Source organism: Melopsittacus undulatus, chromosome 3 (assembly GCF_012275295.1).
Source record: "Melopsittacus undulatus isolate bMelUnd1 chromosome 3, bMelUnd1.mat.Z, whole genome shotgun sequence".
Lineage (NCBI taxonomy): Eukaryota > Metazoa > Chordata > Aves > Psittaciformes > Psittaculidae > Melopsittacus > Melopsittacus undulatus.
In genome coordinates this window covers 77,376,620-77,657,850 of record NC_047529.1, presented here as the reverse complement: position 1 = coordinate 77,657,850, position 281,231 = coordinate 77,376,620, and the positions used below count along the sequence as shown (strand labels likewise).

At 39.5% G+C, this 281,231-nt stretch overlaps 4 protein-coding genes across 7 annotated transcripts; 2 read left to right on the top strand and 2 right to left on the bottom strand.

Annotated features, from left to right (window-relative positions):
- The first annotated feature begins 48,478 nt into the window (after positions 1 to 48,478).
- TIAM2 (TIAM Rac1 associated GEF 2) lies at positions 48,479 to 183,070 on the top strand. 2 transcript variants are annotated; one of them, XM_031049767.2, is made up of 27 exons: positions 48,479 to 48,613; positions 96,162 to 96,273; positions 97,300 to 98,502; positions 104,295 to 104,730; positions 109,903 to 110,075; positions 111,097 to 111,321; positions 119,515 to 119,700; positions 120,902 to 121,048; positions 124,524 to 124,586; positions 129,379 to 129,543; positions 132,162 to 132,266; positions 132,673 to 132,751; positions 133,636 to 133,728; positions 134,775 to 135,035; positions 151,387 to 151,490; positions 169,862 to 170,041; positions 171,525 to 171,593; positions 171,964 to 172,089; positions 173,158 to 173,266; positions 173,892 to 174,071; positions 175,332 to 175,450; positions 176,526 to 176,634; positions 178,274 to 178,332; positions 179,165 to 179,270; positions 180,063 to 180,150; positions 180,713 to 180,867; positions 181,698 to 183,070. In XM_031049767.2, exons 3-27 carry the CDS (start codon positions 97,306 to 97,308, stop codon positions 182,348 to 182,350), a joined length of 5,187 nt encoding a protein of 1,728 aa, XP_030905627.2. In that variant the 5' UTR covers positions 48,479 to 48,613; positions 96,162 to 96,273; positions 97,300 to 97,305; the 3' UTR covers positions 182,351 to 183,070. The 2 variants fall into 2 exon arrangements, with proteins under 2 accessions (XP_030905627.2, XP_030905628.2); XM_031049768.2 differs by lacking the exon at positions 124,524 to 124,586.
- TFB1M (transcription factor B1, mitochondrial) lies at positions 182,903 to 212,030 on the bottom strand. 3 transcript variants are annotated; one of them, XM_031049769.2, is made up of 8 exons: positions 211,965 to 212,030; positions 210,658 to 210,813; positions 209,046 to 209,197; positions 204,784 to 204,892; positions 203,494 to 203,645; positions 198,300 to 198,419; positions 186,490 to 186,617; positions 182,903 to 183,846 (listed from the first exon to the last, which is right to left on the bottom strand). In XM_031049769.2, the coding sequence occupies exons 1-8, from the start codon at positions 212,020 to 212,022 to the stop codon at positions 183,597 to 183,599; spliced, it is 1,125 nt and encodes a 374-aa protein (XP_030905629.1). In that variant the 5' UTR covers positions 212,023 to 212,030; the 3' UTR covers positions 182,903 to 183,596. The 3 variants fall into 3 exon arrangements, with proteins under 3 accessions (XP_030905629.1, XP_005150208.1, XP_030905630.1); XM_005150151.3 differs by lacking the exon at positions 211,965 to 212,030 and adding an exon at positions 211,815 to 211,952; XM_031049770.2 differs by lacking the exon at positions 211,965 to 212,030 and adding an exon at positions 211,276 to 211,665.
- Positions 193,080 to 193,739, top strand: CLDN20 (claudin 20). The gene has a single exon (XM_005150068.2). The coding sequence runs from the start codon at positions 193,080 to 193,082 to the stop codon at positions 193,737 to 193,739; it is 660 nt and encodes a 219-aa protein (XP_005150125.1).
- A 22,184-nt stretch (positions 212,031 to 234,214) lies between the features above and the next one.
- NOX3 (NADPH oxidase 3) lies at positions 234,215 to 272,998 on the bottom strand. The gene is made up of 13 exons (XM_005150067.2): positions 272,954 to 272,998; positions 272,212 to 272,307; positions 271,917 to 272,027; positions 270,121 to 270,205; positions 261,463 to 261,608; positions 258,021 to 258,202; positions 255,825 to 255,954; positions 252,634 to 252,726; positions 251,255 to 251,508; positions 247,493 to 247,655; positions 239,805 to 239,951; positions 236,595 to 236,719; positions 234,215 to 234,341 (listed from the first exon to the last, which is right to left on the bottom strand). The coding sequence occupies exons 1-13, from the start codon at positions 272,996 to 272,998 to the stop codon at positions 234,215 to 234,217; spliced, it is 1,704 nt and encodes a 567-aa protein (XP_005150124.2).
- Between the last annotated feature and the right edge of the window lie 8,233 nt (positions 272,999 to 281,231).

Sequence of the window (281,231 nt, the reverse complement as noted above, 5' to 3'; positions counted from 1 at the left end):
AGCCAGACTATCCCAGTGATCCTGTCTGATGGAGGAGCATTAATTTGCTCTTCCTGAGGAAACAGACCACCAAAAGAACAGGAATGTCAGTAACTGAGGATTTTTTATCAGAACAGAACAGAAACAGGTATCTGTTTCAGATAACTATGGGCTAAAATAGCTATACAAGTGGTCTGTTACTGCACTGTATAGACTTTTCCTTGTAATTTAAACTTGTTGAAAACTTGAGCTGTCACAAACAACAACTGGTCTTCAGGCTTTACATGATAGCGTTTGATAAAGACTGTATCAATAAAGGGCTGCTAAACTGCAGAATCAAAAGAATTTCTCTCTTTCATATTCTCTTGACTTTTCTCTCTACCATTTGCTAATCCATCACTACTCTTTACATCCTAGTCCTTTCTGTTGCTGCAAATGATCCCTGCATAAAAATATCAGAAGAGGCAAGTATGTTTTCCTTCATTTGATCGATACTCTTTTAAATGTGATTGCTCTCTCACATGGGTGGCTCTGTAGCACCAAATATATGCTGGTGAAATGTGCATACATATAGCATCCTGAGCTCATTCATGGTGGTAGGACCCAGAGACTTAAGCAGGGTATGGGCCTTTCGTATCTAGGTCACCAGTGTGCAAGTAAGTCACAAATAAGTAGGTCAGTAAGGAGTGGAAATAGGTTATCCAATTGTAACATGGGGTGAGGGGTGCCGGTCCACTTCTTGGGTACATTTCCAGAGCACAATAGCATCACAACTGACATTGATGTTGACTGGTGTCCCCCCTGGCGATCTCCGTGAAGATGCCATGAAATAAATGGACAAGGAAACAAAACTATGTTGTCACATGGGAAAGGGCACACCCAGGTCTTGGTGCAGGCATATTGGGAGAGCAGCACATAGCCTGACTGGTGAAGCTTTTGCTTTTCCATCCATTCTGTGCCTGATTAATGGACAGAAAAAGGACTTCACTTTCCAGGGCTTTATTCTGACACATTTCATCAGCACTATCACTTGCGAATACATATAAGACAAATAGTTTCATCCTATTATGTCAGAACAAATGGCAGCCTGCAGGCCTGATATTCTGCTCCATTATGCCACTTTTACGCTGGTGCAATTTTACTGAGCACTTATGAGCTCCACCAGACTAAAACCAGCACCACTCTGCATGAAGATGCAGGGTCTTTATCTTCCAGAGGATGGAAGATAAAGCTCCAAGCCCCTGATGCATTAATAGTAGTGCTCCTAAGCACAGACTTGATGAAAAATAGAGCCAGATACTGCACTTTGAAGATAGGACATTTCTACAGCAAGGAACAGGAAGACATAGTCATGGTATTTGTGCAGTAGCTGTGTTACAGCAAGTCCTGGTTTGGCTCTGTCAGGTTTCTATGCTTTGTGCTGGGAGGCACAGGTTACAGAAGGAACTTATGGCTTGTTTACAGAGCTGTACAGGGCTGATGGCAATTCAGGGCAGTGTTGCCCCTCAGCTCTGGGTCTGTTTACCTCTCAGCCCTGGGTAAAAGCATTTCACAAGCTGTTTGGAAGAAGGTACGTCTGTAGTATCCATTCAGTGGTTTCTTTGTAAAGAAACAGCTGTTCAGAGTGAGGGGGAGAGGAAGCAAGAGAATGCAAAGCAGATGCTATGTGGTGCTTTGTAAGAGCAAATACTCTTGCAAACTGCTATTTAATTTATTTTTTGTTATTAGGGTTCTCAGAAGTACCTGAGGATGATGAATGACTGGATTTGTTAAGTTGGTCCAGAGTTTGTCCTGGTTTCCTAAGTTCCTCCAGCTGGCCCCATGAAGCCAGTGAGCTCAAAGATGAGGAGAAAATGGTCATACTGTTTCCCACCCACCTTATGTAGTTTCTTTGCTCATCTTCCAGTGTACTAGCACCCCATCCAGGCTGATTTAGATATAAAATCAAATTGAAACGGGGAGGAGAGGAATGAAGACATACGTTAATCCAAATAAATCAGACAAATTGTGTATGTTACCTTTGCCTCTCTCTGGGAATAGAGTCTGTGTTTATATCCTAGCTTTTAACTGAATTATCTTTAAGTACAAATGCATGTGAGCTCTAAGCCTTTCAACAGCTGCAATGAGCCCCAGCTCACTCATAAAGTCTTCTGTGACAGTTTGACAATTGGAATAACTGAGCAACACATGCAGGAGGGGGGAATGGCAGATGCCATGTTAGACAAAGACAAAATATATGACTACAGTGATCTCAGCTGAAAAAAAATACCCTGAAAAGAAACCAGAGTGCTTTTAGGGTTTTTTTCATAGGAATTTCATCAATAACCACCTCTGTAATATCTGACCACTCCATTCAGTAGTCTTTCCCTTGCTCTTTCTGCTTTGTCCTAGCCTTATCTTAAGCCCTTACAAACATCAGGCATGCTACTATTATCTGCAGTTTCCTGGGTGCAGCATAACATGTGATCTAAGAACATCCTTCCTCTCCACTTCCCATCTCCATAGATAACAGTGCGTTGCAGAATTCATTTCAGTTATTATTCAGTGCTTCCAAAACCTTTGCTAGGAGCTGAAGACTGCTGGTATGTGTAATTTAGCGTGGTCCCTTCAATTTATGAATTATCTGTCGGATTTGTTCTGTGTAGTTCTTGGATGGTAGAGAGAAAAAAAGAACTCATCCCAGTGTAAGAAGAGAGTAACCAAGCATGGCTGCTTGGAAATGGCTTGATTTTTATAGGGGAGATAAGCATTCTGAGAAACCTTGGTTAAGCAGCAGCATGCATCAATCCCTTTAAGACATTTCCTCAAGAATAAACATTATATTCTGTAACATATGTATATGAAGTAGATTTGAGGACAAATAGTTGCTATTTAGTTTTAGATAGAAAATTTCAGAGCACTTAAATAGATTATGATCCCAATTCACTGTAAGGTAGGTAAGCAACAACAATCTCACTACCTTTTTACTCTTCATCAGCTGTACTGTCCCTGACTCAGGGAGGCAGGGGCTGCAGCTATACTAGTAATTTAATGCCCAGGACCACTCTCTGCACTGAAGCCAACTGTGTTCCTATTCTTAAATTCTCCTGCCCTCTGGAACAGGATGGCTGCACCCAAACTGCCTATGGGGAGTGGCGCTTAGCCTGCCGAAAAGACAGTGGGCCAAACCATGGTGTCACAACCTAAAAAGGTGGTGTTAGCTGTAAGTTAGATTATTCTGGTACTTAAGCACCTAAATTCACTGTTACTAATGTATAAGAAGGGCACTGTGTTGACACATTTGCAGGAAAACTCTGAGTCACATTTCACTTATATTCACATTTCTATATAGCCTTTTTGCAGTGCTCTTGCTCTAAGCAGAACTTCCTATTAGTCATCCAATTCAAACTAATCGTCATGACAAAAGAAGTTTTCCAAGTGCTTGCAGAGAAAGCTATGGCTTTTCATGGGCTGTTTGCTGTCCTAACATTTCAGGAGAGAGAACAAACCCTATGGAAAAGAGGAAGAAGGGCCAGACTGTAACGAAACAAAATCAGGGAAATATTTTGATGCAGAGAAAGTTGGCTAGTCAAAGAGTCCTTGTCTACATATAATACTGTTTATTTTCTGATCAATCTGGGGTATTGGGTGTTATTTATTGGACATTGGATAGCAAAACAATTGTGAAGAAAGTTTCCTAGCAGGTGGGACTGGTTTTATGGCCCATTAAGCTGTTGCAGAGTAACCATAAAGAGTGCATTAAGTCAGTACCTTCAGCAAAGCTCTAAAAGGCAGAGTTGCACCCTCACATGTGCATATTTCACACACTTACACCCCACCCTTTTTCATTAAAGGCATTTGTGCATGCGATTTCCTTGTACTGAGGAAAGAGTATATATTAAGCATGCAGTGAGCTAAGGGAAGGGCAATAATATTGCAAGCTGGTACAGGGAACCTCAGTAGGCAAGGGAGACTTTGAACTTCAGCAGCCATTTTAAGTCAGAATTATGGGGGGTTAAAAATACTACTTTGGACGCTCCTTATGCAGTTTTACAAGGTGAGAGAATAAGCAGGGTATGCGATACACAGTCAGGTCTACATAGTTCTCTACCACCATGCAATAATTCACTGGAAATCCACAGATTTATTTTTTCTTTTTTAGTTGCTGGTCCCCTCATAGGGTTTAAGGGTAACAATTGACCAAGAATAATGATGTTACTGAAATAACCTGTGCATACCAGGACAACAGGACAAAATCTTAGCTAAGCAGATATAATTTATTAGGATTTCATTAAAGACGTTTTTTCTACATCCTTCTGGTGGGCTATACAGTATATTGCTTGGGCAAAGAAAGGAACTGATTCAAAACCCCTAAAGTCAGTAATTCTAGATATCAGTTTCTCTTCACACATTTCTGGGTTAGCTCCATCTCTGTCCAAGTATATATTGGCATGATTTTTTTATACCGCTTATGGGGGTAAAGACAGGAGTATGCAGAAATGCATCAAAAAGAGTGTGTCCAGCAGGTTGAGGAAAGTGATTCTGACCCTCTACTCTGCTTTCATGAGATCCCACTTGGAATACTGTGTTCAGCTTTGGAGCCCCCAGCACAAGAGGGATGTGGAGCAAGTTCAGAGAAAGCCCACAAAGGTGCTCAGAGGGCTGGGGCACCTCTCCTATGAAGACAGGCTGAGAGACCTGGGCTTGTTCAGCCTGGAGAAGAGAAGGCTCCAGGGAAACCTTACAGCAACTTCTAGTACCTAAAGAGGGCCTGCAAAAAATCTGGAGGGGGACTTTTTACAAGGGCACATAGGGATGGGACAAGGGGAAATGGCTTTAAACCGAAATGGGGGATTTAGGTTAGACATTAGGAAAGAATTCTTCACTATGAGGATAGTGAGACACTGACACAGGTTGCCTGGAGAAGTTGTGGCTGCCTCATCCCTGGAATTGTTCAAGGCCAGTTTGGATGGAGCTTGGAGCAACCTGGTCTAGTGGAAGGTGTTGCTGCCCATGGTACTGGGGTTAGAACTAGATGATCTTTAAGGTTCCTGCCATCCCCAACCATTCCATAATTCTGTGAAATTATGCATTTGGGAAGGACCTTTCCTGTTACTGATGTGGCACAATCAGAAATCTGCTGTGTGATCACAAATTGCACACAAATCTTGGAGGTCTTCATTTGTAGAGCTTAGGTGACAGTTTGCAACACTGTCCTCTTGAGTACTGGAAAAATCCTGGTCACCTAGTCACAGTAACTGAATTTCTAAAGAAAGGTTGGTTGTATTCCCCTGGTAGCTGCAACAGTATCGTGACAACCAGTTATTCGGTGTTTGCAAAAGGATCTGGTAATGAAATATGCTCAAGACTGCTTGTGTCCTGTGTATAAAGCATTAGATTGTCTTAATACAGCATTAAAAGGCTGCCTATCTCCAGGGACTGTTCCCCCTAGATGTAATGAATACCTGTAAAAAGAATGTGCAGAAAGCACACTTAGACTCTCTGTTTTTCATAACTGCCTCAAAACCATGTGGCCCACCAGTGAGAAAAAGCAAAGGCTCTCATCAGGCAGAAATAGGTAGGGATGTCATATATTTGTTTCGTGCTCCTCAACATCTCCCACCATTTGTGTATTATCTCCAGAAATACTCAAATGCTGTAGCTGGGGTCTTCTGAAGACAAAGCTAACAAGTCTTTGCTGTTCTCAGCTCAGGGGCTGTACCCTTAAGAATGGCACTGACACGCTTGGTGTTCCAGTCACTGCTTCAGGCTGTCCCATGTCAAACCAAACTTTGCTCATGTGTTGAAAATGTGTTCAAACCAGTTAGCTCCCCCTGAAACCATTCAGAACCACACAGAGGGGAGGTCTTGAAAAAAAACCCTAACAAAACACAGCTAAATATATCTGAATATTGATATATCTCTTTCTATATATATCTGTACATACAGATCTTGGTATTTATATATCTTACTATTTATATATTTATATGTGTATGTAATTATTAACAATCCTCTTGAGAACTGAACAGAAGGAAAGCCTAACTTTCATAATGAAGTGAGTAACATACAGTCATGTGACAGTTTATTTTCACTATGTGAGTCTGAGAGAGCAGGGCAAAAAAACCCCAAGGGGCCTAAACTGCTCCTGGATTTTGAACTCAAGCCAACATATGAAGGCTGGTGCTTTTCAAGAGGTTCTAAAGCACATACAAGATGGAAAATGAGACACGTAGTCAAATCTTGACAGTTTTTTTCAACAAATGTAGTTACTAGCTGTAGTGATGAAGCTGTGTTCAACAGCAAGGAGGATTTTGTTGGAATTCTGCAAGGGAATGAATCTGAAGCAGCTGGAGGAGATAAACTGTCCTAGTGGGGTATATTCTGTGACTCTGCTGTACTCTTGCTATAAACTTGTGTCATATTTTCCTGCATTTATTCCCTCTTCCCAAAACTGTATGAACAGCTCCCTTTTGTGTCCCCATTGCCTCTTCATCCCTTTATCACTAACAGGTCCCTCAGGTCAATTCTCCCCTACTTCCATCTCCTTCACAGGTCTTCCACCTTTACTTATCCCAGCAGCTGAGCAGAAAGCAGTGTGCTTTGTGGCTTTTCCAGAAGCCATGCAGAAATTGCTGTTTTCCAGCCATCTACATTAGTGCTAACTGGCTGTTTCTCCTAAATCCCTTTAAAACAAACTGAATAGTGATGACTGTCTTTCCATCACCAGGAGCATTAATGTGGCACTTCTCTATCTCCTTAGCAGATTTACATTAAATGTAGGCAGCTTTGAGATCTCTTTCACTACATTTGCTTGAAATTTATTAAAGTTCAAAAGGTATTGCATATAGCAGCACTGATGATGAGGAAAACTGATGGACAGGCAATAGATAGCAGTTTGCATAAGTCTAGCTTCCTTAGGAACCAGACTGAAAACAAATTAAGAATGTTTTTTAAAACAAAACAAAACGAGTCCCTCACCCCCCCCACATCTTCTTACTTGTACTTTGTGGTTAACAGATATGGGAGTTATGCTGTTGTTGCAATGGGTTCTTTGTTACTGTGTACTTCATAATATAATAGTACCAAAGAGGGTTAGTGCCAGGAGATAAGAGGTAAGTCTGTTGTCACATCAACTTCGATGCAGTCCAAGGGATATGGTGCTGTGCTCTAATTAATACTGACTTCAAACACCTCAATCTCAAATTAACATGCTCAACTGACTTGTGGGCAAGATAAAGATGAGGAATGTGTGCTGTTCAGCCCTGGCCTGTGAGAACCATGAACAGGGCACAGTCCTTCTGGTTTTTTATTTGGCATCCAGATTCATAAGGAAAATACACCCCATGTAGACTTGTCCTTACTGTGTCTTCTGTCTCTGAAAGCCCTGTATGCTTGGCTTCAGCCCTCCCTCTCTCTGGCCAGACTCGGTGTTTATCTAATGTCCCTCTGGGTGTGCTTGGTGCTGCCCAAGCCCTGGGTGGAGCACAGCAGCAGTGACCTGCCTTCTCACCAGCAAGCCCTCAAAGTGACCTGAAAGGCTCGCTCAGCCTTGGAGTAGCTCTGCTGGAATGTCAAAGACCTAGTAGCAGTGCTCATTTTTACCATGTCAGGACAAGCATGCTGCACCTTCAGGCCAATGCTGATCTCTTCTCACAAAGGGAATTCTTTCAAATCCTTCTCTCTGAGGAGGGATATATCTGCTGTCTACAAATATGATGAGGAAAACACCAGAAAAGAAGTTTTATCTGGAATACATTACTTAGTCAAGAAGAAAGAAATATGAACTAACAATGAATGCCTGTAACCTGGCTATTCAAACTCTTCTAATTGACAGAGGAATGAGGTAATGAATGATTAGAACAGCAAAAGAGACAAAACCCTGGTAATTTAAGTTCAGTCAACATAAAGGGGGAAAAAAAGGCAGCTACCTACCAAAGGTTTGTGTCTGACAACATAGCAGTACCCTCTTTCCTAAACTCTTGGGGGCTGATCTCATACCAACACCTCCTCCTGACTCAGATACTGAAGCTGCAATTACCCAGCAAGTGTGGGCTATGAGTCATTCAATGCAAACCTGTTCCCTTTGTGTGGAGACTGATGTGAGTAAAGGACCACAATGTCACCTAATGCGAGTGGTCAGTGCTGTAAACTGCCATCTCTGCCATGGTCACAGGGCCTTCATTTATGATACTAAGTATGATACACTACTGCTGCTCAGGATGTGCTCTAATTACAGCATTGGCTGAAGCTTTCAGCTTGCCCCTAGTTTCCTACTAAACACTCCTTTCTGAACCCACCATCAGTCTTCATCTCCCGCCAGCTCCTTCCTTTAGGAAGTTCTTATGCTGGCAAGGACTCCATCAAGCTTTCCACCAGAATTATCCACATGCCCCCGTTTTCCTCTGAAAATCAAAAAGGAAATAAGTACTCAGCTTTCATGATGATGAAAACCCCTATGAAGCCCCTAAGAAGGAAGGGAAACTACATTTTACCAGCACTCAAAAGGCCTAAAATTACATCTACAGCATGAAACTAAGATGGAGGACCACAAAAACTGGGCCTCTGCTTTGATTTTGGATTGTCTGCCTGGTGTAAGTCAATGAAAGTCAGATCAGCTGTGGATCACACACAGCTAGACCCTTGCTGTCTTGCTCCACAATTACCTGCAAAGCAACAACAGAGACTAGCGCAACCCTTTTAAAGGGCCTGTTCCTCATCAGGATTTGATTATGAAAAATCTGCCTGCTGCAGAAACTTGTGGTCTGAGATTTAGTGGTACAGGCTTATTATGTAAAGGGATACCAGCTTGCCTCTCAGACATGTAATGCTGTCCCTTTCTTCTGCTCAAGCACCCCTCTGGAGCAAACTGCTGGCAAACAGAAGTAGTAAGTCACTGCTGGGCAGCTATGAGTCCAAATGCTATAGCACATAGGGAAGAGCAATAGCTTAAATTTCTTGGTCCAGAAAGAAGTTCAGTCATCTATACCAGGTTAAACTAGGACATGCAGCATATCTAGAAGTCCTCTAATATGTTCACTCTTACATCTCTTGTCCTGTGTCTGTATCTAGCTAGGGTGTTTTGGTTGGTTTTTTTTTTGACTTGTCTAAGTAGCCACTAGCTTTTGGGATGCACACAGCCTTCTACTTCACGTGTACAAGTGGTCAGAGTGTGCACAACACTTTTCCTACTATTTGCATTTCACGTGCTAATAAAGTTCAGAGACGGTTAGCTCTTGCATGAGAGGCTTCCAAAGAAACCCTGTGTGTGTGCACCAAGGCTTAATTTGGCATTTTAGGGCTGGACTCCAGATGACATCTTGGCTCAGGACAACCTGTATGCACATGCTTCAGTCTGTTTAAACCTGTAACCTAATTAGAAACACACCCATTTTTTTTTGAGCCAGCACTGAATCGATGCAAAAACCAAGTCACAACTGCCTGGCTCTGCCATGGCTGTGAATGCTGGGACAGACAGGAAGGTGGGATGAAAACCATGCAAATGAGTGGTAATATTACATGTTTTACTGTGCCTCAAAGTTCATGCCAAAAGTCTGGGCCAGATAATGTTGATTGTACAAAGAAGTGAGACCTTGTTCTAGTCAGTTTACAAAGCCATGTCTATATGAAGAAAAATATTTTTAAGGAAGCATTGATTATGCATTTTCAACTAATATGTTAAACATGCTTTGGCACCTATTGAGGACTCAAAGGAAAACTGATCTGCAATCATTAGTTATATGACATTGCTTATATGCTTTCTTTACAGATGATAAATACAGCTCTGAAATTGCAAGGAAGAAAGTACTAATGCAAAAGTTCCTTTAAGCAGCATGCTTGTTTTAGAAAGTTAGTCTATAAAAAAGTGTCAGCTTACTGTATAGTAAATCTGCTCCCTCACTCTATTTGAAGCCATGTCTGCTGCTACCAAGGGAGAAAGGGATTACTCTTTTATTTTTCCTAGCAGTAAGGGGCTATTCAGTAAGCAGAATTCACAGGAGAACAGGACTTATGTACTGCCCACTGTTAACAGCACCTAAATAAAGTAATGGAGAGCACAGTCCCTCATACGAGCTGTTTTGTAGATTGGCATGTGTTAATACTATAAGGCAAGTGGAGTCTGTAAACACCCTGCTGTGGAAGATAAGATATGTTGTGACTCTGGTATCTTTTCTACCAGTGATGGTATCAGTGTTAGCAGAAGCATTGGTCTCTTTTTGGTTAGGAAAGGGGTTGTGTCAGCAGTCCTGGCTGTTCTGCCACTTCTGATTGTGATAAAAGCTTGAGAAAGACTTTGATATGGAGTCCCACCAGTCATCACCCCATCAATGTTTTGAGAATGTAAGTATGTGCTAAACCCCAAAGTTTTGGTACCTCAAAGTGAAATTGGTATCTCTAAGTGAAATTATCATCTTGAAGGAGCTGAGGGGCCAGGCATTGCCTTGCACAGAGGGAGCTTTGTGGAAACTGTGAGCTTTTGGAAGCTGTGAAATTAGGCACAACTTTTTGTTTTCCAGAGGCTGCCATTTCCTTGTCTTCCCCCTCTATTGGTGTCTAGCAGGCCAAACAACCTTCATCAGAGAATGCGCTCATGTTAACAGTCATCTTTGGAAAGAAAATGTTTCTTTTGGGGCCTAAGGTCAATCTGGTTTAATTCAGTATAAAACCACATTGGCTTTACCGACTTCAGACAAGGGTGATTTGATGTACCAGAAAAATGCAAGCATCCCAGACTGGCCTCAGAGCACCCGTTTGTTGAAGACTTTGGCCAGAGCATTTTCTGTGCAGGCGATAATGGGTGTTAGAGGAGACAAGGACCTGACAGGGTAGGTGAGCCTCTCTCAGTCAAGGGATTCTGACTCCAGGGGATCGTGCAGAGGGATCTCTGAGAGGCTCCATGCATGCTTCACTGTGCACCACTCCCTGACGTTCCTGGCTGGTGTGATGGCTAAAGGACAGAGAAAACATTTTTTGTTCTTGTATAGTTTGCATGCAATAACAGCCAGGGGCTCTGAAATAATACAAGACTGATGATAAGCTAAGCCATGCACACAGGGGGGTGAGCATACAGGAGGAGGGGCTGTGCTTGCAGGAACTGCAAGAGACTTTAGATGAAGATCAGCAGAAATTAGCCCAGGTATTATTTTAAAGACCACAGTGCCATTGCTTTTATTTGAACTGTCAATGCAAAGAAGTGGCTTTGTCTTGTGCTGGTATAGTCCCAGATACCTACTCACACAGAAAATATTAACAGAGAATAATGCCACGGCCAAGAGCCTTGTCTGAAGTTAGTCTTGCACACGGACATAAACAAGAGGGGTTTAAGGAGCTTGGATCTTTGCTGCTCATTTTTTCTTTGAGCCCATCAGGTCCCTCATTCAATTTTAAACTTTTTTTCTGACATTTTTAAAGTGGTAAATATGCAGAACAGCTCCCTATTTTTACATAATTTTTTGAGACAGATACCTTCAGTTCTTTACATGTAACATCTTGAATTAAACTGTACATCAGCCATTTGAACAATCCATAACTTCTTCTTCAGTAATTAATAAAAAATACTTGGTGAGTGAGACAATCTAAATTTTTTTAATCTCAAATTGTCCCATCTTGACATCTTACAGATTAAAAGACTGCAGATATTACTCAGCTCGCCTCTCAGCTCCACAGCTATGGCAGCTCTGGCCCCTTTCCGCACCTCAGCCAGGACTGGCAGGACTTCTGGGGTTTAAATGTGCTTTGAATTGCTTTGCCTTCCTGCTGAAAGCTTCTGGCTGGTAAAGCCAGTGAGGCCAGTGCAGGTTTCAGCACAGGTCTTTCAGATGATGAGCATGGCTCTAATAGAACTTCTATCTAAGTTTTATGCCATTGTCTGTTTTCCTCTGTGTATGCTTATGCTTGTATCAGATGTTTAATTTCATCTTTGTGGATTTTTCCATAATTTATTTTTGAAATAACATTTTTCCTTTCAATGTCTAAGATCAAAATATTGACATATGTGTATATTTTTACCTATATAGTATAAAGAGAGTGATAAATAAGTTTTCATAATTCATTTTTGATGGGGAAAAATGCATAAAGGAGGAAGGTTTTGCATTAACAAATTGGAAATTACAAAGGAATTTATACAACATCCCATCTACAGACATCTGTGTTTTGAAGTTGCTCCTTTTCTTAGGAATTTTTAGAGTGCTCTGTCAGCTTTGGACATCTCTCTTTTAACATTTAAAAATATTTTGAATCTGAACATATGTTTGGGAAAATAATTTTGAAATTACAATTCAGCAGGATTCGTAAACCTCACTTATCCTTTGTGGTAATTTTATTAGTGTGGTTAACTAATTTTGCTAATGTGCCAGTACAGTCAGTAACTCCAATACAACTTTTTAAAGTACCTTTCTTAATACAGATGCATAAAGGCCAGCCAGTAGAGGGCACAGAAGCCAAAACACTGTTTTGGTTATGTTATGCTTGGTTATTGGACACAGGCATTTTTTCCTAAGTGTGTTTGTGTATGTGTGCATGTGTGTGCATGCAAAGAGTAGAAAAGAAACATTTTCATATTCTTTAATTTACCTTTGCTAATTTACTCAGTGAAAACGTGTTCTGTCTTAATTACAAACACTCTAAAGAGACTGTTTCATTAACTGTGTTGAAAGAAAGTGTATTTACAGAAGATATATAGCATTGCCCATCTGATGATTTACATCATGTATACAATTTTCCAATAGCAGAGCTAGAAACTGCCTATGTGCTTCCATACTGTACTGACAAGAAGAGCAGGGACAATAGAAAGGATTCCAAATATTCTGAGTGGCAGAATACCATGATTTTGTGAGTTGTCATTTAGGGAATAGCCAGTTCCACAGTCTTTACCCCTTGTGGTGTGGATGTGAGGCCCCAGGGGAACAGGCAGAGGTAGATGACTGCCACAGCCGGATGGAACATGGATGGCTGCCGGAGAGCAGAGAACAAAAGTAAAGCAGATGCCCAGCAGCCAGACATGCAGAGAGGTCAGGAGGGGACAGATAAAGGATTTTACTACTTAAAACAGGGAGAGAGAGAGACACTTGAAGGACAAGAAGGAACACCAACCACTGAGAGAAAATCCAAGCAAGCACTGACTCAGTCAGACACACTGCTCCACAGCAAACCAAAGGGAGGAGGATTAAAGAGGTAGTTAAGAGTGAAGAAACATCTAACACCCTTGTGGGGGGAAACGAAGGAATACAGGAGGCAAAGTGGAGATTGAATAATCTTACAAAAATAGACTTTATTTGTACCTTGGGAACCTGGTGTGCACCAGGAACAGCCACAGATGGTGTTTTCTAAAGCCTGCTTAGCCAGCACACTGTCGGGTGAAGGCCCATCGGAAGTCCTTCAATAATCTTAAATGAGAATTAAGCTCTAAATCTCAAACTTTGGGCCCACATGAGGAACCAGACTGCCTTAAAAGACCAGAGAGTTTCTACCCATTTGGATTTTGACTAATCTCTATATTTTTTCATTGCCAAATTCCCATTTACCTCAATAGATGTTTTGCTTGAGTGAGTCATTAGGTAAGGACTGAGCCTGAGACTGCAAAACATTGCAATATGTGAGTCTGCATGGGACATGATGTTTTCAAGAATTTTATTGGTGGTCTTCAGAGTAAATTTACAGTATGTAGCATGTAGCTTTAAATATCTGTGACAGAGGACGAGAGTTTCTGGTACGACTCTTTCTTGAGTCTTTCGATAGGCAACTGGTTCAGCATTTTTGCAAGAGTAAAGATTTTCCTTCCTGGAATACAGTACAAACTGAATTTACTGCTAATATGAGTTCACTATAAACATAACCTATTACAGCAGCACAAAGGTATAGGGCTCAGTAAGGCATTAATGACTCCATCACCACTTTCACAGTGCTACCAACACCACAGATATTAGTGTTATAAATGATATTCAATTTGTTTTTAAATCCCTGGCTCCAAACGTCATTTCAGTATGAGACAGTTTCAAGTGTCCATTTTCTTAAGAAAGTAAGTAGTTAGCTCTTAGGCCTGTGAAAGAAAAAACTGGAAACTCAACCCTGGCATGATCCTGAAAGTTCAGAGCTAGCTGTTGAAGAACAAATAGTTTTTAAGGGCTTCCATATGGCTTTTCCTATTACTTTTTCATATGCCATATTAGCAGTACTGCCACTAATAGTTTCCAATAGCTACCCATGAGTCTGTTCTGGTCCACTGCCTGTTCAGCGCACGGAGCTGACACCATACATATCAGCTGTAAGTCTGTCCCTAGAGTCTTTATTGAGGGGTGATGCATGTAGGCAGAGGGGCATAGACATTCCCAAGGTGGAGAAGGTGATCTGGAAGAGGGCAAACACCCCAATCCCAAATTAAATGTCCTAATTATGTAACAGATACACTTGTCCACACAGACATTGGTTAAACCATAATGTAGTGCAGATGGCTCCTCTGCATAACCTTCAGCCAGACTCTTTCCATCCTGCACTGGAAAGTCTGCTGCTTTTTTATCTGAATGATAAACACAACGAAAGAGACTGATTTTTGACTGATAACTAGCCTGATACTTGCCTTATAAAAAATAGTTGTGTTCTACTAGTTCTGCAGTGTTCCCCTGCTTCCTTACATCAGTAATGATGACCAGGTATATTCCTAGGTATATAGAGATGTACTCTAGAGAGTACATCTTGCTCAAATATTCTCTGCAAGATCAGGAGAAACCATACCAGTGGGAGATGCTACTCAGCCTTAAAACTGTTTAGAGCTTTATATTTAAGAGCTCATAGTCACTGTACAGGTTGCTTTATTGAAGTGACATAAACCCAATTGGCTAAGCTAGTTTGTAGGGCAGGAGTGCTATCAGTTATCCCTCACTGACAATACACTTAGACATCCTACTTTGCACAGGTAGTTTTATCTGACCTTAGGCACTGGTCAGAAAAGCCTCTTCTCTCCTGACAGACTATGATTCTGATGACTCTGTCTCTCACTAGATTACAGAAATGAAATTTCAGGCATGAAGCCAGCAGAAAACTACAACTAACACAGTATATTGTCTCAGAAGCCAAGCCTGCCATGAACATACGTCCATCCTCTGCTTCTCACTTCAGCCTCCTGTAGAGATTCACTTACATTCAGCTTTGCTACTCATGCAATGGACCTCTCTGCAAATAGGGTGTAGCCTGCCTGGGGGGGAAACAAAACTTTAAGGGCTGTCTTTGGTATTCGAGCTGATAAATATGACTTTCAGTAGGGAAGGTCGGTAAACAAAGCCAAATCAAAGGAAACAAAAACTGTCAGGAAAAACCCCCAAACCAACTGACTACGTCGAAATAAAGCCCTCCTCCCCAAGCCTGCAACTGCCCCGGGGAGTGAATGACAGGGCTACCAACATAGCAACGCTCAATTATGTAATATGGAAGTGAACTGTGCTTGCACAGTGCAATAATAGTAATAAATGCGTCAGGACTGAACCCAGCAGACAATCGCAGGTGGTGCGCCTGCTCCTCCGTCCTCTTAGGGCTTGGCTGGGCAGAGGCAGTGACCTAGCTTTCCTCAACAGCTGCAAAAATTGCAATGTGTTGCCAGAGCCGTTCTTTGCAATTCGTCCTGCTGTGGGACCCCTCTTAGAAGAGCTCTCTCAAAAAGAGAAACCTCTTCCACTAAAAAACCTGTGTGGGGAAAAAAAACAAGATGTCTGAGGTTTAATTTCTCCTGCTGCTGTTTTAACCGGGTAGGTAACTCGCAGTAAGTTTGTAAATAAACGAAGACTAAAACGCAGAAGGGCTTGATGATGAGAACGGAGGAGGATGGGGTGGCAACGCCTGGATCCCGCACCCTTTGCTGGCCCTTGTAGGGACCCGGCGGGTACAGGTGAGCATCCCCAGCCCTACCACACGCATCACCAGCCTCTCTCCTGCCGAGCCGTACGTGCAGGACCTCCGCGGTACCCGCGCGGAGCGGCTGGGCGTGGCCAGGCTGTGCTCCGGTCCGCCGGCACCCTCGGTGGAAGAGAGAGAGGCAGAGAGAGGGAGGGACTGACGGAGGGGGCGGGCGGGGTAAACTCCGCCGCCGGGCCGAGAAGCAGAGTAGGGGCAGAAACTTATCCGCCGGGAGCCGGGCGCGCCGCGAAGGCAAAGTCCTCGGGGGTGCAGCCCTCCTCACCCGTGGACAGGTAAGGCGGGGGGCGGCCGGGAGGAGGGTTGGCAGCCCCCGCAGGACCCGTCATCTGTCTGTCCGTCTGTGGTGAAACTTGTCCTCCGCGGTTCACCTCTGTGGCCGCGGAACGGGGTTCAGGGGTGAGCTCGTGCTCCGCGGGGAGCGGCCGCTCTGGCCTCCCACACCGCCGAACAAAGAGCCGCGGGCGCGCACGGGTTCGGGTTCGGGTCCGGGTCCGGGTCCGGCGGGGAGCTTCTGCCCTGAGCACTGGAGAAGGCGCCTCCGGGGCCGCGGGGGGCTACCGGCCCCGAACTGCGGCTGCAGCCGCCGGAGCCCCATCCCTGGGCGCTCTCCCCACCCCAGCTGCTTCAGCCGGAGCCCATCAGCAGGACGCGGGACACCTGGGCTCCGTCTGCGCCCCTGCAGCGGGTCTGGCGCTGTCCCATTGCCGGTGCCCGGCGCGGAGATGCGGGGCTTCTAGGGAGCCCCGGTCCATCAGAGGTACTCGTTTTAACACCGGGCTCAGCGGTTTGAGAAAACGCAGATCAAAATTTCAGTAACACAAAAAAGATTTGCTGTCACAGATCTCGGTTTACAGATGACTGGGGGGGGGGGGAGGATGAGTTTTCAAAGTAAGAAGTGGAAAATGAAATAGTGCAGTAAAAGCTGATAATTTCAAAGGTCAGGTTCGCGGAAGCAGTTTTAAGGCTCTTGAAGATGTGTTTGGATTATTTTTGCACCGAGTTTTAATAACGTGGAGTAAATTTTGCCTTTCTATATGTCTGCAGGGCTCTTGTCATTTCCCAAGAGAGCTGTGTGTGTGAATCCAAGGGCGCCACGCTGTGCTCCCTATGCATCCAGAACTCCCACTGAAATTAATTTAGCGTTTTGTTTTAAGTTAGCAGTGGGATTGATGTTCATTTTCTTTAATCAGCGTTCAGTAAAGCTATACAAGAAAATCCCACTGGAACTGTTGGAATATCTTTTTATATGAAAAAAACGTGAAAGGAAACCAGTACTTTGTCTGACCTTTTTTTATCTAACTTTACTTACAATAATGTGCTTTTATGTTTTTGGCATGAGTGAAACTTACAATCTTGCAAATATTTTGCTATGGATTTGGGTTTACTTCTGTGCCTAGTCCCTGTGGGAGGCATTGGCTGGTCCCAGAGAGGCTGCTCTCTGTAGTGGGGGAAAAGCAGACATTTTGCTCTGAATGGTTTTGCACTAGGGTGAGCTGCTGTCATCCCATTGCACCCTCTCTCTGCCTTATGCCAGTTCATCTGACCCTGTGGAAAGCCATCTCTGGGAGCCAGTGTAGCAAAATCTTAACCCAAACCAAGAGGGGTTTTTTTTTCTGTCGTTTTGAGCTTTGGCTTCCCAGAGGAGCCTGAGAGAGCTGCTGAGCCCCAGTGCCATGGAGAAAGAGCTTGGTGATGTGGGGTGGAAGGGAAAGGACCACCCTTACTGCTGCATCATCAGCGATGGTCAGATGAGTGTAGCAGGGCTGAAACTACAGTGTTGGGGATATGATTGTACTTTGGGTGGTTCAGACAGGCATAACCTGGTGTCACCCTGGGAGCCCCTGCCTACCTCTGCCTCTTTCTCTGTTCATGCCAGCACAAACGCCTGTGCTGCCCTGTAGTGAACAGGATCTGGGCACTGAGTGAAAACCAGATTTAATTTTAACCTGGATCAGTTCCATGATTTGGTTCACTGGGGGTAAGAGAAGAGGAAAGAGGGTGTGGAAAAGATAGGGCTGCTTTTTTTAAGCTGGCAAAGCTTGATCTTGCTGCCAAAACTTCTTGTGGAGCTGCAGTGTGACTATAGGTGCTCCCAGCTGCCTTTACCCCCACCCTGCTCCCCCCAGGAGCCTGTCCAGTGATTTTGTGTGTAGCCTCGGGAGCCTTCCCTCCCCAGGTAAAAATGAGCCTTTGCAAATTAATTCATTAAGCATAATAGAGTAGTTTGTAACAGAAAAATTAAGCAAGTGCCCAAGTGTTTGCATAATTGTTGCTTTGGACAACAGTAAACACACACAACGTGCAGGGTTTTATAAAAAGCATCTTGAGTCCAGCTCTTGCTGGGTTTTGCTGTTCTTTGCAGTGTGTCTGTCTAGCACTTTATGTGCAGGGTGAGCTCAAAGTTTTACAGGCTGTCATGACACCTGTAGTAATAAGTAATTATCACATGAGCTTGTGATAGGAATGGGTGCTGATCCACCAGCTGAAATAAGCTGCATGTGTTTCTCAGTCATGGAGCTGGTTGAAAAGTAGAAACTGGTTCCCAATGTAAGGCAGCAAAGTTCTTGCTGCAGGAGCAGATAGGGAATCTGTCCTTTCCCTTCCTGGTTACAACCATCCTGACATAACTCTTGTGCTTGCTCTAGTGGGTCAGAGTCAGCTGAGTGAGATCAGGTGTCTGATAGGACTGAAAATTAATGCTCACAATTAAAAAAAACCCTCAGTACACTGAACCGCTTCTGTTCCAACACTTGTAATAGCGTGGCCTGAAGAGAGGACGTGGAAGTCCAGGGCCAGAGATGGAGGGTGCTGTGAGACCTCCCCCTCTGTTTACAGTGGCAATGTAGTTTTAGATTATATCGACATTGCAGTTGCTCCTTCCTGTTCCCCTTATTGCAGTCCCTTTGAAAAGCTGCAAAGGGTATTAATGTGGTGCTCACATCCTGGGGAGAGCTCACTGTCTCACATTAGACCCCTACTATGAGTATTCTGACTATCTGTAAGTAATAAGTGTTGCTGCAAGTGCAGATGATAATTAGTTCTTATGGCTGGTTATCTACAGGAGAGAGGTAAGCTCTGTGTTTGCATGCAAAGCTTGACGATATTGATCTATGGCATTTGGGCACTCTTCCCCTTGAGTTATGGTTCAGCTTGTCATGGGGCTGACCATGAGCTGGTTGAAGGACTGGTTTTTGTTTGTTTTTAATAGCATAAGTACTTCTAAAACCTGCATTTGTCAGTCAGATCTGAGTTCTTTCATGCTCAGCTGATGGTGTTACCACCAAGCACTGCAGAAGACCTCTGGGAATCACCTTCAGTGAGATGCCTGCTGAGGGTGGCATGGGTCCTTGCCCACTGATGCACTGGAAGTCTCACAGATGCACTGGAACAGATTCAACTCAGACCTTGTGTTTGATAGGCACATTAGTAAGGATCCTTCATGCTGCTGTGGAACATGCTTACAGATTGGCTGGGTTGCCATACCCTTTAAAGCCAAATGTAAGATTCGAATGGTGCCAAAGTAATGTGCATTGCTTCTGAAAATGGAATAATAATAATAATAATATGATGATGATAATGGAAGAGAACAGTTACAACTGTTTCTGTGTATGCTCTCGAATTCTCAGCGGGGTTGTTTTCTTTCTCCCCTTTGTAAGTTGCAGCGACACAAAGTAATGCACTGGAAAAGTTCAGACAAATGCTACCAATGAGATTATATAATACAATAGCAAAGGAATTTATTATGAAGCCTGTTCATGATTCAAAGACTAAAGATTTTCCCTGGTGGATTGTGGATACTTTATAGCTTCCTCTCCCCTCCCAAAAGTGTATGTGTCGTATTGTGGAACCACAGAAATACATGCTTACTCCTCTTCAGCAAATGGCTTGTGAGGCCTTTAATAGCAGTTGTAAAGCTTGTAGTTCATTGCTGGGGATAGCATAGCTGAAAATAGGTTTTGCTGTTGGTGGTAATTAAAATGTGAACACTTCTCTGGGCTCTATTTCTTGTGGACCATGATTAAATATAGGAATGTCTAGATTTAGAAGTGCTTCTATTGTCTATGATGCTGAGATAATGATTTCCTAGGTGATACCGCTGTCTCCTTTCTCTCTTTAGAATTATCTATTTATTTTAAAATGAATTATTTGAAAAAAAGTAATAAGAGTAGAAAGAGCTTGTATGGTTTTGTTTTGTCATATTTGCCACTGGATCAAATATGTTGTGATTACGCAGTTTGCAAAGCAAATAAGTGATATTGAGAAGCCTTTAAAGTTTTGAGGTCATGGGGAAGATCACAGCAAAGGAAGCAAGTTTGCTTTGCTTTAGATGCAATTCTTATCACTCATCTTTAATTTTTCATTCCTTTCATGGTTTGTCTAGTTCTTGGGTTGTTTTTTTCTTTCTTCTTTAGTGTAGGGTTTCTTACTTCTAGGATGTATGTGCTTATATCCCAAACACCAGGGAAGCATGTTTCTCTGCAGACAAAAATGGTATCATTCCGAGGGATGAAGGGTGAGAATTAAACCCTCACCAGGTGCTCACTTGCTGAGTAAACAGTGTCTTCTCTGTTGTGGGCGCTTGGTACCTTGCTGTTGGGACTGGATGAGCCTGTGCTTGGGTACAGTGTCATGGGACAGTGCTTTGGCTCCCCTTTGCTTACCTGTGAGCTCCTTTTTCCTGTGCAATGCTGTGGCTGTGTCAGAGAGCCATGGGGTTACGCAGCTGTCTGTAGTCTGTCAGACTACATGAAAGTGGTGAAGGAGCAAGGCTGCCATATGCCAGCATGCCAATGAGCTGGAGAGAGTCTTGATCTTTGAGGGTACCAGAATGGCCCTTGGCTGCCTTGTCACCTGGTTGTGCTGTGTCCTTTGCTAATGTGGTTTCCTACTTGCTGGCCTGCATCTTAATGGAGTTCTTCATCCACACTAAATGATTGTAATAACTTTTGCCTGTCTAGACAGGGCCTTACTGTGTCTGATTAGATCCCAGCCTTGTGGCGTGCATCACTGCCTGTTTCTTATAAATGCGATGAAGGAGAAAAAAAGTGCATGTTAATAGTGCTTAGTCTGTTCTCTTGCTTTGCAGTGTTAGTATAAAATGTTTATAGATGTTTACTTTTTTGCCTGGAGGACAACAGTTTTAGTCAAATGTCTCTAGGATGCGATTTAGAAGTGAATTCTGTATCTCCACTTAGGAAGGAAAAGATAAATATTCTCATTGAGGATATTCCTTGGGGCTCCACTGAAGTCAGTTGCAGAAGTTTGTTGCTCACTCAAGTCAGTAACTTTTACTCATTTCTCTGAATCATTAATAAAAATTAAAAGCAGGAAAACATGTTGGTGCTTATTTTTCTTCATTACTGCTTTTTGGAAGTGAAAAAAGTTGTATTTAACTTTATCACTCTCAATATTTAAGCCCTGTAGAGGGAAGCTTGTACAGAATAGATTTCTACTGTATTTTTAATTTAGGTTTTTGTATTGTTTTATTTTTTTTCAGTTGTTGTCTGGTTTTAGAGAAACCAGTGTTTAAAAAATACAGAGTTTGAGATAAATTTAGTAGGCAGTAGGGTCTATCTTGTCTTTTTTTTTCCCGTGCCTTCCCAGAAAAGAAAGATTTGGATTTTAAAGTCTCTTAATTATAAAGATAAAACATGTCAGGGGAAGAAACAGACTTCTAGTTTTGATTCAAAAAGTAAATCAGACGGTACACACAGCATGTGTGCTTTTCAGTAGCTGCTGTGTTTTAAACCCTGTATCACAGTAATGACTGCTTCTGTTTACCTTTTTCTGTTAGGATGGATTTAGACTTAAAGAAGAAAAGAAACATGTCAAAAAAGCTAGCAGACCCTTCTGGTGTACCCCAGGAGTGGGAAGTAAAACTACATTTTTTGGAGCTGGGGGAAGCAGATGCAGCTTGGCTTGTGTGCAGTGCCTGCCCAGAGGAAATTCCTACTTTATAGTGAGAGAGTGGCCAAGGACTAGAGCATATTATTCTAATTAAATCATTTAGATTGCATCATCATCATTTGAAAGGCTCTGTGCATCTTCTCTGAATATAAAAGTGAGAGTTCTAGACCTGTTCTGCAGGGACGCTGTGAAGAGTTTGGATACTTAAATGCCAAAATGCCTTCTTCAGTTGATGCTGTAAAGTTTAAATTGCTGATTTGTTTTGATATTAGTCACTTGAAAATGTTGTTAGAAGCTATTACCTCTTCAGAGGTAGGAGGCATATTTATGTGTATGAGAGGAATTAGTTTCCCTTATGAAGCAAAATAATATTAATAAAATAGCTTTTAAAATGAAACACTAAATGCAGCTCTATAAAAATAGGGCATTCACCTCACATTCTAGTTAAAGTAACCAGTCTAATACAGAAAGGCTGAGTCCTGGATCTGGAGCTGATGTTGTAGCTATGCTCCTACCACAGAGTGTTCCTTTAGGCCAGTTGGTGCAGATTTTATCTTGACTGCCCCTAAATGCAACCTGCCCATAGATACAGAGAAATTGCGCTTTAACGTGGTAGTGGTACCAATAATTAGTGTATAATTGTCATGATTTCTAACAGTGTGAGATATTTGGCAGTGTTAACTCCCTTTAATTAACTTGTGTGATCATTGTATATATGACAGCAGAAAGAAGAGAAACTTGAACCATTAAGATTACCGTTGTTTGGACTACAAAGCTTGTTAAGTAATTATGAACTTTCAAGCTTTACCAACTGACTGCAAGGCATCTTGTTTGAAAAAAGAAACTTAAAATTATTTACTTTTTTTCTGTGGTTTTAAACCAACAAGAGTGTTTTATTTGAACTAAATTTTTTTATTATATATTCCCCTTTATCAGATCTTGAGGGATAAAATATTTACGTAAAGATGTTCAAGTTTTCAAATAAGTAATACATTGCTTAGTTTCAGGTGTTTCAGTCTAAACTAAGTTGAAATCATCAATGAATACATGCCTGTGTTGAGTTGGCTTGCTCTGAATGTGAGCTTTCTAAAATTGTTCTTATTGTGATTAGTTTGATCCTCATGCTTCTTTCATTCAAACTGTGTGCCAGCTGATGTTCAGCTCCATCCCACTGTTCACCAGGCGGCATAACTGGATTCAGTTTGAAAGGATTCTGCTTCCATGAGCTTTCATTTCTTGTTGCCAACCAAATGTATGATCTGACTCTATAAACCCCTCTAGTTGTCTACCATATTCAGCTGTTAGTGGAAGAATAGGATATGTGGGAGATACCTGCCCCTGCTTTTTATTCTCCATGTTATCTTCAACTCAGCATCAGCTTTTGAGGAAGGTGTTAAAAAAAAGAAAGGAAATTCTCAGCCTGCTGTATACATGCAAGCAAGAGGTAGTATTGTCTCTTGAAGTCTAGTGAGTTTTTCTAACACTTTGATGATGCTCAAAACTGACGGCAGTTATTTCTGTAGGAGGAATACATTTGTTCATTTAATTGTATCACGCTTTTTGCATGCAAGCTTTGAAGTTCCAGTTGTGATAGTACTGGTGTTAAAGCCAGAAACCAGTGGTGGAAGAGATCTCTTGTTTGAGATTAATTTTCACCGACAAAATAAATCAGTGTTGCCTGACCACAGCAATTTCAGTGTAGCTATTTATCCACATAATAACCGTGGTCCCCATTTGGCATACTGTACCTATAAAATCCTTTGTATGTGGAAAAATGTTAAATGGTGCTAAGTGCTATTATGTTCTTTCATTATCACAAAGCACAAATACCACCTGAAAAGCTGTTATGAATAATTATAAGTGTTTTTCTTTTTTTTTTTAATAGTGCAAGTACTCATGCCGACTTTTCTTTTTCTTTAACTCTTTCTTTGTCTGGGTTTTTGTGACCTCATGTTCATGGTATTGCTATGAATCTTTCCCTCTTCCTTGGTATGTTTTGTTTGGTGAGAGTATCTGTTTATATAATGCCAGTAAACGTATTGAACATTTGATGAAAGAAGATGCTGCTAGCAGGCAGCATAATCTAAAAATATCCCTCAAGGATAATGTAGATCTCAGTTGGTGATAGAGATTGAACATGGGTTTAGCATGGCATATCATGGCTGTGATTTTTATTTTTTGTAATTACTCTGTAGGCTTCTGGTTTTCTCTGCATCTGTGACTTACTTGGCTCAAGCCAGGTCAAGGCCAACACAACATTACTGAGATTATTAAGGTTTGTCTTCTGACTGGCAAAGTGATAAAACTATTATTTTAAAATTTGCAATTGAGTTGACATTTCGGGGACATAAAATGATGTGAACTTTGATTCTTGGCAATCGTGATGTAGGCTACTGATGTGTGTTGACACTCCCTTCTTGTTGAGCAGATTTGTTGTAGTTGGCATATTATTGCTAATAGCTCTCAAATCCTTAACAGTAGTCCTGTCCTACCTTTGCTCTCATTATTAACAACCCGTTCCTAGGCTGGCAGCAGGCAGGGAAATTGTAGGGTAGTGGGCAGTGAACTGTTATATCAACCATTTGAAAGTGTGCAGTAGATAGCAGCAAGGTCTAATTAACAGCTCAAATTGCGCCATTGGGAAGTATCTACATGTACAGAGGAGTCTTGCAGTCTGCTCAGGGTTGCCTTGATTATTTTACTGGGTAGTGTGGATGCTTGAGCCCCAGTAAAAATACTGTGTAACTGATTACTTCTCCAGAATCAACCCCTTAATAGCCATCACAAATACTTAAATGCAGTGTGTCTTCCTAAAGACCAGGTCAGCTGAAGTTTAAATTCAGTTAATGAAATCTGTGTTCTGGTTTTTTTCTTCCTTTTTTTTCCTGTCTGGTCCAAACAGAAGTAGGAAAACGGAGAGCTGTGCTGCTTTTTCCATTACTGAGAGAGAATTCACCAGAGCACCTATCTGGACTGAAGTCAGTCCATGTTGGTTGCTTTTAAACTCTGATTCATGGACTTCCTTTCATCAGCAGTAAAGGCTTTACCTTTTTACCTACCCTCTGTTATTATGAATAAACTACTTTTTTGTTGTTGTTGTTGTTGTCATCTGAGTTACTGATGTGAGCCTAAAACTGTAATGAAATGACAAAAGGAATATAGAACAAAATAGGAAACTTGAGATCAGTGTTCATGCTTTATTTTCTGAGGTGTAGCTCAGGTGTCGCTTACTTGAAGAGTGTTTATTTCCTAAATGAATGAGTAGTGAAAGATGGGTGTTAGTATTTTCTGCCGTTCTAAGTTGATGAGGTCTTTGTTTTGTGAGGTACTAGAAGCCCTCAGAAGAAAGTTATGAGATGCATGTATTGTTGCATACCTCAACAGAAAGATTAAACATCAATATTATCAGTACTGCCTAATGAAGGAAAAGAAAGAGTTAAGTGTTACAGTAACATATTTGATGCTTAACAGTTAATTATAGCATTAATTGTTAAGAACTACCTTAAGGTAGTTCTTTCCTAAGCGTTGTGCTTTTTCGTAACACTACCAAGCCTGGGTCTTTCAGAAATGTTTACCTTTTTTCTCTGTTGGGAGATACCTTCTAGACATCCTCTTTCTCCCCTCTATTTCTTTTGGATCCTGACAGCTGCTACATTTGGTCATGGAAAAGACATTTCCCGTAGTGGAGAACTACATTAGAAAAACAAATCACTGAACAGTTGCGGTTCTCTTGTTTGACAGTTTATGGAGCGAAGGCTGGCTATGCACTATTTAGTGTTCTCCAAGACAAAGTACCCACACAGTGCTGCCAATTTCATTAGAGAGCTACACCAGCTACTTTTAAAATTTGGTCCTGTTTACATAGGAATTTTAGTTTTACTACCATACCCATCAAAAGGTTATTGTCTGCACACAGAGAGTCAACTGTTTTTAGCAAATCTGCCTATAAATCTAAGTAACCAGTAATTAAATGGAAGTCTGAATACCAGGCAAGGAATAAGACTGAGGGTCTCCCTGTGGATTAGAAGGTTATGCTTACCATGAGCTGGTTTTAAGCACCAATCAGCCAAAAAATCATATAAATTGTAATTCATCATTAGGAACTACCTTTCCAAGAACCCGAAAGTTAAATTTCAGCAAAAGGTGAGAGATGACTCAAGGAACAAAATGGTCACCATGAAGTGATGATTTTCTTTTTTTTTTTTTTCCTGTCAAGGAAAGGTAGCTGGAATTGGTGCTGCTTTTCCAGTTCATGGAACACACGTGGGAATAAAAGCTGGGTGCTTGAGGACGGTGTCTGGAAAAGTACATCCAAAAGCTTTGCTGTTTTCTCTGTTACAGCATAAGCCTCATACTGGTCATCCATATCTATCTGCTTCTTCCCTTCCCTCCCATTTCCATGGCCCAAGATCCACAACAGGACCTCAGCAGGTTGAGAAGCAGGGTGCAGAGTTCACATACTAGACACATGAATTATATGTCCACAGTGTATCAGGCTTTGCCAGAATCTGTCTATAGCCAAGACATAATGTATAGCAACACTTCTTTAATGAGGAACATGCGTCTGTTACACGTTTAGCAGAGGATATTTCTGGAGCAGTGTTAAGAAAATATGCTTTGGTTTCACAGTCCCATATCCCTCTGTCTGTCTGTAGAGATGTCATTTTTGAATCAAAGACCAGACTCAAGAGCTTTCAAAGGCTGTAAGTCATAAAGCCAGATAGAAGCCTTGCAGCTCTACCCACTGTAAACACAGTGTAAGTCTCATTGTCTGCTCTTCTGCTTCCCACACCCACCCACTAAATAGACATGCTGTTCTGAGGGTTGAGGAAGTATTTCCAAAGAAACACTTGAATAAAAATGCTGTTTTGTCTTGGAAGTCTCGCACAAATATGTAAATTCCTAATTTTCAATAGAAAAGCTGTTGTGAAACAGTGTAATTCAAAGCTAAAATAAAGTGTATGCTTCAGTTAGACTCTTATTTTCAACATCTTTCATCACCTTCAAGTGAAAATCTTGGTTGAAACATGGACACTTGAGTAAAAAACTGGCCTGAAATGTTTTCTGTTAGATTGGTAGATGATGTTTATTAATGGCCCCAGGACTGAAGTGAAGGCTTAAAGGCAAAGCTGTGAGTGTGACAGCAGCTCCCTCTGTGTGTTCCGGAGAAGGCAGCTGGGAATGAACTCTGCTCATGTTTTGAGCCAGCATGAAGCATTATGAACGCTGCCGGCATGTGCCGAGCCCATGATAATGGCACAGAGCTAAAGGTGATGTCCCTGCGGCTCTGCAGAGTTTATTAGTTTGGCCAAGAGCCATACCAAGTGTTCAAAAGGCTTTTGGTTATCTCTGAGTGTGGGCAGGGATTCTTTGTGTCTGTTCACTACAAGTTTGAACCTGTCAGCATCATAACCTATAGACATTTTTTGTGTTTCTGCATCTTTGATGAAAGGAAACTGGCATCATTTAGTATCTTGCCTCTCTTTGACTGCCTTTGCATTTGTTAATTGATTTTTTATTTTTTTTTTAACCTTGCAAAACTTGCCTTGCTGCATAGAGATATTAAAAGAGGAAGAAGCAGTTGATTCCTGATCTGGTGGCCATCTAAGTTCAAAACACCCAAAGATCTTTTCTGGACAGTGTTTTACCTCCTTCATCAATCCTTCTTGTTTGAGTCTTGTACCTTTAGACTCAGCAGTCTTCAGTGTAAAGCTTCTCAGAAGCAGTGTTTCCATGTGAGAAGATAGAAGTTTTTGAATTGATGTAATCAGTCCCTTCTTCATATGCAACTGAGGGCTCTTTTGTTTCCTCTGCTACTTTGGTCTGCCTTGGAGAGAGCCTTTAAGGAAAGATACAATGGTATAAGCATTTTTTCTGGTGCATATGTCCAGCCATTTTGCACTTCAGGCCCTGCCTGCTTCAGCTGTGCTTGGATGGCATATTGCAGGTTCCTCTGGGAACAATTGCCAGATGACCTGAAGAGGAAGAGGTTCTGAGACCTCGTAGCTGTATAGTAGAAAGTTGTATTGAGGGAATGGTGGCTTAGCACAAGTTAGAGACAGAAGTGTAATCCTCATCAAGAGCACTAGCCAAAGACATTTTGTTGGAGCTGAGAATCAGGTGATGCAGACTTTGCATCAGCTCAGGTTTTCGTGACTCTGTCAGCTAGACAGCTGCAGGGAAGACCTCTAACAGGCTGATGGCTCTGAAGGTTTTCCCATGATGCATCCTACTTGGACGACTTAAATGAACCTTCTGCACAGTGTCAGAAAGAAAGAGTTTGACTTACAGTTATACTGCTGAACCAAGAACCCATGTATCTCTGGTTAGGCAGCAGAAGGCATAGTGCTGTACGTGGTGAACAGGAGGGAAGGTGTGTTCTTCCTCTCTCAAAGAGGTGTTGAGGGTGAATCCCTGTTCTACTCTTGTGCACGGTTTGTGCACAACATTTATATTTGGGAGTTGCAGTGATGGCCTGGTTTCCCATGCTTTGGGTGTGACTTTGCATGATGGGGCCAGGGAGCAATGCAGCCCTGTGTCGCATGTAGGGTGTGCTGCCAAATCTGGCAAGTGCCTCTGTGTAACACCTCATGCCCTTCAGTGCTGCTGGGATGCCTGCCAGCCCAGGCCCACATCTAGCCCTTAGGCATCAGGGCTGGTCACCCTTGCCTGGTGCTGCAGGTCACCCTCAAGTATTGAGAGGTTCCCTGACCAGGTCCCTCCTACCATGGCTTCCCTGCTCATGTGTGGTAGCACCTTTCAGGTCTCATACCCCTGACCCCCAGCTGGCATCAGGGTGATTGAGCTCAAGGTGTTGTCTGTTTGCCTTCTTATCTAGGAGCAAAATAAGTCAAAGTGTGTTTCAGTATTTATCAGAATACTTTGCATTACTTTGCTCTACTAAATATTTTAATGCTCTTACACTTTGGCCTGTGTTAGGATAAAAATAAGTATAGGACTATCAGACTTTCCCCACAGAACAAAAATTCCATTTTCCAACCACCTCTGGTTATTTCCATTCTGCTGTCTGGAAAGGATCTGGAGACAATTTGGGAAGCCAATTTATAATTGACTTGGGAAAAAATTATTTACCCTCCTGAGCCTCCTTAGTTGTGCAGCCAGTGGCATGTGATCAATAAGAAATCTCGTGCTGAATGATTCTGATGCTAATAGAAGGACCTTGAGACCATGAACCTCATCCTGGGTCCTGCTTACCTCTATGAGCAATGTTTGTAGCTGTGGTGGACAGAACTGCCTGTTTGTTGGAGAGCTTTGTGTGGCAGGGGAAGTGGTGAAGGACCATTAAAAACATGAAAAGGAGGGCATCTGTGTTCTGCAAAATGCCTTGTTGCCTGTTTACTTCCCATGGGAGCTTGGGTGACCTTGTAGTGTCTGGGCCCAGCAGTGGTATCTCCAGGTGGCAGTGGGGCATGCTCCTAGCTCCTGCAGATCTGACTGCCTGCGAGTAGCATCTGTAGTTCCAACAACAAAGGGAGGAGTGCACCTGGGCCCCAGGCTACTGCTGTTCCCAGAGCTTTCTGTCTGATCCCTGCTTTACAGATGGATCCAGACCTTTCTTCGGCTTCTCTTACATACCAGGGCTACATACATCATCCTGCATACCTCTTTAATCCTATTAGGGCTGTGTTTAACTAGGGTTAGGATTTGTCACTAATGAGTGTGTTGAGGTTAGTAATTTTCAATTACAGTTTTCTAACTCTCAATTAAAAAGGTGGTTGACTTTTTATATGGAGAATTTAAAAACTCCAATTTTTCTTTTAGGCTGGCTGCAAATTGTAAAATCGGGACTCATGGATGTACAGAATTAACATTCCTAAGAAATATTGTAAAAAGTGTTCTTCATGGTTAACATTTAGAATTTTATTTTAAGACTTTATGTGCATTATGCGATGCTGGCAAATTGAAAAAATATTGGATCCTTATATGGAGAACCAACAATTTCCCACAGCCCTGCTTTTACAGTGCTGAACGCATTTCATTTTGTGTGTGATTTTCCCCAGTTGCCAGCTGACTACATCATACAGTTTTTTTGGCTTGTTCTTTCTGTCTTATGACCATCAGCAGATATTTTGAGTAGCATATTATAAAGCCACAGATCCTTTTTGCTGCCTTGGATTTCTCCTGTTACCACTGGTAATGGAAAAGATTTCATTAATTTTGTGGCGTCACTAAGTGTTTCAGATGAGGCTTCGAGAGAGCCTTTGTGCATGATCCCAGTGCTCGGCACTGGTTGCCCTCCACGCTGGCAAAGGAGGAATGCGTCTGACCATCTCCAGGGTGTTCTTCAAAAGTAGCACGGGGTTGCTCGGAAGGGAGATGAGGAAAAAGATTGGTACTTGTAAGCCGTTCAAGATGCTCTGCAAATCCTTCAGGATGATCTAAGTGTTGAAGAGACGGGGCTGAGTTTGAGGCATACTGATGAAACTGAGAATAACTGGAGGAAAGAGGAGATGGGACCAGGCATAGGGGGTGATAGTAATGGTTGTAGACTTAGTGTTTTCTGGAAATACAGACTGACCACCAGAAATTGAGTTATGGAAATTAGGTAGGGGATAACACTGCTGGTCTGTTGCAATTTTTGTAGGGCTACATAGAATTGCAGAATGGTTTGGGTTGGAAGGGACATTAAAGATCATATAGTTCCAACTCCCCTGCCATGGACAGGGACACCTTCCACTAGACCACGTTGCTCAAAGCATTGTCCAACCTGACCTTGAACACTTGCAGGGATGGGGCAGCCACAACTTCTCTGGGCAACCTGGTATTTGGTAGACATCTGGATTATTGGCTTTAGGACTGGGCACCGCAGCAGTAGGAAGGAATATGATGTATATAAACTATCAGGCAGTTGCTAACAATCTGTAAAGATTTATGGTATTTAGGACCTTGCATGTATTTTGAAGAGAGTTTGTAAGATAGTAACAAGTGATCATATACTGAAGTCTGATTCAAGTGGAGTAAACTAAGACGTGAACATGGGGTTAGTTTAGCTTAATGATGATGGGGAGATGGCTAACATGCTAATCAGCATACCTGAAAGCTATAACCCTTGTGCAGGAGAGGCTGTTACTAAAGACACTGAGGGGTTATGAATGGTGACAATTGGAAGTAGTAAGCTTAATAGCAAGTTTCATCTGAATAAAAGGAAGAGCATCTTCACAGTTAGATCTCATAAGTAGTAGTGCCTTTCTTTGGGGAAAGGATAGGAGTCCTGTCCCTAGAGATATTTAAATTTAGACTCTGCAGAACCTCAAGATTGTGCATTGCTGGGAGGCAACCCTTCACTGACAGGATGAGGATTGGCTACAGTATTTGGCCGTCAGTGATGCTGTTATGATGGAATATTTCCTGGAATGATACACAGAGGTTTAGTACCATAAAACATTTTCTTTTTTTTGTTGGTATAATACTTGGGTAGAAAATATCTGTGATGAATTGTCACTGTTAAATCTCTGAGTCAGTGTTTTTATTATAGAACATGTCCTGCAATATCTCCACGTGCAGTTATCTGTGTGGAGAGGGTGTCACCCAAGGCTAATACTGATAGATCATTCACTACACTTTCTGTTGTAAATGGCAGTGTGTAACCAGGATAAGTGTAAAGGGTGTCTTTTATTGCTGCTTTCAAATTCGCCTTTAGTCAATTACTTTTGTCCTTTTCCACTTTATGAATGTTTAATCCCAGTCATACAGGAGAGGAGGTGTTAATTGCTGAATTCAGACCGAGACAATTCTTAATCAGTTGCTACTTCTTACTTGTATAAAACTGATATAGAAATGAAGACATTCGGCTTGCCACCTATAAAGAGTAACAGATATGTCTGAATCATCACAAAAATTGTTATGGTTATTTAAAATACTTATCATTTACTACTTCTTATTCCTCCATCACAAGATCATAATAAAAGATTTTTCCAGTTTCTGAGCTGTGCTCAACCAATAAGCCTATTTAAACATTTTGTTTCTTTTAAACCAATTTACTTTGGTTTGGAAAAGTTCTTTATTTCCTCTGATCTACACGCTGACATTGTTCTTAGTTCTTTCAGTATTTCGTGTTTCACTGGGACTTCTGTCTTATAGGGAAGACAGTGTCCCACATAAAATGTTTCGTAAATACTTCAAGCGGCTTTGTGGAGCTAACTGGTTTTGTATCTCAGGATGGGAACTTGACATTAACTTGTTGTTTGCTTATGTTCTCTCTATCGTCTTAAGATAGAAGGTTCTTACTGTGCACTTATCATCCTCAGCCAAAGAAAGACCTTTTTATGGAGAACTTTTATGTTTTGCTGATGGCTTTTTTCTTTCATCTCTATAGATTTCTTTGTAGAATTGCTATAGTTAGGTTGTTTGTTAGTAGAAGCTGAATTTGTAGCACATAATTTACCACATTGCATGTAATATTGTGGTATGAAGTAATATTAATAATATATTCATCATTGTTTTGAGTAAAGGTTTTTCCGCTCAGTATTGGCATTTTATTATAAGTATATATATTGTTATACTTATTGAATGTGTTAATGATATATACATATTTATAATATTTTTTTAATATAAAATCTTGTAGATGAAAGAATGATTAAATGGTGCCCTCAGAAGTTCATGGGAAGTTTATGGGGAGAGCTGTGTCAGTAAAGGTACATTAAAAGTTCTTTCTGCTGTATATTATCCTGGTTCCTGCCATGCTTTCTGCACCGATTTTGGCGTAGGAGCCATAATCTCTGAAGCTTTAAACGCTAAACCCTGAAAAGCTCCAAGTTCGTGGTTTTGCCATGTGAGCTCTTTGTTATCACATGGGTAACAGAAATTCCCTTTTGCATTCCCTGCATAAAAAGTTGAGTCAACTGGAAGCATATTTGTCCTAAACCACATCAGAATTAGCCTCTGAATTAAGACTATTTAATAGGCCCTTTAAGAGTAAATTTTTACAAAATGGTTAGATATTTTTTTTTGTTAGTTCAGATATAATTTGACAGCTCTGGTTTCATCCCTGTTGTATTTCATCTGAATGAATCAGAGTGTGGTTAATTTGTATGCATCTTAATATACCACTAAGAACTTCCGTATGGAATTTGGGTTAGATAAGATTCCAGGAAATAAGAACAAGCTTTAGATGTGAATGACTGTAAACATGCTTAAAAGGGTTATTTTATGAGAATTAAATAATGTTTAGAGTTCATTCTCCTGATTATTTTTTTTTCCTTTTACAGAGCATAGCAAACACTGTAATTTGAGTCCTAAAATCCAGATGCTTTGCTGCCTTGTAGTAGTAATTCAAGGACTGTGCTATGTAAGGCAATAGGTGCTATGCAGAGAAGTCAACAAAACTCTAAGTTCTGGAGAAGTTTTTTTTAGTGGGTGGGGATTTTGTGTCATAGCTGATTTGGAATAGGAAGTGATGCCTTTGACATTGCTCTGGGTCACTGCCCTGAAGGCAGGGCACCAATTCCCTGGAATTTTTGCTATGGAAAAGCTGTTTAGTCGATCATCCTTCAGAAAGTGAATGTTGCCACTCTGCTTATCCGTATGGTAGCACAGCTTTTCTGATGCATCCTTTTAAATTTTTAATTTTAATAATGGCTTTAGCTGAATGAAACTATTGGTTGTTCCAGTGAGCCCAGTATATGACCAGTGTTAAATAGATGACTGTTTCCGCTGATTTAGATGGTAGCAGACTTGTGCCTCGGATTATGCCTATGTTAACTAGCTGCTCTGGTTTAGAGCTCATGTGACAAAAGAATGTCAGCTTATTATCCAGTTTAGCAGTCCCTTATGGGTTTATACTTATGTTGCGAAAAGAAATGCATTTCACCTTGAGGTGTTTTTCTTGGTTGTTCATTTGGTTTGTTTTTACTTTGTGCAGGCAAAGTATTCTATTAAGTAGTAAGTATTGTAATTACAGTAGACCTCTTTGCTTTCTGTTTCTCAGAAACATTAAACATATTAATCTCCTGAAGCTGTTAATCTATTCTGTTAAGCTTTCCTGATGCATCCTTTCTTTTCTTGGTTGTGGATGTATTTTTTTATATTTGTTGATAAGACCTCATGGAGTTTTATGATTCTTTGAAACCACCAAAGTGGTGGCTTTGTTTTAAAGTCCATTTTGCAAATGGTTGGAATGTGGTCTGATACAAACTTCATTGTTTTTTCAGGTTTTTAGCAGACTTACGTTGTACGCCATGTTTGCCTTTTCTGAAATACAAAACCATCGAGGAGACAAATTTCTAAATTATGAAATATTCCCTTAATGCTTCATAAAGGGCAATAAGACAGGCTGTGGAGTGCGTGTGGCATGATCACGTCAATGAGACCTGGCTTTTTTGTTTTGTTTTGGTGGGGGGTGGTAGATTAATTAATGCTTCCTCAAGTCAGATTCTGCAAGTTGCATCCCAGAAATTAGTTTAAACTTGTCAAGTAACAAAGGAGTCCCTCCAAAAGTAGCTTGCCAATCAAGGTATATTAGACTGAGTATTTTAATAATTAGAATTGATTAAATGTTGAAATAATCCTAGGAATAAAGGGTTAATCATAGGATGCAAACATTTCAAGAAGTTTCTGGAAAGTAACTTAAGTAGCCCAGGAGCAGTAGCAGTATGGGATGGGTCACAGGTTGTGGCCATTCTTTCAATCTCTGTGGACCAGACAGTGCTGACACGTTACAGAAGTGCAAGCTGAGATGCAGAAAGTTAAATACAAGCTAGTCATGGCGCTGTCAGCAAACATAAATGATGTAATACTACCATCATTAGCCCAGTGCAGGATAATTGGCTGGTAAATGCATGTTGGTTATTTTCTTAATATTTAACCCTCTCGGTTCTAGAGTTTGTGTGTGTCAGGGCACTGTCACAGAGAGAGGATGAAGATCTGCCTGGTGTAGAAGCTGGTCCTTTGGGTAGGACACAAAAATGTTCTAAAGGAAAAGTGAAAGAGTTTTGACAAGGTGTTTGTTGTTGGTTTATAGACGAAGTCACTGCAGCCAGTCATCCCTGGTTGTTGAGTTTCTTAATAGACTTGACATTGCAGCGTGTTGTGCTCTGCCTGAAGACCAGTAATCTGAACTTCATGGGCCCTGCAATAAGGAAAGCTGTGAAAGATTGGTGTAACTCATGTGCTGATTGCACTTTTCAGCCCTGTTTTTTGAAATATTTAATGTGTTCTTTTTTCTCCTTTTTAGGCCATGGTCACCCTTGGGCTCTTAGTATGTGATGTAGTTGAAGCCTACCTTTATGCTAGCAATAAAACAGTTCTGAGCACATGTTACTAGGAAGGCTGGCAACCTGAAGCCATCATCTCATCTTTCTGTGTATAGACATGCCTGTGGATAAAATAATCAAATCAAAATTTTCCAGGTCATCTCATAAAGGTTCAAGAAAACTATGAACTTATTTTTCCTACTGTCTCCACCCACATTTTATATATAGATGTTCAGTGTGTGTGGAAACTTCCCCTCTGTGCCCCTCATACAAGTTGCTGACTTCTAGAACATAACTTCTGCAGAGTTGTTCATGGTAATCATGACTTCTTTCCTTTTTTTAAAAAAGAAAAAAAAATCAATGGTTTTGGGATTTTTTCCCTTTGCCAATTTTAGCAAGTCTTCTACCTCTGATAATCCCATCAGTTTTGAGTAGTTTTCAAAAGACCCCCAAGGGAATTTTTTTGACTCTCCTCTCTTTCACACCTTTTTGGCCACTGATACTTCATTCCTAAAGAAAAAGAACCACAAAAATAAAGTTTGTTGGTGTGCCAGGTGGTTCATTGGGCAATTTGTGAGACCATTAAGATAACTCTCAATGGTGTTGACACCCTTGTGTTAACAAGAGTGAAACTAGGAGGGCTGAGCCTTGGGTCTAACTTAAAACCAAAGTGGATTTCATCACCATTTGCCTTTTGCAAATGCTGTAACTTGCTTTGTGGGGAAGGGATCATATAAAGTAGTTTTTATCTGCTGTTACAGCCTGGTGTGGAGCTCATCAAAAGAGTAAAAGTCTCTCTATCAGTCTCTTAGCAAGTGATGCCTGCAATCTTCTTACAATGCACAACTAGGTGAATGCTGCATATTTTTCTGCTGCTATTGCATAGAGATTATTGGGGGATCGATCAGAGCTCAGATTAAAATGCTGTACAGTAGTAGCAACAGGCCTGTGCTGATGCTCTGGTGCTTCCACCCTGAGTCAGCCCAAGGGAGATGCAGAAGTAACCGGTGGTTGTTGGGCTGCTGGGCTTCCCCCAGCCCTCAGCCCCCTCCTTGCTCTTTTCCTGGCTGCTCTCCTTGTGTGCCAGTTGCACTGCCAGCAGCAAGTTTGTTAGTTAGGGGTTGGAATATATGTGATGACCAGGGAAATGGTAAAGTATAAAGGGAATTCAGGAACTGAACAAGGCAGGGACCTCTCAGATTAATGTGATACTGCAATATATGTACCAACTGTAGATGCAGTCTGTGTTTAAAAGGGAATAAATGGTTAAGTTCAAAATTCTTTGTATGCTGAGCATGGTCTAGATGGTTTGTAGCTGTGAGTGTGCACAAGGTTTACTTACAAAATTGATTTATATGTTCATTTATGTTCTTGAATATTGAGAACAGGGAAGGAATTAGCAGTGTTGCATGAGCTGCACTAGCACATTTTTCACCTTATATGGAGAATTGCCTGCCACTTATCAGGCAGGGTGAGATTTGCTGTTATTGTCGCATTCCTTAAAGTTGGAAGCAATCACATTTCTCTGACTGGAGTCAACTTGTAAGCTTATGGTTTTGCAGTTTGAATACTGTTATTTTCCTCCAGGAATTGTTGGGATGGGCAGTGCTGCTTTAGAAAAAAATAGCAGCGTGCAAATTTTCACTGCTGTGTTACAGAGTTCATTCCTCAGCTCGGGTGGAGAAACTTAGATGCTTGCAAGGGAAAATATGTTTCTGTTTGGAATTGTATGGAGTTCGCCCTGGCTGCCTCTCTTGGTCCTGTAGAACGCAACAGGAAGGAAGGTCTTGGAGAGCAAAGGGCAAGACCTGCAGATTGTGTACCAGTGGTATTTCAGGGGGAAGACCTCACTGCTTTGTGTTGTCTTTATTTCTGCTGGTGTTTGAAGCAGCCTTTTCATGGACTTGTTTGGACAGTGACTGACAGCTGTTGGCTGTGAAGTCATCGACTGTGTGTAGAAATAGCTATGTCACAAATTCATCATCTGAGTGTGAGGTTAAATAAGTGGGAAATATGTAAGTGGAGATGAATCGCTTGTTTAGTCACTGGTATCTCAGATTAGAGAAGCCAGAGAAAAGAGTGAAAGAAATGCTTGAAAAATGAAGAGGGTGATGATTATGAAATGTCCTATCGTGATAGTGTAAAAGTACAGCATAGAAGTGCCAGTGGAGGCTATGTTCACTGAAACACTTGAGTTTGGAAGGTGAGAGATCAGCATCAGGTCTGACTTAGTTAAGTCTTTAAAATTAAATACTTTCTGTTTGAAATATTCCTGGGACTGTGGCATTCAGTAAATCTCACCTACTGCTGCTTCTTTCTTTACGGCGTGTAGACCATGAAAAATTTTTAGAGTGTGTGCTCTGCCACTGTTGTGGTTTGAGTTTGCATTGTGCTTGGGGAGATTTTTCTATGGTGCTGCTTGAAAATGGTAGTGATTAGTTGCACTGAGTAGCAAATCCGACCTGAAATTGCTGTTGCTGATTTCAGTTTCATGCAGATCCGGAAGAGTTAACTTGAAAATGATACTCAGGTTTTTCTTGCTCCATAAAGGCAATGTTGGCTGTATTTTTTTTTTAATAATAAGATGTAAGGAAAAATTCATGAGCCTAGGAACATTTGAAGCCAACAGAAACAAAAGGGTAGTTTATATGGTTAAATACTTTGAAAAACTAACATTTGAAACATTTAGCCAAGTGGTTGTGTTGAAGTATCCATGCAATTTTGAAAGGGGAGGGCAAAGATACGGATTTTTATTTTCTGTTTTCTTGTTTGTGGTTTTCCCATTCTTCCCCTTTTATGGCTCACCAGAAAAGAACCAGACTTCTTATCGTGTATGGAAGCAAAAGATCTTAAACTGTATGTACTTAGTTTTAGGACTCCACCCTTGGGCTTTGGATTTTGCAAAGAGCTATTTCAGTAAATTTACATCTATATGGGGAAACCGGCAAATTGAATATTGTGCAAATCCACATTTTAAAAAAAGCAATTGCTATTATAGAAGGTAAATGCTATCATAAGAAAGCCAAGTAAAAAAGATTGCATTTTTGTTTGCTACTAAGGGAATGATCAATGCTTCCTGCTGGCTTTTGCACCCTGCAATTGGAGAGTCTGGTGTGCAAATGGTTTAAATAATGCTAGGTTTTGTGACTGGTTGGCGCTGTATGATACTGGGACTGGGGTGACTTAAATATACAGAGTGTGGGCCAATCCCAGAGTCCTTTCTCAGGCAGAACACCCACTGAAATCACATTTAAGTGTCGTCAGTGAAAGCTTTGCCAAAGAAATCACTATGGATTTGACCCCAAAGTTATTACTACTAAATTTTGTATGTAAGCCTTTCATTATTGTGTTTTTTCAGAATGGAGTACTCGAGTGAATCCTGGAATTCATTATAACTTTAAGTTTTTAGCAGGGTATTGGCCTCTTAAACTACATTTACATTCTTTTTTTTTTTTAGTTGTTGCTTAAAAGAAGGTAGAAAAAATACTCTGTGGCTCAGATCTGTTCCATCTCAGGCACACAGTCTACTGAAGTGGCTAAATTAGGAGCTTGGTCTTCTACCCTTTCTGTGTGCATATTGGAGAGGGTCATATCCAGAGGGGATTTTGTTTGGGGTCATCTTCTGATGTGACTCACCTATTCCATTAGCCCCAGGGGTGGTGTAGGGTGCACTGATATGGGAACCTGGAGGGATGTGGTTGTCAGCAAAGGACCTGTTGTGATTTGTGCTATAAGCTGTGCGTAATTTGTTTCAAAATCCTTTTTTGGGAGTCAGTCAGTTGTTTTTTTAATTAATTATTTCTTTTTTTTTTTTTTTTTTTTTTACTTTTCTCCATGGGTGATGGAGATTGGCACTTGAGCTGTGTCCTTTAGTATAGAGAATTGCCTGTTGCAGCAGGAGCCTTGTGAGGTCTGCAGTCTCTTGCTCTCTCATATGCTTTGTGTCTCTGGCTCTGGTGCCTTCCTGCAGCCTGCAGGTTTCATGTTGAATCTCGTATTTTGTGAGTTGTGATGTGGATGGGTGGAGTATACGATCCACAGACCCCTCAGACCAGATGTCTGCAGTGCATGGTTGCTTGTGCCAGGATGGACTGAACCAGGTGGTCTTTTCCTGTCCTCAGATCCCAAAAGAGGAATTTTCAGCACAGATTTAGGTTAGACATAAGGAAGAAATTCTTTACTGTGAGAGTGGCAAGGCACTGCAACAGGCTGCTCAAGGAAGCTGTCAGTGTTCAAGGCCAGGTTGAATGGGTCTTTGAGCAGCCTGGTCTAGTGGAATGTGTTCCTGCATGAGGCAGGGGGGTTGAAACTAGGGGATCTTAAGGTCCTTCCAACCCAAACCAACCTGGGATTCTGTTTCATACTTCATCTTGCTGAAACTGCAGTGATTCTGCCTTTCAATGTTTAAAATATTGAAGCAACAACAGAAAGGGTGGGTCATTAATGTTTTAAAACTGTTTTAATATGCCTTCACATGTCCAATGCATCATACAATATTATGCATAAAATATGGTAGATAGAGGTGGTAGGAGCACCTTTAAGCATTCCTTCCATACTCCAACATCATAATTTCACCCATGTTTAGTTCTTGCTAGCCTTCAGTCATTCATATAAAATAATTTCAGTACTGTTTTTTCTGCTTCAGGCTGAAACCTCTTGGAAAGGTTTTCAACAGATCTTCAACTGTTATTAAAAGAAAGCATAACAGAAAATTAGAGAGATTTGTCAACTTTATTTAGCCAGCCATTCCTTCAAAGAGTTGTTATAGCTTCAGGGAGTTGGGGGGGTGAGTCAAGATATTTTTTGCAGCCCCACAGAATTTAACTCAGATTTACCAACCTACCAGAGTTGGTGAAAGCTGTTATATGCATGTGCTCGTAAGAGTAGGTTAGAGGATTGCTGATACAATCTCTGAATACTCCCACTTTATAAAACATGCTTCAACCCCATCAGCATCTGTCTGTGCCTGGGGTGATGAGTATGATAGGTGGTACTGAGCACCCAGCTCTGTAGCTCCATGGTTCCCATTGCCTCTGCTTTGTCAGGGGAAAAGGTATCTGGGTGTTTAATATTCTTACAAATTCATTAAATCTTTATGCCAAGGCATTCTTGAGATAATAATTGAAAAGCAGTTGAAATCACTACTGTTTTTATTAGTTATTCATGCAGTTGATTCCTGATAGATCTGGGAGTAGAATTTATACTCTGTTCCATAAACTGCTCTCAGGAGTGGCTAGGATGAGAGGTGTGATGGCCAAAGTTAGGGAACAAGGCTTGACAAATAACTTTGTCTTCCACCTTTCTTTCTTCCAGATTGCAGGGAGGCTCTAGTACTGCCGGGTTTCAGGGTTTTACTGATAATTCTTTGTTATTTTAAAGTCACAACTCTTGGAGTCATGACTTGCATAGAAGGGATGGATCTATCTATTTTATTTCAAAATAGCTAAGCATGACAGTACAACTGGAATGTTTTATGAAGATTGAAATAAAACAACAAAACCAAGAATCTGATGTATGTTATCTTTAAGCTATTGAAGAAATTGGGATGATATTGGCGGATGACTTGAGGCTGATGGTAGGACTGTGGTCAGGTCCAAGTCATTCTGTAGAGTGGGAATGAAGTTGCTGCTGATATGTCAGCATTGCACTGGATCTAAAGGCTTCATGGACTTTAGGTTTTCTCCTCCCACATTCCTGTTGTTCTGTCACGTTTATAATGGCATTGATAAGTTTTGCTTCTCCCTATCTTAAGCACTTTTAAAATATTCAGCTTACTCAGAAAGCACAAAATACTCCTAGTGACAAGTACTTTGGATCTTTGCTTTCTCTGTTGTGATCCCTGAAAGGCACTAGGAGGTTTTCTGGAAGGGAAATTTAAATTTGGGCATGTGAGGTGGAAAGAGATAGGGAAGCACTTGCCAGCCTCTTGTGTTGGCCAAGTTAGTGTGCTAAGAAATAGCTCAGGATTGCAACAAATAGTTAATTGCTTGCTGAATATAAATGACTAGGTTGTTTTCACAATCTCTCAGCTAATCTGTTATATTAACCATGATGAAGAATGGTGTTTTGTCTCCCTTCTAATTTGTATTCATATTTCAAACCCAAAGGTGAATGTTACCATGGATGTCCTAGCAACCTGCAGCAGTCATGATAGACCACTTAGCATTTTTAGCCTATTCAGGCTATTTGATATTCTGAAAGAACCGCTCCTCAGCCCTAAGACCGCCTGTCTCAAAGCATGCTCCCACCATCAAAAATGCCACTAATTAAAAGTTGTACGAGTGGAAATGTTATCATCAGCATCAACTTTATGCTTTTAATTTGGAAAAAAACATGAGGGTTATAGAGTGAAATAAAACAATTCAGCAGTTCAAGACCATGTGTTATAAAATCTTAGATAAGACTTAATCAGTATGGAGAATTATAGATCTGTCTGTTTGGCAGCTGGAGTTAATGGTAACTTCCCAGGGAGTTTGCATGCTGAGGTACGAAGGAAAACTGTAGTGTTTTCCTTAAATATTTATCCTGATGTGCTGATTTTTCACAAACATACTTAAGCAAAAAGATGGAATTCCACCCTGTATTTCAGGTTAATATTTTGAAGTCAGTTTTCCCCAACATTTCTGTTGCTTTCAGTCAATTATGAATGTCCTGATGAAAACACAGAATTAAAACGCTGGGCTGTTTTCTTATGCATGACATAAGGTACTTAAAAATTATGTGCTGAGTGAATGTGCTGGAAAAGGGAAAATACATACAAAAAAGTACTTGGAAAAGTATAAGATAATTCAGTATACTCTGAAGCACTTCTTACAACATGTTACCTGTAAAATGTAGATATCTAAGTGTTAAATTTGGTGCCTACTACCAAGTGTGAGCAATGATCTGTTGATAATGTCTCTGGCTTTATGGAAGTCTGAGGTTTGCCTTTCTACATGCAACTTTTTTTGGCCTTTTTAGTTAGCTTTGTGAAGAATCTCACATGCATAGTATCTAACTTATTTTCTACAAAAGGTTTTAATTTCTTCTGAAATTTTGCCTAGGAAATTAAGAGCTTCCCACCCTCAGATCCTTAGCAGAAGTGCCTTCTGTGGGTTTTTCCTGGGGTATTCAGCCTGAGTTCTGTCAGAGAATAATGCCACTGTTGATTTAAGCCCACAGCATTGCTTTATAGAGATATGGCCTGGTATAGTGTTGCTTTAAATACACAATAAGAGAGTTCCTCTCCATTTCAGAAAACATTTACGACTGATCTCTGCCCAGCTAGGAATGTTTATTTTCTTAAGTTGCTTCACTGTAAAAATGTTCTGTAATTGAGAATCCCAAGCTGGTGATGGGGCCTCACTTGTACTCTCTGCAAGTGATCCTTTCACAACTAGAAAGCTGTGGTCTTGTGATGGACCTCACATAGATGAGGCTCACTTCTGGTATATCCCTGTTCCTTCCCCATTGATCGTTCTCTTTGTAAGTCCGCATCATTGAACTGATTTGTGGGTATTGGCAAGCCCATCAGAAGCCTCAGTAAGATTTGATTATTGGTCCCAGTCCTTTGCAATAACATAGGATTTTTTTTTCACCATAACTTGATGATGAAATAACCAATTTTAGAAAAAAAGAAACCTTTCTTTGAGCAGGCACAATAGCAACAGAGAAGGGGTTCACACTGGGTTGATTCTGGATGTTCTTATAATGGCATGCAGATGTAGGATCAGCTTTCTCCCTTGCCTTCTGCTGATGCCATATATTGATTATTCATTAAGTTGACAAAGGCCAATAGAAAAATCCTTTCTAACCATATACCAGGAGTCTGCAAGCCTGTGGTGTGATCTGCATAGTGGCTGGTGCTTTGAAAGTTAATAATTAATGCCACGTATGGAAAGAAGCATATACAGGAGAAGAGACAATCTGAAGCATGTAATTTAGGATGTGGAAGAGAAAGCTCTGCCTTTCCCTCCCTACCTTGCCTAGCCTGGCTGTCCAGTCTGCCCCATGTCTGCCTTCCTAATGTCCCTTTCTAGTGACCTGGAGAATGAATGGGCTGCTCAAATACATAGAGTCGAGCCATCAGCTAAACGACCCACCTTGCAGGAGACCTTCCTGGACAAAAGGAGATGGAGCAGGAGGGTTATTTGTTTGAAATCACCTGGGGATTGGTGGTTTTGTCTATTGACCTGTGGGAAGGAGATGGCCTCTTCCTTGGTTACAGGGCAGTAAGCAAGGAGAAGGTCATGCCATTGGGATGCCTTCTCTTAATGTGCAGAGACCAGGAGGGGATTTTCATGGAACTGGGGAAAAGTTAGCCAGTCCTTCTGGCTGTTCAGAACATCCCCAGAAAGAATTGTGACCCTAAGGGCAGGTGAAGCATGAGCTGTGCCAGAGTCCAGAGTAAAGGCAGTGTGAGCTGTGGTGCGCGGCTACGGTCAGGGAAGGCTTACTCATTTGTCAGGGGTGAAAGATTCATGATCAGGCTGTAGGCCAGCCCACAGCCGGAGAAATTGTGATGAGAGCTTAAGAAAGAATGAGGAAGCCTATAAATAAGGTTTTCTCTTCGACTGTCTTCCTAGGTAGCAGACTGAAACCACTCACTGCATGAGAGTATACCTGGTTTCAGTTGTGGTATATACTTAATGCTGTGTACATTCCTGTCAAGTATCAGTGTCATCCTTCATTGCTTGCCCAAGCCAGCTAATTCATGACTGCAGTTCTTTGGCAGGGCTTTGCAAGCACATATTGACCTTCCAGCCTGGGTTTTTTTATTTTGTAAAAACACGGCAATTAAAAAATATTAAATAGGTGGCTATGAAACCCAAGGCAACAAAACATGAGGCTTCCTAAAGAATTAAGTGAAATAAAAAATACCTCAGAAGTTTTAACACTGAAAGTCTTTTTTATGTTGTTGTGTTGTGGGTTTTTGCTCCTTCTGAAGTTGATTAAAGGGGAAAGGAGCTTAATGCAGAACTAATTAATGCACATTTCTCTGGGGTAGAGTGATCTCTGTTCAGTCACACCTTCTCCAAAGTAATTCAATCAATGATCATCTTTCTACTTAAACTGCTGAGTAGAGAGTTAGAAGCTTTAGATAATGATCGTTTGTTGTGTGTAAAATCCATGATCTTCCTTTTCTCATAGTATCAGTCAAAGGTTAGGAAAAAGGTCAGCACTTGTTCATGTGCTGCCTCTGAAATGTAAATCATCAATAAAAATAATAAAATACTTTTGAGCTCTTGCAGAAATATATTCTGAAAATAGCAAGAAAGATGTGAAAAGAAATGCCTCAGATCATCCCAGACACACATACCTGCTTGGCTCAGTTCGGCATCTGGCATAGCTGTTAGGGTAGATCCTGAAACTCTGCCTGGGAATGCGAAGTACCCTGAAACAAGCAGCAAGGCACAGGGAAGTGAAGTCGTTTTCCTTGAGCAAACAGCGTTTGCCTTCTGGGCAGAGCTTCACGCTATGGCACAGCCCTGCCTTTGTGGTCAAGCCAAATGGATGCACCCAGTAAATGGTCCTGACCTGAGGTTTTACTGCCTATGAACTGAGCTCATGCTCAGTATGTCACTGGGCAGCCTGGATGACCAACCAGAGTTTTGCTGCTTCTTACCAAATATATACTGGATGTGTCTATCCAGTATATTGGCACAGTTAAAACAGTTCAATGGGGCTGAAAAAGTTGTGGGATTTTTATTTTCTGTAAGCAGGAGCAGCTTTCTGTGGTATTACATCTGATCTGCAGACTGTTCCCAACCTTCTCCAGGGGAAAGGGAAGGTGCTCAAATCCAAGAAAACCCAAGAATACCACATACAGCAAAGTGATGGACTGTTGCAGAGAGCTACAACAGCTGCCAAAGGCCGTTCACTGGTTGTTGATTGAATACAGGTGGCACAGAAGAAGCTAGAATCTCTCTCCTTTCTGATGATTGAGAGGTGAAGGTCTGGATGTATATACTGTGCATAACTATCCTGGAGAGCTGATTGCAGTGCACTTGGTAAGAGGGCACTGTGCTGTCATTAGTTTGGCTACAAGCAGCTCACCCTCCAGGGGAACCTCCTGAACAAGTGTCACCTGTCTGCTTTCTTCTTGCCAGACCTGTTGAGGTTTGGTAGCATCTCATTACCTCCCTTTTGACAAGATGTGCTGCAGCTGAAAGGAATGGAGTTGTTTGTTGAGCTGTGATCCTGAATTACTCAGCACCTGGTCATTGTACACTGGCTTTAACCAGGGGCTATAGTTTGTACTGAAGATGTTTGGCAACGCAGCAGAAAAACCTCTAACAATTGGTGTTTGCTCCCTGCTTGTGCAGGTAGCACCTACAGTGAGTTTGCACAGCCCTTCCCAGATAGCAATTGAAGGACTGCATCTGTGACACTGAATGTTGCTATTGAGTGTATAATGTAATTTGCTGTTAGTTTAAAATAGAGTGAGAAGGACCCATGGCATCTTTGTACTAATGTCTTTACTTCACTGTTGTACCAGCTAGCCATTTACTGGTGCTTATTTTAATGCAGCCCCCTATCCAGCAGGAAAATCAAAGTGTGAGTACAAGATTCATGGCAAACTGAAGTTGCAGTACCATAGCACTTACTGCCTAATCTACTCTGTTAAGACATTCACAGCTACACCTACCTGTCTGTCCTTAACTAAATGGCAGACCCTATGGTGTTGTATTTGCCATATTTTGTGCATGGGATTTTGTCTTTGATAGTATAACGGGGACTAGACTTTCAGTCTGGAATATGTGAGGTTTATGTGACTGTTAATTTAGATAGCAGTTGTCTTTAAGTGCTACATTATCTTTTATACCCTTCTCCGTTTCTTTTTGATGCATTAAATATTTTTTTGTTTTGTTGTGTTTTTTCGGATTGATTTCTTCAGCAGTGCTTTGCTCTTGGTAGAAATTCAATGAGAATCCTTGGTGTTAAAAGACTTGTTTTAAGGAAAGGTGAAAGAGGGGTGCTGTAAGATCAAATTATTCAGGTCTGTGCAGATATGGGGAAATGGGTATCACAGAGCTGGCAGAACATTGCTGGGAAGTTTGTGTTCACCATGGCACGCTTGATGGACTGTTTGTGGAGGAGCATTGTGACCTTTCTGAGAGCTAGCTTGCTGGGAGTGCTGGAAGCACTTCAGAAAATCTGGCTCTCTTCCCTGGCCAGGAAGTTTTCTTCAAACAGAGCAGGATATCATCCTTAGTAAGTATCTGAGTAAGACCTGACTGGTAGGGAATTCTTGTATTACTTTGCCTTAAATTGGTTCTTTTATATCAAAAGTAGTACACTATATATGCTTGCTGTAAACACTGTGCTCTTATTTCTGCCTGCTCTTGCCTAGATTGAAATGTTTCAGCTGTACATTTGCAAATCTGGAATGACTGAGTGTTAGTACTTGGAGGTCACCATGGCTGTAATTACCTAACAGCCAGCTGCATTTCTCCTATAGTTATAGTCACAAAAATCCAGGGGAGTCAGGTTTGCTCAGGAGGGCAGAGTTTAACTCTACATTAATTAAATTGCATGTATATGCTGACACGGGTCTTGCATTGAGCATCGTACTAGGATTCACTTTATGTCTATCAAAGCATCAGTAAAGAAGCCCTTTTTGTGAGGAGCTGGAAATACAGTTCTGGCAGGGAAGGAATATGCCTGAGCAGCTCTCTGTAGCAAGCTGGAACATGGGAAAAAAAAAAGGGCAATTCTCAGGGATTCTTCAGTGATTTTTCAGTCATGTGGGTGGGAACAAACTACTGCCCAAGTCTTTTGAGTCTTAGTTGCTGGTGTTTGGGAACTGGGTTCCATGGTGAAGGAAGTGCTGTCTCTTTGAGGACTGGAGCCATGCTGTGCCATTCTGTAGGGAAAGTAAATATGACAAAAAGTACACGTCAGGCACAGTAGCAGTGCTGTGAACTTTGCAAACAGAAGGGATCTGTGACACATGGGTCACAGTGGTGTTATCTGAATGCCAGCACCGTGGCACTTCCAGCCCTGCAGTACTGTGTCTCTCACAGTGATGATGAGGAAGGTTTTGGTGGTCTGTGCTCTAAGTATTCTGTATAGATAGATTCATACCCATCCCACCAGCAAAGTGAGTCTCTGTTTTTGTATTTGGAATTTTACAAGTGGTTTTATGGCAACAACTGAAAAAAAAAAGTTACTTACACCTTATTACTCATGTTTCCTCTTGGGTGTAGCTTGCAGCCCGATACTGCTTTTTTTAGTTTGCTGGCCCATTGTTAGTTTGTCCCTTTTGTAAGCTTGTGTTATTTGCTGTTTTGTCTGCATTTTATTTTAATGGGATAGCCTTTGTTTTCGATGAAGTCAGTTTGGGATTTTGCTCGAATTCCACTGAGTAATCTTATAAAAAGAAAAACTTCTAAGACTATGTTGCCATGTTTGTATGCTTTAAATGGAGGAGTAACCCCTAATTTCTATTTTACGTACTTATACACAACATTTTAGCTTTGCTGTATGTTGACTCCATCACCAGGCTTTTCAGTAAGACGTGCCTTTTGAAGCATGAGTATGATAAAATCCTTGTGCTGGTTTTAATTCTGTGGTATGTCAGCTTAACTGTTATGGAAATAAGGATATTTTTATGACAAGTTGCTGTGTGCCGTGAAGAAGCTGCTGAAAATCAGCTGTGCCAATTTAAACCTCACAGAAAATATTGTTGTACAGTCTGACACTTTGCAGCATGGGAACGACAGACTTTGTAGAGCACAAAGTTCTCCTTGCCAGCTTTTGGGAGCTCAGTTAGACACCATCTTCAGTGTATTTGCATTGAACAGGAAGAGTGGCTATGCCTTCTGTCTCACCATTTTCAGGTGATGTAGGCAAAAAAGCAGCTGGCTTGTCCATATCAGTTTGCTCAAATGCAGTGACCAGCTTTTCAGAGGCTGGCTTGGCTGGTGCAAGAAAACTTCCATGGGAGATCTTTTTAGTGGAGTTGCAGCTATTTTGTAGTGGTCCTGGCTGGGCTTTTGGTAGTCTGTCCAGGCCTGGAATGTAAGAAGCTTTAAAGAAGAAAATATGGGAATGGACCTGAAGGTTCTCTTGCATGAATCACAGTCATGTGGTGCAGCCATCATTCATGGTTAGTGCCACCACTGTAGAAAAGTGACCATGATGGTGCTGGCCTATTTCAAACCACCTTTCCTGGCTGACAGAAACCTGAGAAACAGATATAAACCAGCTTAATGAAAGCTCCTCTTGAAGCACATGTTTGTAATGTGTTGCATTATCAGTTTCCAGCTTTCCTTTTTGTACGGAAAGCTTTTAGCTGCTGCTTGTGAGCTGTCTGCACAGAACATGTAAATTGAGATATGAATTGAGCAGAGATGTTTCTATGCCCTTTTTTCACATGTGAGTTGTTGCCTTTGCATGGGAGAGGTTAATGATTTACTTGGCAGTGGTTCAGAATGAAACTTACTTCTAATGTATCTAGGGAGATACCTGTTAACAAAGCAGTTTTTGTTTTTCAGATTGCCAGTGCTACCAAAACAGAGACTTACAGCAAAAAGTTCTTCAGTTCGTGGAGCTGCAAGGACAGCATTAAGAATACATCCCACCTTTCCCCTGTGCTTCCACCCCAGGATGCATAGGGAAACAAGGCATGCAGAGAGCAAATAGCATGCAAGGTTTGTATGGTTTTATTTTCTTGGTTTATTTCTGAATGTATAAATTGGATTATGAAACATTATAGGCCAAGGTCATGGTACATCCAGCTTAAAATCTGCCATAGTCCCTGGGTCTTACCATTTCATTTTGGCTGGTTGCCTTTGAAGTTTTAGAGTCGACCAATAGTGAACACCAGCTCTTGGGGAAATGTAGGCTATCTGAATTGTTTCTCTCAAGGCATTCATCCAACTTTTAATGCCTCTGACTTCAAAATAGGTTGTATTTACAAAACTTCAGGCTGACAAGCATCCAAATCTGTAAATAGCATCGATGGAGTTTTCTGTACTTAAGGAAAGAGAGGGAGGGCTTTAGGCTTTTTCCTGCCCAGCTATTAAGAGTCCTGTGATGTGGTAGATGCCTGTCTGTCAAAGGAGGGGGAAGAGATCAGCAGTTTCTGGTGTAAACTGTATTGTTCCAGAATTAGACAGAAAATTGCCAGCAAAGAGATGCCGTACTCCTGATGTCTCACTGTCCCCAAAAGACAGAGCAGTGATAAAGTTTTGTTCTGGTGATCATCAGATGTTTTTCTGCTGTAGTCACAACCCTTATGCATGGCACATGAAAGAGAGATGCTTTGATTGAGGGCTTGAAAGACCTGGTGCAACTGAGCTTATGGGAGGGCAGGTTTCGTCCACCCCCTTTAGTTTTGTCATGTGAAATAAAGGGGTTGATTTAGAGATTTAAAAAGAGTTAATCATGATGCTTTAGAAAAGGGTGATGAGAGTGTTTATTCAACTTTTCATTATTTTTAATTGCTTCAGCATTGTTTGCCATTATTATACTATTTACTACGCCATGTATGCTACTAGTTAACACAAAATTCATATGTGTTTGGGCTTTGTAGAAGGAATCCACTGTGCAACCCTGACAAAGCCACCGTATAGGAAGTTTAGGCCTATGGGCAGTTTTGCACATCACAAAGTCCTAGGGTTGGACCTCAATACATCCAGTTCATCCTCATTCCCCAGGAGTTTAAGCACATCCGCTGGTGAGTGCTGCAGTTTTGGAGGGATTTGGTCTCATCCCTTGCTAGGACAAATTTGCTCTCTTGCCTGACAAAAATGCTTTGGGGCAAGATGGTGTTGAATAAACAGGGGAACTTTCCAGCAGTTTTTTTCTGCTGATGAACACCAAGCAGGTGACTGTTGGAGCTGATTGTTATGTGATATTCAGTTAAAAAAATAATACGTATTTAGTTTATTTTGTAACCCACTCATCTCTCTCAAAATCAGTACATAATGGAGCATTGCTAATTTTGTAATGACTTCAAAGTTTTGCCATTTGAAAGGAACTTAGGACATCAGTACCACAGAAGCAAATAGGCACAAGCTCTGTATTTGCTGCTGTTCAGTTAGCAGAGTATTTAGCCCATTCTCTTCTAAAACAGATAGGTCATTTTTAATACTAGCTTATACATTCAGGATATATTATAAAATGAAAATGGATTTTCAGGAGTCACCAGTGTTATGTTGAACATGACTACATCAGGCTAGAAGTTCTGAATTTTTGAGTTTTCCTTCCTCAGAAAGGTTAAGTAATATAAACAACCCATCCCAAAATAAGCAACTGGTAACTGATTTTGATAAAAGGACAGCTGTGATGCTGTGCCACTGTGATTGATACAGTTAGACTTACTGTTCCAGTGCATTGTGCCATGCTTTATTGCTCCAGATTAAAAGTGTCACTGAGATTTTTAGGTAGTGCAGCACTCATAAAAAGTTGTAATAGGTCACATTAGTCAATCTGATGGGGGCTTGGGTTTTGGTTTTGTTTGATCTGTATTGGTGAAAGGAAGTATTGGACCTTATTCTAAAATATAATGAGACTGATGTCTGTTGGGGCATTATGTCCCACAACCATCAGAGTGTGCTGGTGGTTTTCACCATGTTTCAGTGCTCTGGGATAGATACACAGTGTGTTGCCTTGCAAGCTCTTCAGCTTTTCAGCAGCCAGTACGTTTTGTTTCATTTTGCTTGTGATCACATGCAGCTTCCAAAAAAGCAGTGGAAGCTGACTGTGAGTTTGTCAGTGGAAGGTGAATTTGAGAACCATGTGAAGACATGGAAGAGATAATTATGGTATGCAGAATCCTAATGATAAACATACCAAGAGCACCCTAAAATTATAAAGCAGTACTGTGCATTAAAACATTAATTTGCATTTTGGCTAAGGTGTAGCTGCATTTTTGGGCTATCCATTTAATTCTGTTCTTTTAATTACCTGCTGACCGGTTCTTGGGGTGGACACGGCAGGAGCTGGGCCTGCAGCAGTTCTCTGACGTAGTGGTTTCTAGCAGAGAGAGCAATGGGATTCCTAAGGTTGCTTTGAAACCTGGAGTCTCCTGCTATAGACCAGCAGACTGACTTGAACAGGAATCTAATTAAAAGTCCAAGATATTGACTAAAGCTCACAAGTGCCATCTGTTCAGTTTTACAACCTGAAATTACTCAGTGAATCACAGTAACAAGTTTGGTTGTTCCTGCATTTATGCTGCAGCTGAATTTTGTTACAGCAGATGGCCTGTACAGGCAGCGGTGTGCAGACTGTGTTAGTGTTAATAACCGCTTGAACTTCCTTAAGTATTCCAATAAAGTGTGTGCTGGAGATAGAGGTGCTTTAAAACTTAATCCCATGAAGAAGACATTAATATCCTGCTGACCCTGTGCTAATTTACCAGCCTAGAGTGTGCTTGGAAAGGGGCAATGTGCACTGGGCAATAAGAAGGTGCCTGTCAAGGTATGTTTCATTGGGCTGTGCTCTTTCTTGCTGCTGGGGTTCCCACAGGACAAAGGCACATGGACCATTCCCTTTGCAGAGTGGTGGGCTCTGGTTCTGAGGGCTCCTAATTTGTGTAGCTGAAGAACCTGCTTGCTGCCCATTGCGCATAAGCTTCAAAGTGTTGCTCTGCCTCTGGACACTGCTCAGGGGACACAAGCATGGACACCCATATGACACGTTGACTCTAAAGTTGGTCTGGTTAATGACTTGTTGTACATGTGTGAGGTATAGAAAGCCTGAGTTAGGAAGAGAGCTGGTTAGCATGAGATACAAACATGCCTAAGATGGTAAGAGTGAAGTACTTACTAGTATGTGTTCACATAGGATCATCAGTGGTGGTATAGTCTGAGGAAGATGGACACCTTATTTTTCAGAAGAGCCTCTTCTGAAGCATTGCTGATGCATAATTAAGTAGGTCACTGTGTGCTTATTTTAATAGCTGTTTAATTATGGCTCAGACATTACTGGCATATGCAGTAGGACTGTGGACGCTGATGTTTGATTAAGATATGATTATAACTCCATCTGTAGACTCATGTAACAAATTGTTCTTAGGTTAAAGTAATTAAAAACAAGGCTTGGTTCTTTATCTCCTTTCCAAGTGAAAGTTTTACTAATGTGGTTGATTGGATGAAAAATGCCACAACTTTGTAGACCTGTGCCCGGGGTGTGTGTGTATAGAAACATGCTGTGTGTGTATAGGATTTGTGATAGAATGATCAGGAAGCCAATCAAACATGAGGAGAATACTCACCAGTGCCTTCACATAAACCATGGAACAGAGCAGCCTTAAAAACTCTCTGAGGGACATATAAGGTTAGTACAGTGTACATTCAAACTTCATGTGAAACAAGATAGGGATATGGCAGAAGGAGCTCTTTGGGCCAGCCCCTGTGCCTGATGTTCAGGCACAGTGTACAGGAGAAGAAGTGTGAGGAAACAGAAGAAGATACTGGTTTGCTGAGGGAAGTCTTGTAGCCTGCTATTAAAGCTCTGTATTCAGGAAACAATTTCTTACTGACAGAAAAAGTGGATAAACTCAGTACAGCTGAGTAACTGATCTCCTAAAAAGTCAATCTGGTGTATACATTTTTTGCAGTGAAATTTTAGAAGAAATATATACAATCCTAAATATTTGAAGTTGACATAATATTTCTATCTCCAAAGCTGGCTAGCTGTAGTCATTGTCTACCCTTATTTTCTATTTATGCATTAATTTCCCCATTGCCTTGGTGTTCTCCGCACAGCTTCATCCTCCACTGCCTGACAAGTCTTCTATACAGGTAACAAGGATCATCAGCCTTAGTAAAGGTGACACCAAAATTTAGGTAAATGCCTAACAAAGCTTAATGATGCTACCCTCCAGCAATAGGGCTGCTCTCCCTGTTACATATATCCAGTTTGACACTTCCATAAGCTGGGACTGGTGGGAAGATGCTGGGGTGAAAGGAGCAAAGTGGAACCTTTCCCTTATGGAGATGTTGGGGTGTGTTATGGGAAGGGGAATACAACTCTGTGGGGAAGAGCAGGGAGATGACCTGTGGCCCCACTACAATAACTACCTGTGTGCCTGCTATTGCTCTGCGTTCAGCAAGATGTATCTCATCCATCATGCAGGAGAGCTTATCCTCCTTTGCTGTAACACGAGGTGGCAGGGTTTTGGTATGTGTAGGTAGCATAGCTGATATGCCTTAAGCATCACCCCAGGTTGATATATCCAGACCTTGAGCAGAAACAGTGGTACTCTATGTTTGAACACAGGAGCAGGAGTATTTGGGTTTATATTTCTCCAAGAGGCATTTTAGCTGAGCTCACTGTCAGTCGAGGTAGATTGCTGTTCTCCCACCTGAGCCTTACCACTGTCAGAAACAGGCTCTGGAAATCCCTCCTGGAGGTTCCAACAGCTGCTGCTTTTTGTCTGCTCAGAGATGTATTCCTGCTGGTAAGGATGAGCTCTCATTTCTGCTCCCTCTTTCCAGTGTCTTCTGAAACCTTACAGTGTGTTTCCAGTGTCTTGTGAAACCTTAAAGTGTGATCTACTGATATATTATCTTCTATCCTGATATGTCAGAAAAGTCGGTTTTTGGTTGTACTTCTCTTAAAATTATGTACATCACATGTTCCCTACAGTCTTGTGTATAGAACTAATCTCTTAAAATGTATGTTACACATTCATATTGGAGAATGACATATTTCAAAACCAATGACTGTCTAATAAAGGGCAATGTCAAATAGGACTGTAAAAAGATATTGGAAATAGAAGATCCAGAAAAGAAAATAATGGGTATTGAGTATCCCCACTAAAAAAGAGTCAGTGTTTCTTGTTCACGTGCTCATGCCTCGCACAACTTTTGATGTCTTATAAAAGCACTGTGGACAGTATTAAAAAGAAAATTGTGGGGTATGTTTTCTCTCTAAAAGACAACATTTAAGAAAGTGTTGCCTCTTTATATTTGCTGTTACAAGCAGACTTAGTGCCTGATCCATGTAGTATGCTTATGTGTGACCTGAAATTTTATTACTGTTCTGTCTAGCCTCCTGTTGGGATTCAGAATATAAAGATTGATGTGCAAAATTAAAAAGCAAACAAACAAATTAGGTATGCTAAATTTGGGAGTTTGATAAGCACTTCCCTATAGCAACACTGATCTGGTGGAAGCTGCAGAACTTAGTTTTCAGGTAGCTGGGCTGGTAAATGTAGCTACAGCTCCTCAGCTCATTCATTAAGGTCTTGCAAGAAAGCTCTGCTTTTCATATGCTGATACAGTTGCCGTTTATGTTGCCCAGAAGTGGGTAGTTTATGCCTGAGTAACAGCTGCTCATGGAGTCCAGTATCTTATGAAAGACATTTAGCCTTTAGGTATATTTCTCCCTTTGGGCCTACTAAGCCAATTGTTTTCCAGAAATGTTCTTCCTTTGAAGTTTGTGCAGTATATTTGAAGAGGTGACAATATAATCGCAAAACTCCCTTTCATTTGGGAATTGAAATTTTCATTTGTGGAATTTGAATGGAAACCAAATGGTGCCACCCACTTTTCTGCATTGCTGATAAGGTGATAAGGGATCTTGCACACTGATTGCTGAGGAACTTCCATTTAGCCTTAAAAAAACAAAACCAAAAGAGATCCCTAGTTTTAGGGAGTGCAATGCTCTAGTTTGAGTCACTGCAAAACTGAGGTTTAATGTTGCAGATCCCTTGCTGCACTATTAAAATGCAACTGATGTAAGAGCTGCTCTGTTGTGTTTTGCTGGGCATGAAATGGTGGAAAGAGCCAGGCATATTCCAAACCTTTATCACAGGGACTGATAAATCAACTACCTAAGCATTGAACTGTCAGATTCTTGTCACATCAGAGGGAGGGGCAGAAGTTCCGTGGAAGATTGAAGGCATCAGAAGTGATGATTATTTGTTAGTTTAGTTTAAGGTTGCAAAGCTTTTTCTTTGCTCTTTTCTGCTTGATGGGTTGGCACAAGGGATGAAATTCTGTCTCTATTCAAGTTAGTGGGAAGTTTGCCGTCAGCTTTACTGGGACAATGGTGTTTTTAAGATGGTTTGTGTGTTTATACAGCAGGTGTGTATTTTATGATTCCTTGGCTTTAAGTTACCTAAAGAAAATTATACTTTACAGTGGGAAGTTTCACCTAGTTACAGCAAATTTTGTGCCAGCTTTCACAAAACTTCATTCTTTTTCTACAGGAGAGGGCATTTTGACTGACAGACTTACTTCCACTTAAGAAAAAAATTAACATTACCTTTTGACTTTGAAGTTATACAGTAGTAAAACTAGTCCTATATTTCTTTGCTGCTTAACTGACGTGCTTTAGATATTTCACCAGCTATGTGTGCATAATGGCAAAATTACAGATGAAATGTTTTGAGGAAAGGACTTCTGTTTCAGAAAAAAAACCAGACAAGTGTCATGGAATTACATGGGTGTTCTCCTGATTGCTATCTTGAAAGAGCCCTACTTAGTTCTCCTAGTGGGTAAGAAAAAATGGCAGGAAATAATTACATTTAAAGTGTGTGCCAGTGTAACCTGCTTGCGTAGACCTCTGTGTGTGCGAATTCATATAGAATACTTCTGATTTTTTCTTTTTCTATAAAATAATAGTATAAAGATTTCTCATATTGATTCTTAGCCTAGGACACTAACATCAGATGCATTTGTTTGTTTAAATGTATAACTACATGTGTGGCTTTCATTTCTTTTAATTTCTATTAAAAGGCTGTATGAAGGGTGAGTGGGAATATAATACTGAGCAATAGTGAAATAGTAGGCTGAGATTTCTTCATTTTCTGGCTATTTTTAACTGGTAAAATTTACTTAGATGAAAAGCAGTTCTCTTTACTGTGCATTTGGTTAAACCTTCATGAGCTATGTCCTAGAATTTCTTAATAAAATCCATATTAAAATGTTATAGTGTCTATCTGGCTTCCAGGACATGTCTTCTGTTGAATGCTGGCAAACCCAACAGAAAAGCAGTCATCTCTTTATAGCTCTTGGTATCTTGCTGTAACCTGAATTAGGTGTTCTCGAGGGCAGGAGCTGATTTTTTTTAATCTGTTTACTACCTAATGCAGTGGGGAGCTTGTGGGAAGTGAATGGATGCTTTTGAATGTTAGAGCAGAATAACACATGCTAACATGATGCTATCTGAATGGATGTGGGGATAGTTCACAGAATCACAGAATGGTTTGTGTTGGAAGGGAACAGACATCTTGTTCAAGACCCCTGCAATAAGTAGAGATAGCTTCAACTAGACTGTGTTGTTCAGAACCCTCTCTGAACTGACCTTAAATGTTTCAAGGGATGGGGCATCTACCACATTTCTGGACAACCTGTTCCAGTGTTTTGCCACCATTGTTGTAAGAAATCCCTTCCTCGTATCTAGTCTGAATTTAGCATTCTTTAATTTAAAACCGTTACCCTTTGTCCATTGCTACAGGCCCTACTAAAAAGTCTATTCCCATCTTTCTTACAAGCCCCCTTTCATGAGGGAGACAGATGAGAAGATGAGAAAGCTCTGGCATGAGGCTTACTGCAACTTTTTTCCATGTGGCCTTCTTTTCCCCAGACATTACTTGAGCATTCACCACACATTAATCTTCACCTTTCTTGTTTTCACAGCTGCTACAGGTCCCCCCATCTGTCCATAGCCACTGTAGATGAACCATGGCAGTCCTGAAAAGTTAATACCCAATAAAGCATATTTCCAGGTGGCAAATAACTAACTATGCCATAACTTGTTGCCTTGTTCATCCTTTTATCCTCTCAGGACCCAGAACCATGCTGGGAGAGGGAAGCTTTTTTGGTGCTTGTTCATTCCTTGCGTCAGCAGCATCTGGGTTGTTTCAGGAGCTCAGCAGATTGCTGCACTACAGCTTAGGAAATGATTGTAAGATGTCTGTGTTGGTTTATTTCCTGTGTGTCATTTCCTGTGATATTTCTACAGAATAGCCCTTTCTGTTACACAGATATAAATCACCTGTGCTATAACGCTGCCATAGAAAATTGAGCAGTATGTTATGTACACACGCAATAAGACTGTAGTGCTGTCTACTAATGCTATTAAAAATAATATAGTGGTAGGTTTCTGGAAAATCAAGAGTGAATTCCTGTGGGAGTAACAAAATAACAAATTTATGGATATTTGTGTTCTCATTTTGTGTTAAGTCTAAACGTATTTCTGTCTTTTGAAATGCTTTTGGAACTAGTTGAATTTTTAGCTAATGTGCGTATCCTCTAGCTTTAACAGGCTCAGATTTCTTTACTGTGGCCTTTGTTCTCCCCAGAATATTTTTCATTTCTTCTTAAAATAATGTGAATTTAGATCAAAGTATTAGCAAATAGCACAGGATTGGCTGCATACCCAGAATCTCAACATCAGTATTTATCCAGACTATATATAGCCGATTGATTAAAGTGGTTTCAGGTTTTGTGCAAGTCAAGAAGCTATTTATGTGTGTTGGAATAAAAGCCATAGTGTTGAACAAAGTTTTGATTATTCACAGAAGTTAGGAATGAAAAGATATTTAATTTCTAAAGCTTTGGTAGAATCAATAAAGGAAGATTTATAGTAAAATCCAGGAGATGAAGGGTAGTTTCCTAAGTTCTTTGGACTTCATGGGGAAAAACACAGAGAATGAAATTGACTTTTGATAATTTTTTAAAATTAATGTGTTGCAATGCCAGAAGTGGTCCCAGTGATCATCCAGTTTGAGTTCCTGAATAACTGATTACATGACTGACTCTTTTTTTTTTTTCCTTTTAAAGGAACATTAGTTCACATATTTTTGTTTCAAATAAAAGATAATAGGCCTCAATCTGTGGTAGACTGCTTCATGATTACTGTATTTTTGTAATTCCCCCCAAATCTTGTTTTGCCTCTGCTGTTGCTGATCACTGATAGAGACTGGTTCTGATAAGTGGACCTGTGAGCCTTCCCCTTCCAGATTCCAGCAGAATGTGATGCAATAAGCACTATATGGTGCTTTACCAGCTGCTGCTTTTCTGCATGTGTTTTGACAAACAATGTACAACGTGAAATCCTTTCTTGCTGCACTAAATGTGCAGCCTGTAAGAAAAGGTGCAACAATAAAATTGGGGTAGCTGAGCCCTGTCCATCCCTTGGCTACCATTCTGCTGAGAGAAGCCCTCTTGTCATAGAATCATAGAATAGTCAGGATTGGAAAGTACCTTAAGATCATCTAGTTCCAACCCCCCTGCCATGGGCAGGGACACCTCACACTAAACCATATCACCCAAGGCTTCATCCAACCTGGTCTTGAACACTGCCAGGGATGGAGCATTCACTACCTCCCTGGGCAACCCATTCCAGTACCTCACCACCCTGTCCATGTGTCCGTCTTTCCCTGCCTTCCCCCTTCCACTCCCCTGCCCTCAAATGGGGGTAGTTTTGCCTCTTCAACACACCAGTTCTAGATTTGAAAATCAAAAGCCCAACTTATTATGATAATATGCCTTATATATGATTTGAGCATGCTTTGCCAGGCAGTAGCAGGTGGCATTCAGCAGTAAACAGCCTGATTTTTTTAGCTAGTTATGATAGTGGAAAACTGTAGTAATTTCTCTATACAAAATTTTGGCATCATTCAACACTGGGGGCTTTACCTTCAATGAGATCTGGGTCAGTGTTCATCCACTGTTTTGTTTCCTTTCTCCCCATGCCCTTGGTAACTTGAGGAAGACTTTCCCTACTGGGACAGAGATGGCAATCTCTGATTGTGTTGCTGCTCCTGGAGCAAACACATTTATTGACAGTTCTAGTCAGAACCACATCATTAGTTAAAATGTTTTAAAATTTTAAACCCCAGGTTTTATAACCGAAAGGGTTTGGAAATCTTTGTAACTACGGAGTCACCGTAGTTACAGTCAGAATCTGTCTAGACTGTGGAAAGAAAAGAGCAAGTGTTAGAGTGAAGTGGTAGCTTAGTTTTTGGCTGAAAAGTAACAAAATAATCTGAATGTCATACAGAAAACTGACTTTGTCATGAAGATCAGTTTTCATTAGAGAGAAAAAAAAAAAGGGCAGAACTGTGCTGTCAGCTAGTGGATGTTTCTTTCCAAACACTTCTGCAAGGAGTGTATGGAAAATTTATACTGTGATTTTTCCCCAAATGCAGTCTAAATCTGAACAGGTTATTTTAAAGTGAATACAGTATTACAGAGTTTCAAAGACATTACTTGTAAGCTGTGCGTTATTTATTTGGAAATGATTGCTTTTGCCTATTTCTATGAAAAATGGATCCAACCTGCTGACATTTGCAACAATCATTTTTTGTTTCTTGTTGGCACCGTCAGTTGCTAGAGGCTTTTAGCACCATTGTAAGGGATAATACGTCATTTCCCTGCCATGTTGCCTCTTTTACTCATTTGTCTGTATATGTACCCTTTCTAAAGTAGCTTGATCTTAGATGTCCTTATACTTAGAAAGCTTTCCCTGATCTCTATCCAAAGGTTTCACTGCTGAAAATCAAGCTATTTTATTTCTCATCTATTCTTGATGAGGCTGGCCAGCAGATCCCAAATCAAGCAATAACAGCCTTTTATATACTGGAAGAATAGTATGTGTTCCATATTTTGTTCTTTTCTAAATAGGTTTGTCTTTGATATTTCATTTCTTCAAATTGTCTATGTCTTTCTTTTACATAAATGAACAAAGCAGTTCTCTAAAAGTTCCAACACTATTGATGAACTACTTATCATCTTCAGTCATTTAAAAAAAATCAGTATTTTTCTTTGAAATATTGCTGACTCATTTTGTACCTGTATCTTTTAGTCGTAGTGTCATTCCTACTCCATGAACACCTAAAAAAAGAAAAAAAGTACTAAAAGAAAAAATAAAACCAACAACACAAAAATGATGATTTGCATGAGGAAAGAAAATGTAAATTAATTTCCATTTATTTAAGGAAATTGTTTGGGCTAATCTCCAAGCTTGTTATTTTTTTTCCCCTACCTGTTGTCATCATGATGATTCGTTCTGTGACTAACTTATAGGGCATGCTTTTCAGCCAAATGTTAAAACGTGGACTTCATTTTAGTTCCCAGTTGCACCGATGTGAAAGATACAAGATGGAACTGCTGTTCTTGACCAAGAACTTGTCACACGTTCAGTGATGTTTATTGCTGAAATTCAGCAAATACGCAGTTGGGATATTTCTAGCAGGAGAAAGGAAGATGGTAGATATAATTACAAAATGTTATGATGCATTTATCTGTTTAATTGAGTGATGGGGTTTGTGTTTCTCTACTTGGCTTCTACAGGTCAAATATCCTTCCTTGCACTTTTGAGAGGGCTCTTGGGCCTTGTGCTGGTGTAGAGTTCCTGCATGAAAATGCATTCAGGCATTTTTGGTAAGATAATAGAGTGTTTGGAGACTGACTGTGAAGTATCATGTGTGTCAGGGAGCAGTGTAGTCTGGGGTGGGGTTGCTGTTGGCAGCCGTAAGGGGTTGTGGGGTCTGCCTGAATCACCAGATAACAGCCAGGAGCTGTTAGAGCTGCTGCAGGAAAGGGGGTCCCTTCCGGGATTTCCCTTTTGTGACCTGGCACCCACTGGAGAGCCTATTGGAGGGGCTGAGCTGCTAGGAAGATAACCTTCCCTTGAAGGTGGGTGCAAAAATACATGAAGAATTGTCTGGGCTGAGCCATTTCTTTATGCCCTTACAGAAGGGCCTGATGGTGACCTTCTCCCAGCTTCAAGTCTTTGAAGCAGTTGGGAAATGTCTGGTGCAAGGGGCACAGGCAGCACCTTGCTCTGCTCTCCTGTATTTCACAGTTGTGTGATGGTTCAGTTCTGGAGGCCCTCTGCTCTTCTCGGCTGGTGGTTAGGACACATTTGTGCTTGTCCTTTCTGTTTTCAGGGCAACAAAAACCCAGCAACTCAGGTGTCATGGTGCATTTAGCCTGCGAGACAGCTATCTACCAATAACTTTATATTACAGGGGAAAGCTGATCTTGGTTTATTGACTGATTTTAGAGCTACAGAGCTGTCTCTGCATAATATATAGCTCACACTCACTGCTTCATTTCGTTTCTTTAGTAAACTGTTACAATGGAAGAAAAAATATTCAAACATTACTCAAAGCTAGTTTTGATGCCATTGCACAGACGGAATAAATAACTATAACAGAAGTTGATGATCCTGCTAGTCAGGGTGGGCAGAGGAACTTGAAATTCAAGGATGTGAGTGGGAGAAAGTCCACATAAGCCCACAGGATGACAGCATGGCCATCTGGCTGTCTCATAGGCACAGGCACAGACGTCCTTAGTTCTTTTCCTATGAGAGATTTGTAGCAGGCAGCTGTAGTAGAACATGTTACCCATATCCTAAAGGCCAGGTTGCAACAGACAAGTGATGTGGTGAGATAAGAGCATGAGGAGAGCTGGGTAATTGTAACGGTTAGGGCGGTGTGGTGGAGGAATTCCCTTCTGCCAGGAGCTCAGCCTCACTTGCTACTGATGTTCCCAGGCAGCCAGCTTCTAACCAGTGTTCTCAGTAAAAAGCTGCTCTGGGTGAACTAAGGGGTCACGAGCCAACCTGTCACATCCCCTCATGTGGATAACTGGGTGTGTTTTGGGTCCTCATTCTCGGGCTGTGTTCAGAATGGGAAGTAGGGAGTAGATTAGTAGGTGGGGTGGTGGGAACAGCCATGTGTCAAAGGGGGACTTCTACCAGGGTGGGAGTGGGGATGGAGAATTGTTCAGCAGATGAAATTTGTGGTGCTGATGTGAGAGTAAGGGAAGACGGGAAGGGGAGGTGATGAAAAATAGCTGGAAGAAGAATCTGGGAAGCACGGGAGAGAAAATCAATACATGGTGTAGTATGTGTTTTATAATTACTTGGTGAGCAAAAAGCCAACTATGTGATGAGAGGCAAATCTTACCACTAATTTGGACAGCTCAACGGCACCCTCTTGTTGCTCAGGTTGTAACATACCTGAATTGTTATGCTGGACTACATCCATGAGGATTCTTACCTAGAAATTATTTGACTTTTTAATTAGGTTTTTCGTTAGAGAGGTATTTTTCATCTAGTAATGCCCCTGTGCACAGATGTTTATTATCTTCTTGGAAAAGGGAGCAGGAGAGTTATTTCAGGGCAGACAGGATACCCTTATCTGGTGCTCTCCTTTTTCAGTTACTGCAAGATGTGCAACTTGTCACAAAAGAGGAAAGGCTTATTTCCAGGAAAAGTAGCAGTTGAAAGTGTTGATGAGTATGTTACTGGGGGAAAAAAGCAAAACAAAACAACAAACCAGACTCAACAAAACTGAAACCACCTCATAGAGTAGGTTGTATCTTGTATTTTCATAGCGAGAGAGGAGGCATGCATATGTTTTTGCTGCAGGATTACTCAGAAGAGAACAGCTAGTACAAGCACCCAGCTTTCTCTGGCCCTTATTTAAAAGGGGATGAATTAGTCTCTGAAATGCCTGGGTCATTCCACTAACTGTAGCAGGAATTTGGATTACTGGTTAATTTACAGAGCTATCTTGATCAGAGGAGATTAATCCCACTCCTCTCTGCTCACTGCTGGAGGTGCCCAGTGTGGAAGAGTCATTCAGTGGGTGTCCAGGCAGCACTTTGGCAAGGTTTGGCCTGTGTGGCAGAGCCATGTGCTGTACCCAAACAGGAGCAAATACTGGCTCTTGTGCACTGTTCCATTGCTGCACAGATGGAGTCAAAATGGCATTTCAGGCTGACTTCTCCTCTGCTGTTTATGGCTTGTAGCGGTTTCAGGAAACGCTGCAGTATTAGTGTTGCTGGGATTCTTGGATGGTGCCATTTCCGTCACTTGGGGAGCCATTGTTCTGATGTGTGAAGGGCTGCAGAGCATTTGTTTGAGACAGGGATGGTACACAAGCACGCAAATGTTTGTGCTAGGATGTACTGCTTTGGGGGTGATTTTTTGTTTGTTTGTTTAGAAACTGCTTTAATTTTCTTATGACATAAAAATGTTATAAAAAAACCAAAAGCTTTGTGATCTATCGCTGTACTTACAGGGCTTAACCAGTACAGTATAATCAGAGCCTTTTGTTAACACAGATTTTGTTTGGTTTTGGTTTTTTTTTTTAATATAAAAAATGTTTGGAAATTTCCAAGGTGTTGTTTTCCAATGAGTTGTTTTTACAGACCACAACAGCTTGTTCACATATTAGTAACAAATCTAAACCTGCACAAAGTGGTGGGAACCCAGTGATAAGAAGCTGATCCAGGAGGTTCAGCAGATTTGCAGCAGATTCAGAAGAGAAAACCTCTCCCTTTTCCAGATGCAGGAAACTCATCCAGGATTACTACACTCTGCCTTCTTGGAAAGTTATCCTTGGTAGTAATATCAGCATTCATAGTGAAAGCAAAAACCTTCCACCAGCATTCCTGTGAAGCTGTGATTCATGCTTCTGTTGAGGTGCCTCTTGATAGGCTTCGCGAACAATGGCAGAGGTATTTATGATGAATTATAATATGAATGTGAATGCACTGTAAATTACAATATAAATTATCTTTGATTTGCAGAATGTTATGTCTACTGAGCTAATGCTGCTCATAGAGATGGGGTTACTTGCAGTATTTACAAAGAAGTGGTTTTGTCCAGTTATGTGGTTGGCCTTGTTAGACCTGCTTGTTAATCACAGAGTCTTAACAGCCTCTCCCAGACAGATTAAGTAATATTCTTTTCAATTTACCATTGGAGAAGCTAAATATAAGGTGCAAATCACTGGTATTTGGAAGCCAGGAGCTCCTTCCTGTGTAGGTGGTCTTTTGAGCAAGTCTTTGTTTTGTATATGTGTTTTTTAACTGTGGTTTCTCAAATCATGGTTCATTAAAGTGAAATTAATCTAAACCCAGAATTTAGGTAGTTGTTGACACTGTAGACACTGCAGGGCCTGATGTTTTCTCACTTGCTTGTACAGAGGTAGTTGTGTTGGAAGGCAGTCTCCGTTGCCTGTTGAGGCTGTGTACTTGGGCGTGCAGGAACTGGTTGTTTCTTCTGAATTATTTTGAAACTTTGACAGGGACATCACGAGTCTGAATAGATGCTGTTGCTTTATAATTTTCTCCTGTGAAATACTGATCAAAGCAATATCTTTAACTGCTGTAGGAAAATATCTGCTTCTTTCCTTACCTCATAAGATCCAAGATGATTAAATGATGTGGTTATTGTGCTCAGAGCCACAATATTTGATTGGTATATAGTAAGTCTCCAGCTCTTGTTTTTCATATGGACTAGTTTGTTTCCAGGGCAGCTCCCAGGACAGTTTTGTGCAACTTTGAGGGAAGCCAGGGTGGGCTGCTGGGTCACCTGCAGGGTGACAAAGTGCTGGGGGGTTAGTGAGGTGCAGAGGAGCAGTCCTGGCAACAGCTTCTGCTTTCCTTTCTGAAAGCCAGCTCTTGGGTTTGGATGTCTGCATAAAAATGGATGAGGTTGTACCTGGTGTTCAGCTGGTGACCGTGCTCTGCTCTGTCAGTGACTTGCTTGTGCATGTGCCTGTGCCCAGGGTTGGACTGGGCTGGCTCCTGTGCATTGGGAACTGCTTCTGCTACTGTGAGGCTGCTCAGAGTTAAACTGTGGAGGAGCAGGGAGGAGATGGGGAAAGATATGAGACATATATTTTTAGAGACATCTAAGTTTTGATGAAACTTGGAATTGAACATTTGTATGCACTTAATTAAGTTGGGGAGAGTACAGTTTTATTCTCACTGGCAAGGATGCTGTCACGGACTCACACGTAGCCAGAGTGTGACTGTGTGGTCCCTGAGGGTGTGGGCAGCAGCCAAGATCTTTGTGAATTGCAGGGCTCAGTGCCACCAGGGTCTTGAGGTGCAGCTGACCATCTGCTTGTGCTCTGCTGAGTCCAAGGGGAGACTGTCATATGCTGCTCTCTTCTGTTACTCCATCTCCTCTGGCTACTCTTCAGTCCTTTCTCTCTTTCTCGGGTATGTTGGCAGAGGTTTTTGTTTTGGTGAGTGCTTTTGTTTGCAGGCAAGAAGCAAGGTACTGTTGCCCTGTCTGCCTACCTACCAAAAAGCTTCAGGCAGCGTGCTCTTCTATTCCCACTTACAGTGCAGAACTCTGAATCAAGTTGAACTATCTGTCCTTAATACACTTTGATTAAAAAATGTGAGCACCTTCACTGCTCAGCAGGAAGCTAGGCTAGGTGGGCTGCATCCCACACCGACTATGGAAAATGGCAATTTCCACCCCCTTAGCACTGAACAGCTGTTTTCTTTCATGTATAAATCACAAATATATCTTCTGCTCCACACCATACAAAACAATGCTGTTTTGTTTTAATGTTTTATTCTCCCTTGGTCAAATGTTTAAGACTTGATTAGTTAAAGCACTTTGGGAAAATTAACTGACTGCCTTTTTCAATGGCAAACCAAAACACGAGGCGGTTTCAGTGGAACCAGTGTTTGTCTTGCTCACAAACGAAGGCTCAGATAATACTCTGCACATTGTTATTGTTTTCTTTTAGTGCTTTTGGGCACATCAAATGCCTTAATATGCAGCAGGCATCATCAAAAGCTAGCCTGACAAGCAGCCTGAAACACTGCTTTCAGCAATGTTTGCTCATTCTTAAGTGACTTTTTAGTAGATCAGCTGAATAATTTCAGCAGCAAGTTTTCAGTAGGTTGTGGATCACCATTAGACACCCGTTGTGTGTATTTAAGAACCTTTTTTCTTCTGCTTCTTAACTGGCAGCTGGAAACATGTTTTGCCTCTGGTTAACTCTGCAATCTGACTGTTTGACATCTGACACTGGCAATGTTACCTCCATTACCATCACCATTCATTAAATTTCAATAGCATTAATTGTTCTCTTATAGCGTTTTGTGATAATGTTACCCATCAACCCAAACCATCTTAGATGCTCCCCTCTTGAGGGCATCAGAGGGAGGGGAACCAAATCCACGCTAAGCCAGGGAGCATGAGACTTGAGCCATTTTTGTCCTTGCAAAGACTTCATGAAGAAGCTGTGTAGCCTTGTGCTTGCATGCTCTCCTTCAGACTGCCTGGGCTTTCCTCAGTCCACCAGGACAGCTGCTAGGCTCCTGGGTGAGCAGAGGAGGTTGTGTTACCTCTGGGGGAAATTGGTCATGTGCTTCCTCTTAAATAAGAAAGCAGAGACTGTAATGGGGCAAATCAGTCTGGAAACTGCCGTGGCTATAGATGTGGTCCTAGGTTTCTGTTGCCTGCAAAATGTGTGTTGTTCTTTTCTCTTCCTTTTTTCTTGTCAAAGTGATAGACTGCATTTTGTCCCACCAATTTATTTCAGTCTATGGAACCATTGAGATCTCTAGCTTTTTTTCCCATTTACGAATTCAGTAGAACAGAGGTTCTGATATCACTGGTCATGACAGTACTTAACAAAGCTGTGCATTTACCTGATAAGCATCTGCAGAGGTTTCTGGGCTTGATCCCTGTTGCAGGCTAGGTAGCTGTGTCATCATGGGTTGTATATAAATATCCCCAGGACACAGGTTTGATTAGGGGTCCTGCAGAGACCTGCTGCCTTGGCCTCCTGCCAGTATTGGGGCAGTGGCCAACAGCAGTGGTGGGTCCCAAGTGAATCATCTGTGCCCTTAGCTGCTGGGGTCACGGGGTTTTGCTCCGGGGATGAACCCTGAGAAAGGGAGATCACCTGGGGCTGGTCAGTCAGACCCTTCAAAACTTGGGGGGCGGTCAGGGCTGTAAAACCAAGTTAATAAACACTCTGTTTTACTGGGGGAACAATGCGTGAGACCTTAAAGAATCTTCTTTATGTGCCATCCCAATTGTACTACAAGTCAGCGCCACCTTTTTGGGTTTTATTTTCTTGCCTTTCATCTTCAGATTATTCCTGCAAACAGAGAGGAAATAATTCTGACAATCATTTATTGAAGGTAGCTAATAAAACAATGGAAGGATGTAGGCTGAGGCATAAGTGGGATATTGTGACAGATGTAGATGATTATTAACCAGCTGATGTTTCCGCAAGGGCTTCTAATCATAAACACAGTATGGAGTGAATCTGGGTGTATTAATAGCAAAGGTTTTATGGAAAAATCCAAGTGTGAGGCTTTTTCTTTAACATCCCATTTCCTGCTTTAATTGATAGAGTGTGAAGCTTTCATACAAATGATTTGGAAAAGATTATTTTGCTTTTCTGACACTAAGTACATGGTACAGGCCAGGAACAACATGCTGCAGAAGGGTTTCTTGAGAAAGACTCCCACAGTGATGCTTTTTTAGAGATGTGGCTAGTGACAAATGCTAAACTTGTTGATATAACACAGCCAAGTGGCTGTGGTAGAAGAGTATCTCTTTGTGTCTATGCAACATACGTTTTCATGTGAGTTTGCGAGAAGGGGAAGGTATTATCAGAGAGAGATCATTATGCTGCAGAACTTGTGGGGTACACTTCCAGTTTTTCTCTGGCTTTCTATTGAATGTCCTCCTATTTAGTTTTAGTCCTGTATTGTCCTACGCTATGTTTTGGGAAATGAAATGCTAGGTTTGTACTGTAATCACTGGTTAGAGTTGAAATCCTTTAAACGTGCACCTTTCTTTCTGAGGCTCTGCTATAGCTTTAGCCTATCACTCTTGTTTTCTGAATTTCTGAGGGGGATGGGGAATGAAAAGGTCAAACAGAAATTACCTAAATAAAGCAATGAAAGCTCTTTCTAATGTCTTATATCACAGTTCTGCAAATACAGAGTCCTAATACCATTTGCAAACATAAACAGTTTGTTTGCCTTATAGCAGCTGGTATTTCTGATGTGTAGAGTGGTTGCTTGCAGTGCATATAAAATGGGGTAGAAAATGTTGAGGAAGGAAAATATTATACTGCTATTAAAAAGACTATATATGAGTGCTAATGCATTGTTGTTTTAATAATTTGTATTCTGCCAGTATCAGCCAATGTAGTTCAGACATTTTGTGATGGGAACGGCCCTATCTTAAAATTTGAAAGTAAGGACAATAGCATAATTTAATCAAAAGTTATGGACAGGAACCAGTTTCTCCACTGGTCACACCTAGCACTCCAGAAATGTGATATAAAGTATAAAGCCAATGGGGCCCAGAAGTACTGAACTTGCAGTGGTTCTTCTTGCTGCAGCATGTGCTTTCTGCAGGAATGATGAAGGGTCCCCAGCAAAGTATAGCACTTATGGCACATGGCCTCTTTTTCTTTCTTTCTTTCTTTTTATTTTTTAATGTTTTTTTTTTCCACCTTAAAGCTGTTGCTCTGCTAAAGAAATCTGCTTAAATTAAGCAGTCTGTGCCAAGTGAAATCATTCAATTATTGGTGGTTTTTGGTCTTGCCTTTGAATAAACAGAGCCTTCCTGACGGCAGGGCAGTTCCTCAGGAATTCCTTTATGGTGAATTAGGCAGGGCAGTGATGAATAACTGGGGGCAAAGGACACTGAGCAGCGGACCAAATTGATTACCTAAGTCCTCAGATAACTTCTTGAGGGTGATTTTGGATGGGCCTGGTATCCTCTAAGGCATAGGTGGAGACTAATCTCACCCTAGGGGCCTGATCGTGTTAATGTTTTCTGCTGTGTTATCTATAACTTCAGAGGGCTAGAACTGTGTAATGAATTAAGGGTTTGCAAGAAAGACCAGGACCTGGCATCTTTGCACAGTCATGCTCATGAACCCCTGGCACAGGTGGGATGGTGGTGGCAGGATGTTGCTGTGGTGCACTAGATAGTCCTGTGACCATCTGCTTCTTCACCCTCTGCTCCCCAGCTGCCTGTTTACCACAGTGGCCTTCCCTCTTGGCCCATTGCAGATGTGGGCTTTGCCACTTGGACATTCCCTACTGAGGGGTCCAGGAGCTGCAGAGACCAGCATGCCTGCACACCAGCACAGAGTGTGCACCTACCAGGGGAACACAGCAACATGATTTCACTGTCCTGCCAAGCTTTTAGAGGTTAGAGCATCTGCTAGGAAGCCTAGAAAGCCCTTTTATCAATAATTTTTGTCTACAGCAAACACATGATGTGCCATATCTTGTTATAGGACAGAACTGGATTCCTATAAGAGTTGTGGCATGGACTGTTTTTAAGTACACTTGGCTTCACAGTAGCCTGATGTGCTCCCTACTATTTTGACAGACTTGTCATTCCCAGCAGTCATTTCTTTTTTTAACTAATTCTGGACACCAAGGCTATCACTGTAACAGCAGGGCAGTTACAGTGATAGGAGTGTGTAGTCTGTAGGAGTGTGGAGCATGATTCCCCCCCCCTTTGTATCCTGTACAAAACTAACCCGCTGTCTGATCACTATCTTGAAAGGCTGAGGTAGAATTAAAGGTTGTTTATTATGTGTATTTTTTTTCTTCCACTGTCCTTTCATCTCTTCTGAATGGTCTTCTTAAGCTCCATTAAAAATATGACCCATTGTTATTCATCTGGTTAGGTTTGAAGAGGCCCTGGATTTAATATTGAGTGCTGCTCTCTGATGAGCATGTTGGGGACATGACTAAGGATGAGTGAAAAAATGGGATGTGGGACTTGGGATGGGAGCAGGAGGGAGTGATGATTTTAGTTGTATATGTTTGTGCTGCCAATTCACTGTACTGATAAGAAGCTGCTTCAGCACTGTCTGGTATTTTCAGAGTTAGGTTGGTGACAGAATATGCTGCTTGTCAGGGAAACTATATAGACTCTATATAGACTTATGGTGAAATAAACTTTGAAGTGGGTTTAGGATTATTCCCACTGTTGCTTTCTAAAGAGCATGGACTTGGATTCCTGTCTTGATTCCTGTTACTACAGCAGAGCAGCACTAGAAGGGGCAGCAGTCAGACTGGGGACGTTTCCAGGCAGTGCTGTAACAGGCCCTCAGCACCTATCCTGGATTTCTTGCCTTTTCTTTAAAAGAATTAAATTCAAAATGGTGCCAAGCTTTGAGGGTAAAACTTGAGCTCAGAGGATTTAATCAAATCTGCTGGTGCCTGTGTAGCACAGAAATTCAGTGCCTGCTGGGGAATCGTTTTGATCTGTGATATTTAATTCTTTTTTTTATGTTTTATTTTAAATGGACTGTTCCAGGAGGAAACAGGGGAAGCAGCAGATTAATGATACACAGGACAGCAGTTAAAGTTAACTCTTCCTAAGCTCACTGGTGATAGACTGGCATGCACTGTTTAGATTTACTTTCAGTTTCAAGCCTCTTGCAAGCAATGGCTACTTCTAATGGCCAGTCTCCAGGTACCAGCAAATTTCTGAAAGAGTAGCTTTTTCCTTGGAGGAAAGAGGAAGGGGAAACATTTCAAAAGCTATATTTCATTATCTTGGATATACAGAACGGAAGTGAGTTCTGACACTGGCCTCTTCCTGCTTCAGAGATTAAGTTCTCATGCTCTGTAAAAGTATTTCTGGGGCCACATGATTCCCACCAGTAAGAATTTAACTAGCTGTACCTTCATCAGAACCAAACAAGGAACTACCCTTCTCTAGATGGCACTTATATATCTTGGGAGCTGTGCTTCTTGTTCATTTAAATTGAGCAGAAATGGTAGATGATGTGTGGAGAGGCAGGAAAATGGGAAGGGCTGGGTAGGAAACAGTTCATAGATTGTCCATCTTTTTTTCTTGTCGTGACTTTATGCATAAAGTCGTTCTCACATAGATTCACAGGTTGTGTGGTACAGAGGTCACACATGGAAGAGTTTGTCACATGCTAAATTTTGTCTTCAGTTTCTTTGCTTCTTAGTGTTGTTTGGTGGAGAAGTTGTGGAAGGAGTATGGGAAGCTTGGCTGGGCTCTGGCCAAGGAATTGCAGCTGGTCTCCTAATTACAGAAAGCGAAAATGATATACAGGCCTGTGGGGATCTGTCAGACACATATTTATTGGGCAGGATGAAGAAGGACTTAAAGCTATCGCCTTCTCTTAGTCACCCCCTCCCCATACAGTGCACGTGCACTGAGTTTCATGACACTTGGCAGCCATGCAAAATTCATCATCTGGAGTACCTTTGTCATCTCCCTTCTCCCTGGTTCCTGCCCAGTTTTCAGGTGCCCCAAGTTCCAACTAATGGCTGAATAATGGAAGAAATAACATGAAAAATATATCCTTATCAAAATAAGGGATTCTGCAGTTTTGGACTGCTAAGTGATAACCTGACCACCTTTGCTGTGTGCTATGCCTCCTCAGACATCAGTAAGGAAAAGCACATCAAGATTGCCACTGATGAAAACAAGAGAAGAAGTAGCATGTGCTGGCTGCTGCAGCACCAACTAGTTAGAATAGTTAAAAAGAATCTTACAAAACTTTATCAAAAGTGGCATGTCTTGATATATACTGGTTTCTGCAAAGCTTGGGTCCCAGAATTTTCAGGACATTGGGGACAATGAGGAAGAGGGATCAGATCATATTTGGAGTCTCTGTGATCTTCTCTTAAAAGACTTGCATGTAACTAGCCTCATGCCTTTTCATCATGGGAGGGGATGAAAAATGGGTTGGACACGATGACCTACAAGTAAAGTGGACAAAACCCTGCTTGCCATTTATTTGTGCAGTTCCAGGCTTTAGCCAGTGTTCCTTGGACTCCTTGATGACTTTGCCCTCCCTGCACAGCCCAAAGCTCTCATGGAGAATATAGGCAAAGGTGCACAGCGAGGGTAGGGTTCTGTACAGTTTGTCTAATATCCTTGCACCTCTGAGGACACAGTTTGTCCAAGCTAATCGGAAGAAAATTCTTAACTGAGTGTGAAATCCTAGCTCTGTGGTAAGTGACCACATGCTAATTTTGGTCCAGCTGGGAGTTCACCCTTAGGAATATGGAAGAAAATTCATCAAAATAGTGCTTTTTACAAGGAGTAAGCATCAGTTAAGCCTTAAGCTGTAGTTCAAGGTATAGGACCTCAGTAGGATAAAGATGCGTTAAAAGTTAAGCTTATGCTTAAAATGCTTTTCTGAAGTTTTTCACAAATGGAAACCTGAGTGCTCCAGTTGTGTACTCTGGCTGCAGTATTCTGGAGTGTATGCATCACCCTAACATATGTTTTTCAGAGCTGGGGGAACTATTGGATATTATATCGTTCTTCATTTCATGACACTGTTGATGCAAACCAGGACAGGAAGCTGGCTGGGATCGTGATATATCATTTATATTTCTTTTTTCTCTGTGTGTGTATGTGTGTGTGTGTGTTTATCTTTTCCTTGCTCCCTTGAAGGGAAAAAAGCATTAAAGCTAAAAAGAAAGAAAAACCTTTAAAATCTAAGTGGACGAATGCTTCCTTTTTGAGAGAAACTGCACTTCTTTTTTTGGTCCTACTTACAATGTAATTCTTAAAGACAAAAAAAAATAATTAAAAGCAGTGTTAAAAATTGTTTTATAGCTACTGTTTCCTTTTTGACCTTGCTGCTTGACTGTGATTACAAGAGAAGCTGGTCAGGAGATCTCAAGAGTTGCAGCTTCCTGGGATTGTCTGTCAGAGGAATGAAGAGCAAAAGAATAACTTTCCTTCATGGAGTATGTGCCAGTATATTTTCAAGTGTCCTTAAAAGACTTTTCTTCGGACATAATAGAGTGGATTCAAGGACCCAAGAGGCCAGACCAGCAAACAGATATCAGTACTTAAGCTATTTTTTTTTTTTAAATGAAAGTCTGCAGTTGATCTCCGTAACATTTCCTGTGTAATATAGTGTCCTGCCTTTTGGTACTGGTTTGCTGTTTGGGTTGTTTACATTAGGAAGCAGAATGACCTAAAGAATGAAGCATTTCTTTGAGGAAGCATTGTTCCTTTATGGTGAATATATAAAGCTCCCTCTTCAGTAGGCAGCTGGAATCCAGCAGCAGGAGGCAGTAGGATTGATCTTCTCTTTTTCTTTAACATCCGAGTCCTCGTTTCAACTATCACTTTATTGAGACACCACTGTCTTGATTTATCTCAAGGCCAGGACAGATGACCTTGAATTTCTTCAGCTTCCTCCATCTGCTGGTTTGATGTTTTGGGCTAGATGTGATAATCTTCCCAGCAAATGCAGAGTCTGGCTGCTACCTGGCCTTGCTTACAGTCTCTATTTGCTGTTCTTGTGGTTCAAATGCTTTGCTCCAAATGGATGAAGTTTCTTGGACAGTGGTGAGATCACTGTCATGTAAATCTGGTATACATGCTTCACTGTAAGTGAAATTGGTGCCTAGGGTATTGTTCTTTGTTGCTGAGGTATCTCATCTGCAGTTGAGTAATTCGCTGCATAACAAAAATGTTTGTTTACATCTAAAAGTGACTCATGCCCAGTTAAATTGCAAGTAGCAGTGCGATGAATTCATCACTTCCCTGGCTGTATGAATGGGCATAAAGAGACTCTAGTCTGCCTGTGGGGGATTGTGTGAGACCTTTTCTCCTCTTTTTAAAATTGTGTTCTGTTCTGGAAAAATGACAAGAAGAAGCATTAGTTGTCTTTTCAGGTGGCATAAGATGCCTGAAAGCTAAGTGCTATTGCATCTAGCTGCCATCTGAGGAGAAGAGTCTTGGAAAAGGAGGGTTTTGGGGTTGCCTCCTCATGTGGTTTCCATGCAAAGAGGCCCCCAGCTGAGCACAGCTATTGTATGTGCATGAAACAGTAAATGGCATTTCATCTGATTCTTATTATGCAATCATATTACCTCCATGTGTGGCCTGGGGAGGGAGGTGGGAAGGGAGGGCAGAGTGAACCAACCCACTTACCTCCCTGGTGGCAAACGAGCTTTAAATGTGAACTGATTTGGGATAGGAGAAAACCAGACCAGTGTCTGGTGTTCCTGACTGTAGGCTTTTGCTGTGTTCATATCCTGTATGTATGGAAACTGGCCTTCATCAGCATGGGAGGGTTTGGAGCGACTTGTGCTGCTATGCTAAGGGTCACCTATGTATGGTAGTAGTGAGTGCGTTAAATTTATTTTGTACTGGGTACTAGTTTTCTTCATAGGGCTAGGTTGCTTCTCCTAGGTTATTTAACGTGGCAAGCTTAGTTTTGCAGCTGAGAAGCTGTCATCATACTTATGCTAAATTATGCTGAACCACCTTATGCCGAATTGTTCTTGTTTAAACATTTGTATGATTGTACCTAATTTTAGCAATTTCTTAATTTGGCACGTTCATGTGTACATTTACACATGATGCTTTCATGGCTTGTTAACCTGTAGTTGTGGCAAGTTCTACATTTTGGAAATATGAGTTGTCTTTAAAATGGATAAACAATGTAGTTATTTTAGTTTGTTGAGCAGAACACCTCAACTGTGGCAGCTAAAAGATGAGACTAGAGAAAATTTATCAAAATACGCAGTTATTTAATTGAACTAACAAAAGTTAGTTCATAGGACCTATGTAAATGTGGCTCTGGTGTCCTCCTTTTCAGCCCTTTCCATGCCACCCAGGCAGGCTACTGCTGGTGGAGGGAGAAGCTAGAAATCAGGAGACCCCTACTGTTTCTGTACCTCTTTTCAATGGCACTGGAGATGTCCTGGCCTCCAGTTCCTTATGAGAAGAGCAAATGATGGTAAGTATGGAAGCAACTAAATGATACCTGAAAGCCATGTGATGCTGGCCAAGGAGGAATATATTGTGGAAGGAGGAAGTAGGACTGCAGTGAGTATTTAAAGGACAGTGTTGGGGAAAAAGATTGAAATTTGTCAGGAAGAAGATATTTTTTAAGCTAAGTTAAAAGGAGGCACATTAAGATACATGGTCTGAACACTGATCTTGGGGGATTTGTTGTTTCTTTTTTGTATGTTTTTTAAACCTAATCTTGGCAAAATCAATTGTCTTAAATGCTTTAGATTCCCCCTGCCACTCTACAGATGTTCTGTGAAAACTTTATGAACACTGAGCAGTCTGTGAATTTAGTCCAGGTCTTGACAACAGTTTTATGGACTGATTAATGACCTGTGTTACTGTAGGTATGGGTTTCCTTTTCTGTCTGCTGGTGGTGTAACTAAAACTTCCACAGATGTGGCTTTTGGAAAAAAAAAAAAAAAAACCAAATCAAACAATAAACAACCCACCCCAAATGCCAGGCATGTGCTCTTTTAAAGCACAGCTTCAGATGAGAAATCAAAATGGAGAACTTCTCTCCCAGAAGATGAAGAATGAAGAATATGTATGCCATATACTCTGTAGACTAATGACTTATGGCTCATAAGAACTTGAGTGCATAAAACAGGGAAAAGCAGAGTAGATGCCACCCATTGAACCAGCAGAGAAAGGAGAGCTGGGCTAGTTAGTTGAACTCTTGGTTAGACAAACAGGATTTATTGTGGTGGATTAAAATGATCAGGTCTGAATTTTAACTTTAGTTTAAGTAGGAGAGCAGACCATGTGTCTTTGGGGAACCCCATCTGGTTTCAGGCATTTTTAGTGGGAAAATGAGACAATTATGACACTTTTGTCATCTGTTGTGGGTTCTTTTCAGATGAGGGGGGAGTTGCCACAGTTTCAGTTTGTTCAGTTCATGAAGTTCCTGCTGGATTAATATTCTGTGAGTGAAATGCTCCATCCCTGGTGGTGTTCAAGGCCAGGTTGCGCAAAGCCTTGGGTGACATGGTTTAGTGTGAGCTGTCCCTGCCCATGGTAGGGGGGTGGAACTAGATGATCTGAAGGTCCTCCAACCCTATTCTATGATTCTATGAAACGTTTTGGGTTTGTTTTCCCATTTGTCAGCTTTACACTGTGTTTTCTTAAAGGTCAAAGACAGCCTGAAAACTCAGGGCTCCTGCATCATATCCCATAGCCTTCCCTGTCTTCAGAAAAAATCTGTTCTGACCATTTTTTAGAAGGAAATAGATTTTTTTTCCCCCTGCTGTTCCCTAATTGACTTACATAAGTCACTTAAACCTTCCATGTGCTCTTGAAATGCAGTTCTCAATTCCCCTGTTTTCCAGGGTCCTTGCAGGTTCAGTCTTCAGCTAATGATACAGAGAAAGAAGAGAAACAGATGAAACTATAGTAAAGAAACGAAACACAGTGAATCAGCCTGTGTGTCCTTTTCTCTGTCATTTATTTGCTTCAGAATAATTGCAGTGATTTCATTAGAGTTATTCCTGATGTAAAGATGATGGTCAGGCCTTGTTAGTAGTGGTCTTTGTCATGCAGGTGGGCTTGTAGGTGTTACTAACTGAATTGCTTTAAAATACCACAGAAGTGTCATTTTTCATTATTATTTTAAAGAAAAAACTAATATCTATTAAAAAAAAAGTCTTACACATGGCCTCATGATTTAGAGTCATCTAAACGATGAAACCGTGAGGTTTTGCACTTGGTTTTGCTGAGGAGGGGTTGATTTTTCGGGGTCTACCCCCCACTTCTGCTGTCAACCTGGAGCCTGCCGGATAAAGTTACTGTTTCATCTGTCACCTCATTTGGATCCTGAATGGCTACATCACCTCGTAGAGTACAAAGTAACAATAGAATACATAAAAAATAATACTGAGCAAGACTTGCATTATAAGTGAAAGTGAAAGGAACTGGTGTTTCTAGTCCCCAGGGAGGAGAGGGGAAATAGCAGTACAATGGGTGAGCAGTATAAGCCAAGCACAGGAAGAAGGTTGCTGTTTATGGGCTTCCTAAGTGTACCTACATGAAACTCAATGTAGTATGAGGAATGCAATAATATAGAAAGAAACGAGAAATCAATAGTTCTAAATATAAATTTGTGTATAGCAAAAGAACTGCAGAATGCTTTTCTCCAGGGAAATTCTGTTTCCGAGTTAGTAAATGGTACATGGGGTCACCAGAAACTCAGTTTCCCAGGTTAACAACACAATATGGTTTTCTTAGACTATATTGTACAGTTGCCAGAAATGCCATCCTCTGAGTCTGTACTGTGAACTCAGCTGTTTATTTAACCCAGCTTCTCTTATTTTGAAAAGACTACTCTCCTTGCCGAGCATACTTGAGACAAGCTCGATTATAACTGTTTCTTATTTTCTAAAACAATAAGAACAAATGACAGAAGGAAAGACCAGATCTGCTGTTTCCACTTTGTTCCTGAACAAAAAGTCATTTAAACATGGAACATCTCTCAAGAACCTTCTGTCTTGTGCATTCATTTGTGCTGTACTAAGCAGGAGAAAAGTGCTACATATTGTGATGGGTCGAATTTGATGCCCAGCCTGCACTTGCGGAATAAGAAACAGTCTTCTCTAGAGACTACTTTGAAGAGAGCTGGGTGTTCTTCAGGGAAGTGAAGTTTGATTTGCAATCTTGTCTTTAAGAAAAGCACATGCATCCTTTTTTATTATTATTTATTATTATTATTTATAACTTCTTGTATTTAAGAGTCAATGGAAGAAAAACATTTTGCCTGTTATTGCCAAATAATGTGCTACATGTAAATAGAACAACTACTTGCTTTCAGTATCTATAATGACCAGGTGTCCATTATAGAAACCTGTAGAATGCAGGCATGGAAACGGGTACCAAATATCGGTGAATCGGTGAACCTCATTTACTAGCTTCAGGTATAAATACCCGAAGGAAGGGTGCAAAAGGAATGAAGCCAGGCTCTTTTCAGTGATGCCCAGTGACTGGACCAGAGGCAGTGAACAAAAACTGAAGTATAGGAGGTGCCTGTGAGGCATGGTCCTTGGTTAGGTGACCATTCTTGTTTTCTTGGAATTGCTCATAGTTTAAATCATTTATTTCTGCATACCTTGACAGAGTAACAAGAAACAAGCTCAAAAATGGTAGCAGGCTCTACAAGGGTCACTGTTGAGTTTTCACTTCAGTTCATGTTGAGATGTTAACTTGGTTGCTGTAGCAGCTACAAGTGAGGTAGCTGTAATTAGTCTGGTTTATTAAAAGCAATGTACTGTTGCCACACTACTGGTTCTTCAGATGCTGGTGGATCTGACAGGTGTCCCCCCAGGAGGACATGTTGCCAGTAAGGAGCATTGAGCACTGACAGTTTATCTTAACCCTGTAAATACAGACCACCGTACTGGAAGTGAGGTGCCCTGCATTGTGTTTCTCTGTGTGTGTTCATTTATCCATTTCATAGTTATCAGACTTTGTTGAAAAACTGGTTAGTTACCAGAGCGTGTTGCAGATATTTACATGGATTTTATATTTTCTGAAGTTTCACATTTCAAGAAAAGTGTTTTACTAAACACGTGATTTTTGAAAAGTTTCAAGCACCTCTACTAAAAGTAGTAATTTGTCCAAGTTAAAATATTACAGTGGAACCAATTTAAAAGTGTAGAGCTGAAATGCAAGCTAGACTGTGGATTTCATTTATTCCAGATGCAGTTAAGTGAAGCTTTTTGATCCAGACATTCCTGCTTTCTGAGTATAGTTCAAAATCTAGGTTGAGAAATGAATCTTGCATTGGAAGTTTGACCAATTTGTGTATGTCACTGGGGGATATTTAATAAGGTTTGATTGGACCTGGAAAGTAACGACTGCCTAATATTTTTGATGAATAGACAGGAGTTACAGATTTCCTGGGGATGGCTCTGAGGTCATCTTGCATTTCACATAAATACAGCCTACCAGAAGATGTTGCAGACTGTCCCATACGTTGCAAAACCAATGACAGCATTGATAAACTCGGTATGTAATGAGTGTGTTGGGTTAGCGAAGTGTTTCTTTTCTGTATTTAGCACAGTTAAACAGGATGATAGTTTGCTTTATGTGGAGGTAACATTTTCTTGATTTTGTTTATTCAGTGTTATTTTTAAAAAAATCTCAAATTTGCAGAGAAGATGTAATAATCTGAATTTAAGCTGAGACAAGGTGTATGTTTTAGTGTGTTGGCTCAGTGTACCTTGCCAGCCCACCATAAAGTCAAGAATATTTTTAAGGGCCATACTGAAATGAAAAGCAAATCTGTGTGACAATTTTCTGGGTACTTTCACTGGTTCTGGCTTGATCCAAAGCCTCCAGAAGTCAATGGGAGCCTTTCTATTATCTGTGGTTGGCTTGGATTGGGCTCTATCTTAATAATGCCGTTAGTTCAGCAATAATATTTCAGGAAGCTGAAAGACAGTTTGATAAGGTGGGAGAGAGCAGGCAGGGCTTAGAAATCACTGCTTCATGGTAGACTGTTCATGCAGGCAGCACTGTTTAGAGAGTGCAGAGCATTTTGGAAAAACAGATCTGCTTCTGCAAATTGCTTAAGGATACTGAAGTCAAAGAGCATCCAAACATTGCTTTGTGAGTTGCCTTTACTGCAAATGGAGTTAATGTTTCATTATATATGGAAAAATGCTATAGAATTCCCCTCTGGGCCTCACGGAAAAACTGAACTAACAAGAACGTTAATTTTAACCCCCTTCTCAGGTGCCAGGAAGGAGGAAAGAGTCCTTGAGGCTGCCATACCCTAACAAGATATCCTGTTGAGGTCAAGAACATTTTTTTTTTTATTTCCCTGATCTGAGCTTGCTACCTCAGCCAAGGAGAAAGGAATTCAAATTAGTTGAGAGAATATGGGAAACAAAAAATGCTCATGCCTCACATGAAACTGGGATGTGTGTGGGGAAAGGCCTCAGTGACTGGGAGATGGATGGAAGCACAATGACCATGCCTGGATAGATCTGCTGTGGAGGCTGCAGGCAGTGCTCACCTGGGACCAGAGTATGCAGAATTTCACAATGACCCAGACATTACGGGCTTCTGCATATTGGGATATTAAGGATTACATTCTTAAGTGGCTTATCTTTGAAGGCAGTAAGCATGGGCAGAGAGAACCTTGGAAACCTCTAGTCCCTGATTCCTTTTTGTCCTGGAGCTGAGAATTAAGCTTGGCTCTGCCGCCCTCCACATGGCTCAAACTGGAAGCGGGAAAGGATGCCCTGTACACAGCAAGGGGAAGAGAAAATCTCTGGCCACATGACTTTGTGCAGATGGTCTTAGGCTTCTCACATAATCCTATGCTTTTTTTTCTTGGGAGGGACCCCACCTCTCCTTTTCTTGAGTGTAGGCTTGTGTAGGAGGCTCAGTGGGGAAATCTTACTGATTTAATTATTCCTTACACGTTTGCCTGTGTATGGGACAACTGAGCCTGTAATAATCAATCTTGCATGCTCTCAAATAGGAAAATGCTACATATGATCCAAGCTGCATACTGAAATGTGGTTATTGGAAATGAATTTTATGGCTGAATAGGCATCATGTTGTCTCTTTGCTTTTTTGGGCTTTTGGTTATTTATTCACAATGTCATGCCGGGAAAATATTTTATGTCTTTCCATTTAGCTCTCTGACTCAATCTTCTGCTTCTGGAAGTGCTTATATGCAGATGAAAAAATTTAGATTTTTCTGTGTAAACTGGTGACTTGCTTTTTGTTCATGTTAATTGAAAGGCTTATCTCTGTAGCATCTTTTTTAAAGAATGGGAAAGGAATTTCTTGAACTCCTATTATATGCATTAAGGTAAATTATTTTTGCTATTTTTTATCCACATTGCCGTTGCTTAGGAACAGAAGTAATAAGATTAATTTTGAAGTCTTCTCCTTCCATTTATACTTCCATCAAACTGTTAATTCCTCTTAGCTGTTGTGTTCCATATACTAATTTACTAAATATTTAAATGTCTTTCCTTATAGCCTTTGAATACATTTGTAAATCTTTCTTCTCACACATGGTCTGTGTTTTGATAATAGAGGTCTATTGCAGGCGATTGTAATTACTAACATTCCTTACAGAGTTTACATGAGGAACTTTATTCAGGTGCTACAATATGGAGGGATTTCAGATTTAGAGGTATTTTGATGCTGTGAAGAAAATAGTATAGTCTCTTGATTGTAAGACTGTTGCATTTTTTTTCCCCTTGTTCAGAAAGGTTAGGTTTACATGGGATAATTACTGCTGTAGAGCATTTTTGATTACTGTTGAGATAAATGACTGAGAAATAATCCATCGTAAGTAAAGCTGCTGTTGTTCTGCTTCCTTACTAGTAGTGCTCCCCTTCGTTTCTAGGGTTATTAGAAGTGGGAATATCATTGAACGATCTGGCTCCTCAAATATGAGTGTCATTTGTCTGTAACCCATCATGCTGCTACATTAATTTGTTTATACCTGTCATCTGTCCTATGGCAGATGAGAAGAAAAACCAATAAATAGCTATTTTGCCTCCCCTTCTCATAACTTTCCAAATGTTAACATGCTTGCTTTTGTTCACTTAGTGTTCAGGCTTGAAACAGCATGTTTCAGATTTCTCTTTAGTATAATTTGTTTACTTCATTTGGTAGGGCCTGTGCTTATCAGCAACATATGTCCTCTTTGTTTAAACTGAGTTTTCCTAAAAAATGTTGAGATGATATACTGTGGTGTATATCCTTGCAGAAGCTGGTGCCCTCCATCTTTTAATATACAGTGGGGATAATAGAAGCCTTTTGCCTGCTTAACTCATGTGATTAAAATGGGACACATTGTGATGTTCTCCTCAATTAGCATGATCGGCTCCCTGGGAGCCCTGGCTATGGTGGTTCGCATTTTCCTCTCTAATGAGTAGAAGGAGTCTTTTGAGAATTGCTGAATAATTCAGACCATTAGGAACCTGTCAACTTAAACAATGCCCCCTCTGACCAGAAAAATGATTGTGAACAGTTGGACACCCTGGCAGATGTTGAACTTGTTCTCATTGTTCACTCTGCTTTGGGCAAATAGCTTTGCAGCCACTTACAGGATTTGTGCATCACTCCTTTCAAGCAGTGTGTGTGGGTGTAATCAATACATGTTAGCCAGACTTCTTCTAGGTTTTATATCACAGTACTTCTTTTAGTTAATTTAATGATATTGTGATAAGCTGCTTATATTGCCATATACCACTTTTAGTAGGTTGGCCAGCCAGCTATAATGAGAAATCACAATCAAAGCTTAAAAAAAAGGAGCAAACAAACACAGTCCCTCTGTGTCCCGTCCCGTCCCCCCCATTTGACTTCTTTAGTATTCCTTCTGTTGTGTTAATTCTTTATTTTGCATTTTGTGCTTATCTGCAAACAGAAGGAGTAGAGGTGTTGTCAAACAGAATTTGCTGTGCACTCATATAACCCTAGGAACTGAATTTTCAAGGGAAACATTCATGTCTTGAAACTTCCTATAAAATCATATGCATATTCAGGACTACTTTAGTTAAAACTCATTATGCAACAAGATCTATTTTACATGCCCTTTGGGGCATGCTATTGAAGCAAATACTGATTTAACACAATTTTCTTAGAAACTTTGCCATAATTATCCTTCTGGAATGTTTATTTTATGTCTGCAGATGTTTTAATTTAATTGATGAACAAGTGATCAGTATTATAATGAAAATTTATTTAATACATTCAGTTAGAAAACAACCCCTTAAAGCTTCCTGCCCCTGGCAACTCTTTGCACTTCTGTCTCAAATGGGTGGTAGCAAATAGTCAAGCTTGCACAAGCAATTAGCTGGTCTGTTGGATCAGTTAATGGAACAAGCTATGGTAGTAATGCAATGTGAAATAACATCTGTGCTTTATAAATATTTATGTTGTAAGATCTCCTAGTATTTTCTTGTGACAAATGACTCCACCTTCAAATATTTTTACATGTCTAATAGGCATAGGGGTTTTTTTAATGGCATGTGTGAAGTCTTCAGTTCTCATTTTTTTAACCTAATGTGTTGTAAATCTTTCCACTCCTATTTTTGTGGCATTTCAGTTGTTCCTGCAAAGTTAACATTATTAAGTTGAGAGCATTTGTACATCTACCTGCTGTTATAAAAGAACTTCTGATTATAGCTTGGAAGGTACAGTTACTGAGTTAACTAAAATTTGTTTCTGTCCATTAGGTATTGAAAAAGTATACTGCTGAAATAGGCTGCTTGTCAAAATGGATGCCTCAGTTCTGCTCTAGTGATACAGAAAGTAGCAAATACTGCTCAGAAGGGGTTCCCATCTTGATCTTGTGATTCAGTGTTTCTTGCTCACTTTGTTTTTCTTAGTTCTGAAGAAATAAAAGACTATTAAAAAGTGTGAACCTCTGAGTCTGTGCAGAGCAAGACTCTCTGTAGTGGTAGCTGCCACCACTTGTGAGCTGCCATCAACTGGGTCTCAGAAATTAACTCTTATGAGGGCCTCAGTGGTCCTGGACATTGCAACAGCAACCCTGGCAAAGCAACCCTCCATTTTTTTTTTTTTTTTTTGCTGAGCATGGCATTATATGGTGTGGGATGTCCTTTGGGGTCAGCTGTCCTGGCTGTGTCCCCTCCCATCCTCTTGCCCACCCCAGCCTACTTGCTTGTAGGGCAAAGTGAGAAATGGAGAAAACCTTGATGCTGTGCCAGCACTGTTCAGCAACAGCAAAAACTGATATGCTGTCAGCACTGTTTTGGTCACAAATCCAGAACACAGCACCATTGGGGCTGTCGTGAAGAAAATTAACTCCATCTCAGCAAGACCCAGAGCAAGAGTGCTGATTGATCATTCCCGCTTCTATTGTCCTTAGTCATCTAAATTGAGGAGATAGGTTTGCTGTGTAATTCACCTATCTCTCCTGATTTCCTATTTTTCTGTAAAGCTTCTGCCACATGCCCTGCCATCGCATGAGCATGCTTTCTCTTTCTTCATTTAATCATACTGAAATTAATAAGACACTAACCAGAAGCACTTTGTTTCCCTGGCTATTCTCTGTAACTCACTTGAAAATAGATCATAACTGCAAATAGTAAGCACATGCCTACAGCAGTGCTAAAGAACCACACAGCACAAAAATAAAGGAAAATTCATCTTGCTTTAAACATCAGGTATGGCATATTACACGCCTTCAGTGTCAGTGTGTTCTCCCTGTTTCAGACATTGGGAAAACCCATTTGAGAGGAGCATTGAGGTACATGTGGAGAGTGCCTGGACAGCAGCCCCTCTCCTCTGCTAAGCTGGGGAAGAGCATGCTGGCTCCATGGAAAGGTGGGAATGGGGAGTATCCCTTTGATCTCTTGCATTACAGCATTTCACAGGGAGTCTGCAGCCTCTCACAGGAAGGTGATAGCCATTTAGGGCATTGTAAATCTCTGTGGCAGCTGAGGATATAAAATTGTGCTCATCTGCATAATTTTTCATTGCTTAACATCTATTCTATCCTACAGCCAGAGCTGTTAGACTCATGTTGATGCTGTCATTCAGTAAGTGAAATGGCCTGCTGGGGTCTGTGAGCTTTGGTGAGAAGCTCACATAAGTTTCTGTTTACTCGTTTCCCACACTCCTCTTAATCAGAGTTAAGTTACTGTCATAACAGTAACAGTGCATGAGCACTGGTTTGCAGAAAGGTGAGAAGTTCTCAGAAACTGAATTGACATATTCTGGAGGAATTCCATGTGGTGTAAGGTTTCCCTTCACCAGGGGCGAATGAGAGACTGCTGTATTCTTTTTTTGCAATTCTCTTTCAAGGCTAAAGATACCAAGGATGGACCTTGCGTACAGCTCAGTGAGAATATTTCTCTAGCAGATGTTTGCATGATTCAGATGTTTTAGTAATGAAATCATCAAGGCTTTGAATCTCATCTCTGGTTATTATTTTGTTGACAATAACATGTAATTATTTTTTTAGCAGCTTAGCTACACTTAGCACAGCTTCCCAGCTTTCTTGAGAGCTCCATTAGAGGTTTTTTTGATTTGAGAAACCCGATTTCTACTTCAAACTTCTTTAATTCCTACCCAAACTCTGTTTTGGAGAACATAAGTGCGTGTTTTGGATTTCATAGAAGTCTTCTTACACCTCTGCCAGTCTGTGGTTAAGCCATGATTGGGAAGATACCAAAATCTCTCCATCTGTGCCCATCCAGTGCCCATTTGTTGAGCATTGGCAGAGGGACCTTATGGACCAGGGATTTTCACACACCTCAGCTGTACCAATGTCAGGTAAGCCAGGCAGGAGAGGGCATAAGGCAAAGTAGTGAACTGGCCTTTCAGAAGCAGACTTGAGTGTATCGAAGAAAAGATATTTTATAGGTGTGGCATATGTTAATAAAAGTGGGCTAACTTTAGGGAAGGAGGTGTATTGTCTTAGCATGAATGTTGTGAATATGTGCATTTTCTGAGTTTTCCTTAATGAATTTCCATTGCTTAGAAAACAAAACAGTGGTGATAATAGGATGTCTTAGCACTTTCAAAGTAAAATCTAAGTGGTTTTGTAGCATAAAAGTAGTGTAGAACATAGGTTAAAATAGCTGTCTTTATTTTTGATCATTCATCTCCATCTATAAAAAGAAGTTCTTGGCTTTAAAACAGTTTGTAGAGCATATGTTTAACATACAACCTTCGTAACACCTTTTTAATATCTTGTGTTTATATAGCAAACCTGCTATCCAAGGCACAACTTTTAATTCCATTACAGACTTCACTGTGCAAACTACAGTCTGTTTTTACTGCAAAACAGAGACGTTAAGAGCCATTAAGCTAGCAGAGACATGCATTAAGACAAGCTATGGAGCTTCCTGTTTCTGTATTGAAATACCCTTTAATTTCCTGTGTGACCTAGCAGCTTCCTATAAAATTAGGATAATGGCACCCTTCTCTTTCCCTGCCATCTTGTGATGATACATTTGTGAAAGATTGCGAAGCATATAAATACTTTGCATAGTAAGAAGAGATTAATGTCATGTGTTCAACATGGAACTTGCCTACTTCTTATTGATTTTCAGAGGATATTTCATTATTAGATTGTCCCAAGTAGATGATGGTAAGGCAGTGGATAGAAAAAGGGTAGAAAGTGGATGCAGAGAGCTAATTTTGCTGGTGTAATAAACAAGGACCATTCTGCTGCAACCAACAAGCTAGACTCTACTGAAGCCCTTTCAGCCTCTCCTGCCTGTCCCCCAAGGAGCTCCTCAGGGATCAAGGCAGGAGGAGGCCCCGTGTTCAAGGTGAGGGCACTCACAGCAGCCCTGAGTTGAAAGGATGTTAAAGCTCCATTAAATGAAGCCAGAAGAGTATGCCTTCAATATGTAATGCCAGTGTGCTAAAATGTATGTTAGAGTTGGAAGCAAAAATAAAAAAACCTGGGGGGTATCACCTAAAGTCTTGAGACCAAACTTAATGAGTGTTGGTTGCCTTGTCACAAAAAGTGGGAATGGCTGATAAGTGGGAGACACAGTAAATACACAGGTAGGTTAGAAATAATGTAGTAAATAGCTGAATGACCTCTAGGATTAGAGCGATAAAATGTAGTGAACTTGAAGGAGAAAGTACAGGGTTGAGTGCTTTGCACTAATAGCAAAAATGCCTGTTGACATTTGGGAGTCACCCTCTGAAAATGAAAGCGGAAGGGAATCGACAGCTTTATTACCCGTTGCTGGAAGATTGTGAGGTACTAATGTAATTCAGCTGGGTCCTAGGTTATGTCAGTCCAGGTATTTTTCATTGACTTAGAGAAGAATTACTATTATTGAACAGAGTGCTGGAGAGGCATCTTTGGGAATAGTATTTATACTTCTGAACATTCACCTTTAAGAAAGATAAATTCAACAAAATAGGTGATGATGAAAGGCTTCTGGGCTGGCTGGAGGCTAATCTTATCTAAGGAGTAATTTGAACATGGTTTGTTTAATCAAGTAAGAGGTGGATTCATGGAGGAAATACAGTACTCCTGTGTGAGAAGGGGGATGGGACCAGAGACCAACTACTGCTCCTGAGAGACCTCGTGGTTTGACTCCTGAGCTGTCATTGCTTCCACATTAGTCCCAGGGCTTGGATCTGGCCTGCTAGTGAAATAGTTGGACCACAGCAACGCTAAGTGAAGAGAATATAGCTGTACCGGGAACAGGAAAAAGAAAATAGTCTGCTTTTCACAGAGAGCAAAGTTGTTACCAGAACAAGCAGATGTGAAGCCCCCAGATGGGTATTAAATTGTAGAATTAGGAATATGGGCATAAGTCATATACTGCTTTTTTAAGAGGTGAAATAGGATTTTATTCCAAATTACTTCCAAGCTGCTGGGTTCTGGAGTTCCCTCTGTAATGAGACAGGATAGCAGACGCAGTGAAACAGAGGTCCACCTTTAGGTGGCAGTTCCTGTGTTGCTATGCAAATTGTTATTTCGTTTTTGTGGACATAAATATTGATTTGAGGCTTTTGTGGATTGCCAATGATTTCTGTTGTAGTGTTCATGTGTTTATTTTCAATTGAATACGTCATCTGCAGCGTAACTTGGCTGTATTTCCATGCTTGGCACTTGAATGTGACCCTGCGATTTTATTAGAATATTTGAATAAATGCCTTGTTTTTTGGCTGAGTTTGCTCACCAACTGTTGCTGCAATCAATGAAGTGTTCAGCTTTTCTGATAATAAAGCAATTGTTCATGTGTCTAACTACAGATTTAACAGCCAGCTCTATGTATTGAAACTTGGGGATGTCATTTGCATCCAAAGAAACCTGTTTTGTCTGAGGTCAGTTATTAAAAACCAAGTAGTTGTCTCCATAGGATAGTATAAAAAGTCTGACGAAAGCAGCGAGGAAAGAGAGCACTTGAGTTTGCGGTTGTATACGTGATGCTGTTGTGCATTTGTTAGACGCGACTGAGAGTCACTCTTAAGAGCTGGTTTTCATGACTACAGCATTCCCGCTGTGGTTTGGCAAGTTGTGTTTTTGCCAGGGCGTCTCACGCGGATGTTAGCAATACCTACTCCCTCCTAGCAAGTTAAAAAAAAGGTAAAAAGAAAAACCTCAGAAAACCAAAAAAACAAAAAGAGGAGACCCTGGAGCTATCTTCAGGCAAGCAAACCCCTGTCCATTCAGCAGCCCTCTGAGCAGCTTTCCTGTGGAAGCAGCCTGGAGGCTGAGGAATGCGGGGTCAGACAAGAGCCCAGTCACAGCATATTCCCCAGCGGCTGCCCGGCATCGTGGCAGCCTGGCCCGCATAATCATTTCAGGCGGCCCGTGGAAAACCACCCTCTGGTTAAGTCTGCATCATGCTGTTCCACCAATGGAAAAAATTGAACGGGAGGAGGGTGTGTAGCCTGCAGACAAAAATACATCCAGCCTCGCGCAGGATCTGTTTTTAGTTCCTAACGGCTGAGCATTTTGAAGTGTTAGGCACAGTTTCCTGGCGTGCCCAGAGCAGGGAGAGTCCCTGTGCCTGCGTGTCTGTGTCCTCATGGCAGAGCTGGGACAGCTTGGAGGTTGAAGCCAGTGCCCTGGGGAAGGTAAGTGGAAGCGGGAAGAGGGACTGGAGCCAGCGAGGGAGATGCTGGGGGAGAGCATTCAGTTGTCTACTTGCCTGCTGCCGGACAGACCTGGAAAACTGCAAGAAAAGTAGGGAAAGACTTGGGAAGCCGTTGAAAGCAAAGGGCAGAGCAGGCTACGGCAGCACCAGGTCTTGTAGCGCCTGCTATTGTTGGCTGTGCCCGCGATGAATTGTTTTCCTCCAGAAAACAGTTCTCGGTGGTCATCTGTCAAACTCAATTGCCTGAATTGCTAAATAAACCACCGCTAGGATCATTTTACAGCTCTGCTATGTCAGGGCTGCATTTCTTTTAAGGCAAATTATGAGAAAGTATGTTTGAGAGTGCTGCAGTTTCTGCAGCATTAAAGTGACTCTCCTAATACAGTGTGATTAGTAATTGTTCTGAATCTTTTTTATTATGCTGTCTATTCTCATGAATACTCAAAGTAATCTGCGGTAAAGAGGCAGTGTATCCAAGCAAGGGTTATGTGTCTGTGAAGAGTTAAGAGGACAAGTTTCAGTCAGCACTACTACTACCACTGAATTGGGGTGGTAAGGAAAACTGGAGCTCCTGCATCTGGCAGAGGTAGGTCCTGCACAGGTTTTGGTCTTTCTACATAGATTTTTAATATTATGTAGATTTTTAATATGTAACTGTACAAAAATTGTGAAAAATCAGTGTTCTGTGGCACAGGAAAAGTAAAAAAGAGGGAAATGCCCCAGAAATGGAGAAGTGCCTTCCACTACCACCTCCCCCACTTTTTTTTTTAAGCATGGGGTGATTAATTGCTTGTGCAATGCAACCAAAGTTTGCTACTTTGTTTATGCTTGTTGCTGATGTGCTCACAGAGTTAATTTTGTACACTGATGACTTACTTCTGAAAATGGTGCATTTCTTTCCGTTTTGGGTGGATGATTCAATAACTCTATACAATGTATGGCAAATTACTAGTTAGAGGCAATGGATGGATTGTATTTTTTTCCTGATCACCTTCAGCAGGAAAGGGATATCCACATGTCATGGAAGAGAGGACTCTGAACAGGGCAGTGTTTAGCTGTGAAGCTACGAAGCAAGTGTTTCAGTGGGGAAGCCTAATCCTCAGAGTACTTTTTTATTCTTCTGATGTGTGAGTAACACACCGGTACTACAGGGGTGCAGAAAAGGAAGCCCAGAGCTGTGTGACTGCTGTAGGGCTCTTGGCATGCAAAAGTAAAGATCTGCTTTTAATTTTCCAAAGGACTGTGTCTCAGGTTTACCTCTGGTGTCTAACTCCCAGATCCTCTGTCCTCTTCAGGAAGTCCCGGGGCCGAAGGTGGGAAAGCATTTACTTTGGAACTGACACTCTCAAGTGTTTATGAATGTGTAAACTGAGAAGTAGAAAAGACTATGCCAAATGCAGCATGGGTTCCTCTCCCACTTGTGGAGTGGGCTATGTAAGAGGTGGCAGGCAGGGAGTCCCACAGCCATCCCAGGCCCTGTCCCACAGCCTGAAGCACACTGTCTTGCAGTTGCTACTAGAAATTTTTCTCTGATGCCAAGGGTTCAGAGCTGGTCCAATAGACTTGGGAGGGTCTACACCAGAAAGGTTCTTTTGGAACAGAGTGGGCTAATGTTCCTGCCTGGAATTGCTCTGCTGCCTTCATTTCTGGTCTACCTGGGATTGCTTGTTTACAGGAATGCTCAGGGTACAGTGTTGTAAGCTGTGTCCTAGTCCAGAAATAACCTTTCTTTTACCCTCTTGAAAGCTGATGTTTTGTCATCTACAGTGTTGGGTGGATACAGGTCAGAGAATATCCCCATAGCTGCCTGCTGACTATGATTGTATTTGATGACATGAATTGATTGCTACTGAAACAGACAAGAGGAGGGCAGATGTTCCTGGTGGGGATTGGGAATCCCAGTTTGACAAGAAAACCAAAGTCTCACCTCCAGTTGTTACCACGAATAAGGAGGTCTGAGGCAGAGATCTCTTCAGGGTTATGTCTAGGCTTAGGCAGGAAGTCTGCAGATCTGAGCTTAGTCTCTGAAATGTTGTTACTCACTGGCCCAGGGCAGGCAGTGAGGCAGGAGCCAAAGATCCCTTGCTTGGAGCATCTTTGCTCCTTTCAGGTGCACCATCCTCTCTTCCCCAGGCCTTGAAATCCTTTGAAAGCACCATATTAATCTACATTGGGACCTGCCAGTGTGCTTACAGCTAGACTAAAGACCTTTTAAATCACTGGGCTCATTTCCCCTTCAAGGGCAACAAGTAGACCCTTTGACATATCAACTCTTCAACTACTGCAGCTACTACATTAAGCCAAGATGTTAGCTGGCATTCCTGGTTGTTGGGGTTTTTTGTTTCTTTTTTTTTCCATTTTTCAACTTAAATGGCTTTTATTTAAATGGATGTGCACTTTAGCCATTGTGTGTAATTTCAATAACATTTACAGATGGTGAGATTTGTTTTTCCTGGCAAAGAACAAGTCCCTAGAGATTTAGATTGTATCAGCACTGGTTTAATATGATAAGGATCTCTAGGCTTGACTCAATCTACCATATTGCCCTAACTTGAAAACTATAGAACATAATTTAATTAAGCTGCCAATGTTTTGGACCCAGAAGAATAGGCTGAGTAAAAGAAGGAGTCATGTCCCAAGTAAGGAATGTGTAATTCTGATGCAGTATATATGTGATGCAGTGTAGGCCTGTTTGGATTAATGTATTTAAAAAAAAGAAACCGGAAAAGGATAGTGTCCCTTTCTTGCTTAAACTGTGAAATTTGAAGTCTATATGCCATGTAGGTATGATTCACATCATGAAAGAAGTTTCTGGGGTCATAATGACTACTGATGTTTAATAAGAAAACTATTTGTTTTAATTTGATCTGTGAGCTACCAAGCAGTTCCTAATGCAGGAGACTGTAGCTTTAAAATGACTAATGTGTGAGTGAGGAATTCTGGCTTCAAATTGGATTTTTAAGACAGAATAGTCCTATATTTTTTAAGGAAAGGCATATTTGTGGTGTTTTGGTTATTCATTCTTTGAATACAGTGGTATATAATGCAAAGTATCCTGCCAAGAATACCATGATATAATTATTATGGTATATTTTTGTAATAGGAATGTGATTGAGATTGCAGGAATAAGAAATCTGCTTCTGATTTGTGGAAACATGTGACCAAAGTGCGTAGTTCTAAAAAATACAGTAAATTGTTTTCAGTAAGAAATTCTACATTTAATTCAGCCACAATGTTGTGCTAACCTGCCTCCCTCATTAATTTCACATATCCATCCATACATGCAGGAAGGGGAGGACAGGTTCACATTCTAGCATTCTGTATTACTTTTGTATTAAAAACCCAAGTAGATTAAAACTTAATTAAACTTCAAACCTGTAATTCAGTATCCCTGCACGAATTCACAAAGCACATTGATTGCTTGCAAAGCTTATGAACATGTTAGTATGTGAAAGAAAGTTATATACAATTTCTAAGACTTTACGTAAGCCATTTAAAATTGACAGTGTTTTAACAACTGGTGAATGAGAATGTAAAATGAAAGAAAAAAAAAACTAATTGATTGGTCAATTAAAAATACCCAAGCCAAACCAAAACCAGAAAAGGCTTTTCCTGATGTACAGCAACTACATTACTGGCTTTTTACATGACAGCATGCAACATTTCTAACTGGATCTGCCATGAAAAGAAAACAAAATAGTCATTTCATATAAATGAGGGGGCTCTTTGTTTCATTTTTTGTCGCTCTGAAATGCTTTCAGATTCTCCGTTATCCCAGTTCCACTGATCCTGATGACAGTCTCCTGCTCTGCACTTAGTCTCCTGCTCTGCACTTACAAACCACACACTCAGAGTAGCCACCTTTGTAAAGACCCTGGTGCAGCCTTCCCTCCACGCCTCCCCTCTCCACCATGTGCAGCCTTGAGATGGCCATGGTAGTCCAACTCTGCAGTTGGGTGTCCTTCCCTGCCCATGTGGAAATAGGGTTTTCAAATACAGCAGAAAGCATACAAGACTCTCTCCTCTTGCTTCATTACTAGAGAGCAGTTGATGGGATATACTCTGCCATTTGCATGTAAAGGCTCTTTGTACAAGTACTTATATCACCACCTAATGAGTTGAAGTTCTGCCTTACTTTGGCAGATATTTATACCAATATGGATGGCTGAGAAGGGACTGTGTCCGGAGGCAAGTGCCTTCTTTAAAGGTACTGCACTGGTGCAGGTAACAGTATTCCTGTTGATGAAGAAGTTCTGAAGAGGTGGTGACCCATGGTGACTGTGTAAGCTATGAGTATGAATAAAATACTTGGTTAGCTTATTTCTTTCTTGAATAATTTCCTCAAGGAAAGTCCTTCTTAAAAAGTTTAAACTGTGTCCTGGTGTGTCACTGTAAAGAACTGAAAAGATGTAGGCTTTTACTTTTTAGTGGTGAGACAGGAAGCTCTAGCTCCTACCTATTTTTTTAGCTCTTGATCCAGCACTTGTTTTAAAAGCCTTTTTATTGTTAAAGACAGGAGGTTTTAAATTTAAGTTCTTCTGATGTGCATGAAGAGTTCCTGTTCCTGGTATTGCTGAAAGCTCATGAGTTTCTCCATTTCTTAATGAGTCCTCAGTCAGTGCTAATTTTATGGCATGATGTTATTCTCATTTAGACCTGTTGTTTGTTTTTTTTTTCCCCATTGTTTTTGCTGGTCTTGCACTGATGCCATGTTTAGTGAAGGAAGGATCAACTTTCTTGTACTTCATCAGTAGATTTTTGGGAAAGTTTCAGCAGGTATTGAATGGTTTGTAGACCATTTCTTATACAGCTGCCAGTGAAGATTCATTGTCACCAGCCTTCTGGAGGAATAAAGGCATCAAAAATATATCAGAGAGATAGCTTTGTGTTTGCATGCCTCATGAGGGTAACTTCTTGACCCAGGCTAAAGCCTAACTTTGCTAGGGCTGAAATTAGTTGAGCTCTGACAACATCCTGGGTGGTGAGATTGTAAGTCCCAGTCAGGGAAACCTGCTGAACCTCCCTAGGAAGATGCTATGCAGTCTCTTGCCTTTTTGTAACTGGCATGTAGCTACTGCCCAATGCTGACTGTGGTTGCTGAGCATTCAGTCTACTTATGGCTCTGTGCTCGCCCCCAGTCAATCTGGAGCTTGCCATTTTCTGACCTCTAGTTGTAGAGTCTCAGCCTGGCTAGTGTGACTGTACAGGAAGTGGATGGCTGGCACTAGCAAAATCATTTTGGTCTGTGTTCCCACTGTAGCAGATGAGACCAACACAGGAGCCTGTCTCCCTTGACTCAGATCTCACACTAATTCATAATGTAATGATTCCTTGTTGTATCTTATAAGCAAACCTAGTACTGGGATGTTATTGTTATGGCTCAGTTTTGCTTGCAGTATGGGTAACAAGTCAAGGTTTCTAAACGTGTATTTTGAGAGATTAAGACTGAGGAGGAAAACACCCATGCAGTTGTAGAGCACTACTTGTACATGCTCTCACCTTCATCTTAAGAAAGGCATTTCCCCCTCTGGCATTTGTAGAGCAGTCTAGGTGCGGTGGTAGTAATCAGAATAGTTAGGCTTGGAAAGGACCTGATTAGGAGGTTCTCCAGAGTGGCTCACATGTTTGTATTTTGGAGCCCAAAAAGTCTAGGGGAACTTAATGTGGAGAAGCCCAAAGGTGGGGAAATGCATTTTTAGCTCTGGGGTTATGATTTGTGCTAATTATTGGGTGTGGTGGGGAAACATACTAATCACCCCAGACTAGTATGTTTGCATAGCTGGGTTTTTTGAATGTGTTAAGGGGAACCAGGGTGAAGATGAAAAACTTCTTTTTTAGGGAATGTGGTATAATTGAAAGCAAATAAACTCTTAATAGTCAGCTTCAGGCACAGTGAGGTGCTTTCTAAATATGCTGATTATAACTGCAGAAAATATTCATAGAAACTGGGTTTACTCACAAGAAGCATTCATCCCTCTGCATAAGAGGGAAAAGCACATTTTATTCTGCTGTGGTAGGTTGCTGTGAGAAATATAGGGGAAGCTGAACTCTGTTCCATGCACTGTAACTTCCAGTGATTCCACAGCTCATATAGTGTAAAATGTGTGAGTGGAGCGAGTACAGCCAGAGCTTGTCCACATTTGCCTGCCTGCCCCAGTGTCCCTCTGCCTTTGGGCACCAGCTGATTCACTCTGCTCTCTCCCCCTACCCAATCCCTTTTGTAATCTGCAGAAAGAAAATTGTTCCACACAAGTGTGAGGCAAAAAAAAGGCATCACAGCTGATTTTCAGGTTGATGGTCTTTGTGCAGCCTTGCAGATGCCCCTATTGGTTATTGCAATGTGCGTGAATGTTTAGCCTACCATAGCTTTCGGGACAGCCAGGATGCTGAGAGAAATCCCTTGGAGCTATTTCTATGGGATTTATTGACTGTTCTGTTGTACTGCTGACTGATTCCTTCACAGACTTAGGCACTGTTTTGTAGACATTGTACCCCAAGATAAATTTATTCGTTCACCCATTATGTGACCTGTGTATTGGATCAGACATGTACAATAGACCCTGGTAGCAGCAGTTCGAGCATTGATGAATTGAATGTCTATCTTCTGAGGTTCATGACAGCAGCTTGCTTGCTACAAACTCTCTTAAAAGGATTACCTAACCATTGCACAATTGCTATGGAGACCAGATGGTCTTTTTGCCTGTTTCTTTAGACAAATTGTGTTCAGTGTTCCCTTATGAATAGATGTAAACCCTTCAAAGCCCCCTTGTTGAATGTACTTTCTGCTCCCAGATGAAGAATTCTGAATGTAAACTCATTGCTCATTTGTGGTCTGTGCCTCCTGGATCAAGGAAGGCAGTTTTGCTGGGGGTTCACAGTTTGTTCGGCAGCTTGGAGTGTAGGAAGTTTGTGTGTTGTCTTCTGTTTACCTTCAATCTTTTGTTTAATCCATGTTGCATATGCCATTTTTAAGACTGTTTACATAAACGTGTGCACATAACAGCATAGGCAAATCGAATCTATGACGCAAGGGTATCTTAAACAGGAATGTTCCAAGTTGTTAGAATAAGAAATTAAAAAGATTTTTTTTTCTAGGCTTTTTGAGACTGTGTTTAGCTCTAGTTTACAATCTTTACCTTTGTTTTTGGTAGGCTTAGCAAAATACCTAGGTTACCAGTGAATTCTTTTAAATATCTTCAAGGATCTTATACAGTAAATAGCCACAAAAGAAGTCAAAAAAAGCAAAACTACACATTCAAATTACATGGGTATTCAATTAAAAATTATGAACAGCAGCCACTGAATTTATGCAGAGAAGAATATTTTTTTTGGTAGTATATTAAGAATAGTTTGTAGCTAAAAATGTGTATTCTAAAACTGAGCCTGAGATCTTGTACATTGTCTTTTCTACTGAGTGTTTCAATCCCTAAACCACTGGTGTGTTCTGTGAGATTCATCTTCTCTCCTTTTGATTTGAGTTGCGGCTTTTGTGTGCCAGCTGAAGAGACAGTATGTTCAGATGGTCAGGAAGAACTTAGGTCTTGTTACGTTTGTGTGTGTGCAGCACTTGGTGCTTTTTCTTGTCTTACTGGCAGATTAACTTAAAAACCAGAACAATCCTGAAGAGGGAGGTTGCTGGGTAGTTGGTGAATTGCACAGTGGCCTTTCATGGCAGAGGTCATAGTTGGAATCCAGGCTTGGGGAAAGATAAACAGGTGCTGTGGGACATTGCTCTGACCAGTTTAGTCCACATTGTAAAGATCACTGAACACTCCTGCCATCTGTAATTGGTCTTCCAAAAAGAAAACCGGGGGGGGGGGGGCTCAGAGTTTGCTTTAACTTGTTATTGAGAGGGGACAAGGACAGAATTAGAAAAAAACCCACCCAAACAGTGACTTGATTGTATTAATTCAATGTCAGTTATTAAAGTACGTGTATAAAAATGTATGTCTAGAGTCCAGGAATCCCTGAAATAGACCTCTCCTCTCCATTTTTAATTTCAGTCTGTGGGGTTTTTTTTTTATAATTGTTTTGCTTATAGCTGGAGTAAAGTGTATGTTCTACTTGACTGAAAGACCTTCTTTGTCTTTTTGGTGTTTTCTAGGAAGGCTGCGTGCAACTCCATCCTGGTTTTGGCAAGTGTAATGGCTGGCCACGAAGACAATGCAGAGCATGTTAACTGCTAACTGTGCCCGTGTTTAAGAGTGATTCTACAGGTTTGCTCTTTGTTCTATACTATGCTTTTCATATAAAAGTGCTAAGGGATAGATGTAGGAATGTTAAAATAAATACAGACTCTAGGAGATAAGATTATGCTTTTGCAGTGGCTTATTTTGACAACATTTTAATGAGGCTATAGTATATTCTCCTAAGAGTGATAGTCTGAGATTCGACATGCAAAGAAGCGTAGTGCCAATGGAAAATCACTTTGATGTTTCTGTAAATTACAAAACAATGGAGATTCACTCCAAATAACAAAAAAATCAGATCAATCTTTTTTACTTCAGGGTACACTTTACGTAGGTCCAAAATCTTCTGTCATCTCACTGGGGCAATTTGACTGCTCCAGTGTGTGCTATTCACTGTGAATTCAGTAAAAAGCTGAACTACCAAACTGTGTCATGCTGAACAAACATAATGATGTTTTGTGCTGTAATGGAAGATGAGGCTATTCAATAACCAAGTTATTTTTTAGTTGGATTTTCTTTTTCCTTTATCCTGGATTGACTCCACGTAAACACAAAGTTGGGTTTTGCTGAACAGTTCACTGAAGCAACACTTGGTTGCAAAGAAAGCAGCCAAGATGAAACTGCAGTGGGCTTGTCTCCTGACAGAAGGGATTTCTTTGAAAGTACAGTTCACTTATGTTTAAGTTATGATTATCTTGCTGTCTCCCTTTCATTATGCCATTGTTCTGGGGAGCCAAAGATTTTGTAAGTTATAAGAAAAGGACGTTGCCAAGGGTGTGGGTGGAGAAAGGTGTTGACATGATTTCAATGGAGTTAGATTCCAGCTTTATAACAGAGGGGCAATGAACCACACAGAGAATAGGCTTTCCTAGCCTGCCCCTAAAAGAAGTTCAGTTATGAATTTAATGTTGTAAATGGCTATTTAATGGCTTTTTTTTGAAACAATTGTTTCATATTATTTTTAAAGAGGCACTTTCCTGTGTAGATGGTAAAAATGGTCTGTTACTTTTTTGCTAATAGCCATTGTTTCTAATGAAACTCTACTTAATTTAGTGGAAAATGGGGAATTCAGAAAGCCAATACAGTCTTCAGGGATCGAAAAATCATGCTGCTGCTACAGCCAGTGCCAAGCAGAAGCCTTGTTCTCTGAAAATTCGCAGCATTCATGCTAAAGATGAAAAGTCTTGCTCTATGCATGGATGGGGACATACCAATAGTGGCTCAAACTACAAATCAAGGTCCCTTGCCAGAAGCTGCCTTTCACACTTCAAGAGTAGTCAGCCTTATTCATCTAGACTCGGTGACACTGTGGTGAAGGTCTCTAAAAGCAATGCCCATGCCAAACACAGGACAAATACCTCAGGGGACTACTGCCAAGGAAGTAGTGCGGTGTTTTTGCCAGAGAACGGTTTCCATTATATTGGCCTTCAAGCTGGAAGCAATCACACTGCCTCTCGAGAATGCAATGGGCACATTTTAAATTGCTATGGAAAGAATGAGAGTCTTGCGTCAACCTCCCCATCAGAGGACAGGAGAAGTCCGAAAGTTCTCATTAAAACATTGGGGAAGCTGGATGGTTGCTTGAGAGTCGAGTTCCACAATAGCAGCAACAGCAAGGTACCGACTGAGGAGTCCAGTGGACCAGTCCAGTTGCTGAGATATTCACCTGCATTGGAATCTAAGCCAAATAACCTGCTCGATGTTAGGAGGAACTCCAGTGCAGACTGTTCTTCAAGTCATCGTCTATCACCTACCAATTCAAGGCTTCGATCTAGTAAAGGGAGCTCACTCAGTTCTGAGTCTTCATGGTATGACTCTCTCTGGGGAAATACTGGGGATATCAATGAGCTAGATGGTCCATACTTGACCAGGAGCACTCCAGATACAAGCATTCATGCCAGTTTCCCAGCAAGCGACAACAAGAAGTCCTTCAACCAAAGTTCATCTCTTTCCTCACTCCGAGATATCTATAAGGATACAAATTTGGAAAACACTCCTTCACCTGGGATCAGGCTCTCTGACGAGTACATTGACACTCATGGAACCCTAAGCAACCGTGTCTCATTTGCCTCAGACATTGATGTTCCCTCCAGGGTAGAGCAGGGAAGTCCTGCACATTACTCCTCCTACACTCTCCCATGCAGAAAGTCCAAGCCCCTCAGTGAGGATGCATCCAAGAAGGATACATTAAAAAACCGAATGCGACGCATCAGTGACTGGACAGGAAGCCTCTCAAGGAAGAAGAGGAAGCTGCAGGTATGTAGGAAACCCCAGCTTAAGTGCCTGAAAATTGGTTTGTAGATTCCTCTTACAAATGTAGCGATTGCATCATGTTTGTCTTTCTCACAGGATAATTACTTGCTAATCTGATTTAGTAATTTGTGGAATTCTGAGAAGCATTGCATCCCTGGAGCTGTCTGAAATTGCAATATCAAAAAAAGATGAATGTTTGCATGTGCAAATTTTCCCTTCCTATTTTGTCAGTTTCCTAGTTAACTCCAGTTTCTGCAGCCTAACCTCTCAGTGAATTAGCTTTTGAAATAATTTTTGAAATCATTGCATCACTTAAAAAGTAACTTGGAGTTTTTAAGCCTTCTCTTTTTTTCACCTGTGCCATGAATCAGCATATGTTTCTGAAGAGTGTGGAAACAGCAGTAGAAGGAGGATTTATAACTATCTTTGAAAGTATTCTCTATTCGTATTATTGGCTTTGCCATTCACTTTGGTTTTATTGCCAGTCCATCTCTAGCAAGGCAAGCAGCTGTAGAGTATGGACCAGGGCTGTTGGTTCTGCCTCCACCTCCACTAAGGCATTACATCATGCTTAGTTCACCAGATGGGAAAGCTTGAGTTGCCATCTGGCTCACTGGGAGATGGTGGTGTGAAGAAAGAGATGGGAGGAGGACAAGATGGAGGGAAAGGATGTTTCCTTAGAAGAATTTAAGGCTAATCCCATTAACAGGAATTTAGGATGCCTGTGGTTAGTAATGAAATTCTCATCTCTAGCTGTAGGTCCCAGAATTGGCTCTTTAAATACCAGACTGTGCCTGGACTTCTGCCTCTGAATTCACAAGCTGAAATGGAGGGCACAGACTGTTTTTGGTTTTGGTTTGGATTTTTAAATTTTTTTTTATTTTTTTAATCTTCCCTAGTGTTTCTTACACAGGAAAAATCACTGTGCTTCCCTAAATCCTTTTCAGAAACATTGGAGGGCTGACCACTTCAGAAGTGAGCAGAGTGAAGGCAACACCGTCTTCTGTAACTTAGGCAGCAGCTGTGCAGTAGATCATAACACATGTTTTATATGGCATGTAAAGCAAATATTGTCTCCCGTGCTGGAAATTCAGACAGGTATCGTGCTTAGCAGGCACCTATCATTGCGATGTAAACCACTGACAGACCCTTAGGCTCAGAAGTAAGGTCAGCATAAGGTTTGACAGCATAAATCCTAGGTGCAGGCTACGGAACTGGGAAAATGAAAATAAAAGCTGTTTATTTGGATCACTTCTTTTGTGAGTTGGTGCTCATGTACTTTATCGGATGCTGTCTCTTCACCTTTTTACTTTGCTGTGAAAGAGAAGGCGAGGCAGAAAAACTGGAATCTGTGAAAAGCCTCAGCACCTAGAGCTGGGATTCTTCACTGGTTTCAACATCTGTAGCTGTTCTGGATTTTACAGCCAGGCTTTATGTATGATCTCTGCATCCCAGACCTTTGCCATGTATTACTTAGTTATGACATTTTCAGAATGGTATTTGTGGTGCACAATTCATAGCTGTTTTGAATTCACTGTGCAGTGAGCTGACTTCAGACACAGCAAGGAAATTTGGCTGGTGAGATTGCATCAAGCTTGAATCTGATTCTGGAAGAAGGACATAAGCCCTAGCTCAAAAATGGCAATTTCTTAGAAAATGGCATAGGATATAGTAATTGATTTTTATCAGACAAATACCCAGTGACAGGAAGGATAAGAGTGGTGCTTTAATGCTTTATGATTTTGCCTTCCTTGTGAGGCTTGGTCAGTTCCTTTCTGCCTTGCACACTTTGAATAACCTGCCATCTCTTCTGGGGGTTGCTGTGTTGTAGTTTGCTAATGATTAAACTCTTACTGGATCCTTTGGCTTAAAAATGCAGAAGTACCTTGTGTGGTTATGATGTGTCACAGGGTTAAGTCCCTCTTTGCAAGACTGTTAATCACAGTGATTGTAGCCTTTGTGCTTTGCTCTGAACAGCTTGTCCCTTCCTCAGCACATTACTAATAACTGACTGTGAGTCACTTGGGCTGAATGTAGGTGAAAGCTGGAATATTTCCCTATAAGTAGGCCTAAGCACCAGTGCTGACTGGGTGGATAGGTCCCTCCAGCTGACCCAGCAAAAACAAGTTGACCAGTCCTCCTTCTTCACGGGGCACAGGACTAGGAGGCGCAGTCTTGGGATATTGAGGCCAGTGCCCTGCTGCTAGAAAGGCAGTGGAGTTTAATCTCCTTTGTGAGCAAATTGCAATTTAAAATCAAGTGGGGTTTTCCCCATCTTGAAGTCTGTTTCCAGACCCTCTTACTCCAATACTTGCTAATTTGTAGGGTAAATGTAGTCCTGGCCAGTTTGTTCTGATGCCAGCATTGTCTGCTACATTAATTATTCCTCCCTATTATTTAATCTGTTATGATTTGGTTAAAGGGAGAAATGGTTTATTTTCTCGGGCCACATTTGAGGGGTTATGCAGACTCTTTTTTGTCTCCTGTCTGAAGATAGGAAGTCTGTTTCCTTTTTAATTCTGGCACCCTTCCTCTGCACCTGTTTTAAATCATCCATAAACAGATTTGGATATGGGATATTTCAGAGGAGCCTATGGCTGTAACCTGTCTAGTGATTTGGATGTTTCCTTACGTCTGACTTGCTCTGATACTTGATCTGATATATCCTGGAATTTAGTTTGCCTTTCTAATAATGATAACATGTTAAGACTTGCAGCCATTCTGTGCCATGATCCAGCTTTCATGGCATGAGAGTGTCCTAATGTGTTCCCTGGCACTCGGCTGCACAGCATGTCCTCACTTGGTTTAATTGTTGCCAAAATGGCATTAGGTAGATGATGTATCAGGATACATTCTGTGTGAGCAGCAAGGTATATATGATGCATGTACAACCTGTGGAGAGAATTCAGGCAGGCTTGTTGCACAGTCAGCCACTGCTAAGGTGGTGGTGTAAAGTCAGTGTGCAGCTGTATAACATGGAGAAATTGCTATCTATAATGAAAATCCAGCCACCAGATACTGCTGCTGCAGATAAATAGTAAGTAGCCTCTGAATAATTTCTGAAATTTCCTGACTTCATAAGCCAGAGCCCTGAAGTGTGGTGTAAAGAGAATTTAAAGTAGAAGTACTTAGAGACAACCTCTTCCTTTGGCTTGAAAATTAGTATTAGATTTTACTTTGAGCTTGAGCCCTAATGAATTTTGCAGGCTGCATTGTTTCCTGTATTGTTCTTCTTGTTATTACATGTATCACTTTGTCTAATTGATATCTTAGCCACTCTTTCTTTTGCATAATCTACAACTGTTCCAGGGTATATCTCAGACATTGAGAGGTCTGCTTGAGTGCAACTGAGCAGAACCAGTGATAGTTTTCTTTCATTGCTAGGTGCAACAGAGAGTAAACAAGTGGTGAGTCGCCCGGCAGGGAAACCACCATCAGCAGTAATTTGGGTCAGACCTTTTCAGTGGTGTACAGATACTGCTACAGTGACACCCTCACTGAGGACCAACAGAGACTGAGTGACCCTGCCAATTCTGTTCTTTAAAGAAAAAAACAAAATACAAGTGATGTTGTCATGGTGAACTGCACATATTAATTTTGGTTCCTGTGTTTACTCTGCTCTGGTACTTCCTCATTTCTACCCTTTCTTTGTGCATGGAAGAGAAATAGGATGTGGTTAGTGGTTGTTCATGGACAGGTTTTATCCCACCCTTTTCATTAATGCTTGTTATTTCAGTAGTGGCCCTTCACAGCAGACACCATCTCATGTTGTTTTTCTCACTAATGCTTTGGGACTGAAAAAAACACATATTTTTCATAAACTGTGTGCTAGTCTTCTAGAGGGCACTGTCAGTTCCTGGAGAATAATCAAACAATTAAAATAGAGGATTTTGGCACACATGTACAGTGACAATAATTAAAAAGAGGGTGAAGAAAGCTTCCAGTTTCCCACTGAACTGCAGATGGCCGGCACAGTTGTACGATCCATGTTGTACTGTTGCTTTGTGGGCATAAACACATTGCACGTGTGATTATTCCCTTCCTTCTGTTTCTCTCCCTTTACCCCATAGAAAGCAAAACTGCTGATGTTTAGGGGGTTACTCTCCCTAGGGAGATGTTTAGTGAGTTCTCTCAGAGAACTCTGATTAACAGTCTGCAATAAGATTTGAGGAGGGTGCTCCATTACCCTGAAGAATTGAATTGTTGTCACCAGACACAGTGATCTGAAAAGCCAGACTTGAACTTCAGTGTACTGTAAGAGAATGTGGGTTTCTGTTCAAGTTGGCTTTTGTGAGGCCATGACCAGCAGTGTCCTGCTGTTTGAGAAATGGCTTGTCTGGTGACACTTGGGAGGGTGTGTGATCCCACTGTTGCTCTTGGCTCCATTCTGGAGATCCTGATACTATCAAAACACGGCACAGCTTTGCCACTGAAGTCTTGAAGAGCACTGGGTAGGAAGCAAAGGAACAAAGAAGTAGTTGCTTTCAAAGCTGCCGATGAGAGCAGCTCAAAGGAGACCAAGGTTTATTTACTTCATTCATGTACAGAAGTCTATGAGCAAATAAATGCTTTTAGAGAGGCAGTCTAAACTTGAAAGTATAATAGCTTTATTATTATTGAGGCTAATAGCTTTGCTTTTTGAATTGTTCATAGCAGCCTCTTCCCTCACACTTTTACTGCAAAAGGCATCAGGATTTTTTTTGTGTTCTTAAATCATAGTTGCTTTTAAAAAGCATCAGCAGTGTTTCAGTTGGAAAGACAATAAATGGCTTTGTATGATGGATGATGTGATTCTCAATAGTGAAGTCAGACCAAGGGGTCTAACCAAGGATGAAAATCCCTGTCCATTACTGGACCTTGGGAGAGTTGTGACCATTCAGCTCATTACTGGGAAAGGTTTAAGAAAGAAAAGGACTAATCCGCCAACAACATCCCATGTTAACAAGCAATTGCAAGAAATGGGCCTAGGTTAGCATCCATGCCATCAGGTCTGAGTATTTCTAATAACGTTGGCCAGCCCTCTCAATACAGAGGATGAAGTTGCACAATACAATTAGGAGAAAGGCCTGGCAGTGCTTGATGAAATAGTCAGGCTTCTGGGGGGGTTTCAAGAAGTAAGAAAATGCACACCTCTGCAGTCTGGAGACCAGATTTGTGCCAGTCAGCAAGCACATCTTTTGTTTTTTTTTAATCAAAAGTTAGTTTTTTGTCAATTGGTCAATACTGACAGCTTAAAATAGTCTCAACTTTTGACCCTTTTTGTGTTGGCTAAGCAAAGTTTGTATGGCAAATAGAAAGTGAAGGTAAAATCAGCCTAGCTCTGCTGAAGCTAAATATAGGTGTCATCAAAGTATTGAAAACCCTGCAATATTTATTATTTCTTTATGAAACTTATTGTGACACTGTTCCTGCTTATATTCAAACAGACATGTAAGTAGTGGTTGTTGGGTTTCAGCTGGATGATGTGGTTGTCTCCTGCAGTCCCTCAGGTTTCAGCCAAAGGAAGCCCCAGTAGTTAGTAGTGAATTTGGATATTACTCGCAGGTGTCTGACTTACCAAAGCACAGACTTAGTAGTTAAAGTTTAACAGGGTCCTTTTGAGAAAACTGTAAGTGGTGGCACTGACAGTGTGACTGCTGAGGCAAAGCCTGTGATGTAATGATGAAAAGAGGTGGCCCTTGATGAAGGATCTGGCTGTGGCTAAACTTGAAGCAAATTTAAATACCAAATATGTGTGTCTTTTCATTGTAGCTGTGGTGCTTGATCACCGACAAATTCCTTTTTCCTTTGCACAGGAGCCAAAGTGTAAAGATGAGAGTGAATACTTTGACAGCAGAATGGACAACTTCACTACAGACATGTTGGCACCGTCACAGCTCTCTGCTTTGCTGTGGTCACCCGGCTCCAGCCATGTCCTGTCCCAGAGAAGTGAGTCCACCAACGCAGTCAGCAGTGATGCTCTGAGGCAGAACATTTATGAAAACTTCATGCGGGAGCTGGAAATGAGCAGGACGAACCTAGAGAACACTGAGACTTCTTCAGAAACAGAGGACTCCAGTGGCGAGTCCCTCAGCTCCTTGGAACAGCTGGATTTGTTGTATGAGAAAGAGCAAGGAGTGGTGCGCAGGGCAGGGTGGCTGTTCTTCAAGCCCCTGGTGACCCTGCAGAAGGAGAAGAAGCTGGAGCTGGTCACGCGGCGGAAGTGGAAGCAGTACTGGGTCACACTTAAAGGTAAACCATCATGTTGCTCATTAGGCTTGGCAGTGGCAGTTATTTCCATTGTGTCTTGGCAACTTTTCATGCATGCTGGTTCCTGCAAGCAGGTTAAGTGGGATCAGAAGTTTATGCCTAACTTCACCTGGTCTACACATATGCTTAAAGTGGTGCATGTGCCTAAGCAGCCCACTTAATCGAGGTGGTGCTCATGTCTGTGGGATTGTATGTGCAGGCTTGTGGTTCATACTATAGCAAGAGTGTTGTTTTGTTTGACTTCCCAGTTTCTGTACTCATGCAGAATTGGGGGTTTGGAAGATCCTTTTGGATGGAGGAGATCCAAGACCAAATTGAACCAAAGCTGAGAAAAATACAGAAGCCACACCACTGTCTCAGGGGGAGTCAAAACTGAAGGATCAGAATAAGTCCTGGGTGTCCAATTCCCAGTTACAGGCACACAATTCCCTGGGGTTTGCTATGAGGTTTACTTAAAGTTGGGTTAAGTTAATGTGAAAATTTTCAGTTCATGTAACAATGTAGTGAAGGGATGAACTTCCATGCTAGAGCATTTACACTGAAAACTATGCAGTTCAGGTCAGAGGAAACTGAAACAGGAGCAGGGGAAACCCTCAGGTGCCTGAGGCTTAGCTGCCACGGACAGCGTGAATGCCATGGGTTGCCTTTCTCCCTCCTTTCCCTGATGACCTTTCACTTTACCCCACAGTGCCAATCCCTTCTGGCTTTCAGCAATGCCCATCTTCACATTTTCCCTGGCTACTCCTGCTGTGAAACAGCCCTTTAGGAGGGGAATCTGCTTAAAAGGGGCTGCTGCTAATGGGGCTGTGGTGCAATTGCTGCTCTCACAGTGCACATGCGTGGCTCAGAGTAATAGAGCAGGTAGGTGTGCCACAAGAAGTGCATGGTTGTCAGGCAGTGTGAGACAAACAATAACATCTATTGTGGGGAGGAAGAGGAATTTAATGGGTGAGTTCATAGTCTTATTTTTATATTTTGAATTGCATCCAAAGGATTTGCCTTTCAGTAAATATAATGCTAAGTTAATGAATAAGGAAATGATCAAACTTAATAATTTCCTAGCGTATCTGGGGATGGAAGAGAGAAAATAACAGCTTTCCCACAGGTTGCCCTTTTCAAAATCCTGCATGGGTGTAGACCTGAAGGAAAATGAACAGCAAACAGCAAGTGTTGGGCACGGTGCTGTTGATAGCACTGGTTTAAAAGAAGTGCACATGCAGGAATGTAGCAGTTCTGCCTAATAATTTAGAGACCTGTTATCAAGGGATCAAAATGTAGGCAGTCTTAACAGTTTAAATTACTTATCTTGGTCATCAGATAGCATGATTCATGCATGCAAGCAGTGTATACAAAAGGGAAACACAATATCTGAGTTCTACCCTCTTATTGTATGTCTTTGTGTTCTGGAGTATGAATATGAGTTTGATTTGCCTCTTGTAAAATTCAGGTAATTTCTAAACCTATCAACACTCTAAACTGAAGTACATCGTATACTAGTAGTTCATGCATTTCTAGGATAATGAAGCTCTGGAAAGGAATTTAGGTACTTCATATGCAGTTCTTTGCTATAAAATTGGCCCATTGGTGACCTTGAGCAAGTGGCATCCCTTCTTGCTTCCTGAATTTTCCCAGCTATAAAAAGGAATAATAAAATTCTTTGTAATAAACTTTTATTAACTTCAAACATTATAAGAAGTATTAAATACAATGCTTTTTACTTTGGGTGTGTGATATAGATGCATTCATGGTGCAGAATCTCTTCCGCTCTGTTAGCTGTTTTAAATATACATTCCTCATTTCCTTGATCTTGTACCTTTATTGTCCTGTGGAGACTTCTGATGCCAAAATAAACTTGCCTGTCTGGATATCAAGGCGTAGTTCTGTTTTCATAATATGCTATATCAAGATCAAGGCACTTGCTTTGGTTCTCCTTATGCAGAGTTTTGAATAAATCTGTCTTTAATTTGTTCTATAAGTTTAAATAGCCAAGGTATTTAAAAATACAGCTAAAAATAGCCATATATGCAAATGGAGAACAGCATGTTTCTTTGCACTCCGTTGAGATGTGTTTAATTATAAATATGCAGAAGGCTTATAACCATCTGGTTACCTGCCAGACTTCAAAGTATACGTGTCCTGAGGCCCCTTGCTCTACTTTCAGGGCCACCAAGACCTGAGCTGGAATAGTAACCCTTTAACAAGAGGAACTCTCTTTTCCATCTGTCCTGTCTAATTAGTTTATTTTAATGAGGGAAATTGCATTCCCATTGCCCTCCCCCTTTGATTCAAGTTCTGATTAAAATACTTGGATGCTAATCAGTCCCAGTGGGTCTGTCAGAGTTTATGAAACTAGCTGCTTCCTGGAATCACTTGGCTTGACCTAAACATATACCTGGGGTGCCATACACCTGAACACACATGCATGCCCTTCAGTGTCTTTTTGTTAATGTACATATAAACTGTAAGGATAAAAATGATATATCTTTAGTTACCTTTTTGATAACACATAGGGGAGCATATGGGAGTTTAAAGTAGAACTTAATTTTTTTTCCTAAAATGCAGAAGTTGAAGTAGTTGCACAGTCCTGCTGCTGCTGCTGAGTATAAGAGAGAACTTGGTTTTGTTGGTGTAGTTCGCCCTGTTACGTTAAAATGACAAGTGCCATGCCTGATACACAGAATACAATAAACCATATCTTTCTTTTCCAACAGCAGAGATCTCCAAGTGTTTCTGTGTCATAAAGATCAAGTGAGGGCTGCTAAGGGGAAAGGATGGGACCAACTCTATAGGATTTGTTCTTATCCTAAATATTCTGCCAGACACTCTGGACAGTAACAGGAAAAGGTGCACTTAAGTAGTATAGAAGCATTTCTATTTGTTGGATTCTTTCCTTTGACAACTGTTCAATTATCAGGTGATTTGGTCAGTAAGCTCTGATACATATTTCCCTTTTTCTTGTAACTGTACATTAGCACTGGAGAATGTGATTACCTGAATGCAGTGGAGGAGCAGGTATAAAGTACTTCCATTGAGGATCAGTGGAATCTGTCTCTGCCAAACAGCAGCACAGAGCTTCTGCCCCCCTGGAGAGTTGTCCTAGCCATTTCTGATGCTTGTTCTGTGATGGACTTCACTTTTTGTACACTTGAAATCTGGGCTATATGAGGACAAGTGTATTCCACCTCATAACTTGTTACAGCAAATGTGTTCCATAAACTCTAGTAGGCCCAACTTTCCCCTTTATCAGACAGAAGAATCAAAAAATCCACTTGATTTTGGTTCTAATGTCAGATTTTACCCTTGAGGAAGTTCCCCTCAAATTTATGTGGCTTTGGATGATGTGTTTGGGATTTTTAGTGCAGCATTAAGTGCAAATGTTAGAGAATTGCTAAAATAAAATTTGAACTCTATTTTTACCTAAGTCTTTTGCAAGCATTCACAGAGGAAATGTTTCTGTTTTAGAAGTTTTGATATATCCCTTTGATACACTCCTAGGTGCATGTGCATGTGTACACATATTGTGTCACACAGGGAAACACCAAATGACTGAAAAACAGAATGTCAACCCAAAATCTCAGTTTTGGTGCTGTGCTGTGTTGTGGTGCCTTTTTGATTTTAAAGAAAAACCAGCAAAAAGCAGGAGAGAGACGACAATGCTGTAGCTCTAGCAAACTCAAACCTTGTATTGGCTGAATTTTAAGTCCTCTACTGAATATGTATTGGTCTTACAGGAGTAATATGTACATGGATTACTAGGCCCTAAGGGATCCCTGTGATCCTTTGGTCTGACTTGCTATGTAAAATAGCCATAGGTCAGCTTTAAATTAATTCCTGGATGAATGTGAGCTTATCTTTTGGGGAAGGCTCGCCTTGCTGGAGAGCCCATCATCAGCCTCAGATTTTTCTAACTGCTTAGATTATCCTCAGTTTTCAAAATGTATTCACAGTATCTGGTCTTAGTTCTTCCAGCTTAAACCTTCAGCCACAGTATAGTGTTAATTTATCTTCCGAATTAAGGAAAAGGCACCAAACCCTCCATTGTTAAGCTGCCATTTCCCAGGGGTGAAAGTGAGGGTTATTTACTTGTTTTTTTTCTGGATGCATAACTAGCCTTAGAAATTCTTGAGAAATCTAATTTAGAACCATATTATTTTAGTGATGTAGTTCAGTCAGTGATCCCTTGAACAGGCAAACTGATGCATCTCATCAGACAGTGGATTTTAATATGAGGCAGAAATGGAAGGCTAGTGGGGATGGAGGAGACAAGGCCTTCTTGAGCTAGCTTCACTCATAAAGGCAACATGGCAATGCAATCATATTGTCTGGGACTGGGAACAGATCTCCTCTGCTGTTCTCCGGAAGTAATTCCTGTTGTTACACTCAGGATTGTCATCATCAAGGATGATGCATGCTTTCTGGATGCAAGTTTTGTACCTTGGATATTACACTATTTGCAAGACCCACTTTAAACTGTTTTTAATTAATCGGAATTGTCTTAGTCTCCAGTTTGCAGGTAGGTGGAGGGAAATCCAGTTTAAATTTGAGAAGTTTATTCACTATGCATGTTGTATAAAGATAAGAATTTCTGCAAATCTTTTCGACAAATACAAAGATTTCTTAAATGGCTCTTACGAGAAAGTTGGTTTAATTTAACAAACAGAAAAGCCAATTTAACTAAGCAGGCATGAATCTTTTCTACAGGCTTTAAAACTGTAATAGGCTGAGTTTATTCATAGGATCACAGAACGGTTTGGATTAGAAGGTACCTTTAAAGATACAAAGTCCAATCCCCTATCATGGGCATTGATATCTTTCACTAAATCAGGTTACTCAAGCCCCATCCAATCTGACCTTTGACACTTCTGTTCTGAGTTATCCTGTTTTATTTTTTAAATCCAGGAATGTTTGTTATGTCCCTACTAGATGCCTGTTCCAACTTTTCATTGGCAAATTCATCATTGTCTTTGCCTTTTTTCCAGTTTAGATTATCTTCATTTGTTCTTTTTTGCTCAGAAGAGGGACTGATCGGAACTGATGTTCCCAGTTGCCGAAGGATGTCTTAATTCACAAAAGCATTAAAGTAAGAGAACTCAAATGGAAGTTCCAGAACTTACCTTCTCCTTATGTTTTTTTTTGTCCCTCTGAACTGCAAAGGTTGCACTCTGCTGTTTTATGAGACCTATGGAAGGAACTCACTGGAGCAGAACAGTTTGCCTCGATACGCCCTGTTTGCAGAAGACAGTATAGTCCAGTCTGTTCCAGAACATCCCAAGAAAGAAAACGTGTTCTGTCTCAGCAATTCTTTTGGAGATGTCTACCTATTTCAGGTAACAGTATGCATACAGAACTTTGTAGTTGTTTCCATTTTAGAATGTATTTATGAGTATGTACATGGGTGCATATGTTTGTATATACGCATGCACACAGATATCATGCTTGTGCCTTTAACTTAAAAAGAATAGCATGACTGTACTATTATACTCTGCTATTATAATATTGATTTGTGTGTATGACATGACCTCAGGTGTATGATATTTCACCAGTTGGCTCAGTCAGTTATGGTTCAGATACAAAAAGGAGGAAGATCACAAATCTGCAAAACCCTTTTGCTACATGGTTGTTACAAGCTTCTAAGAAAAATCAGCTTTTTTATCAATTTCTTTCGCATCTGTTAGCATTCCACCCTTACAGAATGGTGTGCTCAACCCCGAATCTGCTGGCCTTGAGGAGAGTTTGCTTGAGTAAGATATGCAAAAGCTAAAGCTGAAAGTATCTAAAGATTTTGGCTACTTATCTGCACCACTGGAAATGATAATAAAAAACAGTATTATGTAGAGCAGCCTGCATAGAAACATGTTGATTCATAGTCAATGCTTGTAAATAACTCCAGAGGTAGCTTGTGCATAGATACCTGTGTGTCCTCTCTCCACTAACTTGGCATTTTTTAAGGAAGGAAACACTTTTCCTCAGACCTTACATATAAAATGTTACCTTGCAGAAGGGGAGGTTTATCTTTGCAGTGTGGTGGGGTTTACCTTAATTAATTGGAGTTACATCTTTCCCACAGCTCATGAGGTTCTGTTGTGCTCCTGGAGCTCTCAGACCTTGCAGGTCTAAGAAGCAGAAGGTGAAGGTTGGAAGCAAGTTATGATGGAGTGGAGGAAAAGCTCAAGCTTCCTTTGTTTGCAGAGTTTTAAAGATAAAACCTTATTTCACTTGTTTTAAGATAAACTCCTAAGATCACAGAAAATCTGTCAAGCACTTCATGTCCTAGAGCTGCTGATTTTTATTATCTTTTTTTTTCCCTCTTGTCTGGTTATAATGTTGTGCTGTTGATTTGTTTCATAGGCAACAAGCCAGACGGATCTAGAAAACTGGGTTACTGCCATACATTCAGCCTGTGCTTCCCTCTTTGCGAAGAAGCTTGGGAAAGAGGACACCGTTAGGCTGCTAAAAAATCAAACCAAGAGTCTATTCCAGAAGATTGACATGGATGGCAAGATGAAAAAAATGGCAGAGTTGCAGCTCTCAATTGTTAGTGATCCAAAAAATAGGAAGGCCATAGAGAATCAGGTACTGGAAACAGTATTTTTACACGAGCATATTTACCATTATTTTCGGCCCTGACTGATGCTAGCAATTTATCTAGAGTGAGCTGAAGAGTATTAATGCTGCTTTTTAATATCTGCTAATTAGACACTCTGTCCTTGAGCAACTGCCATTGTTTTCCAGCTCAGTCCCTGGAAGAAGTTGGCTGTATTTTCCTGGAACAGAAATCCATCACTAGGGCTGCAGATTTATGCCATTAATCTTCTACCTATGAAAGAATATTGAATGAGGGCAGACCAGAGAGACAGAGTGTGAGATGGATCATGTGCAAATATCCACTAGTTAGCAAATGGTAAATTTATAATGAGCCTTTCCTCTGGTCTTGATCCCTTTGATCTTTATAAAATCTTACCTTACTATTGCTGAAGGTTTGTTGGCAAAGTCACTTCAGAGAAAAGTCAATAGGTAACTGGGTTTCCTAATCTTCTGATTTGACATCTCAGAGATTGACTTTTGCAAAGAAAAAAGAAGTCTTGATGCAATTAGTAACCAAGAATTCTTGATGTACTTAGTAAGCTAGCAGTTCTGAAAAAACATTATTCCTGAGGGAAAAGTTTGCATGTATGTAGCTCAGTTGTTTAGTATCTGTGGTTATTTAGTTGTCTTTTTCCCACTTTGAATAACAAGAGGAATATGAATTCTGGATTTGGTTTTGTGTAAATTTTGTGGTGTTTTCAATCATGTGGCAGTTATCATTCCACCATGCTGATGTATATTGTATAGCTAACACTGTAGTTTATAAGCTTGCTCTACATCCTGTGCTGGAAATCTTCACTGGTGATATATTTTGGGAAGTCAACGGAAATAGTGTGATTGACTTCAGAAGGACCATGGTGGGTTTTTTATGTAGAAAGATGAGGCACAGTCTTAATTAATTTCCACTGGGGGATTACCTTGGAAACTATGATTTCTATATAATTTCTCCTTTTCCTTCCACTTCCTCAGAAAAGCAATCACCCAACCTCAACTTTCTATTTTCTTTCACATCTGTATTGATTTAAAACCAATACTTCTCTGCTGAAGACTTAGTGATTCAGAGGGCTTTACAAGAAAGTGAAACCTTCTTTTGTTTCACAGTTAACCATCACCCAAAAGGCAGTTGCAGTATGGAAACCTGGACTTCTAAAGTTGCTATACCTATTTTAGTGTACATACATGTTTCTTTTTGGTGTTCAGCATATGAGCTGGAGAAGCTCATCTGATACAGTCTTTTAAATTTGGTGTATTTGCAGGCTATCAATTGATAAACCTAGTGCTAAACAGAAATGCAAACAAAAAAGTTACAAGGAAAATTTGTATTTTCTAAAGTAACGATTGTGTTGAACTGCTTGAAAAATGTCTTCAGCCTTGTGATCTGAAGACAGGGAGTCTTCTCTATCTGGTCCAGTAATAATAATAGACTTAATAACTGTTTAAGAGAAAATGGCAGCCATTCACACAGCTGTCGGTATTTTGGAGCAGTTTAGAAGAGGTAAGTGAAGCATCTGCAAGAGTACAGGCAGTGCCAGTAGTAGCAGTGCCAGTGCCACTAGCAGCATGGCTGGAAATCCCAAGCTGGCACATGCTACCTACAACCACGTGTTTCCGTTTCTATATGCAATAAATATGTTGTGGGTGTTGGTATTCCCCCAGGGTGTAACTTCTCCCCTAAACTGAAGAGAAGTAGGATGAAAGTTTGAAAATCCCCTGGCACCAAGATGCATTTCTAAGCCTATCTTCAAGAAAAAATTACTTCTCCTCACTGTTTAACCTGCTAGAGAAATCACTGTGTTTTCTGCGAATATGCAGCTCTAACTGCTACTGAAATTAGTGAAATGGGTTATTAGCATTTATTTGGATCTCTTTTAACAAAATATTGCACATTAAGTCAGAAGTGGTGCTGTCTGTGCCTGTAGAACTGATTTTAATGGAATAGAAAATCTACCTCACAGTGAGGGCACCGCAGCTCTGGGTGTACTTTATGTACTTGGTATTTAAATCTATTCCATTGTCTCACTTCAGAACAATGATATGAGAAATAGCTGCTTGAAAGCATTATGGGGTTTTCTTTTCAAATTTAAATATGTTGGTACAATCATGTTTTCCAAGCTATCCAGAGGTTTCTGATGTGATTCATATTTTCTTTGTACATGATACTCAACTTATCAGGTGGTTTATAAACACAGGTATTTACTTGCAGGCACCGAAATGATAAGGCATTAATGAGAAAAACAGGCACATGCTTGGAGATATTTTTCATGGAAGTTTTCATGTGTCCTCCAACTAAAAGTTACTGTAAAAAAAGAAAGGGGGGAGGGTGTAGGTAAGGTGGTGGTCTGTTTACTCTGGGCAGTCATTAAATCTGTTATTACCTTTCTTCCCTTCCCTTCAGTGGTCTTTGGTTTTTTACACAGAGCGTAACTTCATTAATTTTTTTTAATTTAAAATGTACTAGACCCTTTCTCTTTTCTCGGACATTTATAGGAAGAGGACAGGTATGGTTTTGGGAATTTTATTCTTCAGGCTTCCCAAATCCCAAATTACATGTCTTAATTTTCTGTAAAGCATCTGATGAAGACTCACAATAACAACACTCAAAAAGAATCTTTTCAGGGAACTTTGCTAACACTTGCCAATTTTGCCTCATACAAATTCAACTTGAATTATGATACACAGTTACTTTCTTTTATACCATCCTACACTAAAAAAGAATTCATCTAAACTGGTTAGAATAGATCTTCAGGTTAGGTGGTCTTTGAACTGGCTAGAGCTCTGCTTTCCGAGAGGTTTGATATTCTTTACAGGTATCACTCTTCAGTGTAGGATGGTCCCTCCCTGCATGATTCACAAAATCCTTCTATTTAGTAGTAGTGGACTGTCTCTAAGAAATGAAATGAGTAGGCAGACAAAAGGTCAGGGAAGGTCATCCTCATTCTTCTGACCATCCTAATTACTGTTTTGCAGATGGATGAATTTCAGTCTTTGTATTGCAAAGATTTAGTATAAAATAAAGGAAAATGAGTAAACTGTTCCTGAGCGTGGAGTTGCACATCACAATCTCATACAGTGAAGCTGGTGGGAGAAACATGTAGAAAGGGCTCGTCTTCTGGGGTTTTTTTTTGGGGGGGGGGAGGAGCAGCTGAATAATAAGATTCATTGGCTTTCTTAATTGCATCCCTAGCTATAGATATACATGTGGTACTGCCAGTTTCGATCAGATTATTAACAAGAATGTAAATTGGGTTCATGTGGGTGCAGTTTTGTGCTGTCCGTGGTATTGGGAATAATATTTCCCCTGTGTTGGTTACAAGTAATGAAAATGCTGTTCTCCCACAAGCAGAAAAATAGCATTTATTGTGAAAAAAACTATTGTTATTTCAGGAAATTTTCTTAATAATTTTTTAAGTCACTAGGAAGAATTAAGATTAAAGGGTATTGCTAATTGCGCATCACTGTTATTGAGCTCTATTATGTTCCCTTTTTATTTCTTTGAGCTAAAAGTTATGATGGTATCTCTGTCATGTCCTTTAAAGTAATGGAATTTCTGGGAGAGTGATGTTTTTGCTTCTTTGAGTGTTCTTTAGGAAGTAATGACAATAAAAATCTTTTTCTTGTCCCCAGAAACCAAGTGACTCATTTATCCAGATGGGTACAGTATGAATTGTGTCTGAGAACCAGGGACTGGAATGCAGTTTGGTGTTGTTTGTAATGTGGTTGAAAAGCTGTTCATATAAACCAGCAGCAGAAGTTTCTTTTAAATTCGCAGAGTTCCCTACATCAGCTTGCAGAGATACTTTCCATCTGGGAAGAAGATGTTGCTTAGGGGAAAATTCTGATTTTTTTTACTGCTATAGATAGTGAATTGTGTCAGCCAGGAGCTCATGTTTCTATATGGTATACGAAGTGTTACTAAATCCAGTCATTTTTTTTAAGCACTGAGAGAAGGCCCTCCTTCCTGTGCATCTTCTTTTGTGCAGCCTTAAATAAGTGCCAAGTGGAAAACTGGTATTTTGTTATTAGCTGAGCTGTCCAGGAAGTTTCTTACATCCTTCCTCCGGGTTCTTGAAGTATTGCTACTTCCAGTTGATATGGTGTCATTTCTGGCACTGCTTTTCGCAGTTCACATACTGGTTTGGCTTTTATTACACTGAACTGCTCTTGCTTTTTACAAAACAGGTATTTGAAAGTGAGACAGTCCTTCCCCATCTCCTCAAAAGATGCTATTTGCATTGTAGGGTAAGATAGGCAAGGAGTCAGGGACCATTCCAGAGCCACTGTGTTGGATCTGCAAACTGTAAGCATGTTCAAGTGGAGGTGACACTAGAAATGTCACCTACAGAGAGAACTCTATAACATGTAAGAGCTATGGATGCCCATATGGCCTTCTGAAAAACACAGATCTGGTTATATTTTATATAAAATATAAATAATGCTTAATAATGACTTTTTATATAAAATATATTTTGTTATATTTCTCATATATTCTCTGGTCTGAATATATGTACTCCTTTGCTGTTCCCAAGCTCCCACTTCAGAGGTTACCTATAGAAAACCTAGCAGGGCTATTGAATTAGCAGACACCTGCTTTCAAGCATCTTCCTTTATGCCATCTGTTTATGAGATTTAAAATGTAATTAATTTACAATTGTTTCTTGGTTTCTGAATAGATTTTTCATTAACCTGGAGGACAATTGGCTATTTATGTTCTGAAAATGATCATTACAATGAAAGTACTGCTGAAAGTATCATGCTGATGTTCCTTTTTATGGTAACTCGAAACAACTCATTCCTGAAACTGTTTCTGATGCAAAAGCTTGTCCCCTCACTTAGTATTCCCCATGTAATTACTGTCTTGCTCCTGCATGAGGCTTCCTTGCATGAGTTCTCCTGGGGGCCCAGGCTAAATAATTAATGACCCTAATTCTTAAGGTTTCCTACATTTTACTCCTCTCTCTCTTCCACAGCCTCCTTTTCATCTCTACCTTATAGGGCTCCTATTAGGTTGAAGACATTTATTTGGGTGGCCTCTCGTTGCTTTTCTCCCAGGCTTTCTCAGGCTGCCACTAAACCCAGAAATTCTTGCCTAGCATGTGCCTATACTTTTCCTCTAGGAAAAGCCTTTAATGCTCTTTCTAGAAATTCTCATGGAGGTTTTGAAACAGTGACTGAAAGAGGATGGTTTGGATGCCCTGGGTACTCTAGCTGGTAGTAGCGGCAACAGCTGAGCAGGCCATGTGGGGAGCATTTCATGTGTGTTTGGTTGTTTCAGTGTGCCTCACATTGGGATGTATATCTTACCTCTTTGCAGACTTGCTTCACACTGCTATTAGCCTTTGTCACTCATTCTTGCTCTCATGCTGCCTGATGCCTCCACTTTTTCCTGTTTGCTTTTGAGCAGGTTTTGAAAAGGCCATTTTGTCTGTGCATGATGAAGTTAACTCCTTGAGCATCTTTTGGGCAGTCCTCCCACGTGGGGTGGAGATTTGCCTCACACAATAGCAGAATAAGGATAGCAGTGGCTAGTCTGCAGGCTGTAAATTAACTCCATGGACCAGGTCATACTGTGCTTTGAAGTTGTTGCTTTTTTATTTGTGTGTTTCCCGCATTTACCCTTCAAGAATATAAATCTTTAGGAAGAATTATCGTAGTTTAAAAGGCTTAGACAAATAGCAGCTGGTATTGCTTCGTGGTCTCCAATTGGTTCCAGACATCCCTGGTTTTGATAAGACTACAAGACAATCCCAGAAATTCCCTGCCTACAGCTTTTGCTAATGCCATTAAATGTAACATTGTGATTACCGATGCTTTTGGAGCTGATTAGCTTGCATCCTGCATGACTGATAAACACGCTAATTTAATTATTTCTTCAGAGTGTCCTTGTGTTATACCCCACTCCCTCTTCTTTAGATTATTTTTATTTTAAAATACAGCTCAGTGCAATGTTTAATGGAGATTTTGAAGAAGGCCACAGAAACAGATGGATGCCTGTGTTCAGCTTGTGCTCTACAGGGACAGGATGCTCCACTCCAGCAGCATCCAGAACAAGCCTTGCTCTGTTCCTGAGCTATTAAAAGTTGACTTGGCTCTGTACCCATGAAGGTGTCATCCCAAAGGGAAAGACTTCACCTGAGCTTGTATCTTTTGGCTTTCTGAAAAGCTGGCAACCATGTTTTCATTTTAGTTGAGTGTTGACACAGAGAAAGAGCTCATCACAAAACCTCCTGTTGGAGTTGTACCATCTATAAAGTACTGGCAAGCAGAAACTGTCTGAAACTGTCTGAGAGCAAAGGAAGCAAACTAAAGGGCAGTAATCAAATAAACCCAAGAAAAAAAATTGTTATCCTTTCAAAGATGCATGTTTTGAATGTTTGTGGTAAGATTAGATGTGACATCTTCATAATGTGGATATGTCTGTTCTTTTTGTCTGGACTTTTGGAAATTGCTCTCATAATATTTTGTAAATTCTATCTTTTGCTTTTAATATTGAGTCCCTGAAAAACTTTAGTGTACTGTAAATCATAATTTTGCATTCACAAATGTACAAAATAGTATCGTCTTCCCTTTCTTCACCCTACCTGCTTAATAAGATTACCTCTTACTTCCAAAAGTACAGCCATAACTGATACCACAGTTTGTGAGCACGTGTAAGAAAGCCAGACTAGGTAAGGTTTCTATCTGATAGTACAAGTCTCAGTGCTGTTTTGTTAACAGGGCCATTTTTGCCCTTTTATTGCTCATTTCTTCATGGTTGAAAGAAGCAAGATACTTGTTTAGCTCTTAGGATATTTGGCAGCATTATAAGGAAACTGAACTAATTTTGCTTCTAGATGAGCCTGCAAGTCATAGTTTACCTGAGATTTTTATTATGCATGTCAGCTTGTTTTCTGAGTCACAAAGGTGCTTGCCCAGCCTTGGCTAATCTCAAAGCAGGGTGATGTCCTATGTGCTTAGGGTCAGGCAGGGTGTGCCAGGGAAAGTTATGAAGTCAATGCACCTTAGAGAAGATATTATGAACTTTCTCCACATCCCTGAACCACTGGTTGAACAAACAAAATGCAATGATTGAAGCTGATATTGAAAGATCAGCATTGTTAGAGAATTTTCACTATCTTCAGTACATGAACTTGGTGTACATTAACTTAATGGATGTGCCTTTTCTGCCTTCCTGTGTGTGAATGTACCTACTCCATTAAACACAACTGCCTTTTTATTTGAACTATTTCTTGTTATTAATGGATATTGTACACCACAGGGCAAATTTTAGCTGCAACTACCAATCTGTAAGTTGGGGAAATGAAAAGGAAAATTTTACTTTCATGCAGTGCATAAATGTATGTGCTTGTATAGATGAGTATGTATAGAGATACTCAAGATCTGTCATCTAAGCCTTGATTCAGAACTTTATCTGTCTAGTAAATATTTGTATCTCTTTCCTTTTCCTATTTTTACATTGAAACTAGATTAAGCTGCCTGTTACATCTGTACCTGTGTTAGATATGTTTAAAAGTTTCATGAAGAGTATACGTACGTTCTTGCTTTTGGTCCAGTGATTTGTGTCAGGTGTATATATAGCTCATATTTGCAGTTTGCCTGAACATAAGCATGTTTTAACCTATTAGTCAGACAAAGAACCACACATGCTTGTGTTGGCAGTATTTTCTTTTGTTCACTGATAGCAAGGCCTTAGGATGGTAGTAAATTATGAGTGAGACCTGTCAGTGTTACTTCACTTTGCCCAGTGTATTGGTATAGCCATGCTGCTTTGCTTTCAGCCAGCCAGTTATAAAATCTAAGCTCGTGAAAATGAAGGAAACAAAATTAATCTCCAAAAGGGGGAGAGAGAGAGAGAAGTAGAGAAACAACAAAAAAAAGCCTTAATGAACCACAGGGTTGTGTTTTTATGTAACTGCTTTTGTGACTATCAAACTACCCAAAGTTCATGGTATGTTCGTCTTGTCAGTATGCATTTAAGACCACCAGCTTTGTTTTATTTCAAGCCATCTTTCGGGTTGATGTAACACAATATGACTGAATGTGTCTTGGCAGAGAATAACTAATCTAATCCATACACTACCAGATGAAAGTAATTTACTATGGGTTTGGGGAAGAGCTTGAATTTTCAGTGCAGCCCACAAGACATTTTTCCTCTTTTAATTGTCCCTTTTTATACCTAAACAGATCCAGCAGTGGGAACAGAACCTGGAAAAATTTAACATGGACCTTTTCCGAATGCGATGTTACCTAGCCAGTTTGCAAGGTGGGGAGCTCCCAAACCCAAAGAGCCTTTTGGCTGCTGCCAGTCGTCCTTCAAAATTGGCGCTGGGACGGCTCGGCATTTTCTCTGTGTCATCCTTCCATGCATTGGTAAGTCTAAATGCTCTTTTCATGTGTGCACTGCACAAAGCCTTTGTTAGTATTGTACTTAGATGTGGAACTGTGCTGGGATAATATGTGGTTGCAACCTCATGCATTGCTTAGACAGTCCTGTTCCCTTCTCACCCTTTCTGCCTGTCCCTTGACTGCAAATAAGTTGTCTTCCCAAGACAGACTTTGAAACCATGTGTATATGACTATGACTTTTTTTGGCCCCTGAGGACTCCAAAATTGGGTGCTTCTGACCTATGACAAAAAAAAAAGAAAAAAAAGAAACAAACCAAAATATTCTGCAGATGTAAATGAATTATTGTGTTGAAATGGTGTTACTGTGATTTCACCTGCACTGAGTGAAGAGTTCACAGTCTACAGTAACTAAGCTACTTAAAGTGGCTAACTGAAATTTCCAAAAGTTCAGCTGATCTTGAGCTGGCTTTTTTTGGAGGTCCCAGATGGGGCCATTTTCCAGAAACAGTCTGAATACCCTCCTGAAGAGGAAGTGGTTTTAGAAGACTAAAAAGAGAGACCATCCAAAATTATAAATCACTTTTTAAGAACTGTGGGCTGTGTTTGCAAAGAAGAATGAGGGAGATCCTCAGCTGCTGTGAGTTGTCACCCTGTTGGCTTCAAGGGATGTACAGCAACAGTAGGTTCACCTCTGCTGTTTAGCCTTGGCAGGGTTGTGAGGCTGATCTTGACAGAGAGATGGACTACATTTGCTGCATGAGAAGTCAGGACTACCACTATCTTGGAATGTGTTTCTACCTGCCACTGGTTTTATCTGTGTGGTTTGTGTCATTGCTTGTTAATAACTTCATGCCATCACACATGTATCTCTGGCAATTTTGAGGGTATTTCTTTCTCTAATAATTTCATATTTGAATGATAGGTTCTCATTCTTCTACAGAGCCTTTTCATTAACTTCTTTTGTTGTAGAACGCAATATTTTCTCAGTTCCTCCCTTCTTATGACCTCCTAATTTCACCTCATGACAAAAAAACTGCACTATCACACTGTTAGAATACCAAAATAAGCATCACTGCTGAAAGTTTAAAGCTTTGTCCTTGCCCTTTGGTACACTACATTGGGATGAACTGAAGTAACTCTCATTTGATGTCTCATGCTGAAATAATGGCCAGTATTTTGCTGTTATGAAAGTGATATAGAAAGGCTTGTCTCTGTGTTTAAATAGATCTGCTCCAGGGATGAAGCTGCTCTCAGGAAACGTACCCTATCCCTGTCACAAAGGGTCCGAAATAAGAAGGGTTTATTTTCTTCGCTAAAAGGACTGGACACATTGGCAAGAAAAGGAAAAGAGAAGCGACCTTCTATAACTCAGGTAGATCTTGTTTGCTGTGGATAGCGTAGAATTGGGTTTTTTTTCTGCTGGAGCTCATCCCACAAAGTGCTGTTGCTGCATGGGGTAGGAGATGTCTGTCCCTCAAACCTGTGTTTGCAGTTTAAGTACACATGGCAGACTTGCAATGGAAGCATCCAGTTGAGAAGAATGTATATCTAATTTTGTGTTTCTTTGTGATAAATAAGATTATAGTGAATGAGATGTTTGACCCAGTGGATTAGTTTATTAGCAGCAGCACAAGACCATCAGGTTTGAATTTGTAAGAAAACCTGTCTTCTGGTACATTGCAAACTGTTTGGAAACAGGGATTCTTTGGAGATAGCCTGTATGCACAGTCCTTAACACAGTGTGTGCTGGCTTAAGACTGAGACTCTGAAGTACTATTGTAATGTGATACAGAGTAACACAAGTGAGTCTTCAAGGAAGAAAGCAAAGATATAGCTGCAAAGACATCAGTCTTTGGTATGGCCTCTCAAAATGCTGCTTGGAGAAACATTTTAGCCAAAAAAGAGTAGACTGCTGTCATGCAGGAGGCCAGCTGTAAATGTAGACAGCTGACAAATAAAGCCATACCATTTTATGCCAGATGAAGGCTTGGTGAAGGTTTGATGTGCTAGATCAGTCTGGCCACAGGGAGAGGGGCTGGGGTCTTGTGCCCTCACTGGAGGGCTGCATTGCTAATGAAATGACAGCCCCTCACATGATTTCTTTCTCCTTGTGAAATTAATGCCCCATGCATGCACATAGTGTAAATCTTGCACTACAGGAGTCCACATTTTCTCACTAAAACCACAGCTAAATGTGGAACAAAAGTTTGCTGCCTTCTTCATGGGGGAAAAAAAAAAAAAAAGGTAAATTACAACAGAGACAATCCTTTGATGGGGAGGCAGAATGTATATTAGTGCACCCACACTCAGGACATTACTGCTTTCACCAGCCCCTGCTATGTCTGCTGTTTCTCCTGCAAAGCAGCATCATGTGCATTGTTCATTTCGTGACTATGTTCCTATTGTTCCCTGGCCCTTGTATTTTGATTTTATTCACATGTCTGGTAATCTGCTTGTGGAATATTTAAACAAGCCTATCTGTGCACATACTGCAGTAGTCCCAGAGCTGATGCAAGATTTTTAATGTTGTTAAATAACATGTCAGGATTTTCTGGTCCAGTGGTTTCTATTTTAATAGGTAAATATTTATCTGTATGTTATACTAGGATTAAGCTTCTTTGGGTGACTGTTGCGCATTTTAGCATATTGATCAAGAAACATGGTGAAACTGAATAAGAGAAGAACCCAAGTCAGTCTTATGAAAGAAGGAATTGAAGGTGAAATTTTGTCCAGGCCATCCATTTCACATCATTTCCCCTATGTTCCCCAGTAGATGAGGCTGATCTGCAAGTCCTGCACCTTTATTTGTCTGCTAAGAGCCGTAAGGGAAGGAATGTTATGCCCCTGAGCTCTGTTCCCAGCAGAGCTGATACCTCACACTGTCTTAACTGGGTAATACATCTTCCCATGTGCTTTATAGTCCATGAAGGGGATTCTGCAGAGCTTAGGGACAGGGAATCTTATATCCATGGCAAGGAGAGGAGGCTCCTTCTGCCCTCACAGCACTTTTCCAAGCATGGAGGAGGGAGCTGTGGCACGTGTGTCCTTGGCATGTCCTCACTCTCCTTATTCCAGACCTTGCAACCAGCTGGCCTAAAACATGTTAATTTTTAATCCATGAGCTGAGTTCCTGCCTTTTTTTTAATTTTTTTTTTTTTAGCAAACTTCCTACAGTAAAATTAAGGAAATGTAAATGCTGAGCTCTGCATATGAGTAACTCTGGGCTATGACTCATACTCATAAAAAGTAAGGAATTTTTAAGGGAATTTCTTGAAAACTGACCCATAAAGCTAAGAAGGTAGCTGAAAAGGGAGTCACGTACTTGCTCAGACTTGTGTGTTTGCACGTAATTGTATAACAAGATCGGAATAGGCTTGCGGCTGCCCTTCTTGTTGTCTCTTTCAGCCCACTGGGAAACTGGGTTAAGCAGAGAAGTGGAGCTTGCTTCTCTGCTTATTGTGCTGTGATGTCTGTGACAAACAATAGGTTAAAAATCTCTTGCTTTCTTGGATTTAATTAAATTTCATTTGACAGGAGCTGGTATGTTTTAATCTGCTGTACCCTGTCTTCAAACTTAGTTGGTATATTCTTGAGCATTATTGTGCCAGAGAAGTTTTTAATTTTATCTTAAGTTTAATTTTATCATATTAATAAAAAGAGGTTCAGAGATTCTGTGCTGGGAGGCTTTTGTAAACATTAGTGAGTCTTTTACAAATCAGTTAATAAAACTGCACTGTAGCAGATGGGGGATGTCTAGGCTCACATTATCCTCAGTTTCTTAAATGCTTATCTGCTTTCTTGTATCTAAATGCTGAACTGTTTTGAGGATTCATAAACAATAAAATACTTTTTATCTGTGGATGAGACAAGGAAGAGGAAGTTCAGAAGTGGTGCTCTTTATTTGCATTGGCAGAAACTGGATTTCATATGAAATTTTAAGAGAGAGAGTTTGTTGTTGTCTTGGATTATCCAGAAGGCTTTTGCGAGTACCAAAAAAGAAGAAAAGAAAAAAAGCTGATATATAAGTTAGGTATTGTCCTGATATGTTGACTGAGAAGGGCAATGTTTTTACCTGCACTTCTCAACATCATGTACAAATTGTATAGGTCTATCCATGTGTTCATACAACCCTTATCATCAAAATATCTGATTGTATCCATAGCTATTTATTGGATCTTTTAAAATGCCATTAATAAGCCTAAAACCTTTGAGAGATACAAGCAGTTAAGCTTTCAAAACAGATGGGGAATGTAAGTCTCAGTTTCTGCTTTCAGCACTTTCAAAGCAGACATGGTAGTCAGCTATTTTTATTACTTCATAGTGCAGGTTTTGGGTCAAGTATGCCTTTAAAGCCAAGCTGAAGGTTTCCATCAATAGTGTCAAGCTAAATGCTTGGTTAGAAGAGATGGAAAACTATAGGGTAAGAAGTTATAGAAAAAAAGCAACAATTATTTGAAATAGTTCCTTTGTATTACTATGGGATTTGTAGTTGTACCTAACAGGATCCCAAAGGGTGAAACTTACTTCCAGCATAGTACATGATTTGAAGGTAAATTACTTCAGTCTTATTGCTGAGCAGTAGATAGGAAAAAACTAAGGGCATTAATGCTTTTATACATATTTAAATGTGAGTATGCATGAAGCCTGAAAGAGAACACTCGCTTTAATTTTCTTTATAGAGGAAGATTTGTATTTCTTTAATACTCCTTCCAGTCAGAATAAAATGATAAAAAATTCAAAAGTATCTCCAGGGTTTAGCAGGTTGATAGATATTTATTAATTTTTTTTTACTTTTTCAAAGAATTAAAACAGGAAACCTATTTATTCACCTGTAATATTTTTAATAGATTTTTGATTCAGCTGGAGGACATGGATTTGCTGGTGTCCAGGATTCGGCCAACTCTGCTGAGGTAATATATGCCTGTCCTCATTCTGCACCATCTTGGTTTTAAATTCCTGAATGTAAATCGCAAGTGTCTGATCAGACTGGTTCAGAAACCCCACAGAGGTTCATAAAACACAGCGTTAGATGGCAAGATTATAACTGTTTTACTGAAGCCACTTTCATGTAAGTTTCTGAACATGCATGGTAGTCTTTTTTAAAATAATAGTTTTAAAAAATTCCTATAATCTTCTTCATAGCACCGATCCTTACGAAGTGTACACAGAGAAAGATTTGGAACTGACCTTGTTTAAAAGCATCCTTCACAGTATGGTGAAACCCAAGGTGTATTTTTCCCAATTGCATGCTTCAATAGAACCTGTGTATTTTGGGTATGAAGTCTAATTAAAGTCTGTGGAGACTACCAGCAGAGAAGTGTGAGTTAATGTATGGCTGGAGACTGCCCAAGCAAAGGAAGAGGAAATTATGTCCCCTCAACTGCATTACCCAAGTAAATAGCTGTGGCTAATGTTCTCCAGTACTCAGAGGAGGAGAGCTGCTGCTCATCCCTGCCTTTTGAGTCACAGTCCCTCTCAGCTCCCACAGCCTCCCTGGGGATAACATCGCTGTCCCCCAGTCTGGAAGCAAAGCAGGATGCTCCAAAATCCGTAACTACATTTAGGACTGCTGACTGTGTACTGTGGGGCTTACACAGACAGAGCCCTTCTCCCTTGGTAGGTTTGTGCAGGCTCCAAGTGACAAATTCAAACTAAGTCTTAGGCACAGAATTTCTGAACTTCGTTTCCTGTATGCTACAGCTGGTTTTCTTTAATGGCAACATCTGCCAGACTCAAAGGGGTATTTGTCTTCCCATCCTACCCCGTCTCTTTTCCTCCTTTGTTCCCTGAACCAGATACTCCCCCAATACAGTTTAAGACTTGAAAGAAGACTTTAAAAAATGATCCCACAGTACTGTTCCCTCTCAGCTGAGTTTGTGTGCCAGGTATTTGACAAAAAATCAAAACCTGCATTTAAAAATGTAATATTACTCTTGATAATTATTAACTGTAATGAAGAGCTGTAATGAATCGCATGAGGAAGGTTTGGACAAAGTTCATCATTTCTTATACATTTTTAGGTTGTTTTTCTTGTATCATTATGTGCTATATGGTGTATTTTCTCATCAAGTATATTCATTTAATGGCTAGGTAAGAAGAAAATATATAAATACACAGAAGTTATACCACTGAGAGAGGCATCTCCCACTGACAGCAACTAATCCTATAATGCTGTTATGTATCCTCAAAGGATCTTTACGATTGTCTGCTCTTTGAAGAAGTATATTGAAACACCTGAATTTCCTCAGTTACTTGACCACTTGCTCATTTTTTTTTTTTCCTGGGGCAGGAAAGCATTTAAATGAAATCACTCCTCTCCTTTAAAAATAAATTTTAATTATGAGGGATTTCTGGGTGAAATGATCTCCTGTAGAGAACACTTACAAATTCCTCCAGAATGTACCACTGGGTGTGGTGTGAGATGGCATCCATTTCCCACCCTAGAGACAGCAAACTCAATTCATTTCTGCCCAATCTTGTTAAAACATGGACAGCTTTGGTCCTTTCTAAAACTGAGAATAGGCAAAATCTCTTGGGTGCAAGCCCTGAAGGTTTCTCCTGAAGGGCTGTGAGGCCAGTCCCTCAGTTTGCCTCTGACCCTCTCAGGGCTGGGAGGTTGATGGTGCTGCCTTGTGCAGCAGGGTCTGCTGTGGGTCTCTGGTCCTCTGGCCTAGCAAGAATATTTGCTCTTCCTGAATCCTTCTGAGGAGACACAGAAAGGTACCAGGGAGAGGCAGAATTAAGTCCTTTCCCTTTGGTGCCATGTGTGTGAATGGATGAAGTCTGACTTCTTGACCCAGCTCTGGATAAAAGCTTCTTCTCCAAATTCAGGTAGGGGCTTGTAGCCCTACTCCCCAAGCAGAGAGGGACAGTGTCACTTCAGATTTTGGGCCAGGCTTTTACAAAGTTTGGCAGGGTTGTGTTTCAAAACTTAAAAGCTGTGTCAGTTTGGGTGCTGAAGCAGACCTCTGGGGCTCAACCTTATTTCTACAAAAACTTATTATTATTTCAGCCTTATTTCTAAACTTTTTTTTTTCTTTATAATGGCAATTAAATATGGCATGGGCATTTGTAAGATCCTGACATTTGATGATTCATACGACAACTCAGAAGTGATTCATCATAACTCTGAAAACCGTTACCTTGGCATCAACCTGGTTTCACTGGCTGATTTCAAAAGAAAAACAAACCAGCATCAAAACATTTATAAAATGTTACCTGAGGAGTGCAGAGAGTGACAAATAGCGAAGTCTGCCACGGAGGCTGTCTTTTCCCTGAAAAAGATTATAAAACCAGAGGCAAATAGCGGGAGGAAATTATGAAGTAACCTATTGGTCCTGCAGCTGCCCTGTGGCACAACATGTGACAGTCTGCAAATCCTGGCGCCTATTTCTGGAAAACTGGATGGGTTGTTATAACTTTATGTGGCAACGAATGAATGAACTATTGTAGAATTAGTCACTGCAGGCATAACAGGAAAAAAAAAAACCCTCTCTTTTCATGTCAGATTTTCTGAGATGGAAAATGTGGGTGAAGCAACAGTACCTTGACTGCAGTTAAGGAACATAGTCATGTTTAATAACATGGGTGAGTTTATCTCAAGGCATATACTTGAGCACCAGTGTACGTGGCAAAGAAAGGGAAGTATCCCACCCTGGCTGCAGAGCTTTATGTACTTTCTTTAAAGCTTCTGAAACAAAAGGTGGCCTTAAAAACCTCTTTCTCATCACCTTAATCCCCAGTGTTTTGGGGTTTGGTTTGGGGTTTTTTTCTACATGTCTGGCAACAGTATTTCAGTTGCACAGATTTGAAGAACGGCTATTGCAGTGCAATAAACCACTATGGCAGCTGCAAACCTCTGAGCTGCTGGGAGCATCAGCCTTGCTGTGGCAACTTAGCTTTGGTTTTTCCTAAAGGAAGCCACGGGAGAATTCAGTCCAACTTGTTCTTGCTAAACTCTCACAGCCTGGCTTCCTTGGCCTTTCTCCTTTCTGTTATTTACATCGTGGAAGGAGGTCAGCATTTATTCCCAGTACTTGATTTAGTGCTGAGAGGACCACGCTTCTGTGGCAATTATCTTCTTCAACAAAACCAGTGTGTTATGCTTTATGAGCAGTGTGGAACCACAGTTGCCAAAGTGAAACTTAACCTGGTGTAGATTTAATCACTCCATTAATTGCAGCAGCATAACAAGATTCCTGTTATGTATAGTAGTTGTTGAATTTTAGTAGGATTTCATGGACCTGTGTTAACTGGAATTTCATTTTCAACTAACTAAAAGGAACAGTTGTGCAAGAGATAGATGATATGTGAATGCTACTAGTTCATTAGTATTATGACATCAAAACTAGCATTACTTTAGCATCAGATTATTAATGTGCCATACTCTGGATTGGCTGCAACCTGAATTTCTGCATTGCTTGGTAATTACCTGAATAGGACTGCTTACTACATTGTTTTCATACCCATTGTTGTTATTTGAAAAACAAAATAATACTGATCTCTGTTGCTACTGGTCGATTGCTGTCAGTAACTTTGCTGCCTGTAGCAAAGGAAGCAGTCCGTATGTAGTGATTTTACTACAGCTTTTAATTGCAGTGCACCCAGGGCTTGTGTCCCTGCAGAGTCAGGAAGAAGAACTGGATAATCAAGGGGCTTTACCTCTATTTATTTACCTCTATTTACCTCTAGGGCACAGCCCCCCCTACTTCCCCATACCAAAACAAATATTCACACAAACATACAAAGAAAAAGCATTAGGGTGTTAGGTGCTACTGAGAACAGCTCAGGACATCTGAAGATATGTCTGGGATGGCAGTTCTGCCTGTGTATGGAGTTATTGTCTCTTTCCATTGCCTATAAGGGGAATTGAGGGACCCTATCTGCCTGAATTTAAATGCCTTGATATGGGTATTTAAGTGATGTGCAGAATACACAGACACAAATATAAAGATGAAGCTCCAAATTCTGGAAGGTTTTCAGTGTTTTAATTCTCCTTGTGTGGTGGCTTCCTTTGAAACCTGTAGCCTGAAGTGCAGTACAGGAGGAAGAGTGAGAATGAAAGGTGAGAAAGCGACAGGGAATTCATTCAGGGTGGATGTTGTTGTTTGACCAAGTGGAGCGTCTTTGGAACGAGGATGACTGTGAAGTTGAATGGTAAACAAGTAAATATCCTGTGCTACCTATGAAATAATTTGTTCTTAAACTAAACAGAATAAGAACACTTTGTTCCTGCTTTAGTCCTTTATTACTATGGCAAGCCTTGCTCCACAGTGCTCTCTGCTGGAAGTTTACTATGTTACCATTTTTTGTCAGCAGTAATTTTGCTTGGTTTTTTACATTTGTGAATTAGGTAAAACTGTAGTAGCTGGCTCTCCCTAAGAATTTGTTCCCACTGTGATATAAAGTTAGGTAGCTACATATTCTCATGTTGAGTCAAATCAACAGTTCATAAAGGCACAAAAAGCCTGTAATGGGAATGCAGTGTGAAATCTGTTCTCAAGAGAATCAAGTCTTTGATAGTGAATGAGAAGAGGTAATAGAACTATGTCCCTGTCTTGCCATGGGGAAAAACACAGTACCATCAAAATACATATCCACGGCAAACTGATAATGTGCTTGGTGTTTGCTTCTTTTATTCTTTATTGTTTTGTTGTTTTTTTTCAACATCCACATATGTTGAACATTTCTTCCTTGTTGCAGCAAGTCGATGACTTTTTGAATGTCTACTGCTCAGTGCCAGAGAGCATCCAGAAGGAGAGTGCTTGGGAAACACAGACATATGTTCATTTCTGTGATGGCCAAGGAGTGGCACTGACCCTCAAGCCAGAGCACAGGGTGGAAGATGTTTTGTCTTTGGCATGCAAGGTACTAGTTTTTTTTTTTTATGTATGGTTGCCCTTTGTTAATAGCTGTGGACCTGAGAAAGAATGTAATATATCAGAGGATGCCTAAATAGTGAGGGCGTAATACCAGCATCTCTCTTTCACTGTATCTAGGGACATTCTCCTGTTTCCTTTAGTTGTGTCATTTATGTGTTGTAGCCAAAGTAGCAGGGCTACAGAAAGGTTTTCAAGAAGCATTGCTTGAGACAGCACACAGTGAATACTTAAAGAGCAATAATGGTTTGCCAGGTAGTCAGCACATGTCATTGTGCTATGTCATCCTTGCAGTGAACCCAATTGTTCTGTGCAAATTAATCACAGAGGAGTAATGGGGACTGGTTTTGTTAATGCTAGGAGATTAGACATTTAAGGCTGCTGTGACAAAGGCTATCATGTATGTTTGCTTCTTAAAGAACCCTTTTAAGTTTTTAATTAAATGCCAGCTCTACTTGTGAATGTCAAAGTGTGCATTCCCTTCTGAAAGCAAGTGCCAGCAATTTGAGAGGGATTGCTATAGATCTTGGGACAGAAAACTGAATCACAGGTTGAAGGTAAAGTAGAAATACTAATTTTAACCACAGGCAAAGGACCAGCACCTCTAAAACATACCAATGTGCCTGGCACCTTTCTCTCCTCATGTGTCAGTGCTTGAATTTAGCTCTAATGAATCATGCAAAAAAGCTTTTTGGAAAAACTAACTTCTTACACCCACATTCAGTTTTCTGACAACTGTTTATTTACTTCACAAGTAAAGAGGAAAACAGGAAAAAAGCAGTCCTGTTCTGTACAAAATCCAGCTGTAGCTTTTGGCATCAGTTAGTGTGAACTTTCAGGTGAGCTCATTCAACTGGCTTGAAGTTAATGACTTTTGAGTCTTCTAATGGAGGAAAGAACCCAATTTAATGGCTCTTTGCAGCTGGTAATGTTGTAAACAAACAAAATTATACAAGTTTTTAAAAATCTGGGGTGAACTATGTTTTTTTAAATCAAAACCAGCACACTGGTTTAGCCAACTGGCAATGCATCTCCCTGGCATGACTGAGAAGAAATCATCTTCTCTTCGCTTTTGTTGGTGGAAACTGAATCCTGGAGGAACAGTTAAATGCCTGGCTTTACTGTTTAAACATTAACTAAAGCAGTTGTCTGAGATGTTATTTGACCACAAGATGGCACGGGAGAGCTGAAACATTTGGAAATAGTTATGGTGCTTTGCAAGACCCCTGAAAGAGGAAATAAAATTTATAAACTTAGAATTAAATTGAAAAGGAAATTCCTTACCACTCTTACACCATCATTCCAAAATAGTTGTGACTGTAAAGCTGACTTCTAATTTTCATTGTCTGTATCGCATTTAAAAAAATTAGTTTTGAATTATTTGATTTTTTCTTAAATGTTTTCCTGTTTTATTTGTTCTTTCTATTTCTGTGTGTAAAGCTTTTCATAAGCATTCTCTAATGCTGAATACTTTCTGCTCATCTGTCCTGGTTATTTTCCTTCTTACATTTTCATTCTGCTCTGGTGAGTGTAAGGAATCTTTCTTCTTAACAGAACATGTTTGGATGTTATGTATATAAGGATAAAGTTCAAAGGGGTTGTTGGGCTTTTTTCCCCTCTTCATTCATACTTTATTGGGTTTATACTTTTCTCATTTCTCTTTTCCATCCAAGGCTTTTGGATAGCACATATAGGAAAAAAGTGCGTATTTGAATACAGTTGTTAAGGATACAGAACATATGCAACTCATAAACTGTTGCACATAATAAAACGTTAAGGTAATTACTAGTTACTCAGTAGATTTAGATTTTGTAAGCTGTGGAGATGTGTTAAAGAGGTTAAATAACCCTCAGGGATGCAGTCATTCTTTGTCTTTTAGAAACGTTGCTTCCTCCTGCTTTAGAAATGTTGCTCAATTAATATGCAAAAATGAAATGCTTTTGTGCAGTGGTCTCACCAGCATCCTGGTTCTCAGAGACTTCCATCAGGGGCTTGGAACTTTCAGGCTAATATCCTTTGGGAATATTCCTGTTTCCCTTTGAATTCCTGTTAAGACAGGATTTTTGCTTTGACCTCACGTGGTGAAAAAAAAAATTGGTGAAACTCTCTGATCATAGATTAAAACCAGCAATAAAAATAAAATCCAATAAAGACAAACCCTTAGGGAACCTGCTTTCCATCCCATCTCCTCTCCTAACAGCCCATACATGCATATACATTTTCTACATCAGAAGAAAAAGTTGCTGAGCAAAACTGAGTCATTAAATACAGTCACAGAAAAAGGTGGTTGTGAGTGCAAGTTCAAAAGTACAGAAAATAGTTCTGGTATCTTTGGAAACATACAGCAGTGCTCAATCTAATAGCCAAGATACAGTGTTTATTGAAAGGATTTGGGAGGATCATAAGGGAAAATGGAAATCGCACTTGAGCCTTATCTTCTAAGCAATGCAACTAGTTTTGTTTATACCACAAAAATAGTCAGAAAATAACTTGTCGAGGATTGCTTTTGCATGATTTCTTGGGGGTGGGGGGTGGGTGTTGTGTGTGTGTCACTTCTTTGTCTTCTGGGACTCTGGAAATCCAAACCCCATTCTCTTTATTCCTCAGATGAAGCAGCTGGAGCCAAGACATTATGGCCTACAACTCAGAAGACTGGTTGATGAAAATACTGAGTATTGTGCTCCTGAACCATATGAATACATAGTAGACCAGGAAAGTGTGACTCCTTTTAGATAAAGCTTCATGATGTCTGTAACTACAGTTGAACTATCACCTAGGAATGTGTGAGATTTATATATAAATGAAAGTTTTAAAGCTGTTCCTGGATTGCATTCTGCCATCTTCATCTGCACACTCCATGCCTTTGCAGACATAAGTGGGTTTCTCGTGGAAAAGCTAAGTGTCAGTCTCTACTGCAGCCTGGGTTTACTGCCTTTAGCACTTAGTCCCACTGATACCGATGATGCTTGCACAGTAATGCAACTTTTATATGTAAACCCAACAAAGTCTGTCTCTTTGTTGATAGGAAGAATATTGTGCTTATTTCTTGTGCTATACGTTTGGGTTTGGATGTTTGCAGTTTCACAATTTGATGACTGCTGTTGTTTTTTCCCAACAGGTGTATGATGAAATAGAAATTTGTCCATTAAACGTTTATCACATTCATCTTACAAAGACTGAAAACATAAGTGATTTTGGTAAGCTCTCAGGAATTTTTCTTTTTATTCTTCTCATTACTTTCTTTCTTTCTTTCTTTAGGACTTTTCTGTATCTGAGAGCAGGTAGAGCCATCCCTGATAGCTCAGAATCTGAGTCTGCAAAGGACTTGAGGCATTACAGCAAAGACAAAACTGGTTGTTTTACACTGGCAAGCAAATTTTTTATGTTTGGGAAGGGTCCACTGCTGTGCTGGCAAAATGACTGAAGTGTGGAATTATCACAAGACAAATGTCCTTTGCCAGGATTAATAAAATTGGTCAAGGTCTGCCCTTTGTTGGTAGTGGGATCCTCTGTTGGCACACTATCAACAGTGTGTCTTTTGGTACAAATTCTGACAGGCTTTTTATCTGTGGGAGAAAGTTACTCCTAGGAATAATTATGTCCCTTGCAAAGATACTTCTATAAGGCAGCTCTGTGCTGTTCTTTAACTGCAAGTGTGTTGGTGTAAATTATTCTTTTCTGGGCTGTCTCACTCATGGTGTGTATGGATTTTCTGCTTTACAGTTTGGGTTTCCAGTTTTCGGATCTCTTTAAGACACCTCTATGTCTGATGGACGCACTACAGAACTCTTACTGTAACAGTTGTCTGTGTTATTGAAATGTCATATGGGGCTGAGGTAGATTTTTTTTAAATATAATTTGTTTTTTTACAGCACAGTGTGACTTTTCCTGGAAGTTGAAAAGTTCTGTTAACTTTAACTTAACCTCGCAATGACTGAGAAACAATGTGATAATTTCTTTGCTCTGTGGGTGTGTCCTCCCGAGAAATATTCTCCTTTTGTTGTGTAGAGTCTACTAAATACACAAAAAAAGGGAAATGTTCCCAAGGGAGTTTATTTCATTTAAACCTCTTTTGCTTTAGGCTTTGCTGTCACAGCACAAGTTGACGAAAATCAGCATCTCGCCCATATATTTGTAAGTGATGTTCTCCCTGATGGACTGGCGTACAAGGAAGGTATTGTATCATATTGATGTTTAAAACTGTGCTTCATTATCTTTTTAAAGCCCCAAACATGAAGGAGCTTTAGTACTGCTGTCTGAAATGGTTCTTGTCTTTTATTATTCGTGGCTTTCTTTCCTGAAGACCATGGAAAGTATGTGATATTAGGAAAGATAATGTACAAAGAGTAACTGAATTATCCTTTGAATATAGCAGGGAGAATTCTTGTTCACCCTTGGAAACAAAACCTTTGTTCAGCCATCTGACCAAGTGCTTTTGCTCAAAGGAGTTCATCTCACACTGGGGAACCTCATGGGCTTGGTCAGTCTCCAAGACCCATCATTTCCACTTTTGCTGGCAACAAAAAGCAGCTTCCCTTCCCAAAACAGTTTTCCGCATATGTTTCTGTGAGTGCCTTCTTTACTGCACTGCTCAGAAACTGTGCTTCTGTTCATTGGCAAAGCAGGATCACATGAGTTCTGCTCTCCAAAAAGCAGAGAGAGAAACCCAGAAAAAAGACAACAGTGAGTTCCATTTGCTAGCTGAGGGTAATGACCACTTGGCTATAGCTGACCTTGAAAGGCAGTGATTGCCACTGTTTGGATATATACAAAAGCTGATAAAAACTCCATCCCCTGTTGTTCTAGTTTTGCATGAATTATTTGACCTGTGTGACTAGTGCCTTGTTCTTCCCACATGATGAACTAGGTGTTATGGTGCTATACACTGGTGGTATCCGATTCATGAGAGGTGCCCCTATGCTAATCTTCTTCAAAGTTGTGCTGCCCTCCCATCCACAAATTCTGTAGTATCTTTTGAAAGACACAACTCAATAGCTTTACTCTGTGTAACACCTATCAAAGTAAGCATGAGGTCAGTGGGTGTATTTATAGCACAAATAAAGCTCCCATGGAGTCTAATGGATTTCTTGCAGGATTAGGCTATTTGAATTAAAACCATAAAAATAGAAGGTGAATCAGTGTAAGCTTTGTTTTGTGACCCTTTACAATTGTATTCCCTATTTTTTTTTCTCTTTCTTCTTTCCTGTCATATGCTCCCAGGACTCCGAGTAGGCAATGAAATCCTGAGCGTAAATGGAGAGGCAGTGTCTGATCTTGACCTCAGGCAGATGGAGTTACTGTTCTCAGAGACAAGCGTAATGCTCACGCTGAGAATGAACCAGTATGGGACCCAGCAACCCTTGTGTGCATCCTGGTCTGATGGTGACGTTTCCAGGGACCCAAAGACTTTGTTGCCCCCTCCAAACCAGTCACAACTCCTACAAGAATTTCTAGATAACTTCAAAAAGAACACAGCAAATGGTAAGAGATTGGCAGTAATTCCATTAATTTCACCTTACTTCCAATACCACTGTTTTTTAAAGCTCAGGTATGTTTAAAATTCTGTCCTTGCCTTAGTGAGAAAGAATGGGTCAAAGAGGTATGGTCACCCTTTCCTTCCTTTAGCTGCTCTTTCTTCATATGAGAATCTCATCTTGTGATAACAGAATACTTGCAGATGCCTGTCTGAAGTAGAAAGTATGGTATGGGGATTTGCTCTCCTTTCTTCCCACACCTTGATTATTTTTCAAACAAGATAGAAGCAAATTTAGCTCTAGTTTCTTGAGTGTAAAAGGTGCAGTTTCCTTTCTGCACCTCTGGGGGATGCTAGTAAAATTCTGCAGGAAGGCTAGTCAATGTGCACGGCTGTCTGAGGAGATCGGCAAGAGGTGCAAAAAGGGATCCTGATTTTTGTATATAATTACGGTGGCAAGTGTTTTCTGATTGGATTTTTTTTCGTAATTAAAAATGGGAGAAGGAAAAGAATCACATAGGAGAAGTTGTTAGAATGGATTTAATTATAAAGCAATTTTATTAGGTCATCTTTTGAAATTAAAAGAAATCGGAATACAAGATTTGTGATATAGTAAGTAGCATCTCTCTCAGGGGCCTTGTTTCAATTTAAAATGCCATTAAATTGACTAGTGGCACATAAAAGTTAGTGTCATAAACCAAAAATTATGATAGAGCTAATTAATTACATAATTATACCAGGGCTATCATTCAGCTTGTTGGCTTGCTATCATAGGCCAGCATTACCTGGAGTATTCCATATAATAAATGTATGTGTCCATTCACTAGATTCTTCATTCCTCCGGGATAAATTTGCAACCTGTGCAAATATTCCATTATAATAGGAAATTACCAGAGTATGTATTATACTCTAAGCACTAGTGGATAAAGGGACACAGTGTATTTGCTTTTCTGCTTAAAAGCAACTAAGGAAGATTTATTTTATTCTGAAAGGGAACAAATAGTTCTAAATTAAGCTTTGTGAGAAGGACTTTCATGTTTATTGAATTCAGTGCTTAGTGTCTGATCACCTGATCGAGTTCAAATAGAAACAGAAGAAAATGGCATTACTTTGAATTAATAGATAATCATAAAGGGTTTAACTGTTCTGTGTCCTGTTGCTCAGGACTTTAATAAGATTTTAGGTAAGAAGAGGGAGTGTTTAGTAATCCAAGCAGGGATTTGGAGGCCAGAGCCTCCTAAATTCATATCCAGTGTTTAATACTGTTCTGTCTCCTTTGGTAGAGTTGAGTGAGTCACTCTTAAGACCACAGTTTTCAGAAATAATTTATGACATTTGCTTGTCCATGTGAGTGTGTTCTTCCAAGGAAGTGCCTTTCAAAGTCAGTTAATGCCAGTGGAAGGGAACATCTTTCACAAATCAAGCACAGTTTGGCTCAAGGTACAAACCTGGAGTTAAAAATATAATGCTTCTGCTGTCACCTGCCTGCTTTTAAAACTTACCTGACTGTATTTATCTTTCTCTAGAGTATTATGAGGGTTAATGAGCTAAAATTAACAAAGTGTTTGGAAAATGGAAATTTTCGGCACTGAGTCACATGATAATACCCTGCCTGGTGCTTGGTGGCAACCACCAGGCAAAAGCAAAACAGAATTTACTTTAAATCACTGGCTTCATATAACTTAGATGGTAATAGTTCGTCCACATTGGTTTATGGTTTTGTAACTGCTTAGCATAACTGTGCTGAATGCTTTTTTCTGTGTATTATGCTATGTTAAGGATACCCAGTTATATCTCATGGCAACTTTGGCAGCCTTTACTGTACAGAAGGGAAGTGATTGACTTTCTCCAAAGCCACTAGCTCTGCCAGTCCTAAAAGTAATTCCCAGGGAATTTTCTGTGAGAGTGATTCATTTTCTCCAAGAGGTTGCTATACCCTTGTTAGCTGTATTTTGGACCTGCTGTGGTAATATCATTTGATCTCCCCCATGGCAATGCTATGTGGTGACTGTTTAGCCACTTGGCTAGCAATAAGCTTATCCTGGAAAAGAAATGAGATCAAGTACTTTTAAAAAATGCACTTGTAAATGTGGAAAACCAAATAACAGAGCAACTGAATTTGCTTCAAGCCCCAGTGCTAAGGAAATTAAACAAATATTTGTGTAGAAATAAAAAATGAGGGAATTGGACTGGAATTCTTACAACTGGGGAAGAAAAAAAAAACAAACTCATTTTTTTCTCCCAGTGGATATTTGAGGAATAAACAACAGAGAATGCACTAGATTGAAAAATGTATATTTAGGGCAACCCCATGTGGGTTAATGGTATATCTATAGAGTGCTGAGGTAGGAGGTAGAAGTGTTAGGAGGTGTGAAAACCCATTGCAGTATGTGAGTTACTGTCTGAGTTGTACTTAATTTTCTTTTATCCCGGAAAGTGGGGTTTTTCCACAAAAGCTATAATTTCTGGTTAGTTGACACTGTTGAAATCAACCCTAACTTGTAAATAGGTCTCTGTGATTAAGAGGAAAAAAATAAAAAGCGGGAGGGAGAGAAAAAAGTGGTGAATGACAGTTTGGATATTCTTTATTGAGTTAACACACTTTCATCTTGGTGGGTTAGAGAGCTAAATGGGAAAAAAGAAGATGATCATACTGTTCCTTTGCTCCCTGTTGCAGTCCTAAGCTTTGGGGAAAGGCACTTACCTTCTGTATGGGGTGTCGGTTCCTGTCTGGCCCCTCTTTCTAGAAGTGTGGTCCTAGGAGCATGAAGAAGTCTTGTGTGCTGCCTACAAAGGGGAGGCTTGCTCCTCCTCTTCCTCCTCCCCTGCACTGCCTTAGCCTTCCCTTCCAGCCCCACAGCACTCACCCCACCCCTGTGCTGGCAGCCTTTGAAGAAGCTAATTGAGGAGAAAACGTTCTTTCCCCCATCCCTGCAAACTTGGTGAGTTGAACCAGTGGGTGCAAAGGTTTGACAAGAGCCAGAGTCAGGTAAGGAGGGTGAGGATGAGGGTGAGCAGGCAGGTGCCAGGGGAGAGTTGGTTGCAAGGAGAGTTGCTGTTGGAGAGGGCAAGCTCTCTTTCAGTTGACCTTCCCACAGAACACCTCTTCAGCCATTTTCATAGAATCCTAGAATGGTATAGGTTGAAAGGAACCTTAAAGATCATCTAGTTCCAGGCCACCTACCATGAGCAGGGAAACCCTCCACTAGGCCAGGTTCCCAAAAGCCCTGTCCAACCTTGCCTTGAACATCTTCAGGAAATGTTCCCATTTTGGAGCATGGGTTTTGCCCTCTGCTTTCCCACCTCTTGCACTGATTCCTGAAAAAGAGCATAGTCTGTGACATGCTGTTTTGAATCACTCCTGATGAACCTACTTCACATTGTATAAAACATGGCTGGAGTCAGAGAGTCAGTCTTCATGGTGTTTGACAAGTATCTAGGATGTGTGTTGGAGAGGAGTAATGGCATTTCAACTCTTAATCTGCTGAACACTGAGATATTTTTGCAAAATACAGTTGCTTCAGGAGGAAGATGAGGAGGATCCCCCTTCACATGGGAAGTGGCTCTTCTGTTCCTGAAGACATGAGCCATTTCTGATTTTTATCTTAGTAAGCACTCACAGAAGCAAAGCATATCAGTCGACCACAAGCTTAATTTTGAGATGACTAAATTGTTATTAGGACCACATTTTTAAAATTAATTGGTTTGGATTAAATTCCAAGGTGCTTTCTGTTTCAAATAAGTTTCCCTATATGGTTTAGATGCCTCTGTAAAGTATAATTGCAACTCACAGCTTCTCCAGAAAACTTTGCTCCAACCAGGTTCGTCAGATACCACCAAGTTGAGGGAAGAAAAGAAGGGAGACAGAGGTTGACTCTGCAGCCAGCTGGCTGTATGCATCTCCCCAGGCAGCAGTCCCTGCATCCTCCTCCAGCCCCAATCCAGCCTGAATATCAGAAAGACCTGTGTGTCCCTCTTAAGAATAAAGACCTGTCAGGAGGATGTGAAACTAACGTGATCTATAGCCTCCAGCAGCTGGGGGCTGTGCCTGGAGCACTGGCTCAGACCACTCTGCTTGTTGCTGTTTGCTTGTAGTTTTTAAAGCATTTTGTACGTGCCTTTTAATATAAAGTTTTTAATACAAAGTTTAGTTTTTAAACCCAAAACTTAACGGAGAAGCATTTCTAAAAAACTTCTCCATTTAGCTGTTCCCAAATCAAGTCCTGTTTGTTCACCTAGCTGCTGTTTCAACATTTGAATTCTCTTGATTGTGCTGTAGGTCATGGCCTTCTTTCCACTCCGTGTGTGAGGGATCAAAGAATTTTTTTATTCTTTCACAGGATGCTTTTGAGCTCAGAAGAGGTGAATATTGCTTCTTAGCTTCCCAAGTTCTAAGGGCACCCACAGTCCTGATCTGCGTTAGTTGTGCAGGTCTGCACACATTGCTCACTCTTGCCTACTAGATCTCATCCGGTGGTTTTGTGTGGTGTGGGGCAACACACTAGAAATGCACTGCTTCTTTTTAACATAGGCATGTAGTTGCCTATGCAACATGACTGCTTATCTGCCTGAAAATAGATAACTGCTTGGTTTTCTTGTTTTTAATCACTACCTAATTTATTTCAGCAGGAAGCCACATAGATGTGATTGAACACACAGTGGCTGTTCATCAAAGCAAGCTCAGAAGTGAGGTGTGTGTTTACAGTAGTCTTGGACAATTCTGGGAAGTTGGCTCCCACTCCAGCCATTTGTGTGCCATTAATGCAAGTGTCTGTCCTGTGCTCATGTGAATTGCTGGGAAAAGACTAGGTCTGGCCTGTGACAATACCCAGAACCTTAGCAGCATAGAGGTTAGTTCAAAGAAAGTGTTTGCCTCTTCAGTATATGCTAGCTTTCAGAAGCTGGATCTACAGAAGCACTCATTGCCTGCTGCATGTTTTGCAATGCAGTGTTTCCCAAGAGTGTTGGTTTAATGAGCTCTTGCTGGCACTTGACAAACTGTCCTGTTGGCTTCCTGCTAGATGTGTATGCTGCAAATTAGAAGATTGTTTATGCTATAAAAGGGGACAGCCTTAAATGCTTTTCGTTGTGCTTTTCTACTGAAAGAGCATTCTGTTCTGCTTTGCTAAGTGATGTTATGATTTAGTCCCTGTAAAATCAGTGGGCCTAATTGTTCTTTCCTGGTATAAACTCCATTAAACCCTGTGGAGCTGCACCTTCAGGCTTGGTGACAATATGTACGCATAAATCATGACATTGCCTGCCCTACTGAATTCTGTGGCATGACAATATGGACAGCAAGAAGGTTTACTATGATAATAAAGTTAGAGACATCTAGATACAGACCAGTGTCTTAGGCATGACTTAAAGCACATCAAACAGCAGATATTCTGTGTTTCACAGAGGTAAGATAGGTTGAGTAATTATAAAACCTGTTTAAGCTAGCCACAAATTCTTGCTAAACTATTAACTTTTGGGGGTTTTTTTGTTGCTTTTTTTTTTCCTTTTTTCTTTCCGTTTTCACTACTCTTGTGCCTATAAATCTGAGACGAAGAAGAAAATGTACCAGTAAGGTGGTACACTTGGTACCTGGACAGGGCCAGCCCCATTTGCTTTCCAACTCTCCTCAGTGCAAATGACCTCTGAGAATGGCCAAAACCATTCTATGCGAGCAATCCTACAGTAACAGCAGAAACCAGGAGAAGAACCACTGGTAGCACCTCTGCATGTCCAGTAGCCCCAGCCTGGATTCCTAATGACAACAGTGGACTGCAGCCTTTGCTGACACTTGTAGAGGATGGTGGCCACCCAACATGGGCTCTGCTGTATCTTCCTCCTCCATATCCCAGACACATAGCCCCAGTTGTTGAACTGGAGTAGAAGGGTGATACATAGCTACAGCTAACGCTGGCTTTCCAGTGAGCCTGTATAAAGAAGGCATTTGTTATGCAATTAGGAAACTAATGTATTTAAGTAACAATTTGAGAAGCAAGTGTGAAGGTTTCACGAAACTGAAAAGCCTGAACAGTTGTCTGACTGCAGAACTTGGACAGAGAAAGTTTAGAAGGCTAAATAACCTTATAAAAACATACTATTGACATGCAGATGGCTAATCAGGCATGCTATTCCCTGGCAGGCAGCTATTCCCTGTTATGTTGCTAATTTGTATCTCCTATTGATTACTGAATTAGTAAATGAGTCAAATTACTTTGCTCCATCGTGAACAGTTAAATTAACAAAGGAACTCCCAAGGGATCTAAAGGACTTTGCTCCAGCTTCAAAATGGATATTTCTGTAGATATTAAAAAAAAATACAAACCCCCCAAAATCCCCAAAAAACAGAGCATAAAGCAACCTACAGAAAGTCACACTTGCAGAAGTAGGTGGCTGACTGGAGCTAAGCCACTCTTCAGCATGTGGCACAACATGTCTTAAGCAAGCTGTATGATACAAGAATATTTGCATTAACATACTGGCTTTTTCTAAACAAGAAAATGTGTTGTGTTAAAGGGAAAACATCACTTGCTTCACTGAAGGATAAGAAAAAAGGAGAGTCTTGTCCTGCCTGAGCATTTCAGATCCTGGCCAGAAGTATGAGTTTCTTTTTGTCTAGGCAGTATCAGATCTCATAAAGAAGTAGCCTGTTTGCACTGTCCTTCGGGACGCATGTCGAGCACCTCCCAGTGTTTTATAGTTTGCTCCCTGAAGGTAAAACGTATGCATGAGAGGGGCCATGAAGGGAACTTTCTTCTCTGGCCTGTGATTGTATGTCTTGTTTGCTAACAATTGTTCCTGCCAGTGACAGGCATCTAGTAATTCTGTGCTTAAGAACCCTATTTGAAGACTGGTGTTATGACAGCTGTATGCTAATTTTCTTCCCAGATTTAACATCTTGAATGAATTTCTGAATGGAGTTTCTAGCTACACCAAGGAGTCAGTTGTTACAGCCTTTATGCTAAGCTGAGAACATACCTTCTAGCCAGTCCCGAAACAGATTACAAAATGCATTGGACAGCAACAAATGATAAAAGCCAAAATACCTTGAAGAGATTAAAAGATTTCTGAATTACTAAAATCCAGTGCCTTTTTTGTGAATTTCTGTAACATGTTTAGTTTTAGTTGTCTAGAAACTGAATTTACATCTACTAGGAGACTCAAGTCATATTAATTTAGCAATAAGTATATGTGTTAGATGGTATCTGCAGTTGGGTCAGAGGCTTTCAGAAGAACTTGAAAATTTTCTAGAAAAAAGAGGAATGGGTTTTGAATTGGTAACAAATTTATTGTTTCACTGTCTTTTTATCTGTTGGCTAAAGCAGCATGAAAGCTGTAAACCACTGTACAGTTAATAACCACAGTTACCACCTGCAAATTGATTTAATTTACTCCAGCATTGGAGTGTGAATGCGTAAGTAATAATACATGCCTGTTAGTACCAGCTGTGGGGTAACAACTGAATTGGCAATAGTTAAAAACTTAAATAAATCCCAGTTAAAGTTACTGAATTGAGCTAACACTTCCATAAGTCTAGAAAACTTAATTGGAGATGAATAGGACTTAGTGATGAATAGCACTTAGTGTCTGTGGTACCTTAGTTGTTTGCCCAGATTCATTTTTGCCCCAGTGAAGATTAAAGGTTAATCAAATTACTTTGGCTTTCAGATTGCTGTTTCAATTGGTATTTCTCATAAGTGGCTGCAACCTACCTGCCTTCTCTTAGATTTGTTTCCTTAGTGCAGAAGGTAGCTGGAACAGCTTTTAGTCTAGAAATCAGATGTGGCTGTAGAAACTCCTTGTGCTAACCTCAGTGCTTAGCAGCCAGTTTTCATATATGGAGACTTGTACTGGTAGGACATAAGAGTGCAAAAAAAAAAAAAAAAAGAAACCCCAAACCAAGCCCCAGTATTATTTGTTTATTTGCTGCTGTGACATGCAGCGGAAATAGATCAACAGCTTCAGGTAAAGTAGGACCTTTCAGTGTACCTTTCTTAGGTGGAAAGTAGCTCTTCACACATCACTTCAGCTGGACCATTCTTCTGTTACATGCTCTGAATTTTTTTCAGCTGACTTTTCATTGAATTTGTAGTCATCGTTCTCTGGCCAAAGATGGTTTAGAGGAAGAAATCTGCTTTTATATGAAGGTCTTACAGAACTTTATGCCTCCAAATGCCTGCTGATGTTTCCAGACATGGACCTTCATGATGGAAACTCTGGAGCAAGTCCAGTGTCCTCTTGTATCACAGCGTTACTGAACCTATCTAGCTTTATCCCCACACCTCATCTTCTAAACCCTCTTCACTTTTACTAGCAATTTCTCCAGTGCAAATGGCTGTTGTGGGACAGTTAATGAATCCTCCATGGGAGTTTGAATTCTCCTTCCAAAACTCTTGCTTTTCTCCTGATCACAGTTAATGTGCTCTTTGCAACCTAGATAGAAATTTAAAAGGCTGCAGAGATTGCATGGGCTATGTACTGGATGCCAGTTGCAGCCTGTTCCCTGCTGATCTCAGGGGATAACATGAGCCAAAGAACTGAAAAGGTCTGATCTTCAAATAACAAGACACACAAATTATGAATAACTGAACTAGTGAAGCCAGCACCCTTCATATCTCTCTGGTGAAACTTGGATGCCTTCTTTAACAGAGATTGTGAGAATATCTCTTGAAAGCCATTCAGTAAATTCCTTCAGATCAACTGTTACTTTTTGAAAGATCTCTCTTGAAGTCAGAAAGCAAAAGCAAACAGAAGGAAATGCTTACATACCTATTTTTAAACTTCACTACAAAAGAGTAAATATACTGTTGAAAACCTGAAATATATTTGGTTGTATCAAACCAAAAGAAATAAGCACATGTGTGCTACCTGCCAGTTTGAACGGTTTAAATTATAGGTATTAGACTCCAAAGGAGTACATTTAGAGTTCACCACACTGATACTTGTCCAGGCAATGCTGGAATGCTTCACCTACCACTCCCTGTTTTTCAGTAAGTTTGAAGGCATTAAGACCACCAAGGCTTTGTACCTTTCTGAGAGTTGGCTCAGACTTTAGTATGATTTGCACCAGGGATTTTGGAAATATTTGTTATCTTCTCTTGGAAGCTTACTTTTCTCTTGATAGTAACATTGGCTAGAAGAATATGGGAACAGCAAGCTTATCATAATTAACTGATCAGTCTGGAGAATTAACACAACAATAAAAAATGCAGCATTCCATACACCTGGCTTAACTTTATTACCCAAACGTAGTATCTCATTTCCATCCAAACCATGCAGCTGTGTTATGGAAAAGCTCTGTAATGGGGAGAGGGAGAATATTCTACATGTTGAAGTTTGGCTTCCAGTACAATATTCTACATGCTGAAGTTTGGCTGTGTTGTGTTTTATTGTCAGTTTCTAAAGCATTTGGGAATTAGTGAAAATATTGAATGCATTCTTTCCTAGTGGATAGACTGGACCTTCTATCTTGTAATTACAGATCCTAATTTTTTTTTCAAGCTAAAATTCCTATTAGTATTCTCAGATATTTTTTGTAACATCTATCTGAAATCACTAGATAATACTAGTGTTTAAAAATGCTGTCAGTTGCTCTGATTTGAGATCAGGGTATCTGTACTTTAAAGCCTAGACCAAGCTCGAAGCTCTGCATTTGTGTTTTAAGTACTGCAGATAAAAAACTGCATCAGCAAGGACATGAAATGAAAGCCCCATTTCCCTCTCAGGTGCCAAAAAACTACAAATGAGAGAAAGATCAGTTTGTAGCAGAGTAACCACTGGAGTTCTTTATTAAATTAACATCTCAACTGGAATCAGCAAGTGACTGGGGTGTAGGGCAGCTCTTGGGGGTTTCTTCACCAATGTGCACTTGTGATATAAGCATTCTTTTACCCATAAACACCCTTTGCCAGTATCTTTACACACCAGTACTAATGAAACTTAAAGTATTTCTTGCGCCCTACTGAACAGACAGAGCCTTTCAGTGATCTGTCCATGCAGCTGTATTTAGGCATCTGTGTAAACCCGTGCTACATCGGTGACAGAGAAACCTAGGATGGGAAAGAATTTCCAGACTCAGTGAGTCCAGTCCTCTGCTAGTTGAGGCTTTCAGCAACCCTATTGATACATTTATCATATTTCATTTTAAAATAGGATAGAGTGTTTTTATTGTTTGCTCCCAGGTAAGTTGTTTATGTGATGGTTGAATGCCGATCTTTTAACTGAAGACATACATATTGAAGACACATATATTGAAGAGAGAGGCATATCCCTGGCCGATGTTATAACAATATCTGCTGGCCTTGACCATTGCTTAAGTAGCTCTATCTCACAACTACATGTTGTTAACCCCTTCTTCACACTTCCATGCTTCTTTTCCTTCATATTTCCAGCTGACGAGCCACAGCTTATAGAAGGAATTGCTCTTACTGGTCCCTGAAACCTTGTTCTATGTAATTTTATTATGGGACTGTGGCCTCATCTTCAAGGTCGTCTTGCACCTCCTTAATGCATTTCCAGTCATGCTCTTAATTAATGCTGTGTATTAACTTGGAATGATTAAAGTATTTAATAAGAGTAATTACTATTGTACTTTCTTTAATGAAACAAATAATGAAAACACCAAGTAAAATTGGTCCCCAAATCCATGCTAGACAAAATCTATCATTAGCTTCTCCTGGGCTTAGAAGTATATTCAGGCTGATCTACTGTAATATTATCTGCTAGCAGTTCTGCCTTAATTCCTATCCTTTTAATTTTAGCTAGTAATTTCCCTTGGGATATTATAAAGATTTATTTATTTACTTACTTGCATACTTTTTTATTTTTAACTAAGTTTCCAGAAGGTTGAATTTACTAAAGGCAGATGTCAGGTTAGTTTGACACAGTCTGTTTACCCATACAGTACGTATATAACTTTCCATTTATCTCCACATTGTAAATTTTTCTTTCCTAAAATTGATTGCAAAAGCCTTAGGTTACTACATAGGTCACAGATCTCATTAGATTTCTCCAATATTCTTGTTTCTTCTTTAAATATAGCTATTGCTTTTTGTTCACCAGCTGCATCATCCATGTTTCCCCATCATTAATAAAATCATTTATTAAAATCAGTGCTCTTTGAGTTTAAATTTCATATGCCAGGTTTACAGTGTTGAGAGCTAGAGAAAGTTTAATCCTCTGATGAGTTGCATGAGTTCAAATCAGATTGCACCCACCTCAGATATGTAATTTTCTAGTCATTAATTGCTACCCTGCCTCACTCTTCTCTGTTGAGGACAGACAAATTTCAGCCTGTCAGTCACATCCTATGGGACTAGCTTTACCATGAGCTTTAGGCTCTGAATCCATTTGTTGTAGAAAATGTTTGGTGATATGGTTAAAGTGGATCAATGGAGTTGTGGATACCAGGAAAGATTTAATGCTGTTAATCAAGCATCTTACCTTCACTTGAACAGACCCAAGTTTGATTCCCTCACCTGACTCTAACAGAAGAGTTGATTTAATCTCTCTCTCCTACATTGTGGATGAACATCTTGGTGTCAAGCTACTTCTTTTTGCTCTCTGTTAAGGCTAACGTAAAGGATACGGTTTCATTCTGATGCAAAGCAAACTGTCTTTGAAATCTCAGAAACATTGCAGAATGGAAACCTGATTTTCTATATTGGCATAGTCACTATATTTTTACTGAAGTAAGGACTGTCTGTTAGGGCACCTCTTTACTTGCTGAGAGTAGTTATCAAGTGATGCACTGAACTGCTGCTCCTGCTAGGCCTGAAAATGATGCCCTACAGTGGTCTTAATTTGCTGTGGAATGAGAGACTGAGTACATTTAATTTTGCCATGTTATCATGTAGAGCTAGAAGGAGTATTGTGTTCAATTATCATTGTCAGTCGAGTGGCAGGTGGAAACCCACCCTCTTGCAGTAGTTTGAAAAGGGGGTGGTTACACCACCTGCATAGTGCTTGACATGTGATAACGCTTGACATGCCTGTGATGGTTATTTGGCATTTTTTTTAAATTGGTGAAAAAAAAATTATAAACCAGAACAAGTTCTGAAGTATTATGGGGGAAAAGAAATCATAAAAGAAACAGGATCCTCCGTTCCTGTTTTCTTCTCATGGTAATTTTGCTTTCGCAGTGAGTGGCTAAAGTGGTAAGAGCAGTGCTGACTAGAAAGTAATTAAGGCTTCTTAATAATTAAACAGAAAAAAAAAGAGATAAGTAACATTTGCATTTGTTGATGGCTTCTTTATGGTAAATGAATTGCCGGATGGTCGATGTTGATGTTTTCCGGTTGATTTCCTTTGGTATCTTGGCTGGGATTGTAGCACAGATTATTATTGTCTCACACATCTGTTAGAGGATGTGTTCCCACTGTACCTCACTGCTCACAAACATGTGAATAACTTCCATATTGACCACTTGTATGTGTATCACCACAGTGATGTGGGAAGAGACATTGCTGTAGGCGTACAGAGCTCCAGGATATGCTGTATGTGTTTGTTTTTCTCACCAACTGTCCCATCTGTGTGCTCTATGCCTACTTTTAACTGAATGTTGAGTAGTGAGGAGCATGACTTAGGAAGTATGCTTTCTTTCAGTTTTAAGTGCTTACATTGTAATTTCTCTTGAATGACTGAGTCACATATCTGCCTGCGAGCAAGACACAACATTGTAGGAGTAATGGCATTCTTCTTTGGTGATGCTGTTGGTAGATGAAGGTGCTAAGCAGGTTCTCAATACTTGGTTGTTCATTGCTAGAAACCAAGCAAAAAGTTTGTTACGTATTTCATATTGTGTAGTTAATTAAGCTTTTCACATAATGTCATTTTCCACCTGTACTTTTTTGAGAATTTTATTGTTTATCTGAGGTTGTGACTGTTCTTGTTTGCTGACTGTATTGGGTTTGCATGGCAGGGTTTTGGTAGTGGGGAGTCTACAGGGGTAGCTTTTGTGAGAAGCTGCCAGAAACTTACCCTGTGTCTGATAGAGCCAATGCCAGCCGGCTCCAAGTTTTGTTTAACTCAGTATTATCAGTCCCTTTTTAATTCCAGACAAGTTTATCACAAGTATGTTAATAGAATAAATTCAATGTACTACTGTAATGAAGTTGCATAGTCAGACTGAGTCATGGTATACTCACCACTACTATGCTGGGAAGCCCTTTAAGCAATGTTTCCAGCAGAGAAGTCCATATTCTCTTTAACTAGTCAGTAATGTAATTATAGTGAGGTAAGTGACATTAAAGATAGCTTTTAAAAAATAATAATATTAATTAAAAAAAATTGTCAGGAGGTGCTGATTTGACCTCACATTTGGATGATTTTTAGGAAAGTCTATCTCCTTGCATTCTTTCCTGAGCTCATGGCCGGCAGTGATCCAGAATATTATATACTGGAACGATTTCATATTTGCACAGCTATGAATTAATTCTGTTCATAGTCTCTACAGTTTTATTACTAGTTTTCCCTGAAAGGATAGTGGTTACACTACTACTTTTTAACATCTTTGTTAATAAGAATCCCATTGTAGAGCTAAATCTAAATTTAAATATTCAAAGAAAATACATTTTGTATGGTTTGGCTTGATGCTCCCTTTCCGTGTAGTACTGTAAGCAGAGAGAATTCCAATATTAAACTTGCTGCTGTATTGATGTCCTTAGGCTTTGCACTTGAAGTTATCCATTCTCCAAGGTAATACTCATTTTCTATGCCCCTTGATTTGGCTGGGTTTTTTTGTTTGTTTGTTTTTAGCTATGCAGCTGATATTGGTGTTTCTGTGCTCTCTGGGAATAATTTGGTGGTTTATATGAGCAGATCCAAAGGAAGTCTGCCTCCACAGTAAGAGAAGGAAAGGGAGACAGGATATGGATGCTAAACTGATCAGTGAGCCATATGTCCTTCCTTCCTTCCCTCCCCCTGTTAGTTTGTCATGCAACGTGCAGTAGGATGTCCTTTTTCACCTTGGATCCTTTCCGTGTAACTTTTTTTAGGTTTTACTATTTAAAATAACATCTACTGTTGCTTACCCTAACTACCATCAGCAACACATTCTGCCAATAGCAAGTGCTATAAAAATGGTCAAGGCTATATAGACTGCTGACAGTCCTATAGACTACAAAGGAAAAACAAAGATTGGGGTGAAGGGAGGAAAAGATATATCATCTAGACAAAGGGATATAATGTTCTGTTTACCTACTTGGGGAGGTTTATCCTGATTTCTTCTGTTCCTGTTGTCTGCTGACCATTTTATCTTATTTTCCTCTTCCTACTTTTATACTTTCTCTTTATTGCTTGCATAGATTAGTTTTACTTCCTCTTTTGTAAAGGACAAATGTATTAAATGCTCACTGTGTAAAATCAGGGAAAAGACATAGGGTTTTTTTTCTCATTAGATAGCTACCTGAGGTTAAACTCTAGATCCTTTACGCCACTGCAGAATCTATCTCAGTCGCATGTTGCTTGGAGGTATAGGGGAGAAGAGTGTTAAAACCGAGAAGGCAAGTACAAAGAGCACAACCGAGAAAAAAAAGGGAAATAATATCCTTGGCATTGACTCACTCCCCGAAAAAATGTTGTTTAAAAGTCAGTTCAAATTTTAGGAATAGGCTTACCTTTTGTATACCCAGGAGTAGACAGTGGTGAAAGTCAATCGGCATTCCTGGTTTTACCCATATACGGAAGAGAGACTCAAAATTACTTTAAAAGTAGAGGGCAGGAGAAAAATTTTCAGGCTTGGTGAAGGAAGAGGGATAAAAGCATAATCAAATAAATAGACAAGTCACATCCCTTTTAAGTTGTTAAAGAAGATGGGTGGTTGTTTGATGGAGCTATATAAAATATTTTTCCTGCAAAGGTGGTAACTTGGTGTATTGAATGTTATGTAGGCTCTGAAATATCAGGAGCCATACCTGTTTCCAGGAGGAAAAAGTAAAAAAGCTTGAGGAGAGAAAAGCAGTGGGACCTTGGTTATGCAAGGATGGGGAAATGACAGAGTAGTCACATCTTTGGTATCTGGGTGAAAAGTGTCAACCTTTATGCTAAGCTGGGCATAGGCACCTTAATAACATATGGAAAAATAAAATATCAAGATGACATCATGCTTAGGTATTTGCATAGGTCTGTCTGCCATGTTTAGTTTTCCCAGGAAGACTCTTCCTGGGCCTAGGGTGCTCTTTTGGCCATAAATTCCCATTTTCCTCCCTGCTTCAGTCCATATTTGTCAATTCTTGCTGAGAGGAGTTGGTCCTGGTCTACAGGGACAACAGCAGCACCCAGGCAGAGAGATACTGTTGTCCTCACAATTCATTATTGCTAACTCTCATAATTTTACTGCAAGATGAGTGATATTTATTTTAATTACCACCTCAGTTGCTGAAGTCAGTGATTAAATGAGAATCTTGCCTTTCACTTAAAAATAAATCTCCAGCATTTGTAGGTGTTGAGAAAGAGCTTGAAAATGTGGTAATATGGTGTGAATTATAGCCTAGAGGCTTAAAGGCTAGAAAACAAAGCAGCAAATTAAAACAAGGCTTAATTTTATTACTATTTTATCATTTGAGGCTACTCAGGTTGATAATACTGCAGCTCAAAAATCACTTCTTCATTTCTAGGAGTTTTAATTAGAATTTCCATGTAAATATCTCTTCAGATTTTAAGCAGCCAATTGAGGAACTGTAAAGAAAAAACCCGTCATTTTTATATGAATGTTCAGTATTGTTGAATAGGTCTTGAGTTTACACATAAACGTTATTAAAAGCTACAGGCTGTCAATAAGTAGAGCAGGGCAGCACCTCCTCTGGTTTTTACAATGTGCCAGCTACTATGTGCATGGACTCCAAACTTAGTAAAGTTGGTGAACTATTAGTAGCAAGAAGAGATGTTGTTTGTATTATGAACTGTGGTACCTATTCCAAGGCAAAATTCTCTTTTCGTAAATCTTTTAGGGATTCAGGACTAAGTCATGATGAACAATAGTGTGCTCATCCGAGAAGAGCTACTGAGTGCATTTAATTATCCTCACTGGCTGTCTCAGCACAGAGTGTGCTTATTACAGTTAATGCTACCTTTGAAAGCACACTGCTAGAAAGAGCATTAGATTTATTTTGGTAGATCAGATTTGTACATTGCTTCAAACAGTCTTAGGTGCCCAGCTGCTGTTTTGAAAGCAGAGTTTCCAGGCATAGTTGCTCCTTGCCTTGACCTTTTGTGTTTTTTTTCTGCCAGGTGGAGAGGATCACAGATTTTGTATTCCTTCTCTACTATTATTTTGGCTAGTACCAAAAGTATTTGCAGATAAAAGCAAATAATTTTCCTATTCCTGTCCAATAACCGTCTAATTTATTTGTTTTCTTTTGAATGCAGATTTTAGTAACGTGCCTGATGTCACATCCGGCTTGAAAAGGAGCGGTACTGATGGCATTCTGGACCAAGTGCCACACAGGGAGAAGGCTGATCCACCTTTCAGGGTAAGAACATGCTTGATGTAATGGTTGTTATGAAAAAAAAGACAGTGTTGTAGTGTTAACACGCTGCATTTTGTGAACAAGAATTTAATGTATAGCACTAATCTGGGGGGGGGGGGGGGGGAAGGGAAAACCCAACAAAAACAAAGAAACAAACAAACCCCCCCCCACCAAAACCCCCCAATTATGTGTATTACCGTTACTTAGTGTTTTATTATCTTGAGGTCACCTGACAGATCATTGTCTTTGGCACAGCTGATGGGTCTCCAAAAGCAGTATGATGAGTGCAAATGGCAAATAGGTTGAGACTTGTCAAATTCATCTTTGTTGCTTGAAACCAGTTCTCAGAGAACAGTACAGCTACTACAGCCTTCAAATTGATTCAGTTTGGTTCATGTTTTCTTTTTCCTGGTACTTCTATGGCTGTTGTTAAGACTGCAGTGACCATAGCAACACTTGCTTAACATCAGTAGTTTTAGACTGAACTGCAGACTTGGAGAGGAACAGTGTTTAAGAGCCCAGCCTCTAATTTGGAGTGCCTTTGTGTGTCTGCAGTTACTGTTTGACTTCGGTTGAAGTAGTAAATGCTCAGACCTTCTCTCAGTCAGGACCTTGGAAGGTGAGGAAGGGACCCCCAGAATCGGTGTCCACCTTTGAATGTGTTGATCTTCGAACAGCAATTTGTGTCTCAGAGCAGTTTTGCTCTGAGTCAGTCAAATTGCAACTCTTGTCCAGCTCAAATGCATATTGTTTTGAACCTCTAACTGCTACCATGGGAGTGTTTTCATGCTGGTGGCCATAATTTTACTAGGCATTGCAATCCTGACAACAGAAACATTTTTATTACTTCTGTTGAGTTGGTTATATCTCCAAGCAAATTTATGATAACACTTGTATTACACTCTTGTATAATACAAATGAAGTTATAAAGTTCTTATGGTTCTGCAATATATTACTGTCTTGTACTAGGTTGTATGAAAAATTGGTAGAGATAAGGCAGAACATAAAAACTCAGAAGACGAGAATAGGGAAGATATATTGTGCCTCTAGCCATACGTAGAGGAGCTGATCCACTCTTACTTTTGGAATTATTTTGTACTCTGCCTTAGTCTATATAGGTGACTTTATGCAGTTTCCTGACAGAGTAAAGAGAAGCCCGGTGACTGTGACTCTTCAGCCCATCTCCTGCTGCACAGGGGATTCCCACAGAGATAATCTATATCCTGTGAAACATACTGCTTACACTACTAAAAGGCTTTGCAACAAGACAAGAATTAACTGGATTTTCCTCCCCCCTAGGACACATTGTTCCTTTGGAAGGGGAAATGTGAATTTCTGTACTGTCCTGTTTCAAGGCTTTTGCAGTATTTTAGAGGCAAGGATCTTTGCAGAAGCACAGAAGAGGTGACCCCAAGGCTTAGGATGACTCTGTAGCTGACTGTACCATCAGGCTAGTGCTTGGTCAGGTTCCCCCAGGTGCCTCAGGGTGCCCAGCTTGCCCTGGCTATATGCACACCCCCTCATGCACTGTGTGGATGGATATATGTGGCTGAGCTCCTGTGCTGATAAAGGGGAGGAGGTTTTGGAGCATCAGCTTTACTTTAGCAGAAAAACAAAGCCAATCCTGATCATCTGTGTCAAATACACCAGGTGACAGAGATGGAGAGTTCAAGAGAACTTAAATACACCAAGAGCAATTCATGTGCACTAGTTGTTGTGCTGAATGCACTAAATATGCTCCAATGCTCTAAATGATATGCTGCAATTAAAGATAAAAAAAAAGGAGAGCAGGAAACACAGATCCACTCCTTGCCCTCTCTGCAGCCTCAAATCTGTCATGTCTAGCAGTATTAATGGCTTGTACACAATTTGATGAAGTAATGGGCTATGCCATGTTGCAGTTCACTTCTTGGGTTGGCATGCGGGTCTGCTAGTGCCCTTTTAGAAAATTATCTGACGCTGTCCTAGTTTTGTAGGTACAAGGGGGGAAAATGGCTTGGTAGAGGCAGTCTGACTTGAGCTGCAGCTGTAAACGAGCCTGTGACAGCTCTACAATTTCTGCAAATGGTTTGTAATTGATTGCTGTCTTTCTGTTGGAAGGTGCCTATTACTGTCAGAGCTTTTTATCTGAGATTTTGATTTCTCCAGTAGATGCGGAATTAAAAACACCCAGACCTTACAGTAAATGTAGGTAATGTGTATCTAGTAGGTGCTTTTGTGATTGGGTATAAAAGGAAGTAAAATGATTTCTGTCTTTATAGCTGTGATTTGAGACTGCTTGCCATATGAACAACAGCTATTGCTAATAAAAGCTACTTTGAGGAAATTGTGCAGCCTCCAAAAGCACAGCATCTGGATTGGGGTTTATTTTTTCTTTTCTCCTTTGCCTTCTGTTTCCTGCACGTGCTAACTTGACCCACGCCTATGGGAGAGCAGGAGTGCAGACACCTCAGCGTTAGGCAATGCTGCAGAAGTATGGGGAGAGGAAATCTGTAGGCTCTGCTCTGTAGAGGAGACGTTGGTGGCGCTAAGAGGTTCTGAGCACAGCCTGGAACAGACAGCTTGGGATATTTCAGGGGAGAGACAGCTAGAGATGCTCACTTCCCAGTTGACAGAAACTGTAGATACAGTTACTTGGCTCTGAGGGAGCAGACTGCTTTGAAGTTGAGTTGTTTTTTGTCCCATAACACGTAAGTAAATAACAGAAGTCTTAGAGCTTTAGATTTAATGGTTGCATGTCTGAATTTTAGATTTTGTGTTTCTCATTTGGAGCATTTTTGTTTGTTTTTCATTATTATCTTTTTCATCTCATACCAACCTAAGCTTAAGCATCATCTTAACTGAAAGTACAGTGAGGCGTTTCAGAAGTTCCTTGTAATTTCACAAGAATGAGTCTTTTGTTGCATGTGTACTACATTCAAACATGGGTTCATTCAGTCATTATTTTTTTGTAGCCCAAGAAATTAATCAATTTAGAATAGTTGTATGTTTGTTTCATGTGAGAACTAACAAATTAATTAGAAGGGCAATAGAGGATTGTTTCATTCCAGAAAAGGAAGCCATTCCTTAAGTTATAAAATAATATTAAAAGCATGTGGACATCAAGAGCCATCCATTCCAGATGCTTATTAGTTTTGTCAGCTCTGTAGTTCTGGGATGCCCATTTATACCTTTAATACCTTTAACTTTATTTTCTATTTTATTTAACAAGGTTAGATGTTATACTTCTAACACATTCTGCTGCAGTACATTTTCAAACTGTGTTAAAATACTGTTTGCTGTGGCATACTGTCCTTACGGTTGTTGATTATGGAGTATGTAGGCGTGCTGTTGACAGAAGAATAGAGGACCTCAGAAGATGTGGGAATTGAGTATGCCTGTCAGTGCAATTAGTTTTAGTTGTGTTTGTTCATTTTGAGAACTAATTATCTGTGTTTCTGGTGTTCAGTTAAATCCTGGTATGTTGACAGTTGCCAAGAATCAAGTTCTCTGTACATTCAAGTAGCATGAATTTGAATAAATAAAAAAGGCAACTTTTCCTTTAGCTACTCATGATTTGTAATTGCAAACTGTATTGTTAAAAATACTTTCTCTAACCCACAGTTTCTTTAAAGATGAAGTTTAGTAGTCTGTTACTAATTTATCTTTAATTTGTATTTTCAATATATTAAAAATATCCTTTTATGAAAGACAAACATAGCTAAAAGGTGAAATTTTACCATATAAGTAGCTATTATTCTATGGTCTGTTGTAAGAGTACTGCAATCTGACTTCCGGTTGCTCTGAATCTTTTGAGTATCATTTGAGATAAGTATTTCCAAAATCATATTGAATTTCAACAGACAGAAAGAAGGATCTTCAGATAAATGCATGTGTGAGGGGGGAAGGTATTTTACAGAACTCAAGAAAAAGCCTTAAAGTCTCTTCAAATATTTCACATAACTTCATTATATTTTCAGCTGTATCTTAGAGTTCTCTATGAAACCTCAGAAACCCAGTAAAAATAGCTAATGTGATGCTTTGTAATCATGGTAAAAATAGTAAATGAATGCAGAATGGTTTTATGCTGGCATCTTCAAAAATTAACATTGCAGATGCAGAAACGGAAGCTACTCTTCTCAGTGATGAGACATTTTGGATGTTAACAAGAGTTTGCTCTCTAAAGAATGGCCAACTGGTTTGATTTTGCAATATTTTTGAAGTAGTGCTGTATTTCTTTCAAACAATGAAGCAAAATTGATTCTGGCAATAAGTTGGGCATAGAGACTTACAGAAATTGCCTTTGCTTTACTGTTAACTCTTAAAATAGTCAGTCTACTCTCAGAATGGGTTATTGATCATTCATTAGTATGCGTATATATGGCCAAGTCTATCCCAGCACATCCTAATAAAAAATAAGTAGAAAATACTACACACTGCAGAGGGAGAAAACTTTTTTTTTTGGGAATACCATTCTTAATGCAATGAACAGAAAGTATGGTGAAAAAATTCTGAACACCTTTCCTTAGCATGGACTGCTTTAGATTAGCTCAGCTCACTGCTTCTCCACTCCTGTGTTCACTTTATGTCTATCTGGTGAAGGAATGGAGGATTTGTGACAAGTCTGGTCAGCAGACTGAATGGCATCTTTGGCAAATGAAAATCTTCATCTCTGCAGGATAGAACATTTTCATCAAATACTTTCAGCTTTTTATAGGGATGAGGTGCAGATCAGTATTATGGCCCTACTTGAAATGTCTGTATTTATAGATATAGGGGGGGAAAAAAAAGAAAAACCTATGTACTTGAGCATTTCAGAAGTCTGCTTTTGGATGCTCAAGTTTCCTACGCTATGTCAAATCATCCTTCCAGTGCTGTTGAAGTTTGTGTATTCTGTTTATTGTGATGGCAGTTGTGGACAGTCCTCCATTTGCCAGACAGGAGTTTTTGCATGTGCAGTGAGAAGCAGATGTTTCTATGAACTCTGTGTGTCTGGGACCATGGTGAGGAATCTGGTTTTTGGTCTTCCTGCATGCAGTCCTGCTTCCTGTGCTCAAGGAGCCGATGTGCAAATGTGCCTAAATTGGATAACTGTTGAGGTTTTTCTCCAACCCTTCCAATCTAAAGTGTATGTGCAATTGAGCTGCTGATTTGCATGTCAGATGCTGTCCAAGTAGTGTGAATGCCAAGGCTGAGGCTGGGTCACAAAGCAAACCCATCTTCCCACTGCTGTATCATCCAACTACCACCACAAGTTTCCCAAGATAGTGCTTTCAACCGATGAAAAACGTGTCATAATTTCAAAAAGGAAATCCTTGTGTTGCCTATTAGCTGACTTCACATGGCTATTTCTGTAATGAAAACCAACAAGTATTGTAAAGAGTTTGCTACGTTTTTAGTTTTGGCCTCTTGTATATACAGCATACCCATGTACCCAAGGGATGGCTTTCATAAATTGAAGAAATTAATATTTTATCTTCAAACTGTCTCAAACTGATTTTGAAACCCCTTCATTAGAAGTAGTGCTAGAACCATCAAGTTCTCATTCAGAGAGGGTAATTTAAGGGTAAAAATCCTGAGATATAATATGCGTTCAGGTCTAGGTTTAAACCTTAATTAAAGAATGTCTGTCCTGTTGCTAGTGGCTGAATTCTCAATTGTTAAACTGAAAAATGTGGTTTGATTTTTGGGGAGAGGAAGTGGGCAACTATGACAGTTGCTATGGAATAGTAGAGACAAAAGCAATTAGTAATCATTATTCATGTAGTCCAATCCCAGCAGAAAATTAACACAATTGTTCAATGTTTATGGTTTATTTTAATGGTATTTTATTTTCTAGAAGAAAGCAAGTGAATGCTAGGAATGATGTATTCTTCTGACTTGTTACCTAGAAAACATTGTACAAGCATGTGATTTGTAGCATATGTGCTGTAGGATAGGTCAGTACACCATTACTCAAAGCATACCCACTGACCTTCTCTTGGCACTGTCAGTAAATGCTATATATATGGTCATGGTGGTTACGTTACTTATTTTGATCTGGTGATGACACTCACTTACTTCCAGAGGTGAGATAAGGATCATCAGTCTGAGTGTGTGTTTTTAAGAATTGGATGATTGTCTTTCAGTGAGTAAATGTCGAGAGATGTGGGTTTTTTTCCCATCAAAGCCCAACAGTTTCCTAGTAAAACTTTTCAGTGAGAAAGTTAAAGATTTACCAAAATATACTGAATCAGAAAGAAGATTTGCAATGATATGGTGCATAAAACATAAAAAGTGAAAAGTACAAATTGTATTTTGATTATGTTTAGAATGGTGTGGCAGTGTATGTATGTATGTCAACATGTGTCTGGTAGGTTTCAGAACCATATTTCTCTCCATTTGGTACAAGTGGCATCCTTTCTTGTTCATCAATTAGTGACCTTTATACCCAAAAAATCCCCAAAGAAATGTTAACATTGAAATAAAACTAGGGGAAATCTAAAACCAACCAACAACAAACACCACCACCCCCCCTCCAAGCAAACAAACAAAAAACCCAAAACAAAATAAAAATGTGAGTGGATTAATTTTAAGCAAAGTCTGTAAAATGTAATTCTTCAAGTAAATTTCAATTGTAAAATGTCATTCTTCAAGTAAATTTCAATTGCTGAGTTACACTGAAAGAAAGCCAAGCAGAAATGAACAGAAACTCAACAGAGGTCCCTCTGGGAAAAGTAAAATAAGAGGAAGAAAAAACTACTGGGATGCCCATAGGGCTCCAAACCTATTTCTTGCATGGACGCAATCTAGGTTAAATGATGTTCATTGTGGTAACTTCTCATCAGCTCTATTTTGCATTGCCCAGGCAGTTTGCACTTGCACAGCATGTCATTAATTGCAGGAGAGCTGCCTGCCTGAAGGTTTACTCAGCATCCATAGGACATTAAGGATCTTTATTTTAATTTTGAGAACTTTGTTTTAGCAGTTGATGAGATCCAGAAGCTTGGGGAGTAGTCTGCAATTAACATCTTTTTTTTTCTGTTCTTTGTAGGAAGGGGTTTAACAACATAGTACTCTCAAAATCATGTATACTTCTCTGCAATACAAGTGTCATTTCCTTCCAGATGTGAGATGCATTTAGGGAGTGTAAGAGGTAACATGGGAACATAGCATGTTCCTCAGCAGTGGTTTTCCTTGACTCCATTGTGCCTGGAGGAGACAGTTCTGCATCAAAAGCTAAGGAGAAGCCTATGGGGAACTCAGCTAATTATTGTGCTTCTCTTGCAGACAGGCCAGCCTATAGTGAACCCAACCAGAGTTGCTGGCTCCAGAAGTGTGGAGCCATGGCTGGGCCCCTGCTGTCATCATGTACCTTTTGAGAAGTGTATCAGTGATATGAGTGAAATTGTAGCCTGTTAGAAGTCTGTAAAGATTATTCTAATTAATTTAGGTTTCAGTATTTTATTCCATCCCTCAGAGAAGACACCAAAATTGATGGATTACAGGTTAAAGAATGCTTGCCATTGACTCCAGACCTGGATTTCACTTTGTTGTTTTGATCCTGTAGTTCTTTAAATGCATCAGACCCACAGTATAGATTGTCCCAAATTCAAATACAGCAGTTGAGTGCCTAACATAGTAAGGAGCCCTGAAACCATAAAGCTCAAAGCATGAAAGGTGCTATATTTAGAGTGAAATCTGTAACCAGATGTTAGGTCAAGATAGGGTCAAGGATGGAGACCTGTGTGCATAGTTACTGGTAGGGAGGCACAAGGATTGCAAGAAAGAAGAGCAAAGGGAAACTGCAGTTCTTGCATGCAGAGGTGTGAACTTGCGTTGCTCTGTTTTGTGCTATTACACTGAGTCACTGGCATTTGGGGGTGATATTTGTTGTCTTTCCTCTGGCTGAAGGAAATGTCCTTTCAAAAATACCGTGGCAGTTGTCAGTGCAAAATGCGCAGATGTTTTTGACCAGGAGAAGAAATTGTGATGTATGGATGCTTGCAAATTAAGAAGCCAGTGGGAGAATAACTTAAAATGCAGCTTTTCTTTGTAGTCTTCTGGGGAAAATCCACAAGGCTTGCCTGCAGGTGAAAAGTGTATGACAACAGCCCTGGTTCATTGCGACAGGATACAGTTAGCAGTGTCTCTGGAGATGCTTGTGACTTCACCAGTGAGGGGCAGGAAGTCGTCTGGGAGTCCACCACCCTGGGCCTCCAAAGGCAGCCTTTGTCACCTGCAGTGCAGGATATGATGGCAGCATTTCACTTCACAATGAAAGGCAGTTATCTAATCGCACTTCTGACAGACCCAGGGAACTGAGTAACCTCTTTGCCCATTGTAGATTATTTGGTGGGATTGTTTTAAGACTGTGACACTATTCAGTTACCATGCTGACTATAATGTATGTGTTTTCCCCTTGTGATGGAGAACATTGGAGCACAATTTTAGTGCATGTCAAGGTATGTCATGTGCCCAGCAGTTACCCATAAGGCGCAAAGTCTCTGAAGGTTTTACAAAGTTGCAATACAGAATTTCAGACAAATATTGCATTCTGGGTGCTGTTACATACTTCAGTGAGGCTTTGATCCCTATTTTGCGCTGTCAGGAATATGTAAGGCGACAGGTAGACCAGCAATTCCAAAGCTTAATAAAATTTGCTACCTGCAGCTGATTCTGCAAAATCAGAGATAATAAGAGGTCAGTTGAGTCAGATGCACAGGGTAGTTCCACCAGATTTTCATGTTCTGTTACCTCTTGTCCATAGCACTATGTGCCGGTCTGTACTTGATAATTTACATAGACCTTTACTCACACGGTGATTATTTCCTTCTGAGGCAGCAAAATCCTTCTGTAGTGCCTAAATGAAACCCCAACAAAACTAGGGGAGAGTGATGTGGAGTTTGGAGGGTCTCTATTTGTATTTTACAGGGAGATTATTTGGTCTTTTAGCATTGAAACACAATATACCTGCTACTAACAAGAAGAGATTAAGTGTTGCCCTCTCTGACTCCAAAGAAGGCACAGTGCAGAAATATATTGTGCAAGATGAATGCAAAGATAATGTCTCAGTGGTTGCCATAGTTTCTAATTCAGCACTTGAGAAAAGTTTTTACATTCAGCCCGAAACACTTTGAGTGAGAATGTTACAAACAGTATTTACGATGCTTGGTATTAAAAATTAAACAGTAATTAATTTTAAACCTTTGGAACGTTAACTATTTTTTCAGCACTGGAATTAAAGTGGATGTCTTCACTGTGGCAAATTATGCTTTGGAAATACATCTTGAAGGCATTTAAAAGCCATGTTATTAGTATAATAAGTGCAATAAAAAATATTCAGAAAAATCATCCCCCCGCATTTGTAAAAATTAAAAAGCAGAGTCCCTCTAGATCACTGTAGAGATCTGGAGACCAGCTGAATTAAGCCTGAGCTTATAACACTTAGAGACCACTAATGTCATGGCGCTTCTCTTAATCCAAGATATGTATGTACATATTGTATGTTTATGTAGATGTGTGTATACATATATGTACATATATACGCACACATACTCATATCTAAAAATTACAAAATGTACACAGAAATTATGCTTCTGCTTCACTGGTGGTCCAGGCTGAACTTGCAAAGTAGCCCACAAGTGCTCAGAATTGTCCCGGAGGCAAGCTGCTGTTTCCTTTCATTCAAAGTATATACAGACAGAGCAAAATTAGCCTTTTACCTTCATGCATTAAGGGAAAAAGCAGGATGGGAAATGAACTTGATGACGGCAAGTGCACCTAGACATATCAGGACAATAGAGGGAAGCCTGTATTACAAAGGATGTTACTGTTAACTATCAAGCCTGGTGCCTCTAAAACAAGAAGATGAAAACCAGATGTCTGTAAAGGGAATGTGTGTTACTTAAAGCACACAGGAACAAACAACAAGGCTATGTAATTTTTCCAGTCATCTTAAAAGTATTTCAAGGTGATTGATTATTTTACATGTAAATTTTACGTATGAGATATGTTCTTGAAAAGGGCTTGAGTGTGTGTTTGTATGCTTCTAGAGAAGAATGGCTAAAGAAAATGCTTTCATTAATTTGGCTTATTTTAGCTTCTTTTTAACTTTTTTGATTTGTCCAAGTCCCTCAATACAAACTGGAAGGATTACTAAAACATAGTTGGGCTTTATTCTAATGAATACATTTAAAAAAGTTGTTAATTGGTAACATCTTTTAGCTGGCATATGGCTAACTAATAACACAGGTTTAATTAACAAATCTGGGACAAATAACTCCTAATATGGAATTCAAAAGGCCTGTCATTGTTTTTCATCAAGATTGACGATATTGCTTGGACCTGAAATTTAGCAGCCTGTTTTATTTTCCCAGGTCCCGGTGGATGAGCTGTGTTTTAAGACATATTCTGTTATGAGCTTGAAATTGCCACCACTCATGCTGATAGGAAACGAAGAAACAGTACTTTTCCAGACAGTATAGTTATATTCTTAGTAAATGTGGATCTGGTGACCTGACCTGTGTTATTTTTAAAATGCCATATGTGGTGCTGTAAACCTTTAATTTCCACAGAGTAGTGATTTTTTTCTTCTCTTCAGAACTGCTCTGTGTATCCCTAGGATCTGTGAACTACTGCAAAGGCAGCCACTAATGGTGGATAAGAAAAGCCTCGTACATGCTACACAGTAGTCCATATAACTGAATTTTAAACCAAGCTGTGTGACCATTGAAAAATGAAATGTTAGGGAGCAGGTGAAACTTCTCTCAATCCTTTGAGGCTATTTCCTCAGTTTTCTGTTACATAGTCTTCTCACCCATTGAATCTGTCTCCAAAAAGGAAGAAAGGGCAGAATACATCAGCTAAGCAAGAGGTTCCTACTACATCATTATCAGCAGAGTGTTGTTTCAGGGCTTGCATCATTGTTCCTCTGATAAGCAGCTGCTCAGCAACTGAGCTCTGCAGTTTGGCAAATGCTGAGCTGTCAAGTTGTGCTAATGATTTGGAAAGAGATGGATGTAAGTTTAATTGCAGTAATTAAAGGAGAAGGCTGTACCATTCCCTTGCTTGTATGAAGGTGAATATCCTTGAAACCTCTGAAGCAGCACCCTCATAACCAAGGATATAGATACCCAGGCTGGATGTATCATTTGGGTTCTAGAAAAGTTTTCTGGAGAGCAATAGGCTGTTGCAAGGGCAGTGTGGAATGAAGCCTTTATAGCCCACCTTCATTGCATACTACTAGTGCTGTGATAGAGCAAACATGGGAGTTTTATTATGCCACTGGTATTGTTGTCTTTTCAATGAATTGCTTGTCAGTCTTATAACTCTTAAGCTCAGTGGTGTCATGTCCTATTATATTTTGTTTAAAGTTACATTGATTTTAGAATAATATGTCCATAGACCTGATTGGTTTTGTGTGAATGTGTATCAGCATGTGGACTTTGCCTTTCAAGCCTGAATTTATTAGTGAGCACAATTTAGATTTATTTTTATTGATGTAATTATGACTAAAAAGTTCAAACAAAGGACAAGCACAATTATGTAAAGAAGTAATCCAAAGAGCTGCCTATTTGTTTTTCATTTTATCATTGTAAGAATATTTGTATGCCACACCTTTTAGCAGCATATGCCCTTGAGAGAGCATCAGTACCATTGATATTTCATGCTGACCTTCAGGGCGGTCAACACCCTCTAGATATTTTTAGGTATTTGGCTAACTTTCTCAAAGCACCTGATGTTTTGTTTATGCAGTAAATTTAACAGGCAGGTACCTTTCTGGGGAGCTAAAACACATCTTCCCTTGCCATGACTGCACTTTGTCCTGCATTCACTACATCAAGCTATTTATAAAAACCCTATTCTCGTCTGGCACATTTTCCCTGCATTTGTAGTAATAAAGGGAGGCATTGCAGGTCTGTTTGTGCTCTCTCATACACTGCTTAGCTCTGTTACATTGGTCATCAGCGTCTCTGATGTTTGTTAATCGGCACAAAAGAGAAACTTGAGCAGCTGAGGTCAGAGGGAAGAAGGTGTGTTTGTGGGGGATCGCAACGTCTGTGGCTTCCTTCTGAGGGGCCTTTTCCTCTGGCAAAGTTTGTATTCGCAAGCCACAATGCCCGCCTTCAGGAGGAGTAAAGCCAGAGCTAAGAGTTTGGCGCTGGCTCGCAAAACCCAGCAGCAGGCAGCAGCAGCGTACGGCTCCCTGCACAGGATGTTTTCTGTGGTGAGTTCTGCAGCGACACGGGTTAAGCGGTGGGGTGCTGCTTAATTAGGCTAAGGTAGGTGACGGGGCTGCAGGAGCATTCCAGGCTGTCTGAGCTTTATCAGTAGTGACTGTCCCAGCATTAATAATCAAATGCTGGAGTCAAGTAAGGTGTAATGTTGGGTGATTTTATCCCAGCACTCTGCATGAGAAAACGCTTGGGCTTTTTGAAGTCTGGGGGAGGGAAAGGTGGGTTGGTTGCCTGCAGTGTTTGCTGCTGGGCTGAAGCAAATACTTATTTCTCACTTCTGTCAGAGGAAGGACCAAGTCATGATCCAGATTTTGACGAGAAGTGGGATAGTTGTAACAGTGGGAAATTCGGAAAACACTGCAGCAAGAATGTTTTAAGTATTTTTCTGGATTTTCACAAATAACGTAGGATTGTGAAAACAGGGATAAAAAAAATAAGAGCTACAATCAAAGTACTGCTGTGGGAATATAAGAAGGCTGTAAATATGTCACCCGGGTAGTAAAAAAATACATTAAAAGTTGCCAACATCAGGATCAGGACATGCAGAATGAAAGAATTACAGTATTTTCACAAGATCAGGGTTTGGGAAAACTTGCACTGTGTATTTTAATACTACCTGACAAGAGTCTCCTTTTTGTGACCTGGGCTGTCAAGGCTCCTCACTTTTCATTTTACTGATGTTCTCAGCTTTACAATTTGTATGGTCAGGATTTAGCATTCCACAATGGAAGTGACTTTTGTTTTGCCTTTGACTTTGTTATGCACTGGGTCAGGTGACTTTGGAGACTAGTTTTAGAGAAGCTGAGCACAGCATCTGTAACAGTGGGAGCTGCTGGTCCTTGGGAGCTGTTTGATGCAGGCTCCTGGGCCCAGATCCCTGCTTTGTGGCTTGGTTTATAACAACCATTTCAGTCAAGTACCCAAATCACCAGCAGTCCTTCCTTTACACCCAAGGAGAAGGATGGGCATCTCTCTCTGTATGGCAGGTGAGAGGGAAGATTTACCACTCATGCTAATAGCTCAGGCGCCATGTTAGGTGGGTTGCGTCTTAGCTGTTTCACATAGAGTGCATTCAAGCCTTCTTTCAGACCTTGGTCTGTGCTGTCAGGAAAGAATTACTAGGTCATCAACACCTCTTCTTATTGCACTTGTGATTTCTGAGGTTGGTGGCACCTACTTGAGTTATGGAACAGGTTGACTTTGCTAATGTCAGTCTCCCTGAAATTAGGAAATTCTGACTCAAAGAGTAGAGTTAGTGATAAATTCCTCCCCTGTAGTCAGGTCTGGTAGTGTTTGGTAGGGCAGCTTTTCATAATGCGGTGTAGAGGTCTTGTTTCTTCCTCCTTAAAGCATAACTGTAACTATGCTTGGCTTATTGCTACAAAGAATCTGAGCAGACACTTTAAAAAAGATACCTTTTCTTTAGCAGTGTCTTACACATTTTAATTAGAAGACATACAAGATACACAGCAAAACAAAACAGACCCCTAAGATTTCATAGTGTCAGTCAGGAACAGTTTCATATTCTTGGAAGTCGGGATAAAAAAGAGAAATGCCAAAAGGTAAGTGATGACTGAGGCTACTAGTTCATTTTAGCTTCTGTTGCCCAAAGCTGAGTGGCAGTTTTGCCCAGATGCATACAGTGGAATCCCACAAGGCATTTTGCAGTAAAACTCTACTAACATTTTTAAGTCTCAATAAACAATTAAGGGGAGTGCACATACTGTGTTGGTGTGTAATATAAGGCAGTGGTCTTTGAGGAGGCTAAGCCCTGCAGCTCTCTAGCCATTCACATTGCTTGGTTACAAAGTACTTCCCAGTCTGAGGATGACAGAGATGTCTGTAGAGCGATGGACCTACAAAAAGAAAAAAAAAAAAGGTCTGTCATGACTGCCTTTGTTCTGGAGAGAAACATCTTCTAACACAAAGGAAAAGTGATGGACATCTCCAAAACCTTTCTCTTCCCACAGACTGAGGATGTTCAGAGGTCTCAGGCCAGCTGTTCAGTTCTCAAAATCCCATGTAATTGTATTTCTTCTGTTGAATGGTGCATTCAGTCTTCCTGGAAATGCATACATCAAGCTGAGCTGAGCTGTTAGCTGTTTGTTTTTGGAGGGTACAAGACTAATAAATCTGTTTCTGCAGGATGTTTTCTGAACATGCTTCCTCTTTGGATGAGGAATTCAAAAGACTGGTGATCACCCTGTAGATGTGGGCAATGTTCTGGGCAAGGCTACAGAAATCTGGAAACTCGTTAAAGGGCATGGCTTTAAGCCCCCCCTCCTCCCCCTCAAGGAGTCTTTCTTGAGCTGTAGAGTTTTCTAAGTCTACTCAAAATACTCTTTTTCATCGCTTTTTCAAACAAACCCTGACTGAGTGATGGAGTGTATGAGGTGTATAAATGGGGGTGAAATAAACAGCAATGAGCAGAAACACCGTAATGCTAATTGACCTTGTGCAGCATTTATGCTCAATCAGTATAATTCAGTAGAAAGTCACAGGGTAGCCATGAAATTGTTCTACTAATGCTTAACCACTACTGATTAATGTCTTCTGCTCTCTCACCAATTAATTTTATGGAGTTTTTAAATTCTGGTGGGGTTAGCACAGCCTCGAATTATGATATGCTTGTCTTCAAGAAGCAAAGAAAATCCGCAAGAGGTTCTCTGTAAAAGTATCCTTTTGCTCAATTTAAAGGAAAAATCTTTTAACATTTCATATTAGGGGTATTATTGAAAATAGGATATGCTTCATCTCCATCTGACAAGCTGAGCATCACTGTGATAGCTGACTGCTATGAGTGAAGCTGACAGTTATATGCACTGGAACTTTCCCTTCTAAGGTTACTGTGAGCAATCCACATTCACAGGGAATACTCCCTGCAAAAGGACATGGGTACAAATCCAAACATCCAGGGATGAAAAAAACTCCATTCTCAAGGCTGTTTCCACACATCTTTCTGTTCTCTTAGAGGCCAGGAGAGAGGCAGGAAGCTGCTTCGCCTGAGTGCTAGGTCTGTAGAAGGATTTATACAGCTTCATGGGAAATCTGTGAAAATGGCCAATAAAACTGTACAGTGCTGCTTAACTTCATCCTCTCTAGAATGCTTTCTTTCTATAAACCCTGCATAAGCTCCAGTTGTCTTTCCTAACCCTATCACTATTGGTTTAAATTTTTGCATTTTCAACCTTATCTGTTTGCTGTTCAGTGCCAAAGGTAAGCTGAAGGTGCTTGCAGTCTCCTGTGCATCTTGCTGACAGTGGCATATGTAAGCTCAAGTGATGGATTTTGGAGAAAGTTTGTAGCTTCCACTGTATGCTCTCCTCAGCTTTTTCTCTGCACCCAGTTAATTTGCAGCCTTGCTCATAGTCAGTCATCTGCACTTTTCTTTTTTGTCAATTTAAATGATTTCATTATGATAAGTTGCACACTATAAAGGTTGTAATAAATAATTTCTTTTTGCCATTTACTAAGTAGAGACAGTCTTGTTGCAAATAAAAGAAGAAGCTATATTCTTCAGGAGTTTACTAGATGTGCGAGAGAGTCACATCTGCCTGTGTTAGCTAATGCAGCGTCATTGTCAGAGCAAATTCAGGGTTAATTCAAGATTACGGTGGGTGTCTGTAGTATCAGCTTGGGACTCCTCTTGAGACTTCTTGGCTTAAGGACACTGGACTGCTGAACTATGCTTTGACATCCAGAATGTGCAAGTAGCTTTGGTAGCTTTGAAATCGCAGCTACAATCAGTAACAGGGCAGAGGCTGAGCCTCTTCTGCCTATACATAAAAGTTATAAAGGAGGCATTCACAGGGGCTGTTACTAGAACCTTTCTAAAAAAAGATGTGTTTTAAACAGCAAAAATAAGAGTGCAGGACATTCTTTAGTGTGGGAGGCAGAGAGTAGCATCCAGAGCAGTGTGGAAAAAAGTAGAGATCCCAGCCTGGGTGGTCAGGATGTTTTGGGAAGAAATGTAAACAAGAATAGCTTATATTAATCTCCACTTATGTGTTATTATGAAATTTCTTATGCTCAAATAGTATTTATGTTGAAGGCTATCATCTATTTCCATGTGCTTTCTTATCCAGTGCTTCTTGATGGCAGATGCAGCTCTGGCCCCAAAATGGAAGGGGATAGAGAACAAAACATGTTCTCCAGTGTCTGTCTGCCCTATGTGCAAAGGTAGTTGGGGAAGAATAGAGGACTTCTAAGTCTTCCTTATAGAATTGCGCCTCATGATGATGTTTATGACTCACTTTCAATAGGCTGTCTCCTATCATTTAGTGTCCTTGACCAGGTATCCAGTAGCTGCCCACGCACATCTTGAGCTGTAGAGAGCAAAAGATCTGAGTAATTCTGATACAGATACAAATCTTTCTGACATCAGAAACAAAGAAAACAAAGCTCAAGTACATTGGCATTCAGCGGTTTTAAAGTAGCTTTAAAATACACACACATATCCTAAATTAAGATGTGATTTATCTGTAAAGCACTAATTAATTTTAGTGTCAGAGTGTGGCTGTGATTTCTAAATATATTCCATCAATGTGCAGCTGTAATTCCAACAAACATTCAGTTTACACTGTGTTTTGTTGGGTCCTAATAAATGTTGTAAATACAAAATGTATCAAAATTTCAGTGGCGCATATTAACGAGAAAAGTAAATTTTTTTAGAGTCATGGCATTGTTAAAAACTGGGGTCTGGAAACTACAGAATGATATAGATTACATGGCAAATATTTGATACTTTAGCATATATTCCCATCATATGTGTGTGAGTGATGTACTCATTTTTTGTCACATGAATGTTTGTGATTTAATATTGTTAGTGCATTTAGCCTCCACCTTACAGAAGGCTTTGTATAGCTCAGTTCAGTTTTAGGATAACTTTTATGTTTGCTTATTTGATGGCCTAGTATGTTGGTGAATCTAGCTATACAGACAGCCAGTGGTGAATCAGAAGACCCCCAAAGAAGCACTTGAAAGAGCATGGGGAATAAATTAGTGCAGATTAAGACGTGCACTATGAAATGCACTCGTCCCAATTTCTTAACTGAAACAAGACTTCCACTTGAAATAAGGCAGCATTCATGTAGTCCTTGTTTGCTTGCATTTGCTCAAGAAGATATTAGATGACACAGCCTTATGGAAGATAGTACTGAAGAATTGTTTCATGTAGTACAAAGAGATGGATACCAACAGCTGTTATGGTAGCAACTGAGTAATGGCAGGAATACTCTAGCTTTCAGGAGAACATCATGTAAGAAGGAGTACAGTGGAATAATTTTCAAATTAAGCATTAACTATTATTGCCTGCAAAAGTAGCTCTTGGTATTAGTGGTGGTGGTCATGCAAGAGGGAGCTACACAACTATTTCTTAATGTCAGAAAAATCTCTTTCTCTTCCATCTTTTCCTTATCAGATTAACTGCTGTTCCATCTCAAATTCCTACCTTGCTTGAAAATTTCCTGGTGTTTTGGGTTTTTTTTTGGTTTTGGGTCTGTTTGTTTGCTTGGTTTTTGTTTTGGTTTTGTTTGTTTGGGGTTTTAGGGTTTTTTTTTTTTTTACCATTCTTCCAAATAATCTCAAAGGTTTTTGTTTCCATTTGCCATTCTTGAAGGCAAAAAATGTTGATATGTATTTGTCTGCTTGAAGAGAAAGCATCTAAACATCTTTTGACAATCCAGGACATTGTAATCTGAACCTTCAGCTCCATGTCTCATTGTCTGAAAAAAATACCTCACAATATAGGCAGCTGGTGACAAATAAAAGTTATTCTGGATGCTTAAAAGATCTTTATCAATTCTTTCTATTTTATAAAGTCAGTGTTGCAAAATAAGAGAGATGGAAAACAGTGTGATGCTAACGTCATAAGAAGCAAAGTATATGATATACCATAGTGCTCTCTCGTCTTTTGCATCCCATAAGCTTGTGTCTGAAGACGAAACAATCTGTGCTGGAAAATCACTAGAAATTTTCATTTCATTTTACTAGTATGATCTGGGTCTGCTGTATATTCAAGCTGTTTAGAGCTGTCGGGATACATACTTGACAAAAATCAATGACATGCTCTGGCCTCTGAATTTGGAACATGAGCAAAATTTGAGGAATTTAATAATAATTATAGTACAGCTTGTAGTCTAAAACATTGGCGCTTGTCCCTTTCCTCTCATTTAACAGAGCGCAGAACAGATCAGTACATTGTGCCGAAACTTCCAAGAAGTCCAAACAAGCAGTATGGAAGTACAGAAGGACAACCAGGACCCACCACCACGGCCACTGGCTCGCCACCTTTCTGATGCAGATAGGTTGAGGAAAGTCATCCAAGAACTTATGGACACTGAGAAATCTTATGTTAAGGTAAAAAAGTAGAATAAAATCTGGCTACCTGCAGCCTTGTTTTTGAGGCTGACCATGATTTATTTACAGATAGTCTTAACATATTCGTGCTTACCCTCTACAAGTGTCATAATCTATAAAGTCTGTTTATCCTGTTGTTTTTAACAGCCTTGTTCCTATAATAGAGGTTGTAGGATTTGATCTAGTACCTTTAGATCTAGTCAATTTGTATTGATATTGGAGAGTGGCAATTTGTGGGGAGTCAATACCTGCAATATGTTAACATAGGGGTTTTCCAGGGGATGTTTCCCTAATTTTCAGGATGAAAATAAATCTGGTAGAAGAACAGAATATTCTCCTACAGAATGGAAAAAAAAAGTTTAATTGTGGAAAATTATGCATAATTATTTTTTAATCAACACAACTAAAAGGCACGACTCCAGTTGGTTGTAGCATCACACATATGGTATTTCTCCCCTGGTAAGTCCATGATTTGTTAGATATATGTCTCTTACACCCCAAATTCATGTGACTGGATGCCAAACCCCGAAAACGTTGAATTCACTGACCTTCAGAAAGGAGGAATCATCTACTTTACTGGAAGTCAAAGCACATGCTTACAGATAACAGTACTTACTGCAATAATGTATCTGGAAAAAAGAGATAACACTTCCAGGCTTTTATTGTGAGTACCTCCACCAGTGCACTAATGCAGCCATATGCTGAAAAGCTTGAGGAAGCATTACAGAACAGGAACCTCCACATATGTCCAGCTGGTGTTTATTATAGGTTAGTTGCTTGAAGAAAGACATGACCCTGGAGGTCACTGACATATGGGAAATTTTGCACCAGGCAAAATCCTGGCACATGCTCGTTGCACATACTCATTATGGCATTCTCAGGGAGACGCTCTTACTCCTCCATGAGAATTTCTGTTGTTTCCCTTCTCACCGCCAGAGAGTGCTTTGTTGGGTCTCAGCCTTGCTGCTATGCTTTGGTATGGGATAGTAAGTCTTCAGAAGTGGCACCAATTCTTTGAAGAAGTGACTGAAAAAGCCCTTGCTCATATTCTCCCTGAAAACATAACTGAGTAATAACTAATAGGATTTTAAAATGTTAGGTGTCCTTCTGAATAGTACTGCTGAAATTTAAATGAGTGGCTATCTATGTGATTTATCTAACATACATGCTTAAGACATTTGGTGCTGTCCATATACATAGACTCTTTAGAAAGGTATCATCTGTAGCATTTCTCCTCATGCTATTCTGAATATAATTAATTTTAATCAAGCTGTAAAGCCTGAAGGATGACACAAAAACATTACTCAAATCAATTTGTGTCCAATTTAGTAATCACTTTAGGGCTAATGACACGCAGGTATTGTTTATTATAGAAAAGGAGCATCTCTAGTTTGCTCCCAAAAATTACCCCTATCCCACAGCTGTCACATAAAGAACAATTTCAAATGGTTGCATTAAAGTGAACAAGTTCTCTCTTTTGCAGGACTTGAGCTGCCTCTTTGAGCTATACTTGGAGCCTCTTCAGAATGAAACTTTCCTTACCCAGGATGAGGTGAGGGAAAAACTGAAAGATGTGCTTTTCATTCATTTATGGGTTAAGAGTTTGCTGCTTGAGTTTTTTGTTGCCAAGAGCATGACAGAAAAAGCAAACAACAAAAATTACAATAGGAACTACATCAGTCAGTGCCTTTCTGTCTGGTGCTTCAGTCACTTTGAAGGGTAATTGTTCTGACTTAACTGCTGAGAAATCCTTGCTTTTTGTAAGGACTTTTTAATAAAAAAAAAAGTTTTAAAAGCATTAACAAAGATGTTACTGGCCTTTACAACCTCTTTGTGTGCACATCTCCTTGTGGGACTGTGTTTCTCAAGACCAGTGTTAGGTGCATGAAATGCTGTCACTCATAGCCTGATGTTTTTCACAGATGGAGTCCTTGTTTGGCAGTCTGCCAGAAATGCTGAATTTCCAGAAGGTGTTTTTGGAGACCCTTGAAGAAGGATTATCTTCATCCTCAGATTTTAATACACTGGAAACACCATCCCAGTTCCGGGTAAACATTTTGTCATTTAATACTCTGTAGTATGCCTACAAATGTTTGTGAAATTTGGCTTTAAGAACTCTAAGTTTCATATGGTTGCTTTTATGTTTAAAGCCTTACTTAGGATTACAGACATCTATTCAGCTGTGAAAGTGCCTTTTGTCATGGTTTTATCTTCCTCTTTGCCATGGCAGAAGAGGAAATGTGGAAGATGCAGAGTAGACTTTGAGTATGTTATAAACTAGCAATGCTTATGATGCAGAACTCCTTTGTAGAAAGGTTGTGTTGCTGTGCTGAATTCTGCCTTGCCAGGTGTGCCTCCCAGCTGTGCCCAGGTCACCCACTAGTGTCTGGGAGCTTTTACTGTTAAATGCTGCATGAGTTCCTCATGTGCAGCTCAGGACTGGGTGAGACTGTTGGCATGTCTCTCAGACACTTGCTGCCTTTCGTGGAGCAAACATTGATTGAAAGAGGGAGAGGGCTGCCCTCCTTCTCTCCCTCCTCCTCCCTCACTACTTTTCTTTCTTATCTTTGCTTTGTGAAGCAGTTTTCTAAAAACATCTCCCTTGTGATTGAGTCCCTCCTACATCTTCCCAACCTCTCCTTCATCCAGGAACATCAGAGATGCCCTGTGATTACCACCTCATGAAAGAAGGAAAACAGTTGGAAAGCATTCCTCTATGTTTGTCTTACACTGTCCCCTCTGGCTTTGGCACTTTTATGCCTTGCTTCATATTGCTCATGCTTTTTGCCAGCACAATATATCTTGTTATGTGTCTGTTAATTTTTGTTCCCATGCTGCCTGAAGGATACAGTAAGACAAAGTACCTGTAGTGGTGTTACCTGTTTGGGCAGAAAGGAGAAAATTGCAGGCTTTGACTAAATAGGCTGAACTCTACACTCAGAGAAATACAGAAACGTCATGGAATTACTAACCAGTACTGTGTTCATGTAAAATAGATATACATATAAAAATATAAGATATACATAGAGCAGATACACCACTGAGCCTGTGCGCTATGTGCCTGAATATTTATTTAGAATCCTAGTAATGAATTAATATTTTGATTGTGTTTTCAGAAATTGCTCTTTTCCCTCGGGGGCTCCTTTCTGTATTATGCTGACCACTTTAAACTGTACAGCGGCTTCTGTGCAAACCACATCAAAGTTCAGAAAGTTCTTGAGAGAGGTAATTTACTTTCTTCATTATTGTAACTAGTTTGCATGAATTTAAACTGCTGAGAACTACTGTAACATCTTATTGTCTTGTAGACAATATTGGTACAAAATAAGGATTAATAGATGTCTTTCAATTGAAATAGCTAAGATCTGCGGTTCTGCAGAACTGAAGGGGTAAGATCCTCTTTGTAACATCCAGGCAGTAGCTTGAATAGCTACAGAAACATCTTTCACAAATTTGTCCTGCTTGCAGATCCACCTCATGCTCCTAAAAGAATAAGAAAAGCAAGAATAAGTTACTTCCTCTGCCATCCACTGCAGTGTGGTGGAAAAATTACATTGAAGAATAATCTTACCTTGATGTAATAGCTGTCTTAACCCTTATATATGTTATTTAATGCAGGAAATGATTATGAAATGAATAGTGTAAACTACTTTGTAAACCATCTATTAAAAATCGTGAGGCTTTTGGTGCTGGTTACAAGTTGCAATTCTGTGTTTTCAAATGATTGTAGCTTCCACTGTGCTTTTGCCAAGAAAGGCTGGACAAGATGATCCTTGAGGTTCCATCCAACCTGGTGTTCTGTGATTCTGACTTCCATGTTCAACTTATCAACTTTTTTATTTACTTCTAGCTAAAACAGATAGTGCCTTTAAGGCCTTTCTGGATGCCCGAAATCCCACAAAGCAACACTCTTCTACACTGGAGTCATACCTCATAAAGCCTGTTCAGAGAGTGCTGAAATATCCTCTGCTTTTAAAAGAGCTGGTGTCTCTGACAGACAACGAGAGTGAGGAGCACTATCATTTGACAGGTAACTTCCTCTTTTCTTCTACAGGAATGAATATGAGTTAAAGTTTTCTTTCCAGCCCTTTCTAAAGATGCAGGTAGCCATTTTGGTAGATAGCAGAGACTTGTCCAAACCTAGAGGAAATTCCCTCTCTCTCCTTAAAAATAAGAAGTAACTTTTTCATGCTTATAGCAAAAAGTCCTGCTTGGTATGTCCAAGTCCCTTTGAGAAGCAGATATGCCCAGGGTTTGCCAAGGCAAATAGGACTGGGGTCTTTCTCCTTACTTCCTGCACAGGAGCATGTCAGGTCAGTGTTGCTTTTTTTCCCACTTGGAAACCCTGAGCAAAGCTCCATCTTGTGGCTATTACTTTGTTCTTGAACTCAAAGTTGAAGAGTGCCACAGAAGGAAATTTTAGTTGTTTGAAGTTTGACTGTGACTCTTGCGTGCATAGAGGAGATCTGTGTCAAAGCTTTGCAGTCTTCCCGTGTAGAATGACCTCTTTGTCTAACGTATATTAGGATTGATTGCTTTTCTAGGCTCAGATGCCTGGGACTTGACCCTGGCAAATTCCAGTTCAGGTCTGTCAGTACCTGGTACATGAAAGTCTAGAAATCTATTTTATGGTTGATTGTCATTTTAACAAAATGCATTCAGGCAAAATACATTGTCAGCAAAAAGTCACAAGGCTGTTACTTTAAAGGGAGTTTCTAATACTGTTCCCTTGCCCTTACAACCAAGCTGGGGGCAACTTACTTGCAGGTCAATTAAGAGCTGGCAGGACTAGAGAAATCTTGTGCAACTCCTTTCTAAATTAACACAGAAGTCTAATGAATTCTAGCATCATTCCTGCTCCAGAAACAAAAATTAAATAAAACCTGGCCACCAGTGTTTGTTTTATACATACAGTCTATAAGGAACTTGTACAATCTAGCACTGTATTTCTTTGTCCATTCTGTGGTGAGCCAAATGGCCCTATATATACAAGAAGCAAAACTTAAGTGTGGTTACTATCATGTTGCTATAAGTATTTGCTGTAAACATCTGAGGCTTATCACTGGAATACTACTAAAATCTTTTCAGGCACTTATGACACCACGTGAGCATTTTTCACTTCCCCAGTCAGGAAGGGTTTCTTCCACTGTTGTATGAGAAAATACTGTCCACCAAACCTTGGAGACACTGGGTCATTTTGCCTGCCTCAAGTGGAATTCAATAAAAAGTGTCAAGTTTAGAAAATACAATTGAATTACATAGCTGTCTATGAAATTTTTAAACCTTGTAGAAGCACTGAAAGCAATGGAAAAAGTAGCAAGTCACATCAATGAGATGCAGAAGATATACGAAGATTACGGCACTGTATTTGACCAGCTGGTTGCAGATCAAAGTGGAACAGAGAAGGAGGTAAGAGAAGGAGCAGCACTTATTATTCATCCCCCTTGCCATTGGGTCTTTATCTCTCCCTGAAGTTGATTTTGTCAACTTATTTGTGCTGGGCTTTCTCCATTTTCTTTAATATTTTAATTTCTATTTCATATCTGCCTGTCAAGTTTCTTTTTGTCAGTAGGTTACGGTAAAATTTTCAGACAGCTGCCAGAGACGCCTTCTGGACTGACAAGAATTGCAAGCAGGAGTAGATATAGCTCTCAGTAGGAAAAATCTTCTCAAATGTTGCAGAGATTATCCATGCCCCAAGGCATTCAGGTTTTATGCTATAGAATTCTTAAGATTTTTTTTTTCACCCGTATAAATGAAGATGGCAATTCAAGGGATTTCACACTGAGGTCTGTTATTCTCATTCTCTACACTTGTAGTGCTGAGGCAGCCATGGGTATTTGTCAGAGCAAAAACCATTAGTTAAACAGACTGTGTGCACGCATCTCCCAGAACTGGGGCAGCAAGGTCTCAACTTAGCCATTTATATCAAACAGTTCTAAGCAGATGAAATTCATGAAGGTGAAGATATGAGAGATGCTGGGTCAGTTGTTTTATTTCCTCCTAGTAAAAGCACCAAATTGCTCCCATTGGCTGCTTGATATTTCATAATTTATGGAGAAACAAAACTTGACAGCCTGGGAGATTCTTCACAGTGTCATGTTGTCCCACAGAAGAAAGCAGCACCAGAGTACAAGACCTCCATTAATTCTGCCATTGGCAATGTCATTAATACTAATTACTCTATAGAAATTAAAGATACTTACAGCTAATAAATCAGTGAGTTCAGAACTCTCTATATGTAAGTGACAGATCATCTGATGTACTTAATATTCTTCTAAGTTATTAATAGTAAGAACTTCTATTCAGGTTCCATAACTTAGGGACTATTACTTTTTACAGCTGTTACTTATTTGGAAAAGGGAATTACTTACACTTATCCTTCTGTAGTACAGATCTCCCTGCCTTTCTCTCTGTACAAACATAGATCCTTAAAGTTATTGATATGTACTCATTAATTATCTACTGTTTTAATTTAATATAGGTGACAGAGCTTTCAATGGGAGAACTTCTGATGCACTCCACAGTTTCCTGGCTGAATCCTTTCCCATCACTGGGCAAAGCAAGAAAAGATCTTGAACTTACAGTGTTTGGTAAGTGTCTTTTTTAATGACTCTCTGCTCTTTCAAATCTAAAGATTACCACATTAAATATTCTAACAAGGTGAAAGCCACCAGCTCTTTTCCCTGTAGCCATGTGATATCTAAGGCAGACTTACATCTGAAAAAGTACATAGTTGTATTTCCTTATATGAGAAAAGTTTCCATTCACTTGTTTGGTGTTGCTGGTTGCTCTGTGAGCCAGCCTCAGCTGCTCTCCTGCCTATACGTAAAGTGTGGAAAACAGTGATTTTTAAGAGGCAATATTGTCATTAGAGCAATCTGCTAAACCAAGCTTAGGAAGGAGGCTGGTAGAAAAATCATGGTTTATTCTACTCGTGTGTAACTTCTGATTTACAATTACTGCATCAAAATCCCCATTCAGATTATTTTAACCTGAAAAATGGATGTGGAAATGAGAGCATGCAAACAAGAGTTTTATTTAATAGTATATATACTATTAGTCATTTAATAATTGCCTAAGTAATTAAATCTTCCAGTGAAACATCTTAGGCACTTGTCCAAAATGTCACTGGATAAACAATGACAGAAAACCTCCAGGTTGACAAGACTCAAGTTTTTCTTTCTCAGGGCTGTCATGCAATTCTTCCCTCAGAAGCATGACGGGTTGGAGATAGGTTACTTCTAACGGAACAAACAGTAACTACATGCCAGATTCCTTGGATGAGCTTCTTGATGACCTGTGTATGCTAGACACTTCCCAGAAAGACATGTATGAAAGAAAGGACTCTGGCCTGATGCTTAGCTTAGACTGATCATCTACCACTTGGGAAACCGAATTTTATTCTCACTTTAAACCTTATGTGGGTAGTTTAGACGATGTGCCTAATATGGAACTGAAGGAAACTGACAAGCTCTAGGGTTAATGCTGTGCTTGCTATGGTTGCATCCAGGCTTCATATAGGGATGACAACTGCATATCATCATGCCTCTCTCCTCTTCCACTGGAAGGAAACATGGATGCATAAGCAGAGCTATACTGCCCTAAAGTTCAATCTGGACTCTGGTACTGCTCTGTAGAGCCATCCCCTAGCTCCCTGCAGCTTCAATGCCCCCATGTTCCTGTTCCTCCTTACAGTTGAGAGAGAACATGTCCCTGCCTCCCTGGAAGCTGAAAGATTAGGTAACATTTGTGAGCCACTCCAGTCAGATTTGGAAGCCAGAGAATTCCTGCAGATAGAAAAGTAGGAATTGAGATGTTTGAGTTTCCAACAAATGCTGAACTGCAGGAAGAACAGACTTAGTGTCCTTTTACAGGGCATTCTCTTGCTCTTCTGATTACTAAAAGGAAATCTGAACCTTTACATCTAACCTACATTTGTTTACGTGAAGAGTTACAGGAGACAAGTTGCTGCTAATTTCAGAATAAATGTGCAGAATGGCTTAATCCTAAATGTTTGGAATAAAATCTGAGGAAACGATATTGCCATTGCATGAACAAGTGTAGGATGAAAACTTAGCTGTCACTTAATGCAGGGCAGGTGCTTTTACATCCATTTGCTTATCTCATTCTCCACATTCCCATGACTACAATAAACAGCTTCTCCAAGACAATATTTTCACTGAATATTACACCTGTAATTGAATTTTCCTTTTCTGATTTCTTTTTTAGTTTTTAAGAGGGCTGTAATACTGGTGTATAAGGAGAACTACAAACTAAAAAAGAAAATGGTAAGTCAAGTATCAATGGTGGTGGTGGGTGTTTAAGCACGGGATCCTACTGAAGTGTGCGATGGAGAACACCAGTGTTGAAGGGGGAGTGACTGTGGTGACACCACCTTCCCTTACTAGGCTGGGATTTTACCTGTCACAGCCAGAACAAGTGTGTCAGTATCTGTGTACCCATAAATATTTTTTGTTACTTAGTAAGCAGCAGCATCTTCTCTGCATGAGCCCCATTTTAGTTTTGTCAGGTGGAATATGAAACATTGCCATGTATGAATCATTAATTCATTCAGATGGCATTTATAATGGCCTCTTTAACATAGTGCATAGGCTAAAAAGCTCTGTTTATAGACACTCGATCACCCTGGACGGGAAGGAAAAAGGGCATTATAAACATAACCTCCTCTCTCCCCCATTTAAAAAACTGGGATGCTGAAGTAGCAGGTTGCATATTCTGAGTACCAGCGGTGAAGTACTGCACCATGCTTATCATAACAGACGGAGGGGCTCTAAAAGTAGCAGAAGCAGCTACATGATTAATGTATTCTGCTAATCAGCAGTCTGTGGGTTCCTTCATGGAAGGCTTGTTCACTAGTAGTGCTTATATGCAAAGTATTATTTTTATCTATTAAAAACAAGTGCTTTTAAAAGTTGAAGCAATTACAAATTCCAAATGTTGTGTCTGTCACCATTTCAGCTACATTTGCAAGTACATATTAGGGTACCAAGGTCTAATGAATTTAGCTTCTCTTCAGAGGCAGGTCTTCAAGAGTAATTAAAAAAAACAACTTTTTTTTTTACTTCTTGGAAATATCCTTGGTTGTTTTTCTTTTTGCAGCCTACTAATGTTCGTGCTGTACATAATTATGGTGACTTGGATTCATTTAAATTTCGATGGCTGATTCCTTTATCTGCTCTTCAAGTTCGACTGGGGAACACAGCAGGTAATCCCCTTGGTCTGAATACTTTAGGATTGAATGCTTTTCTGGGATTTTGTAATACTGCTTCTTCCACATGTCTTTCTGGAGCCTCTGGAAACAGGCAGGTGCAGAGAAAATACCATCTGCTGTTGTGTCTTGCATGCAGGGGAGCTCGATACATTAACAGACTTTCTTCACTTTGTATGTTGGGTTCTTCCACAAGTTCAGGAAGATGCAACATGATGTAAAGGAATGACAGAATGGAAATTCACAATGAAAAGATAACCATGAACAGAAGGTGATTTACCAGGGTTGATGTCCTGGTGATGCCCTTACACTGTGTGTGGGCTAAGCCTTCTGTTTTTCCAAATGTGGGAAAGATGACTGTAATTTGGGGTAGTAGAGGGCTGCGCTTTTATTCTCCCTTTGAGTTGATCTTTATGATACTATCCAGTTCTGTATCTTCTGTAAAAGGTGACACTAGGTATTTAGAAGAAAATTCAGTGCTTTGCGCACCTTGGAGCAGGTGTTTAAGGCTGGAAAGCAGCAAGAAGCCGTAAGAATGGGGAAAGCAACTCCAAGAGAGCACCTTTTAAAGGGAGCACTAGGCTGCTGCAACAGGAGAGTTCAGGAGACTTTCCATCTGGAAAGTCATCCATCATGGAACTTTGGGTTCCATCTTGGGTGAGATCTTCTGTGGATCCACCCATGGCTATGTTAACACCACCTTCAGGAGTGAAGGAGCTCTACACTCATCTTTCTAATGACAAAGGTTTGTGAAGTATATACAGAAATAATGTTTTCTTCCATGTGCAGGAACAGAGAACAGCTGTATCTGGGAACTGATTCACACCAAGTCAGAACTGGAAGGCAGGCCAGAAACAATTTTTCAGTTGTGCAGCAGGTAAGTTTTACATGAAGGTTGTATTCGATGAATCACATTAATGGAAGTAAAAAAAATTATATATATTTTCCCCTGCTGTGACTCTTGCATCAGTACTTCCAGTGCATCTCTCTTTGAAGCCAGGCATTATGCCAGCGTTTAATGGCAAAAAGTGTAATAGTTTGAAATTGGAGGGAATTTGGCACAATGATCCAGTGTCAGAAATCTGCACAGACGCATGATCATAAGTTCCAGCATGAAATGGGCAAAGTAACTGCTTTTATCAGATTCTCAGTTACTTAGCAGAAATTACTTTCTGACAAAGGCCACTTAAGGGGTGATCCCTTGCTATAAAGTTACCTTTTGAGCTATTTGTCTAAGGGGAAGTAACTAACATCTTGAAGTGCGTGAAATGCCTAGTAAGACATAAAGATGTTAGCTGCAAAACCACTCCTAAAGCGAGCTACTGAAAAAACCCACTGCACTAAAGCATGTCAGCAGAAAGAAGGCAAGCAAACTTTGTCGCAAGTGTCTTCTTCAGATGGGAAAATTAAGTAAGTTATCTGTTTCCTTACACTTGCAGTGACTGTGAGAACAAGACTAACATTGTGAAGGTGATCCGTTCTATTTTGCGGGAGAATTTCAGACGCCACATAAAATGTGAGCTACCACTGGAGAAAACAAGTAAAGATCGCCTTATTCCACTCAAGAACCGTGTACCTGCAACAGCCAAACTGGGTAAGAAAAGTGTTCTCATAGTGAAAAATGGAATCTGTTCTCCAGCACTGGCAGAAGGTGGAGACCACCTTCACCATCACTCAGTGCATGGCAAAGGCTAGAGGAGATAAGCAGGCTTTCCATCCCCCCACGCTGTGCTATGTCATTAGCTGTCTTAGGGGAAGACTTAATAAGGCCCAAATTAATTGTGCCGGGAAGAAACAGACTCCCTTTGGCATGCAGTGTTACTGTTCTCTCCTTTGGGTTCCCTTTTGTAACTCAGCCCTAATAACATTCAGAGCTAAAACAACTCGCAAAAGGCAGGAGTCCTGCTTCTTTCAGTGCACTAAACTGGCATCCCAGCAGATACCCTAATTAAGTACAGGCTTTAAACATTTTAGTTAAATGAGTAACTGTTAATATTTCAAGTTTTCTGTCTTACCAGTTGTCTATAAAATCCCCTTAACATCACAGGAACCAGGACAGCTCAACCTCCAACCTGGCCCTCCAGTGCTTGAGGTGCCTGAATCAATCTTGCTTTCCTGCATAAGTGTATAAAACATTACTACAATTTTTGGAGGATTTTGTATCTAGTACACATGAAGGCAAGCATAGAGGCCTGGGGTAGGTGGAATGAAAACTCTATGGGATCACACTGTATGATATGGGCAAAGTAACTTGTTTCTTAAACTGACAAAGTAGCAAAGAATGCTGCCACATCTGATCTGGGATGATTGTCAAATGAGACTGTGTACACTGTAATTGTAGTAAGTGGGTGATTGATTGAGACAAACAGTATAACCAGCTGATATTCTGCTGCAAAAATAAACCTGTCTTTTTCTTCTGCACAGCTTCCACAAGGTCCTTGAAGGTACTGAAGAATTCATCCAGTAGTGAGTGGAACGGTGATCCAGGGAAGGGCACATTCCAGGACTCTGATGAGTGCAGCCTGAGCAGCAGTACTCAGAGCAGCAGCTGCCACACCACTGAGAGCATACAGGAGCCCAAAAATTCATCTCTCGATAAACATGTACAGAGTTGTGAATCTGACTTTTCTAATGTTCTTGTCAAAGAATCTGATATTCTCAGTGATGATGATGATGACGATGACTATCGAAACCTAAAGAAGGGCAGCCCTACAAAAGACATTGAAATACAATTTCAACGGCTGAAAATTTCAGAGGAGCCAAGTACTGACTCTGAACGGGATCAGGCTGCTGAAAATGAGGAAGGAGATGGCTTTGAGACAGGAGACACGCTTGAGCATCCAAAGCTCGTGCGTGCCCATTTCTGCCCAGTGAAGAGAAAAGTAAACAGCACAAAGCGCAACAGGGGAACTTTAATGGCAATGCAAGAACGCCACCAGTCCCTCGACAGTCACTCTGATGCTGCAAATCTGGATCTGAACTCTATTTTAGAGAGAGAATTTAGTGTCCAGAGTTTAACATCTGTAGTTAACGAGGACTGTTTTTATGAAGCTGCAGAGAGGCATGGGAAATCCTAGCTTTCTAAGCACTATATTTAAAATATTCATTTGAAGTCCGCATAAAATTCAACAAACTTATTTTGCTTTAAAACTAGTAAATTCATGGAAGCTGCAGGAAAACTTCTCTCTGATTTTGTGCACTAAGACATTTTTCCACAAAAACAGCTGTAAAGGATTCTTAAGTTATTTTAATTTATTGTGGTTCAAAAATAGATTAAGTTAGCCAAGGTCTGTAAATTAGTTCATCCCTTACAAGCAGTTATTAAGATGATGTAGTATTCCAGGGGAGGGGAAGGATGGCCTCATTAGTAGATTAAGTAAGTAATGTGGAAAAGGCGCTAGCGAGTGGCAAAAGGATTTAAAATGGGAAGCAGCATTGCAAAATGAATTTTTCAATACCTTGGGCATTTTAGTTCTTTGGTTTTCATGTTTGCTTTATTTAAAGCAGAATTAAGTTATTTTAATGTGTTTTAGTGCACAATAGTGCAAGAATTTCATTTTTGTAAGTTTCAAGATGCTGTTTATACTTTATACATATGTGTAAATACAAAAACAAAGCTTGGCCTGTAATCTTTTATTTGACTGTATTTTTTATTTTCTATACCAGCCTGTACAGTAAAAGACATAAGTATTGTACTTAGCCATGTTCTCTACTTTTTATCCTGCTGCTTTTCCCTAGTTGGAGCTTTAAATCTTAAATTCTTTGCTTTTGCATAAATGAGGAGAGTATTACCAGACCCTGAGACAATCCGTGCACTTTACCCTCATGTAAGCCCATCACTTGAGTATATTTATACAGGATTTTTGGCTTTTGTTTGTCTGTTACCATGCACAGTAGGCTGTTCCATGATAAAAAGAGCACAAAACACCAAATACTGTTTATCTGCTGAAGTATGAAAAGTATTTTTTCTTACATTTTAATAATGCACTTTCGTTCATACAGAACTCCGTTATTTCAGAAGTATCCTAACTTAAGTACATGTCTTACAACATACCTTGTTCTTGGTATGTGTTCTAGCCATTCCCCTTAAGTAAAAAAAACCTGTAGGCACCTTGTAACTGGACTGTCTTTTCACTTTTGTCTGCAGCTGAATGGAACGAATAAATAAAATGGGAAAGAGCTTTCTCTCCACCATTTTCTCAAAAGTAATTCTTCCAACCCTGCAGAGATGTAGGAATATATAAGCCTCCTTTTAGTGAATCAACACCTTTAGATTAAGGAGTTAAAATTAATAAAAAAATCAGTCTGCTGCAATTACAGCTGTTACAGCTCATTTTCCTCCGCAGTCTCTTCAGTACTTTTAAGTAATTTTCTTGTCTTCTTTTTCTTTAGTTCTTCTCTATAATTGTACACAAAAAGGCTAGGGTCTTCATCACACATTTTCCTGTATGTATTGCACAGATTTCTAAATTGTGACATGGAGAGCTGAAAAGGACGCAGAGTTGGATCAACATTTGCTGTCATCATCAGCTGCTCTGTTCTTTTCAAACGTCCACTTTCAGGAAACAAGATCCTAAAAGATGTGGGGAGAAGACAATAAAATTCAGAGTTCAGACAGACAATTCAGTTGCCCTTAAGAGTAACAGAATCCTTTTAAGAATGTACTTAATAGTAAACCTATATTAAGTATGCCATTATTTTAGCTTTAGCACTCAATACAGCTCATTATCTAAGTAAACGGAAACATGTAAGGGCCCTTTTTCTGCAAATTATGACAACATAGAAAAGCATATACATACATTGTACATTAATGTTAACAAATAGGAACAAACATGAATGTGTTTACAGGGAGCTTTGGGTGCAGATACAGAGCTGGAATTCACCTTGTATTTAGAGAGCAGCAACAGATTAAACTGTGGAAAACAGATCAGATCCAAACCATATGACTTTCATGGTAAGTGTTTCATTCCAGTGGGAAAAATATTATTATCACTTGTAATTAATACTATAATTCTAATGCCAGAAAAAGAAAAAGCCAAGGAGGAGGAAAGGAGTATTTAATTATCATTCACTTTTCAATATTTAGAACTTGGAGTATGTGCTAGGAGTCCTAGATTTTGTTCTCAGCTGTCACTGTGCACAAAGTCGTATCAGTTAATCATCTACTTTGTTGCCAGATGCATTAGTACCTCTCTCTCACAACTTCCCTAAATTTCAACGAATAGGATTATAGTTTGAGTAATTTTAATCTCTCATAAAAAAGCATACTACAAAATGCAAACTACTGAAAGTACTGGCTCTTAATAGCAGTAGTTTTCAGTCTACAATGGGTCGGGAAGGCAGAAAATTTGCACATGGTTGATGAGTATATCTCAATTTTCAAACGATCTGCCTCTGTCACACATACTTAAGACCTAAAAATGCTATGCACCTAATACATTAACACCCCCACAGCCCTAGCTGTGTTCCACAGGTTGGCTGGATAAGCTACTCAAAATGTTTTGTATGAGTAAGCGATAGGTGGCTCTTGGTGAGCAGATGGAATACAAAGTTAAGAAAGGGTTTAAAATGACAAGAGAAAGATGGGACTTCAGCAATAATCTGGTTTCAAGTATGGGCTACTCCAGGCCTTGGTCAAAAATGTCTCCATTACTTCAGCATCTAGGGCAACAAGGTTAAAATGGACCAATCCTTATTTTGATATCCCTCCTTAACTTACTCTCTTTGATTTGATAGTTAAAAGAGGTACCTGAAGCCAAAAATGTTTAATCACCTTTTTATATACAGAACCATCTTATAAATGTCCATGAGCAGCAATATATGTCTTTGTGGATTTAATAGCTTTATCATCTCAGATCCCAGAATTTACACACAAATGTCAACTGATTCTATTACCTTGGTTTTATACAGTATTATGTGATTCATAGGTAGACAAATACCTTATAATGAACTCAGACTGATTACACACCAAAATGTACTATTTTTTTCAAGTCAGCTGAAGAATAAGAGGATTGTATTTCTTAGCTGCACACAAGGACTAAAGCACAAGTTGCTATGGGATATGTGATGTGCAAAAGTTCAGGCTCCTGCTCCTTGCCTAAAAAAACCCATTGAGCAGTTAGTAGTCATTTGAGATTAGTTGGGTTTTTTGTTTTTTTTTTTTAACTTTGCCAAATATATTCCACATAAAGTAGATATGCTGACTGCACATGCCTTCTGCTTACACTGTCAACTGAAATGATTCTTTCCCAGAGAAAAAAAACAAAATAAAAACTCCAAACCACTACCCTGTAAATCAAAACTGATCTAGAGATTGACTACATCATTTTCTAACTACCTCAAACCTTAACACAGGCAAATTAATACTCCTTTTAGATCCAGTGTCGGCCTCCAGTATATCAATGGTATTTTTTTACTTCAAGAAAAAAAATAACCCCACAAAATTTCTATAATCACCCTTAAAATAGTGATAGTTAAGGCTTGTAGTTCTGTAAGGTGGCATCCTTCCTAACTCTGGACTACATGCGGACCAAGACCATGCCCAGCAACATTCAGCTAGCCCACCCTGCAACAGCACATCTTTAGTTCTAACAAACAGCAGCTCTCTCCCACATTCTACAATGTTGAATGCTGGGTTTTTCCCATACCAAGCCAGATAAGTGGCCATGCTGGAGCTTTAACAGGATCCTTTATGAACAGACTGCAGGTTTCTCACATTGCTTAGAGAACCTAGTGAATTCCCTCAGTAAACCTAGGGATTTTTAAAGAGTCACTAAGAACTCTATAAAAGGGCAAGCACAGAAATAATTTAACCTTTTGACATTAACCCCAAATAAGTAAAATTTCCCACAGGTGATGCTCTGCCTACTCATGCTGCCATCTTTGGTTCTGAATTTTGACACTTTCATTTCGTAATGCAACCAAACAATGCCATAGTTTTTGTTGTTTGCTTCTTTCCAAGACATAAACTATCACTAATTTATCCTAGTAATTCTAACAACTCGAATTACACTAACAAAAACACACAATAATTACTATATAATTACAGCAGATACTCATTTCGCATTATGTCTCCAGAAATTATTCAGAAATGGAAAGATCTGATAAACTATGATGACAAATTTAAAATGGGAGGAATAAAATCAAATGTATATCTACAAGTGCCGATGCATTTTCAAAAACAGTATCTGAGACTTTTATCATAAGAGATTCTTACTCAAGTCCACGGAAGCAGTATTTTCTTCTAAACTGAAAAACACTTTGAACCACTTTTTCTACGAGTTCAAACGGCTGTTCTATCTTTGGTTGCACCAGTGGAGTGAAATGCACCACAGCTACATCCACCTATATGGAAAAGAAAGAGAAATTTGAGTAGATATATTCCTCTGAGACACATTATTTCTATGTTAACTGGCTAGACTTCAGGAAACAGACAGAACATAGGAAGAAACTATTGTGACAGGTAACATGACTGCAGTGACAAATATCACAGTATTTGAATATAAAAATTCAGCTCAAATTTCATGGCCCTACAGAAATTTTGTTGTAGTTATCTGCATATTTTCAATTAGTTCACATGCCATTAATACTCAGTACCTTTTTCCCCATGGCACTTCCTCAATCTAGAACAACTTCCATGTAATCTGTAAAGTAATTAGCACTCTGTTCTTCAAATCCTTCCACAAGATAATTCTGACATGATACACAAATTAGGCAATATTCGATATACAGGCTGAAGGGCAGGTGGAGAAAATTGGTATTATAATTAGAAATCAAACCCATTCCCTATATATTTTCTGTTGCTCTAGGGCTTTTTTCAAACGTAAGCCAAGGAATTAGTTTTCAGCATACCGAGAGTGTAAAATTCTTGTCCATTTAAAGGAATGGTAGGTAAAAATAAGTTTGCATCCATTTTAAGTGACCATACAACTCTGTATTTACAGTGTGTTTCACAGTTCATCCAAAATTACATTGAAATAATTCTACAAATATCTTTTTCAAATTTGTTTTATTTTTTATAGTTCTAAAATCAGCTCTGTTCACAAAGTAGTTACTTTCCCTGTGTCTGAAAACATATATATATATATAACCCCCCAAAATATGCATATATGTCATGCAGTTATAGAGATACTGTATTACACAAAGATGCTCTAAATTCAGACTTCTGTATTAAAAAAAATAGAGGCTGGGCTAAAAATCCAGTTCTGCACAACACCAAGTAAAGTAGTTTGCCCTCAGTACTAGATATTAACAATATAAATGAAAAATTCCTGTGAAGTACACTGACAATTTATATGATTTCTACAACTACTGGTACTGTATGACTACAAAATTTTTAAGTTCCAGACTTTTAAAAATATTCAGTTTCTTGTTAAAAATGTCTGCTAGTATGATGGACAAAAAATAATCCATCTCTTTAAAAGGTCTGAAAGCCAATATTGTCATTCATGGAACAGTCTACATCACATTAAACTGAAGATGTGCTTGTTCTGGCTGAAATAAGAGATATACTCAGACCAAAAAACACCTTTTGTTCTAAGCACACTCTTAGTGTACCAATTGTTTGAGAAAACCCATAGCAAAAGAGTACTTAAAAAAAAGTGAGTTTTTTTTTCCTACTGCTTTAACCAAAACTGCTCTAAATTTGTGGAGGGTTTTAAAATCAATTAAATGGTAGGAACCTTTGATGTGGACATATTCTTCTGGCACAGAAGTGCCATCCATCCACGTTGTACTTTCAGTGGAAACAGCTCAGCTGTCAAATACATCCATCCGCTACAACTGCTTCAACAGCAGAAATATTGTATTTGCTTTCAACAGAAATTATTAAATTCAAATGATAAGTTTCTTCACATAGACAGAACTTATGAAGCTGAATGAAAATACTGGCTAGGAAAAGGAAAAAACCCACTGATTAATTGTGCTGATGAAAAAAAACTACAGTGAGTTTCCAGTATCAGCAGTTTCAACCTAAGTAAAAGTTACAGATTATGTTTTTTTTCTGGTTTTCCACCTTTTCTGAAAGCTAGAGCTAAGAATAAGATAGGAAAAAAACCCATAAATTATTAAAATGTAATGACACAAGCACTTATTTAAAAATTATGTAAGAAAGAAAATTTGACATATAGAATCTGCAGTGAAAGACACATAAACTTGTTTTCCAAAGCAGTTTCTGAATTTCTGAATCACAGAATCCCAGAATCCCAAGGGTTGGAAGGGACCTCAAAAGATCATCTAGTCCAACCCCCCTGCAAGAGCAGGGTAACCTAGAGTACATCACACAGGAACTTGTCCAGGCGGGCCTTGAATATCTCCAACGTAGGAGACTCCACAACCCCCCTGGGCAACCTGTGCCAGTGCTCTGTCACTCTTACAGTTCTTCCTGATGTTAACATGGAACCTCCTATGCTCCAGTTTACACCCATTGCCCCTTGTCCTACCACTGGATATCACTGAAAAAAGCCTAGCTCCATCATCCTGACACCCACCCTTTACGTATTTGTAAACACTGATGAGGTCACCCCTCAGTCTCCTCTTCTCCAAGGTAAAGAGACCCAGCTGCCTCAGCCTCTCCTCATAAGGGAGGTGTTCCACTCCATCATCTTTGTGGCTCTATGCTGGACTCTTTCAAGCAATTCCCTGTCCTTCTTGAACTGGGGGGCCCAGAACTGAAGCGCTGATAGTTTCTACCTTTGCCACAGGCTGCTGATACCTGTCAGGGAGACCACAGGAAGGCAGCAATACCTTGTGTTGACACTGAGGCAGAACAAGCAAATACATATTTCACATAACCAACCAGCTGTTTTCACAGACATACTGTAGACTTTCATTCACACATGTATATGTTTACCTGTGTTTTAGTCAAGAAATGAAACAAAGTATTTTCTCTACAAAGTTAGGGATAAGAAAACAACCAGAAAGACCTTTTGAGACCTCAGTTTTGCAGAACTGCTCACAGGTGATACATGAGGTCTCTCTGAGAGTTGGAGCTGCACCTTTAACAAAAATCTGAAGTAGAAAAAGAACATCATCTACATGCAGTGTACAGTTTAACAGAAAAACAGCTCGATTTGTAATCTCAAGGCCAGTGGGCAATAATTTCTGCTTCTGAAACAAAACACAGCACTTCTCAGCATTTGTTCCATTATAAACGCTGTTTTCTTTGGACCCCATGAAAGCTGCCTGGTTACTATAGCAACAGATACAGGGGAAAGCTTTTTGCTTGTAATTGGCCACTCCTTTAAAATTATACACGCTATTTTTCTCTAACCTTTTCAATATGCATAGAGTAGAATTATGAAAGCCAAAAGAGTACATAACAGCATACATTAATTTGCTGATAATTTTACCAGTAAAACTTTTCATTTTCACCCTACCAAGTACATCAGAAATATTTACAAAACAATACTCAATTCTCACAACATAATGCATATGAATATTACTCAACTGATATACCCTGAACTGTCAGTAGTATGGCAATTATTCTCCCCTTGCTGGCTGAAGGGTATCTATCTGAACACTGAAGGTTTATGTTCTGGTAGGGTAGGAAGAACACAGTTTAATTCAGAGAAGTCTGCTGCCTTACTGACAAAACAAACACTGTAAATCAGAATAAGCTTAAATGATGCAATTTTTACTTAATAATTGTTGACAAATAAGTGTCTCATGCTGGGCAATACATGTATCTTGCAACAGGGCTGTACTAAAAGAAACTCAAAAGATCCTTTTTCAAGATACAATTTCCTCACAGGAAACTGAAAGCTAAGCAGCATATTACAACCTCATTAAAACAGACTGAGATCTTACTAAGACACTTCTAAGCAAGCACTCTCACCAGCTAAATGTTCAGTACCAGCATTTTATCTGTCTATTACAGATAAATGTTACGTCTAACACCACATACATGTGTACCTCTTAGCAACCTTGTTCTGATGCAAAGGTCTCATTTTGGTTCAGTTTTCAGCAGAGAATAACTGTGCTACTACACTAACAGCAATAATCTAATTCCTCTGTAAGAACAGCTTTGTAATTAGTCCATTCATACTAGGATCACAAACAGGATCACAGGAAGCTAAAAGTCAGGTGCAGAACCCATGTGTATATATCACTGCTGCAGTCGGCAAGATTTTTCTCCTAATTTCTTGATTTAACACAGCAAATTGTCAAGGACAGTTCTTTGATGTGCTGCAGTTAACACACAAGCCTTTCTAGCAGCTTTATCCTTTCATCCTTTTACACAGACCCATACAACGGTAGTAAGTTATAGAATGACCTACAGAAGGCCTAAGAATAGATAAGCAAAAAGTGTACTTGAATAGAAATACCCTGCTGTTCCAATTACAAGTTAAAATAAATTGCATAGTTCTTTCCCAGGAAATTTAAACTCTTAATAAGATTATCTGTGATGAAAAAAAAAAAAACAAAAACCAACCCCCCCCCCCCCAAAAAAAAAAAGCAACCCAAAAAAACCCCAACAACTGACAAAAAACAAAACCCTCTGGGTCTCAGTTCAACTTAAATGAAACCTACCCTCCCCCCTCCGCATCTAACCCACCTCTCACCCCCTCACCCCCCAATCCCTAAGTCTACAGCTTCTGGATTCCCAAGACTTTATTCCTTTTAATCACTGCTCACAGTTTTCATCATAGAACCCAGAGCTTTCATCACAGAACCTGGATATCATTATGTATTTAGGACTAAGGGCCTCTATGTGTTTTCCTCCATAATCTCTTTGCTTTCCCTTACTGAGCATTTTGTTAAACAAAACTCATTAAACAAAGTACTCCTTTATTCTCGGGTGGATGGAACTAAGAGAGCGAACAAACAGCAGTAATGCACTTGCTGTAGAGAAGAGAAAAAAACAACATTCCCAGAAATTTTGCTAATGCAGTTTTATATGAGAAAGGACAGTTCCATTCAAGAAAATCTGCATTTTTCTAGGACATCTGCAGTGAAGAAAACATCTCAGACCTCACATCCAGCAGTAAGTGCTACAAAAATCAGGAATGAAACATAACTCTATTTTTTATTACACTTGCAGTACATATACTTAGATTTATTATGCCTTTAATTTGGTTCATCCCATTAAATGTAATGTATGACTACCACTTGCAGTGATTTGCGTTTATGCTCGTGTGTTTTTATATGCTGAAATTTTAAAATGGAAGCAATGAAAAAAGCTAACTCAAGATCCTAATTAGCTGCTCCAGAATATGCTTTTGAATGAGTTCTGAGCTACCAAGACGTGTCAGTTCCTTCTGTAAAAGGAAGTTAAGTCATCTTTCTCTAGGACTGATACAGCAAACGACATACTCTCCAGTCTGAACAAAATTAAGGGATTTGGAAATAGGCATGTCTTTGAAGTAAGATTTAAGAATAAGTAGCACTGAATAGTCAAATCCTTAACTATAATAATTTTTAAATAGATGTATGCTGGACAAAGTGAGCACATCCTTGAAGAATTACCTAGACTAAGTACAATATATAAATTAGAGAATTACATGTTATGTAATGCCATCAAAAACTGATATATATTGAGCAAAACCTTGTTTCTTACGTATAATGAAACAAGAGCACAATGCGACAAACATTGTGTTCCAGTTATTTCAACCTTAACCCTTATCATCACAGCCTTTCAAAAAAGTTCTAATGCTAAACAGCAATTTTAATATTATTGTTCATATTTAGAGAGAGTGTCTCAGCAAGCATAACCCAGAGGACTGCCCTTTCTGTTATTACTCTGATAAAAGACAAAACTTGCCAATTACACAGACCCACTTGAAAGACAGACCACCATTTCTAACCCTCCTTACAGAGGTCTAAAACCATTGTTCTTCATCCGCTATTCCAATGGTCCAGTTGCTGTAACAGCAATTGTTCTGTCTTCCCAGGTGCAGTTATCATACTGCCTAAAACATTCTCATCTGGCAAATGAAATTTGACTCTTTATACAGGAATAGCAGGGAGCATTTTTTTAATGAATTTTTAAAACTGCCACTTCATAGAAAATTTGTGAATTCTTTCAGACAGGTAAGCGACTGATACTGCTGCTCTAAGTCAAGGACTGACTGAAAATAAAATATTGATTTACAAAAGTCACATAACTTAATTGTGAAAATACTGCAAAAAATAAATTCAATCCATTCCCCTTCAAACCCAGAAATGTTGTAAGTTATTAAACAAAAGAGCAGACAATATTAAAATAACTGAAGGGTTACCTGTAACCACTCTTCAAACAAATGAAAATATTATCAATATTCATCGTTATAAAATAGTCAACAGGAACCAACTACAGCCGTAAACACATTTAAGGGAGGTACTTGAAGAGTAGAATACATTTTCTACCACAGTGTTTTTTTGCAATGATTTCTAATCTGCAAGTTTCTAATAGTCCATTGACAATATATATTTGTCTAGTAAGCCTGCAATCCGCATACTATTACTACAAACTAAAGTAAGTTTTGCCTGATGGCTTGCAATTATGTAGGAAAGTGCAGCAGCTCCTTGTTACATGCAATTCTAAAACACTGTCCATTTGCCATCATTTATGTTCGAGTACCTTGTGTACAGCTGCTCAGCTGTTCTCTTCTGCTTCAGGGTCATGTTCAGATATTCATTCAGATAGCTCTAATTTTAAATGCAAGCTTTTGTTGTTTGCTGATTTCTTTTTCTTTCCCCCTCACATTTCTCCTCCCTCCCCTTCCTCCCTGTTACACAGGGCTACAGCCTTGGCTACGAAGCTAACGACCAGTGACATTCATTTACAAGAGAGAAAGGGCAGACAAAAGGTGACAGCAGATAATCAACATGGCATCAGCAAGTCTGCAGTTCTTTGCTTTTATTCTGGCATTGTTTGGTGTTTTTGGAGATATCACAGCCACCTTGCTACCAAACTGGAAGGTAAATGCAGATGTTGGTTCAAATATCATAACAGCTATAACACAGATGCAAGGACTTTGGATGGACTGCACATGGTACAGCACTGGGATGTTTAGCTGTACCCTAAAATACTCTGTTCTCTCTCTCCCCATCTACATCCAAGCTGCACGGACCACCATGGTACTGTCTTGTATCTTATCGGCCTTTGGGATCTGCATCACTACAGTTGGAATGAAGTGCACAAAGTTGGGAGGGGACACTGACAGCAAAAGTCACGCTTGTTTTGCTGGAGGAGTCTGCTTCATTCTTGCAGGAATTTTTGGATTAGTACCAACATCCTGGTATACAAGAGAAATTATTTCAAATTTTCTGGACCAGACCGTTCCAGAGAGCAGTAAACATGAACCGGGAGGAGCAGTTTATACAGGATTTATTTCAGCAGGGTTTCTGCTTACTGCAGGTGTTATCTTCTGCACTTCATGTTTTAAAAAGCAGCAAGGAGCATGGATTTACCCTCCAAAGCAGCACCATTTCCCATCTACAGAGCAGGAGAGCAACACAGGCTACAACCTGAAGGACTATGTGTAAATACAGTTATTTCTATCCATTGATGCCATTTGTTGTGCTAAGTGTAGTTTTATTATTTCAAAGAATGTATAACGTAGCACTTTACTTACATCTGAGCTGAAGTTATGTTTAAGCAAAGTATTTAATTTATAGTGGCATCCACAAAAAAACTAAAATTAAGAAATAATGCTTAAGTCTGCTACAAGAGTACTTTTCTGCTGATTTTTCAAACCATTCTTTGTGATTTTCCAAGTAACATTTACTGAAGAAAACAGGAGCTATTTTAAAACATAACTGACAGTACAGTTAATGTACTGATGACTTATTACAGCAAAGATGTTTAAAAACTAACTGCCTTCTAGTTAGCAAATCAGGCTATCAACAACATATAAAGTTTTATAGCATATTTTACTTTTTCATCTTTAATTATGGTGCAAGGAAAAAAACCCTCAACCACTCCCTGTCCAAGGAACTAAACTGAATGTATTTTAAATAGCAAGACCAATCTGCCTTTCATTTTCAGTTCTAAATTGTCTCAGTAACTAGATTTCTTAAAATACAAAACAAAAAATCACACACAAAACCCTCAAAACAAAACCCCCACCAAAACCCCCTAAGCCCCAAACCTCAACTGCATTGTATATTCTGCATATCAGGCTGAAGAATCAGCAGTACCATTCAGATCTTGCCAAAATGGCTCTCCTGCCCCAAATTGCCACCTGCTGTGGGTTTCATTTATTATTCTTAAAGAAATGTCTACTCGACATTCACCAATAGCTACTAATCTATCACTACACAATGAATGTTAGATTTGAGAAGTAATACAACAACAGAAATATAATCACAACTACGAAAACACCTGCAAACTAACATACAGGATACAAACTAAATAATCTGTGTTCAAAAAAAATCTGGAAACTTTCTGGCTTTTAACAGCCCAAATAATATAGCTACCATTTATTGTCTTCTATGTTTCTGGCCTTCTAAAAGAACTTTGTAAGTCTTTTTAATTATCACTTCAGGCTCTGTTTCAGGCTCACACCCACATATTTGCTACTGTAAAATGTAATATACAGTGGTGATAAGGAGACAAGTAACTCCCTTATTCTGATTAATAATCTTAGATCCTTTAACCTTTTCTTCCAACACACAGATTTTGTTTTGTACTGATCTCTGGCAGAGCATGGTCTATCAAAATGCTTCCCTAAATGAGAATGAAATTGATGTGAATTTGCTAGCACAGGTAAGAGAATAAAAGGGGTATAATACAGGCCTTTAAATTTAGGAATATGATAACACTGGACAAGTCATTTAACATGACCAACTGCTATTTATTTATATACAACTTTCACTTCCCATATTATTAGCTTGAAATTCACTAGAACAGTATAAAGGGGCCTTAACATTATATACATAGTTTGATGGAAAAAGATCTTCTGTTACAGAATTTGAGAAAGTGGAATGTTTTATTCATCTAATGTGTAAAGAGGCTTTATTCTAATATACACAGAATGAAATTACACCTTGCGTGTGTTACTACCATTACACAATTGCCTTGAGTTTCCTATGTATTCATCCAAGAGCTTGTTTTGTACTAATCCTAATGTTAGTAGTTACTCAGCACTGCAGAGACTTAACTGATCAAAAAGCCAAATTTTCTTTTCCTTAGACAGTGCTGTGCAGCACCATTCCACTCCATAAACCAGGAGTCTTTTGCGTCTCAACATTCATAGTACTGCTGAAATACTATTCATTCAATGAGCAAATGAGGTAAACAACTCATTCCCAAAACCATGCATCTCCACCTGTTGTAAGGGGGCTGACATGACACTGATGTGTGATCATTGCTATGTATGTGAATTAAAATTAACACTGTAAAACAAAAACCAACAGCATTTTTACAGAAGGGCATAAGTGAAATGGAAGAATTGTAAACTATAAGCAAAATGAAGTATTCGTTGGTTACAAAAGCAGTAAATTTTATACAGAAGTAGCTAAACTTCTTTGTATACCTATGAAACAAAAATCAAACACTGAGCCATTTTGTTCAAAATACGCTGAAGAGCTTCCTACAAAAAAAAAAAATTTTATCAGGAATGGAAGTATCTAAACGCACATGTCAGCCTACGGCTAAAAGAACAGGGATAAAGCAGAGGATCCGCATAAAACAGAAGTCTGAAGGAAATAAAATATATTGAAAACAAGTGCTAGGTCTGTCGAAAAATTTGTACTTTCTGCTTTTGCAATATAAACGGTATTAAGTCAAAGAAATATATTAAATAAGGATGTTCTTGCTTTTAGTGGTACTGAGTTTTTTATTCAACAGAGCAGCAACTGACTGTAGGACTTTGCTTATACTAAAACATTTGTCATGATTCTATGAGTTACCTATCCCTCAAGCAATTGTGATCTTTTCAGCACAGGAAAATGGGAATATCAGATATAGCTTCCTAATTCTGAGGCATGGTCTGCACAAGACTTTTGTCTACACCAGCTCTACTGTGCCCTCACATTGCATCCACAACGGAGAAACCACCATAAAAGTGGAATTTTGGCCTTACTGGAGGCTTTTTTCACGTATTTAAAAGGGAGATTATACAATGAATTTATGTTTCATTCACCAAGGAGACAGGAAAAAATCCCCACCACCAATTTAAAAATGTAAAGCAAAAAATGTCTTAAGCATGGTCATTTTTCTTCACAACAGACTGCTGTCACGATTAATAACTGAACACACTTGCACAATCACTTGCTCAAAAAATAGTAACAAAACTTTAAATTATCATCAGAATATGCTCAGATAGAGGCCTTAAAATTTATTGTGATAAATCCAGGAGTCATCCACAGGGACCTTGACACACTTGTAAGGTGGGCTGATGCCAGCCTTATGGAGTTTGAACATGCAAAGTCCTACACCTGGGTCAGAGCAATCCCAGGCACAGCTACAGGTTGGGCAGAGAAGAGATTCAGAGCAGCCCTGCGGGGAAGGACTTGGGGGTGTTGGTCGATGAGAAAATGAACATGAGCCGGCTTCAGTGTGCACTCGCAGCGCAGAAAGCCAACCATATCCTGGGCTGCATCAAAAGAAGCGTGACCAGCAGGTCGAAGGAGGTGATCCTGCCTCTCTACTCTGCTCTCGTGAGACCTCACCTGGGGTACTGTGTGCAGTTCTGGTGTCCTCAACATAAAAAGGACACGGAACTCTTGGAACAAGTCCAGAGGAGGGCCACGAGGATGATCAGGGGACTGGAGCACCTCCTGTATGAAGAGAGGCTGAGAAAGTTGTGGCTGTTCAGCCTGGAGAAGAGAAGGCTGCGTGGAGACCTCATAGCAGCCTTCCAGTATCTGAAGGGGGCCTACAAGGATGCTGGAGAGGGACTCTTCGCTAGGGACTGTAGTGACAGGACAAGGGGTAACTGGTTAAAAAGCAGGGGAAGTTTAGATTGGATCTAAGGAAGAAATTCTTTACTGTTAGGGTGGTGAGGCACTGGAATGGGTTGCCCAGGGAAGTTGTGAATGCTCCATCCCTGGAGGTGTTCAAGGCCAGGTTGGACAGAGCCTTGGGTGATACGGTTTAGTGTGGGGTGCCCCTGCCCATGGTGGGGTGGTTGGAACTAGATGATCTTAAGGTCCTTTCCAACCCTAACTATTATATGATTCTATGATAAAAAGAGAGAAAATAACCTTCCAAAGGTTCTCAGGAGGTAAGCCTGAGGAGTAAAAAGACCAGGAAATCGACTGCAGTAAGAGAGAAGTGATATGTACTGATAAGCTGAACTAACCATTTAAAGAACTTTCAGAAGCTGAAAGTTCATTTCTGAAACAGAACGGTACATTTCCACATTCATTCAGGGAAAACAGACCCCACTCAAGCATCAGGCACACATTTTTCCATAACAAACAAACAAATAAGGTACATTCTTGCCCAAAATACAGTTTATTAATTTTTGACTCCTATAATCATGTCTGTTAATAAAAACCAGCAGATAATAGAACAGCAAAGAGACTGCTCTCTACTCAAGAACAAAGGAAGAAAAGATCATTACTTTTTTAAATAGACAGTGGGATGTAACTGACAAAGTGCTATAGTGAATAGGAGGGAGATAAATATGCTAAAGATGAGTAGGGCGGAATGTAAAGATTATAGACATGGCAAAATTAGAGATCTTTGACAAAGATGACAAATGTAAAGCTTTTATTTATCAGGGTCTTTCAAAAGACCCATCAACTTTTCTAGGCATAATTCCCAAACTGTTTATAAATGCAAACTGTAAAATTGTAGACTTTCTAAAGAGGCTACAATACTAATGAAGTATCATCTCATTAAATCCTGATCAGCTTTTCAGAAGCACCCAAAGAAGTATTCTGATCTTGCAGACAAGCTTGAAGGCCAAAGCCAAGTTCTGAGTAACCAAAAAGAAAAGCACCTTCTTGAAGCACGTATGTTTTGTTTACAGGAAAATCACATCACTTCATAGTATGGAGATGAACTATAGCACCTGTGTTCCTTACTCAAAATCAAATATACTGTTTGACTAACAAATGAACAAAAAAGCCCCAGAAGAAATAATCAAAATTTACCTCTGGCTTTGGAACAAAAGCTTCACCTGGAATCACGAAACAGTTTTCAACAGTGCAGAGATGCTGAGCCATGATGGACAGCCTGCTACGCTGCTTACCTCCTGGATTAGCTGTAAGCCTCTATTGAAGAATCAAAACATAGTCAATTCAGTTTCACAGATTTACATGTGGTGGGTTACATTAAAGCTTGATTTTCAGTATAATCAAAGGCTAAGACAAACTAAAACAAACAATTGTTAAAAACTCGTGTCAAAGTCTATGCCCAGTTAATCTAGATTTTTTTTCCCTCCAGCATAGCAGCATTTCACTAAAATACCATGCTAATTTACAACCCATATCCTGCAATCAAACACATGTGAAAAGGTGCTCCTTGAACTTCTGCAGAACTTAACAGATGTCAAATAATTCTGTGAGCACAAGAACAAATTAAAAATATTCTGACTGCAGGATTCAAAACAAACATAACATCAGCTGACATTCTCACAGCCTTTTTTTCCACTGTTTCTGTATCAAATACTATTTTTTTAATGTTTCAAGATAAAATAAAGCTCCATAAACTCAGAATCAGATAGAAAACAAAATTTCCTACATTATTGACTGGTCTACACTTACAATATATGCAAGGAAGCTGGATCTACTTTGCATAAATTTAGCATACCAAACAGTAAGAGCATTTAATACTTAATATGCTCATTTTAGCATTCCTCTGATTTTCCCAAGAGATTTCTTACAAAGATTAACAAAACAGTAGCCTGGACAGAAGTCGTCTACACTTTCATTACCTGGCAATAAACATGTTCTGTGATCTGCTAGCACAAAGAAAGTTGAAACAAAAAGCATCCAGTAAGACAAGTCTCAAATGGTAAAAGACATCGCACAAACTATTCAGAAATAGAATTTTCAAGATTCCTGTTCTTATTTAGCAGCACCTTAATAAAAGAAATATGAAAACCAATTTGCATATCTGGCAATATCTGTACATTACATAGCTTCAGATGAAGACTACTCATGAAATGCTGGCATGCTTAGTAAAAATATCCTTGAAAAATAAAATTTAACCTATTGCTGAAGTTTTATTTTGTTTTTTTAAAAACAACTCTCCTGAAAGGCAGTTTTGGTATGAGCATAGAGCAAATAAAACACTTTTCAATGACTTTTCTGAAAGCTCGGTGCTTTCTGCCTACACTAGCTTTAAAACTACTGTCATCATTGTTTCAGAGGAAACCTACTAGAAAAAAAATTCTCTCTATCCACCGTTATTATTCTCTGAAAAAAAAAAAACAAAACAAAAACCAAACCACCCTGCAAAGTCTACACAGTTCCTTCACCTCTGAAGTTGAAATGAAGCAGACCTAATGACATTGCTTGTAGTACTTGCAATGCCAATTTAAACAAGCCAGTCTTCCCACAAAAACCATGTAATGAGCCTCAGGCAGTTCCTGCTTCTCAGCTGCAGAAGGGATAACTTAAAATCCACCTCTGGGCAGTAACATCTTAAACTACTTCAACCCACATCAGCAAGAAATGTATGACATTGCTCCAGGAACACAAAAATGATGAGAACAGAATCAGAGAAGGGTCTGGGTTGGAAAGGACCTTTAAAGGTCATCTAGTCCAGTCACCCTGCAATAAGCAGGGTCACCTTCAACTAGATCAGGTTGCTCACACTCCCATCCAAACTGACCCTGAATGTTTCCAGGGGTGGGGTATCTACACCCCTCTGTGCAATCTGTTCCACTGTTTCACCACTTGCATTGTAAAATATTTCTTCCTTATGTAGTCTAAATCTACCCTTTTTTAATTTAAAACCATTACCCCTTGTCCTGTTGTAACAGGCCCTGCTAAAAAGTTTGTTTTCATACTTCTGTAACATCCTACTTTTGTAGTGTTTTTTTTTCTCCTTGGTTCTCAAAATTTAGTTAGTTCCTACATTTAAAATACAGATAGCATCTGAAACTGCAGATGAACACATTCTGAAGTTCAGCTAACTAAGAAACATTCTGCTATTAAAATTTTTGCAAGGCATGAAGCACAGCAAAGATTCTGAAGCTTAATACAATCCAGTGGTACCTGACATCTCTTTTAATGCTGCTCACTATCAACCTCTGACTAACTTCAGGAACAACTGTTCTGTTCTTCAGTAAGCTATACCACACAACTGTGCTTTTCATAAATGCGTATTAAAACCCCATTATCAAATAATCTGCAATATCTGTCACAGTAATTAACCTCCCTGAAGAAGGAGACTGTCAAAGCTGACCATATAAAGGAATACTAAATACATTTTAGTACACAAACCACTTTCTGCAGAACAACTATTTTATTTTAGAATGTAAGTATTTACATCCAACCTGTATGAGTTATGAAAACATAATAGTAATTTTTCTTACGTTTACTGCTCAAAGATCTGTATTGTTTTCCACTTTATTAGCATCTTTTGCCTAGCCTTCTACATAAACAGCAGTGTTCCACACGCCTGTCTTCTAGGTACCCCACCTCCCAGCTTGCAGACCATTTTGGGAGAGCAACTCAGGCAAACTATTCCCTACCCAGTTTTACTCAGACTTAGAGACTGACAAAGATCTTCTAATTAAACTAAAATATGATTCATTTTAATGGAAGTGGCCCTGGAAGTACATGGCCCAGGTTACAGACTAAGGTGACGGAGGGCTGGGTCTGAAGAACATGAGGCAAGGTAAAAAATTCTTATCCACAAAGTAACTAACCAGTTTACAAATTTAAACTACAGAGAGACAAAAATAATCTGTTCAACACTTAAAAGTAAATTTTTTACTTCTGTGAATATCTCATTAACAGGTCTCAGAATCTGGCATATAACAACTGCTGGCTCTCATCAATCAAGTTGCAATCAATTTAATCAAATCATATCAGAACAGAGTGGTCTATACTGACAAAACTCATGCCAGCATACCTACACTACAAGGAAACAGAAGAGCAGGAAACTACCATTGCAACAAGGGCAAAAGTACTTTCTACTGTTATATTAGCAAAACTGAGCTTGACCACAAAAAATACTTTATTTTCTTAGTGTTAACATCAATTTATCCTAACTGATGATGAAGCACATGGCTTCATTCCATGACAGCTTCCTACCCTTCTGCAGAGTTTATGGCATATACACTGAGACTTCTTTTGATATTTACACTCTAAGCTTAGAAACATGACTGAGGACATCAAACTTCTGGGTATAATACATTTCCCTTTCAATAATATCAAACCACAGACATAAAATATCAGTAGCAACTTATTATCTGCATGACATTGTTCTCTATATCCCTTTACTGAATATGCTTGTGTATGTCGAATTACAATCACTAAGCAACTCCAGAGGGCCAGAAAAAGACAGATTTTGATTACCATTCTTCCTCCTAATCATAAACCAAAATAGTTTCCCTCAAGTTTTTCATGATGTCAAATCAATTATGGAAACACAAACCAGAAACCTTGAACAATTCACTCTTCAGTGGCAGATCAGAGTTTAAATAGATGTAAGAAAAAAGAATCAAGAGATCCCAGAATGTAAACTCAGTAATTAACACCTATTCATTGTATGACCTTGGACAACATACTCAGTTTCCTAGTGTTTCTAACTTCTCAGCATTCTAAGTACAAGAAACTTAAAAAGAGTCCATGGTATTTAAGATCTCAGTGAGCCATGCTGAGTGAAGGAGCACTATAACCTGCATGTCACTAGTAGCATATGCAGCTGGCTACAGCTATATAACGTGAGTACATTTATGCTCTCACTCAGTGCTAAGCCAATTTTTTCACTACTGTCACAAAACTTTGCATCTTGCCCATTACCACTTCACAGTTTATGTCATTGTTCATTAGATATATTTTTGCAACAAGGTATGATCTAATATGACATGAAGTTCTTCTGGAAAAATGATCCTAGATTTTTTTTAATACCTGAAACCACATGAGCTCAGAGCTGAATTAAGAAATCCAGTTTATTTTATGTTTGTCCCTGGTGTTCTCTAGAGCCATCTACTGGAAATATCAGTACTTGTCTTGAATGCTGACTGCAGGGCTAGAGTAATGACAGCACAATATGGTTTTCTGTGACCCCCAAAAATGACTACAGACATCCCACTTACATATATACTTATTACTAATTTATGCACAAAAAAACACAGCAAAACTTTACTATTACAATTTTTATGTTGAAAGATTAAAATCACACACACATTTTAGGTTGCACACCAAACCCCTGATATTTACAAACACTGGACTAATTAGATGGAAATTTAGTTTTCAGACAGATGTGCAATTCCTCTTTTTTTTTTTTTTTTAGCAAGTGAGATGCTGGTAAGAAGCCCTACTGCTTTCATAAATACAAAGCAAAAAAGTCCTCCAGCCTTTGTAATATGATACATTTAATCCAATGGCAACAGAAATATACTGTTTAAATCTGAAAGCATTGAGAAGTATCAACTGATCTAGAATTAATGATACTACATAGCAGATTAGTTTAGCTTTGAGAATCTAACTATTGACACAAAGTAAAATCTCAATATGCTCTTGGACTTCTTTGACAGAACTCCAGTGATGCCTTTCTACACACATAAGACTAGCAGCAATCCATTAATAATTCTGATTATCAACTGTCATTCAGAAAAGCAAAAGTCAGCTTCTATGATCTTAACACTTTCTGTGTGTGAAGTGTTTAATCACAACTGGAAATAGTGCAAACCCTCCATTCTTCCTTATTTCAAGGAAGGCATCTTTTAAAAAGAAAATATTTTTAATTAAGAGCGTAAAGGAAAAAACTATCAGTGTATTTCATCAAAGAACTGAAAGGTAAGGAAAAACAGACTGATGAAATGGTGCATGAATGATCAAGAGAGAAGACAGTTAAAGACAGAAGAGTGCTGTGGAATCTACTAATGTTTTAAAAATCAATACTTCAGAAAATAACAGATTAAGTACCTCAAGGAAATATATCTCTCCGTAAGGAAAAAAAAATAATTATGGGATGTGAAAGAATCAGAGCAGATGATTACTTCAACATCAAAATTTGTAATTTACAGCCACAGAAACTAAAAATCAAACCAACTCTTTACTCTCTTTTTAAAGCCATCTAAGATTAGGTTGTACTTTTAAACAAGAGACTGCAAATTTTTGTTCAACTTAGCATCTGTAAAATTCTGGGAAAACATTAATATCTTACCTCTGCAACTTCCTTCTGAAAAGTCAATGTCATCTGTGTCCTGCCATAAATAAAAGGTCCATCCTTTTTGGAAACATTTTCAAGCCATTTGATGATTAGAGGAGTTGAAACACTGAAGGGGAGATTCCCAATGATATGTATACCTGGTGGCTCTGTTAACATTTGATGGAATAAAAACAACTGTCAAAGAATTTTGAGTGAGATTTTGCCATGAAAGAACATGTAAGAAAAAAGATATGTGCATATCAAGTTAGACTTAAAAACACAAAAACAATTTTTATTGTGCCTCACCAGAATTATGCCTTTCCATTTACATTTTTCTTACACTGACAAAACTGTGTTACAATTCTCAGTAATTACTTGGAAAAAAAGTGGTTAGGTTTGGTTCTCATTTACATTTGAATAGACCAGTAGCTTTCAGCTGATCAGCAGATTTCAGCTGAGCTACCCCAGAACAGCAAAACTGTAACAGCAAAACTACAAGAGCATAGTTCATGAAGTCTTCATAATCCCCAAAATAATCATCTAGATCAAATTGGACAGAGATCTCCTTCTGTACAGAATCCTCTGAAATCAAAAGGATTTAGGGCAAGTACAAGACCTAACCATTAAGAAGTGATAGGTAACTTTCAATTATGGATCCTATCAGTGTATGTGTGTTGTACAAACACAAGCAGGCACTGCATTAGTGGGGATCCTTATGTCTACCCAGCAGTGCAATAGAATTGGGCAAAACAAATGCACGTGTGTTGTTTCTTAGACACTACAGCATTTAATAACATGGTTGGATTTGATGATCTTAAAGGTCTTCTCCAATCTGGTTGATTTTATGATAATATTAATTCACGCTGCTTTTCTGGCACACTTATTATGCACTTTTTAGGCTGTGCTATTTCTAGAATATTTGTGACATTACATGTGTATCAGAGATGGCCAAGTATCTTTCTAAAATCCACCAGCCTTTCAGATTTTCATATGACAGTAATACAGAAAAATTATTTGCTTTTATTTACTTTCCAAGAGTCGTTATTGTACAGTCAAGACATTCAAAAGTTAATCACTGCAAAGCTCCTCACTGTTGACTTAAGATGAATGTCACATCAGTTCCACTGTTTTGTCTTAGAAGAGGATTCCGTTTCCTTCCAGAAAGGAAGGAAACAAGCTCATCTCTCTCTTCTCACCTTCAAAATGTACTAGAAGAGAGTAACACCTGCACTCCGTGAACTCCAATTATACAACCACACTTAAGATATAAGAAGCCTTAAAAATAAACCAAATCCAAATACTAACCATCATCCCAGTTCTTTTTTAAGTGCTTTGGAAAAGCCTTCTCCATCTTGTATGTCAGGATATCTCCATGAACAATGCGCACTTTTCCTGGAGCTGCTTCAGATAACAACTGTTTGTAAGCACACAAGCAGAATTCACAGTGAGTATTAACCAAAGGATTTCTAGTTTCAGCCACAGCAGAAATTAAAACACTGCTATGTATTTATCTTCAATACACAAAAAGCACAATAATAGTTAAAACTGAGGTACTATTAGTAAGTATTTACTTTCAAAAAGCAAACACTAACAAAAAAAGTTTAATGTGTGACTCTGTAAACATTGTTCACAGCCACAGAATTTTCAACAGTGAATTTAAACCTGAAAAGACTTCAAAAAGTGTCTTCAACAAGGACAATTAACAAACCTGGGCCACCAACAGAAACCCATCTGATTTAAGTAATAATGCAAGCAGCAGGTTTTGAAAAGTTTTTAGATCCATTACCTTTGGAAACAATGCTCATGTTTTTTATTCTGACTCCCCTGCAGCTGCAGGGTCTATTATCCAATTTTAGCCACATGTGATAGAAGGCTGCACAAGTATTCAGTTAGCTTTTCTTTTACATAAAAAAGGGGGAAAACAATTTCTCAATACCCCCTCTGTAGTAGCTTGTACTCACACCATTAAAAGGGAATGAGTATTTAGCAGTAGAGAAACATCTCAAAAAACTTTATCTTTTTAAACATTAAAAAAAAATCACTCTGTTGCCAACTTCTCTATCCTACTTCTGCAGCTTACCTCATATTTAATAAAGGCTGAAAAGCAAACTCAGAATAGGCTGTGGTTTGATGATCAGCTCCTTCATTTCTGGTGTCAGTTTACACAATCACAACTAGCTAAGTTTTTTAGTGCTGCACTAATCTTTCTCTTAAGTATGAAGCTTTGCACAAACAGCACAATTCAAATGCAAAGTCAACTTCTACAAAGATTTTGGGGATATTTATTGTTCCTACATCAGAATAATGAAAAATGGCTCAAAGAACAATCTTGCTTTTGCACAGAAATCCAAAACCATAAACAGCTAAGTGCTAGTGGTTTGACTGCTGAAATAAACTGCTCACCATTGCTCATTCCATCTCCAATCTGAATCCTATTTATATGCTCAGGGGCACAAATAGCTTACACAGGTCTCTTGAACCAAAGGAAGACCTGCTTTCTCATACTGTTCTACAATCTTTGGCATGAAATTTTTTTGAGTAAATTTTTTTTTACCATCAAAACAGCTAAATTTTTTGTTGCATACTAAAAAAAATAAAAAAACCTTAACTAAATCTGTATGTTCCTATGTGATTTAAATGCAATTATTTTCCAATAGAAGAAATACATCTAAACTCAACTCCAAACTATTTTATGTCTTTTTCAGCATTACACTAGCAATTATATGGCATACAGATTCACTAATCTGCCATGATTTGCCAAATTTTTCTTTGAAGCTGTAATAAATGCTGTAACAGGATGTATGATAATGTAAGATCAATAAAGTTAGAAAATAGCATAAGAGGAAGCAAACAACTGCCTACACAGTAATGGATTAACATATGTTATACTGTTTTTTAATAATGGTTTTCATGTCAAGAGGACTTTAGGGTTTTTTTGAGTATCACAACATAAATGAGAACTGGATTTAATTTGTGAGCAGAAAAATCACAGTTGTATATTTATAATTGGAAATAAAGACTTGGAAACCCACTGAAACGTTCTCCACTTTAAGACTGATAGGTACAGCTAACAGTTCCAGGAGCTCTTGTGCACCAAGCACATTAGCCAAGTGATTCTCCATCATAGAGATCCTCTAGTTGATCACACACAATCAAAAGGGCATGAAGAAAACACAAAGGGCACAGTTTAAAAAATAAAATTATGTTCCTGAAAGAATTCTGTATTAAATCTGCTCTCTGGACAAGAGCCCCCTTTCTCTCTTCATCAGTTTTTCCAGCCTAAGAACTACGAGGGCATATGGCACAGGGAGTTTGTGAGTCTTTAAGAGTGAGACAGAACTGACAGACTCCCAGCTTGTGTAAACTTTTACTCTGTACACATATGTTTTTCACTATATTTCAGTTTTGCAGTAAAGAGGATCACAACTTCAGTTTTCTGATAGAGACCACAGCCTGAAAAAGTTAATAAAAGACACTGTACACTTTAGATTGGTGATTTCATAAGTATCTAAAGAAACATTTTTAAGAGTCCCCAGTTGTTATTTTAATCTCTGTCATTTTGTTATTCAAACCTCAACCCATTTATGAGCATCTGGTTTTGATGTTTTTAACAGGAAACTAGAAAAAATAGGTATTACAACCCACATTATCATAAAAGAAAGATTCATTCTATTATGCATCATCTTATTTGGAGGGAAAACCCAAATTTAACAATAATGGATGCAATATATATAGTTTTCATTCACATCCACTGCTACTAAGTTATAACATCTTTATATTCAATAACTTCATTCAGGCATATTTATTTCTATTTTAAGAAGGTTGCTAATTAAAAATAATGACTAATGTTAATTTACTTGAACGGTAATTACATACCAAAACCTCATTATAGACCTTGATAAATTCGGACAAATCTGTTATAGTGGCTGCATTTTGGAAGATGAGGAAAATCGTGTGAATACTTAAAAACCTGTTAACAAGTACCACTGAAACTCAAATTCTCTCCAAACCCAAAGCAGTTCTTAAAATCTGAAACAGAAATGCAGATTTGCCCCAACTCAAGAGAAGTGAAAACATTAAGTTTTCACACTTCATAAAGTAAGGAGGACATACTATAAATTACTAATGGTTAAGCCTACAAAGACATAGTTACATGCATATTCAGGTGTAAATATACGAGTATTTTCATTCTTAGATTGGTTTTGTCCCACAAAGAGGGTAGCAGTTCTCAACTGAACTGTTTATTTTCACTGCTGATTTACTACAGAAGACACAGTACAATACAAGGAAAGACCTTTGAGATTGTAGAGGCACAAGAAAACAGTTAAATCTGATTTAAATAGAATTTTTTTACTGTTTTTCTTCATAGATTTATACATCCAAATTCCATAAACATAGAAATTTAATAGGAACACAAGTAAATGGCATTTGAAAAATGCCACAATAATTTGTGAAATTATACCAATTTTAAAAGAAAGGAACCAGAGTTTAAGGCATTTTTATTTTTTAATGTAAAATAAACACTGGTTTATTCTTCTGCATTTGGATATAAAAGAATATAAAGAAGTGTGAACAGCAGGTCGAAGGAGGTGATCCTGCCTCTCTACTCTGCTCTCATGAGACCTCACTTGGAGTACTGTATACAGTTCTGGTGTCCTCAACATAAAAAGGACATGGAACTCTTGGAACAAGTCCAGAGGAGGGCCACGAGGATGACCAGGGGACTGGAGCACCTCCCGTATGAAGTCAGGCTGAGAAAGTTGGAGCTGTTCAGCCTGAAGAAAAGGCTGCATGGAGACCTCATAGCAGCCTTCCAGAATGTGAAGGGGGCCTACAAGGATGCTGGAGAGGGACTCTTCATTAGGGACTGTAGTGATAGGATAACAGGTAATGGGTTACAACTTAAACAGGGGAAGTTTAGATTAGATATAAGGAGGAAGTTCTTTACTGTAAGGGTGGTGAGGTACTGGAATGGGTTGCCCAGGGAAGTTGTGAATGCTCCATCCCTGGAGGTGTTCAAGGCCAGGTTGGACAGAGCCTTGGGTGATACGGTGTAGTGTGGGGTGCCCCTGCCCATGGCGGGGTGGTTGGAACTAGATGATCTTAAGGTCTTTTCCAACCCTAACTATTCTATGATTCTATGATATTATGCATACTGAACATGAACTGGACTGGAACTATGCTTTCACAATTTTACAAAGCATAATTATTAGGTTTAAAATTCAAAATAAGACCAAAAGACATTACATTCAGCCCTCAAACTACTAGTTCACCTGAATGGTGAAATGCAACCAAAATATCTCAACCAGAAGAAAAAAAAAATAAGATTCAGCACTAATTCAGTTGCAGGATCAGGTCCCAAGGGGCACAGGAGAAAGCAAGAACAATTAATTGCTATACTGTGCGTTTTTATCTTCAACCAAACAATAGCTCTGATTTAAGCTAAAGAAGCAAACCTGTTTTCAATGCTGAGATCTCAGCAAGACACTTGGCACCTCTCTGTGTTCTTAAAATCTTCTTAGACAATGGTGTGGATACATTTATACAAATTATTCTCCAGCTGGTACCTGTAATCCTGGAATAAATCTGGCATCTTTTTCAATTAAAAGGAGTTGTTCAACACCAGCACTGAGAATGGATCTGGTAATCCCTCCTGGCCCGGGGCCCACTTCACAAACATGGGCATTTTTCAGATTGCCAGCGTGTTTCACTATCTTGTCTGCAAGACACAAAGAACATACAAAGCTTTTATTCTGCAGAAGATCCAGCTCACTTATATAAACTCATTGTTTATTGTTAAAATACAAGTGTGCTTACCTCAGAACAGACATAAACAGTGACACATCCCAGTTAACCACACACCTGCTACACTGCACAAAAATCAGATTTGTTTCATACTACAAGATACCCTCAGCTATTTTAAAAATAGTATTTTCAGCTTCATGTAATATACATTGCTGCTCATGACAGAATCAAATGAAAACAAAATATTATTTCTCATCTGTAAACCACCAGGACTATTTTCCTGCAAGTAAGCACTTGTGTTCAACATCCTAAAGTCTTGCGCTACAGTATTTCACTACATTTCCTTAGCGCCTATGTTTCAAGGAAATTTAAGAAGAAGATTTCAATATGAACCCAGCAATTGTATGACAGAGGAGTTGGAGTAAACTGAGAGTTGGAATACAGGCAATTGGTAGTCACAGAAAGTGAGCCAGATGAAAGATGAGGAAAGAATACCTATACATTAGTGGAAATATATAATATTGCAATGTATTACAGCCAGGAAAAAAAAAACAGATTAAGGTTTTAAAATAAACATTAATAATGTAGCCAATGAAATAAAGGGATCCTTAGGAAGTATGGAGAGAAGATGCTGAGAGAAACTACTGCTCATTCCATAACTTCTTAAATGTGCAATAAGGAATACCTGAAGACTTACCAACTCATAAGGTTTTACTAAATGCATGCAGACATTTTAATTCCAAGGTAAGAGTCCAGTTGTTCAGGAAGTGGATCTATGTTTCATGTTCACACTCTAAATCTTTATCAACCTCAATCTTCAAATGTATTCAAACCATCAGCTACATGCACTTCTTACTGCAAAACCCAGCCACCGTTAGAACAGTAAAGAAACCCACCTCTGACTGAACAGTGCCAGCTTTGCTATCACTGCAGACATGAAAATGCAAAAACCTGAACAATAAAACTGGTTCAAAAAAGCTACATTTCTGATAAACTAAGACAAATTCCTAGCCCGGATATATAGTAAATAAAATTGCACAATGAGTTGCAGTACTTTCTATGATACATAATAGGCTAAAAAAATAGTATTTTTTTTAAATCAAACTTGTAAACTATAATAGCACCTGAATGGTAAAAATACTATTAAGGCTTGGACTTTCGCATTTCAATCAATAATCCATATTCCATATAGGAATATAGTTTCTACCTAAAAGTTACTGTTATTTATACAGAAACACATTTTCTAGGCATTTACAAGTAAAGTTTTTTCTAAGCTAAAACTAAAATAAATCTTTAAAGGTTTACCACTAAGCTGCTATTAACTTGACAGATTTCATCATACAAACACCATCTCCTTAGCTAGAATCAGGATCTTGAAGAAAACCAGGACACATGTTTTATAGAGGATAAAAATATAACAGTAAAATATTTAACCTGTCAGTCGCAAATCCAGTAGAAAATTCTGGGAAAGTTGTTTCTGTGCTTTAAGGCGATAGAGTTTAATAATCTCTCCAATAGTTGGCAGGGGAGGCAGACGGAAAGCTGCCGCCTTTCCTGGAGCAGCCATACGACAACTTTTGCCCCTTCCTCCTAAAGAGACATTTAAGAGATGGTTCTAGCATATGCAATAAATTCTAATATACTTAACACTAAAAACACTACAAAGTTTACAAATACATGATTTATAAATCATTATGCAAGTGCTCAATTTTAAACATCAGTATTTTGACTATTGCATGCAGTGTTTTGCATGTGTTCATGGGATTTAGGCAACACTTTGTTTTGTAGCTTTGCCACAACACCAGGTAAAACAAAACCCTCTCACTATTGTTCAGTGTCAATTGCTCTCACAATTGTCCAGTGTCTATCTTTCATTACTGTATAAAAGAACCATTAAGGATAATATGCTTGAATTCATGGCATCACAGAAAGAATGTATTTAAAGTGTCATCAAAAAAGAATTACTTTTTATTAATCACCTGCCTTTCTAAACAGAAGAAACCCAAGCATAAACAGTAATATTAACTAATTAAGAATAAAAATTCTTTTTACTTTGAGGATGACAGGTCCAAATGTTTCACCTTCCTCTACCTGCACCTGGCACCCTTGACCTCGCCATTACAGACCCTGGGACCAACAAGCTCCAGCACCGAACGACCCCCCCTACAGTAGCAGGGCCTGCCTCACAACGCTGCAGCCCAACACCCAGCAGCCTGTCCGAGGAGCGGCCGCCAAGCGCACTTTAGCTCTTAGCGGCCTCACGACAGTAACCGATAGCAGCAAAGCCGTGGAGCAGCAGGACTAGACTGCAGGAGAAGGCGAGCCTCCAAGTGCAGACGCCATTGGCAGCTGCTGATAGGCCGGGGACAGCGCATGGAGCACAAGCCGCTCCGCCTGGGGCAGAGCCCCTCGTAGGAAGCTGAATCCCTGTTCCGCCCCACAACGGCCCCGATCCCGGCAAGTTCCACCCCACATTGGCTACTCCTCCCCCTGCCTCCCTCAGGACGGGCCCGCAGTACGCATGCTCCTAGTGACGGCACGAGAGGGATGACACGGCAGTGCCCGCACAGGCGTGGAGGCCATTAGCGTACGGGCAAATGGGGTGATGCAAGGTCCAGAGAAGCGGAGCGGGCCGGGACCAGGGCGGAGGCGCCATCCTGCCGCGCACAGGTTTCCCTGCCTCTTTACTTAGGAAAAGGAAAGCTCAGAACAGCATCCCCAGCACCGCGGCGGCTCCTTACTGTGTGCTGCGGGGGCTGACCCGGAAAAGGAAGTGTCTTTGCTCCGGCGTGTCTCCATAGGGGCGCATCCGGCTGCTCTGCGTCATGATTGGCTCCGTGTCCCGGGGAGGCATGGCCACGAGTATGCTGATAGGAACGCAGGCGCCGTACCGTGTGCGTAGCCGCGGTGGGCAGATGGTGGGGATGGGATAGGCCCTGTGCGTTACCCATGCGGTTACGCGGGTTAACGGCTCTGCCTGCTCGGGGCGGCGTCAAGAGGTGTTTCTGAGCACGCAGTGTGCACTTACAGAAAGCGTTCACTTGCAGCTGCCCTGGAGGAGTTATGTTGCCTTAGTCCCTGAGCAAGGTCCCGCTGCAGCTGTGGGCTTTGCTGGTTGGGGAGGGCACGGTTGGGGTGACGCCAAGTGTGCGCATTACCACCGCGATGTAATGATTTCTAGACAATAAAAACACCCTGTTGTCAGTCATTGTTGTGGGTTAAAGTGTAGTTTGTTCTGGGGTAACTCGATTTGTCTGACACCCTTAGATGGGTAGAGCTGCTATCTGCAGGCTCCAGGAAAAGGTGTTTGGGTGTTGATGGTACGTTTTCAGATGGCATGGAAATAAGGTTGGAATGCAGGTTCACAGATGTTCAGGTCCGGCTATAGCTGAATTGGCCTACATACTTAGAATGGAGTTTTTTCTATTTTCATTTTTATTCTAATTGCTAGGCTGTTTTACAGGTAACCTGGGTACTGCGTGGATGGTTCAGTTTTATTTCTATGTATCAAAGTTATTAACAGAATGTAATCAGATTATTAATATAGTGTGATCAGAACCGATTATAATTTTTTTTTCAGTTTTACCCTACAACATACTGGTATTGATCTGACTGGGAAATTAGCATGGAAGAAAAAGAGGCAATAATAGTGCTCTTATGAGTAGTTACACTGTAGAAACTGAGAAATTGCATACTGCAACAGAACTGTAGCTGCAATAAATTGTACCCACATGTAAGTCCATGTGTTCATATATATGGGCATGTATGTATATGTATATATTGCCCATTTTTGGTAATCCTAAAATTCACGGTAGTGTCAGGAGCCATTTTGACAGAGTATTTCTGCGTTATTTCTTGTCACAGTAGATTAAGGAAGTTTCATTCCCCACAGCACTTTGAACAGTTATTGGATTTTAAGGGCTTTTTTTTCCATTTTGATTTAAAATTGTGTTTAATTACTGTTATCACAGTGAAATTGAATGTTAAGATGTTTCCAGAAAGCTAAGCAGCTATTAAGAAGCCACAGATAATTGAGGATGTTGTTAGGTAGATGTAAGAAAATTAAGACATTGAAGCATTTGCAGAAAGTAATTCCTCACTCAGGATAAATAATGGGTGCAGTTGTAAATAGCTTTATGCATTAGACATGGCTTCAGCCATCAGTAGCGTGTTCTAGTTAAGTAATGACAGCAGATGTGGTAAGGTATTCTGGTGTTGTCCTGTGAAGAATTGAATGGAAGAAGGTTGATAAACAATATCTGCATAAGTATCTCTCTAGAGATGAGGTTTCAGTCATGTTCTGAGATCAGTCAGTTTATCACAGTTAGACCCTAGGCATGTGAAATGAGTAAGATGTGTGTGAACATTAGCAGAGCAACAGGAAAGAGAATATATAGTGAAGGGGCCACACTTAAAAGAAAAATGAAAATGGAACTATTTTTGTAGTCATTAAAAACGTTGGGAACATTGCACTTGGTGTCAGTAAGAAAAGAAACTGGCCTAGGTTTTAATGTTTACATACCGTGGAATATTGGGATAAAATGTCATGGTCCTACTGTTACCTGAAACACTGAAGTTTTGAGTTTGTGAGGTATAAAGCATTCATCATAATATATATTATTTGATTTTTAAATAATTATGAATTAATTATAAAATGTAACCTCCACTGGGGCGGCAGTGTGAGATTTCAAATAAAATTTGTTACTTTGTGCAGTTCCAAAAGGGCTTTACGAGAAAATTGTATGGTGATTTTTCGACTTAAAATCTGGAGAAATTTAAAGAAATACAGGTTGTGTCTTAGGAGAAGCAGGTGTTAAGAATGGCATGGGATGGATCAGTTTCATGACCATATGAACCATCCAGGCTGTTTTAGCACTAAAGCAAAAAAGATGTCAGTTTGAATTTTTTTCTGAGTACATAGAAAATGTCAGAATATTGTTTTAATGATGCATTTCATACTTAATTGTCACCAAGGCTGAGCTTTTTCATCTCAAAACCTCAAGTCCACTCAGTCTTTGTGTACAAATATTGTTCTGCCATAGTTAAAGTACAAGCTTTTTGTTGATCAGATGCACATACAGAAGTCTTCAGGTACTTCATGTGGCCGTAACTGTTATGGTAATAAGAGTGATAGGACTGATTTTCTGGTATTTGTGTAAAAACAAAGAGTTATGAGCACCATGGTGAGGACAGCCCTTAAATATGTAGAAAGCAGCTGAAATATGGAAAGCACTATTATAAATAGCAATAATAAAACTTTCATGACTCCTCAACTGGGGCTTTGAACAGCTGTATTTTGATGCTGGATGTTGGCCTAAGAATCTATTAAAGAAGTTTTAAATCTGTTTCCTTCCTTCAGGGTGACAGAAGTTGACAAAAAAAAAAAAACAAAAAAAAACCACCAAAAAACCCCATCAAAAACAAACTCAAAACCCAAAAATCAAACAGACAGCAAATGGCAGGAATCCATCATCTGAATTATTTCATCGTTCAGTTTTGTCTTTACCTTAGAGACAGAGCCTGCTAATTTTGAAGCCAATGAAACATTAAGCATGTTTTCCACGGATCAGATAGATGCCAGGGAAAAATAAACTGGGCATTTGAAGCAGCTCAGATTAAGGTCTTGAGATCAGTTGTGCAGAAACACCCTAATGGGATTACTTGGAGTTTCTTTCTTGACTGCAGCTTCAGTTCAGGTTGCAAAGGTTAAAACCAAAGTTGCGGCCTTTATCATGAAGGAGCATATACACCAGTGGAAGGCTTCCACAGTAGTTACAGAACTTCAGTGGCAATTTCAGGTCTTGCAGACTTGCTGAGCTCATTCATAGGTACTAAAATTATTTACTGATTCTGTTCAGGTTGTTATAATTTAAAAATAATCCCCTCTAAAAGCAGGTACAGTGCGACTGACCTAAAATGATTGTGTTGCTGGGATTATTATTACTAGTTTCATGTTAAGGCATCATGTTGTAGAAAATGGGGTTCTCACCATGCTTTTGAAATGTTCTGTTAAAAATGTGAGACAGAAAAATATATTTGACAATTATTTTACATCATCTTAAGGTAAATAAGATGACAAGTTGTTAGTGGTCAGATTGCAGTGAAAAATTATAGCGAAATGTAATACCCAGAAGAGGTTAGATACGGAAAATCTTTTATTTTCCACCGTCCTGGAAGTACTTTCATACCACAAAGCTTCTATTCTTTGGCTTGTTCTCAAAGACACCATTTTCTATTGTTTGTTAAAATAAGATGTTTATTATTTCTATTGCACTACCTCATAAGGATCCTAAAAAGATTTTAGAAGCCCATTGCACCAAGCACTGTACAAACACACAGTGACTGCTCTCCCTCAGGAAAACTTCTGTTACCAGATAAAATGCAGAAGAAAATAAATTAGCAAATAGGAAAAAGGTTAGGTAAGATAACAGCAGAGAGGTGTACATTTCCATAGTCACAGTAATTTTAGAAGCCACAGTCTGCAAAGCAGTGCAAAACTGTCATGAAACATCTTCAGTATTAACTCTGTAGAGGATCTGCAAGATCATTTCTCGCCCTTTAATGTGGAGGCAATGCATTTTAGAATATTGTTTTTGAACTAAACGTTTTGCTTAGTGCAATACAGGATATTACTATATCAATGTCTTTCCCTAGAGCAAAAAAAAATCCAGTTATGGGGAAAATCTTCCTACTTTTGTCAGTCTACCGCTGTGAATTCATCAAGCTGCATTGTGATCAAGAACAGTGTTTTCCTTGTTACCACTTCAGTTATATTGTGTGGCAAAAACTAAATGGTCGAGGAACAAAGAATTCCTGTTAACAGAAAATCTGGCAGAAAATTTTGTCCAGACTGCTGAGTTCTTTGCTATCATAACTCAGGAAGTACAGAGATCCATGGCTTTCAGTATTGCCACAGCAGATGTCTAAAAATCATTATATTTATTTTGAAACATTAGAATTTCTTTTAATGCTTGATTCTTCTGGTGTGCCTTTTAATTTGTGAGCCATTTAATCTACTCAGGTCACATTGCCAAGCTCTAGCTATAGCCGTCCATACTAGAATATTTATTTTTAGTTGACAGTTTTGATTTCCTCTTGATTGTACTGTTTTAGGTGCTAGAGCATTTAGAAGGAATATCAGTTAATGCAAAGTAAAATTTTCGTAGTGCCAGGAAATTAGGAGAATCAAAACTACTCTCACTTTATCTGCTGGACTCTGTAGAAATGGGGATTTTCACACTGCAAGTAGAACTCAAACCCACAAAACTAATGGTGCAGACTCAGCACTGCAAGCCGCTGCACCATTATCACTGATTTATCATTGGGAATGTTAAAGAATTGTGGAGCATTGGTGTTTTAGTGGGCTTGGTCTTGTTCACTCAATACCCAGGTCTCTATCTTGGAGAATGTTTCTAGGAGAGTAATAGTTGTTTGCATCTTAATTAGGCTGTCTGGCAGAGTGTTTTCAAAATTGATCTCCCAGTTTTAAGCATCCCTAAGTTAAAGAAAAAAAAATGAGAGCAAAAGCTTTCTCCCTACTTGCAACAGCTCCCACAAAGAATTTCATTAAAAGCACAGCATACCATATTAACTGAAAGCCAGATTTATAGTCTGATTGTATATCATGAAAAATTAATATGAAATTACATGAATCTCTGAGAGGCCTGTGAAGTGTGGACCATCACACAGGTAACAGCGCTCATCACCACACTATGTCACCAGCTACGAGCTATGCCCCCTTTGCAGCAATCTAATTTATGGTCTTGTGAAACCAAACCCAGCCACAGACTGGGAACAATACAGAGCCTGTGTGTTCCCCATGAGGGGAGATCAAAAAGCAGGCTCCATCCCTGGGTTCTCCTTTTCTGATGCCACATTTTCTGGGGGACAGTTTAAAAACATATGTTTACCTTATCTGGACTTACTGGACAGTGTGTTAGAGTTAGATGAGGTCTTTGAACTCCTTCTTCTGTGTTTATGTCATGCAAGTCAGTCACTGCCTGATCCCTCAGAAATAAGCGGTACCCTTTTGAAAGTGCTGTAATACCTGTGGTGGATTATTTATGCTCTCAGAAAAAGTGATACTCAAAAAGAGTACAGAGAGGAAACTTTTTTGCTTCAGTTCTCCACCTTCTGCCTTTCAAGTACAGAGGTAGGAGAGGGGTCTGCAAACATGAGCGCAGAAGGATTTCTGTCTCCAAAATTCTGGAAGGGGATTTATAAAATGCGGAAGGCAGATACTTCAAGACATGAGTATTGGTTCAAGCTCTATGGCCACTGGGTGCCACTCTTGTTCCATGGCGAGTAAACTGTATAGTCTTTAGCAAGGACCAGAAAGTTAACTGACTCCACCTTATGTCCTTATGTCGAGTCAGGCTGCCAGAATATGAATGCTGTGTAGTCCACCTAGCAGAAATAAAAAGCAGAAGGTCACTTAGACACTTACGGTAAACAAGAATGGAAGATATAGGAAGCAAAATCGAAGCCGTGACACCTGGAGATTCAGGTTTACTGAATATACCACATGAAAGTGTAGTCTGTTGATCATAGTTACTCTGCTTTTTAGGAGCTCCTAAGTAGGCTAGGTCAGAATTTGTATTTTTCTAAGAAAAAGGGAGGAAGACTGATCAAAAAAATGTTTTAAAAAGAAAGCGTTTCATTAACCGCTAAATTTTAAGTCAGCTTTTTGTATCCAATGCAGCTGGTACAATAAAACGTAATGCCTCTGTCTGAACCTTGACCTGCGTACATCATGGGGGTGCTGTAGCTACCACAGCATTCTGACCATATGTTTCTGAGGTGACAAATGACCACCACTGCTATAGTGATGAGCATGGGACAGTAATGCTAGCTGGAATGATTTCTCTGTTGAGACTAAGGAAAGTGCTGAACTGAAATTAAAAATCATCTGCAAGAAATTGCTCCCCTAATCAGCAGTGTCAGCTTTTTCTAAGTATATTGTGCTGAGGCTTTACCTGGCATAAATTGCTACAGTTCTGTTAAAGTCATGGTGACTGTGCTGACTTCTAGCAGGTGGGAATACTTTTTAATTCTTTTATGTCGCCTTAGTTTGATTTGGTTTAAAACCAAAATTAACATCTTTGAAAATACAGCAGTGATCTGCTTGCTTCCAGATATTTTCTGTCATACTGCAGTCTGAAAATGTAGGTAGATGGAGGATAGACTGATTTTTTCTTTTCTGGCTCTTCACTTGTGAAACTCTTGTTTGAAGTTAATTTGGAATGAATGTGTCTGCTTAGCCCTGTGTATTAAATAGGCACTATTCAATGTTGTATTCAAAGCTTAGAATGGATTTTTTTTTTATTGTAGTTACACCCAGAAGCCCTCAGCAGAGCTCCATGTCAGAAATTGTACTAACATAGCAGAAGATATGACCTCTGTCAGGAAAACCTCGCTGTGTGATCCAAAAGAATAGGGAAAAATGGATAGTAACAGATTAAGAGTATAAGGAGGCACTGAGTTAGTACTGGTCAGCATGACAAACTGTGGTCTCAGCAAGGCATCATTTTTCATGTAGCATCACAAAAGAAGGATCTGAAGGATACAGTAAGGGAACTTTGAAGATGTTTACAGGGAGGGCAGAGAGGAAGAAACATCAAGGTGCTTCTTTGAAACATGGGCTGCCCTCATGAACCAGCTGCCCTCTGAACAATGAGTAAGTTTCCAGGAAGCAGACTCAGAAAACTTTGTAAAGGGGCAAGTGAACATGAGGGTTTGTGGCATGTGTTGCAATATAAAAGGGGAAGCAGTGGAAGGTGTAAAGAGAGGATGGATTTCTCCAGAGTGAGAGGTAGATAGATACGTCATAAAGGATAGATACAATAGGTGGGACAAGGAAGCAATTATGAAGGTCAGAGTTAAGATGGTTTCCATATGCAAGGTATGAAGACTTGGGAATTGGATGAAAATTTGAACTACATGACTGAAAAAGTATTTTACAGACACTGTGCAGAAAGATCTGCAAGACCAAGGTTGGGAATGAGGCCCAGTTAGAGGTCCAAGGTGATAATGATAATCTGATTGTAAGGATAGGAGCACAGAGGTAATTTAGTTGACAGTGATCAGAAAACATGTAGTTAAGAATGTGCACAAAGAACATGTTTTTGTCCAGACCATTCCATCCCAGGCCTCATTCTGGGCACACAGGTACACACTAGAAGCTTTAACTTTTGACCCCTACTCTTAGCATATGCTAAGAGTAAAGTGGGAAGATCAAGATCAAAAAGCACTCTTGAAAGACTCCATGTAGTGGATACCCAGAAAATATTAGGAAAGTATTTAAAGGATAGGAGGAGACTACTAGGATTGAAGCTGTAAATGAGAAGGATACAAGAACCTAGATCTGGCTACAATCTAGAAGAAAACTGAGCATGGAGAAGGAGACCAAACCAAGACTCTCAAAGTTTGTTGCTCTGAGTACCTCAGAAACTTTGTTTCTGTGTCAAATAAAAGGCTTTAACCCAGGAATTAAAATCAGCAGGAATCCACTTACTGACTTGTAGTATTACACTAGTGAACAAGAGATCATAAGAGGAGTGGAAATAGGGCATTGGGGGATTTTGAGGTGAAGATAAGTGACTTATATTTGATGTGAGGGAAATGGAGACTTCCTTTGATTAAATCCACTGTAACTAAGCTGCAGAGGATCTAAACACCTTATTAGATATTACTAAAGCCTACAGTCAATTATGTGACACCATTATAGAAAAGTCCTTAGAGATTCGAGGAGTTGTCTATGCAAGAACTCAGTTCACAAGGTGGTGTATCAAGGTGTATGCCTGAATATCCACAGTAACAAAGTATCTCCTCTTCAAGTTGTCAAACCTTTCCATTCAGCCCTAACAGCAGGATGTGGAACAGGTACAGCTGATAAAAGTACTAGAGGCAGTTAATGTAACTCTTGGTTTCCAGGAATAACAGAGCTTGCCAATATACATTCATTAACTCAAGATTGTTTTTTCAATGGCTGTTCCCCAAGCCTCTTGCATTTCATCAGTTCAAAGCATCAGACTGGGACAAATTCAGCTGCCTTGTTTTTAGTACCCTTGTAGTAATCAATACAAAATGTAGATACTACAAGCTAAAGCAATTGTGACTTTTCAAAGATGCTTAAATGAACTGGTTTTTGCAAGTATTTCTTGGTCTTTGACAATCACCTTGCAAAATGCTTCCTTTCACTTAGACAGTGATTCTATATAGTTAGAAAGGTGCTTAGCTGACCTGGTTGTAAACACATCTGACACCTTCCTAACCAATGATGTCACTTTCTCTTTGAGATTGATAGGTTTTCTCTGAGGGGTCATTCAGGTCCTCTGCCAAGACACATACGTGAATTGTTATGGTTAGTTTGGACAGGCATCTTTGAATTTAACATGTCTTCCCTGTTTTCCAAAATTGCAGTAGACTATCAATCATGCCCAAAGTTCCCTTCTAAAAAAATTGCATTTTCAGATTCCCCTCTAACCTTGATATCTCAAATGAGACATGGCAATTACTGACAATTTGGTGTTGTATTTCATCAGAAAGCAAAATCTGGTCAGCTTTTTTGTAAGCTACTGAATTGCATTACTATGGAGAATACTGTGTGGCATATAGGTTATTGGCAAAGGATCCAACTCCATGCAACTTCTTCAGATTGAGGGTGTGTCAGATCCCATTTTTACTTCTGGTCCCTGGTAGTTTGTTTTTTCCTTTGTGTATGGGTTGTTTTTTGGTTGGTTGGTTGGTTTTTTTTAGGGGGGTTTGTTGGTTTTTTTTTGATTGATGGGGTTTTTTGTATTTATTTTTCCCCTGCATGTTCAATATTCCTTGGTGCTACCTTGTGTATAATAATGGAAAGAATTCCATAGATGACCTTGAGACTTGTTAAATTGCAAACAAGAAATACAGCAGTGTCTTTAAAGAACCACAAAACTGTTCAGGTTTGAAGGGAACTCCTGAGATAATCTAATCCGGTGTTTCAGTTTGTGCTTATATCCTCCTGTTCTGTCACTAGGAACCACTGAGAAGAGTCTGGATCTCTTTTTCTTCATTTTCTCCCATTGAGTACTTACACACACTGATAAAATCCCCTTGAACCTTCTCTTCTCCAGGCATTCTCAGCCTATCCTTTTATGAAAAATGCTCTGGGGCCATAATTGGTTTTATGGTTCTTTGCTGGACTCACTCCAGTAAGTCTGTTATCTTTCTTATATTGGGTAGCTCAGCACTGGACCCAGCAGTCCTGATATGTTTCACCAGCCCTGAGTAGAGGGGAAGGATCCCTTTTCTCAACTGGTTCTCTGTAATACAGCCTGGGATTCTGTTGCTCTTGAATGATCTTGTGATACTGGGAATCAAGATCTGGTGTTGGGAAGTCCTGATCACTTTTTTTGGTGCTATCCTCATCAGGATGCCTACCTTCCCTATGGTACTGGAAAGCCAATTAAGGGATAAACTGGCATCTCACTTGCCAGTCATTTGAAGAGTGAACTGAACAACCTGGTCACCTCTCTTGGATTTTTTTTTGTCCCAGAAAGTCAACCTGCAGAGCCTGTTTTTTTGAGGGTACCCTATTATCCTCCAGTGAGCAACCATGCTGGACTTAATTTTCATTGGTTTGAAGTGATAAGAGAAAAGGATGGTTTCTTCTAAGCAGTTAGACAAGTGTACAGAACTTGATCATAATAATCCATAACAAGAATCAGTGTCCTAGGTCCCAGTTTCAAGCCTAAACCTATATACAGCAGGGTCTCAACCATTTGTCATCATCACCTTACATGACTTCAGCATCAGTATCTCTTTGGCCACATAGCAGGATCCACAGCTGCATCCATAAACATGCCTGGGGCCTGTTACTCAGCTTTGGGAGTTCTGAGTTGTCTGCTGTGTTCTTCCCATTCTAGTTTTAGAAGCTTTTCATCAACCTTTGAGATACATCTACATGTACTGAACATGAGGGAACCATAGACATTAGGTTTGTCACTTGTTCACTGTGAAATAAATTAATGACCTCTCCTTTCTGCTAAGGTGCTCACCGCTCCTAAATCACTTCTGTTGTCTACCATGGTTCCCAGTGTATATGCACAGAAAAAGTTGATCCAGTCTAGAAGGGGAGCTGCCTAGAAGTTCAGGAGGAACTGACAAACTTTAGAACTCAAGACTTTAGGCTTTTAGCTTTTTTGGTTGTCTAAAGCCTCAAGTAAAAATTCTATCAGTTTTCTGCATGTTACATCATTTCCTCCGGGCTAGAGACATTGCTGGAAGCAAAACTTTGTATAGTGCAATGTAGAAAGCTATTGCAAAATCAATTATTCAGCAGAGGAACATGCTTCTGGGGGAGCTGCACAAAATTCTGAGCTGCAGTGATGTTGTCCTGAAAAGAACATTTCCTGCCTAAGTCATCATCAGTAGACATCTTCACTCACATAGCTACAGTCGGGGAAGGCTGATCTATGTACTATTTCAGTCATGCAAAGACAACCCATACCTGCCCAGGTATTTCTAGGTCTTTCATATGACTCTGGAACATCTGTAAAGAAGCTGCTGCTATACTAGCCTTCCCTCTCCTTGTGTGCCACTACATTAAGTGACAAATCTGAGCCCTGTCCAATGGCTAGAAACAGAACTGTTGCTGGGAATCCACAGGCTTTACAGCCTCCTACAGCCCCTGCTTCCCTAGGACCCATTCTCCCATGACCCTCATTGTCCACATTTGCTCCACTGTGGGACTAATCTTCATATCTTCTGACTGTTACAAAAAATTGTCTGAACCTTGTTGGTTTGCATCTCACAAGCAGTCTTAGTTTGCATAAATCACAACAGATCCAAACACCATGCAGAAGAAGATGCTAATTCTCCTTCAGGGCATCATGAGGAAGCCTTCCACCTATTCTTGGTTGAGGCCAAAACTGTGCTTCACTGAATGACCTCTACAAATGCTGAGCCCCCTGGTATGCTTCCTCTACCCCCACTTTCCCTTAGCTTCTTCTGAATTAGTGTGCTGTTTCCCAATTCAGTGAAAGGCCTCATACCTCTAACACAGGTTAGTATTGAATATACTAATCTATATATGTCATATATTTATGTCACATAGATGGCTGCATTGTATTGAAAGTCAATGTGATTTAGTCTTCTAACTCAATTCTTTTTGAAATGTTACTTTTGATAATCCCGTGTATTTGATGAAAAATCCAGTTGTAAATATAATTTTGATTTAGTTGATAACCTAGCCAAGTAAATATTATGATTTTCAGCAGCTGTAGCATCATTTAGAGACATCAGCAGATGTGATTTTATAGCCATATATATCTGATCATCTTCTCCCAGCCTAAACACACATTGAAATCTCATTCTTGCCTATTTGAGAAAGCAAAAGTATCCAAACAAGAGCAGCTAGGAATGCAAATAAACTGGAAGAGTTTGAAAGGACTGTTATGGACAATGTCCCAAGTTAAAGTCATTTTGCAAAATGTGAAAGTAACTTGGAAATATTCCAGTCTCATAGCCTATGTAAGAATGATCTGTGTTGTTGCCACTCTTAAGGGAAAGCGATCTGCTCAGTCTATGCTTGGTTTTTATTTTTATATTCTTCCAGACATCTGCATGGACAAATTCTTCTGGCTAAAAAAATATGCATAGTTGATGCTGTCAGTGTCATTGTTGTGATTTGATACTAAGATATTGCAGTCCTTTACTGAAGCAGCTATGTAAGACTGAGCTGACAAAGGTACCTCCTCTAGAGCTTCCCAGCAGAGCTCAGCAAGCAGTAACTGTGCTTTTTGCATAAAACTAGGTTTTTTTTTCAATATTAAGTTGTTTTGTATTTAAATGTCTTAGGTGATCTTTGTTTTGTAAGAGATTTTAATTTAATTGTTCATCTTTTCCCTTCCCATAGCAGAATTTAATCATGTACTCCATTTTTTTAGTGACTGGGAGGAATTGTAAGGGGCAGCATACTAAAAAACTAATTCAGCTGTGGAGCTGCTATCATTCTGATGGTTTGGGTTCAACCCTACATGAGAGCATTAATTAGCTTCAGTTCATGAAGCAAGCTTTCAATGACTGAATTTCTCAATTCATATTGTCTTTTAGAATAGTTTTCATTCCTCTGCTTAACAGTCTGTCCCAGTGCTTTGGGGTGTTGTGAGCTAGAAGAGTTGTACTTACACAGTAAGGTGAGAATTACTTCTCCCCCTCCTCCCCAACTTATTTTATTGACAGGGAATTTTGAAAATTTATAGATCCATTTTCTCCACTGAGTTTCATATTTTTGTACACTAGTTAACACCAGTCAAAAGAAATAGGATATAATCAGCATAATAAAATGCCTTCTGTTCTCTTCCTTGCATCACAATTGCAAACGTTCATAAATGTTTTCTCATTACTTCTGCAGGAGGTGAAGTATACTAAATCCTTACTCCCCTAGCATTAATTTAATAGAAAATATTAGTGGATGGAATGAGAAGGAATAAATTTACTCTGTAAATAGTATTATTGCAGACACAGCTTTAATGTACCTCTACGTAGGGCAATAACCAGATACCATTAGAACTTTGGAGCCAATAAGAGAGGTGATAGAGCATTGGGATGAAGACTTCATGCTGATTCTTTTAGAATTTATTTTAAGCTGTTAGTGGAGGCTAGACATAAGAAGTAGCAGGGTCCACCTTTGTAATCTTAGAAAATTCTCTGAGTATAAGCAAGATGGCAGAAATCAGAAAGCAAACAAATGTAGTGTGGCCTCAAATAGTCATAAAAGGGTAAGTGTATCCCAGAAAAATGAAGCAGAATTTTATTTATTTACCTAGCTTTATTACTCATTATTGTATATTCTTTTCATGAAATATTTGAAGAAGAGTTTTAATACATTTGAGAATTTCCTGATGTTCTACATGAAAATGAAATCTTGGCTTTCCTGATAGCACATTGCTGTGCTATGTGGTGTTTAGCTGGATCCTGTTACTGTGTGAGGCAACAAGCATTTTCCTGTGCTCTTTGCTTAGAATAGGATCAGGCTTGAGTCCAGCATCAAAATCTGTACTCAGACATTTAGATAATGCCACTTAGTAGAAAATCTTGATTCTTTTCTGATACTTTTTTTTTTAACCACCTGTTTTATCACAGGAATTGCTCATTGTATGTCAGGGGACCTACTTTTCATGCAAAGACTTTATGTCATACATATAATTCTAAGAGTGAGCAAGCATGTATCATGCTGGTCCCGGGAATCAGAATACTTGCCTTTCAAACCATGCTGCCTAGTAACAATATTAACCATGGCAACTAATAAGATAATAATTCAGTTCAGTTTTATGTTCATTCAGAAAGCTCACAGACATTTTTAAGGATTGTGTAAAATATACATAATACAGTTTATGGGAGAGGATGATTGCTGTAGTAGCTCAAGGAATAGTTCTGGTCGTGAAGACTGTGGTTTAATCCTTGTTTTTCCATTCCTTTGAGAGCTTGAGGCAAATCACTTAGTATTTCTATGTCTCAGTTCCCCATCTAAAACTGGAAGTAATAAATTTTTGACCAGACAAGGATATTATGAGAAAACATACATTCAAAAGCATTTTGAGCCCCAGAGGGACCATTACATCTTTTACCCTCGGTGCTTTAGTAGCAGCAGCCAATAGTTTGAACTCAGTGAGTTGCACCAATAACATCCACTTAACTGAGCCTAACTTGTATCTAGTGAGCATAGATCTCTTCCAGAGTAGCACCCAGGCTTGACTGTATGACAGCAAGAGATAGAGGTTTCACCATTTCCACTGGGGCCTTCCAGTAGCTAACCACCTCCTCCTTTGCAAGTGAGTGCCTATTTTCCTCTTTGAAATGGTTCTGTTATGCTTCAAAATATGCTAGATTAAAGAGCCTGCTAGTGCCTAGATTTTCTCCACATGAAGGTACTTGTATGCTGTTATAGAGTCATCTCATAATCTAATTTTTCTATGCTAAACTGATTGAGCCATTAATTGCAAGATTTTTTCTAAAGTCCTTGAATATGTTTGTGGCTCTTTTCTGTACCCTAATTTCCTAACATCTTAAGATGTTCAATAGAATAATTTGCAATATGCCAGCATTAGTCTCATCCCTCCCATGTGTAAAGGAACAATTATCTGTTTTGCTGCATTATTTTACTGAGTGCATGTGATGAGATGTTTATCTAGTAAAGCAAAGCCTCAATTTCTTCTTCAGTGTCATTAATTTCCGGAGTCCAACAGTATGCTATGAGTTTGGCATGCTTCCCATGCCCTGAGGTGTGCAGCTTCTCAGTTGCCTGTGTTCAGACAGTTTATCTTTGAGTGACTGGTCTGTGACATTGCCCATTTGTTAAAGCTTTTGAAGTATTCAGACCTTTTTTGGTGAAATGGGCTAAGAGTTTAGAATAAGATTACGTATCTTAGATCTTGGTTGAAAGTGGCAGGCAAATTAAGCAGTATTTGCTGAGGAGCAGAGTTGCAGAAAAGAGAACCAACCAGTAGACAGACAGACACATCATAACTGCATAAATCTTATTTCTTTAAGGAACCACATTACAACCAATTATTATGGAAAATGCAAATCTAAGAATTGAGATTGGTCATACTTGGCTGCCCAGAAAAGGGCACAACCAATTCCATACCCCTATATAAGATAAGATTTATTTGGAGAGCAAAGCCAAGGAGATTCCCAGTTTCTTCATTAAACCTGTAAGAAAAGTCTGTAGTAATTAGGAAAAAACTTCCCTGTGGAGGCATTTGGTGTCTTGCTTGAGCAAAGCTCTCAAGATACGAACTGAGCCTTGGGCATTTGTCTAATCCCCTTGTAACAAAAACCCCATCTTAAATGTTTTCAACTAAGTATAAGCACAAATGCTCTGCTGAACTGGAGCCTTGTGTAGTAACATTAATAATATAATATGTAATGTATATATGGATATAATTGCATCCATCACTCAAAATGTGTGTCCCTACTTACAGATTTAATTATTGATGGCTGCCTACGTGTATAGCAGTAAGACAGTTGGCATGTGGTAAGGCACTGGCTATTTCATTATAAACAAGACAATTTGAAGTGAATTATTTTTTTTCCTTCAAAGTTCAGTGTTCGATATTTGCAATATATCATTCTGCACTGACATTGACTAACTGAGCCAAATTCTACTGTCCTCATTTTGGCAAAACTCCAGTTAATTTCATTGTCTGGACTCCAAAGATCTGGTTCCAGATGATGCCAAGGAGATGCAGGTTTTTTTTTGTTTCACTAAAAGCTCTCTCAGCTCAGCACCTCCCAGCATCAGACCATTTTTAGATTGTTTTCAGGCCTATTTATGAATGCACAGTGTTACGGAAGTCTGATGATGTACTTGCTCTAATACGTAGGGTGGCCAGCACTTGTGATTATGCTTGATGTCTTTTAATATAGATGCATCTTTGTAACGATGACCACAGCTTCCATTAAATAATAAAATATTTGATGTACATTCCTGCCAGAGAAATTATATTTGGACATGTTTGTATTACACAAGGTTCATTTCAGTCAAATCTAGTTGTTCTCCACATGATTAAATTTGAAGTAACTCCTATATTAACCAGTATCACAGCATACATTTGTTTGTTTCATCCTCAAACCTTTGATATTGCATTCAAAGTTCTCCAGCTGTGCCTCTTAACTATCTTCCTCTTGCCAGCATGGTAAGGAATCTAAAAAAGAGAGATCTTAAATGGCTGACTCTACATTGGTATGCGTTCTGTGTAGCCCTCTGAATTTCCTTAGCAGCACACAGCCTCAGAAAATTGCATGGATATTTTCCTAATATTAATGAGCAAATGATGGGCATTCTTCGATCTGTACAGTTTTATCTAAATGTAATCTAATTGTATAGTAATGTATAATTAATGAGTGTGATGTGTTGCAGGTTGGTTGTATGCCTGTGACCTTTTAAATTCAAAGTTTGTCTTTAATTTTTTTAACCTTGATCAATTCCTGGAAACATGAGAATAAATACATTGTGCTTGTTACCATAAGAGGGAGTTGTGGACATCAGCTTCTGTGAGACCTAAACCAGATAGATTTCTACAGATTTCCTCTGTGCATCCATGCCACAGCTACTGTGTGCTAATTTGCACTTGTGGATGTTTCCTTATTGTTCCTGACAAAGTTCCGCTTTGTTCAGGTTTTTTTGACAGCAGTGAGGGTTTTTGCAGCCTTGGATAGCAGCAAGAGGAAAGATGTGCTCTTGTGCAGAGAACCCCTCTCTCAAGCAAGCGCACAGGCCTTTGAATGGGCCAAGATATTAAATGTTCAAGGCAGCGATGCTGGGGAATGATCAGCAGTAGCCTGGACACCTGGACTTCCATCTCAAAAGAATGGGCTTGTGTCTGCCCTCTTTGCTGCTGATTTGCTATATTCACATAATAAAATGTTCAGATCTGTGTGTTTGTCATTTGACCAAAACAAGAGAAAAACTTTCCTCAAACCCACAGTTTTTTTTTGCTTAACAGAAGCTGTAAGATCCCTGAAAAACAGACTTTTATTAAAGCAAGTGCAAACTCATTTGTGTACCTTAAGACTAAACTGTCTTTCATATTCAGAATTACTGTACCAGAGAAATGGTCTTTAGACAAGAATCAAGACAGTCCAGTACTTTAACAGCTGAATAATACAGATCAGCCTTCAGGACCCAGCCTTGAGCCTGACATCAGTCTTCTGTGCATGAACTTCAAAGGAAACCATATTTAGTCCTCCAGAACAGTAAAAAGACTGTTTGAAGTTAGTAAAGCACATGTGTAAGTATTTGCAGGCTCTGGGCTTTTATCTTCAATGAATACAAATATCTCACCATCTTAAAAGTCATTATTGTTTAGTAATAATAGTTGCAAATACTTGAAGCAAATAGCCTTCAAAATGCTGGCTTGAGTGGCTGACTGTACTATACAACTTTTGTTTGTTTCTACATATTCTAGAAGGATGTTAACATATCTTTTAGTTTTTAGACCTGTCCTGGTTTGAGCAGTAGCAGTCATTTTGCTCCTTCTTGGTAGCTGGTGCAGTGCTGTGTTTTGACTTTCAGGCAGAAAACGGTTGCTGATAGCAAGTATGTTTTGAATTACTGCTCAAATGTTTGGTTTTGTCCAAGGCCTTTTTCTGAGCTCATGCTCTGCCAGGGAGAAGGGGAGGCTGGGAGGAAGGAGAGACAGGACACCTGACCCAGGCTAGCCAAAGAGGTATTCCATACCATAGCACGTCATACCCAGGATGTAACCGGGAGGACCCGGAAGGGCTGGAGCTCTGGGGGGATGGAGGAGGTATCGGTCGGTGCTCGGTCAGGCAGGGTGGAGTGAGTTATGGGTCGGTGGCTGGTGAGGTGTTGTATTCTCTTCACTTGTTATTGGCTTTATCATTATTATCTGTAGTAGTAGTAGCAGTAGTGATTTGTGTTATGCCTTAGCTATTAAACTGTGCTTATCTCAACCTGTGGGGGCTACATTCTTTGGATTCTCCTTCCTAACTCTCCAGGAGTTGGGGGAGCAAGGGGCGGGGAGTGAGTGAGCAAACTGTGCGGATTTTGTTTAAACCACGACAAGGCCTTTTTGTCCTTTCCTGCTTTTGAAAGAAGAAAAAGTATGTTTCCATGTAAGCTAACACATTTTTTCACATATATTAAGACCACTGTAATTGCGATTTTTCACCAAAAGGTGTAATTTGTTGAAGGTCAAGAAGACTCCTGTTAGGTAGTCTTAACTAGTTAGAGTTTAAAAACGCAGATCATCAGTCCACTGTCACTGAACATAATCAGTAACATGTAAGTAGACATTCTCGGAAAATCATTCTTTTTGTGGCTGCAGCTTCAGTTTCAATAAATTGGATGCCCAAATTTATTCCACAGAAATGCACAATTAAGTTCTTGAAGGAGTTAGAGTTGCTGCTGCAGAATAGATAACCTGACTTTGGTGAGAAAGTCTCAGCTCAGCCAGTTTCCAGCACTAGGAAGGTTCAGGCCAGCCAGTCATTAGTAGGGTGCCCTCCACCTTACATGTGGTCACCAAGAGGACTTCACACCTGGTATTTGATGGTCTAAGAAGTGTCAGAAGAAGAGCGGATGGTCTAGGGACAATTTGCCTCTGCTGCATATGGTTTTGCATTGCTTATTAGTTGACTGACTATGCATGCTTCATTTAAGCTTTTAACATTCAGAGGGCAAGCTGGGTGGAAGCACTCACATTTTTCTATAACTTTTTTCTGTTTCTATGGAAATTCAGGTTAATTTCCCTCAAAAAAAAAATCCCAAAACCAACAAAACACCAACACCCCCCCATTCCCCCCCCCCCAGTGAAAATCCACACACTGAAATTGTTGACCAGTTTTGATTATAAACATACCATGTCATTTAGTTTCTCATTATTTTTCCAGGGCATGTGACCTGTCTTTAAAGCAGTTCTTTAATCAGGAGAACTCAAACCTATGAAAAATTTGTTACTTTTTTGCCATTAACAGTATTTTGTCTTAACCATTTAATTATATCTAAAAGCAGGAAAGATGCAAGAGAGTCCTTATAATGGTGATGATGTGGTACAGGCACCGTATGATGGACCTTCTATTATATGTAACAGTTTCTGTTTAATCTTTCAGTGTAAACTAAAGAGCAAACTTATTTAAATAATTTCTACTACATGCAGAATGTGGGAGGACAGGGGGAAGGGAGGAACCCAGAACATATAAACCCATGTATTTCAATTTATGCTTGTTAGTGAATAAGCTTAAATAATTATAACACAACTTCAATCATTATAATACTACTCTCTTTATTGTAAGAGCCAAAGTAATTAATCTGTATATTTACGATCCTTGTCTACAATTAGTTTTCTGTCACAGGATGTGGTGAATCTATGCTGTTATGACTATATTTTATTTAATAATATTTTTCTACACAGTGCTGAACACTTCCCTCTGAAGAAGCTGAGTGGACAAATCCATGAAGATATCTTTCATTTTTCCTGACAGTGAATGATGTTTCCATGTATAAACATAATAATGGAGTCATTACATATGCACTCACATTATTATAGCTGCTATGTGCTTGGTGTTATTCAAAATAAGGCAGGAAGCCAAATCTTCCAAGTTCCCATTTTGATTTAAATTGTATTTGTAATAATGGGATTTTCATTCAACTAAAATGAAGTTTTCTCCTAGTCCAACAAACCTCCCCGCTTCATTTTTTTTTAATTATTATTATTATTTTTCCTTTATTCTAGGTCAGTCAGTCCTGACACAAGTGAAATTCTCCTCTGGTGGTGACAACAGCAGTGCTACTCAATGAACTGTAACAAGGGCTCTAAATGCATCTCCTGTAGCATACCACAGTGATTTGCAAAAGTGGGAATAAATCAAAGCAGTGAAGAGATGCCGTGTTGAGCCAGAAGCTAAATGTTACATCTTGTTGCATGAGGCTAGGGGGAGAACAGATCCTGTTTTTCTGGCAGCACAATATCTTTGTGCTTGTTACCTCCGATCCAACCCCATTAAAACAATCATTCAGAATCTGCAGGAAATTGTCACCTCTTTCTTTGATGCAATGGCAGCTGGTATTGGTGCCTACACACAGTTCTCATTTCCTTCAAGATTTTCTACACACATAAAAAAAAGCAGCTTAATTTGTATTAAAAAAATGTGTCAGCTTACCCTGAGGCTCAGCACGGGCACCAGGGGAAAAAATAAAAGATAAATGTCTCTAGGTGAACTGGCAGAGGCTCTAATTCTCCACTCACTCTACTGCTACACAGTATGCACTGCATTAATCATTTCACATAGGCAGGCATTTAAAAATACTTCAACAATTTTAAAACAAAGATTCATTGCCCTAAACTTAATAATAATACAACTGTATCTTGTACAGCAATCTCTGTTCACACATACTCTATCCCCTAATAGAAGAGATATAAAATAATATTGGAGTCTTCTGGGACATAAATTTTATTATTCTGTTTCTTTTGTCTGTGCAGTTGCGTCCCCTCTAGTGGGCATTTTGTATGTGTGTGTGTAAGTATACATATATAATGTTATCATTTGTCTTACTTGAGAGTTGACATACACAGGATGTTTTCTACCTTCTGGTTTTATTGTGTGGCTGAGTAAATGTATTATAGGATGCTAGTTAACTCCTCAGTCTAACTCAGATATAGTTTTTCTTTATTTTTTTTGTGCTGGAGAATAGGGAAATATCATTCTAATTTTTCTAGCTTATGTGGATGTTACAATATTCCCACATTTTATATTTTGCTTCTTCCTCATTCCAAAATTATCCTGTGCTCCATGTGCTTAATAGTGCTAAAGTCACAAAGCTGAGTACAGGTAATACTTGAGGGTACAAGGTGGAAGGCAGCAAGCAAGTGCCTACAGGACAGCTGCAACACCTCTTCTGGAAAACCCATATGCCTGGACATCTATCTGAAGTGCCCATACACTAACACATGTGGCATGGAGAGGACACAGATTGAATTCCATGCTTGGAAGGATACCATGATGCCCTAGAGAAAAGAGGAGTCTAGGAAAACTGAATGATTTTCAAGAATTGCCTCTTCCAAGTTCAAAAATGATTCCTCTCAAGTGGAGTAAGTCACACAAAGGTGATAGGATCCTTGCATGGATGAACAAATGCCTCCTGACAAAACTCAAGCACACAGAAGGTGTACAAGAAGTGGAAGAAGGGACAGGTAATGCAAAAAGAATATAGAGACAGTGAGTGTGGAGGGGTGGGGTTAGGGAATCCAAAGCCCATTGGCAGTTGAATCTGAAAGGTGAAGTGCTAGAAGGGCTGTTACATGTGCATGAATAGCAAAAGGAAGACTAGGAAAATGTCAGTCCACTTCTGAACGGGATGGGGGATGCCAGGGGCCATGGCAAATGTAGAAGTACTCAGTGATTTTTTTCACCTCAGGTAAGGCTGACCTTCAGGGATCACAGGCTTCTCAAACAAGTGGGAAAATCTGAAGCAATTTGGACTTAGTGAAGGAGGATCAGGCAAGGAAGCTTTTAAATAAGCCCATAGAAACTTCACCCACAAGTGCTGAGGGAGCTGGCCATTCTTCATTATCTTTGAATGGTCATGGCGATGGGATGAGGTTCTGACAACTGCAAGAATGCTTCTATGTTCGAAGAATGAGCTTTGAGAAAGGGGTTTAGTGTAGATGATCTCTATGGGTGACTTCCCACCTCGGTCACGCTCATATATCTGTGATTCTGTATCTATTAAAGCCCATTCTTCAGTGCCTGTGAAGCCATGTGACATTTAAAAGGCTCCTGGAACTTTCTTCCATAGTGTCAGTTGCTTGTCTCAGGACATCATTTGCTGAGTGCAAAAATTCCTGAAATCTCCATAACACTAATTCTCAGACCATATTAGCTTATGGCATGCACAGCCACCATCTCTGTGGAAACGTCAGGTTTAAACGGTGCATGGTTTGGTAAGGAAAACGATTTGTTGGACAGTGTACATATAAACAGTATTGCTTCAGCACAGAAGGGGATGTGGATATGGATGTGTGTGCAGTGGGAGGCTATAAGCAGTGCAAAATCAGAACACCAGGAAGGAAAAAGCTTTGAATGCCTGGGCATGATTCAAACAGCAGGAATGGGAGTGTTGCCTGCAGTAGTAGTTTGATCATACACAACAGTGAGGAACAGTTCTAAATGTCCATTTTACTCATGCCTTTTGCTTCAGAGGTTAGTGATTTGTGGTTGTTTTCACACAGATGTAGATGAATTCACAGCATCATTAAGTAAGAAAGGAGAATCAGCTCTTCAGTTCTTTGAAGGAAAGGCTAAGAATGGGGTCCAAATCTTTAGTGGCCTTAAGATGGCATTTTTCTACTGAAGTTAATGTACCTTTGTCAATTTGCAGTTCCTAATATCTGGCCTAAATGATGCAGATTGAGTAGAGGACAGGAGAGAGTGAGATAAAAATACAGGATTTGGTAATACCTATTATACAGTTAAGAAATACAGCCTAGAAACTTTCTTTGTTGTAGTGAAAATGAGCTCCTCTTGGATCAATTGATGAATACGAGTTGCATGTCTTTTGAAGGATCTTAGAGAGATTCTTGGGTCCACAGAAGAATACTCCAATACTGTTGCTGTAATTACAATAACAAAAAAAAAAAGAAAGTAGGAGAGTAAATTCATAAACTGTACCTTTTGGCTGCCTCCGGCTTTGCATCTTTTGAAATGGCTTTTGGAAAAATACATTTGAAAAAACATGTGTTACTATCACAAAGTATTACAGTATAATTATTTTAACACATTAGTGTTTATTGTCTTACTGCATTGTTTATTTGGATTGCTATGTTAGAGGTCACAAACTAGTTTAAATGGTAGTTATTTGGGTTTGATCTTCATAGCTTTTTTAATAAGAGAAACAAACACACTACTTGGGCTGAAAAACTTCAGTACATTTCCTCCAGCTAATTTTTATTATATTTTTTATAAAAAATATACCCCAAATTCTCTGCTACTTCTAAGTTTTCTTCCTCTTTTTTTTTCTTTCCCCTTTTCCTTTTAACATGTTTCTGCCTATGGGCAATTTTTAGATGTCTGATTTAATAATAAATCATTGCAGGGGGGTTGGAACTAGATGAGCTTAAGGTCCTTTTCAACCCTAACTATTCTATTTTATGATTCTAATAAAATTTGTAAATATGTACTTCTGGTAAAATAAGGACATGACCAGTGTAACAAATATTTGTGCTCATAAGCACACAAGTCTGTTATAGCAAGCTGGAAACCTGGTTACTTGCTTCAAAATGCCTTAGAGGGTTTGCTTCTAAGTACATAGCACATATTGCTTTAAAACCTATATGTGTACACACAGATGCACATGCTGTGTTGCTGGGAAAGCTCAGTCTATGTACACACAGTGCAAGTGACAAGTGACAGCATGAGTTCCAAAAAGTTTGCTCCTGTGAAGGAGGGGCTGTAGATGCGATTTTGGCGCCCAAGTCATAGTCTCCAGAAGTAGTGCCAATGTTACTGTGGTGCTCCATTGCACTAGGTTTAACCTGGAGTGGTATATTCCTGCTAATCCACTAAAAGATACTGTTGCAGCTAAGGGAAATTCCATGGTCCTAAGTGTGGGGATCCAAAATTTAGTCAGCTTGTAAAAGCTGATTGCTCCATCACAGATTAGAAACTCTTCTTGAGCCTACTGTAGCTCAGAACATGGAAAGGTAGGGTATTTTACTTTCTCATAAGGAATTCATATGTCATGCAAGGTTTTCTTTAAAAGGTTCAACAATAAACAACTGCATTTAGGCTCAGAACCAAATGCATATTTTTGCCATCATTTTAGCATTGGCTTTATGAGGAAGTACCACAAGATCCAGTATAATAGTTAATGTTCATCTCCCACCTTGAGCATCAGAAAAACAGGTTTTTCTCAGTTGTACTTAACAAAAGCAACAAAGAGTAATATTTCAACTATAACTTTGAAAGCTCTTTTTATGCAGTAGAATCCCTATAAATGGTCTTTCAAAAAATCATATTTTCTACTCCTGGCCTTTTTCTATTTTTAATCATTCATGTTTCCTGATTGTATTTATTTTGACCTCCATCAAGTAGTTTCTCTATTACTGCTATTTTTGCACTTTTATGGTATTCTTGTAGCTTACTGTATTCTCTTTGATCTTATCCTTTTCACCTTCTTCTTGGGTCTTTTTCATCTTAAAAAAAATAGTTTTCTTCTTTTTGTATCTCTGTCTCCCAAGTGCAAGCCTTTATTTTGTATGAGCAGGTAAATGTTTGGAAATCATAAAGAGTCACAAAGATTCTGGAATTTTCTACTGCTGAACACAAAATATTTCAAATTCTTGCTTCAAAGGCTTCCAGAAACAAAGAAGCTTTTCTCAGACCAGTAGTGAATCCACCAAGTTCAAATGAAGTCTTTGCCAGCAGAGATGAACTAATAACAGAACAGCATAGTCTTGCAAGAGCAGCCAAATATGTTAGGGAACAAACATATCCTTGACATCATAAGAAAAAAAATCACAGTTTATCTCTTTAATAACCATCTTCAAGGGAAATTAATGCTACTTTGTCCTTTGTGCAGAACAGTAATTGGATTGTGTGTTTCAATTATATCTGGACAAAGGCCAGGATATTGAAATACTTCTAAATATTAGATTTTCTTATCCAAAAATTAGATTTTATTGGCATTCTCTTTCCGAGATTTCTTCATTAAAAGCTTCATTAAGCATAAATCTTCTTTCCACACAGGAAAAAATGAAATTATTTTAAAAGGGTCATTTAGAAAGGTTTGCCCTCCCCTTCTCCCACTGTTTATGCTGGGAGAAGAGTTACCTAAACAAACTTGGAAGCCAACATGCCTTACTTACCTAGGATGGTTTTTGGCTAGTTGCTTGAACTCATTGTCCCAGTTTGGCCTTCCATAGTAGGTCTTCTGTCTCAATCCAGTAATTACATCCATCTTGTCATCATAGTGTAGGGCTATGTGAGTAGCCTAAAAGCAAATTTACAATATAGTAATTTTAGAGTCAACAACATATACTCCAGGTAAGAGGAGAGAGCAATATTGCTGCTTAGCTGTGAGAGATGCAATTATTAATGAGAGAAACTGTACTGGTCAAATGGCAGGAGAGGCAAAGAGGAGAGGAGAGGAAAGGAAAAGAGAGGAGAGGGGAGTGGAAAGAAGGGGAGAGATTCACAAAGTTACTAGAATTGTGAAAAGCACTTCCAAAATTGCCCAAGATCTTAAAGGAGTTTGGTTTCCTGAGATGGAGTTTTTGAGATGAGCTGGGATTAAACACCTGTCTTTATTGTTACAGGACTAAGTGCTTCAATCACTTTTACAGGCAGCTCTCAGCCTTTAAATATCTCACTCTACACTTTCTTCATTGCAGATCCTGAAGTGACAGTCACCATTTTAAGGCTGAGTTGGAGTTTAGGAAAAGGAGTAAAGTGTACTGTAGTAGAGTTTGACAATAAATATTATCAATTACGTGCACTTTAAGTAAGTACAGAGCATTTTGCTGCTGATGGAAGAGATAGTGGATGTACCAGCTCAGCAGGGATAAAACCCTGAATGTTTTGACTCTTTTCCTTAGGTGGAGGCAGGTGCAAAAAGTGGATCATCTCAGGTGAAGCACTGAACTAAGTGAGCTGCACAGCTCCCAGTGCCAAGAAAACAAATCCTAATTTTCATGGTCATTTACTGTCCCTCATCCCCTATGCTATGCCCATTACCATGCTGAGTACTTCTTGGATGCATTTAAAAAGAAAACCACCATCTCTCCTAATTGTACTGTGATTGTGTAGGAGTAATACGCTTGTTTTCACTACAGACTATCATCATTACTATCACTGTCAAGAAATTACCAGAGCAAAGCTAAGTTAAAAAATGGGCTTTGCATTTAGTTCAGGCCCTAGCATGAGCTAGGCATCATTATAACCTCTTGCAGAAGTGGTTGCTGGAATTTATTATGGAATATTGTATATTTCTTGTGCTAATGAGTCTTCCATGTTGCTTAACAACCCAGTTATTCTGGTCAAGCACAGTTGTCACAAAAGGTCATGTTTCTGAGAGGCTCTTGTTAGTTCAGGCCAATGTCATGGACAACTTGAAATAGTCTCAGAAATAACTGAAAGTGCTTGGGGGAATGCGAGGTGGGGAACTGTGGGATCTTTTAATCATTTACAGTGAAATTGTGCCACTGAGCAGATGGGCTATTTCTGTCCACGTTAAGTGGAACTTCTCCAGGAATTTTGGTGTTGGCCCTTGCTGTTGCTCGCAGCATTAAAGTTGCCCAGAAATGTCAGGAGCAGTGTAGGGAGCAATAGGTTGAAACATAAGTTCTTGCTCAGAGGCAAATGTGTGCCATAACTGCCCATCAATTGCCAACATGGAATCTACAAAGATCTCGAAGCATTGAACAAATATTATATGCAAGGATAAACACCTGCCAGTAATGGAGGGTGCACTAGAAAATGTAAATTGCCCCTCCTGAGTTCAGCCTCACCTGACTACTTGTCAAGACTATGTGTTGAGATAAGGAGAGAATGTTGGTTTTGTTTCTTGCTAAGGCGCAAGGGAAGTAAAGTAAAGCATCATCCAAATATTACTGGTGCTGAAGCTCAGATTTTGAGGAGTGATGAACTGGAATTTACTACAAATACAGTAAGACTTATAAGAAAAAGTAGCTTTGTGGATGCCTGAAGAAGGTGGAGCTGTTACCCAGCACAGTTCCCTAGGACTGGTCAGAGTAGGAGTGGCCACTGAAACACATTCCTTTTCCTCCACAGCCTTTTAGAGGTAGGGTGATAGGGGCCCTCGGGAGGCAGCACAGCTTCAGGGATGCTCCAATGTCACCTAACCAGCAGCATGTGATAATGAGGCAATGTTGACAGGAGACTGGAAAATGGGGTTTGAAGAGAAGAAGGAGGCACTTCAGAAAAGTGCAGGGCACATGAGTGAAGAGTCAGGCACTTCAGCAAGAATAGTCGTCTCCCCACCTGATGTCTGGGAAGTGGGATGATGACAGTTGAGAGATAAAGGCAACTTTGTGTTTTGTTAGGTTCCTCAATAGTTTCCTTTAAAGCAAGTTTTAGGTAATACCCTGTGATATTGCTAATGCAGAGTCGTAGTTTCTGTAACTGCCATATACTTCACAATGAGAGTAGATTTTTCTGAATACAGCTTTATGCACATGCCTCATTACTTGACAGAAACCCTAAGGAAAACAGAAAGAAACAATGTTTTGGGTTTTTTTTTTGTGTCAGCAGAGCCAGGAAGGACAAAGCTCTATGAAATCTATTTTTTTAATCTATGTCAGACAGTCCTTCATTCAACAGAAGCAGCAGGAAATAAAACAGTAGAGAAAAGACTTTTCTGAGAGAGTTTTTCTGGCAGGTGCCTAACTGGTCAAAGTATGATCCAAGTGATCCATTTAAAGAAAAAAGAAAGTAACTCATTTGGTCTAGGTAAAGACTAAAGAAGTTGAGTAAAATCACCCTAAGGACTAAGTGCCTCAAGCTTTGATGATCCAATAAAATTATGAGATGACAAATTTAAAGTCAATCAGAGAAAACGTCTTTTCAGACAATATGAATTAGACCATACAGTTTGTTGGCAAAATGTTCTTAGCATAGCAGGTTTCAAAAGTGCACTGGCTGTATATGTGAACAACCAAAATTACAGTAAAGAATAAAGAGTAAATAAAACTAACACTTTTTATACAACCCTCCATGTTTCAGAACAAAAATGCCAGAATCTATTTAAAGACTATTCCAAAGATGTGGACAAAGTGTGCCTTCACAAGCTCCTGAAAGGCTCTCTGCACTTTTCTGTGAGACATCTGGTAATCAGTGCTCCCCAGGACAAGATATAGGACTGGAAAGATGGCTGGCCTGATTTCTCCATTCCTGTTTTCCTAAGTGCAAGATGCAAACAGACAGCTTGGTGTCTTTATATTTACAATCCTTCAGTTCTCTGCTCCATTCATCATTTATTCAACTGTTCCTATTCCATATGTTACCATACTGGAAAAGCAAGGTACATTAACTCAGACTCATAAGAGTTTCATTATTACCTGACTTTCATCCCAGCCTGTAAGAAATATATGATAGCTTAGAAAATCGTTTTTCCCTTTTTCAGCCATTTTTGATTCCAAATGGAACAGAAGATCAGCAAACCACTCAAATGCTGATGGGTCTCTACAAATCCAGTAAAAATAAACCTGTCAGATAAAAGTAAATAGATTTAACAAGAAGCAAAATTTCAGTCAAACTTCTTAATTATTGGCTCAACTCATTAATCAATAGTGTGCAACTCTTCTCCACTATAAAATTTAAACATAATTGCACATCATTTTGATTATGTAGTTTCTATCTCTTAAAAATTTCATTTTCATCTTAAACATTGAGTTAATATATTAATGCACTAGTGAAGGTAGGCTGCCGCAGAATGGACTCAGTCAGAGATCAATATGATCAGACAAAAAGCCATTTATTGCAAAGCATTAACTCCTTATATACTATTGCTTACACACACCTACAGCAATTTGGCATATCATGATTGGATACTTGTCTTGAAGACCCTTAGTGACTAACATATAATTGGTTAAGCACAGGTGTGAGAACTTGACCTCGAACGCTTGCCAACAGTCCACAGTTCTCATAACTCAGTGAATTCCAGCTTCTTCTTATCTTGCTTGCTTAGGCTTCCTCGGGCCTCCCATGGCCTTGCTGTATCCCTCGGAGTTATTCAGAGCTCATGTACCAAATATCCATTCTCCTGTGAGAACACTGTCTCCACAGTAGGCAGTATACATCTCCCCCTGCCAGTGCATCTCAACTTTGACTTACAATACTTAATGTTGCATTTCTTGCAAATAATGTCATTATTCTTTAAAATTTTGGATTTATTTTCTGTTATGTTTAAAATGGAGTTTCAGTTTCTCAAAACCTTAATTCTATATAGGTTAACAGCTGAAGTGGTAAAAAGGTAAGAGTTACGTTCTTCGAATTCAGATACCCTGTATAAAACAGGGTATAAAATGTCCCTAATTCTTTTATAATGTATTTCTTGTTTAAATTTGATCACAGAATTTCTAGAGAAACATAAAGTTCTAATTTTAAAGTTGCCAGAGGGATAAATTGAACCACTATCCCATTACTGGTTTTCTATTGGTTGAAAACCTCCTATGAAAAATTTATACAGTTTTTCTCATCCAGATTTCTCTAGCTTCATCTTCCATATGCTGGATCTTGTTATAGTTGTCTATTGATTTGGAGAGCCTGTTATTAAAGTTTTGTTCCCCAGGTAGGAATTAGAGACTGGCATCTATTCAGTCATACTATAATCCTCTCAATGATAAACCAAACATTCCTGGGATCTGTCACTGAGAGACTAATTTTTCATCCTTAAAATATTCCTGTGGCTTTTTTCTGTCTATTCCTCCTTGACTGCAGTCAGTTAGAAACAAAGCAGAGAGTTTATCTTTTATTTTTTTTAAGAAGCTAATTCATTAGGATCTTGGCATAGGGTAATGCTTGCACAGGGAATAAAGTATTTCAAACAAGATGGTTAGTCAGTGTCCATATGATGAGAGTTTCTATTTCAGGAGTTATTGATGTGGCATTTTCAGCTGGATCAGCTGAGACTTCTCCAAACCTTTTTTCTGCTCAGTTCTTATAGCCAGTTGGCCCAGGGACTGCTGTGACCATTCAAGCATGTGCATGATATAGTGTGATCTATTGCCCTTTACATACAAAGCATTTTCTAGCTAATTAACGATGTATAAATGACTGTCCTGTGTGACCACTCCTGCATTAACAGTTTCTGCTGACCATTTGCAAATGTCTTATCTGTGAACAAGTTCATCAGTTTTGCAGCAGGAACTGTCTGTAGAGTCTTGGGACTGATGACATTCCCTTCTCAGGATCTGAAACAACACACTGAGACATAGGCTGTCCCAGGCCAAGCGGGAGCTACCTCGGGGAGTCTTCAGGGCAGTCAAAATTTGCTACCTGGAAATCTTCTCCAGCCCATCCCCTGATTTCAGCTCCATTGCTTGTCTCAGGGAGGACCAGATGTGCAGTTAACTAGACTGGAAGTTCCTTCACCACCCAGAGAATGAATGCCTGAAGTTCCCTGGCTGTCTGTCTAAGCACCACCCTGGTGCCCGGCTGAACCACAATTACAAGGCAAACCTGACTGCCATTCTTAGAACTTGAATTCTGTAGCTCTTGCCACGCAATCCATCATTACATTTGAACAGAGGCTGCCAGACCTTGAATGGGCCTCTGTGAACAGTGTAATTTTGAGTGTAATTATTTTTATAGAAACTCCAAAGAAATAATTCACAAACACAGTGGAAACCTGAAAATACACAATTTCAGGTTAAAAAGGAATGGCACTAAGGACAATGTATAAGCTTATAACAAAGGGGTGGTTGGAACTGTGGTTTTATTGGAACTGTGATTTTTATTTTGTCCCAAAATCCCTTCATTTCCTCCAACCCATCTCACTTTGTGCTCACCAGTCCCTCTGTCTTTTATTATACCTCAATGTCAAAGGTAATCTGAAAGGTCCGTCCCTAGGGCAATCACTGTGGGAGGTCTGATGTTTTGGAAATTGTAGCCCTTTTCTGTAGGATCAATGAGATAAAGATGCATATTAGACACTTCTGAAGTGAAAAATCAGAGAAGAAACCAGAGAGCTATAAAGAGGTTTCCCAAAGATTTAATATACTAGCTTGTCAGACTTCTGGTGAGGTGGTGGGAGAAAAATATGGTAACACCATGCTTCACTGGAGATTTGGTGACAGAGACTAACAGTAATTTGAGATGTTTCCTAGATCTGAGTGTACTGTAAGGGACCATCTGTGGTTTCTGTGAGAAATATAAATGAAGTATGATCCCAGGAAACAGAGATAAAGTATTCAGGGTTAAGTACTGTATTTTTACAGCCCAGGAATAGGACTGCATGCAGAACTTTAGTACCAACCATCTTGGCTGTTTGCTTTTTTCCCTCCTGTTTCAATGTTTTGCCTTAAATATGACCTTATTACTTTACAGGGGTGTTGCTGCTGATTTACGCTGGCATATGTAAGGAGGAGAAAGCCCACTCACTTTATACCATTTCATTTCTGTGACCAACAATAGCATTATTTGAAATTACCCAAACTCGATAAGATTTAGAGCCTTAACCTTAACATATTTTTTTTTGCGTCTGAATCCTGAATTTCCTGCTTGTTCCACATCCTCAGCACCTCAAAAATAAGCCCACTGAGTGCTGTCAGTCTGTATCGCACCACGGCTGTTGATTTGTAGTGAGAAATTTCTTCCCCCAGCCTCTATTTGATCAGCTTATTTCTCAAGTCTTTTCAGCAGTTCATTTTATGGAAATGTATATTTAGTACATGTGTATGGAGTGCTTCTAAATGAATAATGAATTGTGCATGGGGTAGCAATTGCGAGCATGTGGGCAGGACTGGGAGCCAAGCACATTCAGGGAAGGAGGAAGAAAAGCTATCTGATGAGCTGAGATGGTGTGGTCTTCCCCCAAATGGGGGACTGGTTTGCAGAACATCAGGCTATGGAGCTTTGAGGAATGCTTTTAGCTGGTTGCAAACCAGCTGTTACAGTAACAGCCAGGCCAACTGAACTGGGTCAAGCCACCTCTGTCGCAGTCCTCTCAATAAAAGATGTAGCTTTCTGAAGCTGCAGTAATTCCTTAAACTCACACCCCTTGAACTGCTTCTGATTTTCACATTAGAGGTGGAAAGCATTTGGTAATGCAGAAAGACTGTCACTATAAGTATTTTGTGCCAGGATTATGAACTTAGGCAGAAAAGAGGTAGTGAAGAAGGATGGCCTATGGGCAAAAATTTTCTGTTCCCCTTAGATCAAAGAGGACTTCTAGTATAACATGTTAAAATAAATGGTGTTTACAAAGAAGTCTTCCTTTCTTTACACAGACAGCCCATAGCATAGCATAACATATTACATATATAATTAAAATACAATAAACACACAATAAAATTAATCCTTATTAAAACTGTAGAATAAGGCCAGCATCAGTGCATTTCTATAATTAAACAATTATTCTGAATCTTTTTTTTTTCTTTTTGTAAACCTCATGCTATTAATTGACTGCAATTATTTAGGACCCTTAAAATCTGGTTTAGATTTATTTTTCATTAGTCTCCACCCACCCTAGCCCCATTGACTACATTCATCAGCTTGATAGCTTGCCCAAGTAAACCATCTTAAATTTTCCAAGTGCTCTTTTTGCAAATTGAGTTAGATGCAGTATTGCTATTAATCAGATCCGTAATGCAGGGTTATGAGTAGCTGCTTATTCCTTTAATACTCTGCTCTCTTATCATTCAGTTTCCCACATCCTGAGCATTGTACAACAGCTTAGAGCAAGAGTTCTGACACCTCTTTCCTGTAAGGTGAAAAAAGATATCTTGTAAATCATCTTCCATCATGTGGAAAGTCATTAATAATTATCTGTTGATGACCATCCATCTGTTTCTCCCTGAAGACAGAGGTGGAGCAGCAGTTCTGGATAAAGCCAGCTTTTCATCAAAGGGATGCCCAGGGAGGCACCTTCATCTCTGACTTTTGTTTTTCCCTCTTAGACAGGACCAGTTCCTGCAAAACCTTCTTACACATTGCACCTGAGCACCTCCCTGCGAAACCCCAGTCCTTTCTGCTCCTCAGTATGCCACACTACCTTTGGGCTGCAGCATAACAGGAAAAGATCTGACATCTTCAGCCTAATCAGTGGATCCAGTAGAACACTAGAGGTAAGGTGCAACAGTGCCTGCAGCCTGAAGCATGCAGGGGAGGATAGAGGTTTGGGCTCCTACACGGGGCACTGACTTAGAGCTAGGGTGGCAGCAAGCAGCCTTTTGTGTAAATGCAGGGCAAGGTTTGAATTCATGCCTCTAAATTTGAAGCAGGAGTCTTAAACTGTTCTCAAATGTAGCTCTGAAAGATGGTTATGTTTGACAGAAAAAAGAGTCCAGGTTTTTAGGTCTTTGGGGGAAGATGTTTTGTGGAGAAGGCTGTGGACTAGGGTAGAGCTTGCAGCAGAAGGTTACCTCAGGCAGGGACAGTTGGTCTCAAAGCAAATGGAAAAGACTAGTTTTGTTTTCCTCACAGTCAGTAGTTGCACTTACTACCACAGCATGCTCTGGTTGTCTAATGTCTGCATGGATTCAAACAGCAATTATACAAATTCATGGAAGAAAAAACTACTAAGGATATTAAGCAGAGAGCTGCAGCTCTTATATCAAGATGTTACTGAACTGGAAGTTGCTCAAAGGCGAGAAAGTGTCCACTAAAGGCTTATCACCATATGGTTTTCTGGGCTGTATACTCCCTAGGCATTCATGAAGAACCACTGTTGGAGACATGATATTGGGCTAGATGGATCTTTGGTGATACTCAGTAGGACGTTTCTTACATCCTTATATAGGGTAGAAGTGAAAGTGGGTGTTTGCTAGTATTAGTGTCTGATTGATCAGTATGATTTCATCAGTTTCAGCAGGAACTAATCTGAAAAATGAGACCACTAATGTGAAAGAAAGATCATTTTATGCATAACTAAAGCTGGTAGAAACTTTCCAGCCATGACTAGTAGTAGTGCCCTTCCTCACTGCAGAAAAATGACAAGGAAATTAAGGCTCTAAGGCTATTTAATTGTGAAGAATCAATTAGATAAATGTGTATTCCTTTTGATTTGCTGGGTTTTTTAAATTATGCAGCTGCAGACATTATGGAAGCTATGAGTATTTATATCTAAACCGTATGTGGGCAACACTAAGAAATATTAGTTCAATAAGCGTAATGATAGCTGTACTCAAATCAAAATGAAGTTGTTAAAAAAAGAAAAACCTCTTATTTATTTCCTTAATAGACATTTCTATGGTACTCATCATGGCAGAAAGAGAGTGCTGAATACTTTGAGGAAGATTAAATTATTTGTAATTATACCACAAGTGGAAGCTTTTAACCAATGGGAAAAAAAAATAAATGTGGAACTACCCTGAGATTAATCGTTCTTACTAAGATGACTGCTGCATTTTTTAAGTATTGATGTGAACTTCCCCAGGACCTTTCATCCAGGCTTTCAAAATATTTTACAAGCACCAATGAAGTTTAGCCTTTTAACACCTGTGAAAAATAAGCATCACTGTTCCCACTGCACCAGTAAGGAAGCCAAGATACAGAGAAAGGACATGGAGAAATCACGATACTTTTGTATTTCACAAGAATTCAGGAAAACTGAACTCTATAGTGGAAAAAAAGTGACAGAATGCACCATGCATTTATATTTGCAGGGACACTTACCCAAGATTCTCCCTAAACTATGGATGAACACCCTGAAGTATATTATACTCTCAATACATAGTTAAATTCTGTTATCTTCTCCATAAGATAACAACAGCAATGACAATAAGAACAATTTTACTTGTACATATATAGAATATACATTATACACATATCTAACGTACATATAAGCACATTTAGCTCTCCTGGAGAAGATCATTCTGGTACAATTGTAGTGTTAGCAAATGTACTTCTCTTCACATCTAACACATATTTTCATTTATATTTCCCTCCCTTCTCACTGCTTTTTCTGCCTCAAAGATCCCCCCTGGCAATTTGAACCTGTCCTCAACTGCTCAGTTACTAAAATCCCAGATGCTTCTTCAGTGGCAGCTTGTCAGTAAGATGCCAGTTTTAACACTCTTTCATTTAAAAAGATCAGCCTGTGGGTCCTGCAATCAGCTCCATATGTACTGACCCTCTCAGAGATCTCTCCACTCCAATGTAATTTCAACATTTGTCCTTAAATGTGAATGAGGAACAGTTCCTGATTCAGCTTTTACATTGGAAAATGAGCTAAAAGAAGCTCTAAGGTCCACAAACTACCACTTATTTTGATGGGTAGGGAACAAGATCTTTAATGCTGATTTTCTTTTCTGTTACTTACTTATCCCTCACCATACTTCGCCCACATTATCTCTTCTTTGTCTGTCCTTCCCCAGTGCTGTCTCACATATCCTTAGCAGAAGATGAATAACAGGTAAGCAGATCGAGAGTATGCTAACTTAATTGGTGCCATCCATGTCTTACAGACCCCAATATATTTCTTCAACAGAATAATTAAAGTGGTTTGAAGCAGTAATATGCATCTTGATATATGCACCTCATCCAGAGCTTAAATGCTTTTTTTTTATTCCTTCTGTGCTGGAAAATATCCTGACTTTGCAAGGTGTGAAAAGCAGATAATAGTTACTGAATGAAGCATTCTCAACCAGGACAAGCAGCCAAAGGGCCCTCATGAAACCTAGAGCTGGACAAGGAAGGAGCAAATGCCACCCTTCACTTCTGTGTGAGATCACCTTGGAGGATTTATTTTTCGTAGGAGAGAAGTCAGATTTCTATTCAAGCTCTCCAACTATCTGTGCAGCTATGAAAGATGTTCCATGTTTATCCCCAGTTGCTATTGAAAACTCAATTCTTCAGTTTTTACAAAAAACACTGCAGCTAGAGCTACCTTCTTCCTCAGGGAATGACAGTGAATTCAGGAGACCCTATGAACAACACCTCCTGACACAACTGGAAAATGACTGGCTGCTTCTGGGAGCGAGTTAAAGCACTCAAGTGAGTCTCCAGCTCTGAATTGCCTCTCTCACCTGGTGAAATAGGCTTGTTTGTGTAACTTTTTGATGGAGCAATAAACTTTCCTACATACCTTCTGCAGCACCGGTTCTGTGTTAGGGTTGCAGCATTTGTACCAAATGGATTTTAAAATAGAGGCAAATGGTGTGACTCCGATTCCTGCTGCGATGCACACACTCACTCGGTAGTGGAAGACGTCTGTGGTTGCTGATCCATATGGTCCATCCACAGCCAGTCTACAGCAACAAGACATTTAGTCAAGGGTCAGCAACACGTAAAATGACAGAAAGGTTACCATTTGTTGGGCTACATATTTTCAAAACTGACATTCTGTTAAAATAAAAGAGAAAAGACATGTCTAAGCTGGCACACAAATTACCCGTGGAAACACATTTAATTTTCAGTGGGGGCCATTTAATAGCAAAGCAACTGTTTTATCTGAAGTGAGAGAACAAGAGCACCCATGTGGGTTTGAGGCCTGGCCATCTATTTAAGCATGCAATTGCAATTTTCTGGCTTTCTGAAATGTGATTAGTCATATAATTGCATGTCCAAATTTAGCTGTGGAATTTGCATATTTAATTATGAATTACTGAAAAGCATCCTGGTTTAGAGCTTTATTTTCTGTATTGTGTATATCAAAGTAAAGAGGAACAGATTATAAGAATAATTTTTAAAAGTTCTTTATATATGTTAAAGTAATAAAAGAGAAAGCAAGGAAGAGGTGATCATATGCAAGGAAACTACTGTTTCCTCAGATCTTTCTGATAAAAACCAAATATTTTAAAAATACATTTTTGGAAATAAAATTGTATTTAGTATCTGATATAAAGGCAAAATGTAAGTAAAAATGCTTGTTTATGTTACTACCTCCTATAATTAAGGTTTCTGATGCTGAGTCATTCATTTTGGTCAGTATTAGAAATGAAGCAGTTTATTAAATAATCAGTTTCATTCCTCTAGCAGCATGAATGTACATATATGCAGCACTTTGCAGATCTCTGTCCAACCTGTCTTTAAACAATGTAAGTGCTCTGGAAGATGGTTTCACTAAGACCCAGTCCTTAGGAAAAATTATTTTTTTCCTTCTTTCAGATTTTATATTGTTTTGTGCACTTTATTGCATTAATCATCTTTAAAATTCAGCTTAAATACACAAGAAGAATGAAATGTTCTAACGGGAAAAGGTGGGATCACCAAGTAATTGGTACACACAAATCTGGAGACACAATGTATTTGAAACTCTATCACTGCTTTCTTAATGTGTACCAAAGTCTTAGCAAGTATTTTCCCCTTCATTTGTACTTGTCACTTTCATTTCAAAATTCCAAATGCTCTGCATGGGCTGTATCAGATAAAACAGCTACTCAGGGATGACTTTGGGAAAACTGGCCTCAGGTATAAACAAAATAATATTTTTTTAAAAATTGTATTGTTATTTGGATAATTGCCCAATTCTATACTTTTTAAGCACTTTTAACACTGTAAAATATGATTAATTTAGGGTACATATTTGAAATGCCTAAGAACTGCTTTTAGGTGAGCTTTCTATGAAGTTCATTGTGGGTTTGGAAGCAATTCTCATTATTGTTAGTAGATTGAGAAAAAATTGGGAAGGAATTTGAAGGGGTTATTTAGTCTGTTTCTCTGATACAAGACAGGATCAATTATTTCTGAATCATTCCTTACAGACATTTGTCCTATCTGTCTGCTCCTAACTCCTTAGGTGACAGAGATCTTGTTATTGGTTTGAGCACATTGCTCAGCTGTAGCAAGACAGCTTAGCCAAATACAGTGGCTCAGAGGAGTAGAGCGGAGAAAGCAGAGAAAGATAAACTGAGCTGTACAACCCATTAATTTGATCTAGAGGGGGTGGAGAAAGGTAAGAAGATAGGAAGCAAAATGAAAACAAATGCTACATTTGTGCTCGCCAAGGGAGGAGTAGAAAATAGGGCTATAGACTGGTTCTAACTATGAGTTGGAGTGTCTGTATTCTTTGTGTCCATCTACACAATTTGATTATAAAAAAGCTTTATACTTTTGGGGAAGGCAGGAGAAGTATTAGTTTTGGAAAAATAACAGTAATGTATTCTTGTACTATTTTTAGAATTTAAACATTTGCTCATCATCATGATTGTGTAGTACTCCTGACTGTAAGAGAAGCTAGATTTTTGGACAATGTGCTAAAACAGCAATTAAGTGAGCCAAAAATCCCAAAGAGGCATAATACAGAACTTGATTATTTTCACAGCAGAAGTCTTTTTTATGGTCTTATCTCTCAAATTGGCCATAAATCACAACTGTCTTTGCTACCTATATATATGTATGTACCTTATATTTTAGTCTTCTTTTATTACTTACAATATAAAGATTTTATTTTTAGAACCTTACCTTATTATTAAGTTTCTAAAGGTCTTCTGTCCTCTGCTCAGTTTCTGCTGTTATTTTTTAATATAGTCACCAATTTGGTGTTTATCTTTAGATATTGAAACCTTTGAAAAAGACTTGGGTTTTTTTTTCTTTATTGCTAGCTTAACTATTGAAATATTCTTTTTAATATATTGCAAGAAAGCAACTGAATGATGGTATTAGGCACCTTAAAAAGATTAAAAAGAAGAGTCTTTATATACGACACCACTGTTAATTTCAGCTCTGCATTGTTGCCAGCAGCATTTGATAACAGTTTTCTGTTTCCCATTCTGTACACTGGCTGTCAATCACCTTGGTCTGTTTTTGCTCCAGTTCTGCTGAAATGGTATACTTCTCATTCCAGTTGCCTTTAACAAAGGTATGTCTTTCAGTTGTAATTTTTATTAACTGATACAATGCAAGGACTGGAACAGACTTTCTTCTCTGCCCTTACCTTTTAGTATGCCTCTGTAGCTCAGTGGTATCTATAAGCTTTTGGGGGGAATGTTCTCTAACATCCAAGTCCCATTAAATTATATAAATCTAGTTAAACAAGTGCCTTTTGCCATTCAGTTTTACTTGAACTGCTTCATCAAAAGCAATTTTCCAGGGGGAAAATAGGCCTTGCAATCCCAGGCTCTACACACTCCACCAGAATTGAAATGATCCTGTGCCAGACCTTTCTTTGCTGAAAATTGCCACCATGCCTGCAAGGAGCTACATGGTTTGAATCCATTATGTATAAAGCCAAATGCTTAGCTGGTGTAGGTCAGGGTGGCTCCATTAACATCGGAGGAGCCCTCCTGACTTGCAACAACGAAGCATCAACATTTTGCTTGGATTAAGTTGTCACAGATACAGAATTTGAACACCAGTAACCTTTATAAAGTGGAGCAGAGTTTGGAAATTAGAGACAGAGATGAGGTACACTGTTGGAAAGAAGTAAGGTTCAAGCATAAGTTTCTGGGGCCATATGTCTAAGTAATGAAAAATATCTAAGTAAGTGAAAGGGAAAAGCTGGAATTTTGGATGGCAGGAGATGAGTGCCATGAGAGCATAAACATAGAGGCACAAAGGTAGCAGATAGATTCCAGTCTTGTTCTAATTCAGTTCTTAATCTGTCAAAATTTATTACTTTAGGTGTAGATATAGAGGTTGGAGTTTTAAGTGATAGTGACAGAGATATAGATATGGATATGGACTTTAAATCTTGGATTAGTCATCATGTCTTCTTGGTAGCTGTGGACTAAATTCATTACTGTGTTTTTCTGTGTTCTTTTTAGCATAATGGCATATTTTATTTCCAGAACTACTATCTAATACTCTAACATAAAGAACACATACAAAATTAACAACATTTAAAATATTAACATTTATTTTAAAATGTAGAATTAACATTTTAAAATGTATTTTCTGTAAATCAAACCTTGGTAACATCCACAATTCCTTGAAAGCTTTTTCCTGTGCTCCAAAGGCCTTGAAGAGGGCTGCAGTCCAATCCCCAACAACCCGTATGTGAATACTGAAGAAGTCCTCCTCAGGAGCTGAGGTGAGGGTGAAAGGGTGCCACTCCAGCCATGAGACGGATGGGCACTGTAGAAAGATATATTGACCAGGTCCCATTTTAAAGCCACATTTCTTCATATGAAGCTCAAGGACTCCAGAGGAATATGTCACCACCTGAAGAGTAATAAAACGACCTGTTTTATTTTCCTTCAGAAGAATAGCTGTTTGTTTTCATTAGGTTACAGGTGACTTTGCAATCACTTCTACTTGAGTTCAACAACAAGGTAATGCAAATTGGTATGCACAGTAATTATTAGGTGTCTTGTAGATTATATCCTAAACTGCATGTTGCAGTGCTGGTATTGCCCAGTAGCTTGAGAGCACATACAATATGTATCATGGGGCAGCTTGCTTTGTGAGTGTAAGAGGCAGAGGAAAGGCTGTAACAATTCAACAGTTTGTGAGCTTTCTGTTTTAGTTGGTCCTTTTCCTTAATAGACTGCAATAATTTCCCACTTTTAGTGTTGCGTAACAGTATTAACATGAATGGGATTATTGTTGGTTCGGCAAGAAGAAAAAAAGCCCTATGAGCTCAATTCTAACATACTATTATTAAGAGGTAATCTCAGTTAAGCAGCCAGTTTTATATGTCATATATACTGAGATTCTCAGATCACAGACACTGTGAAATCAGCAGCAAGATTTATCTAACATGCTTTTCCCCTCTCAAAAAAAACCCTAGTTTCCGATTTTTGTCTTGATACATGTCGACTCAGCTACTTCAATAGCACCATTCTCCATCTATTTTGCTATGACTTAAATAGGCCCTTAGCACACAGAGATATTTACAACTGGAATAAATTGTTACATTGGTATTAATGAAGCTTACATTATTTATGCTGATAATATAACTGTTAATATTCTCAGAAGCCTCCAGATTTGAAAGTAAAAACCATGTCCTACTGAAGGCAAGGGCATCTCTGGCATTTACTGGAGTGGAACATGGTTTCAGTTCATTAAAAAGAGCACACCTCTGTGCAGATGTTTGTGTTATGATGGTGTAAAGCCTGGCACTTCATTAATCAAGTTTGGATCTGTATGGAATATTCTTATGGACTTGCTGTTGGAATAAATGCAAAATCTGATATTGATACTTGGCTGAAACCATGGTAGTGATGGAAGAGCTGCTGAAGCTAGGTGTGAAAAGTGAGGTCATAGTATGGAGAAGTTACCTGTAAAAATAAAATATGTCATTGACATGGTTTTTTTTTACACAAACATACAACTTACGTTACATACCTTAGTAATGATCACCTCTTGTCGAAATCTCCAAACCCGAACAATTCTTTCACAGATGTACAACACCACAGGACTTAAAACCCACTTCCAAGCCTGTAGACAGTTGTATATTAAAAAAGAACATTTATTTGAATGTCTACTAAAATGGCTTAAATCAGCAGGTAGTGTAAAATTAAATTATTTGATTTTTCTTCTGTGATTTCTGCTTTGCTTTTCTCACGGGAGTATTTCTGTTGCTACTGTAGCAGTTCTGGCTTTCTTGTGGAATAGACATATGGGACTCCTTCACAGATGCACTCTAAAAGCAGTGCTAATATCTATCTGTATTCTGGCCAAGAAGAGTCCTTTTAAATCTTTTCCTACTAAAAGGCAAAAAGGATTAATGAATTTAGGTGTTACATATAGATATCACTGGACCTGAAGACATCGGGCTGCATACATTTATACAAAATTACCCATAGCCTTATTATTTTTTTGCCGTTCAAAGTCTACAATATTTCAGAAGGGTCTGTTAATAATAATAGCTGTTATTGTCAGCTGCAAGTTTTCTGATACTGTATGAGTAACCATTAAGTCCAAAATATTCAACTAGAGGAATGGGATACATTTCCATTTAATCCATGACTTGGGCCTGTATCAATAAATGTGTTTTTCCGATCTAGGATACTAAGCTGGTCATACTTTAAGTATTGCAGGTAATTGTGCTTCTACTTGCTGATCTCATGTACTGATCACTATAACAGGGATACTTGGCTATTCAAATATACTAGCTAACAATTTCACTGACTTGTATTGATAGCTAAGATAATTGGCTGTTATTGAATCTTCATGATATTTTTTTTCTAGAAGAGATATTGGTTTATTTCCAATTTTTTTAATTATACCACTCATTCTAGAAAACGGAAGACTCCACAATTGTGTGGCTTTTAAAACCTCCGAAGAGTAACTTTACTTGCTGAAACATTGACTTTGCTCCACAAGCTGGATAACAGGGGTTATAAAGTATCTTTTATGAGAAGCAAGCCATAAAATTATGTGGCTTCCTTAGAAAGTGCTAAGAGGATGGAGTGGCAATTTCCCAAGGTCAAGTCTTGAAAATTAAATAAAAATATGCATGATTTAATAATGGGAAGCAACCAGTATAAGCCAGAAGACTGTTGGTTAAAGCAGAAACTCATCACATCCGTTGTCCTTAAATACTACAGGTGTCTCTGCACAGTGGGTAATCACACGTCTTGAATATATTTGCATATATCAAGCCACAATAATGATGAGACCTGTTTTTCCTCTTTTCCATTTGTGCTACTTGTAAATAAAAGCATGTGACAGGAATGTTAAGGTTGGAGGCTACTGTCTGTGAGCTCAGCTGATATTTCAAATGTGACATTGCTCCAGAGCAGCAGAGCATTCAGTCCAAAATACCTTTTGGCTGGCATGGGGCAACAGGGCTATCATCAGGAAGGATGGGCTGCTAGGAAACACAGCTCCTGGCTGGCTAATCGGGGCATCAGTATTCTCGCCCAAGTGGTGTTTCTTCCTGTGATGAGAATGAACTGAGATGGGACAGTGATTGCTCAGGAGAGGCTGTGAGGATAAAAGTCCGGGCACCCTGGGTGCAACAGAAATGCTACATTGTCCTCAAGAGGGATCTAGATCAGGCTGAAATACGAAGCAGGGGATCATATGTGACATGACTGAGAGAGGATCTCTGCCGTGGTAATCTCCTTTGGGAACCGTGGCCAGCAGGGTGTGCACTCCAGTGTCACCTCGTGGAATTCCAGCTATTTGCAAGTCTGTGCCTTCCCTTCTCAGTCCCACCTGCACCTGCCCTTGCTTGTGCTGCAGAAGTTTTGCCACGACTTTTTAGCCTCTGAATGAATTTGTGCTATCTATCTCCGATGTCTAGCAGGTATCACACCATAATGCATTACCCATCCAGCAAAGCACTGTTGCACTGTTCTTACAGATGATCTATATGCCATATGGTATTATCACAATTCATTTAAAATAATGTGACTTTGCAAATATGGCCCTGGGTATGCAGGAAAGTCTGGCAAAATAAGTTTAACACAGAGAAGTGGTAGTTCTCTCCAGTTGGCTTTATGATGATGAATGTCAAGACATGCTGTTGGAAGCAAGATTGTGTCTGTATTCATGGTGCGTAGCCATGTATTGATTTTTATGGTGACATTGTAGCTGAAATTTTTAGAGGCATTCATTTTCTCGTTAATATGCAGGTTGGATAGTGGCTAACAATAGTTTAGTTTAAGAAAAATCTATGTCAGCCATTAAAAGAGCTACAAGACACTGAATGCTAATTTTTCTCCTTTACTTCAGGATTTCCTTTGGTATTTTTTTTTTCTTTCTGGAAGAAACAACAAAAACTTGCATATGAGCAAGCTAAATCTTGAGCTGTAAATGTTAAATGATTGTGTTTGGATACAAGACATCTGACATACTGTACAAGTCTGCTACTTAATTACCCCCTGTGGATTTGCAATCTTGTTGCAGGAAAGTCACCCTTCTGTGGGACATTTTTCCTGCCTTTTCCTTTCATAATTCATTGTTTCAATTTCTCTCCTTTTTACCTAACTTAAGACATCAAGGCTGGATGATATGAAGAATGTGCCCTAAAACAAGGACATAATTTTAAATCTGAATTATTTTCCCATGGTGTTTAGACTATCCATATTAAAGTACAGTCAGAATAATAATACTAACTTGAATTCCTACCTTTACTGTTCCATTGTATTTTCTGCATCTCTACCCTCATAAGGTTTTCATGTGGAGCCTATGTTTGTGCAGTGAGCACATCAAGGATATTGTTGATACTGAATAATTAAAAAATAAATGTACAGAAGAGATTTAAATAGAGTATCATTCTGAAATCCGTAGCCTTCATTAAATCCATACGAAGGGAATGTTGCTTATAAAAAGGATCATCCAGAAATAAAAATTGTTATTAATAACACCAAAATTTTATTCATCACTCTTCATCTGTACCTGTCTACATTGATTATAAAAGAGATCAGGATCACTGTTTTCATGCACAGGGAGAGGCCATGGAACAGAAATGTGCAGCTACTCTCTAAACAGTCACTAGCATACACTTCAGCTCCCTGCTCCATAAGACATTTAACCTTCCAAGGAAGGACACTGAGTTACAATCAGAAGGCAAACATCACTCTTACCACAGGTTTGTTGCCAGAAAACTGCGGCAAAGGGCACTGAGTGGCATTCTCCCATTCCAAGTAGTGATCTTTACAGTAAGTGACGTTGTGGAGCAGCAGACTCTGAGGTGTCTGACCTCGGACAAGCTGACTTAAAACAAAAATGTCCATCAGTGATATGCTTCTTTGCAAGGTTTCTGTGTATCTGTGCATTTTGAGTTACTAGTCAAATTCAGATTCAGAGATAGCTGAAACTTCAAGAACTGGCTGTTTCAATCTTGCTCTGCTCTCTTGTCCAAATTACCTTTCCTTTAGCTTTGCCATGACTTTTTGGCCAAATGAAAGAAGTGCGTTATAGTATTGGTATACATCAATGCAGCTGAAGTGTGTAGAGACCTTGCACAGTGAATGTACATTTTGCTGTTTGTGGCAAAAAATCAGAATGATTTCCAAGTTTTTTAGAACAGACTCTTTGACTTCCTCTCTATATGAGCATCTTGTATTGTTCAGAGAAATAATAAAACTTAGTAGTGACAGACCTTCTCTTTCCTTTGCTGCTTTCTAAATGCATTTTTAAAAGCTGCAAATAAAGTTGGAGTACTGTAATTAGATGTACACTCTCTAAACATATTAAATACTAGCTTTTTTACTTCTGAGAATGTTAATGATATGAATTCTCCCAAACATATCAATCATGACTGTTCAGTTTAAATGGGTTTCAGCTGGTGTTGATTATGGGTAGAGTAGGAAGTTTTTTTATGGGGAAATGGTGTTTGTTTCATATTCTTCTCTGAATTTTCCATTTTTCCATACATACTTTGGCTCTACAACATTAGCCAGCCTTGTCCATGAGTCTAACAAGAGACAAGGAGGTAAGAAGTACTGCCTTTCTTCTACATGGCAGTGTTACTACATGCCACCAGTTCAGGCAGGACAGAAAAGGAGGTAGACTTGAGTGACTTTTGTTCAGTCACATGGGAAGGAGAAAGAGATGGGAAGAGAACAAAACTTTGTGTTTTGACTTCAGAAATCAGGTAGTGGTAGGCAGTTCTGGTGTCCTCAATATAAAAAGGACATGGAACTGTTAGAACAAGTCCAGAGGAGGGCCACGAGGATGACCAGGGGACTGGAGCACCTCCCATATGAAGACAGGCTGAGAAAGTTGGGGCTGCTCAGCCTGGAGAAGAGAAGGCTGCATGGAGACCTCATAGCAGCCTTCCAGTATCTGAAGGGGGCCTATAGGGATGCTGGAGAGGGACTATTCATTAGGGACTGTAGTGATAGGATAACAGGTAATGGGTTACAACTTGAACAGGGGAAGTTTAGATTGGATCTAAGGAAGAAATTCTTTACTGTAAGTGTGGTGAGGTACTGGAATGGGTTGCCCAGGGAACTTGTCAATGCTCCATCCCTGTCAGTGTTCAAGGTCAGGCTGGATGAAGCCTTGGGTGATATGGTTTAGTGTGAGGTGTCCCTGCCAATGGCAGGGGGTTTGGAACTCGATGATCTTGAGGTCCTTTCCAACCCTAACTATTCTATGATTCTATGTGCTGGGACAGCAGGAAGCTGCTCTGTTGCAGTGCTCTCCCAGCCTGGAGCGAGCAATGTGCTCATTGAATGCTATTGGCAGAGCTGTTAAGTAAGTGTACCCTTTTCAGGGAAGTCTCTTGCTGAGGAGTGTCGATCAGCTGGCTGGGCAGAGGGTGCTTGCAAAGCTGGAGCCTTACAGGGCTCATTATAGTTGTTTGAAATTGGATTCTAAAAGATTTGCAGGAGAGAGGGGAGTGGGCCATTTTAATCAGGCCAGGATACAGTTTACAGCATTTGTTTACAGCTGTGCCTCTGAAACTTGGGACTAATTAATTGAGCCAATTTCAGGAACATTCAATGCCAAACTGAATGTGGCAGCTCTCAAATTGCAAGGAAAGAGGTGAGAAAAGGAACACACCACAAAACATTGTACTACCTGTTCCCTGCTCCATAGAGACATCATGTGCCTCCAGAACACAGGCACATGTACAAGGTACTAGGAAGTTCCTCTGTGTCAGAGAATAGTGGTCTTTATGTACTTTAGTGGTGGGTGATACCAATCTGCAATCTTACTCCAAGCAAAGATCCCAGCAGTTTGTTAACAAGAAAGCACAAGATTAGAGATTTGAATAATGATTCATCTCATACTCTGTACATATACACCATGTAATTTATTCAGACACTTACCCCATACCATGGATTATTAAACCAACGAAGAAAGCCACAAAGAGGTGATGGGTATACCAGAACACCTCATAGCATGACCTTCTGATGAGCTCAGTAGATGAAGTCATGATCAGAATTAAAGCCACACTTATCACAACTCCAGATATTCCAGCGATGGTAGTTAGTACCTCTCCTGTTGTGTTCTAGAATGAGAATACCTTATTAGTATTAGTAGTTATTGTTATAATCGTTATTTTTATTACTGCTTCTGTTACTATTGCTACTGTTGCTGCTATTACATATGAAGCCAAAATCTAAGATATATTTTCAGTAAACAAAGAAACCCAGAACAAAACATGGAGGCAAACCTCCATTTTACCACAGAAAAACATGTGAAAACATCCCTTTGCTCTATTTCCATTCAGGCTTATCACAGACACATGTGTAAATGTTTACTGTCACTTATTTATTTCAGGAATTGAAAGAAGGAGATCAGATGGTCTCATTAGTAGAATCATACAATCGTAGAATGGTTTGGGTTAGAAATGACCTTAAGATCATCAAGTTCCAACCCTCCAGCCATAGGCAGGGATGCCTCACACTAGACCATGTCACCCAAGACTGTCCAGCCTGGCGTTTAACACTGCCAGGGATGGGGCATTTACGACTTCTTTGGGCAAACTGTTCCAGTGCCATAGTACTTTTATTTAGTTTATTTATGTAAAAGTGTCTCAGAAAAAGAAGGGAAATTATTAGAGAAGTGAGATTAGTCCTAGAGATAAAATAAGTAAAACAGCACTAGAAACCACCTTATTCATGTTAAGGTGATAAAATGAGGTGCTAAGACACCTGGAACCATACAGGTTTGGAGCTCTTGTGTGGTTAATTTACTTCAAAGTTTGTGGGTTTTTTTAGTAGCTCTGAAATGGTGTATTAAAATGGCATGCTCTCATTTACCTAACAGAATACCTCGTTTACTTGTTTCTTACATTTATCTGGAGATACATTGGATAATACTTGGGTTTATTTTTTAAAAGACATATTTAAATTCACATTTCTATGCTTGTCACTGATGAAACATCAATATGCTGGGCTAGAATGTGTTCCTTCTTGTTCATGACTCACAGGAATCAGCACGTTTGTTACATCTGTCTAAACCCACCAAAATAAACTGAAGTGAGAATGAAGATGTATTTTGAATACAACAGTCAGATGCTGATTTCAGTTGTAATGTGCAAATCATGAAGAACAGCAGTAAAAATCTCACATACAAGATGAGACTCAAGCTAAATATGCCAGCAGAATGTAAATGAAGTCCCATTTGGCCTGTGAAGCATATATATCAGTTTTCTTGGTGCTGATGGGCAAGAATAAAGGAACTTAGAATGCCTTCTGGATCCTGAGTTGGTTCTACAGTTTAATACACTAGGAGTAAAAAACCCCTATATTGTACTTGTAAAGTGTTCTGATTTGATATGGAAATCCTAGAGGTGACAAAATACCACAATGCCATTTTTCCAGTCACTTTTTACAGTAAAATCATTCTTTCAAATGTTCACACTTGACAGCACACAGTACATTTTCAAATTGGTGCCTGCAAAGAGTGTGTTCAGATCCTATTACATATTAGCAGCATTGATCTAGGTAATATTTTGAACACTTCCACTATAGCGGCTAGTTTGAATGTTGAGATGAAACAAGAAGTAATGTCATACGCTTAGTACATTGCTACTACAGGGGTAGGATGAAGCTGAAATGGAAGCCTGAATTGTTGCTCTCAGAACTTTCTTCTCCAAAGGTAGAAACAATCTTTTATTTGCTTTTCTTCATAATTTATTAATTCTGAATGTAGCTACTGAGGCACAAGTGGCTCATAAAAGATATATAAATATTAGAGGTTGGGGTAAAATCTAGACTGTAAATTAGAAGGCAATTGTGGGGCATATTACTGTGAAAAATCTAGGAAAGCGTCTCAAGAAATGCTAGCCTTCTTCCTCAAGGGTATTTAGGATGTTAATGCTAATTAGAGGCATACCTCACAATTGTATCACCTAAGAGAAGGCTTAGTGAAGAAAAAAAATGCATACTGAAAAATAGTAGGCTCACGTTCACAGCTGTGAGCTTTTTTTCGGTTCCAGGGGAACCTCTCATGTGCAGTGAGAGTGGGCACTCTGCTCTGAAAGACTGTGCAGCTGCATCCTTGGCTCGCTGTCCTGTTCTGTTAAACCTGACTACTTTGTCAAGACTAACATGAAGACTTTTGTGTTCATATCGCTGAGCCCATTTATTTGCTTGATTTTGTCAAACTTTAGAATTCTTTACTTTTTTATTTTGAAAGATGAAAAAAATCACACTATCTATACTGGAAAGGAAGTGAGAGAAAACAGAACAACATGCCTTGGATCTGAAAGTACTGCCAAATCCTGCTGATGGTTGTGCAGCCATTGTCTCACTTTGTTTCTTCTTTCAATGAAGCACACTACTGATCAAAAGAACCTCACTCCATGGTGTTCAAGCAATCCTTATTGCATGCTGACTATGTGGAAATTTTCTGAAGAGCAGAAACAATACATGTGGAAGTCTCACCAGGGCCATTTCAACCCTGGGATATGTAACAGTATATTACATTATACACAAGCAAACATATAAATGTGATATGCAGAGTAATCGAAAAAGGAGAAAAAGCTGATGAGCTTTTTTGCATGTTTCACACGCACACCTTGCAGAAAGGGGCTGTTTATGTTATGAGTATTATGAGGATTAGCTTATAATGCTGTTGTGAAGTACCAAGGAGGTGGACAGGAGGCACAGTCTCTTTTTTTCCACAAAGTAAGCAGAACCATTTATTTGCAGGGCTGAGGTGCTCACAGTCCTGCTTAGCTCAGAAAGAGTACACAGTTTCCCCATGCACTGCTTCCTATACACAGAAAGCCTCCAGGTGTTTTTGCATTGCTCTTCCGTGGGCCACCATGCTCAATATGTAACAAGGCAGAATCAACCCCCAGGTTGAGAAAATACTGCATAACCTTGGGGAGAGACAAATAGCAACTGTGAAAGAAATATTATTGTTTCTGTTTTGTTTGGGGTTTGGTTTATTTATCTTTTTTTTCTTTCTAGAAAGAAGTTGTGTTTGTTCCATGTATTTATAGTTTAGGTTTTGTTGTTTGATTTTTTTTTCTCTAATTCTTTACAGGTTTATTTCATTGCCTACTATTCACAACACTCCTTATCCTTCCCCCACCAGCTGTCTCCTGACAAACTAATTAAAATACTGTAGACATTTCTTTGAGCTTAGTAACCTGAAAATTGCAGCTCTCAGTAAGTGTTTTCAGCTGAAATTGAGGTTAACCTTTGGCAGCACCTTCTCACACTGGTTAAAAGGCTTTGAAATACAGTTTTACTGACAATAGAATCCACAGAGGAAAACTTTTTAGATGAGGAAAACCAAAAAGTGACAGCTTACTGTTTCATAGGTCCTGATTGGGTTCAAATAGCTTTCATTTGGACCCTTGCCAAGGCCAGAAAGTTTATTCTGTAACTCCCCAGCTTCTGTAGATTGGCTGGTATGATACCGTTCAATGTTGATCAAGTGGGCAACAATATGGATGGCTGCATGAGAGAAAGAGTGGTGTGAAATTACAGACACACTTGTACGTGTCCACAATGCCAGAAGTAACTTCATTAAGCACATTACAAACTATTTGAAAACCTCGGGCATACACTGAGGACTTTGCATGGGTTAAGGTGCATAAAAAGGAAAATTGTATGAAATAAGTGTCCAATGTGAAGCAGCTGCTTCACGTTGGAGAGGAGACAAACAGCTCTGGGGTCAGTTCCATGATTACAGTCAAGTGCCCACACAGTCTTTGGTGTCATCAAAGGAGAACCTCTTGAGAGATGAGATAAAGGTGTTTGCCTCTGATTTTAAATTGTTCAAAATGAGCTAAACTGATTAAAATCCCCTTTTCCCCCATTAATATATTAGGATGTGCAATGGTCTAATATTGCTATGCAGGTCACTAATTTATCTCTTTTAGGCATAGACCAGTTTGCAGCTTGCACTGGGGATATTTAAGAGATGCGTCCAATACCTGTCCCCTATTAACAAGTAGCTATAGCATTACTTTACACAGGTGGAGCCTGGGAAAACCACCAGAACTATGGCTCTAAGGGAGAAGTCTGAATCACAGTGTTAAATCTGACTTGCTCTGAGCTTCATATATCACTTCTACTTCTGGCCTGCTCCCAAAGGTATATGAAATGGTCAGTTTAGAAAAATACCTTCGAGTGAAGTGAGAACCCCTGTAATTCTTTTCCTCAGTGGAAAGGTGATAATTTCAAAAGAAGAAAAGAGAAAGGATTTTGTTTTATAATTGGCTAACAGGTAAAGTCGTAATCATGCAGAATTTCAGTTTTCAGGATGAGAGATTCTCAAATCCATTACAGTAAAGTTGTAATTAATGCAAAATATTAAATGCCAAAGGATGAAAAAATGACAGTGAAAAACAATTATATGTTTACAGTACACCTATTAGGATATGCTATCTCTAGATTTTATAATTAGCTTCCTTTTATCATCTCTCCTTCAGTGGTTATCTGTTCCTGTCCCTGACCATTTAAAAAACCTTTCTAAAAGGCAGTATTTCTAGTAAACCAAAATGCGACTTTTTTCCCTGAACAACATTCTCTCAAAGTTATTTTTCTTTTTTTTTTCTTTTATGTTATCTTTTTATTTCTCATTTTTCCTTTTTTATTTCTACTTTTTCCTTTTTTCTTATTTCTCCTTTTTCTTTTCCTTATCCTTTTCCTTTTTCTTTTCCTTTTCTCCTTTTCTCTCTTCTCTCTTTCTTATTCCTTCTTTCTTCTTTCCTTTTTCTTCCTCTTTTCTTTTTTCTCATTTTTTTTTTAATTGTAACTGCATAAAACTAATGTCTTACTGTGCTGGTTGTGCTAGTCACTGTGTAATCACAGATGAAAACACAGAATTAAATGCATCGATACTTTGGTATTGCGAAGTCTTTCAGGTGCATATCCACTTAGACAGCTCCCTCACTCTGATGCTGGAGTCCAGCTCCTCTGCAGCACCTATGAAGAGCTGGGGCATGGGAATATGAGTTGAGGTAGGCTGCTGGCCATGGACATGCTTAAAGCAGCCAGTACAAAAAGGTAGAAGACTACTCTCTTCCCCAGCAGTAGGTTAGTTCATGTGTCCAGGCTGAAGTGAGGTCATTTTAACTTTCTTCTTCAGAGGTGATCTTTCTAGAGCAGTAGATGTGCTAGGGTTGGTTGACTTTCAGGTTGCATTTCATTCAAAATGTTATGTCACCTTAAGACTCCCTCCAGCCACTCCCCAATGCCTGCTTCACCTCATTGACCCATGCTGAGGTACTCACTAAGAGATGAAAGACCTGTTTGAAAATCCTTGTTACTTGAATTTGAAGTTGGGCTTTAAACTGAATCACGTGTCCTAGTCACTGGGCTGACTCTTTATTCATTTGTGAGCTGTCTCCCAGTGAAACCCTTAACAAAATAATCAAACATTTGCTGATACAACCATCCCAAGGGAATGCCCTGAGCACCCAAACTGCAAAACCAAGCTCCCATTTTTTTCTGAATCTTTGGCCCAATGAATAATAAATTATTTATACAAGCTGGAATAGCTTCAGCAGAATGGAGACTGAATCCAAATGGGTATGAACTGCACAGAGATAAAATGAGCCTGGAAATTAGGAGACAGATTCAAGCCATCAAAGGAATGAGACTCTAAAATAACCTTTCAATAAACGGGATAATGGGATCAAGCAATCTCAGCAGCTTTCAGCTGAAGGTTGGTCATTTTATGAAATAGCGTATATGACGTGACTGTGAGCATTAGAGGGTATTGGACTCAGTGACCTGGCATGTCATTGTTATGGATTAGGTGCTGCATGTGAAACAACCCAGCCAGCATCAGGCAGAAAATGCTCCCGTGAACCTGTATGTGAGAGGGTGCTCCCAGCACCTCTGCAGTGCTGGGATGCTGGAAGGAAGGTTACACTAGACCACAGGAAGCAGCTGAAATGTGTGGATTCAGGCTGTCAAAACCTAAAAGCCTGAGAGTTTCTGAGCTGCAGGGTTTAGGTGGCAGCTGTGTGGGGGCTGTGGCAATCTGTTCCCCAGCGTACAACTGATGTATAAGCAGTATATAAACACTGTTTATGTATTTAAGTGTAACAGCACTTTTAAGTGCTGAGTGAGAAGGGGGAAAACTGTTCAAACAAGAGACTCCTTTCAGAACAGATGTTTTGGCCTGGTAAGGGTGCTATCAGATCCACTGGAAGAGAACCAAGTCATTGCTTGACAAGGACCTGATTTTTCTGACATCTCAAAGTGAACTCAGAGGACAGGAGTGTGGGGTAACAGACCACAGTCTGTGGTAGGTTGTGGAGTTACATGCTGCATGTAGTGCGGTACTGGACTATGGGAAAGGGGAGAGAAATCTTTAAAAGCCCTGACAGCGATCCTCTGAGTGAATCTACTGAGCAGTTATATCTTGGCATTTGCTAGCAATTACTGGTGCTTGGGCCTCTTGTCTACACCTGCAGGATGCTCTTTCTGATTCTGGTATGATGTAATAGTCACCATGTAAGTTTCACACAGTTACAATGGATACTGTTGATTTACCAAGGGTTCTCTGCAGCATGTAAACTGCAGGTTTTTGACTGTCCTTGCTCATTTAGAATAGTAACTGACTAGAGATGGAGGTTTTAATCTGTTCATAGCATAACACACTTTCTCTTTTTCATGTCCAAAACACACAGATTTTTTAAAAAGCAATGCTGCATATTGTGAGGCCTTTACATTAAATGATGATGTTTCCGTTGTTTAGGAGGTTATGAAATCCCACACTTTACTCAAAGTGCAGGGTTGTACATGATTTGTACAAATTCTAGTCCTGCCAGCAGCAATAAGAAACCCAGTGCTATCTGGTGTATGCCAGCCGGTGAGAGTGAAATGAGGTCCCACAATTCCTATCAGAGTATTTATTTCTAGTCTTGAACAGAAAAAAAATAAAATGGGTTCAATGGATGTAGCTTCCCAAGTCTTGAGCCAAAGATTTAATGAAGAGTAGTCATGTTGCAATTTTTCCCTGAAAGAAAAGATCCACTTTCTGCAACTTTACCTAGTCAGATTTTTCTGCAGGCTTTTAAAGGACACCATTTTGTCTATCTGCATATTGTTCTGCTTTCCTGTAAGTGTTATGTCAATGGAAATATCATCATACCTACTTCTCTGAGATTTACCACATCTTCCCTACTGGGTGACATTCCCTCCAGGTTTCAGCTAATGAGTAGAGGATATTAAAAGCATAGAAGACTTCCAGAATGAACAGGAGAGTTTTGAGTGTTTTTTTCTACAAGCTTTTCTGTGGAAGCTGTTAATGTACAGAGTATAATCATATACTGAAAACATTAACAGACTAAAGATATACTGAATATGTTGGTTTACCTGAGTGTCCCATCATCTTAAATATTGCCTAGAGTGTTATTAGATTAATGCCTCTGATGGGTTTTGTGTGCTGCTAGGAAAAAATTATGCAATCCAAAAGTGAATTATAGCTGGATGGTAAGAGTAACACAAAGATCTAATTCCCTTTTCATTGTGGTTCATTTAATGTACAATAGTTGTGGCAGACTAAAAAGTCTGGCACTGGATACATTACCATTAGCTAAAATATTTTACATCCCTAAAGTGCATTTTCTGAAGGTCTTTGCATCTGCAGTGTATAGAATTTACTAAGGAATTCCAAAATTAATATGTGAATTTCTGAAATCTGAGCTTAGACCAATTGTGAGTTTTTTTCCCTGCACCATTTAGGGAAGTTAACCAGGAGAGCAAAGTTTGAAGTATTACATCTTAGGATTTTCAATTCAATTTTTTTCTCATTCTGCATAACCAAATATAAAGTACAGAATAAATCATGTAATCTTTTGAACAAAGGGTTTTTTTTATAACTCTACATGAAGACTGAAGGATTTTCATTGTTGTTTTTAGCAACGTCTGGAAACTCCGAAGCACTTAACATACATTAATTTGTATTTGACTCCAAGATGTTATATCTAATCCACCTCTGAGATCAAATAAAAGGTTTTATTGGGAGGAGGGAGGGAGGAAAAGGGTTGCTATTAGAGCAGGGTGTTTACTGTACATATTCTTAAATACAAAGAGATGTAATTAAATTATCTTGAAAGTCTGGTCAATTTAGCTAGTCTTATTCAACCAATTGTGCCTTCAGTGAAGCATGCACAACTCTGATTGAACTAAACAGAAATTGCATGTGTTTATCTGAGAACAAGATTCCACTCTTTTTCTGCATGCCTGTACAGGATAATAATCAAACTGGAGCTTGCTGCTAGCAGTTAAATGTTTTGCTTAACAAACCCATCATGATAAAATCAAAGGGTCAAATCCTGGGTTTTCTGCCTACAGTGAAGAAAATAGCTTTGCAAGCAGCTAACCTAGGCATGGGGAATTCTGCACCTGACCAAGCCTGGATTCTTTAGCCACACACTGCCTTGTGCCTTTTTTAGTTACACAGAACTCTTCATTCGGTTTCATGCTTTCTTGGTGGACTAAAAGGTGCAGGTTCTGTAAAAATTACAACAATAGTGACACATACTTGCATTGGAGTATTATTTTTTTTAGAATGGTCATAAACATCAAAGAAGAATCCAATGACTTGGACCATTTTTTAACCTAGCTGGAAGCTTAGAATATTTAATTTAATGTAGTTTCTTTGCTAGTCCTTGCACTAAGGCTGGATTTAAGCAGCATGACTAAAAAAATGCAGTTTAATGGAAATTGGATTTCCTGTAATTTCTGGAAGTACAACACTGAGATATCAGCTCAACCTCTTTTGAAGATAAGCATCTGCTTCCCTGAAAACTTCATCACTTCTACAAAAATGTGACTCAGGTCACCAAAGCTTTTTACACAGCCACCATTACCAAAATGTGGTTGCGAATGGAAAGGTTTTCTGGTATTTTTAGCTATAGATTTGTCAGTGCTTGTAAGAAGCCAAACATACCTGACATTGCTGTATTTCAGTCTGTGTTTTGTATGTTTCTAAAGAAAATTGCAGTGCTGGAATTTTTAAGGAGCAGCAACCACCTTTTCAAACAGCCTAACTACAAAGAGCCTTACTGTCCTTCCCTACTTTCCCTTAATTGTTTAAGCTTTATTCATATCATAGTTCAAAAGGTGTTTGAGCTATACACCTATATAACCTTTCTGCAAACATCAAAACAACACAAGAAGCAGTTTGTTCTTCAAAATATGCACCTTGTATCAAAGTAAAATAAAACTCTCCCAACACTTCCCATATCAGAAAATGTATGAGTGTACTTTCTTAAGAGGCTAAAAAACAATACATTAAGAGGAAGGATTTGTATGAAATGTTATTTACTATCTCTTGTCTGTATCTTTAAGCTCCAGACAACTGTGTCTCAACTGAAAAGTCTCTTTTGCATTAGAAATCATAGAATGGTTTGCACTGATCAAACTGAGAGTGCATGAAACTATGATTTTATTCTAGCAGAGTTATAGGTCTATAAGGAAGATTTATTAGTGGGTGAATAACTCCCAGACAGCTCTTATCACAGACAGGCATGCAGAACGCAGGAAGCCAAACTAAGCAGAATCCCCTTTACTGAATTTTCAATGATGCCCTTGATTATAGATAGCATTGTTTACTCTCTCTCTTTCCTCCAACTTCCCTCTTCCACTAGTCTCTAATTATATCCCTTTATGACCTGACCAATTAAAGCCTGCTCTTGAATTTGTATTAGAGCTGATGAAAAATTAAAGGTACAGATGTAGTTCTTCCAAGGCCATGCGCACCTCGGCGGAGCTGGCTGCCTGTTAGAAGCCAGACAATACTAACGTTGTACTGACTATTTTTAGCATGCTATTAAATAAATATGCTGGAATAACACCACCTGGCATGCTGAGATGAATACATGTTACTTTAATAATAAAGGCGTCTACAATTTCATATAGCGAGGCTAAGATTACTGATCTGATCTTCAAATTGATTTAACTTCTTGCCACCACATTTAGGCTATTGATCATACAGGGAAGAACATTAATTTAACTAAAAATTACTAAATTGCAATAGACTGATAAATGTTGACTATGTTTTTGTGTAACAAAGGCAATATAGGTAGTACTCGGATAAATAATGTGTCAGTTGAAAGGAAAATGGCACGTTTACACATCATTTTAACATTTAAATTTTATTAAAATGGACTCAGTATACTTGCGGATACCTCTTTACTCTGAAATGTATCTCTCACCATATTTACTGCATTTTTTTTTAATTAATTTGAAATTTAATTTCAGGCAACTGTGTTTCTGGCCATTCTTCCCCAGGTCTGACTATGCAGTAATGCACTGTTTTCCCAAATATGATAATTGTTTATCACTTGTCTGTTAGGGAAGCATGAGTTTGCAAGTCATCATGCTTTGCTCATTAGACCTCCCTGTCTTTTGTTTTCTTCCTCAAATATCTCATCGACTATTTGTTCATTTTATATTCTGGAAAAAACACTCAACCCAAATAACAACCCAATAATGAACCCTCCTTTTCTCCCTAGAGAGTGACAGAATTAAATAATGGTGCTTGCTGTCATTTCACAACAGCTCCTGTGTCTTTTTCTTTGGAATTACTGAAGCCATAAAGTAATCACTTTTCTGATAGATTTGCAGTTCCCAAAATGTCCACCTTAATGCACTAGCAAACACTTTTATATGAATGTAAAAACCAAAAACATTAAAGGTTTGACTGTGCAGTTTTGCTTTCTTTCTGGAGCATGACAAATTATACACCAAGTAGAAGTTGGTTAATTTACATTCCTGGGTTGATTTGTTAATTAAAGAAGCAATGTTGCGTTCTGTAAGAATCTGCTTTATGCTGAAACTGAACTCTGATAAATTAATGTCCATGACAGATAAGTAAATCATCATAATACCCTATAAGATGCATGTTCTCATCCCGGGCCTTCTCTTTTGAATACTTTAGCACTCCATACAAAGGACAAATTTCAGCTATTGATTCCTGATGGCAATCCTGACTTCATATTCTTGTCTCACTACGTGGGAACATCAGAAGCCTATACACACAAAAGCAGCACCCCCATGTAGACTGAAGAAATACTGGGTCCAGGATTCACTAGAACAGCCTGGGGATAGAACTCTTACCCTGCAGTGTCTTATGCTTGCAAATAACCCTGTGCCTCCTTCACATTTTCTAAGAACACTATCTGCCCCAGATACCTCTCCATTTCTATGTGCTTATGTCCTTCCTCATGTTGCCTTTTGTTCTTCCTTCTCTGCACATCCCCTTTCCCCATACTATCTCCTGTCTGCCTCATGTTCTCTTAATTCCTACAAGCTTCAGTCTTCTCCAGGTCCTTTAATCACTTGGAGAACAAGAAGGTGCTGTGTTTTCTTCCCAGCCAGGCTCAACCTGTAGCTAAGTAAGTCACTAGCACCAGCAGGACAGATAACTTTTGATTTCAAAGTCCAGTTTTTCCCTCAAGGGTGCCATTAGTTCCCTGTACCCATCCCCTATTTAAAAAAAAAAAATAAAATTTAGAAACCTAATGTTTTTGAGGCAGCTGCCTGTCAAAATTCAGATTTAATTTATTGCCTGTTTGAAAAATTGTTGAAGAAGAGGTAGCAGTGCACAGATGAGTGGTTTCACTCTTAAGCACAATTTCCTTAGGAAATCAGACTGTAATGCCATGTCATCTCCCCAGCATCTACCCTCAGGATTTTAATGAAAGTTATTTACACTAAATATTAAGAGCATACAAGCTGCTCACATAGACTAAATGGCAGCTAGTACTTGTTATCCAGGTTGGGAGGTTATTGACTTAACAGTCAAACTTCTCTCAAGCAAAAAGGGTTACAAATAGTTAATCAGATGGGACTCCTACACCTATTTAAAGCTGCAGTCACCAAATGATTGCACTAAAATAGCATGTCTGAGAGCTGATAGGGATTACAGCATTATGCAGAATCACTGTGAAATTCAAAACAGTTCAAAGGCAAAGAAGAAAAAAAAAGAGGAAAAGCTTACTTGCATTTATAGCTATTCCATAGGCAACCATCTTGTGAAATGTGATGTTTTTGTCAAGCTGTCTCCTCAGTGCTCCTCCACAGCACTTGGTGAAAAAGCAGAACTTCTTTTATATCAATCCTATTATTCTTTACAACTCAGATTTTGGAGAGAAGAGAGGAGTTCAGTACTTTTAAAAATGGAATGTTGAAGATTTCAGTGGAAGTTTTGGGTTAGCTTTAACTTTGTGGTTCAGGTAGCTATTTTCAGCATAGTGACACTCCAGAGTTTCTTAAGCTTCTCAACTGATGTAGGGGCTCAATAACAGTCTTGATAAAACTCTGCTACATTTAACTGTGATTTGCAAGTGGTTTATCTGGACTGGTGATTAACTCATTTGCTGGTACAAGGATACCATCATGGACTACCACTGCTCTGCAAGCTCAGGTAAACATAAACAGCATAAACACAGCTGAATTGCTGGCAAAGCCAGCGTGCAATGTAAACATTTTCACTGCTTTCATGAAATGCACACCCCAGGAGGGTGAGGCTGTCTAGACCTCAGGTGTCTTCCCATTATTGGAAGTGCTCATGGCCAGCTGGCTGCTTCTGCAAGAGCTGGCCCGGGGCAGGGCAGGCTGCAGTGAGCTAAAATGCATGCTCTGCTGGAACCTAGACAGCTCTCATGGACCTAATTCAGTCTCTGAATGGTGCTGTGGGTACCTGGATTGATCTCTTGACCTGGCACAGTGCCATGCCAAAGATCCTGGCATGTATCTGCATTGTTTCCTAACTAATGAATCTTCCAAGTGTCTGTAGCACTGCTGGGTGCAATGCCAAGAACACAGCACCTCATTGGAGAGTCACTGTGCTGGCCATGCTGGAGCCAGTCAAGTTGCTGTGTACCATGCTCTTTGAAGCAGAATATTGTCCAGAGATCAAAGCATTGATTTTCTATGAGAAGAGTTCCAGTTCTCTGAGTTCTTACTCGGCATGTAACTGGGCATGCATATATTTAATGATAATTCACAAACTGATTTAGCAGTCCAGTGAGACTTTGCTTTCTTAAATGCTCAGCTCCTGGTCTCAGACAATGATAAAAGTGTTGATTCCCAGCCTAAAGACTGCTTGAAATGTAATTCTGACTCTGAAGGAAAAAAAAAAAAAGGTAGAACTGAACTGAGAATCAACTTACAATAAAATAATGTTACCATTTCTAAATTCCTGTTGTTCTTGGAGTCATGAAGTGATCAGTGATATTTTTACCCAAACGTATGGTATTGGAATTGCCCTGACTGTAGTAATTCACTGCAAGTGAATTCACTGCATCTGACCAGATGACCACTCCATTACAAAAACCTGTGTAAAAAAAGTAAGACCTGAATGGTGGCCATTCAGGCAAAAGGGCTTAAATATGTTCCTTATTATCCTTATGCCCTCACTTTTATGTATCTGTACATTTTCCCTCTCCAGTTTTTACTTTGTAGCTACACAGGATACACATGATGGATGCATATTTCCTCCATTTGGCCAAGCTGCATTATTATATTCCCTTTTTTGTAGCTCCTCACTTTTCTCTTCATGACTCCATGGTATGCAGTGGCTGCCAAAATCAGTGTTGCATTTACAGCACTGTGTTAAACAAGCCGTTTGTTTCTCTTCAGTCATGAATTTAAGTGGTAATAACTAAGCAATAGTGTATAGACTTCTCTATCAAAAATTAAAATTCCTCGGAAAATGTTTGATATGGATAATACTGCTGAACTATGGAAATAAAAAAGGGAGAATAATGTGGCTATTTAAGAAATGATACTTACAATGCTTGCTCCTCTTAAGAATGAAATAAGGTTTCTACTGATGGGTAACAGGATTAGCATGCAGTTAAAATTAAGGCACGTTGCAGAAGCTCTTGCCCAAGCCAGGGTTGACTGAAGATACAACAGCATAAAGAAATTAAATTACAAGCTTGGTATAGGAAGAGAAAAATAAAGAGAATACTATATTAACATAATACTCTCGTAGGAGATTATTACTATTGAAGTATCAAAAATATAGTTAGACTATGCATACATTCTTCTTGTGGAGCCCTTTAACAATCAAACTTGTACTTACTCCCAGCATAATCCGTGTATAAATGTAAGCATCTTCATCTTCATACCAGTGGAAAGTATCAATAAACAAATAGAAATTCAGTCCCAGCCACACCAGCTACAAAGCAGACAGGCGACAGATTAGTGACACTTACAGTATCTTTTAATGCTGGTTATGGTTATAGTTTTTAAACTATCTGAGAGATACTTCAAAATCAGCATGCAGTGCAGTTCTTGATCACAGATGATTGAAATCATGAATGCCTACTGGAATGAGGCCATCTTTAGGAAATGCACAATTACAATCCTATCCCCATATCCCCAGTAGAGGAGATAGATGATTTTTACTGTGTGATGCTAAACTTGATCTTAAACATAGGTCTTAGCCTGGTCTCTAAGAAGGCTATAAAAGCCAAAATTAAAGAATTCCAGAAATTGAGGGAGTTAGAAACTGAGGAAATTCCTTTCTCTATCCCCATGCTCAGTTCATCAAAACCTCTAAAAAAATCATTTCCATTACAATTGCAAACCCTTGCTCCCTTTATCTGAGGTCTAAAGTACATGGACTTAAAAATAATTAAAAAAAAAGAAAGACTTTAAATTGTTTTCAAGACAAGTTATAAAAAGGCTGATTAATATTTTATAGCAAGTTTTACATTAAGCTTGGGGGTATTACTGTAAGCAAACCATAAAATGTCTTTTAAACAAGCTTAAAATATTTATATGTATCCAATTAGATATATTTTAATGCTAAAAATACTCACTAATAACAGCACTGATAGTTTTTCATTCAAAATCCAGCATCCCATCCTGAGTGCCTCTCCCTATGTTAGCAGCAGCTGACTCCTGCCTTCCAGTGTAACCTGAGTTCTCCATCCATTCCTCAGGCTTTTCTACTAACTCCTTTTGTCTTTAGATTTTAATAAGCACGTAGTGGGAGCAGGAGCTCTCTCTAGGAATTTTCTAATTAAGGACTGCCTGACAAGAACAGATCACCCAGCTGACATGTCTCATGACCTGTGTAAATAAAATGCTGGTCAATGCCCAGTCCTTTCTCTCTGCAGAGTTATTTCTCAGCAAATGAGAGATGCTGTCATTAAATTGTCCTGCTGTACTGGAATGCTTTGTCTTTGAAGTTTTAACAGAGGGCAGTATGTCTTCATGATTTGCCTTTTAATTTAGTGTCAAATGGGAGCATTCCTTACATGTATATTGCTAAAAGATCTTGGGAGTGGCAAAGTCAGTCAGAAGTTGGGAATTCTCAGAATGAAGGGTGCCCCTCTAACATTCATCTGGATTTCTTGCAATTGTAGATTTTGACAATGTTAAAATGCATGACAGGTTTTCATTCACTTGGCTTCAGTTCTAAAATAAGCAGTTACTTTCTCTTTTTCCTATTACGTTGTTCTCTGTAAGGACATGAATCCTACTTCCTTCCCTCTCTGCTAGGAGAGAAGCAACAATTAGTGGGCTTCTGTGTCAAGCCTCACAAACATCAGCTGCCTTCATCCATGACCTGTGAGGTGAGGAGAGGATGCTTATTTCAGAGATCTGAGCCCAGGGGGGTTAGACAAAACCATTCCGGACTTGTGCATGTGGCTTGAGCAGGTCTCTTCATGAGCTCCAGACCCTGCTCCCACGTATTGTCTGCAAAGTGATGTTGCTTTGGCAGGACTTAAGGTACTCGGGAAATACAAGACTCTTCCAAATGTAATCCACAAACGCTGTCCTGCACTAGAGCTTAGCCTTCCCCCCCCCCCCCCCCCCCCCAAGATTAGTTTTTTATATATAAAACCAGATGTTCCTGTTCCTCAGGGTTTGTCCTGAGGACTGTTCAGCCTACTTCTTTCTCCTCAGAGGTCTACTCCTATGAGGATCTAACAAGCCATCTGCAAAAATAAGTAAGCAGGTTCTAGTACCTCTCAGCAAGATCAAAACTTTTTGACAGGCCAGTGTAACAGAGAATGCTGTTAGTCTGTTCAAGACTTTTCTATAGTAGGTGGTTATTTGAGCAGCCAACACCATGATTATATTCAATGTGAAGAGCAGATTTCCAGATCTACTAAGAGAATAAGTCATTGACTTTAATACACTTCTCCAGAGGGAAATACATTCTCTGGAATTGGCCTCTGTTACAAAGTAGCACTGACAACAACTGGCGTAAGGACGAGATTGCTTTAAAACATGGACAGCCCCAGTGCAGGGAAGTCCTCATGACTGACCAGGTCTTAACTCCTCTTTTGTCCTGTCCTGGTGAGTGCATTACACTTACCTTTGTCTCCCTTGGCCAGAAGCCATACAAACTCTGCTTAAAGTAAACTCATTCCTTCCCCGGTAAACCCATTTTCTTAAGGCCTTCCTGACTTGGCTGTGAAGTCTTTCTGTCACAGAAAAATTACTTAAAGTTGAAATGCTATTAAATTCAGCTACTTTTTAAACCAGGGCTAATGATCATTAATGTGAGTTAGCAGAGCCATGAGAATGTGGTTTTGAATACTCTGAATGCAAGCAGTTATAAGGGATTTATTTTGAGCTTTATTTTTCTTGGATGATAAAATTAAACATTAATTTTTAACAAACTTTATGATAAACCATGTGTAGTAATTGGCCACTGTCTATTATGTGACTTGATGTAGGCTATTACCACAACCACCCTCTTTATAGTAGCTTTGGCAATGCAGGAGCTAACAAGATAATGAGTATTGCTGTATTTTTCAGAAAGGTCAAAAGAAGAAGAAATAAGGGAGAAGGGAAGAAGAATGTGCAGAGGGTGAGGAGGAATACTGGTAAGGTCAGATGCCAATTTTAACTACTTAAAAAAAAAGGGGGGGAGAGAAAACCCACTATCTGGATTAGCTGCACTTCAAAGGGAAGCGCTGCACTGCGATGTTCTGCTTTGAAGTTCAGCCGATCCAGACAGCAATTTTCTAAAATGAGTCAAAACTGGCATCTGAAATAGTCTTTTTTAATTTTTTTCTTTCAGAGTACAGCAGATTCATATGCTGGTTTCGGCTCCAAAATTTGTCTGGATCAGCAGCTGTACTTCAAAGCAGTACATCTCAGTACAACATTTAACTTTGAAGTGCATGTGGTCCAGATGCCAGTCCTCTTAAAGGAGCCGATGAATCAACTGCACTTTATTTTTTGTCTGTTGAAACAGCTATGTTTTTTTCTCATATATAACGGTAACGTGTGTGTTCTCTTGTATGGTACCTATCAATAAAAACATAAAGCTAACACAAAAGCTCTTTATTGCTTCATTTTCTGTAAAGGAGCTGGTCATCATCATTTTACACTGGTTTGCAGTGGTCTCAGCCAATTTATAACACACACTATTCAGACAAGACTCAGAGAAGTATATTTTATTGATTAAAGATCTAACTAAAGTTGCAAGAAATATTCAATTCTGTTATTGTTTTATCATTATCATAAACTGCAACTGTCCTAAAAAGGATATAGAAGAAGGATGAAAAGGGATTTGTTCTGGCAGCTGGGGAAAAAGCAGTGATGGGCATGCTGAGTTCCTATACAAGAGACAGGGAACTCTGTCTTTAGCTTAAAAGGTCAGTTTTTGCGTGGAAAAAGGTTTATGAGGTGCTGAATTCTTCCATGTAAGTATCTCAGCATTAATGTTAATGTTTATATCAATTACTGCTGCAGATCTCAATCGCAGTTAGTTATATTCTCTTTGACAGCAACCTCTGTCTGAGGTTGTTAGTAATTTTTTTAAGTACTTTCAATAGTACTTACCCTTTACAAGACAAATTCATGATTGGCATGAGACTGTATACATATTCCTATATATATTTAATTTTGCTAGGCTATCCTAATTGTACTATTAGATATGCATGCCTTGTTTTTCAAAGGCAAAATAATTTCAGTTGACTCTAAATTTTGCCCTAGTCATTTCATAGTTTTCCTCTGTGCTTGACTTTGTCTGTTATTAACTTGGATGAACTTGATAAGCTTTACCATGCTACATATAGAGATGGATATAGATAAACAAATGATCCAGAGGATCAGAGTGCTTTAATTTTGCAGACAATCCCACAGCCATGTAATTGCTGACTATACCATGACTGTATACTTTGTATTAGACCGCACAAAATGGTGGTTCTGCCATGTTCTCTTATTTTTACATTATTTCCATGTAACGTTTTGCAATAATGTTTAAGAAGTAAGAGACAAATTTGTCTCTGTTGAATGGATGAAGAAGGGGCACAATATATTTGATAAACCACTCAACTTTTTGAGAGAAACTGATAAAGCTGATTAGAGTGCAAACCTTTTCCTTTTCTCCCCTTTTTTTCTTTTAAAGATGATACTGAAGGAATAGAGGATGAGGCTCAGCTTTGGTTGTTCTTCAGTGCTCTGATTCTAGCTTTGTAAAAGAAACTTAATGAATTTCTCCTAACAGTGGCTGGGTGACTAGTAGCAGAAAAACAGCTATATAATTTTTAGAGATTTTCTTGTAGTGTGGTGGGTTTTTTTTTAACTACCTCATTAATGTTAATGGATTATTTTATGAACTGTACTCACATTATGAATGAGGGAACTGTTTTGCAGTTTGAGAACTGCAAAGGTCTAAAAGACTTGTCAGTGCCAAAGATTCAAAAATTATCAGATTGTTCTAAAATTTATGAAATTAACATTATGCAGTCTGGGGGAGAGCGCTGCCTGAGTATTAAGACTTCTTGTTTACAGCTTTTTTTTCAGTAACACTGTGTTTATTTCTTTTTTAAAAATATTTAAAATATTGGCCCCAGAAGTGGGCTTGAGCAACAACAAGAAGTCATGCAGTTATTAAAACACTTGAGATGCAGCTGGCAGAATTAGCAATGGTATAGCAAGTATTGACTATGTTCACAAATCCCATCAGTGGTCACAAGGCACGAAATGGAGAGAAAGTCTTCTGTGTCTATCCAGAAAAGCAGAATAAAGTTTAAGAACCCCTTTAAAAATAATAAAAGTCTTTTGGTTACAGGTCCAGTTCTTCTTGAACTCCACAAGCCAGTGCAATAGAACAGACACAGTGCAATAACCCACTTCCTTTCCCAGCATTAGAAGACCTGATACTGATATTAGTAATACCTCAATTGTAAGGTAGTGCCAGCATCTGGAATTGCAGCACACCCCAGCAATGCCTACATGAGTCAAGAAATGGGGTTGAAAAAATGTGAGAATGCAAAGGTCTGGGATCAATATCAAAGGTCATTTTGGAGGCTAAAAGGGAGACTGTCACTGACCAGTGTGGGAACTGTTGTTTCTGCCTGAAGTGGGACTCAACACGCTGTTTGCAGAGAGCAACCTCAACTCTGACTCCACAAACCAGTAGAAAGGTTTATCAATGAGAAACCCAACAGCTCTAGCTTGGGAGATGCTCGAACTTATATTAATATTTGCCTGCAAATCTTTTTTCTTGCAAGGGCCTCCTTTATTACTAAGCTCACACTGTAATCAAAATATACTCAGGAGCAATTTCAGACATTGAATAACTATTTGTTTCAGTAAATGCCAGAGTCTCCCAGCTCTTGAATGTGCATCTCCAAGAGTATAACTAACTATGTGTGTATATAGGAGTATATTTCAACTATATGTGCAAAATTCTGTTTTTCTCACATGAGCTGTTTTCCAGCTTCATAAAAACTCCAACCCTTCAAACAGCTGAAATCTTGTACAAATAGATGTGTCCATAGGTTACTCAGATGGATTTTCTTTTAGCTATTTCTTAGAAACCAAGCTGTAGAAAACAGATTAAAATGGAGTTGATTGCATCAATGTGTTTAAATACCTGAAGGGTGCAAAGAAGAGGGATCTAGACTGTTCCCAGTGGCGTCTGGTGACAGTATCAGAGGCAATGGGCACAAACTGAAACAAAGGAGGTTCTGTCTGAACATCAGGAAGCACTTTCTTACTGTGAGGGTAGCTGGCACAGTTTTCCCAAAGAGGGTATGGAGTCTCCCTCTTTGAAGATACTCAAAACCCACCTGGACAAAACCTTGAGTAGCCTTGTGTAGGTGATCCAGCTCTGAGCAGAGAGGTTGGAACAGGTGATTTCAAGTGGTCCTTTCCAGCCTCAGACATTTTGTGATATCTGTGATTTCCACTTAGTTTACTAGAACAAAGTGAATGGAACATTCAGAAGTTTCTCACCCTAGTCTATGAGCACACTTAGTTTAACTAAATTAATTTGTCTTTTGTTAAAAATTTTATGAAGAAGTTATTAGATTAGTCTGGTTTTATTTCTGGCTCTTATTCAGAACTTTGTGATCCTATTAGCAGTCTGTTTTTATGAGGATTAAAAGTTTTTGAGTGCTAGAATTAATATTTTCAGTGGAATATTTTAAAGCAATTTTTTGTTGATGCAGTCTTAAATTCACCAAAAACAAGGATAAGAAGGAAACATAGGTATTTAAGTGACTTCATATACTTGTACAATAAGTAGCGATGACATATATAAAGACTTTCATTAAATTAATATAAGGACTTGTAGGTATGTTTTTAAGGCTGTGTGCTGAAAATAATTTTTTTCCAAAAAAAAAACACATCACCATGTAAATTCCTAATTTGCATAGCAGTAAAATTACAAGTGTTGATAAAACTGTATGTTATCTGAATGGTTTTCAGTGAGCTATTTCTCCCTATTTATATTCCTTCCCAAGTTCATTCTTATATTGTTATTAAATCCTCTTCCATATTAAATAAAAAATGAAATGCATTTTGCCTAGCATAGGAGCATTAAAAGGTCACTCCTATGTACTCCTTGGTGTCAGTATTCATATGCACATGCAGGAGGTGTAGCAATATGTACAACCTTTCCAGATGGCTATTCACAGCTGTGCACAAGAACATAGGTCAAGAGCTAAGAGTTCACCTAGTAGAAAGCATTTTCTAACATTTTTGAAGTGGAAATTGTATTTTAAAGTAATTACAGGCCGTAATTTTTAACACTACAGTGTAGCAATATATAAAAGCATAAGCTGTAAGTGTTCTGGACTCATTTCTCTGCCACTAAAATGTTATTTGCTTTCATTACCTTAAATTCAAATAAACCAGTGGCACTGTCTATAAAGTATCTGTTGCGAGAAGCCATGAAGAGGCATAAGCTGGGGCGGGGGGGGGGGGGGGATGCTGGGGAAATAAAGATCAGATATACCAAGAAGAGGTGAAGAAACAATGAATAAAGACAAAGTGAGAGGATGACAGCCACTTAAACAGCATTTTCATAGTCTAAGCTATAGTACCTTTGTGAGCAAAGGTTTCCAAATGATGCTGATTCCACCTATTTTTCCTTTCAACATTTTCTCCCCATATCTTTATTCCCTCCCTAAACTTCTTATAAAAACCTTGTAGGTTTTAGTAACTAAAAATAATTAGTCTTTTCTCATGCTTCAACATCTCACCGCAATAGTGTGAATAGCTAAAACGTCTTCAACTTAAAAATTGTGATACATGTGATTTAATGTTGCGGACAAAGCAGTGAAGTTTTAGGACATTCATTCAGCGAGACTTGGACAGGCTGGAGAGTTGGGCAGGGAGAAACTTAATGAAATTCAACAAGAGCAAGTGTAGAGTCTTGCATCTGGGGAAGAACAACCCCATGTACCAGTACAGGTTGGGGGTTGACCTGCTGGAAAGGAGTGAAGGGGAAAGGGACCTGGGGGTCCTGGTGGACAGGAGGATGACCATGAGCCAGCAATGTGCCCTTGTGGCCAAGAAGGCAAATGGCATCCCAGGGTGCATTAGGAAGAGTGTGGTAAGTAGGTCAAGAGAGGTTCTCCTCCCCCTCTACTCTGCCTTGGTGAGGCCGCATCTGGAATATTGCATCCAGTTCTGGGCCCCTCAGTTCAAGAAGGACAGAGAATTGCTTGAAAGAGTCCAGCGCAGAGCCACAGAGATGATGAAGGGAGTGGAACACCTCCCTTATGAGGAGAGGCTGAGGCAGCTGGGTCTCTTTAGCTTGGTGGAGAGGAGACTGAGGGGTGACCTCATCAGTGTTTACAAATATGTAAAGGGTGGGTGTCAGGATGATGGAGCTAGGCTTTTTTCAGTGATATCCTGTGATAGGACAAGGGGCAATGGGTGTAAACTGGAGCATAGGAGGTTCCACGTTAACATCAGGAAGAACTTCTTTACTGTCAGAGTGACAGAGCACTGGAACAGGTTGCCCAGGGGGGTTGTGGAGTCTCCTACGTTGAAGATATTCAAGGCCCACCTGGACAAGTTCCTGTGTGATGTACTCTAGGTTACCCTGCCCTTGCAGGGGGGTTGGACTAGATGATCTTTTGAGGTCCCTTCCAACCCTTGGGATTCTGTGATTCTGTGATTCTGTGACATCTAATCCATCTCAAAGGGTCAAGTATTTGCACATGTTTAACACATATCATGATGTGGTCCTTGCAGTTGGAATTAAATTTTGAGTGATTCTTTTCTGATAAGACCCTGATTTTATTCTCTCCTGTAGCGGAGTGATTCCAAATCAATAGGGGTCTGAGACTGAGCATGGAGAAGAAAGCAGCAGACCAACTCATGCTCTTTTTTCACCTCCCTTCTCCACTGGGCAAGGTACAGGATTTTCCTCACTCCCACCCTGGATGCAGGCTGGTCTTCTGCCGCAGTGCTTCCTTGAGGAAGCAACACGAACAGCACATCAGTTCTGATCTTCTCCAACCAGGTAGTAATCAGAAACGTCTCTGCTGACTTGTCAGCACCACAAGCACCACCACATTGCCCTGGCCTCATGGTCCTACCCCAGCCATGCCTGTTCTCCAAGAGGGCTCTGGTAAGACAGCTCTTACACCATTTTGCTCTAAATTTAGATTAATGTTGCAAGTGCGTCTAGGTTTTAAGCTGCATGCAATTTCTATGGAGCTGTAAATTTACCTTATTGTAAGTGTGCACATAAAGGTAACTGCAAGGACGTGGTGATTATAGTATTTAATGTATGCTGGTTTATATTGTAGTTACAACCTAAGCTAATGAATTCAATTTTGTTAAAGGTTTTTCCAATGTAGTGCTTTAAACCAGAAGAGATTAAAGTTG

Excerpts from the sequence above, each read along its gene's own strand:
- TIAM2 (XM_031049767.2), top strand. The coding sequence starts at position 97,306 with ATGGGGAATTCAGAAAGCCAATACAGTCTTCAGGGATCGAAAAATCAT. Across the intron at positions 111,322-119,514 it reads GGAAGGCCATAGAGAATCAG|ATCCAGCAGTGGGAACAGAA; the intron begins GTACTGGAAACA and ends ATACCTAAACAG. Across the intron at positions 132,752-133,635 it reads TGAAAACATAAGTGATTTTG|GCTTTGCTGTCACAGCACAA; the intron begins GTAAGCTCTCAG and ends CTTTTGCTTTAG.
- CLDN20 (XM_005150068.2), top strand. The coding sequence starts at position 193,080 with ATGGCATCAGCAAGTCTGCAGTTCTTTGCTTTTATTCTGGCATTGTTT.
- TFB1M (XM_031049769.2), bottom strand. The coding sequence starts at position 212,022 with ATGGAGACACGCCGGAGCAAAGACACTTCCTTTTCCGGGTCAGCCCCC. Across the intron at positions 209,198-210,657 it reads ACTGGATTTGCGACTGACAG|ACAAGATAGTGAAACACGCT; the intron begins GTTAAATATTTT and ends TGTGTCTTGCAG. Across the intron at positions 183,847-186,489 it reads TACTGCTTCCGTGGACTTGA|GATCTTGTTTCCTGAAAGTG; the intron begins GTAAGAATCTCT and ends CACATCTTTTAG.
- NOX3 (XM_005150067.2), bottom strand. The coding sequence starts at position 272,998 with ATGGGATGCTGGATTTTGAATGAAAAACTATCAGTGCTGTTATTA. Across the intron at positions 272,308-272,953 it reads AACTATCAGTGCTGTTATTA|CTGGTGTGGCTGGGACTGAA; the intron begins GTGAGTATTTTT and ends TCTGCTTTGTAG. Across the intron at positions 252,727-255,824 it reads TTTCTGGCAACAAACCTGTG|GCTTGGAAGTGGGTTTTAAG; the intron begins GTAAGAGTGATG and ends AACTGTCTACAG.